Source organism: Serinus canaria, chromosome 2, assembly GCF_022539315.1.
Source record: "Serinus canaria isolate serCan28SL12 chromosome 2, serCan2020, whole genome shotgun sequence".
NCBI classification, from domain to species: domain Eukaryota; kingdom Metazoa; phylum Chordata; class Aves; order Passeriformes; family Fringillidae; genus Serinus; species Serinus canaria.
The window spans coordinates 70,402,729-70,691,086 of record NC_066315.1 but is presented as its reverse complement, the minus strand read 5'-3'; the positions used below and the strand labels follow the sequence as shown (position 1 = coordinate 70,691,086).

Below are 288,358 nucleotides of genomic sequence, written 5' to 3'. Positions count from 1 at the left end.
ACTTTGTCTGTGCTTAAAGCCAAGTACCTGCATAAGTCTTTACAAGATCAGGATCTAAGGCAGAAATATATTACCCTGGTAGCTCAAATACCTAATTTTGGATTCATAATACTAGTATTGTTTGATCCTGCTGTCACACTTGAGTTGTCCTCCCAGTTCACTGTAAGATCCTGAAGAAGCTTGACACAGCTTCCATGTCCTGCCTCTTGACACTAAGGAAAAGGACAGGTGTACCATATTCGAGCTAACCCTTGTTTTCTGCACGTTAAAGGGACAGCATTCTCATCTCTTTATCCCAAAGATAAAAAAAACAGGCAAGCTTGTGTTTACCAATGCAAACCCTAAACTGAAGTGTTACAGTTGTGCCCTTAATTCCAGAAAGTTTTTGTTTTCCATGCCTCTCTGATATGAGCAGCTGTTTATAATCACAACTGAACATCATCTGCTACTATGCTGCATCATTCCTGATGCAGGGGGTGCTAAGAAGGACTGACAGAGAAGTGTTGTAGACCTCTCAGTGAGTGTCAAGAAGTAGTAGCACTTTTGAGGAAAGCAGCAAAACCCAGCAGTCTAGGATTCTCCATGTTCCTGATAAGTGGTTCAAGTGGCTTTGCCTTTTGCTTTTTTTTTTCTTTTTCTCATAACTGATCATCTCTTTCGTACATGGTTATGCTTTCTGCTGAATGAGGTAGCACTCTGGAGCTGTTTAATGAGTAATGTATCCTGCCATTTCACTAAAATTATGAGTGGGAGATCTCGTAAAGGAGAAAAAGGGCAGGTGACAAGGACCCAGACTCTTGATTAAGGCTACCCTCTCATCTTCTCTCTGTCTTGAAGAAGAGATGGGACTTTTCTCAGAACAGGATGCATGTAACACTAACTCTATATCAGTTTCAAGGATGGAAACTACATTTCAGTAGCTGGTCTGGGTCTATGGTGAAAGATGCCCTAAGTTTGAAAGATCTTAGCATGTGCCTGATAAGTGGGGGACATTCTTTGCTCTAGTGGTTCATTTACCAAATCCCCTGGTATTTCCTTACAAATGAGGGACAGGTAGAGGCATTTTGATATCTGCAGCACATGGATACATTAAACTTGTTCCATGTAAAATCTCCTGCAGCTCCTAGCAAAGTTGTTCACACAGAAGGCTCCATGAGCTACTGAAATCTGACAGAGACAGCTAAAGCTGAAACTGATAATCTTGGTCTTTTGGGAAAATGAACTACATAAAAAGCTGGTCATCTGTTAAGTGAAATGAGGAAACTCTCTTTTTTATTTTTCTTTTAAATGATTTGAAAATTTGATTCAATCAAATTATAATTTATGTAAGCTAAATAAAATGGTGCCATAATATTTCTGGTGGTGTTGCCTCTCTTGATGTTACCAGAGCATTTATTTTCACCTCAGAATGTTGTGTTTATAAGGGCACTCATAGGGCATTTCCAATACTTTGATAGTAGCATCTTCATTTTTCCACTGACTGTGAGACTGCCTCCCAGGGATGTCCAATGCTTTGAAAATCCTCCAATTTAGGAGCAGCAAAAACAAACAGAAAAAAGGCATGAAGTCCGCATGCAGAGTGCTGTGTCTGAAGCAGAATGGATTTGATAGGTGGACTGTTTGCTGGATGAGGAATTGGTCAAGTGCTTGCATGCTGACAGTAGTGGTCCATGTTCAGATGGAGATCCTTGATGACTGATGCACCTCAGGGGTCTTGGACCAGTTTAATGTCTTCCCCAATGACACAGGGGATTGAGTGCACCCTCAGCGCACTTGCAGATGACACCAAGCTGAGTGGTGCAGTTGATATGCCTGAGGGATGGATTGCCATCCAGGGGGACCTGGACAAGCTCAAGGATTTTATCCATGTGAACCTCAAAAGGCTCAACTTGGCCAAGTGAAAGGTGCTGCACCTGGGCTGAGGCAAACCCCAGTATCAACACAGGCTGGAGGATGAACAGATCAAGAGCAGCCCTGCCAAAAAGGACTTAGGGGTGCTGGTGGATGAGAGGCTGGACATGCTCCAGCAACATGCACTCACAGCCCAGAAAGCCAAAAGTGTCCTGGGCTGTATCAAAGGCAGCCTCTCTTCGCTGGGGAGAGCCACCTGGAGTGCTGACTGCATCCAGCTCTGGGGTCTCCACCACAGGAAAGACATGGACCTGCAGGACTGGGCCACAAATTACCAGGGGAAGGAGCACCTCTCCTATTAAGGACAGACTCAGAGAGTTGGGGTTGTTTATCTTGGACAAGGCTCTGAGGAGACCTTATTGCTTTCATTCAGTAGTGAAAGGGGGCTTATAAGACATTTTGTGGGGCCTGTTGCAATAGGACAAGGGGTAATGCTTTTAAACCAAGTGGAGTAGATTCAGATTATATTCCTAGACAGAAGGAAGATTTTTTATGATGTAGTTGGTGAGGCACTGTGACGGGTTGCCCGGAGACGCTTTGAAAGTAACATTCAAGGTAGGGTTGGACAGGATTCTGAGCAATCTGATCTAGTTAAAGATGTCCCTGCTCATTGCAGGTGGTTGGACTTGAGGACCTTCAAAGGCCCCTTCCAATCCAAAACATTCTATGATTCTACAGTTTGGAGGTGGAAAGCCTTTCTGCAATGATGAACACAGCCGTAGGACTGAGGAGGGAGTGAGGGTAGCACACAGGTGGCTTTTGGGTAGCAAGGTTTTTTGGAAGCCGTGTCTTGGCATAGGGGATCCTAAGGACAAGTTTTAGTGGGCAGTTCAAGAACAGCTATGACTTCAATTAGTGATTTGACTCAACCAGACTCAGGAGTCAGCCATGCTGACTGCAGCATCCTGGCAGAAATATTCCAAAATCACTAGTGACATTAGCTGCTTCAAAACATGCACCCTGAGTGTCGTGAGTGGGCTAAACCTTCCAGAAGTCATGAGCATTCAGATTCTGAAGAGTGAGTATCAAATTTTAGAGTATCAATTTGCCTCTTCAGTTTGTGGGATGGGTGTTTTGCCCTTCTTTTTGTTTTGTTTTGTTTTTTTTTTTAATAGGAAAGGATAGCTTTTGAAACCGTAGCCTTTAATCTTAGGAATTTCTGAACCTACATTTCTGAACCTCTACATGAAGAGAGGAGATAAATTATTATGAACTCATCTGAAGATTTATAGTACTATAACTGCTCACCGGCTGACCTACAGCATTTGCCTTGAAATAAAAGGACTGGTGCAGAGCTTTGTCACAGAGCAGGTGTCACATTGCTGTCTGGAGTGAGCAAACTGTGTGTGCAGGGGAGATATTCTTTCTTGTGCATTAGTATAGCTGGATTTATGACTGCTGATGTCTTCGATCCTTTGTATGTCCATTTTGTGACACTTGAATTATTGCATGTGCTAGTAGTGCTGTACCTCAGAAGTTAATTTCAGAACTGGAAGTTCTTCTTTAGTGTGGCTTAAATCAGTATATAACAAATATATATATATATATATATTTCAGTATATAAAAAATTTATGACAGTTTCTAGTTACATGCTTTTTTCCTTAATTTCCATCCTGTCCTTTGCTTCCCTCGATCCAGCACCTTCCATGTGGTCACTCAGACCATGAAGTTTATTCAAGTACTGTATTTTAATGTTTCTCTCTTCTCTGGAGGAAAAAAAAATCAATGATGGGAAGAAGCATAGCAACAGGGAGTTAGCCTGGCTGTACTTCAAAGCAATGATGAACATAATAAGAATCTGTTACACTGTGTTTCAATGTAGGTTAAGAATATAACTGCAAAAATGAAAGATTTGTTTAATTATAGTGTGTCCTGCTAGATTCAATCTTAACCAGAGTGCTTAGGCAGGGTGAAAATACCTTGTGAAGGATGCACACTACAATATCCAGGTGCATAAGTCTGCATATTAACCATTTATATATTGTAGTGGTAACACATACTTGCAACTAGAATTTTAAATTGTTACAGTAAAACTAGCTCCTGTGACAAGAATTCCTAAAACCTTAAAGCCTGTAAAAGAGGGAGAGAAGTGTGTGTGCTAGAATAGCTGCTAGTGCTAATCATCTGGGATGTGTAAACCCACCTGTGGTCACTGTCTAGTGATGCAGATGGATATGGAACTGCTTAACTGCTGCACTTCCCTCTGCAAATTTCTACATAAGCCATCGAGCTGCTGCTGATAAAGCAGGCAGTAAGTTTGTGGAGGGCAGATCAGGTTCAGGCCCTTGGAATCCCACAAGGATGTCAAGCTGCTTGTTTTGCCTCAACACCTTTGCTGTAAATACCCAGCCACAGAGTGAGGAACTTTTCTGAGATCCTCAAGGTGCCTTCCATGGTAGGTTACTCCTTCTTGGAAGTCCAGTTCAAGGGAAATGTCTTCCTCATCTTCCTCCTTCCACAGTGAATCAATATTTGCTAGTGATGGAAGAATTGAGGTGCCATCAAGCATTTCTTTGGTGCTGAATCAAAAGAAGAAGCTTTAAAATAGATGCTTAAGGTAGAACCTAGCATGGTATGGCATAACTAGGATGGAAAAGACACAGATTTCAATGACCTGAATCTCCTGGCTTCATTTATCCAGAAACAGAGATTTTCATAATACATAAGGGTGTTGAAAGATGTAAATTAATGTTATTTTTGGGGTCTTGTACTTTCAAAAGCTGTAGAGAAGGGTACAAGAGCATTTCTATGCATATGTAGGACTTGCAAACAACCCATCCTATATCATTCTCACAGGTACAATGCAGCTCAAAGGATACAGCTCAGTGCTCTGCTTTCCATGACTCCAAACAGAGCTGCCAAATCTCTGGAAATCTTAAATTTTATAACTGCGAAGGAAATCACAGATGTGATGGCTGGTTCACGCAGTCAAAGTGAAGTTGCTGCCTTCAGAAATCCTGTGGCCTTTGAGATGGAAAGCTCCATGTAAATTCCGTGGAGGATATTTTGCTAGCCCTTCTGGAAAGGCGGCACGTTCATTTTCACTGAATCCTTGGTAGAGGAAGCTAAACCCTGAAGCTGTGACTTGGCATAACTCGTTCAGCTGACAGATAGGAATGCTGCACTGTCAACTTCATAGTTGTAAATGACACTTGAGTATTGAGGGAGGCAAAATTCATATTTCGCCTCGACAATTTTCTGCTGTTTCCTTGTGAATGGCACCAACGTGATCTTCCGAAGATGGAAAAAGTGTTAACACTTACCACAATGAATTGGGGCTTGTCTGCTTTCTGCGCACTTTGCATCACATCACTGCATTTCACTTTGGGTGGCAGGAATTTTTTTCTTTTCCAGAATAAAACCTACGTTGGGTTAATTCAAATTTTGGTGATTCTGGTTCTGGGGATTCTAGTCATATTTTATTCTTAAGAACAAAATGAAAAATAAAAAAATCAATCTTCACACAAAAGCACTTGTTTCTGGATGCTTTGCTTCACCCACTTCCTAGCTGTATGAAAGGAATTAATGAGGCACAGACCACAAGCTGATGTTTGTAGTTGTTCAAGGGCTTTTTTCTCTTGCTTAACTCGACTAAATAAGGACCGTTAAATCTCTTCTAATTTCTTTATTATCAAACTGCACTTAAAAGTATTTTCTTATGTATCTGCAACAAACCATAAAATGTAATATTTTAACCATAACTCTGGTCAAAATAGCCATGAAACTTGTCAGCTTTGTCCCAGGCACATGCAGTGCTGTAATACAGGATGTTTTCCTTCTAAAATACTTCTGGTTTCTATTTAATTTGCATGCATGAATTATTACACTGGTTTTGGTTATCAGTAAATTACCAAGTGGTTTATGCCAGTGATGGACATGGGAGCTGAGGCCCTCTGTATCCCCTGACCTAAAAGTCATTCTGTCAGAAATGCTTAACTGGTTTCCAGCTGCCTCATTTTTACATGTGAATGACCTTTAAAAAAGGTGCTGAAATGACAGAGCTGAAAAATACAACCCTATTAATCTTTTCTGGTGATTTTATCATAGGCAAGAGATAGCAAAGGTACAGCAGGCTTGCATAGCGCTGTGATTGCAGGATGTGCAAAAGTATCACTGGAGTAATGTGCAAAGGGCAAATATCATCAGGGCAGGAATAGGTTCATCTGTGGGTTTAGCCAAAACTGATGTTTTGAGTGAAGTCAAAAAGCATAAAGCTTTTCCCACACTAACAGTACACAGACCTAAGAGGGGGTTAAAGGGTTTGAGTACTGTTCCTAAGGTACCATTGTATCTGATCCTTAAACCTTTCCTCTTTTTGAGCTCCTGAAATGGGTTTGATTCACTGATTTAAAGGTAGAAAATCAGATCCACCCACAGATGTCACATCAGTTAGAGTTTCTGACAGGTGGAGTATTACATCTCCCTTTCAGGTCTTCCTGGCTGGATTCTGGCAACATGGCAGTGTGAAACATTGCAGTTCTATGGGGCCTATGCTAGCCCAAATCTCCAATTTGAAGTCTGTCTGTCAGACAGAAAATCCATGCTATTGGTATCATCAACCCAGGCTTTGAATAGCCAGTGGGACACTGAAAGTGCTAAAGGAAATTTTCCTTATTCATTAAGATCTTTGATCACTGAAAAACACAGGTGTCAGCAAAGAACTTCACAATGCTGGGCACATTTCTCTCTCATCCTGTCTCTTCTAAATTATTTAAATGTGTGTTACACTAAAGTGTACTAAAGTCAGGCTTTTCACACTTTTTTCCTACCAGTTGAGTCATCTTGCTAGACTTCAGTGGGCTGTAGGAAGCTGCCTGTTTTCTAACTGAGCAATGCAGGTTTGGATGGTCAGCCTTGACATGAAAATATTTGTATTTGATACTTGACATAGACCAACAATCCAAAATGGGTGGGGAAAATAAGAGATGGGATAAGACCTAAGGGAAAATGTTCCAACAGTGTAGGTTTACAAAGGATGTGTTGACAGAGCTGAGCATTTGAGAAGAGATGTTTTTCTTCCTTCAGTTCTTGCACCTATGACAACCAAGGAAATATCAAAGTCATTTAGCGATAATGATTTTAGTTTAAAACAGCTAGCTGAAGAAATTGTATGAGTTAGTAGTAACTGGAGGGCTGGGCAGGACTTTCGGCCTGACTTTCGCTCAGGTCCCTTTAGCCAGCACTGGCCTTACACAGGACCTGGGTGGCTTTGAAGAACTGCCTCTCCTAAGAGTCCCTTGCTGCTGGCACTTTATAAATAGATGTCTGTTTATTTCTACACAGATATTTCTTTAGATCAGTTTCTACACAACATTGAGAAGTTCATGTAATCTACTGTACCTACGTGCGACACACGCACATTCTAAATGGTAATTCTAACGCCATTGAAATGTTATTTATCTAGTGATTTTTGCACTCCTCAGAAGAAATTTTGATATGTGGAGTACATTATATCCGTTTCCAACTATTTTTCTCCTGAGTATTAGCATTGTTCAGTCCCACTGTTTCATAGGATTGTAGACCAGTTTTCATTCCTAAAAAGTCAATGCTTTCTAATTTCCTGTGTGACTGCATTGTAGTAAGATATGCAATGGAGAACTCTGATGTATGATGTGCGAAAACTTGGGCATTTGGTAATGTTAAAATTGCTCAAGGAGCTCTTGTGTTTAGTCTTGTGCTTCCTCCTTCTGTCTTCATTTTCTTGTTTACATATTTTATTTCACTTCTAGATGAAACAGCAGGATACAAAGTAACTTGAGGGAGAAGGAAAGGTATTACTTTGTTTTATGGTTCATTGTTCTGCAGGGGGGAACTTGAAAATACAAAGTGGTACACAATCCATGAACTGAAAACTGTGTTATAATTCTGTTGCTTTTTTTCATCTAGAAGGGGAAGCTGAAAAAAAAAACATTAAAGAGAAAGCCAAAGAGAGCTATGACAAACATATAATCTCTTAAGGACCCTCAGAAACAGATTTGGCATTTTCTGCTGAAGGAGATGATATGCTATTGAATAAGACTAATAAATTTGTCTTAAGGTTTTTTGAGTCTTTGCCTCTCTGACTGTATATGTGTAATGCTTAGCCTGCAAAAGTCATATCTACTAATGTCTTGACTGTTTCTTAAGGATGAAAGCAAGGCAACTCATGTAAGTCTAGGTCAAAAGATAATTTGATGCGTCATCTGTAGTAAGGTGCCCATCTCCTAAAAAAATAAAAAAATAGAAGATACTGATACTTAATGCTTGGAACAGATCCATGGCTATCATGCTTCCTGAATGCAATGCATTAAATGTAATCCAAGCTCTCCGTAACTTCTGGTTAAATATTTCTATCTTGTAGGTACTTTTACTGTAGTTCTGACAATTGTTCTTCATCCACTCCTTTGTCTTCTTTACATAACCACTGCAGCATTTCTAATATATGTTGAAATGTGCAAAAAAAAGTATTCTTCCATCTTTTACCTAATTAAAAAAGTATTTATTGCATAATTTAAAAAGTATTAAAAAAGTATTCTTCCATCTTTTACATAATTCTGAGCCAAAATCCCTAATTATAAAATTTCCATGGGGAAGTTAAATATCAGGTAAATTTCCCAGAGGAAAATATATTTGTCCTGAAAAAAATTCCTTTTTCACATAGTTCTTGAATGCATTAGTCAACTTGAAGATATACAAACTCAAACTAGTCCCAAAAAAAAACCAAAAATCCTAACAAACAGCAATTACAATAACCAGTTATTTCTAAATTTTCTTTCCCTGTGAAGTAAAAGGCCTGCTTTATTTGTTTGAGCCTTGGTTGCAGTGAGATTAAACAACAAATGTTGAATTGAGATGTAAACTATGCTGGAAGCAGTGTCTCTGTCCTGAGAAACTCTTTAAGGATTTTCAAAAATGTCTCCTTAAGCCTCTCACAGACAGAGGAGGAAAGTTGCTTGAATCTCCTCCTCCTTATCCTTGCCCCCAGCAACACTATTAGCAAGTTAATCAAAGCACTTACTTGGAGTGCAGGGAACAATAAGCCATTTAAAGAAGGGCATCTGGATTTTGCTGGGAAACCATCTCTGTTGTCAACCTCTTTCCAGCCCTTCTTTTTTTCGTATCTCTCCCCCAGATAGCTTTGTAATTCAAGATTAAAAACCTTGCTTGTTCTGTCTTATCAGAAATAATGAGGTCAGCTGGACTAGGGAAGTGATCCTCCCTGTGTCCTTGGCACTGGTGAGGCCACACCTCAAGCTGTGTCCTGTTCTGGACCCTCTTTATGAGAAGGACATTGAGGTGCTGGAGTGGATCCAGAGAAGGGCAGCTGGAGCTGGTGAAGGGTCTGGAACACAAGTCCTGTGAGGTTCAGCAGGGGGAGCTGGGGTTGCTTAGCCTGGAGAAAAAGAGGGTCAGGGAGACCTTATCACTCTCTCCAACCACCTGAAAGGAGGGTATAGCCAGGTGTTGGCTTCTCCCAGGCAACAAGTGACAGGACAAGAGGACCTATGTCTCAAGCTGCACCAGGGGAGGTTTAGGTTGGATGTTAGGGAGAATTTCTTCACCGAAAGAGTAATTGAGCCCTGGAATAGGGTGCCCAGGGGCTGGTGGCATCACCGTCTTTGCAGGTGTTTAAGGAAAGGCTGGATGTAGCACTCAGTGCCATGGTGTAGGTGACATGGTGGCCTTAGGGCATAGATGGACTCAATAATCTCAGAGGCCTTTCCCAACCTAATTTTTTCTGTGACTCTTATCAACAGAATCATAGAATACCTGGAGTGAGAAAGGACCCATAAAGGTCATCAAGTCCTTGTGAAAGGTCATCAAGTCCCTGCTCCTCACAAGACTACCTGAAATTAAACCATGTAATCGAGAGCATCATCCAGATACTCCTTGAATTCTGAGAGGCTGGGGGCCATGTCCACTTCCCTGGGGATCCTGTTCCAGTGACCAACCACCTTCTCTATGAAGAACCTCTTCCTCATGTCCTACCTGAACTTTTCCTGACACAGCTTCATTCAATTTCCTTGGGCCCCATCACAGGTCTCCAGAGAGAGGAGAGGAGCACCTCTCCCTTACCTGCCCCCCGTGAGGAAGTTGTAGGCTGAGATGAGGTCACCCCTCAACCTCCTCTTCTCCAAGCTGAACAAGGCAAGTAACCTCAGACACTCCTTGTAAGTCTTGCCCTTGAGAGCTCTCACCATCTTGCTCATCCCTCAGTATGTGGTGTCCTGATACTGCACCACCCAAAACTGCATCCAGGATCAAGGGGGCTGCACCAGCACAGGATAGAGCAGACCAGTGACATCCCTTGGCCAGCTGACAATGCCGGATGCACCCCAGCGTGTATTTGGCTCTTTTGGCTCCTCTTTGACCCTTGGATCTGCTGCTGACTCATGTTCCATTTGCCATGAACCAGAACACTCAGATCCCTTTCTGCAGGGCTGTTCTCCAGCCCCTTTCTCCTCAATTTGTATATATTACCAAGATTATCCCATCCCATGTAAGGAATCCACAACTTGCTGTACTTGTTTCTGTACAGCAGAGGACTGCTGAGCTTGCTAGTTTACCCACATCTCTCTATAAGGTCTCTCTACCCTCAAGGGAATCCACAGCTCCTCTTAGTTTAGTATCATCAGCAAAATACTTAATGTTCCTTCAATCCCTGTGTACAGATCATTTATACCAGAAATATTAAAGAGCACTGGTCCTAAATCTGATCCTTGGGAATCCCCACTGGTGATTGGCCACTAGCCTGGTGTAACTCCCTTTGTGCCCAGCCCATGAGCCAGTTGCTCACCCATGGCATGATGCATTTATCCAGCTGTGTGCTGCACATTTTGTCCAGAAGGATGCATTAAGAGTATCAAAAGCTTTGCTCGAATGAAAAAACACCCACATCTTCTAGTTTCCCTTGGCCAACCAGATGGATGACCTTGTCATAACAGGAAATTAGGTTACTTAAGAAGGATTTTCCCTTCATGTGTCCTTGCTGGCTGTGATCAGTGAGGCTTATTTCTTTTGTGTAAAAGAAACCCAGTGTTTCATAGAATAGGCTCTACTTGAGGGTTTTAGGCTTGAGGCACTGACTTGAGCTTTGCAGGATAGAGGCAAGGTCATGTAAAATGTACCTTCAGAACACTGAGAAAGGTCCCTATCTGGAAGTCTTTTTGCTTTCTTTTTCATCCCTGTTCAGATGATTAGGCACTTGAAAAACAACTTTGAAGAAATGTTTAATCATAATTTGCTGGTGGACTCAAGGAATTAATATCTGGCATGAATGGTTATTACTACTGGGGAATTTCTGAAGTCAGAAGCTGAGCAATTTTTTCTCAGTTGGGTAATGCAGGCACTGCTGCAGTAATCAAGAAACAAACTTTCCCATTATCAGAACACTTAGGGGATATTAATCGATTTCTTTATTATGTTCATTAGTCAATGGAAGTCTTAGCAAACTTATTTTTTCATTTTTGTTCAGACAAGTGTATATATACCTATCTTTTCCATCATCTATAAAATCTCTCCACACTAGAAATTAAACTCTTCCTGTAATGCTTTTCGTAACATGAGTTAACAAATCCCTCCTCTGTAGGCACACTCTAGAGTATCAGAACTTCAAATGAGATTATTTTGGCTCAAAATGCCCTGCAGCGTAATGTTCCATTATGACCAGACCAGAAAGTTATGGTTCACTTTAAGACCTTTGTTGCTGGCAGCAGTGAGTGAATTTGTTCAAAATTAGTCTTTCTTGCAGTATTTTCCTCCAAGCAGCTCAGCCCTTTGGACTGGTACATACACTGAAAGTATAACAATCACTATCACTTCTACAAAGTATCCCATTAATGCACATCAACAACTCTATTTATGTGGCCTGGATCTAGGGATTTACTCCACATGTGTGTGCACTGTAAATAAATATACTAAAATAAAAAGTTTTTTCTTTTCTTTTTTTTTTAGCAGTGCCTTGGTTAAAATAGGCAACAAATTGGAAACTTCCCAGGTAGCCATCAATCAGTGACCTACTAAAACTGATTTAAGGGTATAGAGGCTATGGGAGTGTCATTAACACATCGTGGTACAATGACATGAAGATGGCCTGCCTGCCTTCACAAGCATTTCTTGCAGGGGAGTCCTAGACAAATCATCTCTTATTTTTCATTAAGTCTGTGAGATCATGATAATGTATTGATCATAGAGTCATAGAATTGTAGAATGGTTTGGCTTGGAAGGGACCTTAAAGATTACACAGTTCCAACGTCCTTGCCATGGCCAGGGACACCTCCCACTAGACCCATCCAAGGTGACCTTGAACACTTTCAGGGATGGAGCCTCCACAGCTTCTCTGGGTAACCTGTTCTAGTGCCTCACCACCCTAACAGTTAAGAATTTTTTTCCTAATATCTAATGTAAACCTATTCTTCTTCAATTGGAAGCCATTCCCCCTTGTCCTATCACTTGATCCATAACTCGTGTTGGGCACTTTTTTTACCCTCCACACTTCACATTCACCTGTGGGGAAGGGGGAAAAATCTACACAGAAAATCCCCCAACAACAAAATAAAACAACTGAAATAATCTTTTTGTCAAGGTCACTTAATAAGGATCCTTAGGCTGTTACTTCAACAGTATTAGGATTACCTGTTCATTCTATAGTTCCTCAGTTGTAGGATCAGACTGAGACTTGCCTGAGCACCTGTAGCATGAACTTCAGGCCTCAGAAGTTTTCTGTTCCAAACCAGAAAATTTTACTTCTTTCTAATGACAAAACATACACCATTTTTCTCCTTCAAGCAGAGTATTGTTCTGCCCTTGCATTCTCCTCTGTTCTATTCCTGAAGAGTTGCTGTGATTTATACTTGAAGAGTACCTGGGTAAATGGAACATTTTAGGGGTGCAAAAATTTTTTAAGGAGGATACTGCTATTCATTTGCAAGTTGCAAAGAGAATATAATATCCATTAGATTTTCTAATATACAAGTTCAAAAAAATGGAGCATGTCCATTAAGTCTTTGATGTTAGTGCTACAAAGCTTGTTATTGTTATAACAAAATAAATGTAACTTAGTCATGCTTTTAATCCAGGCACTCTTCACCCTGTTGAGTGAGAGAGACTTCAGCAGAAAAAGACCTGATATGTTCAGTGTTCAGCTGGGTCATTTAATTAATGTTCTCAAAACTTTGTCAGTTCCAATTTGCTTGTGTCAAAAGCCCCATATAAAAATGACCTGGTGCAAAATTTTAGATGGATGAGATTAAAAAAAATAATCAATATGTAGCTTGCAATTTATTTTTTGCTATAAGAGTCATCTCAGAATGATCTCAAATAAAAGAGACAAGTTTCTATGCATTAATCCCTTTTACCCTATTCATATTAACCCAAATCACAAAATTTTCTGTCCTAAAGAGTCACCATTTTGAAATTAACTGGATTAGGAAGAGACTGTGAGCAGTCATATGCCACTCTTGACAGTGGATGCAGTGTAGATCTGTAGAAGTCAAAAACATACATTCCTCATCCCCAAATTCTACTTTTCCTCTCTCTTTGCACCTTTCTTCCACAAAACACAAGAACTCTTCCCACATTGTTTCTGTATTTTAAGAGAGGAGCCCATTTTACACAGATCCTCTCAAAGAAAATCAAAGCTGCAGAAAGTGACTTTCACAGGAAGATGGCCAAAAGATGCTCTCCTCATCTTTGACTACAGAGCTGGCACTCTGAGCTCATTCAAGGAGATACTGGGGGGCAATTTGTCTACCATCCTCAGACCCAGACCCACATGCACATTGATTCAGGACAAACATAATTAAAATCATCTCAATGGTACAGAGCAAGTTATATTAACAACCACCCTGTATATTTAACTTAGCCTGGAATTTTACAAAGTTGATTCTGCTGGTGAGGTTTCTGACTGTTCTAGGAGAGAGAAAATCCTCTTGGTGACCAATAAATCTGAAAGATTTTATGTGCAATTATGCATCTACCACTTCAAACCAAGCAATGTTCTTTTCAATTTCTTTTATGTGTTCCCATAAAGAGCAATGATGTTTATGTTTTTTAAAAAGGACAAATACTTGTTTGATATACTGTATTTTCTGGACTGTGTGGGAATGAGAGAAAATTGGTAAGCCTTGATTTTCAGATGAATGACACTGTTTTCCCTTTTATAGAATTACAACTTACAGAATCTTTTCTTTCCATAAGAGAAACTGAAAATAGGTCATCCAAATTCTCTATTACTACACTGTACGTGCCCTTCAGATATTGGAAAAACTGAGATGTGTCAGTTAAATACAGCAGACAAAATAATATGCACATCAATCAGTGACTGGAAAGAGTGTCCAAAATGTTATTTATTGCAAGTTTTCATCAAATATGCATTATTCTAATGATCGATACATTTCGAAGACAGACACTTTGGAGAAAAATTATATGGAAGTAGACTAAAAAAGATTGCAGTCGACTCGGTGGGGAAATGTGGCTTAATTTAAAAATCATATAATTGTTATGGAAAGAGCCATATAAATCAAACTTGTCAATGTTGACAAGGTTTTTATCAGAATTTCTAGTTCTCTATAGTCTCCAAAAAACCACCTAATGAGTATGTATAATAAAGTCAATTTCCAAGCTTTTGCACTAAGAATAATGATATAAGTTTTCCTTTCTCTTTTATATTAGGAAAGTTTTATCTGATTTATGTGGATGACTTTGGTATGAAAAGGGAAAAGTGCACAAATAGGAAAAAAAATCCACTCTGGCTATAAACTTACATACAGTACATTGTCCTAGGCACAGTTCAATGCATAAACTGAGTGGAAGAGTGTCTGATTTTTGGAGATTTTTTTAAATGTCTTTTTTTTTCTTGGTTCTGGCACGAATATGTAACAGCTATAATGGAAAATAGCCACAGGTATAAACCATCCCTTTCCATCCCTACCTCCCCACCTCACACAGATGCACACAAACATATGCACACAATACCCATTGATTCAATTTTTCTCCCCCATTTTGCAATAAATTCTGTGTGTTGTTTAGTAATTGTGCTTGTGGTTTGCTCTGACATTCCTTTTTTCATAGATGAAGCTGTACGTATACTGCTGTTCCTGTAAAATTGTCAAAAACTGATGAGGTTTTGGAATCAGGAGGCTGTATTTTAGTGTCTCTGCAGGCTAGTTAAGGGCAAATTTTGGAAGAATAGAGAATAGCATAAGGAAAATCCAAAGCCTAAAGACTGACTTAACTAAAGAGAAAGCAAGCCTGAAGACTCTATTGTTATTAGCAGCAGCAGCTTCTAGTAACAGGGTGCCTTAACTTTACAGAGTGACTTGACAGTGACATGTACTCCCTTCTTTTTTTCTTTTTTTTTTGAGTTAGAATTTGATTCCAGAGATTTAGAGACTCTGTTGTAGACAGTATTTTCCAATAACTCTCACAAAACAAAGTAGCACTAATGGGGAGAAGATGGAGAAGGAAGAAGATAAATTTGTGGGAAAAAGTGCTTGCATCTGACAGTGTGACAGGGTGACAACTAACACTTTTTGGAGTTTAACTTTTAAATAGAGGGCTTGTGTGCCAGTTCCCTAAAATTGAAAATGGATCCAGAGGAAATGACTTCCCAGAGAACAAGCCAGCCACTTTGGACAGACTGGACACAAGCCATCCACACAGCTGCCTGTGGCTCCAGCCAATTGCTGGTCTGCATACTGCTAGGGAGTCCTGTATCTTCCATAGAGCAAAGAGCATTTGGGCCTTTCCACAGCTGACTCAGACAGAGGAGGAGGAAAAAGTGGCAGCAAAATACTGGTGTTTGCTTTGCTTAATTATGGTGGTCATGAGAACTTCAAATGCCAAGAAAATGTGTATAAAAAACGGCAAGAGAGCTTTTTACAGGAAGGTCGGTGTTCCTCCTTACCCTTTAGCATGGGAACATATTTTGCACAAGGCTGTCTGATTTTATCCAAAGAACATTTCAGAATGGCTCCTGTTCCTGTCCTCTGAGTAAACTCTAAGCCACATAAGCTGCAGTAATCAGTGCAGGGCCAACAGGAAAAAGCAGTGTTCATTTTTCTTCGGCTCTTACCTTTCCTGAAGCTGTTCAGAACTGGGAAAACAATACCACAGTGAAATTTTATTGCTGGTCAAAAATAGTTTACTGGAGAGAAAAGGAAGAAAAGCTTTGCAGGCCTGGCATGGAGCCTACACTGTGCAGCTTTTTCTGGCACAGGGTATAAACAGAGCTCCTCACCATAGACCAGCCTAATACCAAGGCTCCTTTGGAAATACACAGCATCTCTACTGATCACTAAAACATAAGAAAGAGTGTTGTAATGCCAAACAACAGAGGTGACTTGCATAATGCTGTCTAAACAAAGGAAATAACTGAATTTTCAGCTCTTTAGAGATGCCTAGATCACATAGAAACTTGAACATTCAGGCCAATCCTCTTCATTTTAAATGATGAAATGAAGCCTCACCCTCTAGTTACAGACTATAGATATTTGGGATGTTTACTTGGCTAGTTAGTTGGTTTTGTCTTTTTGTTGTTGTTTTGGTGGGAGTTGCTTGTTTGTGTGTTTGTTTGTTTCTAAACCTGTTCCTAATCCTTCTTATTTTATAAATTACATTTGTATGGAAATACAAATACTGGAGGAATTTTTCCCTTTTTTTGTCAACAAACACCAAATTGTTCCTGTAAAGCCCAAATCTTAAATAAACAGGAAACCTACCCCATATCTCTAGACACAGCTGCACATAAGAGTTACTAAGTCAGTAGAGGTACAATTACTTTATGTTAGGTCCACAAATATAATTACAACATTGAAATCTTGTTAGGTGTGCTTTTATAATATAATACTTTTGCATTAGAATATGGAATGTACATATTTCTTTTGAAGGCTTCATTTCTCCTTACAAAGCAGAGAATCATAAAGTAGCTCTTCATATTAGTCTGGAGTTTAGAGATTATAAGAAAGGACTATATTCTTTTTATATGCATAACCTTTTCACCTTTAAAGTAGAATTGGGCTATGACCATGTAGAGGATTTTGCTTAATGTAAAGGAATTTTAACATATGTCATATTATCTGACTAATGAGTTAGACTTTGAGATCTAGAAATAAAGTTTGGTGTAAATTCTTGCTTTACACAATTTTCTCCTTCTTTCTCTGCACAGTAACCTCACACATCTGACCCAGCCCTTCTCTCTAGCTTTCTCAGTGTAGTTGCTTAAAAATAGAGAGCCACAGCAAAAACCAGAATTTTTTCCACCAGTGGGAATCTTCCTGCTGGCCCCATAAATATGGTATTAGCCATGTTTCTCCCTGGACATGGTGCACAGCAAAAGGCCGTGTGGGAAATGGCTTTGGGGTAGTTCAGACATGCACGTAGGGGACAGGAGCTTTGATGCTCCTGTGCCCCATGTTTACAGTCCAGCACATGGAGTTGCAGGAAGAGGATTGAGGGAGGAGTTTAAGGTAGAGCTGCAAGGTAGCAAAGTGCAGTGAAACCAAGGACTTGAATCTGACATCTACTAGAACTGTTAGAGTTGATGGGGAAGTCGGGCTGAAGTTTTGTCTTCAGTGACAGAAGAAGGAGAGGAAGAAATAGAGAGTACTTTCCCCAAGATAACAAGTTTGTGTTAGCTATCAGGACATAAAATCTTACGCAAACAAGATTTCCATAATTTCTTCCACAATTTCAAAGCAAAATTATACACCTTCTCACAGGTTCATCTTGCTTAGATTACAACACAAGAAAAAAAATTGCCATTATGTTTGTTTGTCTGGGGCTTTAACTGCCAGATATAGCTTATATACACCAACCCAATTTTTGATGGGATTTAGTCCTGTTGAAGGAAGATCACAGTTTCATTACCCCTGAAAAAAAAGTGCCATATCTATTTTTGGGTTTCTGGTGTAATAATATCAATTAAGTGGGCACCTTTTTCCTCCTGCCTTACTATGCTGTTTTCTGTTTATCTCTCTACTATTTCACCTACCTAGCTCATAGCAAAACCTTCCTGAATTTCTTTCAACTTAATGAGTAATGAAACATTTCTCGCTGGCCTATTTTTCAGTCCTCTCCTCCCTCCAAAACATCTGTGAACAGTGACCTGTCCAGCAAAAAGTGTCTGTCTTCTTTTAGGGGAACATTGTGTGAGATGATCTGTTGTCTAGTGTATTGGTAAAACAAATACAATATTCATATACAAGTACTACAGCCATAGACAGAAACGTCTGTAAAATTGTATATATACATCCTCAGTACAATGAAGGATGCTGGCTGTAGGACTTTTTCTTAAACTTAACGTATTCTCAGTTTTTACTTTCTCAAGCCATGGAATTTGCCCCACTTCTTCTGGGAAATAACTTCTGTCTTAATGGATCCTGCTCCTTTTCCTACTTAAATGTAGCCTTTTTTTTACTGCATCTCAATGCTATTAAATGATGGTCACTTCCCATCTTAATCATTTCCATTTGTTACATATTATTGCAATCCTTAAAATACAGAGGTTACGAAGTTCTGAGCTCAATCCACCATCTCAACTAACTTGAATTGTGCAGAAATTTCAAGCCTTATCTTCTAAATACCAGTGGATGGCTTTGGAAACAGAAGCTCTGATTTTTTGGAGAAACCGGCACAGGATGGGCTAGGTCTAGGAAGTCTAAAACCTTTGATAAAGTCATGCTGTAAGCTTCAGTGAAGTGTCCTAAATCCAAATCCACATTAGCAAATTTGGGTCAGAACTACTCTAAGCATAGTTTATTAATGTCAAGAAATAGATATTAAAATCCTCTGTATTATCTTGGCTGATTTCTACAAAGGCTTTGACTTCAAAATGCTATTATGGGAGTGTGTGCCAATTTTGTCCTTAATTAACCCATTAAAACTTGTCCTGCTGCCAGTGGATTATATAAATATAACCAGAGCACATTTACTCTGTAGACAAGAGGAAGACTTGCTACTCTTACTACATTCATGTTCTGGTTTGATATTCCCAGAGCCATTGTTCTCCTTTGGAAGATGATGAGCGTTTCCTAAGTTTATGACTTTGGGCTGGATTCTACAGTAGAGAAAACTGTCATAAAGTCTGCTGATTCCAGTTGAGATACAGACCTGTTTTATAGGCAGCCCTGATCTATAGCTATTGGCCTTTTTGACTGGGAAACTTGGTCTCAAGTGTATGAGTTGAAAAATAGTTTTAAGAAGACCTGAAATAAAACTCCATCTTTCCAATCTCTCACAGAGAGCACCATAATTCTAATTAAATGTCTCTGAAGAACTGAAAAACCAAAACTGTTTAAGGTTGCAAATGTCTTTTAATTGTGCTTTCTGTTCCTCTGGGAAAATTCCAGCTGAACAAGAGCCCTGTGAGAAAGCTCAAGCAACCGATCACTTTAATCACATTGGAACTAAATTAAGCATCTGAAGATCTCATTTTGTCACATTGCTCCCTCTACAAATGCTTGTGTTTAAGATGTCAAAGCTGTGCCTTGACTATAAAGGAAGAGAGGGTTCTGAGATAAACAAGAGTTTGGGGAAAGAAAAACAAAAGAGTCATTTATCTCCCAGATTGGGACAATTTGCCATGCTCCTGCTGCTACGAGAAATATTCTTCACACCAAGTCTTCTCAGGAGATTATCCACAGGGAGAGGATAGTGTTTTCCCACCATGCTAGAAAGTAAAAAAACATCCAACAAGTATCAAAACAACCCTCCCTGAGGCCTGTTGGGATGAATTTTTCGGGAATCCTATGATGGTGAGAATTAGGCTGGAGGGAAGGAGAAAGAGATTTAGAAGAGAAATTACTTTTTTATTAGAAAATCTCCTTTCTTGAAAGCATATATATGTCTGGGATGCAAGATGCCACTCTTGCTAATGCTTACCTTGTCACTAACAAATGAAGCCCGCTGCTTGCCACCAGGAATTTTCAAATATAAACACTATAGGCAAGCTGCTGAGCAGTGCTGTGTGAAGAGCCTGTTGCCAGGGCTGCTGCTGCTGGAACTCGTGCTTGGAGACCTCTTAAATGTGTGCCATGTCTTTCTGTGCTCCCCCATGCACCCATTCTTTTTTGTGATGACTAGCTAACTTCAGTTTTGCAAATTTACTTGTCATAGCTTTAAGATTTCATGTTGCCTTGGAAATGTTTCAGCAAGCAAAGTGTATCCAATAACTTAGGAGACATTTGACCTACCTCGCCAGTTTCCAACTTGGGCTGCTCTTGTAAAGAGGCCACTGGTAGGTTTATATTTGCTATTTAAGTACCCACAATTGTACTGAAATTTTTATGGCCATGCAAATGAATGAAGATTGAAATCCATTTCCTTGATTACCCCCTCTGTGAGCTCACGAGAGCTAAGATATCTTGCTTACTTGCCATAATCTTAAAGCTCATGAAAAAAAGCTCACAGTCTGCATAAATTAGATGTACTAAATAGAAAGGGCTAATAAGGCCTGAGGGCTTGCTGCTCAGCATGGAGTTCAGCCATGTGAGCTTTCCAACACTGAGCTTAAGACATAAGCACCATATCCTGTACTGCAGTGTGATTGAGTATCTCTCCTTTTCTTTCTCCTGAAGACTGTTTCCTGATGCAAATGTGCTCTGATAGCTGGGAACATTTAACCTTTATTTCATCAGTAAAAGACCCCAGAACTCTGACTTGCATGTATGAACCATTACTGGATGGCCATTGCTCTGCTGCCCACTTAGATTCCTTAAAGCAGGCCTTCACTTGCAGCTGCTGTCAGCCGACTTCATTCCAGCCTGAAGTTTACTTGAGTCCCATTCATTGAGGAGCTGACCCACCTGCTCTCTGCCAAAGGAGGCCATGGCTATGACTACAAGGCCTTGATGAGAAGAGAGAAGAGATGCAATTCTTTCTTACTTCCAAAATATTCTTACATGCTGTAAAAAAAAAGACATGGTTTTTATTCACAAAGGCTCTGCAGATCAGTTAGCACCTGTACAGTAAGGGGGGAAAAAAGTGATTTCTGCAGAATGCAGCCATAACTGTTGTTTCTGTGTGGTTAGAGAAAAAATTACTATTGCCAGGATGCATCAGTGATCTATCTTAAATGTGTTGATGAACATGAGGTTTCTTTGCTTTGTATTATACATTATACAAGAAATGGAAATGGGATTGGTCAAAAGGGACTGGATGCTGCTCCTTTCTCACCTTGAAATAGTTAGTTTTCCAAAGAGTTTTACAATTTGAGTGCTCCACTATGACAGCTTTTGCAGTACTGCACGTTTCCACCCTGCTCTATACTTGAGAGCTTATTCCATATATATTTGTAAACACATATAAATAAATATGTATATTATATATACATATAGAATAGCAACATGGCAATGCTGTGTTGATCCTGGGAATCTTGCCTGAGCCGTGAGTGAGCCAATGGGCATTGCAGTATGACTGTTAATATTCATGCAGGTGCTGGCTTGGTCTCAGGCAGCACAGAGAGGTGCCCACCATCTGCTTTCTGGAATGATGTTTGCTTATGGATGGACTCCCTGACTCCTGTCTGGGAGACTCAGCTGTTTCATGGTTTCAGATATGAAGTTGATGCTTACACTGTTCTTCTCTTTAAAGAAATTATCATTAACAATACTTAAGATTCATAGCACTCTATTGTAAATGTTGATAGCTCTAGAGGCAATTTTCACTTCCTATTAATGTCAGGCATAAACCTGATGAATTTATTAACTGGATTATGCAGTTTGTTGGTGATGACAAGAAAAATATTAAAGCTTCAGTTTACACCTTTTTTCATGGGTACAGAACAGGATGAGCTTTTGATTTGTTTATTTGAACTTCGAGTCACTGCATATATGTATATATGTTCATATATATAAAGTTTGTCTCTGTGTAAATTATGTGCTCTTAATGAGTATTATCAGCATTAATCTCTGTGCATTTTGATTGAATTTGACTGTTGAAATTTGACTTTGAAACAAAGCCTGCAAAGAAGGCCTTGTTTCAAGTTTTGGCAGTAGATTTCTGACACTTGTTAAACGAATCATGAGACGCTTCATATCCCAGTTTTAGTGCCTCAAGTTATGCAAAAGCACTAAAACCCAAATGCCACACTTAGGGCAGAAGGATCCCCAGCAATACAGGCTGGCTATGGAGCTGCTTTGTTCATGGGGAGTCCACTCCTGCAGAGTGCCCTGGCAGCTAGGGGCGAGCCGGCCAGCCCCAGCCAGCACACAGCCTGCACCTCCAGCAAAGAGCTCTTCCTCCTTTACAAAGCACTGGGCCCAGTTTGGGGCACCTAGATAGGCTTTTTTACCTTCAGAGTGAAAAACAGTGGAGAATTTAATTCTAATCTTCTGCTGCCAGAAGGGACATCACAGAGAATACTGAGCCATACTTCCCTCAGAGGGATACAGCAAAAGGGCAAGAAGCAGCACTTAAAATGAACAATATTTGAAGATCTAACTGGATGAAACAGAGAAGGGGGAGAGGGACATCCTGATAAAGCCAGTTAAGCATTGGATCAGTGTCCAGAAAATCATGGGATCTCCATCCTTGGAGATAACTCACCTCTCAAAGGCCATGGGAAACTTGATCTAGTTTTGAAATTAGCCCTACTTCTGGCAGAGGGCTGGACTAGATATTCCCAGGTGTCCCGTCCAACCTCAAATTTTCTCTTATTTTGAGAGTGCCCAATGCAAGCAAGCTTTTGGCATTTTAAGTCTCCCTTTTCTGGACAGTCAGAGAGTAACATGCATGGGTCTGGGATAAGATCCCTGGGTGATGTTAGGATTTAATCACTCACTAGCAGCAGTGGTGTTGTACCAGCAGCACTAAACTGGAAATCATAAGATCAATGTCAGCCTTAGATAGTCAAGTATTCACAAAAAAAGGGTCTTGCCTTTTAGCTACAGGTTTCCTACTTCTTCCAATGCTGTTTTCTCCAAGCCTGCCTTTGAACTTGCAATTTCTCACAGCAATTAACCAGACCTCTGAGTTGCCCTAGTTGTGGATGCCCAGTGTGGAGAGATAAGGGACAACAGCTTGAACTGAAATTACTAATGCTCTTAGCAGGGCAAGGAGAAAATGACCAGCAATTGAAAATAAAGGCTATCTTATGTGGCCTAATCAGAGGATTATATTAGGAGAACATGCACTTGGCATGAAAATAAAACAGCAGTATTTTGTCCCTGGAAAATTCCAATCCTTCCACCCAAAACAATGCATTTTTTCATGTGTGATTTCCAGTACCATAAACATCTGGTGAATTGAGGCTTGCTCAGTATATCAGTATGGAAAGTGCACAGACTATCAATGGTCTTTAAAAAAAAAAAAAGAAAATAAGCAATTTAAAAAATTATAGTGTCTCTTTTCATTTGAAGAACCTACAATTCACTCGAATTTGAGAGGAGGATGAGAGAAAAAATGGTCAGTAAGTTATTTCAAATCTATTTTGGAAAATTAAATATTTTAATGCTTTTTTACTGAAAAAAATCACAAAAAAATTCTGGCATTTATAGTCTTTCCACAAAATATTTTTAAAACATTTTAAAAAATAATTTTTCAATCACATACTATCTGAAAACTCTCTTACGAATACAAATCTTATGCCATTTAATAAAGCACTAGTACAGCAATTTATTGAAATAAAATGTTTATTTACCTATAGCATCTGACAACAGAATTCACTTGGGTAAAATTTCAGTATGATTTATCCCCTGAGCTTCACTAAATATTGCTGCAGCTGCATGTTTTAGGCCATTGAACAGCAAAGAAAAGAGAGACATTAATTGTATCTCTTACCATGGCCAAGACATACATTTACTAGATTACAGCAATCAAATAGCATGTATGTCCTTTTTTCCAAAAAAAAAATCCAAGTCTGTCTACCAAAAAACGCTTGTGTAGGGGATTGTGCACCATATATTTCCCTTCTAAAAGACCTTGTCATCCTTTATACCAGTTGTCATACTGTCAGCTCTAAGTTTGATTAATGTGGAGGAAAATTGAGGGGAAAGTAAGTAGAAGAAAGAAATTCTGTAGGCAGGTAATGGCTTTGGAGGAGGCAGGGGGTGTTGGCCACAGATACAGAGAGTGAGGATTTCAGAGAGAGAAGAATACTGAGTACACCTGCTTGTTTACATCTAAAATGTGGAGTTACTGCAGGACTGATCAGACCTGTCTTTTTCAGGAGCTAGCTGACTCAGACCAGTGGATTTGATATGGTTGTGTGTTTCACAATTTCTGTGGGCATTTAATTTGGTACAGCGATATCCCAAAATTTCTACCTCTTTGTCTCCGTCTGCTTCTAATTCTTCCCTTTAGTCATGTCTAGTTAAGCTGAAAGTGGCTGGAAGCTAGAGAAAGAGTTTAAATCACTTGGAACACTGACCACTGTTCAACATCTTTAAATACACAGGCAGTGTATATTCTAACAGCTTTCTGGTTTTGCCACAGTGCAGACATTTCATCATTTCCTAGGCCTTTTCCCTGATATTGTTTATGTGTCACTTACTATAGCAAAGCAGTCTGACTAATTATCTTCCATTCTTTTCCTTTCACTATAAAAGAAAATCATTAGAAAATGGGGAGAAAAAAAAGATAGTTGTTTTCTTCTTTCTGTCTGTGACCTGGTATTGTGTTTAAAGAAAACAGTTTCTGGATCCTTGTTCGGCCACTGGTGGTTAAACCTTTACCAGAGAAGGAATGGCTTGACTGATGGGACTTTGTAGATCTGCATCATACAGTGCAATCTTCTGGAGGGATGGAGTTAAGGAGATTAACACCTTTGGCAGCACACTTTCTGGAAATTATTATAGCAATGGGACTTTTCTGCATGTTATTGCAAGGTTATAAAATACAAAGCTTGCAAGCTTGATCCTGGTGTCATTTATGGCACTGCACCACTGCTAACAATTTGAGGAAACAAACCAGATGTGCTCTGGCATGACTAAGAAGAGAATCAGTTCTATCCATGAAGCTCTTGCCCTTGTGTACTTAAAACTTTCTCAGCTGTCTTCAGGAACTCTCCCTCTGTAATTCAATGAGACGCTCACCTGGGCTGGAAACTCTGAACAGAAAAGGTGGTTTTCAACTGTCCTAATTTTTTACAGTCTAATAGAAGACAAGTCATTGAGACTTTCTTTGTGATGAAGAGCTACAAACTAGATTGAAAGAGGGAATTGGATGCAACCAGGCCTGCTAAAGATAAGCCTGGGGATGGCACACCAATGTTTGAGGGATAGGCTGCAGGGAGATCATCCAGTCCCCCACATGGAGGTAGGGAATGGAGATCCATGCAGCAGAAAAGACAAAAGGGTTATTAGTGTGCTGGAAACCACAGAAATGTCTTAGAATCATCACAAAGGAATTAGGGCTTCTCTTGCTTAATAGGTGGTGGGATCAAAAAGATCCCAGCTGAAGAGAATCTACACCAATACACACAGCAGGGACAACAAGCAGGAAGAAGTGGAAGTCATGGTGCAGTAGTAAAATTATGGCATGGCTGCCTCGACAGAGACATGATGGGACAAATCACACAACTGGAGTGCTGCAATGGACATCTATAAACTCTTTAGAAGGAATCAGCAAGGAAGGAGAGTATAGAGAGTTTTGTTTGTCTGGAGCTAAATACTGGTGATAATAGGGATGAGTTTATGGGTGAGAACCACAGGGAAAGCCAGGAAAGCAGATAGCCAGGTGGGAGTTTGTTATGTACCCTCCAACCACAATGAAAAGGCAATGAAATGTCCTGTATGCAACTGGTAAAAGTTTCACAGTCATTAGCCCTTTTTCTCTACAAAGATTTCAACTTACCAAATGTCTGCTGAAAATACAATACGGTGGAGAGTCCAGGAGTTTCCTGGAATGTGTGGAAGATAACTTCCTTACACAGCAGGTGAATGCACCAAGTAAGGAAGGCAACCAACTGTTCACCACTGTAGTTGTGAACAGAGAAGGGCTGGAGGGTGATACAATGGCTGTGAGCCATCTTGGACACAGAGATCATGAAATAATAGAGTTTCCAGTTCTCAGGGAAATCAGAAGGGGAGTCTGCAGAACTGCCATCTTGGGCTTCCAGAAGGCAGACCAACTTATTTAGGATCCTGGTTGATGCAGTCCCTTGTGAGGCAGTGCTGAGGGGCAGAGGAATTCAGGAAGGCTGGGCATTCTTCAAGAAGCAAATCTTAAAGGAATAGGAGCAAGCCATCCCCATGTGCCCAAAGACAAGTTAGCATGGAAGAAGAAAAGGAAGGAGAAAAAAGAAAAATAAATTAAAAAAAAAAAAAAAAAAAAAAAAGAGAGAGCTGCAAGGGTGTTGTGAGGTTATGCAGTGAGAAAATTATAAGAGCCAAAGCTCAGATAGAACTTAATCTGGCTACAGTTATAAAAGACAATAAAAGGGTTTCTATAAATACATTATCAACATCATCATTCTATAAACACCTTATCAAGGGCTAAGGAAAATCTACTTCCTTCACTGGGTATTGGGGGAAACTTACTGACATAGGATGAGGAAAAGGCTGAGGTACTTAATGCCTTTTTTGACTCAGTCTTATGGGTAAGATAAATCATTCTCAGGGTACCTAGATCCCTGAGGTGGAAAACAGGGATAGGGAGCAGAATAAAGTCACCATAACCCAAAGGTAAGTGGTCAGTGACCTGCTAAGCCACACAGACACAGGCAAGTCTAAGGCCTCAATGGGATCTACTCAAGGGTTCTGATGGAGTTGATGGATGAGCTTGCCTAGCATTCACAATAATTTACTATCAGCCCTCATCAATCAAGGAGGTCCCAGCTGACTGGAAGTTAGCAAACATGACCCCCATCTACAAGAAGGGCCAGAAGAAGGTTCTGGGTCTTGTCAGTCTCTGTCCCAGGAAGATTGTGGAGCAGATCATCTTGACTGCCATCATATGGCATTTGCAGGACAACCTGGGAAACAGGCCCAGTCAGCAACACTACAGGTTTGGGGAAGACTCACTGGAAACCTTCTGAATGGAAAAGGACCTGGGGGTGTTGGTTGATAGCTGGATGAACATGAGCCTTCAGTTGGAGCAGAAATAGTGTGGCCAGCAGGACCAGTGCAATGACCATCCCTCTGTGCTCAGCACTGCTGAGGCCACACTTTGGATCCTGTGTCCAGCTCTGGGCACCTCACTACAAGAAGGACATTGAGGTGCTGGAGCGTGTCCAGAGAAGGGCAACAAAGGTGGAGAAGGGTCCAGAGCACAAGTTTTATGAGGAGCAGCTGGGGGAGCTGGAGTTGTTTAGCCTGGAGAAAAGGACACCACATCACTCCCTACACACGACCTGAAAAGGAGGTGGTTGTAGCAAGGTGGGGGTCAGCCTTTTCTCTCAGGTAACTAGCAATTGGAGGAAAGGAAATGTTCTCATGTTGTAGCAGGGGATGTTTAGGTTGAGTATTAGAAAAATTTCTTAATGGGAAGTGTTATTAAGCATTGGAACAGGCTGCTCAGGCAAGTAGTGGAGCCACTGTGCTTGGAGATATTTAAAAGACATGTACATGTGTCATTCAGGGACATGGTTCACTGATGGACTTGGCAGTGCTGGGTAAGTGTTTGCACTTCATGGTCTGAATGATTCTGTGAAAATCATGGAGTGGTTTCCATACAAGGAACTATTTAATAGCTTAGAATTCTTCAGCCTGAAAAATAGGACAGCTGGTTCAGGCTGAGACAGCCGATTAATGTGAGAGTAAACATCTATAAAATTGCAGACTGGATATGTATGGTTGATTACTCAATATCTTCCAACACACGACCTAGGGGGGATTAAATAAAAACACCAAGTTCAAAACAAACAGAAGAAGGTGGTTCTCAGCATGTCAGGTTAGCTGGGCTATTCTTTGCCACAGCAGTTGTGGTAGCTAAATGTTGGCCTGGGTTCAAAAACAGAAAAAGTTTATGGAAGGGAAAATTTTACATAAGTAAAAAGCTATACATATTTTCAGATAATCTGTAGCTGCAAGTTTTGAAGGCTGAAGGAGTATTTCAGAAAGTAACATGTAATTTCATTATTTTTGTACTCTGAGGGCTTTCTTTTGACTACAGTGGCAAATACAATGGGGCTGGGCAAGACATTGTTCTGATCTATGCCTGTGCTTATATTCTTGTCAGGAATGTGTATTTACTGCCAGTCAAATGGATGTGTTACAGAAGTTTTGTTATGAAGACACAGAATCAAAGCTATTTGATTCTGTGTCTTCATAACAAAACTTCCCTTTTTCTTATCAGGGAAAGTAGGTGGCATGTGAGCAAATAGACAATTGTTTTTTGCTCTCCAGTCCTACTCTAAGATTTTTAACCTATTTGCTTACTAAAAAAAAACAAATTGTCTTTATTTATCCTTTACATATACATGCCTATTATGTAGTAAAGAACAGAAACATACTTGCAAGAACTTGATAAGATCTGATGATAGGAAGTTGATATAAGTGAAATTCATATCATAAAAGAGCTATGGATTTTTTTTTTTGTGGAGGTAATAAACTATGACATTACTAATTTTTTTAACATAGGGAATCCTCTATTAAGTACATTTTTAAAATAAAGCCGGGCATTTTTTGAAAAGTTGCAGTGCTACTCAACTGGAAGTTAAATTTTTGATGTAGGGTTTTTTTATTGCAGTCTCCCTTGTGTGTATCAGCAGAATATCAACCATTTTTGACTTTAAAAATCAATGAAAAAACTACTAAGAGGCAAAATTAGTTTCAGTTCTCAGAAAGGAAATAGAGGCACAAGAAGATCAAGTAATGAATGTAAGTTTGTTTTGAGACAGACTCTACCTTTCTGACAATAACTTAGTGCTTTGTCTAGATTAGGTGTCCTCTTGTGAAGAGCTTTCTGGGTCTGTAAGAAGCTCTACAATAAAGGCTTGACTAAAAACCATATACTCAGGTTCTCAGAGAGTGCAAGGAAGCATGCTATTCTCCGTGCAGATGCAGAGATTTATACCGAGCAAAGAACTGTTTGCAAAATCTGTCAAGGACACTGTGGTAAAATGGCATCATTCTAAATTGTAATTGCTTTCTGTGTTAATTTGTTATAAGTAATCTACAACCAGGCTGAGACAGCATTATCTCTGATTTTGTGAGCTAATCTCCAATCTGTAAAACACGCTCTGTTTGGATTATCTACAGGGTGCACATTTCTCAGTGAATTTGTTTTCTTTGAGTAATGGGAACACATTCAATGAAATGTATTTGCAAACAGATACAGTTGCTGCTGGATGAATGGGTTCTCTCTTTGCACTTGAGGTGTTGTGTTGTTGGTATCGGCTGCTGGCCTGCGCAGGAATCTTTGGATTGCTTGCCAGAAATTTTCCTGTAATATTCTCAGGAAACTTACCTAACAGCTTTGTAGTCTGAGAAGTAGATACAAACCCCCTGCCTGCCCCCTCAGAGCTTAACTCGTTTGAGTTAGAGGAGGGGGGAGAAATACCACACAGTAGCATATTTCTTTTAATGCACCTGCAGACTCTAGCATCTATGTGACTGCCAGCAATAATTTGTCCCCAGCACGCTTTTTTCATTTCAAGTCTTTCCATGGTCCTAGTGTGGAAATGCAGCACAAAGCTGGATTATGACCCAACTGATTTTATTTCACAGCATTGGCTCCAGTATGGTTGGTTTTGTGTTTGTACTCCAGGCAAACTGGAAACTATGCATCTCTCAGAGTCTGGGGTTGAGCACAAATAATGACCAGATATTTTGCTGCCTGGAGGGAAAAGTAAAAAGCCACCTCATTATCTCATTGAATCACATAACTGTGATTCATCTACAACAACAAAATAAAAATCTGAAGTAAAACGTAAAGGAAGGAAAATTACAAAGGAAGGAAGGATATGTAAAGGAAGGATAGTTCATTACAATTGCAGAAGGCAGGGAAGTAATACAAAGAATCAGGTTCAAAAATATATTTGAAAAATGAAGGATTGTATACATTATGAGTAGAAAAGTGAATCTTTGAAAACATGACTTCCTGAAGATCCTGTATCTTGTTCTCTGAAGCTCTAGCTGTTTTGGTTTTTTTACCACCCTTATTGTTAATAGCTGCACTGATGGAGGGAAAGAATTGGGAAGTTCATTCCTATTTTAAGCTCTGCATTCCTAATGCAAAACAAAAAGCTCTGACTTCTATCAGAAGGCTCTTGTTCTTGACTAGGGCTCCATTTTTAATGGAGATAGGGCTGAGAAAAGTTTGTTTCAAAGTAAAGTCCTGATGGCAGTCTTATGGACAGGATTCCTCTTGCTTATCTGAAGCACCTTGAAAAAAGTGTCAAGTATAAGCTGGTTATCCAAGCTCCCTCTGTGGTTGCTTTAGAGAGAAATGATTCTCCAAAAGGCATTGCTTCCCACCTAAGATAACTGTCTCAGTTAGCAAGATGACTAATTTCCATTAAATGCCTATATCTGTCCTCTGGCAAAAACCAGAGGCCTGACAGCCAGATTAAACTAAATGTGTAGTCACTGGATGGCTACAGATAGGTGAGACAAATCCCATCATTAGCCAGAAGCATACAGCATAATTCAATTTACAACTTCCTGGATCTTTTTCTGTTGCGCAGACAGCAGAAAAAAGGCTCTTACAAAAGAGTAAAGACATCTGAAATAGACAGTCCCATCATTTTTGTTTCAGCATCTTTTGTACAAGAGAAAAATAAAGCTTTTTGACTCCATTTCTCAGCTAGGTCAGATGATAAGGTGGTGTAGACCAGGAAGAAGTCCTGGGTGGTGTTCATTTTGAGATGCACCAGGAAGAACTGTCAGGTGAGTCGGGTCCCACTGTGCTAGGGAACAAAAGTCTGAGGTGAAGAGGCCGGCTGCAGACACTATGGGAATCTCAGAAGACCCTTATCATAACAAGTTTCTCAGATTCCAAATAGAACAAATATTCTCTACCAGGAACTAACAGAGACAGAATACAGCCAAAGTTAAATCTTTTGTGTTTGTGTGTGTGTGTATATATCTATACACACACATATATATTTATATAAAAATAATTGTTCCTGTAGTTATCTGAAGATAAAGAACAAACATAAATCTCAATGCTGAAGAAAAATTATTTTAGCAAAAAGCATTTCCTTCTGTTTAGTTGGATAAAATGACTTTCCCATCTAGGCTGGGGTCAATTTTTCAATTTGTATAAATCAATGTACTTCTATGAAATGAAAGTAATTCTTGTGCCTTCCCCCTTCATTTTTCAAAATTCTTTAGTCTCATATCAGTACTAAAAAAGATAAAATGACATCTTGTGTCCTTGAGAGATTTAAGGCCTTGCATTTGGCTATATCTAAAGAAAAAAATTTATTCCAGGGGACCCAATTACACTATCTTTATCCCTGCAATACAATTAAAGCATGTCTCCATTTCTGCGGTGTGGAAGGGACCTAAATTCTCTCCTCAACCATGCTAAAGCCTCTTTATTCAAGGTTATAACACGGTTTGGGAATATGATTGAGGCTTTTGACACAGCAGAAATGATTGTCCTTTAACTGTATTCAGGTTGTCTTTGAAGCTGCCCAAGGAACAGAGCCTGACCTTCATGGGAGCACAGATACCCTTTGACATACTGTTTTGTAATGTCATGGTTTAATTGCAAGGGTCACTTTGGTCACCAAAAAATTTGAAGGTCAAGGGGGACCCAGTAATTTTGTGCTGCATTTGAGGTGACAAAGAGTACAACTCCTTCTACTGAGCCTATTATAAATTACTTGTAGTGTAATGTGAGGGACAACCATAAAGTTTGTAAACTTATATCTAGTTAACTAGAAGGAAAAATGTGCACAGTCTGAGCTCCTCTACTGTGGAAATGTATGTGGAATAGAGAGTCAGGAGAGAACTAAAGTCTTCTATGAAGGATAAGGCAGACCTGTGCAATCATGTTCATTCTACAGAGTTTGAGGGGGAAAAAAAAATACAGATTTTTTGATGTTAAAACTTTCCATGAAGCTATACCAGTTGGGGTTTCTCTAATTGTTCAATAGGGTGAAAAATACTTTCTAAGTATGGCAGAAAAGGAAGGAACATTTTGTTCTGACACTTTCTGAACAAACAGTACCATATTTATAAAGCTGTTTTTCATATTTTCCTACAGTTCAAACAGAAAACTTCCAAGTGTGTTTTAAATGGATTACCATACATACAAGACTGCATGTATTTTCTCAAAATGAAAACTTTAATTTCATCTCATTACTGTTGAACTCTTCTGTTTGCTTAAAAATGGATTTGAATTTTAAGATTCCCACTCACATGCTTAAGCAAATTATTTAAATGAAAGAAACACTATTTCAATAAAACAAAAGTGTATTTACCACAATTAATTACAGTAGGCAGTAGCTACAGCTCTCACTTAAAGTACTCCTGGCTATGTTGACTAATGTGTCAGAGTGCATGTTTAATGCTACAGGAAGCTCCACCAAGTTTCTGTTTCTGAAGAAGGTAGGCCCTACAGAAGAAGTTGATTTCCTGTAACACCAGTACCACAAAATATTGATTAGTTTACTCAAAACTGTGCTAGCAGATTTCCTATGACTTTCCTAGCACAAGCAGCTGAAGATTCTGGAGGTACTCTGTGGATCTTCTGGGTCTTTCCATCTTGGTGCTGGCTCATCTGTTCATGAACATTTGAATACCACAGGTACACACATAAAAAGTATCATTTAATTTATTAAAGAAGAAAAAAACTAATGCTCTTCAGCCCCTTCCATGCACAGCTTAAAGTCCTGATGCAACTTTATTCTTAAGCAAGGAATAAACAAAACTAAATGTACAATGCTAGATCACTAAGATCAACTTAATGATGTTTGACAACCTGCCAAAAGGCAAGGAAGAGGGACAGGACAACAGACTGTAAAAATGCACAATAGCTACTGCTGATCTGCCAAAAAATATGTTCAGCCCTTCTGGGAAAAGGTTTGGCTTAGCACAAAAGTGATGCTGTTGTGTTTTCCATGAGTTGTCTCCAGAGAGCTGGTGGGATTTGCATATGATGAAAAATAGCCTCAGTTTATCCTGCCAGAGAAGGAAAAAGGGATAGAAGGCTTGGCTGGAGTATTGAAAATTAATCAGGTCCCTGTAAAAATTAATCAGTCCTGCCTCTTCCTCTTGTCCCCTAACATGAGGAATAAAGTACATTTTTCAAAACTGCATTACTCAAAACACAGGGGGCCAAGCAGAGCTGAACAGCATTTAGCTGCATGTGTCAGTCACCAACTATCATGATCAGGAAAGCTTGTCACAATGGGGAAGAGTTTTAATAGAGCAACTTCATGAATTTACAGCAAATATTTATGCCAGTGCAAGCAGAATTGGTATGAACAGTAACCCAGAGTGCCAGGCTGAGCAAAGATCAGGGCCCAGGGAACAGAGAAGCCCTCTGCTCAGTCTCACCCGTGTGAAGTCAGTAGCCCCTGTCTGTGGTGGCCACACCAGCCCACTGCTCTGCCTCAGCTCTCCACGTGTGCTGCACTCACTGCCAGCTGCCAAGAAAACCCACAAGGCTGCCCTGCTGGTTGCAGAGATCTCTCGTTTCCCAGGCTAAATCATGAAGCAGATAAGAAGAGACCTGTGTAATGGCATGGCTTTACACCACGGCAGATGCATACACTCCTGCTCCCTGGAGGGAGCACGCTGGGAGGGGCTGGCTCCTGTCAGAGTCAGCACACCACGTTCCTACAAAACACATTTTGCAGTATCACCTTCCCTGGAGGACCATACAGAGACTCTTACATGCTAACTGCTAGATCTTTAAAACAAGCAAAAGCAAAACCATACACACACACACCCCAACAAACAAAATATTATGCTAGTTATTTATTTCTTCTCCAGGATGAGGTAGGAGTAGGGAGAGGGGGAAAGGAATATGGGTTTGTGGAGGGTTTTTTTTTCCTTTTTTGTAAGGCACTGGGAACAGCAAGGGATAGAACTATTTACAATGTGAAATAAATGTGCAGCTGTGTGCAGTAGTAACTGGTAATAGACAAGAGACTATAAAGGGTGATGGCCTGGGGAAGGTGATAGGGGAAGAGAGCCAGGCATACTGAGTGGGGAGAGAGGTTTTGGGAGCCCTGACAGAAGCAGTGGAATAAGGCAGAGGAATTGTAGTGGAAAGGAGAGAGATGGAAAGATAATGAGAATTTGGGAAGCAAGAAGGTAGTTAAACCTATTCAAGACAGCAAGAAGTAGAATGGAAACTGAGAAGAGGAAATGAGATTGAAAAGCTCTCACTGATGCATGTCAGAGAGAGCATGTAAGAAATTAAAAGGAGAAAAACTAGGAAAACAAGATAATTACAGGTATTTCTGATACAGCTTAATAGCAAGTATAAATTATTTTGCTTATATATGTGTGCATATGCATGCATGTAGGTTAAATAAAATAAAGCATTCCCTGTCTCTGAAATATTTCCCTCATGGTTGGAGTCTCCCTTTTAAGGCTATAGCATGTGACAAGGAAAACCATATGAAACAGACCCTTCATGCTGATTCCATGCCTTTATTTCTCCCTGCTATTCAACATTTTGGATGATAGTTTTGGCAGAATTGCACAATCATTTGAGATTCTGGATTTTTCAGGCGTGCCTGTGCAAATCGCTCCGTGCTACATAGGGATAACTGGTGCTGACAGCCTCCAGGTAGGGCTTCTTCCCTCTCCATATCCTCAGTATGTAAATTAGATCCCTGCTAGATGTCCACAGATGATGTGAAATTGAGATAGATTACTTGTTGACAAACACTTCCTGCTTTGAACTATCCCCTCTTTGCAGAACACAGGGAGTTTTGAGAAAAAAAAAAATCAAAATTCAGGTCACCTTTCATTTTGGTTCTACCAAGAAAAAAACCAAACAGACAAGAAAATCGTACTGACAAAACCAATCCTGGTTTGCTCAATCTGTATTTATTGGTTTCTGAAAATAGATGGAGCATTCAGACCTCTCCCATGCACTAGCAGCAGGCAAAGTTCATTCACATCAGATCTTTCACTTCTCTTCTCCCCTTTGGACAGTACAATGTAAAAGCCACATAAATAGAAATAAAGCTTTAAAAAGCCTGAAAATATCACAATATTTTAGCAACCTTCATATGCCTCTCAAATCTGAAAATGTTTTTCTAAGCAGTAAATGGATGTTTCTGAGTGCTACAACCAGTTTGCAAAAGAAAATAAACAACTGTTATGTCTTGGTACATATACTCAGAATATTCATAGAAGACGATATTTGGGGCTATGTGACCAACTCTGCTTTTCAGAGTTCAAACATGAAATGCACACAGTCATTACATCAGAAATCCAGTTAGGATACCCCTGCTCCAGCAACCTTTGCATCATTAGCTGCCTGCTGCATTGTGTGTTCAGACAATATCCCAACTTGGTTTCCTTCTCTTTGCTCTAGTGTTATTTAGGAGGTTTTTTTAACTATAAGTTCATAAATCTATATTTTATAAATTTTGTTTAGAACCTTTGGCCACATAGTTTATTCAAAGTAATCACATCGTAACAGAAGAAATCTGAACTGGTATGCCAAGTGCTTCTTACACAGTTGCACCCCAAAGCAAAACATTGCATAAGCATAAAATTATACTAAAGGAATCTTAGTGTTTCAAAGTTACCCACTCACAACTGAGGCAGGGAAATAAATTATGTTATCCACAGCTTTTTTCCTTTTGTGAATTAACTGCTATATGTAGTGACATCCTTTTGCATCATTACCATGACCAAGTTTTCATAGGACTCCTGCTCCGTTTGCACACGGGCTTTGTTGTGCCCAAGAAATGAGTTGAAAATCCATAGCAAAATTGCAGCATCCTTGCTTCTTTGTTGCGGGAAATCAGAGATATCAGAAGAATGAAATAGGGGGCAAAGAAAGACACGATAATCTTGTGGTTAAGGAGCTGAAGGGCACCTAGAAGGGCACCTAGAAATTCTAACATAGTCTCTAACTTGTATCTACAGTTCCAGCATGATATTTTGACCAGAAACATTTGTCTGTATTGTTATACCTCTCTTTTTTTTTTTTTTTTTTTTTTTAATAGTACTGTTTTAAATTTTGGTCCTGGAATCTTATCAGTAGAAGAGCTGCTACTTGACTAAGGAGAAGTCTGCACAGCACTGCAAGCTTCTTTCTTTGGTCTCATTGAAAGTCATTCTCCCACTTATGAAATACTAAACAGAACTCACAAAATTGTTGAGAATTATTATTTCTGAAACACTTAAAAAAAAATACAGCAGAGCTTACATAGAAAAAGTCCTAAAGAATTCATTGTTCATTGTATGAGTTGCTCATTCATGATTTTCAAAGTGCCAGCATCTGCAGAATCACTGCTCTCAATGAGAAAATATCCATTACTTCGACATTTTTCAATTGTTTCTCAGGGAAAATCTAGACAATATATCCCTTCAGCTTTAAACCAGATAATGTGGAATACTGTCTTAAAGGAATTGTAATTTGGGGCTGCATATGGTCCTATGCTAATATATTAAGCTGCTGCCAGGAGTGTTCCCAGAGACTAAAATGTTATTGTCTATGTGATAACATTGTAAAAATATTTCTTGGAGTGACTTTGGGCTCAGCTAATTAGCACTTTTCCTGAACAGCTGCATGGGCCAGGGACCATTCCTAGTAGGCAGACAGTGTGTGCCTATCCTATTTTAAAAGGTAAAAGACTTTTACAGCAAAGCTTGGATGCCACTGCCATGCATGTCTGTCAGTCTCAGCAGCAGACTGTGACCTTGGCCCAGTTATTTAGATGTATAAGCAGAGCCAAGAGAACCAGGGTCCCAGGCCACTGTATCTATCCAAACACATTGTTCATTCTTCTTTTTACATAAGCCCATTGTTGCATTGTGGGATCAAATGGAATATGGAGATATGGAGTATATTATGGAAAATACCACTTTTGCAGGGGGTGTGGAACATTAATCTAACTCTCATGATACAGGAAATTACTGCAGGGTAATCTCTTTTAATGTAGGTAATTTTTTCATGAGGGGAAAAAAGGGAGGCAAGACAAATTTGTATAAACAAGTCACACCCATTTCCAGTGTGATTTGGATTCCATAAAGACTTTCCACCTCACTTTTATTTCATTTTACAGTTTTGAGGTAAACATTTGCCTGAGAGTAGGTAAGGTGTGAGCAACTACCTGCCTACACACAACAAAAACAGTGATTTTCAAGGGCAGGGAGATGTTCTTCTACATGAAGCCCTTGGATGAATGAAAGTAAAATAAATTTTACCTAGTGAGGAAAATGCTGGCTTGAGAAAATGTAGCAAGAGAGTGAAACCACAGTTGAAATGGGAGATTTTCAGTATCATTTCTCTTCAGAGCAAAACAGCAAAGAAGCTTACCTACTGGTGCAAAGTAATGCCCTAGGGTAGCAAGGGAAGAACAAAGGCAGGGTTCCTAGCTCCCACACAAAGAAATGCTCATTACTCTCACCAGTTCTGACATCCATGACATGGAACAAAAAGCTTACATCTTCTTTCTTCTTAGCAAGTCCAAAGGACTTCCTTAAGGATCTTTTCCAACCCAGATGAATCCATGAGTCTATGAATTCATCTGACAGACAATGAGGAGAAAGCCACATGCGCTTCTTTAGAAGATCTGTTCAGTAACTGTAAGACATTTTCTTGGAAACTGTACCTTATCTTCACCACTTCTGTGTGCTCAATTATTCTCATCCCTTAATGAGAGATAAGTCATTCTCATCCTGCTGTATCTTCTTTCTTCTGACCGTACATTCCTTCTTTATTTGCCTTCCAAATGAAAACCTGCCCTTGAAACAGCCCTTCAAGTTAATTTCCATTGTTGGTGTCCACCACAACAGCCATCCTCTTCTCTCTGCTCCCCTAGAATTGTTCCCAGCATCGGTGCTGTCAAGATTGTCTTCCCTTCATGTCTTCACTTGAGCAGAATTTTGTCACAGTCGCTCTCCACTCCTCAGGCTCACAATCCCCTTCAACCAACCATACTTTTTGTCAGTCCTCACTGTTCTTTTTGCTATGCCTGTCCATAGAAGTTGTCCTTCCTCCTGTCTTCATCACTGACCATCAGAATCTCCACTATGCCTGCAGTTCCCCATATTTCCCTCCTCCATTGTCTAGTTCACATTTTCCAGCAGACCTCAACCTGAAAACAGATACAGCTCTGGAACCATCTCAGGAGGCTCACCTGCACATTCTGGTGCCTGATACCATGATGACAAGATGATGCTGGGCTGCAGGGGGGCACAAGCCTCTGCTACCAAAGCACTGTGGGGTCATTACAACAAAAAGGCCAAACAAAAATATGTAAGGGGCAGAAAATGCTCCTGGCTGGACTGTCAGGAGAAGCCTCTGTTCCTGGTTCTGTATTTCACCTGGCACAAGTGACTGATGGGACTTAACAAGTGAGGCCATTATTACATGCCCTTGTCTGTCCTTACCTTTCAGATGTTATAGACAGAAAGAAAACAGATTATAAGGTGTGACTCAGGCTTTGTTTACACTCTTCTGTCCAGACCAGACCTAGAAGTTTGCAAGAGCATTAAAGTCTTTCCTTCTTCCTTTTGCTTTTCCCACCCAGCTGAGAAACAGACTGTGTGGGAACTGAGACATTTGCAGGAGGCATTCATGAGTTATTTTTACTTTCAGTCATGTCTTGTATAGGAGACATACCACAGGCATATGTAGAACTGAGAACCTTTGCAAAAAGATTTCATTCTTGGGGAAAAGATACATCTTCCCTCCTGTGCAAACAGGCCTACTAATTTTTCAATTACTGTTTCTAAGCACATGAAATTTAGAATATTTTTTAAAGACATCTATTGCTTGAAATTCGAGTTTATCCTGCTGTTCCAACAACAAAGCCTGTAAAGGTCACACAGCTGTCTGAAGCCCATGCAGGTCTCTGTGACCTCAAGCTCACTTTTCTGGCTTGCTAGGTACCTCACCCACTGCAGTGCAGCATCACAGCCTGCGCCAGGCTACACACCCCAGTGTGCCCATTGTAACAGGTCAGTCCAGCTTCCCAGGATCCATCCCCCAGCTGAGTCCAGCATGTGTGGCCACACTGCAGGAGGGAGATCTCACCTGAGAAAGGGTGCTGCTGAGGGAGGCCCTATGCCCAAAGAATTCCCCACTGAAATCAGTCTCCAGATGCAGCTGCTGTCTTGCCAGGTGGCTGGACTTGCCAGGCATGTCCCTGGCACACAGGTACAAGTGGAGTATGAAGAACTTCAAAGGTTTGAAGTTAATTATCTCCAGACTGGAGACTACAAGGTGCTACTGTCTCAGAGCTGAACTACAAAATAGACTTCTCCATTAGCATCAAAGAAAGAACCTGCTAGCAGAATCCCACTGTGATCATCTGCTGCTATCAATCAAGTGGCGTTGGTTCATCTCACAATTGGTAGTTCTCCATCAGTAATTTACTATAGAACATTATTTTTAATTTACATTATCCCTTTTGTCCCCAGAGAAATAAAAGATACCTTTCCTGGAGTTCCTCAGTTGTTAGCCAACAATAAGGGTTTTCTTGCCTTTGCCAAGACCAGCCTGAGCTTTTGTCAAAGCACTGAGCCACAGCTGGAGCTTGCCTGGTCTACATGGTGCAAAGTCCTTGGGTTTTGGACAAAGGAAGCTCTGCCCATTATCAGAGCAGCTGATACAGTCTCTGGTATTTATTTATGATAAAGAAAAGAGCAGTCTTATGAACGTAAGGTAACAGCAACTTATCCTGTGAATATTAGAGCATTAATTGCTATGCTGCATTTTTCTAGTCTGCATCCTGGGGCATTCGTTAGTAAGGCTGTGGAAAGAAAAGGCACCTTCCTATTATCCCAACTGGTATGCTTAGACAGACTTTCAGGTATCAAAGCCTTTCCATAAAATGGAATACAGGAGAAGAAAAGCGATGTATTATAAAGGCCCCAACCACCAAGCAAATTGAGATCGCTTGGCCATACACTCAAATCAAAAAGTTCCACAATGAAGAAATTTTGGTTGTGTTCCCTTATATGATAGCTGTGAGCAAGGACTTTGAGATGGTCTTTCACTGCAGGATCACCTGCTGTTTTCCCTGTATAACCCTGCTCATCCAAATCAGACAAGGAAAATTCCCCCTTAGTTCAACTTATTTCTGGCATATTAAATCAGTTTCAGCGTTTCACTTTTCCACTTCCCATTATGTTAACGTACTTCTCTCGCACATTAGGGAGACTCCCCACCTTTTCTTTCATTGCATTGTCACTGCAGGTTTGAGGAACACCAAGGCCCCCACCACCTGAAAGGTCTTTAAAATGTAAGCTAAAGTTTAATTTACTGTTTCTGTCCAAGATCCTGGAAAATTGCACTTCAGCTGCAGTCACACCTCAGTGGGAATGCCAGCTTCAATTCATTTCAGAGAGGGCTTTGGAAACCTTTCCCAGCCCCAAAACTGCTTTGCCAGCTGTTTACTCCCTCCTGGAAAGCCACAACCATCTCTCACCTGTCTCATGTCTCTTGGACTCCTTCACTGCTCTTCAGAGGGGGACTGGGAATTTTGTTCTGGTCACTTGATCACTTATGCAGTTCTGTTACTGCTAATGAAGGGTTTGATTGTCAGCCTTCTCAGTTCTGTTTTTGCATAAGGGTTTGTGTGTTTGGGAGTATAGTCCCTGGAGTTATTTAAACATCTATTCTTCAGCCCCATGCTGTTTAATAGCTTGAAATATGCTGCTTTTGGGTGTTGTTTTCAATTGCTGCACTTTCTCATGCCAGTTCTCTGTAGCTGCAGCTCAGTTGTTCTGCCTCATCCCAACATTGCAACCTCAGTGAGAGAGTGTGGCCTGGGATCTCTCTCAGCAGAGAGAGACCTTGCAGAGGTCAGACACGAGGTACAGCTGAGCATCAACAAAAGACAGATTACCATTCTGAGTCCCTGTAAATACTCATTGTGATCATATATTATCACCCACTCTATCCTTCCAAGGACGTGAATGCATTTTCAAGCATTTATCAATTAAGCCTCAAAATATCTCATTGAGGTACTGCAAATTAGGTGATAAAGGGATCAATTTACCTAACACTGATATCCACCCACTTCAGAAATTAAATGGCACATCACAGCTATTCAACAATGCACATTTAAATCTCTGAATGATGGACTACAGCCACAAATGAGGAAATTAAGTCCTGCACTGCAGCACTGTCTGGTTCATTTAGCAACAGTCTCAGCCAGGAGTTTTTGAAAGTGAATTCTCTTGGATGAGAAAAAACCCCACTAAACAGGATTGTGAAATACATGTGAGAAATAGCCTTATCTCTGCCAGTCTTATCTCTGGTGGGTGACTAGATCCCAAATCTACCTATCAATTGGTTACCTAAAATCTCCTTTATGAAGATTGACTCCATCTGTCAATATTAAGACTGCAACTATGGAAAAAATTGTGCTACCTTAGACAGCATTGTTCCTCCTTTGATTACTTCCAGCAGTAAGATAAATTTCAACCAAAAAACAGAGGTACACACTAAAAACAGGGAGGTATATGCATATTGTGTATGGAGGTTTATGCACATACACATTCTGATATATATACTATAAACATGCATATGTATATATATATAACATAAAAATTATTTGGTATATATTTCCTCCACAGGGGAAGTATATTTATGTGCTGTACACCGAGTGAAGTACTCAAGTGTTTGAATTTGGCATTATTGATGAGATTTCTTGAGGTTGCCTGATATCAAGAGAAAATGTGGCAAGGAGGTGGCAAATAATTTTCTTTGTGGAGCAAGATGCAAAATCTTACTGGTTTTAAGCTTTAAAATGTCATTAGGAGCAGAAAGCACTCTTCAGAAAATATCAAAATATAAGAGTCTGGAAACCAGGCTATAATTGGATGGGGTTTTCTGTTGCAGTAACAAGGCATTCTAAGGTTCACGTTTCACATTGTTTCCGGAAAAAATAACACACCTTCTACAGAAGCTGTGAGCTTCAAGAAACCCCAGACATGGTCTTCTCAGAATTTTCAAGCTTTGTGCAGAAAGCAGAACGACTGTACATTTATGATGCTTTCTCCACAGGAGGGCCATCCTACATTTGTAAACCCAAGAAACCAAGGCTGCCTAAGTGAATGTTTAGATAAGTTGAAGAAAAATTCAGACCCCTTTCCCTCTGATTTCTGTCAGAAATCCTTTTCCTGGCTCATTGGTAGCTCATTACATGGCATTTCTGAGAGATATTTCCGTTTCAAAGAATTGACAACTTCTGGTGCAAGCGTGTTTCATTGGAAAATTTCCAACTGCTTTCCTAGTTTCTTCTTGTCAATTATGATAATGTGGAAATTTCTGCTTTTAGAACCCTGATTATCTTAGCACTAGAGTAAATCAGGAGTAAAATTACTGGAGTCTTTAAGTTGGCAGAAAATTGTTATTGGGAAACTGGGTGTCTACTCTCCCTTTAGACTCTGAATGTCTGTGAGGTATTGCTTCTATAATTTAGAAGTATTGGTAAATATGGTCTTTGAAAAAGAATAATGTAGAAATTAGATTACAAGTTTGGTGAGCTTGGAGTCTGATTGCAGCAATTTTTTCCTGATTCTCTGCTAATTTATCAGCAGGTTCTTGTTTATAAATGATGCAACTGCTGCCACGGATTTCTGGCATGGTCTTGGCCAGAGTGCTGCTTTATAAATGCATCTTGGTGACACTGAAGCTGCAAAAGACATTTTTATTGCACATGTGGCCAGCCACCTTCCTAAGCATCTTTCCAGCTTCACTGTATTTATCCTAATGCACTGAACACCAGGAAAAGAGCCTCTATTGTTTCTATTTCTCAGGAGGGAGAAGAAAAATATCCTCTTTCTTCACTGATCCATCACTTAGCTGCTGCTGCCTGCAATCAGTCTATTGACTGCTGAGCAGTGAAGAGCTCTTGCTTGGCACTGTCAAGGCTCCTTTGTTTTGTGTTAGTGAATGCTCGGTGAAGCAGAGGCTGGCTCCTCAGCCCAGCCCTTGCTCTGTGCACGTGGGGTGTGCAAAGCCCAGGTGTTTGGCTTCTGGCAGTAGAAAGTGGGGTGGCTCTCCCATGAGCTTTCAGATTCAGGTTCCTGGAGCAGAGAACTAGAGCACCATAACTCAGTGACTCGGGCATTCATCTTGGAGGCCAGATCAAACCTCCAGCCAGAATCAGAAAGAACAATGGCTCCTAGGTGTATTCCTTAGCCAACAAGCTACTGGCTGATTTTTGGGAAAACAAAAAATTATATCATAATTGTATGATATAAATAATTATACTATATAATTGACAGGAAGTTCTACATCCAGTCTCATAATTCAGTCCTCTCAACACTTTAAAAATCAATAATTTTTTAGAATTTTTTCTTTAAAATTTATCTTTTTTTTTAATTTTAGAAAGAAAAAAAACCCCAGCTTTTTTTAAATATATTTCTCAGGCTCTCTTTTATTTTCTTATGTGGTAGAAGATTTTAGATTTCTTTTGGCTATGGGATAAGTTTTTATGTTAAACACCTTGAATGGATAGGCCTAGAACCGTCTGGTCACTGTGCAGAATATCATGGTGGAAAAACAGAAGCAATAAATCCTCCCAGAGAACTTGAAACAAATTTATTTGAAAGCCCCTAGTATTCTCGCAGGACTGAGGTCCAATACAGTGAAATACAGAAGCACAGTAGAACAAATAGGTTCCTTTGGTCCCATGTGAAAAACCTACCCAGAATGTATATGTGAAATAAGGCTGCTAAAAATTTAGCCATCATTAGGTCTTTGCATTCCAATTTAAAATTTCTTATTGACTGATGCCAAATCCTGGAGATAAGATTTTGTCTTGCCTTTCATTTTTCACTGTGAATAGCAGATAATCTGATGCTTTACAGAAACCTGTCTGGGTCCCTAACCTTGGACAGCTTTTGTGCTCCACTGTCGATTCCTCTGAGCGCTATAGCTGCTATGCATGAATGCTGTAATTTTACAGCATGACCTGCAGAGAGGAACAGAGGCAACTGGAACCTATTAGACCATGAACTTCATTTTCTGAGGGCCTACCGCTCCTGTTGAAGTTGTGCATGTTGGCAATTTCTGAAAATGAGAGCCCCTCCCCCACCTTTTTATAAGACATTTTGACAAAAGCCTCTGTGGTTGGAGTATTGTTTCAGGAAGGCTGATAGTTAATAAACCCTGTCAACTCTGCCTCATTCTTTTAATCACTTTTTACAGTGTGTTTTGGTTTAGTTTTTAATCTCAACAGTTCTCTCCTCTCTCTCTCTCTGCATGTATTTTTAGCTTTATGACTGAAAGCCCTTGTTGGGAAATACATACGCATGCATCACTTGCAGAAAAGTGAAATGTGTTTCTGCCACTATTTTTTTAGTTCACAATATATATTCCTGTTTTTTTTCTTGGAAAGCTTTACTGTAAAACATTACCCTGTCAACATAAGTGGAAACCAAAGCTTATTTGTTATGGATACACAAATGTTTTCAAAAGCAGCTTCTTTCTTCTAATAAAGAATGAAGGCACCCAACTTTGTCTAACTGCTGAATCTAAGGATGCTGCCACTATGAGTCCTGACAAGCTGTAGGACTGCATCCTGTGTTTTAGAAAGTTCACTAGCAGAAATCAATACAGCTGCAATGATGTTACTTATCATTAGATGTACATCATGAGTCCATGTTCTCAATCCCTTTCTTTAAACCTGGGAAATCTTCCTTATATTAATCAAGTTAATGATGTAAGAAGGTAATATGTGTATATACATAATTTAGTTGAGATCAGCTTCAGCTGGATTATACCAATAAATGCCATAAATACAACACTTGTAAATAACAGGACTGCACTTACAGGCAGCAATGAGCATGCTTCAGTAATAGATTCTGTAAATCAAAAATGTTACAGAGAAATACATGTAAACTGATTTAATACAAAGCAGTAAAATCAATGAAAACTAGATGATTTCTTGATTGTGTAATGCTTTTATGAATGTGTCAGGTCATTGTGAGTGGTTGAGCTCCAGGACAGCTCAGTGGAATTGATTGTGGTGCCTATATAGAAAAGGTTTGTTTCTTTATCTGCAGCTGCAGCAGATTTTGTTTTACCCTTTGGTCAGCCTGTGGCAAGCCAGCCAAAGTAACAACCACTGCAAATGTGTGCAGTATTGGTGCTGCTTTTGGATGTCTATAATCAAACCCCTGATTTTAGACTGAATATCAAATGAGTTTATCAGTTTAATATACTTGCTGCAAATCTGTACCCTGCCAGGCCATTTGGTCCTGCCTGAGCAAGTTTAGTGAGTGCTCATAAACACCATGTTATGTGACAAGATGAGCTTTGCTTGCTGCCTTTATTCCAGAGCCACCTTGCAGTTGGAATAAAAAGGTCATGCTGAAGTGAAAGAGTCGGGCTAAATGTAACTGTAAATTACCCTTTCCCTGAACAACAGGCTTAAACCAAGAGGAAGTTTCCCTAGATGAGTGTTCTTCTGGTGCCACTGAAAATCAAGCTATTAATCTGTCTCTGAAAAAAACAGCTGTTGATCTTCTACTCAGCTGAACAACTAGTTCATACAGATGTTGAGATGTGAAAGACAAAACTCTGAGCTGCAAAGTCAGCACAAGTTGGGTGGAAAATTTAGGGAGAACCAAAGGCAATTGTGGAGAAATTGTGGAGTGGTTTGCTAGAGCATGAAGCAAAAAAAATGGTCTATCTTTTCATGTTCACTGTTGAATGTGCACACAGACATTAAAAGATCTGATGGCTGCAATCTGGCCTAACCTTTTATCTCTGAGGAGTGATCTAATGACTCACTCTGGGCTGTAGCAGTTATGAGTTATCACTTCTCTCACTCACAAAGATGAATGCAAACATCTCCACAGACTCAGCCATTGTGCATTCTGCAATTCTCTGTGTGTGAACAAATAAGCTATGCTGTTAAATTAATAACAAAATTTGGCTTCACTTAAGTTACAGCAGGGGATGTAGTTTTCTTTTTCTCTCTTTATTAGCAAATGAGAATTTGTAGCCACATGAATGTTAATCAAAAGCCACCAAGTGCCTGCTCACATCCTCCCTGTATGCTGATGCAAATGAGCTGATAGGAAACTGTACATCTTAGATTATAACTTTTTTCTGAGAAAAGTAAAAGCCTATATTTCATACAGGAAAGCAAAGCAAATCCCAATTGTTCTTCCACAGCAAATAGGCAGCAGAAGTTGTTCCTGTAAAAAATTAAATGGTTAAACCATAAAATACATTTTTACTACTGTACCAGTAAACACCACAAAAGTGGTCATGTTACCATTTAATGACTGATTTGATGTGTAACATTTGCACATTAGCACACTCAGAGTTTGCTTAGGATCATTAAATAACTGTGTTATTAAGTGTTGCTAACAACCACTCTTTCCTGCATTATTTGATAATATATACCTTCTGTGTATCTCATATGCAGCTAAGCATAAAGCCAAGACTGAGTGGAAAACAGATCACCAAATTCTATCCATTTTTCACACTTCACAGATTGAATTTCACTGGTGTAATAATTCTGTTGCATACTGTAATTAGGAAAGACAATCAGCCTTTCTATATTTAAAACAAATATCTGTTCCTACAGTTGAAATGAGATATTATATTCCAAACACATGGCTGGTGAAATAGTCCTTTCCCCCACACCAGCACATTTTCAGTCTTACCCTCACCCCAAAATACTTCACTAAAGAAGTAAAAATGAAGTGGTTTGGGTTTTAGCCAAAAGGTCTGTCCTCTCCAACACTTTTCTTCATCAGGCATGTTCTTGAGTAGAAATTAATTCACCTGCAAGCCTATCCCTCAGTCAAAGAGGCAAAATGAGGTAACACAATTAAGCACCTCTTTGTGGGGGTGGCAAGGGAGGCTGGCAATGGAGACCTTGGGGCAGTGAGAGGCTGGCTGAGGCTGTGGGAACATCTCTGGGAGCTCAGGTGACTGTCCTTACAGCTGGAGTCCAACCAGCTCCTCTCTTCAGCTTCATCCCCCAGCTGCTTCTGCATGGCAGGAAAAAGTCCCTCTTGCCATGAGGGAGGACTTTTCTGAGCTGTCATCGTTTAACTCCAGCCAATAACTGAGTATCACATGGCCCCTAGCTCACAAACCCCCAGCAGAATGGGGGGGAGATAATTGGAAGGGTAAAAATGAGAAAACCCATGGGTTGAGAAATAAAAAATTTAAGAATTTTAGTAATAATAATAATAATAATAATAATAATAATAATAATAATAATAATAATAACAATAACATAACAATAACAATAACAATAACAATAACAATAACAATAACAATAACAATAATAATAGTAATCATCATGGAAAACAACAAAGAGAGGCAATAAAACCCCAGAAGTACAAGTGACAAAAACGAGAACTATTGCTCACAACTGACCAATCAATGCTCAGTGAGTCCCTGAGGAGCAGTTCCCCCTGGCCAACTTTCCCTCTGGTTTTATATCTAAGCATGATAAGATACCCAATATCCCTTTAATCAGTTGGGGTCACCTTTTCTGGCTGTCCTGCTTTCCAACTTCTTGTGCACCTCCAGTCTCCTTGCTGGGCTGAGACACAGGAAAGGTCTTGACCCTGTAAGCACTGCTGAGCAGTAACTTAAACATCCTTTGTTGTCAATACCATGTTTAGCAAACATCCAAAACACAGCCCCATACCAGCCACTGTGAAGAAAATAAACCACCCCAAAACATAGTATACTGAGCACACCTGGGAAAGCAAAGGCAAAAAGGATGCTCCTTTTGAGGGATCTTGTTTTGTTTTATTTTATTTTATTTTATTTTATTTTATTTTATTTTATTTTATTTTATTTTATTTTATTTTATTTTATTTTATTTTATTTTATTTTATTTTATTTTATTTTATTTTATTTTATTTTATTTTTTATTTTACTTTATTTCTATTCTGTTTATGCCTTTTTGAGGAGGAGGCTCTGTTTTACAAACTACTTATACTGGATGAAGCCTGGATGGCTCATTTCTGCATTTTTTTCCCCAAGGCCACGTTACTGCACAGCTCTCCCACAGGGTTTAGTTGTGCCAGCTTGTTCCACTTTCAGAGAGATGACTGATTCTGCTGAAGGTACTGGTGCATAAAATTGGAGTGCCAGGAGGACCAGTAACATCTCTAGGATAAGAGTGGACTTTAAAAGCGTAATCAGAATGATTCTTTCCCTTTGCAGACAACTTCCTGCAATACCTCTACTCAACTTTTCACAGGGATCAGGCCATGAACCTTGAAACAGTCTAGTAACAAAGACTAGTAATAGGAGTTTTAGCTGCTTAAGCATGAATATTAAAACAGGTGTAAGAAATAAACTTAAATGTTCACAGAGTTTGAATATTTATAGTCTAAGGCTGCAAAACATAATCTTTTTTAAATGCATATGCTCTTAAGCTGCCCCCATTCAACCCAGTAGCAAAACTTTCTGTGATGTCAGTGGTATAAGATCAGGGCCTGTGTTTTAATGCAGGTGCAGCACCTAGCACATCTTTAGGATTGTTAGAAATGGTATGTAGAACCTGCAGCGTAACTTGTCAAGAAGAGAGCCTGTGCCATTTCCAGTGTGCTGTACTCCTGTACATCTTAAGCCAGCTCAAGGTTTTTCAGAGTTTTGATGCTATGATGTATAGGAAAACTGGGGAGGAAATTGGGATTAGGCTGCTGCTTCCATGAGAAGTGAGGATGAGACAATGGCAGTGGCATGGAGGGCTGGACCAGGAGTGACCTGGTGTTGCTCCCATCCTGGTGTGTGGAGAACACGTTTCTGTGAGGAGCTGCCTCGTACCCACCAAGACTCTTGGCAGTCACAGCAGGCCAAGCCTGTGTTCTAATGCAGAAATGACCATTTTCACCAAGGGTATTTTGCTGTTCTGGGCAATTGCCTGCTCTGCCCACTCCACAAGCTGACTCTGTACCTGCCTGGATTCTGCCAAGACTGCTTTCCTTCCCATAGTGTAAAGTATTTAAAGCTTTGGGGATTTGATTGTGATATTTCTTTCCAGAAGCTCTTTGATGCACAGCTGCAGTTACACTTCTCCATGTGTCAGACTTTCCAAACATGTAGGGAGAGGTTACACTATGAGCAACCCCATGGAAGAAATGCATCCCTTAATAAGAAACCCAGTAACAAAGTGGAGCCTATTTCCCCACGGTGTCAGAGCTCACGGTCAAGCTCCTCAGCATCTGACAAGGTGCCACTTGAAGAAGTCTCTTCAATGTAAGGAGCCTTTTCTTCCTATCAAGTGTTTCTGCCTTATTGAATTTTTGTGACGAACAAAAGGTGAAGTTGTCTTGCAACTTTCCCCTCTGTGGGGATGCTAATAGGATCATTCTTCTCCCAGCCACCTGTTTTCATGTAACTTGAGGGAGCTTAATATCTTTGACAGCAGTTTCAACTCGATTTGACAGCCCAGTGGTTTTAAAGTATGATGGAGGGGGACACAGAGCACACATTTAGGGAGTGCATAACCTCTGCTGCCATGGGGAACCAAGCAAAGCTGCGCTCTTACAGTAACAACATTAGTGTTCACCAGAACAAAAGTATAAAAGCTCATAAGGAGCAGAATGAAACAAACATGCAGAGCACCCTGCAACACCAATAAAACCTTTCGCTTCTTCTTACAGAACTGCTCTGCATTGGCACTGCACTTTTTTAATCCAGGGAAAATTTTAGGGCTCATGAAATAGTCGTAATTGGCATGTTTTCATTCCTTTTCCAGGGGAAAGTGAAGACTATGTTAACATCATGTTAACAAGTTTAAACTAGGATTTGAAACTCCCTAAACACCGAGGATCTTTTCAGCGGCCAAAAGTTGAAGGGGAGAGAATTTTTCCATTGGAAGAATTTTTAATTTTTTTTTTTTTAAAGCAAAATATTTGGAAGAAAATGAGAACACTTTCACAAATATATAAAATAACTCCTTCTCAATTCTAACTTCAATATTGATTTGAAGGACTGTGGAGGCTAAACCTGGGCAGGTTTTAAAATGGCCTCGAATGCAATGTAGGATTTTTTAGAATGTATCGGCCATGCTGGAATACAGAGTGCAGTAAGGTGCTGTTCAGAGACAGGGAGTTTGCAGCACTGTAATGTGGGGCATCCTGAGTGGGTGGCATGAAAGAGGCCAAGGCTGAGTTTCACGGTGTGCCTTTCCAGTTTGAAAACACCAAGCAGCTTTTGCATGCCTTGTTGTGTTATCAGCACTGGGTGCACAAGGCTCCAGCTCAACAGGGCTGCAGGTTTGGTAGTGTGCTGTGCTGTTGTACCATTGCTTCAATCATACAAATCACTGCTGACTGTGTGACTGGGCTGGAAGCTGCACAGTTAATGGATTAAATGCTTAGCTGTGCTCTCCTCTTTGACCAGATACTGTATTTTATCTTTAGTGCACTGTGCCGTGCTAGCAACAGCGTTTCTATTAAGTTAATTTGGCTGTGAGCGGCTTTTACTCATACTTGCACAATTTGGCCAATATCTCCATGAGCTGGTCTCTCATTAATCTTGTCAAATATATCCTAATATCCGTGCAAACCAAGTTCTTATAAACTACTGACATCTATTTGTCAGCAGATTTGAGTATTTTCTGTGCATATAGGCAAAATGTGGATCTCCTTGAGGTCATATTCACATTTCACAATATCAATGTAAAGATACACCTCTATAGACAAAAACTGCAATTGGATTCTTCTTATAAGAAAGAAAAAGTAGCTGAAATATATTATGAATTTCAGTGTTTAAACTGCAGATTAAAGTAAATTTCCCAGCATATGAATGAAATCATGTCTACTAATAACAAAAGTGCACTTCTTCAAAATGTAAGCTTCACTTCTGGTCTGCAAGGGCATAGCATAAAACAAAGGAGAGAAAGTAATTATGTGAATAGAGTCAAAGGTTCACTAAGACTGCAAAAACCTTTGTCTGAACACCACCAAGTCAATTAACCACAGCACTAAGTGCCCCATTCAGTTGAATAGTTCCCTCTTTTTATAAAAAAATATCATACACTGAGCTAGAACTCTGTAGAAGTTTCTGCTCAATTTGTGGTCAGCATAAGTTTTTTCTGGACATGCCCAGCATTGGTGAACATGGGTTCTCCGTCACAGAAAGAGCAGTTGTGGCTGCAGATCAGCAAGCCCATCCAGCTCATTTCACTCAAAGACAGATGACAACAGCACTAGGTTGGGTCAGCCACTGCCTAGTCTAGCTAAGTCTTGCAAAACTTCACTGGCAGAGATTCAACAGCCTTTACTGCTATCCTGTTCCTCTCCTCTAGTTTACAAGTGAAGACCTTTTTCTTGCATTATCCTAATTCAATCCTCCCATCCACAATCTGTTACTACCCCCTCCTGTTATACCATCTACTGACTGAAAGAAGTTTGGGTCAGGCATCTTTGCACCTTCTCCTCAAATACATGTAGGCTCCCATCATATTGCTCCTTTCCATCCTCTTCACCAGACTTTGCACCTGCTTATTCCACCTCTCCCTGCTGTGCATGTGTCCATGTCTTGTACTCACCAAGGCAGCTCTCTGCAAGACCATCTCCAGTTTCTCCCCTGTATGTTGGCACCACACTCAGTACAGTGGGGTCCCACATGCTTTCTTATATTTATTCGTATAAACTGGAAAGGTTTTACCTTCTATTGCTACTTCATATACACATTAAACAAATTGTAATTAATGTCACCAACAAGAATCCTACTGTGAAGGAAAAGAGTGGTAAGAGCATGAGGAATATAACAGATTTCAAATAGACTTAAATCTGTGTAAATGTTCAAGCATTCAGTAATGATGGAGACTGCTTCAGCGACTTGGGAGACAACTAACCTCAGTCTGTAAAGTACTGCCTAGGTTTGTTTCTGAGCACTGAAGAGCCAATGATTGGTACTCTTGAATGTTAGGATACCACCTCGTGTGCTTTTTCCCCCTTTCCAGACCCTCAAACAATTCCCAACCAAGGTTTGGGAATTGGAATTTACCAGAAGATATTCCTAACAGGTGATCTGTGGTCACTACACCCTAAGAGGTGGAGAAACTTTAGTAGCATAAATTTTTGACATCAAGTAGCCCAAGCAAATTCAGAGCCTAGGCACAATCCTAGGTGTGTTTAACTCACTAATGCAGCCATACATGCCTGCCCCGTACTCAAGTACTGTACTCATACAACCAAACTAATTGAGAAATAAATCATTTTTCTTTAATGACTGGAAAAAAATAAGACCCATGTTACTTGGAATAAAGCACTGATCAATAAAGTTATCCCAAGAAACTAAAACCCTGTTAAGATGCAGCACTTTCCAAAACAGTCTTTACTCCTACCGGCATAATAGTAAAAAAGGACTCCTGTGATTTAGAAATAGACAAGCGCGCTGCTCTTTGCAGAGTGTATTTTTATGTCAGCTCATCTCTTTCATCAGCCCTTCCTCCAAAAAAAAAAAAAATAAAAAAGACCAAAAAAAAAAAGAACTTGTGTGGAAAATTTTGAGCTATTTATGGTCTTTGAGCTCTGGACATCTCTCCATCATCCTCATTCCGTGCTTCCCTCCATCCTGCTTCCCCCTTCACCACACCTTGTCCGTAGCTCTGCTGCCAAGGGCAGATAGCCTCTGAACTTTCTCTTCTGTTTCCTTCTCTGTGCCAACCATGGCTCCCTCACTGTTACCACAATGGCATATTTTGAAAGGCTATGAAGGGAGTTGCTCCATCCTCCCGGAACTCTGATCATCCAAATTGGAAAGGGACCAACTGTGCATCAAGTGTCACTGCAACTATGCTGGGCTTGCACAACTCAGCCTCCTGCTGCTACAGTGACAGCAATGAGCTTTTTAGGTTCCATTATAGATTTCTGTGAGCATATACAGACAGCTCCCAAACTATTCCTCCTCACTGAATTTTCATCTATCTCTTCTTCTCCTCTCTTTTCACACTTTCTTTCTTTCAGAGCATTTTTACAAAAATACAGAATAATGTGGATGACATACTGACATTTTCTAAATGTTTATGACTCAGACAAAACTTCTGCAATCACTGCTTCTTGTCTTGACATAGTCGTAAGAAGCAGCTCAATTCCTGAAAGGTGAAGAGGTATGGTGGTGTTAGCATCCAAGAAAGAATCACAGAGGCAGGTGCACAGATGGAGGAAAACACCACCTTTAAAACAATCCAGTAACAGTAGTCCAAGAAAAAAAAAAAATCTACGGAATTTATTCTGTCTGTGGTGTGGCCTGAAAGGACTTCAGAACTTTCTTCTGCAGAGTGATTTCCTCATCACCTTACTGGTGAACAGAGCTCTGAACAGTTTTTGAAAATCAAAGAAATTGAATGGCAGTTACCTGATTTTGCCATATGCTTAAACCAAAGTAATACATTCCATGGAAGTTCAGGTAATCTCTGCGCTGAAATCTACAATTTCCACTACTCTATTTCATTTTCCTGCTGTAATGAGTCAGTGCAACCCCTGACTAAAATGTAGTGCAGGAGATGTAGTCAAGGCAGAGACCAACACATTCAAGAGAATGTGATTTAGAATTACAATTTGCACTAACCTGTCACAACTCAAAGGAGTGTCGTTAAGTTGTCACTCCATGCAAAAGCCTTGTTCCTTGACATATTTAAATGGATGAAAACTGCAGAGTTCCTCACATCCATTTTTGGCTTTTTTTTTTTGAAAAGCCAAAGCCTGCTTTGGCTATTCATTACAATTCAGGATGGAAATGGTACTCAAGCATTGGAATGACCTGAGGAAGGGCTCATATATGAACATCCCTAATGCTTGGGGTTATCCTACATGGATACATCCCTGCTGCTTGGGCAATGAGTAACCCCAAGCCCTTATAATCAAATCACTTAAGTGATTGTCAAAAAGTGGTAATTCAGTGGTTCCAGCTAAAAACTTTCTCTTATTTTATATTTGCTCTCAAGGCCTTAAGACAAGATTAATGATGAGTTCTTCAGTGAAGGCATGTGACATGATGCATGTGTTAGTACCATTCAGGACTGTTGTCACATTCTAACTTGCTCCAGCAAGTATTGTCAGAGCTGAGCAAATGTTAGTAGACAGGTCATCAAGCCAAGAATTTACTTCTAAAACTTTGGGGTTTTCTTCTTATTTCTGGTTTAACATTTTTGAAAAAGCAGTATTTGCTCTCCCATCATACAAAGTTCCTTTATATTTTCTTTTTTCTCAGTTTCAGGAAGCTTCTTACTGGATTTTGATGAGATCAAACTTTCTCCAGAGTTCTTAAATTGGTTGTCACAGTAGTATCTTATTTAGTAATATGCAAATGCAGAAATTCAGTTTTGTTCTCAGAGTGATTGTGTGTACACGTATAAAATTGTATTTTTTAAGCATCTCTATCATAATCTAGACACACCAGTCAGCATTGTTTATCTGAAAAACTGATTAAGTAGGCTCTCTAGTATTCTTTAATTATTAAAAGCTAAGTGGCAATCAATCAAAGATTCTTAGAGGAACTTACTTCATTTTAGTCCAAAGTAAACCAATCCCATTCAAGTAAAGAAATAAAATGTTTTCTATTGTGTTTCAAGCACATAGAAGTGGGGGTTTTTTTTGCTTGTTTGTTTGTTTGTTTGTTTTCAGTAGAGCCAAAAGAAAAAACATTGTTCTAAGTCACCAGCCCATAGCACAGGACCCAGAATATTGTTGAGGGTTTTCAATAGACCCTCAGAAATTTAATGGGTTTTCAATAGACCCTCAGACATTACTCTCTGGAGTTCACTAGATGAATTACTAAAATTGCATGACATTTTTGTGATTAAAAGGCCATTTATTTAGATAAAGTGTATTAGTTTCAAATAGTGCATTATTTATCAATACAGTACCCAAAAGGAAACAGGAGGGAAAAACACTAGTGATAACACCCCAGAGGATGCACTTATATATTCTGATCTAGCCAACACCAGCTTTGGCTTTTTGAGAATGCCATGATGTCTTTGTTTATGAAGTTTCTCTCTGATTGTAGTGGCTAGTTTGCATCTGGCCATTGATGGGGCTGATAGTGTCATAGCTGGTTGAAGTCATGGTGATGATTAACTGACATAAAGTTTGCAGAGTTTTATCCTCTAAAAATTAGCTTTGGAGGTTCCTGAGAAAGGTACCAGTGGGGAAGCTTTAAGTATATAAAAAAAATCAAAAATACAGTGTAAGTGGTGTTATGTAGGAGACATGACATAGAAAAAAAAAGCACTGTAAGAAATGCTTTCTTTAACATGCAGCATTTAACAATGTTGCATCCAGCATTGTTAGCAATTACAGGAACCAAAAGGCAGGAATTAATTAAGTATTGAGTTCTTCCAATTTCTCTTAAGAAAAAACATTGATTTTTGCTCTGTTTCTTACTGACAGGAACTTTATAGAGAAGACAACAAAGGGCTACTGCACGTGCCATGCCATCCTTCTACTCCTGCTCTCAAAAGTGGGTTTAGCCAAATAAATCTGGGATATGTTTGCTTGCATCCTTGCCAAGGCTTTGTTGATTGAACACCTTGGGGTGAGGTGGAGTAGGAACCTCATACTCTGTGTGTGGCAAGTAAAGAAGGGAAGAGGCAGATGTTGCAGAGCAGCTGAGCATCAGTGACAGAGCTTGCTGGAAGGGAAAATTAAGCACTGGTCTGGGAACAAGCTATAATTTTAAGAGCCTGTTCTACCGAGTCTAACTTGCTGCCTCTAGCAGAGATCTGTACACAGCAGGCACAACATGCGTTCTGTATTTTTCCTAGGATGGATGTGTGGTTTTGAAATTAGGATATTAAAATCTTGCACTGTGCCTGCAGTGAATAGGGCAATCATGCTTTTGCACTGAACTAGATATCCCACATAAAATCTCACAATGAACAATGGAAAAGAGTGGAGATTTAAGTTCATATTGCATCGCTGTTATCCACATCGCTGTTATACAGCGCTCTTATCCGCTGTAAGGAGAAAACTATTTAGTGCTGGTTATTGCTTACATCCCTGGTAACAAAAGGAGGCAAAAAGGTGTAGAATAATTAATTTATTGTGTCGTTCTTGAGATTAAATTAATTGTGAACTTTCTAATATTTTCAAAAGCAAAGTTGACTCTATCTTTCTAAAAACATGAAGAAATAAGGTTTGACTCTAGATCTGTTGTAAAGACTTTCTTTCCACCCTCAAAATCTGTCCTTTCGCTCTTATGCAGCAAAACTAGTTGCTTAATTTTTCATTTCTTTTTCTTGAGATCTAAATTCTCCCAAGGAAATTATCTTAGCATCATATAAATATGTACCTCAAGCTCCCCTCATCCTTCCTCACATAAAAGCCCCCAACACTTGTAGTATGTCCCAGCACAACTCATTTGAAGCATAATTCTCAAGTCCAGTTCATTGTCTAGATAATTAAGAGACTGAAAACAGAGTTTCTATGGATCTGAGAACACCAGGGACAGCTCAGTTCCCAATATTTTTCTCAACAAGTTTCGATATGTGGGCTTTAATGACTGAATCAATGTGTTACAGGACAGACATCAAGATGTTAAAATATTGCTGTATCAGACTTAATTTGCAATGCTTTTCCTTTCCTGTCAGCACAGTTTAGATGACATTGTGCAGTTATTTAGTCATGAACAAAATTTTTACAGGCCTTTTCCCATAAGTCTTTTCATGTAAGGAATAATGAAAGTTCACTCATAATATTTTACATATAAATACATCTAATTCATATTGTGTAGAAAGATGTGTAAAGAGCTCTGGTTCTGGGATTTCTTCTACTTTTACAAAGGAGAACATATCTATAATTAAGCTTATACCATAAAGGACTTTCTTATTGAATTTTCCTTTTGACATGATTGATTTCTGTATTGACTCTAGGAAACGGAAACCAGTAAGTAGAGTCTGACATAAAAGAAATATTTGGGCTCTGCAGTAATGCCATTTTCTACAGTAAGAGCTAAACTAGAATGCGAATTGCCACCAGCTTCTTCTGCATATGCAAATGCAGTTTTTTTCTTCAGGGTCATAATTGCATCCTCTTTGAGGAGGGTAAATAAACACAGCCACTGATTCATCTGGCACTGCAGTGGGGGAGGGTGGGAGGGAATTTGTACATAATTAAGATACCTGGCTCAGAATTTTGGCCTAGGAAACATTATTGTATAACTTGTAGGAGAACTAAAGCCTCCCTCTGCTCTTTCACATGGAATAAACATGAGAATAAGCTGCAGGTGAATGGCTTTCTGTGCCAACCTGAAATAAGCATTGGCTCTGCTCCTGTTGCTGTTATTCACTGCTCCAGATGACCAGTGATACTGATGTTGCTGTTCATCTGTGTTGAGCAGCAGTACTACTGTGTGTCAGATGTGCTATAGGTCATAAAATTGCAAAGTGATGGTGGTGATGTTCCAAGTGAATTTTTACTTACTGTATAATTTCATAAAACAATAAACACAAATCTCCTGCATTCATCCTGCAGCATAGTTAATTTGCAGAGCATCAGGTGAAAAATCACTGCAAGTTGCTCACCTAATAATAATAACGGTCAGCCAGAATTGCTAATAAATCAGGCTTAGGCACTCTGAGACAGTCTATCTAGATTATTTATTTTTTCATTACATGGCTTGATTTTGCAATTTATTATTCTTTTTATTATTTACATTCTACTGGTGCCCATGCTTTGCTCTGTTATGGCCCAAATTAGGCAGAAGATGCACATCCCTGCCCCAGGGATCCCACACCAGCTGTCACGACCCAGTCCAGGCTTTGTTCAGTGGTAAATCCTGCATAGGGATGGCAGCTCCAGCCATCTTCCCCCAGCTTGATCCTGCAAGCACAGGACACGGGGACCAGACACAGAGGTAGGAGTCTGGAGGAGTGGGTACAAAAGCTGTGCTGCACCTGGAGGCAATGAGGTGGCCCCTGGTGGGGCAGGAGCTTGGCTCCCAAAGACTCTTCTCTAAAAGGCATCTCGTGGCAGTGTGGCAGTGGCTGGGTTTGGGTAGGCATTTTTCAGCTGAGAAAATCACAGCAAGATGTGGAGCGAAACGCCAGTCATTTCTGTATCTCTGAATTCGTAATGCGCAGAATAAAACGTTAACATGTAACATTTCACTGTTGAAAAAGATGAAAAGAGGCTATTTTCAAATTCCCCAAATGACACGAGTTCTGCAATTAGAAGTAAAGGAACTTCAAAGTCTCCCAAAAATGCTACAATAAGTGTCGTAATGCCTCCAGGGGAGAAAAGCAATAAAGTTGTCATGAGACGCGGATCTTGCTTTGCCTTCCATTTTGTTTCTGGGCTGAGCAGCAGTCTGCACAGCAAGTATGTGCACGTACAGTCATGGCTCCTCTCAGTCTTGGTGTCACAGAGATCTTCCCTCTCTCTTCTTTTCTTATTAGAAATAAAATAGGCATTGCTGCTTTCACTAACAGCATGGGGTCTAGAAACCAAGCTGGGACAGACTGTGGAGGGAACAATCTATGAAATGTCTTTGGAGGCTCACTCCCCCAACCTTTATCTGACAGTACTCAAAATTGCTATTTTCCAAATGCACCTCTAAGCTCTTATTTTTCTATGCTTTTTGTGCAGATAGAGTAAATGGAAATAACTGAGTTGTGAGGAAAGGCTTTCGTCTGGGTGCACCAAGAGGCTTGTAATAAGAACATTAGCACTCTTATTAAAATGTCTTGTTTGTTCGTGCCCCAGGGTTTAGACAGGGGTATTGCATTTTCATTTTAAAAAAAAAAAAATCTAAATAAAAATCTAATAGCCAATTTCTGAGCACGGCTGTCTAGATGGGAATGTGCTAACCTTAATATGTTCTCATTAGCGAAATTTTATCCTGCTCTGGTCAACAAAAAAGACATTTTTCCATAGATAACAGTTCAAAGAAAGGACCAGTTCCAGAAGCCAAGATTGATGTTCCCTACTGCACTGCCAGAAGTTTCTGCTGATAAACCTGCCAATCCTGGGTGAACCACGGGAGCCAAGAGCTCCATATGAGCTGCCACGTCCCACCCACTTTTCTACTGGTGTTGGGGATGTGACCAGTAGTTCCCTAGCTGGTTGTTGTGGCCTTCACCAGACCCATCTGGAGCCTGCCCTGAACCCATTCTTGGGGAGAGGGAAGACTGAAGGACTCTCTCATGGTCTTCCTCTCATCTTCATGTCACACCATGACCAGTGAAGTCCTGCCTTAGGATGCCACCCATGTGCAGGCGTACCAGTGAGCAACATATTGCAGTGTTCTCGTTTGGAGCCTGCATCCCAGCTGCTTTCCCCAGCCTTTCTCTTTGTGGATAAATTGTGTGACTGGAATGTCTCCACAGCCACTGCGTGAGAAAAAACGAGCTGGAGCTCAGTGCCAGCCTGGCTCCTAGCTAAGCAGAGGGCCCTGCTGCTTATTAATGGGTTTCCACCAGGACTCTGCATGTCACACTCAGCTCCAGGGGACCATGGCACTGCGACCTGATGATACATTGCAGTTTTGCACCAGGCAGGAGGCAGTAATTGGGTGCACCCTCCCTGTGAGCAAGACAGCTGCAAAGATCCACACCTTGAAGTCATAGCAGCTTTCCCACAGTTAGAGGAGATTATGTAAACCCCGAGCCAAAGCCCCCAACATCTATTTCATTTTGAACAGAAGGCTGAAACACAAATGGTGAAATGTTTCAGATTCAGCAACCATAAATACAGGGATGGCATGAACAGTAAAATTAATAGCAGGATCTCATTAGAGTGCTCCTCCCCTGTAAAATAAACACAACAGAAAAAGCTCCTCATATATGCATACGCATTCCTAATTAAACTGCCTAGAATAGAAAGAAGAAAGGCACTCTGGATTGCCTCAGCCATTGAAAGACATTTTGGCACTCAAACCTTCTCATTCCAGCTGGGCAACTGTTGGAGACTTTGAGATCCTCTCCTTTGTGGAGGGAGTAAGGCAGATGGCATCAGTGCCTGAGGTGTGTGTGTCCCCATTGGGTCCCCCTTCTCCAACTCTTGTGTCTAGCTGTCCATGAAGAAACCTCTCTGCCTGCCTCTTCCATGTTGCTTAAGTATCTTCTCAAAGTTGAGCTTTCAAGTGGTTTTTATATAAACTGGAATCTGACAGTTTTATGTACAAGTAATTACACAATAGCTTTATGCTTTGCATGGCCTCTGATCACTTCAGTAATTAAAATAAACCAGTAGATATATTTACTGTAAATGTTGAAAATCGGCAAAGTAAAACTAAAGTCACAGTGAGCTTAATGTACTGCATAAATTTGGAAATATGCCCCTTCATATCAAAGTATAAATAAAAGCATTTATGCAAAGTGCAAAAACTATTGGAAATTCTGAGCAAGGATGTTAAGATATAGCTGAACAGCAGTTTAAATTATATTATTTACAAGATGTGTTTCCCCTAGCATCAAAAAAAAAATGTAAACCCTTCAAGAAAATCATAAATATTTTGGACTTGCATCTAATAAATCATGACAGAGCTGAAATACTGTAAGAGTTTCTCACAGTGCATGATTTAGTTTGTTGGGGAGAAACCAGTATTTGGCAATCTATTTATGCTAGGCAGCTGTGTTGAAAAGTCACTCAGAAAGCAAAGGTTATGTTACCTTTCATTTGCTCTGCTGTTTTAGTAGGAATTTGTTCCAAATATCCTCCCCTCTGTCGAATCTGTCTAGATTCAGAACTGGACTATAAAAACAAAAAGGAACAAGGAAAACTTTAGAGAAGTTCTGTGAACTGCAGGGTGAAGCGTTTCCCTGAGACAACCACAGATATCTGCAGAAAACCCTTTCAGAGGTTTATTAGGCTTTTGTACGATGACTGTGATGCCTCTGTGCATTTCTGTGTAACACTTCATTTGATATGTCTTAAGTGCCTCAGCTGCCATTATTTGGCAGGCTTCATTTACCTCAGTGGAGCTGAGCCAGTTCACATCACATGAGGATCTGGCACATGGTTCTCAGAGTTGTTTAAGATATGCAGAACCTTTTTCTGGGAGGTTAGTAGAAGCAGGAAACTTCTCTGAGGAGGGAATATCCTATATACATCTGTGGGCAAACCATCACATAAGTATTGAAGTAACTGGTGGCATAAAACACTAAATAAAAAAAAAATTAAAGAAAAAACAAACAAAATCAAAACAAAACAAATGCAAACAAACAAATCCAAACAAAATAGACACACAAGCCAAAAGATATATATGGGAACAGACAAACACCAGATTAAAAATAATTAAATATAAAATATATCAAAGTGGGCACACAGAAACATGGGCAAAACATCCATCTTCTGAACTGACAGAGAAGAATGAATTTATTCTATGATACTAGAAGTATGATGGGCATTGGGATATAAACAGAAAATGATCCAGGTATATGGAATTTTTGTCCTTCCCTCTCCCCGTTTCTGCTACCAGGGAGCTAACTTCTGTCATTTGAGACATGGAGTTTTAGAGTGGCTCTTTTTCTTTATTTCTATTGCAAAGTTGTGAAAGCTAGCAAGGCAAAAAAAAAAAAAAAAATTGCTGATGTTAATGATAAAAACTTATTTAAAAAACACCAAAAATGAAGCATATTAACATTTCAAACATTTTAAATGAAAAGAAAACAAAGCCACAAAGACCTCTGGGTAAATCCACAGCTGGTGTTAAGCAGTAGAGCGTCACTGAGGTGCACAACGTCTTCTTCTAGTTCAAAGAGAAATTAATTCAGTGAGGCTCTGTAGTTTTATGTCATGTAGGTCAGACAGGATGAGCACTGTGGTACCCTGTGGTTTTATATATAGACTGCAGGGAGCGGCCAAGCTCATCTCCTTTTTTTAAGTAGCATCATTTATTCCCACCGCTGAAACAGATTCCGGGGCTAGACAGACCATTGATCTGACCCAGTCAGATATTCCTTATGTTTCTGTAATCTTATCTATAAATCTTCACCAACCCATACAGGAAAATTTCAAGCCTATGCTTATGAAATATTTATCAAAATGTCTACCTAGGCTGTATCCTTCCTCCTGTATTCCACTTCTTCCTTTGCCTATATTTATTTGTTCTGCTCTTCAATTAAGTTGTAAGCTCCCCAAGGAAGGGTATATCTTCTGTGTGCTTTCACCAGCGCGACTAATACACTTTTGAGCAATAAAACAGAGTAATAAAGATATTGAATTCTCCAGGGCCACCTAGTTTACTTCCCATACTGCAGAATTCCCTAATTTTGAGCCAAGGGAACCAATAGGAAAAGGAGTTTGTGTCAGAAGAAGTAAATAGAGGCAGCATAACCATCACAGTTGTGCCAGGTGGTGGTTTGGCAGATTGTTGACTGTAGCTTCAACAAGTCAGGGCTTTAGAATGCACTTTCCTCTCTAGGAGACAGATTCAGAAGGTGCCTCTCTCTAGTTGATAAAAAACATGATCATCAACAGGTTTTGTCTATATTAAAGTCAATATGGCTTTGAAATGATCCAAGCCCACTTGGCAGACAGTCCATGTGCAATAGCCAGCTGGAGAAAACTCCAGCCTAGACCTCTGACAGAAAACACCCAAAACACTGCAAGCAGATGTCTATTGATGACAATACCAGCACTCATATGCCATCAATAGAGGCTTAAAGATGTGTAAAATAGAGAAGGAATGGAGCAGCTAATTAACAAGGCACAGTTATATTTAGTGACCTGTGTAAGCCCTAGATTTTCTGGACAGGAAAGAAAAATGAAAATCATTACAACATAGGAACAGTCTTATAGAGCCTTTTCTGCAAATATCTCAGAACTTGTCTTGCTTATGTAGGCAACACTCTGTCAGCACTGAGTTGCTGTTATGACTTGCAGTGCTGGAGCAAGGCTGTGAGGTGATGTTGCCCCTGAGACCGTCCCCAGCAGGGCACTGAGTAGTCTCAGAGCAACAACTCACAGAGGCAGCATCTCTCATGTGTGGGAGATACAAATGTGCCCAAGAACTGGGCTGTCAGTGAACAGGTAGAGACAGCACTGGCTGTTGGGTGACCTGTGGATGACATTTCACTGCTGCTCCTGTTGCAGCCTTGCTATCTCTGGGACATAGCACATCCATAAGCACCATCACTCCCTGCACATCTGTGCCATACAGGCAATACAACAGCCACAATTCACCAATCTTTTGCTCAGGCATGCCTTACAAACTCTAGCAATTTTCACACATTAGGGCACGGGTTTGGGACATCCCTTGTTCAGCACGTTGAGCTACAGAAGCTGAAGAGTTCCTACAGACAACTTCTACAGGGCTGGTGTCCTGCCTCCCATGACATGGGAACCTGGAAGAGCAGTAACAGAAGGCTTCACATCACAATCTAGCATAACAGCTCAGAGGACCAAGCTTTTGCTGAGTTTTGGGCTGAGAAAGCAGTGAGTGAAAGGGTGCAGCTGGCACACCAATAGACATCTGATGCAGCAGGAGGACAGGAGCCTCTAGTAAAAAGAGTCTGGGAAATAACCCTACACAGCACTCCAGCTCAGTTTGCAAAAGTTCATATGTCAGAATCCCAAACACTATTTGCTTTCTGGTAGTGCCTGATATTTGCTGAACCAAGTCATCTATTTGCAGTAGAGTTTTGGGAGCCACAATTTCCCCTAAGATTTTAAAAACTGATAATCTAGTATTAGATAGGATAGCATTAGATTAGGGAAATACAATCTCATGCTTCAGGGTGGGTGCCAATTTAAAGACAGAACAGGTAGGGAGGAAGCAAGCTGTTCTGTGAGCATGTTAAGACATAAGTATCTCAAGCCTTGTCCTAAAATACCTAGTACTGAATGTTGTCTTGAGACAGGAGGCTGGATGAGAGAGATTAATTCTGGTCTGATGGCTACTTTCCTCATTGTTTATGCACCAGCCTTATACTGGTAAGAGTAAATATTTTTTGTGGTTTCTTGACTTCTTATAGATTATGTAGAGTTACATAAACAATGGCACTATACTCTGATAAAAATGAAAAATAAAAAAATAATCAAGAAATCATTTTCAAGAAAGAACCCTGTAGTGATGTGCTGGCAATCTACTGGGTATCCGAGTATTTCCACAGCAAATACAACATTTGGCACTTAGAGATATTGCAGTGCTAATCTGTGTCCCCAGCTAACTAGAATATGCCCCAAAAGGTGCTGTACAAAATCATTTTTATCTTCATTCAACATGAATGCCAAAATAGCTTTGTGTGAAAGTAGTGTGAACAAAGATGAGCAAAGGGCTTCCAAATAGGTATGAATGAAGATCTTTTATGTCCAGTTTCCTAGTTAGTGGGAAGTGCTATATTATATTGCCATATAATACAGCACTGCATTTCTTCTGCAGTTACTGCTGTAATAATACCCATGAGCTGTGTATATCTACATATGTATATCATTCAGGCAACACTCCTTCAATGTAATGTGGGTTATGCCCCTTGGTGATACAACACATATGAAAGCTCCACAATTTAGAAACAGCTAAAAGGCTATTTAGCACATATTACCTGTCTTCATTTCTATGTTACACTTGTTTCGGGAAAAATTAAGGGAATCAATTTATTTTTCCCTGGAGTATCTTCTAAAATTATAGGACTTTTTCATTATCTGTACTTTCTCCCCAGTTCTTTCTGTTCAGCTATTGAGGTGAACAGATAAACAAAACTGAAAATGCATCTGGGCTATACTGGTTTTCTACAAACATGACAGTAGAGTAACTAGTGACATTATCCATTTACTGCAGAAATAGATTTCTTCAAAAGCATTTAAAAATTGACACCATGTTTTCACAGACACCTAAAAGCTGGAATAAATGCACAGCTTTACTGTTAGTTGGTTTAAGACTCAAGTAACTATGTTAACGAGACACTGGACCTAAATTTGATCAACATATGGATCTGTTACTTCCATACAGAAATAGCAAACAGGCTGTTAGTCTGCACCTCTCTAAATTTATTCTGTCTGAACATTGATGAATTTAATGGTCTAAGATTTGTGATGGTAGGAGTACCAATGTTAATTTTGCCCTGCAAGTACAGCAACTCAATGATTCAGAAATTAACTAATTAATTAATAAAGTTATGTTACAATTCCCAAGCAGCCCCTACACGAAATTACCCACTTGGAGCACCCATGCACCAAAATCCTATCTGGCCTTTGCCACATAAGGAGGTGGAGATTTCCACTGGTGTAGAAAAAAAGGCAAGTCTACAAAAAGTACTCCTGATTCATTTTTTTTTTCCCATATAAGGGGAAACAAGTCTGTCTAAAAGACACTAAGCCAAATTTTTGCTGAATTTCAAACTTTAATAAGCAGTCTTCCTTTAAATTAAAAACTGAACCAATGTAGCTATGTGAGTTCAGTATTTCAGTATAATATACTGAAACACTATCATCTGCAGGCTTCCTTGACACCAAAGGTCACGTTTATGAAAGATTTTACTCATACTTTCCTTCACCTCATCCACATTTTTCAATTCTGCTTTGTGAGACTTGGAGAAAATGTATTACAAGGAATGCCTAATATTTGGGTGAAGATTAGAGGATTTTTGATTCCAAATAAAAAGCACTAGCTAATAAAATATGTTCTCACATCCCTTAAGAACTGCCTTCCATTATTCATTTGGAAAAAAAAAGATAGTAAATGACTTCATGTCCTCGTGAAATAGGAGCCTGCTTTGGCCAGTGGCAGAATGGCTGTCTCCTGCCCATTGAACTCAGTGAAGCAGTTTTTCTGAGTTGAGGAAGTGTTTCCTCCGGTGCATTACTACAAGATATCAACAAGTGACAAAATCCATAACTAGAAAGTCCAATAAAATTTGTAAATTAAATTACTTAATTTTTTTAATTTGGTGAAATGTTTAGGATGGTTTTGACCTTTTTGAAGTGGTTTCTATGTTTGGCTGCCTTTTAACATAAATTATCTTCGAACTGAGAATATTTAGAACAAAACAGTAGAATGTATAATTAAGACAATATTGAAACAGATATAACATTAAATGGCCCATTCACTCATTCATTCAATTACTTGCTTTTGCTGTGAACAACTGAAAGTGAGTCAACAAACTTTTTCCTTGAAAAGGTCCTGAATTTAAAGACTCTAGATGAGATAACTAGTGTATAAATTAATTTGATGTTCCAATTCACATACTGATTGACCCATCCACAGTTGTTAAGGAACTCTGAAATGCAAAATTTAAGTTTCATGTACCTGGCTGAATGAAAACCCTAACCAAGGAGATCATGCCGTATTGAAAAAAAAACCACAGTACATAGATGTTTTCTAACTCCTCTGCCTTATGTCTCTCACTATGAATCTGTCATTGTAATCTAATGACAAAAAAAAAAGTTACAAAGTTGCAGATATTTACTTTATTCACTTTATTAAAACTTGTTAAAACTTATGTCATTACATTACTCATACTGTCATCTTTATCCTTTGTTCCCATAATCAAGTAAACCCTAAACTCGCTTCAAATATTATATTGTGCTTATCCAGACATCAGTCCCTTGGCCAGTGCCTCTCTTCACATGGCAGACATGCTTTAGAAATACTTTATACATCCTTTGAACAATCAAAGTCTCAGCCTATAAATAAGTAGTGGCTATGTATTGTAAGCAGTGTCCTAGGTTGTACAGCATTCAGCAAAGTGAAGTTGTTGTCTTTGAGAAGCTGAGACTTCAACATATCAATTCATAAAATACAAAGAACACTATGAAAGTAATCTCTAAGAGCACAAGGAAAATTCTAGTACTTTATAAAGTTAGAATTAATTTCTATGTTGAAGCTAACCATGTGAGTCTCATTAAAATATTCAAAATTGGGTTTGCCTAATTTCATCCTGGGTGTGTTTCTATCAAAGTCCGTAGTTCTTCCAATTGAAAATCCAGTAGTATTTGAGAAGAGTATATAATTTCTATATCTGTGACACTTTTAGCCATCTTCAGGATGTATGATCTTATTCTTGCAGTAATTCTTTTCCCATTTAACCACCCAACATTTCTTTCATTCCTTTTATTCCTTCCCCATTTTAAGTGCCAGGCTCACAAAAAGCCTTTTGGTAACTTATACTTTACATCTATTTATATTTAGCCTGTTGATTTCAGCTGAGGAATTGAGCCTTTATTGCCAAAAATACGGAAAATAATTAATTACATGCATCATCATTTTGTACAGTTGGGTCTGGCAACTGTTCAGAACAGAAAAGAATATTTTTGCTCTTCAGCATACTAGGGCATTTCTGAATACTTTGAAAGATGCCATGCCTTGTACTTGAAATGTATGCGTGTAATTAATAGTGTCAAAAACGAGGAAAGACGTATGGTTGATTTTTTTCTTCCTATAGAAATGAAAGGTTTAATTTCTGAAAGAAGATTCCAGACCAAAGGAATGTCCTCTGCTTGTTACCTTGATAGTCAGGAGACATGAATAGTATTATTGATGCACAAACACAAAAGACTGGAGGCTTATAACTCTGTTTCTGTTTGATTAAAGACCTGCAGGAGATTCTTGGTGGCGGTAGGCAGAGGGTGTTTCTGACAAAAGAGAGTAGAAATGAAAAGTGACCTTTCCTGTCGTAAGTGACACTGCAACAACTTTGGGGCTCAATTTCCCTGCAACTGCCTCTTTTGTCTTCCCACCCCACAATTCTGTACTTTTGGATGCTTTGTTTCTTATTACTGTGCCAAAGTCCAAAATTTTTAACCTGCCAAGAAAAACTTAACCTTTTCTTTCTACCAACAATCTTTCTGATAAAAAGGATGTACTTCTATTCCTGCCTTTCCTTTCCCTCAGATATCAGAGTGCTATGCCCTCCCTCTCCCTGCTCCCAGAGTGTTCATAAACTTCAAAATAACCTGGAAAAGACAAACTTGATAGCTGCATTTTTCTTGGGTGAATTTTCCCTTCACTCCTCAGCACAGCCAACAAAGTAGCCCTGATGGCATCAGGCAGAGCACAGGGTGTGAATCACTCAGAGGGTCCCTGAGCTGATAGCACAGCCTGTTATAGCCTGGGATAACCCAGGTTATAACCCTGTTATAACCACTTCAATCACAAAAAATCACCAGAAGTTGCCACCAGAAGACCAGAGGGAGAAAAACACCAAAGGAATTATTTGGCTGCAATTTACCACATACAGATATACCTGTATGCTTTCTGAGTGCAAGGAAAGTAGACTAGCACTTGACAAGTAGTAATTTTGTTAGACACAGATGCTGTAATAGAACATGAAATCAGAGTATTTATTTTCTTTGGCACTGTTTTCATTTATCCTTGCTCCTTTTGCTCTTCACAAATCGCTCAAAATGGTAATAGCAATGCTCATTGGTAAAGTATTCCAAGGATTAATGGTGCTGAGTATTGCCCTCATTTAATAAGTGGGCAGGCCAGGAAATGTCAGCTATGATACAGCGCAGTAATTGTGCCACAAACACCTTTAAACTGTCCTGGCTTTAGTCTGCATGTTGCTCCTAACCTCAGAAATATAGTGCAATGATTGGAGTCATCCAATCTCTACTTCATTTGATTTCATTGCTCAATATACATAACATAAACAACCATATCAAATCAGAAACCCTGCTACAACTGCCCTAATGGAGTAATTTAACCTTTCTCTTAGACAAATATTTCAAAATATCAGTAAAACTTACCCTGGTTACCATGCCCTTAACCATCTCCTTTTTTTTACCTCTTTTGATTTTCTTGCTGTGGTATTCTTGACATCCAAAACCTTCCACTTATGAACCCCGATGTGAAGTGCTCCATAGGTTATCTTGATAAAGCTTCTGGGTCACCATCTTGGTCATTTCACTTGTCCCCAGAAGCAAAAGCCTCATAAATCTCTGGTGGCACGGTCACCATCTTGCAGAATGTGATGGCCACAGGTTGAATCCCACTTAATTGCTTCTGGTCTTCACCACTGGTCATTGTGGAGGAATATAATGGACTTACTTTAAAAAATAAAGTAAGAATTCCCAAATTGAAACTTTTATATTCCACTGCTGCTGGACTGCAAAGGCAGCAACGTTCCCTGAGATGAATAACAAAAGACAGTGTAACAAATTAATACAAATGAAGTCATTGCTGAGCGACTCCATCTGCTTTGGAAATGAGGCTCGGACTTTCCAAAACGTGGCCGTGATCCAGATAATTAGGCTTAACTCCAAATGAAGCCACACAGGTAACTTACAGCTTCATTAACTCTCCTCGGGAAGGCAGGCATCCAAGAACTAACCTTAATAGAGCAGCATATGATCCATTGACAATCTGTTTGATATTAAAATATGAACTTTGGTTTTACTATGTTACATCAGTATTAGGCCAATAACATATGCAGAGCAAAATGTTAGGGATGGAACATGGTCTTGTATCCTGCATGATACACCAGCCACTACATCCAGAGAACCGGGGTCATCATTTTTTGTTTACAAGGTTTAATCAAAATACATTAATAATCTACAATATCTAAGCAAGGCACATAAGGTGTTTGCAAGTGTCTTTCCTCTGTAATCAACAGGAGGATTATTAGGTAATAACAAATGTTATTCATCTTCATAATGGCTAAATGACAGCCTGCTTAAAAATAACAAATGACTACTCTTCATCAACTATTACAGGGTGAATATGACCTTCACGTACTTTAAGCAAACAAGTCATCTTTTCAAAGACTTCCCTAGTTCTTTAATTGATAATGATGAGATGCTTTATCTGTGAAGAGAAAAAAAGAGCTCTAGTTATACCATTTATTTTAGTCTTGGAGGCATTTTATATAGCCTTCTGTCAGAAAAGATACTGAGATATAATACTGATTTTTTCATCAATAATAAATTAATGCATAATTAAAGTGGTTAGTGATGTGCATAATGAACTCTTGTGAGATGTTTTCCTTTAATGTCTATCAGTTTTCTGTCTGATTTTTTTTCTGTTGACATGATGCTGCTTTAATGTAACAGAACTGGAGAAAATTGCCCTGAAAGAAGCCTCTGGAAGTTCTCTCATAAACCTGTCTGTTCCATCCCTGGCAGAAGTCTCTCTTACTTGAAAACCTCCAGTGCTGACAATTCCTTCTCCAGGAAAACCAGTTCCAATCTTTGTTGCTAGACATACTTTCATAAAATCTAACCTGAATCTGCCTTCTTGTTATTTCAGCCCAAGTGGGCTGCAGAATAGAACCTGGAGTTTTCAATCTGAAGTTCTTCTATAGATCAAATCTTTCCTTCTAATAAAGTTTCTTTGAGCCTGAAAGTAATAAAGCATGTGCAACAGCTTGCATACATCAGAGGTCAGACTGATGAGGATGGACGCCTAAACAAGTGCCACAGTAACACAGTAAAAACTGTCATTCTTCCTAGCAGAATCTCTGTACCAAGACTTTTTTCATCATTTAGGTAGTTTTTCAATTTAGGTTGCTCTGATTCCTGCTAATAATGGTTTATGGGAGTTGGGGCCTTTTGCAGATACCCACAGCCATAAATGTATCTGTGTCTCCGTGTCTATGTATCTGTGTTAAAGTAATGCACAGTGGTTATCCCTTCTAGTGAGGTAAATTAGGATGCTCTTTTGTGAACATTATCTACAGACAAAGCAAAAAAACACAGTAACTGCCATGCTTGCTTCTGCAGTCTCTAAGATGCTGCCTTTGCCAAGTCACAGCCATATTTGATTCATTTCCCATACAATTTACACCCACAGGAGCTGAGATGAGGTGGAATTAGCAGCTTTCTACTACCTCTTGTTTCTCTCACAGCACTACGGGTGTTGCAAACAAAATTTCATTTGCCAGATAGGCTCAAAGCAGGAAAAAACATTGGTGGAGATCATTTTAGCAATCTCAGACAATTACTTGGACTTACGAGTGCTGTGCATTAGAAGGAACATTTTAGCCATGCTCCATAAAAAGCAATCCAATACTAAAAAAAGTGTATTACTGGTTTTGCTTAGTCTCATATTAATTATAGCAGAGCATAATGTTCTATGTCAAAACTCTGTTGTTCATTTTAAGGGAAAACAGTGATCCACATCATTCCAACTCGGTCTGGTATGCTCTAGTATCTGGTTGTTCCTGCAAATCAGTGTATAGTCATTCATCACTGACTTCTCCTTATTCAGGGACAAAATGCAGGAATTGATTTTTATTTTTTTACCATGCTTACTTAATTATCTCCATAAGTCATCTAATAACTGAATAAATACTGCCATAACCAAAAGTAAATGTTATCTTTTCTATTTTCCTGGGCTACAAGTATGTCAAAATGCATAATTGTGTCAGAGATGTGTGCACCCATGTGTGCACACATACACACCCAAAAATAGCATGTTTCTTATAAATACATACATTATAAATTTATTCTGATCATTTTCCCTTTTAAACAAAGGGATATGTGACAAAAATTAACTGAACACTGCTCATTAGATTTTATTAATAACTTTCTGATTATCTGATTCAAGTTAACTAGGCACAGCAGCAGCAGGCAGATGGCTTGATGTTCTCAGTCACAGTCAACACATGCTCTGCATCTAAAGCTACTATTTGCTCTATAAGAAACATACCAGTTGTACCTTTAGCCTTAAAGAGATTATTTATTGAAGTTATCAGGATGACATCTTAGAATGTCAGTCCTTTCCTGTTTGTGACAAATTTGAGGAAATCTGGAGACTATGGGAGAGGAAGTTGAAAGGGAACATCATCTGAGATTTTCTTTTCTGAGCTTTCTTCTTCGAACTCACTCCCCTTTTCAGGAGTATTTGCAATCAAACTACCTGTATTTTCTATATTTATTGCTTGTGCCATGATTTTGTGCCCATTAGTCTTCTACATGAAATTAGAGAATTATCAGTGTGGTTTTATTCTGAAAGCTCTGCCTTTCTTGTTATAATTGTGAATTTTAGAGTGGCAGGTAATATTGAACAGGAGCCTGTTTTCCTAATCTTTCTCCAAGACCAGTCATTTGTTAAATAAACTGCTAACAGTATAAAACTAATGTTATTCACCTCTCCACATATTATTTATTGGAAGCAAGATGACTACAGGACAAAGACTGCAAGAACATCAGCAACTACAGGGTCACAAGCTAAGGTCTAGCACATCAGACTTCATTTACTGGTTTGTGCTGAGGAGTCTAGTCTTGGAAGAGCTCTAACAAAGCCAGAGATTTGCATTCCTGGTGACCAGACAGGGTCTGGATAGACTGCAACACCATGGATGGCTAAAATGGGAGGAGTTCCTGTGTAAATGGACATAGGTGAGGTATCCTTGGGTCTCTTTCCAGCAAAGCACAGACAGGATGGGATGCTGCATGACCTTGTCATGGCTGCAGGCTAAACAGTGATGAAACTGATATGCCTGGGCCAGAAAGTGAAGGGGCGAGACAGTTTGGAGGAGTGAGGAATTGAGGAATCTTGGCTTCTCCCACCAGCTCCCCAGGAAGGAGATGGACAGCACTGGAGATGAGTGAGTGGCGGGCATTAATGCTGAAATACAGCAGGTGGAAGACAGGAACTGTGAACATCGTCCCTGTCCCTCTGTGACTCAGGTTTCCTCCAGTTTGTTTCTGTTTTGCACAACGCTGGTGACAATGACATCTGAGCTCTCAGCAGACAAATAGTTCTCCCCTATCATATTCCCCTCCAGTTTCCTGCCCTAACATTTTTTTCTGGTGTCCTGCAGCCAGCTAATGAGAGACCAGTTTTCTCTCCAGAAAGGGCTGCATTTTGGTAAAAGATGTAGTGTGTGTTGTAATTTGAAATCAGTGATGCACTAGGAAGTGGGGAAATGGCACTACATAAATCAGTCAGCTATCGATATTGTGCTTGTTGCTTAATGGCATAATTTTAAAAGCAAGCTGTCTGCAGACAATGCCTTTAATGTCTAGGAAATTGTTTAAAACAGAAGGTTGTAAGAGGGCTTGAGCTTTTCCAAGATCAGCTGAGTAGTCCTCAACAATTTTCGTAAGGTTTGTAGAGGCTGGCAGGAAAGTATTTGTTCCTTTATTTTAAGATTCATACCAAATTTTGTATTAAAGATCAGTGTCATTCCATATGTAAGGCAGAAGGGCTCAAGTGATTTCTGTGGCTAGATGGAAAATCATATTTGGGCCTATCAAGAAAGAAAACATGAATTCAAGTACAACCAAGTCACAAGAATTTGAGCAAAGTTTGATGAGTACCTCCTATTGAAAGCTGACACATAGCTATTATAAGGCATTCATAATTAATTGCAATTCTTAAAGAAATACTTAAACAAGCACAGTTGCTGAAAAGATTCCTACTCTCATTGAACCAAATCTTGATTATAGGTATTCTTGATTCAGTCCATTGGGAGCATTTCCAGCATGAGCTCTACAGAAACATGTCTGTGTATTGCCTACTTCCAGTCAAAAAAGATATAAAAGCCATGGATTTTGTCCCCAGATATATCTGGCATTTTAAAAAAGGAAGAATATACAAGTCCTTACCAGTACCAGTGATATGAACTGCAAGAGTCAGAATTTTGATGATCAGTGGCCTTTGTAGAGCTAAACAGACCAAAAGAACTGTATTGTATATCACCCATTTTAAGATCTATTGAAAAATATTTTTAAATGAGTGAAAAAGTATTACATTTCCAATGCTACATTTCTTTTTCACCATGTGAAGCAGATTTTTAAATGGTCCTCTATTATGCTGTTCCAGTAAGATGTGAGAGCAAATGTCTGATTTAAATGTCTGATTTCTCAACACAGTTCTTGTCTGCATAGTTCTTCTACAAATCAGATAGGTATCAGTTAACCTTATCTGTGCCTGCTGTTTAAGGGCATTTCAGAAAACAAGGCCTGCCTGCCACTTTTCTGTTTGTTTGCATGCCTCATAGTCTTCCTCATATCTTTCCCTAGATATGGGGCCAGTGCAAGGAGCTAAAATCTAATGATCTGTGATAAACCATAGAATCACAGAATGATTTGTGTTGGAAGGGACCTTAAAGATCATCTAGTCCAAATGCCCTTGCTTGGGGCAGGGACACCTTTCACTAGATTGGGTTGCTCACAGCTCCATCCAGCCTGGCTTTGAACAGTACCGAGTTAGCCTCAAAACGTAAGAAGAAGAGATTATTTTTATATTGGCCCATGCTGACTGGCAGCACAAAATGTACCACAGATCTTTCAAAAGCTTCCAGAGAGGTGGGTTTGGGGGTGTTATCTAAGGATTCTTTTTGACAGCAACAACAACAATAATAACAACAACAAAAGAAAAAGAGTAGTTTGTTCTGTCTATTCCCTGTGAATTGTCTGCAGAGGTGTTATTTCCATTGCAGAGAGTTTATGCTCCTAACTCTAGCTGTTTCCACCCAGCATGTTTGGTCTGGAAGCAATATTAATTAGGCAGACCAAGTGGACTAACCTGTTTACATCATTGCTAGTCTAAAAGTTCTATCCTCCATGGCAACAACATCACTCTCTTCTATTGTTTCTCTTGTTGTGTCACTGTTGGCCTCTGAAACCTTACTTACACTAAACTGCCTGGGGTTTATCCAAGCTAACACACTCCCATTCTCCCTCCCATGTTAGCCTGGGTAGTGAAGAGTTACCTCCAATACCTTCAGATGCCACAGAAAAACCACTGGATGCTGGTCATTTTTTTGGGCAAATCAAAGACTTTTTCCCAGGGCAAAGATGAAACACTCCATTGTAATGTCTGCATAAAACAACTTGACTTTTTATTCTAGAAAATAAGCCCCATGATATTGAAATAATAGCTGAAGGTTTTTAACTTCATTCCCACAACAGAACAGTAACTCTGTGTGATCTAGTAGTACACAATTTGCTTTGTGCTTCACTTCCAAGGAAACAGCATCATCAGCATCATTCTCCCTCCTTTCCTTTCCCCACAACTGCAAACAGTATTAGCAGATTCTGTGACCAGAACGTGGCAGTCCTTTGTGATCTTTCTCCATCTAGTCTGGGATCTCTGCCCAACCCTGGGACACTGTAGCACTAGAAATATCCTATCAGTTCTGGCCATAGTCAGCCTGTTCACCCACATACATGGAAGAGTATGGAAGAGCACTCAGAGCTTTCTCAGGACTTCTGACAAGAACTGGGAAAACAATGTACATCCCACATCTAGGTGTACATTCCTCTCCTTTCAAAATGCAGTTTGGACAAACAGCTTCATCTGATATCTTCCTTTAAAGCAATGTTGATGAACATAGAGCCACACCTGATTTAGAACTCCACTTGCTTAACCTGCCTGTAAGATGACATCCTTTTTTCTGGGGAGAGACACAGATGACCCTAATCAAGCTGCTCTAGTCGGATGCACAGCCAGTGGGAGCTGTCCTCAGCTCAAGTGAGATTCTCACAGTCAAATCTCAGGTTTTGCTGATGGCTGCAAAGGCCTTTCCAGGAATGAGCAGGCTCCTGGTAGGATGGGTCAGGTGTTCAGAGGATGCAAGGAGGGCGCCCATGACCATGCGAAATTCCGCGAGAGCCCAGAGACAGCAGGCAGGGCCAAATGTTTGTGTGTGTGAAGCAAATGCATTCCAGGCTTTGCTCATCCCTGCTAATTCAGGTCTGCACAGCGCTCCACAATGGGCCCCAGGGGCCATTAACATTGTTTGCTGCTGCCTCTTACACGTAAGGAGGAAACCTGTGGGCAATTCCCAATCTATTACACCATTATGTGACACAAGGTTTTACCTCCTGTCTAGTCAGTGGTTTTCCCACAGGAGATCAAGCAAAAATTTATGTCATTTGCATAAGGGAAAGTCATCCCAGTGAGTGCTGCATGTGATACTGGAACTGGTGCTGTGGTATTTCTCAACTGAAAAAAGGAAGAAAAAAAAAAAAGGGAAATTGGGCATTCACATTCAGTTTTTTTTAAAAATCATTTTTAAATCCAGCGTTAGGAAAGTCAGTAATGGGCTTGGAAAAAAAAGGGCAAAGCCAATTAAATTAAATTGCAGAAGATTTTTTTTTCTCAAAGTACTTGTTTAATATTAAATGAGTTATTAAAAATAACTATGGACAATAAATGGACAAAAAAAGATAGATCAGGTGGACTGAAAATTAAAAGTGAAACTTAAATATTAATGGAGTTTTTTCTCAGCTGGTCAGAAACTTTTTTCTACAACATTTCCTGTCAGAAAATGTTATTTCATCAGAACAAAACAATCTCTGTGGGAATATGTCAATTATGACAAACTAGGGGGGAGGGCCAGTGAATGACTCATTTAGTGGTATCAAAACATTTTATTTTTAAGTGTTTTTGAACATTTTCAGCATGGTGCTTCTTTTAATTATAATAATTTTTTAGTCTGGTTTAAAAGTGAAGATTGGAATAAAACACTCAAGCACTAGAAAACAGATCTTTCCAGACTTTCTAAAAGCATCTTTAAAGATTGCATTTTATTTCACATTCTTCATCTTCAAAATTACATTTTGGAAAATTATGTTGTAATTTAGGACAAAAATGTCTCAGGTTATAATTCTTAAAAAGGAAACTTTCAAAATTCACAGGGCTTTACTTAACCTCTGTTCATATCTTTTGCCTCATTATTTATTTTAGGTGGCTTCACACTTGTCTCAAGAGATGACATAAAGGAAACCATAGATGTTGTGTATTATTTTTCTTGATAAACTTCTTCATTTAAGATATTTCCTCCCTTTCTTTTTTCACTCATACCCCATTCCTGCTTCATTCTCACCCCATCTCCCCCTTGTAACATAAATCACAGTAAAAAAAAATTAGGTTGTTTAACCAGAACACAGAAAAAAATGGGAAGGGCTGTTGGGGTGTTTTTAAACTCTATTTCAAAAAACACTGGGGTTCAATGCAGATCATTTTGATAATTCCACCTGTAATGTAACCATAAGAGAAGTGTCAGAAGTCCCTGCAGGAGAGGCAGAGACCTGTGCTGGTGGGTAGGCTGGAGCAAAAGCAGTGAGGAAGGAGAAAGGAACCAGACAATTCTTCTGCCAACCTCAGTACTAGAGGAAACATGTTGTGGAATTCTGCAAAGGTTCAGATCCACCCACAAGGATGAGCCATGGAGAGACATTTTTGACCAGCTTGTTCAAAATTATTTAATCTCATTAGGTACACACTGGCAGCAGTGGGGTCATTCCATCTGCACGTGATGTAACAGTGAAGTTGCTTAAACTCTAAAGGCTCCTGCCTGTAATCTAAACTTCCAGTATTTCCAAGACAGCTGTATACACTGTTTCCACATGAAATATACCCTTACACTACACGTGACATCAGTATCATGGCCAAAAATAGGCACTTGGTGTCTTTCTACGGATGACTGAGTAGACACCTAAGTGGGTTGGGATTTGGTATGAGGACTCTCATTACAGAGGTCAAGGGTTCAATGTATTCAAAATCAATTCTAACTGAGAGTTATTACCTTTGGGTGGCCTATGCAAAATGAATGGTGGTTCTAGCCTAATTTCTAGTTGACAGATGTCTGTGCCATCAAAAAAATCACATCACTGCATTTGGCATTCTTCACATAAACCTCAACATAGAAGCCAAAGACAGACTGGGCACAGAGGTGGAATTAATCTCTTGTGAAAGGCCTCTAGTTGGTCCTTCCAAAACAGAAATAAAACAGATTATGGAGGCAGTTTGAGGAATACCAAAGTGTTAGTTCTTGTAGTTGGTTCCTCCCTGTGAATAGAGAGGGCAGAATTTTCATGGTTTTTATCCAGCATCTTTTTACAAGTACCAAATTGACTTTTGCAGGGGAAAAGATATAAGAGGCTTATTTGTGCTACCAAGTTAAAATTGTGTCAGCATCTCTCTTAAAAACCCCACCAAGCCATAAGAATTTAATCTGGGCTAAAAGCTGGCAGAACCGTTCTCAGCCCTCAAGTATATTTTAAACCCCGTTAACAAATATGTGTTAGGACATGTTAGGCCACTTATAAGCTAAAATACTCAAGGCTAAATAAAAATAATAGAAAAAGTCCTTTCATCTGAGCGTGGAATGCATAGAGGAAATCAAATGTCAAATATTATATGGCTTAAAAAACATTCTTGTGTCTGTGTATCAAATGAGGAAGCTTTGACAAGTCTTTCTGATTAAGTCTGAGGATACCTGAATGGTTCTTTGTGCTTGAACTGTTGGGAATATGTTATCAGCAGGTCCTGAAGACAGATCACAGAGAACTTTAAAAAATGTGAGTGATAACGTTTTGAAATAGCTGCAGAACTTTACTGCCATGAAGGAAAAATATGTAGATTTGGCTTACTCCCAATGGGAAGATGAGCTGCATAGTTTTGTGCAGCTTGAAGGCGTTAAATTTGCCTGGTGGGAAGACCAGTTAAAAGAGAATTACAGCAGTTTAAGCATGAAAAATAAGAGCAGGCTGCACATCAGCACTCTCAGTTCTCAAGCATATATTGTTAACCTTAATTCTTGTTTGCGTTTCTCAGCTGAAAAAAAGAAAACTGATGATTTTAAGAAAAAATTTAACATCTTATTTGTGCATTAAAAAAACACAGTGTTTCCCAACATTCATCTTTCAAGACATCATGAGCCTGAAAAGGAATAGATATTGTCCTCAAAAATCTTATCAGATAAAAGCTTTTAAATGGCATATAAAAGGCTGGATCTGAAATCCACTTTAGGCTACTTTAAGCCCTGGACTTTTGATGCCTCTCATTTGCTGTGGCCCTTTGCTGCTCTGCCTTGATGTCAGAAGAATGAGTCCAAGTGTGAACCAAGCTGAAACCCAGTATGCAGAGAGCTGGTGTCTTCTCTAAAATGATCCCAGCATAAGCAACTAGGAATGCAGGAACACAGAGCTTGATGTGGACAGCATCTCATCAGACATTTCAGTTTGCCAAAAGTGAATGGACATTGTGCACAAAACAGTTTTGAACCGTGTGACCCAGGAAAAAATACATCTCACCAAAACCATTAAACACGCTGCAAGCTCCTTAACCAGAAATGCTTCTGTTCTGTGTATGTTGAAAGAGGAAAAAAATCCTACACAAGATACTTCAGGGAGCCATGGCATTTTTATAGGAAGTATGCTAGATAAGCTAATATATTTTTTTCTATCTCTAAATAGCATGGAGCTAAACTGCAGATAAAAATAACAATCTGGGAGTATGGCGTGTTGATAGGAGTGTTAGTGCAGAAATACCAATATTCCACTCACAGTTTCCAGAGATCATACAGTCTTAAATAACAACTCATAGCCCAAAATCTGATTTACACAAGTGTCTGTAGTAGATCAAATAATCCCTAGATGAGCTGCCTAAGTAGTCAGTAAAAAGAAGGAGAGTACTTCATCCTGATTTAGCTCCTAGCTCGAGAGCTGCTTCAAGAGGCTGCTCCCACAGTGACTGCACAGTGAAGGGGACATGGTTGCTCTAGTGCCCAGTTGGTGACAGCCAGGGTCTGCCCAAGGGTCACTCAGCAATGAGTGACCTCTTTGCTCAACAGTGGCTCTTTGCTCTCTAAGCTAACACAGGGCTTACAGAGGAAAAACAGATCTTTTGGGGTCACTTTATTAAGCCTTATAGGTGATCTACATGCACAATGTACACATATATTTTGTATCTAGGGGGGAATATTTGTAAACCTCTACTCTGGGTGCGGCTGTATTGGTGCTAGCAGAGATGCACCTGCAGCCCCAGGACAGCAGTCAGTGAGACAGGAGGACATGCCTTGTGGGAAGTGGTAGCCATGGGGAGCCCACAGTGGGGCAGGTTTATCCTGAAGGACTGCAGCTACTGGGAATGCCCCAGGCTGGAGCCGGGAAACAGTGTGAGGAGGGAGTGGCAGAGAGGAGCTGTCAGGGGCTGACTGCAGGCCCCCATTCCATTGCACAGCTTAGGGGAGGGGGCAGAGAAGTCAGGAGGGAAGAGTAAAGTTCAGCCTGGAAAAATGAGAGGCTGATTTGGTGCTTTTTGGTTTTGTTTATCAACCCAACTTTATTTTAATTGGCAACAAATTAAATTTTCCGAGGTGGAATCTGTTTTGCCCATGACAGTAATTGGCAAGAGAACTCTGTGACCCATGAGCTTTTCCATCCCATTTTCTCTGTTGGAAAAAAGAGTGAGCAGCTGGGTGGGCATCTGGCAGCTGGCCAAGGTCAACCACAACCTCACAGCAGAAAATGAATTGCCAGAGCTCCAATGTGTACCTTGTTGACTGTGGTATTTAACCACAGAAGAGAAAGCTGCTTATTGTCTCAAATTACCTATGAGAATTTGATTATGGTACAACATTCAGTATTTATGAGCCAGAGAGGCATCAGCTGCAGAATATCAACCCTGAAAAGAGAGCTCTTCTGAAACGTGCCAAATAACGTGGGAGCAGGCAGGAAGGCTCTTGCCAGACACTGCCACAGAGACCCTGCTCTGAGGAGGCAGCTCCTTCAACCCAGAGTGAGAGGTGCAAAGTGAAGACTTGCTCTTGTCCCTGTGCAAGTGTCCCTAAGAAGCAGGCACAAAAAAAGCTGCTCCTTTAGCCCAACAGGCTGCAGAGTCCAGTGCCACATCCATTGGGACAGGAGAATGCTTCTTTGACAAGGTGGGAACTCTACCATAAAGAATGCATAATGTTTCTCACTTTATTTTTAGAAAATACAACAATTTACCAACATTTAGTGTCCTGGTGTTCCAGTGTCCTCATGTGCACACAGCTAGTGAGATGTATCTCTCCTCTTCAATTGCTCTTCTGTATTGTGAAGGCATGAGGAGGTTCCCTATGCCTGTTCCAGGGACAAAAGCAGAATTTCAGTGTAATTGAGTTTTAGACCTCTCTGCTACAGGGAATGTATAGCTCTTTGAATTTATCTCTACCCAAGGAAAACCTTTCTTTTTGCTTTAACTGCTCGGTCTGATATGTTGCATAGTCCAACTAAAGCATTTAATATGCTTGCTAATATAAGAGCTTTTGTGCACCTTGTGTTCACTGTGATTTAAAAGTTTTTATTGGGAAAGATCTGACTGCCGCTGAGAAACTGAAAAAGCACCCCTAATCCCCCCCCTCCCCAATCCCTAGGTAATTCTATTGCCCAATGAGGTTTGCTTTTTTTATGAAGTGTTGATTAAGCAAGGTGTTTAACTGTGTCAGTCAGTTTCCTGATAGAGTTGTTCAACTGAAGAGAAGTTCTACCAAAAAGCACAGAAAACCTTCTAAATGAGTACTGCTCCCAGCTCAGAATGGAGGCCCAGCTCAATTTCACTCCTCCAAGACACCTCTAGGAGGAACCCTATCTCATTACATTCCTTTTCTCCCCCTACAGCTAATGAAGAGGGGAGAATGAGTGAGATGCAATTCCAGAGAACAGCTCCCATCTTCCTCTCTCCTTCACCATTTGCTCCTTCACACTTCTTGTTATTGCTAAGTTCCTCCTGAAGGAGTTTTACCTAAGCAAGCTGAATCCAGTAAGTATGAGTCAGGAATGCTTAAACTCTTCCTGATATAATGAGCAACCTAAATAACAAAGGCTGGAGCCAATTACCCTGAAGCAGTTGGAGCACTAAGTGAGCTCTGACAATCCCGTGGTTCCAGAAGTAAAAGGCAATCAAAATATATTTGTTTGTTGTGCTGAGAGGAAGAAGCAAAAGATGGGAGTCCCAAAGTTGCCTGGAACTGTGGAAAACAAGGAGAAAGTGAGATGGCTTTTGACTGTTGTCTGCAAAGAGCACCCACAGGTGCATTAAGAAGGAGAGACAATCAGAAGGTAACCGGTTCTGACAGTGGCTAGTCCGTAGGCATAGCGTTTTGTTCTGCTTAAAAGAAGAATGCCAGAGATATTAGGAACAGATGCCAGAGACTCTGGGAAATTACAAATATGCAGAGTGACAGTTAAGGCAAAACAAGCCCCTCAGTGATGAGAGTTGGGGGCCCCAGGGCCACCGCTACTTTGTGGGAAGAGACTGTACCTACCCACGTCAGTAAACGTGGCTGTGAATTGCTGTGGTATCACCAGAGGTAGTGCTTATCTGCAGTTGCCTGAAATTGTCAACCCAGACAGTGGAGTCACCTTCTCAGAGGTTTGGAGAGGAGAGGCTGGGGCTGCCTCGGGTCAGCCAGCTCCCTCTCGAGGGGTCCTTTGCCAGGCAGGGAGCGCGACAGGCTGAGACAGGGAGGACTTCCAGGACACGCATGTCAGAGCTGTATCAGGTTTACTGCATCCCTGGGCAAGTGACATTGAGGTTGGAAGGGAGGTCTGTGAGCTTGAGCAGCAGTGCTGCATACTCTGTCTGAGCCCCTGGTGCTGGTGTTAGTCTTTGCTGCAAGTGTGTAGAGAAAGGTTTTAAAAGCTTTGCAGTCGAGCTTTTTAATGGCAAGCACTTTTGTTGTAAGGGAACAAAAGCTGGGCATGATGCTCAGCTCCCAAAACGCAGCTTCTGCAAAGTACTGAGAAACTCATGAAGTTATGCAGAGCTGTCTGGTTCTGGGCATAGACCTGGGAGTCAGCTCTCTCTGACTCCCAGGTCTATGCCCAGACTGACTCCAAATCTTAAGCCCTGAATATCTAATGAATATCTCGTCCTGCTAGCAGGTGGTGGGCCAAAGTGCCTCCCTTCACCTCTGCAGGGAGGTGGATTCTAGGTATTCTAGAGCACAGAGAAAGGACTCCAGGCAGCACTCAAATGCTGGGGCCCTGATGAGTGCAGGAATGGAGAAGCAAAAAGCTTCTTATAAACACACTCTTAAGGAAATTCTGGGCTGCTGCTTTGGGGCTGAAATGGAAAGAAAGTTGTACATCAGATTTTAGAGATACCGAACGTGAATCAGGAGCCCAAGTTACCTCCACTGAGAAGATTCAAAGTCATTTGCAAATGGCAAAGGCCAGGGAGCAGGACTTCAGTAAAGCAGGTGCTACATAACAAGTCTATCATTTTAGACACTGTCTCTCACCTGTTTTTATCAAACTTGCCCTTAAGTCACTGTCTGGTGCAAAAAAAGATGAGAAAGTTGTTGTGGGTTCTCAAAGGTTATGATGAGCAGTTTTGCCTTTTTGTTTGTTTGTTTCTGGCTTTTTGTTTGACATAACTTACTGGATGATTTTTACAAATAAGGTAGCAACTCTGAAGTTCAGTGATGAAAAGATGAAGACTGCCATGTTTGTGAATTAATAATGCAGAAGAGATGTAACAAAGGTTCAGACTGAGTGAAGCGGAGAGAATATTACATTTTCATTGAGTACAACATCAGCATGACATTGTCAGATTCAGACAGGGAGGAAATAATTGTAAGTTTTGCCATTTCAAAGAAGTGTTTGAGCCACCAGCAACATGGTGGTTTGTTAGAAATCTCTTCAGTATGTTCAGGTAACTGGAACATCATTCATACTTACATATATTATCAGTCAGATGTGCTGTTCTCAGCTCAGCTGACACACCCCTGAAGCAGCTCTAAAGACAGGCAAGGTCTGATCTGGGGTTAGCTCCAGCTGAGAGCAGTGTGTTGCACTAGGGTGTGTTTTTGCCTGTTGGTGGGAATGGCAGGAGCATCTGCAATGGGCATGTTATGTAGAGGTTAAGACAATCAGTTCTAGTTTGCCTTCTGCTTCGCAGAGACTTCAGACAGGTGAATAAGGTGCTGAATAAGGTCATTAGCACTGCTGGAGGGGAGTGTGGGTACATTTTTGTATTGCTTGGGCTAAACAAATCTGCATCCCCAGAAAGGACTGGGGTGCAGTTTGGTGAGGTTTCAAACCTACCATGATGTGCTTGACACAGTTTAGATGCTGCAGGAATTTATTGCTTGGCTTATGATCCCAAGGTCGTTGAAATCAATATTGAGAGACACACTGTCTCTGAAGCAAGACTTCATGTTGCCCTTCACACTCGCGCAACAACAGTGTCCCTCAGGATAACTGGATCTGAGAAAACACAGGAGAAGGTTCTTTGTAGAGATGTCAATACAAATTTGAATAAACAAATCCAAGCCAGAGGTAAACATTTGGAAAACAATGTATCATCTGATAAAAACAGGTGGGAAATCCTCTGCTGGACTCTAGATAGATGAATCCTAGAAAACCTATGGGCCATAGTGCACAGCTCACCCTACTGAGTGAAAATGGCCAAAGTGTAAGCACATGAGACAAAAAAAATATTGAAGCATAAACCAAAACTGACTGCAGTAAGAAATGTCAGAATAAATCTGACAATACTTTACTGATGTTGTAGATATTGGTAGCATGTAATCCTTTCAGTATCATCTCTGGTTCTGCTGATCTTCACCTCAGAAATGATCTGACCAAGTAGGTCTGTTCCAATGTTAATATAATAGTGACTTGTTTTATTACACCTTTTGAATTTAGAGTCTCACCTATCAGACACTTCAGAAGCTTTGGTTATCTTCTGCTGATGAGGTTTTATGCCAGTCAACAGCAAAGCTCTAACATTAGAAATAGATGTAAATGGGAATTTCTCCCTGATTTTTACAATGTCTGTTCCATGCACTGAGCTCTAAATCTCATCTTTACTAAGAATATTGTTTGAACGTCTGTTTGTGCTCCAGGGAATGACTAAGAGCATTTTTATTTCCTCCTCTTTCTGTACCACATTTTTTTAAAGTTTTATTTCCCCCTGCAGTCTGTCAACCAAATCCAAATGTTTCACAGGCTGGAATATTTCAAGCAGCTCTCACCTCTTCAGAAGTCCACATTAGTTTATCACATTTAGACAGAGAGTCACAGCCTGTCCTTAATTGCAGCCTACAAAGCTGACATGCTCAGTGTTAAGTCCCAGTTTTTGTCTTTCTCATGAAGCACCTTGGCCTTGACCAGATCTGCCCTCTCTGAAATAAGGTGTGAGGTGCAGATGTGCTCTGTCATGTTCTGCATGGGCTCCATCTCCCTGCCATCCACACTGTCTGACCACATCCGGATGCCAGAGCCAAGTGCGGACACAGCAGCCTGAAACCTACACCGGGAAATTCACATGGGACACTGTCACTTGTTTTCAGCATTAAAATTAATCAGCTACAATCCAGTAGTATGGATTCTCTGACTTTCAGTTTTCTTTTGATTCCTCACATTGAAAACCAATTTTACTAAAGTACTTCCACATAAGAGTTTCAGTTCAGGCAAGGAATGAGTTTTTCAAGCAAATTTCTCAGTTGTCACTCTTACTCTGCTATGTTTCATATTTCAAGTGAAAACATGCTAACTTCTGGATGACAATAAACCAAAATATACACTCTGGGTGCTCCAAACACTACCAAGCATTCAGTTTACAGGATTAGACTAGACCCAGTCCAAAGTAAATCCATTCCAAAATGTGCATACGTCACATCCTCTGTATCACCTGTTACTCCACACATCCCTTCCTATTGTGCAGCACTATTTGCTAATGTAGACCCAGCCTAAGAGAATATTAAAGCAAAGCTATTCCAGGTCACATTAAGCTTAGACAAGTGGCATGTACTTGGCAATTGAAAGGTGTAATAATTGTGTAGCATGATAAATGGTCTGGAGTGAGGTAAATTCTGGCATTTAATTTTCAGGTACTTTATTTCAAAACAACCTGGATGTGGACAGTATCAACATAATTGCAGTGATGTTTGTGAATACTAATGATTATAATATGAAAACCCGGCATCTTGAAACATAGTAAACATTCTGATTTGGATTCTCCTCTTTCCTATTTATGTATAATCTTTAAAGGAGTTGCCCCCCCAAAAAATTGACATGAACATTAACTTTCCAGAGAGCATTTTCATGCCCTCAGAAATGTGCAACAAGATATCCCTGTTTCATCTTGTGTGAGCCCATGATCTCCTTGAGAGCAGAGGTGCTCACTTGCAGGAGCACCAGGGGCTTCACTCCTCATAAAAATCACAGTGAAAATGGAGATGGGCACTGCTTTTTAAGTCACACATGTTCATCTTCAGGTAACTCGTTGACCCACAGGGCCTTCAAAATTTGAAGCTACATTTACACGTGTCTTACTTGCTCCTAGCCATGTGATCTTCAGGTTGCCAGATATAAATGTGATGTGGTGGCCAGCAATCTTTCTGATGCTGTGTTTGGTGGGTGGGTAAAAAAACATGTAGAGAGCCAGTTTCTCACTGTATTTACCCAGAACTTAAAATGAGCAGAAACATTAGGAATTGAGAATTTTTTTCTTAGTACTATGCAGAGATTGGAGAAGTCAGTGGAGAATGTGCCTTCTCGGTATCAATTCCCCCTGATGATATTGTGGCAGCCACCACAACTACCAAAAAAAAGCAAAACTGGATGTGGAACTGAGCTGAACTGAGAGCAAGAGAAAGACTTTTATTCTCAAATATCCATGGCAGGGTGGCTGTTTCCCATGGAAAGACTGAACAGCTGGGAGCACTGTTCAGTGTACAAGGACCAAGGACAACTCCTCAGTCAAGGATGACTTAATTTGTCCTTCTAGCGAGACCCACTGCACACTGCAGAGGATGAGAGAAGATCGTAGTGAATTCTTATGATGCTCCTCCTGCCTATTCATGTGAAAAAACTCCAGAAATCATCAGAGATGTGTTAATTGCAGGAGTCTCAAAGCAAAACTAGATAATATTTCCCAAGGGAGGAGCATACCACCAAACCATGAATAATGTTTACTGCATGGGAATTGTTATACAATAAATTACCCTTGTCTTTTGTATGTTCTCACCAGCACATGGAGGCAATGGATTACAGAGAAAATTACTCTGGAAGTAAGTTCCACTGATCTTTAAGAAAGGTATAATAATACCCATTTTTTCTGCCTTTTGCATGTTGCTTTCTCTTTACAGTTTCCTCCATCTTATAAGCCTATGTGCCATTTGTAAACAGGGAAATATACCCTCATAGGAGTGCTTGGGAAGAAGTATTGAATAGTGTTTGTATGATTCAAAAAGAGAAAAAGAAAACAAAAAAACAATACAACAACCCAAATAACAAATCAAATTAATTTGATAAACTATTCAAAACTACATTTTAGCTGTGCAAAAGGGAAATGGATATTTTGGAATGCCTGTTGAGGATCAAATCCTACAAATTGGCACCTACCTGCAATTTGACCTCTACAAAAGAATGCAAGAGAATGCCTATTCTTTTAAATGAAAGGGGCAGTAGCACTTCCTAGAAGCTCTAATTTGCAAAACTTTTTGCAAGTGCAGACGGGAAAAGGCTGACATACATACTGGGGTGATTTACTTTTGTTTGTCATGAGGAAAGGGAAGAAAGTATTCCAGTTCCAAAGGCAAATCAGCTTCTCATTAGAGCCTGTGTGTAACAGATCAGAAGAAGAAGAAATTTTGTGTTGCAGGTATGAAAAGAATTTGGAAGTTTCAGATTTTTTGTAGAAGGCAAGATCATAAATGGTACAAACCCCTTTGCCTAGCTGGCCACTTAGCAAGGCAGGAAGGAGATGCTGATCTCTTCCTCCCTGGTAACCAGAGTGGGACACATGGTAATGGTTCAAAGCTGTGCCAGGGGAGAGTCAAACTGGACCTTAGGAAGCATTTCTTTATCAAGAGGGCGGTCAAACACTGGAACAAGCTTCATGGACAGGTGGTAGATGCCCCAAGCTTGTCAGTGTTGAAGAGGAACTTTGACAATGCCCTTAACAACATGCTTTAGCTTGATCAGCCCTGAACTGGTGAGGCAGTTAGACTATTTGATCATTGTAGGTTCCTTTCAGCTGAAATGGTCTGTGCTAAGGGAAGGAAGGGAGGAAGGAAAGAAAGACAGAAAGAAAGAAAGAGAGAAAGCGAGAAAGAAAGAGAGAAAGCGAGAAAGAAGAAAGAAAGAAAGAAGAAAGAAAGAAAGAAAGAAAGAAAGAAAGAAGAAAGAAAGAAAGAAGAAAGAAAGAAAGAAAGAAAGAAAGAAAGAAAGAAAGAAAGATAAAGAAAGTAAGAAAGAAGAATCAAAATCTTACTTTCACTTTGTTGTATGAAGTGAATTGTATGAATTTCCTTCACTTTCATATGTCTTCACATTAATGTATAATATTTACCTGCCCAGCTGGATTTCATCTGCAGCTTTTAGTATTCTTAATAATTTTTATAATTGCAACAAAAAACCCCAGCTGCCAATGTCCTGGACCCCTGATGGCCATGAATTGGTATCTCAGTTCAAGGAAATGCTGGTGTTAAGGAAATCAATCTAAACCCATAGTTCCTGTAACTCCTGAGTTATCTGAGGTATGAAAGAACATGAGGAGTGAATAAACACCCCTATTCTTCCTGAGTGGTTCTTGTGAACTGAAAGGTGGTTTTGATGTCTGTACCAGATCTGTTTGCAACTGCAGGAGTGTAAGTGCATGAAGGACATTTTTATCTAGTACATTCAGTCTGGCACCTTTTGTCAAAACAGAGCTCAAAACATTTGTGTCAGCCAAAACAGGTGTTTGGCTGTTAATGGAGCTGAAGCGAAAGTTTGAACATTGTGTAGGATGAAAGATGAGCTTGAGGAATGTCTAGAGAATACATTTCAGTGTGTATATATTCCAAGCCTCTCAGTGTTGCCCGATTCAAGAAAAAATAGAGACAAAACCAAGCTTCTGGCAGCCTCCATCCACATGTCTTCTTCTCTGTTTTCCTCCAGTAGGGCTAAATGCAGGCAAATAGGGAAGGCCAATATGCTACAGAAAACAGGCACATCTATTACTAGCCAATGTGCTGTCATGTCTCAGTTGGAGTGCAGTTTGCTGAATTTCCTTTTTCACTTCCAAGGACTGCCTGTCCACAGCCTCCTTCCTCTCCCTTCCCATCAGAAGCACTTATCCTGCAGGCTGGCAAGCAAACATGGTGTCAGGAAACAAATACTAAAGTTCCCAGCAGGTGTCTAGAGCCCAGCTCTTTCTTCAGGAATCGCTTTATTTTATGTATATTTTGGATAACTGATCTGGCAAAAAACAAACTGTGTAATTTATTCTGATTTGACAAAATGCAAAGTACTTCTTGGAAGAATTTAAGATAAAATTAAAATCTGTGGTCTACTCAACACATAACAGTCCAAACACTCTGAATAAATGATAACATATCAGCTAGTGCAGCCTTTTGACAGTATGAAGTCCTTAATCTTCAGTCATTATGGTTCTGTGATTGCCCCTTCTCTGGCTGTTAATACCTCCTCCTGAGTCCTAGTGTCAGGAATTAGCTGCAGTAATTCTATTTCAATTACAGCCAATTGATGATAATCTGAATTTCTGATATGCTTCATATAAAATTATTGTCAGGCTGGTACATTAAGTCTGTGTTTGTGTACCTTTCCTTTAGGAAAAAAAAACCAGAAGATTTTTATTTGCAAATTCACAAATTATGCAAGTTCTTTCATGATCACCAAGGCAGATTAAAAGAGAAAACAGCATAATGTACACCACTAGTCTGTGAAGGATACTGCTGAATTTGTCAAAGAGGGATAAAACCTTGGGGTGCTATCTGAATCATCAGCTAAGCCTGGATGATCAGCTAGTGCTAGTGATTACAAAACGCCACCCACAACAGACACACTCTCCCCACACACACTGTGTATCTGCTTCAGATTTCAAGGAAATGCTGATCCTTTATCCCGAGTGTGTCTTTGTTTCCTGTGATCCAGATTAGGCACTTAACAGCTCCCAGCTGGGTTAACAAAATTCCCTGTACCTAAAACTATGCATCAGCTGCAGCCATAAAAGTCAACTTTCTGCTGCCTCCAGAGCCTGATTGCTGTCTAGAAATAGTCCAAAATCTCTTTGCCAAGGTGAATCTTTCTGTTATAGTGATGTGGATAGGATTGTATGACATCAACTGCAACCTTCATTATTATAGGTTAATTTGCAGGAGCTGTATGGAGACAGCCCAACTATCAAAACAGAAGTCCAGAACCTAAAGCCAAATAGTGATGATCTACAGGCTAGAGAATGGATACCTGGATATGAGAATAAAATTACCTTTCCCACATTTGGAGTTATCAGCATTTTATAGCACCCTATTCTATTTCCCTTTCTCCCGTTAAAATGTGTCTTGGGACGTGAGAGATCTCACATCCTATCCAGGAAAGGATGGGATGAAGGAAAACTGTTGTATCCCCATAGCCATGGCTTGGAAAGAACACTGACTTGGAAAACTGCTTTCAAGAGACTCCAGAACAACACTCCTAGCCATGGGACCAGGTTACAACCAGACTGCACAAAAAGATGCCAGCAGCTCGCTAGATAGTTCTGACCTGCAGTACACGTCCAAGGCCCAGCTGCAAGAGCCAGATGTGTGTCCTGCTCTCCATGGGAGCTGACATGTTTGTGACAGGGAAGGCAGGGACACCAGCATGCACAGTGCCTCAGCCAGCACTGGTCACAGTCCTGCATTGTTAGCAAAAGTCAAAGGGGAAAGCAGATTTGTACTAACATGCCAGAGTGTGGTATAGGACAACTGAGATATGGGCACATTTTTGCTGCCCTCTGACATCTTCTGTCTTAGACAGCTGCCTGCTCTATCTCTTAGGTAGCAACAGCTCTGACAAGAAGTGTAGGAAAAAAGGGTCTGGAAAAGAAACTGTAGCAGTTATGAACAATTCAGAACTATAAACCTGGTTGTTGGTTTGGGGTTTTTGTTTTTGTTATCCTGTGAAGGAGATGGGACCAGGATCCATATTTGTATCCTACTGCCTTGAAAGAATTTATAATTAGTACTTTTCCTTAGAAATACACATGACATTGAATAAAAGGAATTACATCTTATGCTGCAGTCTTTTGTTTTCATGTATATATATGTCTAATGTCTCTGCAGCCTGGTTGTCTTGCACACCATGACTGTTCCTGATAGCATATAACCTTGCCATTTTGGTAGTGCATCCAAGGCCACCCTACTTCCATACATGCAATATGCAGCCACTTCAGGTACATGTAGGAAGTCTAGGCAGCCTGGGCAATGGCAGAGCTGTTGTCCATGTGAAAATCAATTCTGCACTGCTGGAACAACACGGCTCCCACCATGCTTCTGGTTTTAGAGCTACACACACTGACGGGGACATATGAACATAAACGCTGTGACAGCAAAAATTAAGGGGCTGTGGGACCTGGGCTGTCTGAACAGATACAGGAGCACACAAGTTTCAAATGAAACAGAGTGACACGGTCCTGTAAAAAAAATACCATCAGGGAGAGAGAGAAATATATTAGGATGTTTGTAGGTCATTGTTAATTAAAAAAGCATCTGATTATCATTAACATAAATTGTCACTGAAGGAAATGGGGCCTGCATTGCAGGAGGCAAACTTGCTGAGTTAGCTTAAATTGCCTGGAGTACACGTACATGTGATGGTAGAAAAGTGAAGAAACTGAAAGCAAATTATAAATTTGCATGTAGGTAACTGATTCAGAAAAGTTACGCTGAAGTTGAAACCTCAGTGTTTAGTTTAATTGCAATAAAGCAGTACAGGTAGGGTTTGAGCTAAAGCTGTAGGAGCAGCAAATTTGCTATAGCTGAAAACAATATCCCTCTATTTTCAAAAGCTAACATGTGAAAGAGAGCAATGCAAAAAGTCAGAAACTCCTGATATTTAAAGGCGTAGCTCAAGCAAATAAAATCTTATCATCTACATTAAGTTGTATTTCTCTACTTGCCAGATGCTTCTGTGCCAAGCACGCTGATAGTTTGATTTATTAATTCTTTCCTACAGACTATTCCACCTAGTTAGAATTTGACTTGGTCATCTTCTTGCTCCAGAATTCATTCTGCTTTGCTCTTGAATTGCCAGTGGCCATGCCAAGAATAGCCCTGTGACTGACACAGCCTCTAAAGCACTTGGAAAATTGTATCTGAAACTCCACACTTTGGAGAGCTTTGGAAGTGAAATGTCTTTTGTTCTGCTTCCCTGTTGTGTGGAAGAAAGATACTTGGAAGATCATCTGAAAGAAGGAAAAATACTAAATCAAGCAAGAAAAGCTGAAAATGCTACTCAGATCTTTAATTTACTTTCTGTGATACCCATAGTATTTACAATGCTATACAACTGGAGGAGATATATCTTGGTACAAACCTTTTGAATAATTTTGAATTTGTTTTTACAATGTCAACAGGCAGCTGGAGTTTTGGGATTACTTTCCAAAGTTGCCTTATTAAGTAATATTATTGAGTAGTCTGCATTTTCTTACTGTATCTCCATTTTATCTATTGTGGTTGGTGCTAACTGATCAACTAGTAGACTACTGAGGTTTGCCTTAAGAGTAAAAAGCATTGGAGGTAGGACTGCAAAAAGTGTAGTTTAAAAGTACTTGTCTCAAGAAATGTAAGTCAGTGATTCTGCAAAGTTAGTTTATACTGTTGGGAAACAAAAACAGCTACCAAGATGAATATGCACAGATGTATGAGATAACCACTAAGGTAATATGTTATTTGTAATACCATTTGCAGATAGTAAACCTGAGGAAACCAACATCACTCTCTTGGTTTTGTTGGAGCTAAAAGGATTGACATGAAGCACATATTTGCCCTATCTACCATAAATGTATTTATCAGAGTATCATATCCCTCTTCTAAAGAAGTGTACTTGGAGATCAGTTCCTGTAGAAAGTGCTGTATCATTAAACATTAATTAAACCATTTACATTATGATAAATTAATAGCTGATAGAGTTTATTAGAGTGATATCTCTTCTACAGTTACTTTAAAAATAAATGCCTTATTTCATTTAAAAGTCATTGGGAATTTTTTTTATCTTTTATCTTTTAATTTGCTGTCCTGAAGGTCTTTGATTTTCAAGCAAGCACAAACCCTACCTTCAAATGTGCCTTGCCGTTTTGGACTGGGGACTGTTTCTGCATTTCTGAAACCATTTGAAAATGCCCAGACCCATCTTCTCTATAGTGTTGCTAAAAATGTCTGCTGAATTTGAAAGCACGTTGAGCTCTCTAGAAACTCTTTCATTTTTATGATTTTTCAGCTGGCCTCTGACTATGACAACCAGTTAGGTTCTCCCTGAAAATGTTCTCTTTGCTTCTCTTAGATTTTTCTCTAGCAGATACCTTTCCTCTGCAATAGGTGACTGGGATCGTCTCTTCAGCTCTTGGACCCAGAGACGCTATCAAGGGTGTGTCATTGTCAGTTTTTCATGGTTTGTTTACCTTAAAACCCTTAATTTGGGGTCCCTGGTAGTCAGGTAGCCAGATGTGTAAAGTGAAGTTGTTATCCCTAGCAAACAGAACAGAGCTAGAATTATGGCCTAAAGGCATAATGTTTTTGACAGGACATCTCCTGCTCTGGGCAGAGTCCTAAAAATGCACATTTATTGACCAACAGTTACTATTTTGAACCCTTTGGACCTTAAATGTATGCTTCTCATATTAAAAATATTGTTTCAAAGGAAAGAAAATTCTGAGTGGTTAATACTCCTTTGTCTGACCATTGTGACTTGTCTTTAAAGGAACTCACTCTTCCAACAGTTCTCTTTACTCATCTGGAAAACTCAGAGCCTTCTAACATATCCTAAAATTATAAAGCTAGTCCTTTTCTGGATTTAAAGGAGGGTGGTTTTTATTTTTCATTCCCTGATGTCTTGATCCCTGACTTAAAGAACAAACCTATTTTGTTTTTCACGCAGATATTCAATGATACTAAAATATGCATGTACAAAAAAAGGCTCAATTGTGCACAGGTTCTTTGGGGAAAACGTTTGTTGACATCAACAAGATTTTTTGCTTGAGTAAGGTCCTCAGGATTTGGTCTGATAGGTGTCTTCAGGTTTTCTGCCTGAATTGTGCTGTGATGACAGCCACAGTGACAGTAGTAGCAGACCAGACTTTGCTTTTTCAATGCCTGCAAACGCAGCTCACACACAGGTACACTGGAAAGCCCACTTCTTACCCTGGGCAGATGTATTTACATATGCAAAACAAAGTTTCAGTTGCCTTTAAGCATGTAAATTAGCCCCTCGTGTTTCTGCTTGTTAACATGTGCCTCAGAATTAGCTAACGTGCACTGAACGCAGATTTTTACCATATTCCAGAGCAAATAATGTCTTCAAAGGAAAATAAAGATGAGGCATTTTGTTGACTTTGCTCTTATTCTATCTATCCTAGGAAAACTGAGGACATATTTCATTTATGAAAAGCTACTTCAACCAGCTTAACAATCAAGTTAGGGTCACCTCAAAAGTAACATATTGCCTTTGTCATTTTTCATATACTTCTATATTTTATGTACTGCACTGATACAGAGCTTTTCTTGGAGAGTTTGCTTTTGAATCACTAAATAGTTGAACAGACTGTCACTAGAAAATGCTTTGGAACTTTTATGAGCATACTTTTATTGTAAATATTAATTTACAGTGGAGCTATTTCAGTACCAGAATGTAAAAAGCAGTGCCATGAAGATTCTTAGGTAAAATAATTTTTAGTTTGTGGGATTTATTTAGTAAAATGTTCAGTTGCAGATGGCAAATTTTAGTCTGAATTAATAAACATATAGGTCTGCTGGTTTGCAGTATTATTTTAGCCTGTTTGCCTTTTCTGTGTATCCATAAAATCTTTGAAAACTTTGAGCTTTATCAGAGTCTTTTAGAAGAAAACGTAATTATGGTACAAAATTCATTTTTCCTTGCTCTGTCTGTTGGGATCTCAGTGCATTTCCAGCTAATACACAAATCAGTATTTTCCTGCTTAACTTGTCCTCCTCCTTGAAGACAGGAATAGCATGCCACCAGAACATAAAAGTTACTGTGGTGAAATGTGTTGCCCCAGTACTGAATCACAGCTCAGGTCTGTGTTTGGGCTCTACATGTGCCAGCTAAGACTGTGCTCTGGCACGGTGTGTTTCAAACCATTGCCTAAATTTGGTTTTAGGGGGACAAACAGGTCTGTTCCTGGGGGCAGCCCAACCCTGCAGCTCTGCTGACTGCAACAGGACTTGAGAATTCTGCCTTTCCCTGTGCCCTGCCCATCCCCGAGGTGATGGGGATGGATGAGCCCGTCCACTGCCCTGCTCAGAGGGGTGAGCTCGAGCCCCCAGGCAACAACCCGTACCTTCCTCTTTCTTCACTGGAAACTTCCCCTTTTCATTAGGCTTGAGCTGGTAACTGAAATTTATTAGCCTAAACTGGGCTGGAACTGATGAGATTTACGGTGATATATAGAAGAAATGCCGAGCTGGAGAAAACTGATGAAAAATTGAAATGATAAAGTTGTACTGGGAGCTTGTTGAGGTAATTGAAAAGCCTTGTTATGTTGTATTGTGATGGGTTCAAATAAAATATAGGTGCAATTTGTCTAGATCATGCCTGCAGCACACTACAAAATAGATTCCTCTCCTCTAGAGTTAGGGATGTGTTCAATTTTTGCCTGTCAGTGTGCATTGTGAAGGGGTGAGATGAGACTAAAACTTCTCTTAATTGATGTAGTTGACAGGTCGGTATTTTTCCCACCACACTGCTCGCAGGAGGGCAGGGAGTGTTCTTCAAAACACCCAGAGGCATTTCTGCAAAGCCGTCCAGCACACCCATTTTTGTCCCCCGGCAATCTCCCATGCTCTGTTCCCTTCCCAGAGAAAACTGATTAGCTGGGGTGCATTTCTGAAGCCCAATGCAGTACCTTCTGCAGGCCCAAGGGTAGTCTGCTCTCTAGCAGACCACTTCTAGCACGGCCACCCATGTGGCTGAAAATTGCTTTCTACACCCTTCCTCAACACTTGTAGGCTCCAGTTTGATTATTTCAGGTGCTCAGGAGAAGATTTTGTTTAAATGTATTCCCAATACAGTAGTGAAAACAAGTCAGATGCTATTAATAATGCAGAGGAGCAACCAGGTTCTCAGACAGGTATTTTATAATTACATAAGCAACAGCATTGCAACAGTCATGGTGATCTAAGATTGCAAGCAGCTAAGTTTGCCCAGAGAAATAACATCTTTTATGTAGCTAGTTTGAGCACCTAGGGAAAAAAAACCAGACTCTTTTTTACTCTGTGAAGGGCTTGTGTTTCTGATCCATCTTTTCATTCTAATCAGTTGGTCTAATAAAAAATATTACCTGTGTCTACAAACCTTGCCTTGCAAATACATCTGACTTGAATCAATAAATAGATCTTCTTTGCACAACAGATAATCATATGATAATTCAGAGAGTTTGTCAGTAGTGACATATAAGCTGCACACAAGATCTTTTTAGATATAACCATATTAAATGTATTTTGAAAAATACTTTCTGTTTGAAAAAAAGAGTAATTTTATTCCTCTGAATGGAACCTGTAATGTGCTTGTGCAGTGGAATTCATCTTTCTCTGTCAATGTAGTATCTTTCTCTCTTTCTCCATAATGCCCTTCATTCTCTGCTTTGTGCTAAGGATATGTATTGACTTTGCAGAATTGCTGTAGCAAGCTGTAAATGATATATTCAAAGAAAAATCCCTGCTCAGTTCCCATAGAGAGAACATGAACAGTGCTGGGCAATCAGAGTTATGCTGCATTTTGTATTGTCACATTCAGTGCAAGCAGGAAAAGCAGCCCAAGCACAGACGTCACTGACTTAAGTTCTGACAATAGAAGCCTGTTCCTTTTTCTATTCATATAGAGACATCTGAAATGTTTTTTCCTCTTCACTTTATTTCTTTTCTATTAGTCCCTGTCTTCATGCATGGCAAGAAGACAATCCTTGACTACCTACAGTTCTCCAACTGCAGACAAGGGTATAGCTAGCAATTTGACAATTGCTTGTTTACCAACGAGCATCCCACCTGTGATTTATCCCTAGTACACACTTCATATCCTGTGGTACAGGTACCACAGCAAATAATACACTCCTTTTACCTAAGTGGTGCAGTTAGAGATATTCAGAATTGGTTTAGTAAATGCCTGGAAGATCAGAAAATCTGCTCATCAGCATTCCATTAGAAACGTTGTGGGAGAAAAATTGTTAAGAGTAGGTAGAGTTGTTATAATACAGTCATGTGTATTTTTCCTTTGTTTTCATTTGGAAATTCCACATGCTCTGATAAAAATAAGCAAAATGAAATGGGTGCAGTCAGGGAGAGGCCAGGCTGGGGCGAAGATGACATGGCAGTTCCTTGGCAGCTCCCTCTGAGGCTTTCAGCCATGCAAGTCCCCTGGTGCCCTCCATCTGAGGTGACATTTTGAGATGTGAATAGGACTCGATAAACATTCTTGCTGCTGTCTTGAAACCAAATCAGGTTTCAAACTAAATTAATAAAGTCCAGAACTGTAAAGTTGACTCCTACTCTTGGGATTCCCTGCCACTGCTGTGGAGTTTTAAAGACCTGTGTGAAGGAAAAGCTAATGCATCTCTCAGCAGGAGAAAAAGAGAGTATTTTCCTCAGTGACTCCAGACCACAAATTACTTTTCTGAAGACACTGATGGAGCAGATCTTGCTCATGGTCTTTTTAGCAGTCCATATTCTAATTTAATCTTTTCCTTGTGAACAGCCATTGAGAAAGAAGATGCTGAATCCTAGACACCTTCCAAGAAACAATAGACTAAAATAGGACTAAAATAATAAACTTATAAATAAGTTTAAGGAGAGGTGGCAGAGACAAAGACTTTCTTTTAAAGAGCAGGAGATAGACCAAAACAAGGCTGTATTTCCAGATGCCCACTAGATTTGAATATATGCTTGAAGAAGTTTTTCTTTAATTAATATAGAAGAAAAGGTGACTAAGAAGAAAGCTGTGTCAGATTTGCCTTCCCCACCCTACATAAGCAACAGAGGAGAGAAATCACTATATGAAGTGACTGAGTAAGGCAAAACAACAACAACAAAAAAGAAAAAAAAAAAAAGCAGAGCAAAGAGGGAGGGGATCCCTCTTTTATGAGGAAGGAAAACATTACAAAGTTTTTTTACAGTGGTAAGCTCAGATAACCCCTTGAGAAGGATTAGAATCAGGCCTTACTCCTAAGGAGAGGGGCAGCCTGAAGGACACATCACTGGTTCCTTGGAAGAAAAGGAGAGTGAAGGCCAAAAGAAAAACATGTGATGGAGGAAGTCATGTCTTGGATCCTGCTGGATGAGAGGTTCTGGGGTACATCTGTAAACATGTGGCAAAACAGGTACAGCCATATACACGTCTTTGTGTCCTGTACTGAAGTCTTATTAATTTCTCCACTGGATTTTGTGTGCATACATGCTTTATAAACAGACTGTTCAGCATTCAGGAGTTTCACCATTGTAGCACGTAACAGTCTGGGCTTTCTTGGCTGCGAGTACAGCTGATCTTCTTCCCTGTGGACATGACAACTTGAAAGCTATTCCTATTACTGGTTTAGTAACATTTTACAGAGATGGATGTGACTTTATGACCGCACATATTCCTTTCACCATTCTTGTTATAGATGCATTGTCTTGCTATGTCACTTCTTCAGCGATGTGCAATATTGTTTTATTGCTTTGGAAACTTACTGCTTTTGGGTCATGGATTCATTTTATTGTTTGGTTTATGGAATCTTTTCCAGTTAATATTCACTCTTTTTGCCTTCCCAAAGAGATTCTAGAGTGCCCTTAACAATTGTTTTATTTTAAAAAGCCGTGATTTATTCCACAATAAAAACCATTACAGTTTAGGTTGTGATCAACTACAAAAGCAAATCAATGGTGAAATAAACACCCGCTATTCTGAAAAGTCACAGAGGTGCTAGAAAAATTCCATCTTATCAATTTCTCTGACATCTCTTGGTGCAAATATACCATTCTAGTATTTGTAAAGAGTGTTTCTTGTTAGCCACCTTTAAAGTGACACCACACACAGTCCCCACCTGCAAAATCCAAACCCTCTTTTCTTGTCAGAAGAATAATGAACCAAGCTGGATAAAGTGAGGCAGGGGTATAAGAGAGAAACATAAAAGCTGTTGTATGACATGCAATAACATAAAAGTGGAAAATAGTTGTTTTCCTGCTTTCTCCTCTCTTGCTCCTTCACCTCTGTCATTTAGGTAACTTGTAACTCATGTCTTGTTTCAGTCCTGCATGACAGAAAGCTATATGAACACATAGGCAATATCCATATATAATGCTTCATCTTCAAAGTCTTCCTTGTAGGAGAACAGTGTAAATACCTTGCAGCATACAAAATTCTCTTGTTCAAACAGTGATAGCAAAATGCTTCTTTCATCTCTCAGAAAGCCTCTAAATTTTAAAACAACTCAGCATGCTGCATTTTCTAGTATTTTTTTTACTCTGTATGGTTTTAGAATAATGTATAGTATGGTAGCAGAGAGTATTGGAGATGAAAGACTCACTTCTTTCATGTAAGGACATTAATCACAACTGAGCTTAATAAACGCTCTAGATTCAACAACTGATTTTTATTATTCATGTAAGGTTTAATAGTTCAATTCCTTTTTTTTCATTTAAAATTGTAATTTTATTTCATGTTTTTGAGGAAGGAGGTGAGACACTTCTTCATCCACTTGTTCTGTATGTGCATTTCGCATATGAATGTTTGAAACCTTCTCTCATTTTTCCTGAAAAAGCCTGGTGGTTGAAAACATGCAATGCTGCCACAGGTGAGTTGATGAACACACTTTTTGGCACATTCTCTCAACTCCAATTTCAGAGGCACAGGAAAGCACTCTTCAGATTGCGTGATTCGGCTGCGTACTGGGAGGGGAGCATGAGACAGTGAAAATGTAAGTTCCTCCTATTTTACTGCGTAGCACAGGCCTCAGAAAAGTCACAGGCACATTACTGAATCATGTCCCTGTGAAAGAAGACAACACATGAGACAGAATTTAAAGAAGTGTGTAGCCACATCTGCTTTAGTAAACACAATGTTTGGATAACCCATTTGGCTGTGTAAACTGAGAAGTTCATTTATTAAATGCATGGATTTGTTCTAGTGCTTACTCTGCGTATCATAGAATTCTCTTGTGTTTTCTGTGTCACATAGAAGTGCTGCCTTATGTACTATATATTAATCCTAAATTATAAACTTAAACAATATACAGTACTGCATTTTATTGTTATGGTACTGTAGTGCATACAATAATCAAAGGACATCCATTAGAGTTGCCATTCTGTTGAAGCTGTCATATGTATTTTATTCTGACTTTTTCCCCCCTACTGCAGTCCAACTTCAGGGAAGATAAACAAACTCACAGACTACACTCAAACTGAAATTCAAACTTTTCAAGTGGCATCTATTTAGCCTTTAAGATTGCAATCAGACTTATCCCAAGTATACCATGTTGAAGCAGAGGAATGGGGATGTGTGCATATTCTACAAGAAGTAAGTGCATTGATTCAGTAACCAGGTAAATTCTAGCCAGAGGTCATTGCTCTTGCAGTCATACTCAAAGCAGTAATGGTGTTCTGATACTTTCCCAAATGTTATTACAAGTATTCTGTCCTAGTATCAGGGCAAAGTGGTACCAAGGGGTCCGTTTTGCCTTATTTTTGTCACAAGTGTGCCGAGTCTCTGTGGCTGACCAGTAATGCTGACAAAGGCCATTCCTGCCTCCTCCAAATGCTGCATTAAAAATCTTCAATCAGCCTGAGGATGAGCTCAAAGATGAACATTAAATAGAGGAAACTGGGAGAACATTGTAGGGCTTCCCAACATGCCCAAGTATTCATTTATCATAGCTGTAATTCATCATTTGTTTTGGGCACTTTGCCAGCATTCAAACTTCCAGCAACTTCTCTGCCAGAGATCTGACTGCCCTTTTTTTTTTCTGTAATGCTGAAATGACTATGTTACGATCAATATGAAAAATGCAGGGCCAGAAAACTAGCCAGTGAGACCTTAGTTCTGCAAACAATCATTAGTACAAATCTGAAGAGAAAAAAAGAAAACAAAAAAACCACCCGAAACAGATCTTGACTGTATAATCTGAATCCTCATCTCAAGATCTAATTGTTGAGGAACTGGCAGCGTCCCAGGTAATCGATAATGAGATTTAGAGTCTCCTACTGCCACTCACCGGCTTGGCCACAGACTGATGGGGCACAGCTCTGCTTAGTTGAGTTGCTTGAGATTTACCAATTTAACTGAGACAGGGAATGGGCTGTGTGCTGGCAGCAAAAAGGAGTTATTACTACAGGGAGCTATTAGAGAGGTAATAACCTCCTCAGACCCAAGTGGACAAGTTTCCCTCTCTTTTTCATAAATACACATCATCAAAGTTGGTGTAAGTTTGCTGCCTTCCCATTCTGTGCAGAAAGATGAAGGCTAGCACAGGAAAGGTGGATAAGAAATACCTGCCCTCCTGGTTGCTTCAGGTCAAGATAGAGACAAATTAGTAGGCAGAAAGGATGCCTTGTCCTGCCGTTGCCTTTGCAGTTGTTGTTCTGTGGATGGGGAGTATTTCAGCAAGCCTGGCAGTTTTTATGAACACTAAAATGATCTTTAAAAGGTGGATGTAAAACCCCTTTATTACTTGGTTGTTTTTCCAAAGTCTTACACAAACCCTCCAGGAAACTTCACTGTTTTCCCTCATAAAAGTACTTCTGACATTAGTCTCAGCGTGTTTATTAACTAAAATCGAGCCTTCCAAAGAAATTCAGCTTTCATCTCCGTACCCTTTTAGTTAAATAAAGGATCGCTTCGCCTCTCCGGTGTGAATTTTGGTCTACCTCAGCAGCCAATGTGCTGCGTTTTGGAATCCTCCCGAGATGTAACCAGCCCTGCGGAGTGGAGACCCGGGGTTGCTCTCCCATAGCCGGGGGACTGGGTAGAACCCGGGGGCCGCAGCCGGGGCGGGGGGTTCCCCGGGAAGGAGGGCGGGGGGCGGCGCAGGAGGGCGCAGCTCCCCGGCACCAATCGCCTCCCGCAGGTCCCCGCGGCAGCGCTAGACCCGCCGCGACACCCACGGGCAGCCGAGCCAGGGGCAGCGGCGGCACTTCCCGCGGGCAGCTCTGGGGAGCGGGGCGGCCGCGGGGCTCCTTCCTTCTCCTCCTCCTCTTCCTCCGCCCCCTCCTCCTCCGCCCGCGGCCCCGCGCAGCCCCCCCAGCCCCAGCGTCTCTCCGCAGCCGGGGACAGGAGCGAGCGCTGCTCCCTCCGCGGCACGGAACGGGGGCGCGGGATGTGAGGGACGCACCCGGCGGAGGAGGGAAGTCCCGTCGCCGGGAAGGCAGTCGGGAGCTCCTCCACACTGCAAGGTAACCCGGCCTCTCCTTTGCGGACTTTTTCTTCTGCTTTTTTCCTTTTCCCCCTCTTTCTCCCTCTCCTTTTTCTTTTCTCATTTTCTTTATTTTTGTTCCCTTTATTTCTTTCTTATTTTTCCCCTTTCCTTTATTTATTTTTTTTTCTTTCTCTCGTCTCCTTTACTTTTTCCTCTTTTTCTCCTTAGGATTTTAGTATTCTTTTCATGTCAGTTGTTCCTCCTGTTTTGGTTTTTTTTTTTTTTTCCCTTTTTTCCCTGACCCCCTGGCTTTCCAGCCGCAGTCAGAGGGCGAGGAGGAGGCGGTGGGGAACGAAGCGAGCCCACTCCGGGTCGCTCTGGAGTTTGGCTGGGACGAGCATTCCCCCGCTCCGCAGGTGCTTTGCCGCGGCGGCAGGAGCGGGCAGAGCCGGGCAGCGCAGGGCGGAGCGGGGCTCGGAGCGTCCCGGCGGCGCCGCTGCCCGTCGGGAGAGGGGAGCAGGGCGGAGAGACGGACAGTGGGCAGAAAGAGCCGCCCGGGGCATGGAGCGGCTCCCTCCAACTTTCCCGGGTCGGGGAGCCTCCTCCGAGATTTCGGCAGAACGAGAAAAAACTATGGGAGAAGGTGTGCGTGTGTGGATGTGTGAGGATGCTGTACAGCCGGAGCTGGAAATTATCCCCCCCCCGCCTCCCGCCCCCTCGCCGAGGCTCCCGAGGAAGAAGCGCCCCCCTGTCCGGGGGTGTCCGGCGGCTCCGGGGGCTCCGGGGCTCGGCGGGCGCCGCCGGAGCGGCGCGGAGGGGCTGCGGGGGGACACAAATGGTAAAAGATACGGAAGGAAGAGACCCAGTGGCTGGGACATAAATCAAGCAGAATATATGGGGAGTTGATGAGAATAGGTCTTTTCACCCTTAAAAAAAAAAATAGCCACTTTGGAAGAGAAAAAGGAGGCTGATTATTGGCATCCAGCTCTGAAACCCAGGCAGCTGATGCTGAAGGGAGCCAAAGGGAGCAGTTCTTCTTGGTTTAAAAACAGCAAGACAGTCTCTGCCAAAGATTGCTGTAAACACTGAATAAAGATTTCATTGTGGCTTGGTGTGACTGGAATAATTAGGCAGTTAATTGTTCATTCTGATCTTAAAGTGCAGTAATCAGAAGTGCACAGTAGGAAAAATACGGGGGAAAGGGAGGAAAAATAGCATTAGGAAAATGATAGGAAAATGCATCGCTTTTTCCTCTTCCACAGTTGTTTGTGGGTTTTTTTATGTGGGTTGCTTTTTTTCCTCTCTCTCTCTCTGTGTGTGTGTGTGTGTGTGTGTGTGAGAGAGAGAGAGAGAGAGAGAGAGAGAGACTGGGAGCACGTGGGTCCCGGTCTATTTAGATAGAGCACCTTTGTAAAGCTGGGGTGTAATTGTGCTTTTGCTGCCACTGTGTCAATATCATTTTGGGCTGGACAAAATCAAATTATGAGACTTAAAGAAATCCTATTTTATGGAAATGAAATATGAAGATGCCTGGAGAATGAACAATTTAACTAGATTGACTAATACCAATTAATGCATTTTACTTATGTGTGCACTTTATTGCCAACTCAGCAGGGATGAAAGCTAATGGTGCCAGCTTTTCTGCTGCTCTAAGACATTTCTCAAGCAGTCACACAAGGCTTTAATGGTAAACTGTTTCGAGTTTTTAACACTGTTATTGTGTCCCTGTTCAGCTCAAGCTCCTTGCAGCGGTGATTCTTTCATGGTAATCTAATGAAATGATCTCTTGTTACACTGTGTTAGCTATTCCCTGTGACACAGCAGGAAGATACAACCTGTGAGTGTTTGTACTGGAGGTGGTGATAAGTTGTTGAGCAAGATGCACTTATAAGCAGCAGAATATGACTTACTGATATTAACTGGAAGATGGCACCCTAGGCAAAAGGTGTTTTGCTTTCCTATTGAGCATGTTTTTCCATATATATATATATATATATATATATATATATATATATATACACATTTGTGCTAAAGAAGCATAATCGTGAATTAACCATCAGAAGGATGGAAGGATGTTGTGTTTAAAAAGAAAAAGAAAAACCAACTTTGAAAGCAGCCCATAGTCATTTAAGCAAGGTAGAGGGATTTCTAGAAGTCTAATTGTAAAGGAAACAGACTTATCATTTGTTTAACTTCCTTGACCTTACAGCATTTACACGAAAGACTTATTTGGCTTGGAGACATCTGTATAGCCTGCACAACCATCATAAGGAAATAAATAAACATTGGGCAAGTTTTAAAAGTAATTCAGTTAAACATAATTTTTGTCACTGCACATGCAAAAAAAAAAAAAACAAGAACTACCCAAGAGCCTTACAAGAAATAAGAACTAACAACAAAAAACAGAAGGAGAGAGCTTTAATTCAGCTCTGAAAAGTAAAGCAGCTTGTTTTATTTTGTTGGAACTGTGTTTGCTGGAGGTTTTGACCTGCACTTTCTGAGATTTTTGTGGAAAGACAAGAGGCAAAAGCATGAGGCATGTTGTCCATCTAAAAGTACAAAACTAATATAAAACACTGCAGTTTTCTCTCAGGTCGTAGAGTTTAGAAGAGCAAGGACAGAATGATGGCTCCAGAATGGCAAAAACATCTCTTAACAACTGGGTATGTAAGGGCCAATATTAAGATCCACTTCACAAGCATTTTATTAAGCTGTTGAGTGTGCTCTGTCCTACCACAGATTCTCAATACTCCTAGTGATACTCAATACTCAGTCTGTGAAGAGTGTTCCTTTTTTAACAGCAATCTATGTTGAAAGAATGTCTTCAAGACATTTACCTATTGCTACAGTCTAGAGAGGGATGCTGCCAACTTTATTTGCACCTATGTAGTCTGAGAAATCTAGGGATCTTCCACTTCCTTAAAAAATCCAAAAAGTATGGTGACAAGTGATCACATAAGAGACTCTGCTAGAGTTTCTGATTACAATGTTTGGCCAAAGAGTATTTCAGAAAATTTGCATGGTGTACCCCTTGCACAAATATCATATTAAAGTCAAGAATAATTTGAAGATTTCTAAAAAGATTTTGAGATGAGTCTGAAGTCCAAGTGGCTCCTCATTTCTATAATAAAAGCATTGAAAACACACTTTGGTCATCACAGTGAGTTTGGTAAGGGTCTTTGGTAAGGTTTGTAAGGTCTTTCTTGCATTGTTATAAAGTGTAGCAAAACATACAGAGGATTACACACTTTTATTCAAGGAAAATATTTTCCATCAAATTGTAGCTAGAATCCTGGATACTATCTTATACCTATCCTTAATACTAACTTATACTGTTTGAAATGCGTAGTACATCTTCATAATAAAATTGCATTGTCACAGACATAATTGTTATTCATAACAAGTGGTCTCACAACCAGATTCCATCCCTTTAAGTATTGAGTCTCAGTCAGGCCAATTATGACTAAATTACTGCATGTTCTCTCCTGTATCAACTAATTAAAGGGTAATTAATAAAATGATAATTTCATTCCATGGCAATGTCTACATCTGGTTGTCATAGCAAAGATTGTTTGACATATGGTTAAATGGTCAGATACTACAGTGTATGAATGCAGCATTTGCACAGAACACCTGGCAAGCCAGAGGAATTTAACCCTTAAGACATCAATTTCAAGAATGTGTGTCACTGTGTTATTACAGTGATTTGTTTATTCTCTCCACCTAGTCTTCTTAGGCCTTTAAGGAAATTTAGTGCTCCAAGTTAATTTGAGTAACTCTGTTGGGGCGGGGGAAGAGTGGGTAGACAACTTAGGATATTAGATTGGAAAAGAGAGATAAAATAGTACTGACTTTTCTGTGGGAAATAAAATGGGTGGTTCTCATATTAACTTCTTAGAGGAGACACTCCATTGGTTCTCATATTACTGGGAGCTTCCTCCTTTCAGAAAATCAGGCTGAAATTAGCATGGTGACAAAATTATCTTTTTTTTTTTCCTTAGATACAGTTGTATTCCAGGATTAAGACTGTGATTGTGGTCACAACAGCATGAAACAGTCTGCATTGCAGCCTTCCCTCACTGTACCTGTCATATATAGATAAAACAAAACTTACCTCCCCAAGGAGAGTAACCATAAAATTCACACATGCTAAAGAAATGAAACAATCTTTTATCAAGTTAGCAGATTATATGAATAAACATTTCTCCTGTAGCTAGCTGTTGTACAAAATAACATATGCACATACTCTGAAGTATCAGCGGTTGAAATTTTCAGGGCAGCCCATACATAGGATTTTATACATATCTTAAAGGAATCTATATTAGGCCTCATCATTGCCTTGAAAAATTTCAAACACTGCTTTTTCAAACTTTCCAACAGACTATCTGTCTGTTCTTTAAAACATAAACTCTAAGTAGTGCTATTTTAACATGGACTAAATGACAATTTCTTATCTATACTGGGTCAAGCTGAATCCCTCATAAAACTAAAAACAAGAAGCAACAGGCATAATGTTTTCCTTCTTTTTAGGAAGGAAAAAAAAAAAAAAAAAGAAAGCTTAAAAGGGGGAAAATAACTAGTGCTTTTTCCCAAATAGAGCAAAGTAAAAAGGATGTAGTAAACTGCAGGAAGACATGAAAGTCTGTCTTTTCCCATGCAAAGGATCCTCAGTGAACAGTTCCCCCAGTGAATAGTCGGGGTCGCTCATCACCTCGTATGGTCAGGTGCAGAGCGTGGCCAGTGGTGCTTATAAAGCGCTGTTTGTCCGTCTCTCTGAGAGCCCGAGTCCTGCTCCTTGAGAATTTCCAAGCGCACGGATCCCCCTCATTTTCATTCTGCTCGTGCAGCTCATTAACACCTGGAAAATCTTTTATAGCATTTAACTGCATCAGATGCACGGTCCAGCACATGTTTTCTTAATAGGGCTTTCACTGTGGTATTGTCAAAGAGCCCTTATGTCACAGCTGGGAACATGAATCTGTCATGTCAGTGCTGTACCTTGGGGTAGACAGTAATAGTGTATGAGTGTGCTTTATGGAGGAGCCGAACATCTCCATATACTCTGTTAGCGGGGAAGAATGTGAAGCTTGTTCTCCTAAATAAAGATTCAGGCTGGTGCTAGTAGAGTACTTTGTACCATTTAAACACTGCTGCCTCTAAGGCATTGCACTTAGGGTGGGGGAAGTTTGAGGCGAGCAAGGCACATCCTAGTATTTCAGTGGTGTAATGCTACTAGTTAACGATATGTCATCATTTACATTTCAGTGGGAAAAAAATAGCCAGAGGTTTCTAATTCAACAGAAACAACCAGAAGTTGATATGAAAGTACTTACCCTGGGAATATTTGTTTTTAAAACAAGTTTGATTTAAACATATTTGGCAATATAAGAAGAAGGGGAAGAGAAGTAAATGTTTTCTAATTCCGTATGGTTTTTGTGCCCATTAGATCACTGTAAAACCCAGCTTTAAATAGATTACTTTGTAGCTCTGTAATCAGAATGCCTTGGGTAATTAAAAAAAGGATAGAACTGTGAAAACTGACAGCAACGCATGTATAAGACCTACTTTTTTCAGAGGAATTTTTAACATAGTTACATACATTTCATCTGAAAGCTAAACACTTAAAATTCACCAGCTACAACACTAGCAAGCATGTCTTGATGGCATTCCAAAAGATAGAGCCCACATTTGAAAAGTGTTTGCAGACTTGAGAAACCGTAACTGTTGTGAAGGAGTTGATTCGGGTCCTCATTTACGGAATGAATGGATGAAAGGAGCATTTCACACAGTCACAGGCGGTTCCAATTTTTAAATACTTGTTTTGCTTTGAAAAGCAGAATTCGTATGCTAAGAAATAAATTCAAAGTACACTACTAAATGCATTCTGTATGTTAAATGTATTTAACTGTGGTGATTTTTGTAATGGCTCTTCAAAAACCTGGGCATTCAGGTGTTGATACCCCAAACCACAGCCAGCCCAAGCTTAAGCTGGAGCCAGTGAAACACAGAGGTATTTCGGTAATGAGGCTGCCTTCTGAATTTCCCTCTTGGTTTTCTCCTTTTTACCATCTTCTGTTTTTTTCTGTCAGCATTGGGATGCTCTTGTGCGCCCATGCCATTAATTCATGTTCTCACCAAAGAGGGAAGGAATAGTGCTGGCTAGGGCTGCCATGGGGCCCCTGAGGAAGACATGTGGATTTATTTCTCAGTAAGGCCTTTTTGTAAATGTTACTTTTTTCAGAAAGACTGATGCCCTTCCTGCTTCTGTGCAGATGCCCAATGGAACAAGCACTCGCTGAAAGGGGTAGGGTGTGCCCTATGAGCTATGCAGCACCTGACAGCATAGCCCAAGAGGTGCTAAGAGTTTTCAGAAAGAGAGCACACTAGGGCTGAGTTCTTTTATATGATTCCTTTCAGCAAATCAAAGGTAAAAGATGAAGCTGTGTAAATGGAGTGTGTTGACCCTGGCTGGACTGCAGTGCCCACCAAAGCCACTCTATCCCTTCCCTCAGTTGAACAGGGTGAGACAAAATACGAAGAGAATACAGGTCAAGTTGAGGACAGGGGATATCCCTCCCCAATTACTGTTACCAGCAAAACAGACTCAACTTGGGGAAATCAATTTAATTTATTACACAGTTCTTGTCCCCAGACTCTACTTCATTCCAAATTTCTCTGCCTCCCTCTGGAACAGGGCGACAGCGAATTGAGGCTGCAGTCAGTTTATCATACATTGTCATTGCTTCTCCTCCCTCATGGGATGGACTCCTAGCACTCTTCCCCTGCTCCAGCATGGAGTCCCTCCCACAGGACTCACTTCTCCACAAACTCCTCCAGTGTGGGGCCTTCCCATGGGCTGCAGTTCTTCATGAAGTGCTCCAGCGTGGGTGGCCTGCAGGATCGATCACAAATCCCAGCAGCATAGGTTACCTTCACCATGGGCTCTCTACACAGGTCCACAGGTCCTGCCAGGAGCCTGCTGCAGCATGGGCTTCCCATGGGGGTCACAGCCACCTTTGGGCATCACTTGCTTTGATTTCGGGTCCTCCAGGGGCTGCAGGGTCACAGCTGCCTCACCATGGTCTTCACCAGGGGCTGCAGGGGAATCTCTACTCCAGTGCCTGGAGTATCTCCTTCCCTTCCTTCTTCACAGACCTTTGTGTCTGCAGAGCTATTTCTCTCACTTGTTCTCACTCTCCTCTCTGACTGCTGTTGCACAAGGGTTTTTTCTTCCCTTCTTAAATAAGTTATCCCAGAGGTGGTGCCATTGTTGCTGATGGGCTCAGCCTTGGCCAGCAGTGGGTCCATCCTGGAGCCAGTGGACATTGGCTGTAATGGACATGGGGGAAGCTTCTGGCAGTTCTCACATGAACACCCGTGTAGCCCCCCCCAATCAGCAAAGCCTTGTCACTCAAATCCAATACAGTAATTAACCTTTGCACATGCCTAGGTATTGTGAGACACAGTCAGAGCCCTTGCAATATGTCACTTGGTTACTGCAAAGAAAGTTAAGGATTGATGGAAAGGCTTAACTATAAATTTTCTTCCCTGTATGAGTTTAATTTAGAATTGCAATCACTATGTAACATAAATTAAAATAGCAGTAGTAGATCCCTAGTTGGCAAATCTCTTAAGAATAATGCAGGTACTTCACTAGATTATGAAGTACCTTCTATGTGCTTAGCCCATTGCTGAAATTAGTCCATTTTTTTAAATTTTAAGATACTTTTGAAGAGGAGAGACAGGTTTTAAGAGGTGAAGTTATGGTGGCTCTCTGTCTGATCTAGAAGACTGACATCTGGAAAGGGGAGCTTTCTTAATGAAAAGAAGCATTTCCTTTCAAATAAAATTTGAAGTTTTGCCCCAAGCATCCTCCAATCCATGCATAATCTGGAGGACATTAACCATTAAAGTAAATATTATGTATTACTTGACCTGCAGGTGTAATATATTAAGGCTTCAGAGCACAAATGTGTTTTTAAGGAAGAGAATGGAGAAATAAAAAGGAAATCTGCAGGCCTCGTGAAGGACCCATGAAGGACAGGAAAATGCTTTCCCAGAAAGGGAAGTGTGGGAACACTGTGCATCAGTGGTTCCTGTGTGTTTTAATTGGACACTCAGTTTCTTTCAATGTCAAAGGAGAGCTGCATGCAGCAAACAGCTACCATACCTCCTGAGAGGAGCTGCTGCTCTGTCTCCTTCAGAAAGTGGTATGGAAATGGACAGTCTCCATGCATGAGGAGTGAGCACAAGCTGGTAAATTTATTCTAATAGCAAGGTTAAACACCATCTTTTCTGGGTACCCCATGAACACCCAGAGGAGATCCTGTCAAATCACTAGTGCACATCCTTGACAATGACAAGGGGAAGGGCTGCTAGGCCTGTTGGAAAGGCAGCAGTCAGCTATTGACATTATCAGACCAGCTCTGTGGCCCACAGCCCTGCACACCTCCTGTCTTGGAGACGCTCCTCAGGAGGAAGGGCCACGAGGAGCAGCTCTGGTAGAACAAGCTCCACATTAAACACTTGTAGCGGAGGAGGTGCACAGGCACAGTGCTGCAAGGAAGAGCTGAAAGCAGCCTTCAAGCAGATGACAAGAGAGGATCTGTCAAACCAGCCTTCAAGGAGACAGAGAGCATGCTGAGACAAAATGATGATAATAGCAACAAAACCTTGAGGAGACTGAACAGAGAAAGAAGCTGCAGGAGGGCAAGAAAACAGGATTTGTACAGTGAGGCAGACAGAAAGAAATGACAAATGTCTTCGCAGAATAACAGTCAAAAAAGGACAGATCTGATAGGTTGCAAGTATAGAATTTGGTTCTGGCTTAGAAAGAGACTAATACAAAAAGAAGACAAATAACTATTCCACAGGGTTGTAAATGAGCATGGCAGAAAGCAGAGGAGTTTGTGGTAGCAGGTAAAGATTGGAATGACAGCATCTGGATCCCACAAGAAGTCTCCAGGGTGAGTAAAGAATAATGGGGGAAGGGTTGTTAAAAAAAATCATATTCCTAGATTTGCATGTGGTTTCAGGTTGTAGCTCACCAATACACCAAGAGAAAGGCGTCTGTCAGCAGTGTTGTAGATATTAGGACTATATACAAAATGTAACCATTGTATAGAAATGTTGGTCTGAACCATGGCTAAATCTTTTTTTTTTTTTTTTTTTTGTGTAGTACAGACTTGGGAAAGGCAAATCCTCATGAGGGTGAGCTCAGTGGTGCCACTAAAGGCGCTGTGTTAAACACACTGTGGTTGAGGATGCACTCTCCCAGGTGGGCTCCTGCTATCTCATGCCCAGGGTACATCTCAGCATGAAGTGGAGGACAAAGGAACTGGCTGCTAGATTCAAATGTGTAGGAGCAGTAATGGAAACGAAGGAGAGAAAAAGAGCAGCTCAACACTGAGCTGCCAGTCTCTGCCTGTCTGTTTTCCTTGCCTGTTTGGCCCGTGTAGCTCTTCAAGTGCCCTCGTTTGCTGTCCTGCTGCTCTGTGCAAGAGAAGGGGCTCCCATTAAAGACTCATTTGTATTACTGCCTGCTAAATAGGCGACTGTTAGTGAGGCAATGAATCAGCCATGGCTAACAGCAGTGATACCCAGTATAGCTAATAACTTTTCCCTACTACTGTTTGCTATCTCCACCTCATTTATTTCTCACCCTTGAGAAAAGAGCTCTATTGCATTATCTCTGTAATCCCTACTGGGCTGTGCAGGTGTTTATGCAGAACAAACATACATACCTTTGTGGCAGGTAGGTGTTAATTTTTTACTACAAATTCTTAGCCTCAGAAAATCCATTCCCATTAAAATCTGTTGCCGCTTTAATCCTGTTGCCAATGAACCCTTTGGCTGTGAAGTCCTTGTTTTGTTGAAACATCAATAATTACAATATCAAAAATAAATTATAAGGTGTTACGGTTTCCTCCTCATTGTGTCAGTTTAGTAAAACATCAGTAAAATGCTCATAGACAACCATCTGACACTGGGTTTTATGCAGTTTGTTCTCTTTCTTTTCTGAGTGTCTAAGTGTTAATGCCTTTGCAGTGGGCAAAAAGTAGTTGTCCCAGGAGAGCGTGGCTAAGAGTTTTGAAACTGCTGTAGGATCTGGACACTTAAGTTCCCATTATTTTTAATGATCGCTGAGCATCCAAATTCCCCATGTAGTTACAGTTACCTACCAAATTGTCCTCATAGAGTTGGTGGACCAAAACTGTTTTTATTCTGAGATAAATTGTCTTCTTTTCTCTGGGAACTTACCAAGTTATTTATTAAAGAGGTAATTACCAAATGTCATAACAGATTTGACTTACTAGCTGTAAATAGCCAATCTATCAACAACTACATGCATTTAAAAGCATTTTTAAGTCTACTGGTTGGGGTTTTTTGCCTCTTTAGGAACTATCTAGAGGGGACTGAACCACTTAACTTCTGTTTTAAAATATCACCCTGTGCAGGATGATTGTTTTATTGGAAGACCACTTTGATTTGCAGGGCTCCAGGAGAGTTAGAAGAGTGTCTGGTTTCTGTGTTAAAGGTTTGTGCCTTCTCTGGCTAAAGAGATCTTTTCTGTTCTGTATCCTCATGGGCTATTCAGACACTGAAATCACTACCTTGATAAACTTCTTTTCATAATAATTTACTCACCAGGGTACCATTTCACAGCGTTGGCCTGTTACTGTGTCATTAACATGACACAGGGAAGCAAAAATATAAATTAGAAACTTATTTTCTACAGAGATTTTTCTTTTTTTATTTGCTTTATTGTCTAGATGGAGATGACTCAAAAAGCATCAAGCCATCTACATAACCCTACCTCTGATAGTAACTTTAAAAATCATACAGTCCTTTAATGGTCACCATCTCCTTAAGGATAACGTAATGCTGCATAAATGAAGGTTCAGCATTAGAAAATTTCTCATCAATGAGAAAAGGGTAGAAAGTGGGGTTTTTTTGGATGCTTAATACTAGATGAAAGTATTTAGAATGGAGACAATATCAGTGAACTGCAAAGGAGGATGCATTTGCAAATTCTGTCCATATTGACCAATAAACAATTTATGGAGAGAACACAAACAAACCCTTAGAATATTTTAAGATCATAGCTTCTGACAAGTATACTTTATTTATGACTTTGCAGTAGATTCTTCTCCAGTAATGTTTAGAGGAAATAAAAAGGGAAAGGGGGAAGACACAGCATTCACAATGTTTACAGTCTTTTATCCTCTTGTCCTCTGCCATGTGTGGGGTATTGTCAACATAAATTGGTCAGATAACCTCAATGTTCCTGTCTTACATAAAACCCTGGAACTAGAAAAAGTCACAGATGTGACAATAAATGTTTAAGGAACAGGACTGCAGAAAATGGTGCTCCTTTATCTGAAACTTGTGCAGTACTGGTGCCAGTAAATGAGTTCTGCCAGCATGGCCAAGTGAGTCTGGGTGAAAAAGGAGGCAGAGATGGGGTGGGGTAAGCATCCAGCCTTAGCACAGCTTCTGCCACAGTTGGACACTCTACTGCCAAACCAATGGTTCCCAATCTGATAGGATTATGTGCCTAGATAAGAGCAATATTTGAGTTTAGCTTTTTATTTAAAAATTTTTTAGCTTTTGTCCACAGGGTGGATCTGAGTGCTTGAAGAAATACATCAGGTTTAGGTTTCCAAGACTGAATCACCAGACAAAGGTAAAACTTCTATTATTAGTTATAATTTGTGGTTTAGAAGTGCCTTCAGGTGTTAGGTAATATGCAGATCCCCCTGCAGTACAAACACATAAGGCATAGTGCTAGCAGTCCAAATACCGGAGCTGGGAGATCACAGTTCTGTTTTGTCAAAGCTTAGATTTCAAAATCATCATGTTTTAGAGGGAAACCAAAGCCTTTAGGAAGTGCTCAGACAAAAGACCTGTCAGAGCAATCACACTAAGTAATGAAGAGGTCAAGATTGTGATTTGTGTCTCAAATTGCCAAGAACGAGCCCTGAGCTGAGAAATGTTTTCCTGGAAAAGGTTGAAGTTCATATGTTTCTGGTGGAAAAAAAAATTGCTTTTTTTGTTTGAAGAGAATATATCTCAAAACCAAAATGCTGTTGAACACAAGGCAGAGTGAAGGTAAAACAAGCCCAGAGAACAGTGTGGGCCATCAAGGAAAAAGGCAAGAGAAAAACCAAACACTGGAGTCAGCCCCTGGTTCCCAATCCAGTACCATGAATTTGCCATTCCAGTTCACCAGCTATTTTCTTCTTTTCAGCCTAGGCCAAAGTTTCTGAGAAATGGGCTGCAGTCCCTGAGATCAGGAGGGCAGCAGCCCTCTTTGCTTTGGACACTCACCAGTGGTTCCACATGCTCCCAGCACTGAGGGGTGCAGGTGTACACCCTGCTGTACCAGGAGTCCCTTTGGACATCACCACATCTTGGGACGAGGCCCCCACACCACCCCATAGCCAAGGAGGGCTCCCTTTCTGGGGAGACCCTCTGCTGTCTGAGCACCCCTTCCTAGGGCAGCGTTGCTTCCATTGCTGGACAGATGCTGTTGTGAAAAACATGGAGTAGAAATAATAAGGAGGCCCTTAACAGTATTGTCTGCTTTCAAAGATACCCTGGCAGTGTTGGTTAACTAGACAAGTGTGTCTCTAACAAACCCATCGAGCTTGATAAATGGTTCTCTATTAATATCCTAATTTTGCTGGATCTCATGAGCAGCTTTTGGAGTTCAGAGGCAGAAAAAGACTGCTTGAAAGATGGCTCTTACAAGAAGCTAATTGCATGCAGGGTTTTCAGAAATATTAGGTCAGTTTCTGTTCAAAAGTTGGGTGCCTGTTCTTCTTTAGTGGCAACAAAATTAATTCTTCTGGGCTTGGGGAGAAAAAGAAGTACTTTGATTTTTACCAGTTAATGTACTGCTGAGTCTTACTTCAAATAAGTTCAGAATTTTTAAGTTTTCCAACAGTCCACAAAGGAAGGGATATAATTTCAAGGATGAAGGATGGTGTAAAACAATTTCAGCAAAATTGATTGTGTTGGAAGCACTGTGTTTATATGACTTTTGTAAAATACTGCTTTTTTAATGTTAATATTTCAGCAGCAGAGAAGAAATACTGCAGTTGAGTTCTTCTCTGGACACATACATAAAAATACCATTTATACCAGTACAGAAATGAAAACCATGTGATTTACGTGGGGAAAGATCTTTCCCCATAGACTATGTTTTAGTTCTAATTACAACCCATCTATCTTAAAGACCCAGGATTTACTGCATAAGGACAGACTGATGTCTGGAACAATGACCCATGTCATTATTTCAAAGAAAGATGTAAAGAACTTTTACAACATGGCATGTCTCTGTTACTCTGCGCTTTAATACCATAAGGCAAGCTCACTGGTTTCAATGGGGTTATGTTGGTGCAATGAGAATACATTTCACTCAGAGAGGGTCTGAGTTCTCTTTGTAGTAAGCAGCTGTTTTTTGATTGTTTGATTGTCTCTGATTTTTTTTTTTTTAATGAATTTCTTGTTTCTGTTCTGTTGCAAAAATGACCCCATCAGCCTCTGGCTTGGTCATGCTATACATCATGGTAGACCTTGCGCAGATTCCCAATGAGGTCTCTGCCTTAATGAGAGTTTTATAGAAAAGTATTCCAGTGTGCTTCTTGATTTCCAGTTGTAAAATATTTTTTTAAATCAATATTGCCATGAAAAGATTTATAAAGAGAGTTGCTTATAAAACATACTTTTAAAACTTGAGGCTGCAAAGAAAGATTCATCTCAAATGCTTTTCAAAGTCCTTTCTTATTTACAAATCACACTGAGATTCTGTTGAATACTAGTCTTCTTACCTGATATTCTGCCTTGATAGTCACACTCAAAGGATTCAAAAAAGCAAATTGTAAAATAACGACCAGGTTTGATCACCGAAGTATCCAATTAAGTATCGTATCTGTTGTTCTGTTGTGTCGGTTTTTCATTAAATCTAAAAATGTTTATAGTGAAAATAGACCCTTTAGTAAAATGCTCCACAGGAAAATCTGTCTGACATTTACATTTTGTAGTTGGGGTGAGATGTTGCATTGGTGTGAAGCCTCTTGGAAACAGCCACACCATGAGATTCTCATGTCTGGTGGGGCTCTAATTCTGTCTGAGGAGAGGGGTCCATAGGCACACAGAGACAAGTGTGTCAAAAATATCAGGTCTCAGCTGTGGCCATCTGAAGTTGGAGGGAAAGAGAAGATCACCATACCCGTCTTGCTCCTTAACACTAAATATTTTATTTCTGAAACTTCGAGATGATCCGTATCATACCATAGATGTTAAAGTTTTTTGCCTTTTTAAACTGATTTTTAAGAACTCCATGGAAAGATAAATTGCATTATTTGGGCTTTTTAGCCTGACTTGGAAGAAATGCCAAATGCTATAACTTCTTGCAAGACGGAAATTCTGTTTTTCAATCTGATATAAAAATTGTATGGTCATAGTAAATATTCTATCTTAAATCTCTTGTGAAAGGAAAAATAATAGATACTGTTACATTTCTCTCAAACAGTCTTAGCTAATCTAGACTTCGTAGTTGCAGGGGGTTGCAGCCATCACTGTGTGTGTGAGTGTGTGTGTGTGTGTGTGTGCAAGACTAGAGGAATCCCAGTCATCTGAACCTGTGTTCCAAAGTGTCCTTCATGCAGAAAAATATCTTCATTATTAAATGCTTCCAATGTCAGCCTTCTATAATGCTGAACTCTAGGAAATGTGTCAATTAAAAACATAGTGAAAGGCAGAATGAGAATCCCAAAAAAGGATCTTCATGAATGCAAAAGGCTTGAGTATTTGGGAATCAGCCTTTCCCAGTGAGATGAGCCCTTCCAATGGGATGAGGAGCAGGAAATTCCAAACATTCCTTGGTTAAGGAAAGTGGAAATGACAGTCTCCAAATGCAGGGTGAGAGGTCCTGCCCTCTCATTTTTATCCCCCGAAGACTCATCCAACTAATGTGTTAGTGCTATTGTTTTTTGCTGATGATTTCAATTAGATCCTTACACTGCAGTTTTGCCACATATCTGTCTTCTTTCATAGCCTTCTTTTTCCCTGTCTTATTTGATAATGAACCTAAAGTGGGCTTGCATTTACATGTGCTTTTAGCCTGAGCTCATCCTCAGAATTGAAATGCAGAAGTGCTGTTTTGTGCAGCCTGTAGAAAGACAAAGACTTGAGGCTAGAAAGGTGGCATGTGCCTTTTTGTACTTCTTTCCTGATCTAACCTGAAGGTGTGCAGTAGCCTTTCAATGTTTCCTGAGCATCCTTGCATCTCTAACAGCACATTTGCCCTTTTGCATGTTTCAAAACACATTGAGAACCTCTCTTCTGTGCTTCCCTGTTTGGAGACAAACCCCTAAGCTGTAGCATGTTAATCAGAAAAGAAAAGGGGAAAAAAACCCCAATAAACCAATGATCAATGGAGTAGGTTTTGCTCTGTATTGTCCCAGCATGTAATATAACAAAGCAACAGCCTCCTTTGAAGTGTTGTAATAGGTAGGCAAGTGCTCAAAGCTGGACTTGAACTGCTTTTACACATGGAACAGATGCAATTTTCCAGTGTATTATCATTTCCAGCTCCCTGTGACAGTCTGTGAAGTTTGCACCTTTCTGTCGGCTCTAGCAGCCAGCAGGAAGCTGCGCCTTCTGGGAAACCAGGCTGAGACTTTGGCACTAACTTCCTCAGAAACTTATGGCCATTTAAAACCCCACCACCTTCTCCTTCACAAGAAAGGTGCTGCCCTTGTTTTCTTTCCCAACATACCCAGCATGTAGATTTAAAACAACAAAACCAAAGTCATGCCAAAACCAAGAAAACAAACAAAACAAAACACTACAATGCATACCCAGTTCTCCCTTGAGAGCAGGATGAGAGGGAGAAGCCTACATGACAGATGTTGGTTGTTTAATGCTCTACAGAAAGACAGTCAGATGCCACAGTACTGTTTGACCCCATGGGGAGCAGGGTAAAACAACTTTCATGCCCCCCTCCTCAGTAGCGTGAGAAACAGGGACAATGTGCAGGTGGAAGCAGTCAAGCTAAGAAAATGACCAGGAACAAGTACCAACACTAAGCAGACTTAGTGCTTCCACTAGGTCAAATCCTTGCTTTGGAGGATTTAAGTAGGACAGAGCCCCATGCTGGGTTTCTTTCTGGCCGTGGGTTCCACTCCTGTGTGCACATGCATCACCCAGTCTAGTCCAGGCAGTGAACACAGCAAAAGTTCAAAGCTTTTGGATTCCTCTTCATCGTTTTTTTTTTAAGGGACTGCGTCTGATCTTTGCTTTTCATCCCTGGATTTGTTTGGAAGCATTTCTCTTCCCATTTCTTCATGTGGCAGGTTGCATGCAGATTCGTTTTTCTGGTATTCAGTGACCGTCCGCATTGCTTTGTACTTAGTTTACATCTTCATGGCTGTAATGAAACGGAGACTTGAAGGAATAACTGGATAAGCAGGTCTCTCTCTCCAGCTGTCATGTCTAGTTGTGGCAGAAAACTGGTGTTTCATTGTAAAAGATGTTAATTTCAATCTGAGCTGTGGCTGTGTTGAGAGGAGCATAAAAGGAATTCTTGATTATCTATATCAGTACCGTTGTCCCCAGGGACAGGCTCTGAATCTTCAGATCACATATGGCAAGAGTGCTGTGATAAAATATGCATCAATAAAACTTTGCAATTTATGATAATAAAGGAGTGGAAAGTTTTATACACTGTGATAATTATTCCTGACTGGTACTTTTTCCTTCCATTCGTTCTTCTGAATGCCTTTGTGTTTAAGCCTTTTCTGTGTGTTGTAGCAATGACTGGATCATTGAAAATGCAGGTTCACCAACTGGGGGGCTCACCTTGTTTCTAGGTCTATTGACCTTCTGTAGCCATCAGTTCACTTCTAAAGCAGCAGGAATTTGCCATCTCTGGGAAGGTTCTGCAGTGCTGTGACTCCTCACTCTTCTTCCTCTTCTGTGCATGCACACACACTTCACACAGCATGGATTTCAGAGTAGCTTCCAAAAAGGATCAAATTATATTCATTTGATCTTTCTTTGCATATCTTATTACTATAATCGATGAGAGAAGCGTACATTTCCATGAAGGTAACATTTATCCCATACTGCATGTCACCTGCACTGTTTTAAACTTATTTCATCTAAATAGAATTCTTATTCTTTTGAAGCAAGAGAAATAATGATATGTTTGCACTCACAGGAAGTAAACAGTGGACTATTAAATAAAACCAATATATTATCTGTGACCCTATTTTTTTTCTTTCTCAGCTTATTGTATCTTTGGTGGCCATCCTATGAGAGAGCCTGTCTTCTGCTTGGGCACACTCCACTGCAATTAATCATACAGCTTGAAACGCATGGCCCGGCAGTACAAACCTCTTGCAGCTTGGGCTCTGCTGACTTCAAAGGGACTTCCACTTGCAGTGTTTACAGGCAGCTCCCCTTTTCTGAACACCCTCACTGACATGTTTGCACAGCGTCTCGCACTGTGGGATCCCAGGCTTTACTGGGACATCTAAGCCCTGCTGCAACACAAATAGTCGTTAGTCCCATCTGTCTCCTGTTCCCCTTTTGTTGGTTTTTTTTTTTCTTTTCTCTGTCTTTTGCTCTGGATGGCCTGCAGGAAATAAATCAGCCACTCTTAACCTTTTCCAGGCTTATTTCTTCACAATTATAGATAAGCTGGATCTAGTTGGGAGAAACAGCTTTGCCATCAAGGTATCTCAAGAATATTTCCTTTACTCCTGCTCACTCCACTAAATTGTGAGCTCCTGTGCAGTGGTAGCAAAGTGCATATCTTGACACATGTGCTTGCTTCCTATCAGCTTCAATAGTACTTGGTCACCTGCCTGAGGTTCAGTATGTGCTCAGAGGTTTTGCATGTCTGGGTACCAAGGCCCTACCTCACAAAATCCGTAACTATTCAGTCTTGCGTGTTCTGCCTTTCCCCCAGATTTCTGCAGGTGCTTGAACATCATCAAAGGCAGTAAGATTTAGATCATTTGTGTAAGGGCTGAAGTGGACTTTGACATCTGTAAAAGTTCTGCTGAATCTGGACCTGCCTGATTAAAAGAACCCAAACATTTAGCAAAAATTATAGGAAGGCTATTTGCAAGTACATTTCTTTTTTTGTACAGCAGCAGTTAAAAAGACGAAACGTAAAACTATTAGTTCTACATTAAAGAATGATGGGAAATTTAGGTTACAAAAATAATAATTTCGAATTCTACAGATGTAAGGAGAACTGGATGATAAGGCCAGCAGTGAAAACAAAAGGGATAATGTGAGGTGTTTCTGTCTCTGCACTTGTGTGAATTAATAGGAAATTAAAGACTGCTAGAAAGTTGATTGAATTTTGTTTCTTAACTTCTTCATTTTTCATTAAGGTGATCCTAAAAGCAGGTGGCTTTCAATTAGTTTTGTTCAATGCTGGCTAAAGTTGTAATGATCCTTGGGAGAGTGAAAGAAAAGAGATTTATTGCAGTAGGGATAAGCTAGGCCAGGCAAAGAGACAGAGTACATAACCACTAATTAACTCATGTAGTCATTAAAAAAAAAAAAAAAAAGAAAAGGAGAAAGAAAAAACAATGTGCAACCTGAAAGAGGATTGTAAAGCATTTCTGCACTGCAGATCAGACCCTTGAGCTTTCATTACACTGTGCATATCATATTAGATGGTATATATGAGCCAATTGCATATAAATCACATTCTCCCAATGTTGCAAGTCCTTGTCACAGAGCATATTTAATTTAACATTGTAATATTTATTTTCTAAAGTTCTAAGTAGGCCAAAACATAGCCAGTAAATTGAGTGCTCTGCCACAGCACAGTGCCTGACCTACACTCCAGTAGAAAATTAACCCTAATTCATCTTCATAGTGACCCTATGGCAAACAGCTATTCCAAATGCTCCATTCCTGCCCTTCACTGACTTTGCAAAGTGGAGCTGAAACGGTTTTGACTAATTCAGTTTGGACTTTTAATTACATCTATTCCATTCATTTGTTTCCACTTAAAACCATCGTGTTGTGGTTGGGTGGCTTGTAAGCAAGCTTTGCTTGGTCTTAGTATCCTTTAGGGACAGGCTTAAGCCAGAAGGCGTGGACGTCTGTTGAAACCATGTCAAATGGGAGCTGCTATCTCAGATTTGAACTACAAGGCTTTGTTTTCTGACACAAAGGGTCAAAGTCTGCCTAGTTATTTCCATGTGTCCCTTCCCCCTCTCACTCCCATCAGGATTATTTTAAATTCACATTATGGATGAGCGTTTGTGTGCATATGCACAATTCACTGGAAAACAGAGGCTCTTTATTGTTCAAAGCTTCTCTAGAAGTGACTTGTTTCAGGCATTCCTCTCACAACCATTCGCACATCTCTAAAACCAGAGAGATTTCAGTCAATCTGCTAACAAAGTCTGTTTTCAGACGCCATGTGGAGAAACCTGAAATGCTTCAAGCATTTTTATCATCTGTTTTTTTCCTCATTGTTGATAAGAATTAGGAGAAATTGATTAAGAACATTTGTGCTTATTCTGCTATTATTTCAGGGATTAATACTGTGTTTTGTAGTACATCACACATTAATACTGTGTTTTGTAGTGCATTACAATCAATCTGTTTCTTCTGCTCCTCCCACAATTAACAGAGATTGTATCTGATTTCTGTTATGTTTTCTGCATGTGTAGAGCAGGGCATATTTGGACTGCAGCACGGGTGCAAACTGAGAAGGTTGCAGAGAAACACCAAGATAAGAAAATCTGAGTCTTCTCACTGACCTCTTGCCAGTCACAAACAAAAATGTTTCACGACAAAATCTATCAAATTTTATGTATCTTGTGCATGTAAATTATTCCTAAGTTAGAGTGTCGAAGGAAAAGATGGAACTTATTTAAATTTTTTATTTTTAAACCCTGGATTTATCAAAGTCAGGTGACTTCTGGTTTTGACATTACAGGCACACAAGTAAAGCTTTGCTGTCATTTCTTAGCTCTAGTACAACTCCGCTTATGAAGAAAAATTGGACCATATGTGAGCATATGGAAAAAACAGAAGGTTCGTATTTGAGGGAAAGTACCTCCTACAGGTGGCATTGTCATTAACCTCGTGGGTCCAGAGTACACACGTCACTCTCGCTCAAGTGCGCGCAGGTGCCATGTCCCTGCATGGGACAGGAGCACGGTTCCCATGCCAGCACCACCAGGAGCCACCTGGCCCTCAGGCCACTCTTTCCCAGCCTGGGTGTGCTGACAGCCCTGCTGCCCCACGCCCCGCAGGCACCCAGTGTCCCCTCGGAGCTGGGGCCGTGCTGCCGGGAAGCGCTGTGCTCTCCCGCAGACCTGGGGAAGCAGCGGTTGGGACGCTGCTTTCTCTCAACCCATGATTTCCCACCCACCGCGTCCTGGCACGATCCCAGTGCCCAGGGTCTTGCCAGCTACTAAAGGAGGGGGGAGCTGTGTCACAGCCTGGTTGGCCTTGCTCCTCTTAGTTGCCCTGGCTGTTATCAAAGGGCTGGTAGGATGTGGCATAGAAGCCATTTGGCAGCCTCCTTCCCATGTTTTGGGCAGAGCTGGGCGTGTCTCTGCGTAAGACACAAGCTCGTGGCCACGTCTCTTCCAGCCCCGTCAGCAGGTGAGACCATGCTGACTGTGCCCTGGGCATCTTAGCATGGGGACAGCAAATAAAAATGATGAGTAGCTGTATACACAGGGGGTCATGTGCCTGGGACATTGGCATGGATCTTAGGGAATGGGTGGAGCAAATGTGTTTGGAGCTGTGAGCTCAAGAGAGAAAATAGGAAAAGGTGGGGTGGGGTCAAGCTTGGGCAAAGGGTTGCATCCTTTTTTTTCCTCCCAGCATGACTGCCAAATAAATTTCATCAAGAATTGCTGGAGAGGACACAAATTGAAGCGGATTGAGAACTGGCTGAACAGCAGATCCCAGAGGGTTGTAATCACTCTCTAGTTGGAGGCCTGTCACTGGTGGTGTCCCTCAAGTCCAATACTGGGCCCAGTATTGTTTATCTATTCATCAATGACTTGGATGAAGGGGCAGGCGCCTGCTCAGCGAGTTCACTGCTGGCACAAAGCTGGGAGCAGTGGCCGATACCCCAGAGGGCTCTGCAGCCCCTCAGAGGGACCTCAGCAGGCTGGAGAGATGTAAATGGGCAGAGAGCAACTTTCTGAAATGCAGCGAGGGCAAATGCAGGGTCTTGCACCTAGGGAGGAATAACCCCATGGACCAGCTCAAACTGGGGTCTGACCTGCTGGGAAGCAGAGAGGAACTTGGGGTTCCTGGCGGACAACAAGCTCTCCATGAGCAGCAGTGTGTCCTTGTGGCCAAGAAGGCCAAAGGTATCCTGGGGTACATTAGGAAGAGAGAGTGTTGTTGGCAGCAGGTGGAGGGAGGTGATCCAGCCCCTCTGCTCAGCCCTGGTGAGCCCACATCTGGAGAGCTGTGTCCAGTTCTGGGCTCCTCAGTATATGAGAGACAGGGAGCTCCTGGAGCAGGTCCAGTGGAGGGTGGCAAAGGTGACTGAGAGATGGGAGCATCTGTCTCATGAGGAAAGGCTGAGGAAAAGAGAAGAGAGGACTGGAAAGGGACCTCTTCAATGTCTATAAGTATCTGAAGGGAGGGTGTCAAGAGGATGGAGACAGGCTCTTGGTTTTTCCAAACAATAGGACAAGAGTCAATGGGCAGAAACTGGAGCTCAGGAAGTTCTACCTGAATAAGGAGAAAAGCTTCTTTACTGTGCAGGTGACTGCACACTGAACAGATTGCTCAGGGAGGTTGTGGAGTCTCTCTCACTGGAGATTTTCCAGAGTCACTTGGATGCAATCCTGTGCCACATGCTCTGGGATGACCTTACTTAATCAGGGAGGTTGGACCAGATGACCCATTGTGCATCCCTTCCAGCCTGACCCATTCTGTAATTGTGTAAATCTGTGAAGTACATCTTAAATAACAAGAACCATCACAGTCAAAATGTCCTCACCTTTGAAAGGATTTGAAGCTTTTGCATAGCTTTAATAAATGCAATTTGCAGAAACAGTGCAGTGTTTTAAAATAAATTATGCTCGCAGAGTCACATGCTGTGATTTATCTTTAAGCATCCTCATGCAGTGTGTTTTATTAAATTTCAACCTGGGCTCTCAACTGTTCAGTTAATGTAGATAATTAATTTGATTATCATTCAGTCAGGCTGTTTTGTGACTGAAACAGCCCCATATTGTTGCTACAAATATTTCAGTTAGCTTGTATGAAGAACTCATAATTTTTCCCTTTTTTTTGCTTCCTTATTTGTTTTATTCTAGTTTTGTTCTCACTATCTTTCTTTCTGGCAGTAAGTTGTTCTAAAGCACGTAGTGTTGGATTACTAATGCCTCCCCCTAATGCTTTAATAGGTTTCTTTGAGCACACAGTTAGTATTCATTCTTAGCTATGTATGCATCTTCTAGTCACATTAGGTGACCCTTTTTTCTTTTCTTTTTCTTCATGCAGAAGATAGAGGAGGAGAACTGTGGGTGCCCTGTGCATTGCACTGCAGTTCTTAATGAATATATGTGCATTACTTACTAATTGTAAAAAGCTGTCTGGCTACAGTGTAGAGGATGAAAAGTGTTATGCATTAGTAGACTACATTCCACTACACTTCTTGGCTACAAAATTTTATCCTAAGTACATTACTTTAAAATTAGAGCAGAATGTAAGTACCTAAATACAGTTGATGTGTTCACCCTATTTACTTCTTGTGACAAAACAAGTGGAGTTTGTTTTTACTAGCATCCATTAGATGTACTCTGCTGTAAAAATCCCACAGAGTTCCAGAGTTGGAGGTGGCTTTAAGTGTTGTCACCTCATCAGGCAGGGCAGGCAGCCTGCCCACCACACATCACAGAGGAGACCCTGTCCAGCCTTGCATGGGGAGGTGCTCACTGCACCTCTGACCAGCAAAGGGAGCTGAGTGAGAAGAGGTGAGAGTGAGGACCCTTGTTGGTCCAGATGGTGAAGTTGGGCGAGATTTTGGACCCATAACTTTTCTTAGATGTGTCAGCCTGTCCAGTGAAGGGTATTGATTCTGCTCACAGGACTTGTTGTATGACATTAGCACTGCTCTCTGTTACCATGCACTGCACTCTTCTGACGAGTTCCTGCAACAACACTGAAATCCCTCTCTGGGGAGCTTGTTCACCACATATGTCATGGTGAGGAAGGCAGAGCAGAAAAACTATAAAGAGATAAGGCTTTTTAAAGTGATGGGGTCCTTTTTCCCTTTCAAGAGCCACTGCAGGCTTTGAATCAAGGGTGTTCAAATCTTTTTTTTTTTTTTTATCCAGGATAGAAATTCCGCCTTGAACTTCTAATAATAGCTTAGCATGGATTGTTGATTTCACTTATGAAAAAGGCCTCTGAAATTGTGTTCAGTCTTGCCTCAAGCCTTCAGGAGTATTTCTTCCCAGTTTATGGAGTGCACTGCAGTGGATGCTAGTAAAACCAATTATTTCATGAAAGTGACTGGTAGACTGCAAGGAAAAGAAAGCCCTTTCTCATCTGCCTAAATGAAATAGTTACATTCCCTGACTCGCCCAGTTCAGAGCAGTGGGCAGTGTTTGCTACAGAAGGGTATCAGTGACAGCCTGCAGCAAATGTGTTCCTTCTTCCTTCGCCTTTCCCCTGCTCTGGAATGGGCATGTCTTGGAAAGGTTATGGGAAAAGGCTGTGATTGTGGAAGTGCAGAGATGTCCCTGACAGCAGACCTCAGTCATTATAATGCCAGGTTCAAGAATGAAATATTTGCTTATAAAGGTACAATTGAAAATTATCAAATGTATCTTAAGCATCAGGACCGAATCCTGAATTTCAGTGAGATTAATGTCAAGTTTGGCACTGAATTCCTTTGAAATATTAGGCTCACCAATGCACATAGCAAAGGGTAGACAATATCAGTAGACCTTGGAGAAAAAAAGAGCTAAGCTACATCTTACACTGCTATTATTTATTATTAAAGCCATTTCTAAAAGAGTGTTGGGTACTGGGTACAGAAATGTGTAGAAAGACTCAACCCATGCAGCAGAGAGCTTCAAACTCTAAAGCACCAGGTCTTGGTCTCTGTGGAAAGCTTTTTCAAAAATTATAAGCCACTTTTTTTTTTTTCCCTTATATTTGACACGGCCAAAAAATAGTCACAGATCTTCTTGTCAGGTTTTGTATGTCACAGGAAAGATGTGGTGCATTCTTTTTCCCAAAAGCTCCATATCCCACATAGAGAGTAGATAAAATGTACTATTTTTTTCCTCCCTTTTTTTACACTGTTTAGTAAATTTTTTTAATGCCATTCAAGTATTGTGCATTATATTATTTTGCTTTTAAAAAAGATATCAGAACTGTGCTTAATAGGTACTCTTGATCAATTTAAAATAGCACTGCTTTAGAATTGCTGCAGACACAATCTTAGTCTTGTATCTTCATTTAGATTTCCATTCCATTGCTATATTACCATTGTTATTAAATTCAGATAGCATTCAGTGTGTGTGTGCTGGAGGAACAAACAAAAAAAGCAAAGCTGATGTTCCTGGCACTTGTGAGCCTGTGAAGAAGCTGTGTTCAGACAAGGTCTGCTGGGAAGAGAAGAGTTAAGGCAGCAGTAGGTCATGGTAATGGTATTGTAATATCGGTAATGTAGGTCTTGATAACATAATGGTTTTGCTCTTAAAGGTAGTTACCTGAGAATAAACAGATTACAGTTATTTGCACATTAATTCAGCCTTATTAAATACCAAAGAGCAACTGGAAGTGAGCCTTCAGGAGTTTTCTGACTGCAAACTAGAGCATATCTTTGAGAGGCATTTCTTGTGACGGCTGTGAAGACAGCTTTTGGGCAACCAAAGGCTGTGTACCTGGCCAGGAGATAAATAGGAGCAATGCTGATGCACAAAAAGGAGGTTACATAAGGAGGCAGAACAGATTTGGATGTTTGGAGGAAAAGATGACCCTCGAACCCGACATACCTCATGTAGGTACTTTTGCCTAGTGAAGTATGTTGTTAACAGTGACCAAAATGCTGGATTTTGAGGGTGAACCAAACCTCTTATATTACAGGGAGATTTTCAAGAGAAGTAGAAGATGTGGCTACTTGGTTAAAATCAGCATTTATACAATCTGCTTGTTACTGCAGAATTAATGGGCATGCACACATCTTGCTAAAGTTACTTTGATGTATATTGAAAGGTGCATGTTTTATTAATCTAATTCTGCTAAGACTACTTTAAACAAAGTTGTAAAGGAAATGCTAAAATATTTTTTGCTGAGATTATAATAAATTTGCCTAAGTAACATTAGTAAAGCAGTAGATAATGGTGACAAATGACTATGGAATATTTTAGGCAGCAGAAATCAGGCTTACAAGAATTGAAGTCACTAGGGACCACAAAGGTAAAATCAATTTCCTGACTCTTAAATACTGAGTTCTATCCCATAGTGAGATGTGAAAGCTCACTGGGGATTTGTTTCATATAACCTTCAAATGAGAAGTCAGAAGAGATAGTCAGTATCATAAAATTTAACAAGTTTTTCCAGGAGCAGCACAATTTTAAAAGCCTAGAGTCAGAGGGATTTGTTTCCTATACCCATAGATGCCCATGCCTCCCCTGGAGTAGCCTTATTGCCTCTGTTGTGGCTCCCATTATCTCAGCCACCCCAAAAACATCTCAGTTTTCTGTCCCCATGTCCCATCAATGTCCACACAAAACTAAAGACTCTCTCAAGGCCATAGGGATTGGTTCAAGGACAAGGTCCAAGCCACCCATGTGATAGTTGGCCAGCCAAATCCCCAGACTGCCCAGCAGAGTCCAAGGCCAGAACCACAATTAAGAGAGAAGAACTTGCTGCAATTTTCTCTCCATGGGATATTCATTTGGCTCTTTCTTCTCTTTGTTGCAGTTTGTATAATATGTGTAGAGCCCTGATGATTCTGTTGCTGTCAGCTCTGAATTAGGCCAGCTGAAACTGGCTGAAAGAACTGAGATTGGAGTAGGCCAACAGATTTGATACTAATTATGACAGGACAGACAGGCAGAAAGAGCCCTGTCTTAAGGAGTGGGCTGTGACTGTGTGAGCACCCAGGGACCCAGCCTTGAAAGACTCTGGAGACCCATCAGTCTGTGCTAGGATTGTGCTTGATAATAGAGATGATCCTGTATTATGCAGTCCTGTATAGACAGTCCAATCCCAGATCTCAGATGGGGAAACCTTTTGAGGGAAAGGGTATTTTCTGTATTTTTGTGGCAACAACATCATCAGCACCCCAGGCTGCTGCATGGCCAGAAACCAGCTGCTGTTTGCTTGCAGATAAGTTGGCTGTGGGCTGTAAAGCTGATGTACTGGACTGCATCTGCAGGGAGGTTGTACCTCCCGTGGACAGCATGCCTGCCCAGGCCCTGCTTCACAGGCAAGGGAGAGTCATTCCCTTCTATGGTATGTATTTATCCAGGATCTGCAAAGCCCTCAGTCCCCACTGTCCTTCGACATTCACATGGTGGCTCTGCCACAGACAGAGGGATGGCAAAATTATGTCATTTCTTTATGAGCATGTGCTTTAAATGGTGCAGTCACTGGGTGGGATCATATTCTCAGATGAAGGAGGGAGCAGAGAGACGTCGGCAAAGCAGGAAAAACCCAGCCTAAGCTGCAAATGAACATTCCTCTTTATTTGTTGCAAAATTGAGTGAATTTGGAACCAGCCAATTTAAAAATTAATGTGATGCAACTCTTCCACACGCAGTAAAAACTGAGACATAAGCCTGACCCTGTTTTTCAGTAGCACCCCGTCCTCTGGCACTGCTTCTATTCAGTTAAGGACATGCTTAAGAAAAGATGCACGTTTCTGCCTTGGTGAATTTAATGGTGCTGAAGTCCATCCCACTGCAGGACAGCAGTTAAGTACCTGCTTAACTTTCAGAAAGTCACTATGTACCAACTGCAATCCACTTCTGAAGCAGATAATCATCTCAAGTACCAAGATATCTCCCTAGAAATGAACATGCCTTGAACTGTTCAATTCATTGCAATTATTGAGGAAATAGAATTCTTATGTAGTTAATAAGCTAATACACTATTATTTAAAAATGTATGAATGGCTATTGAATAGCAATATAACTAGTGCTTACCTGCAATTAAAATCTGTGTTGATTAGGTGCTGCTGGAGAAACTTCTGTAATGAAATATATGCATTGCCAAAACTTGAACAATCCTGTAGTCTGTTATCCCTCTTCCAAAAACCAGAAAAACAAAGCAAAACCCCTCCAATAGGCTCATTCAGTTATGAAATACTGTGGAGGAGGTGCAGGAGGAAGAGCAAAAGAAATTCTTTCTAACCCTTGTAGTTATTTGGCCTGAAGATGAAACCCCAAGTCCCTGACTCGGATTTAATGCGTGTTTAAATAGTAATTGCTTTTATGTCCTAGGAACTATGCAACCCACATAATGCCCATCATCCCAAACCAACAGAACATTTTTTCAGACTTCCCACCTTAGCCTGTCCCTTTTAGTGACTGTTGCTTTCTTTCTTTTTGGGAACCTGCCTTGCCCTTCAAATGAACAGCCAAATTCCCTCTTACCATAAAATATAGGGCAAAGTAATTAACTTCTGGAGTCAATGACTGAATGGGCCCTTGCTTCAGTGGGGTGAGGCTCACAATGAGCTGGTGAACTAAGCTTTTTCATTTATGTGCTGAAGTCAAAGAACAGGGTGTTCAGCTGACCTAATTACCTGTCCAAATAGGGCAGACCAAGTAGATAATAAACACCATGGGTCAGGTCTGGATCTGTGTTATGCTGCTGAAAACTTCAGGACAATCAGTGATGCTACTTCATATTTAAAATTGACTCTGTGTCCACTTAGTGCATCAGTCCTACTCTCACAATCTGTAATGAGCAACCTGCAATTAACTCACTGTGTTTGTACCATTCTGATTCATCATAACATTTCATGTTATTATTAATGCAAACGGTTGCCATGAAATATTTCTTCATTAGTTCTGACTGATTGATTTTTCAGTTTTTTCTCTTTCCCACCCGGAAAAATAATTAGCCAGGAATAATACAATTAAGAATGTTTAAAATCAATTCCATTAACTTGCTTTGTCTAATCAGTCATGAGTCCCTCAGTCTCCTTTTAGTTTTATCAGAGGAGCTGCTTCTGCCCCGGTGCCTCTTCAAGGACTGTGACATGAGCTGACTGTCCTCCCCTGGCAGTGCCATGTAAGGCCTTGACCCTTAATTGGGATGAGCGAGTGAGCTGGACAGTGCTTGCTTCTGGATTGCAGCCAACACTATTAGACAACCCCAAACTGAGCTACATCCTCCCCTTGTAATGCTTCCATCTGGCACCATCCGGCAATGCCGCTTTGCAAAATGCCGTGGCGTTACAAACCCAGCGCACGATGGGCAGGAGCAGCCAGTTGGAAAGACAAAGGCTTGTCCCTCTTCACCTTCCTTATGTATGGACTGCCAGGGCACAGAGATTGATTTTAATAGAGGTGGGGGCAGTGCTGTTACTGCATTGGGCACAAAGCCCTGATAGGGCTTTTCTAGAACAGTATTGTAAATTCAAATTAGGAAGGTAGTATGAACTCATTGTATTGCAGCATCTGTTTGCAGAGTGCAGGCTCCAGGTAACTTTAACTTGATCAGTTTTGATTTAATTGCTTTCCTTCCTTCTCCCCTTCTCCTTTTGCCTTTTCCCTTTCCCACCCCTGTTCTCCCTTTCTCTCATATTTTCTCTTTATTCCCCTATTAGTCAAACCAGGAGTTCAATACATCTACATGGGTAACTAAATTATTAGAGACTGAGAGAAAACAGAGCCTTTTATTTAATGGCCATGGGCTCAAGTGCAGACCACACAGAAGTCAGAAAATTGCCATAGCCTTTGTGTGTTGTATTTTGCCATTAGTTTTTTCATTAGTGAACATTTAACTGGTGAAATCTATTGGGCAAAAATAGCTTCTCAGTCGCTGTGGGGATGAAGGGTGCTGTCAGGACCACTTAGATCAGCACAAGCATCTTCTGTAGAGTCATGGAAAACTTCAGTCTCCAGGACAAAATCCACTTGCCATCTTCTCAGTGATGCTGGCCAAGTCTGGCTTCTGATCAGTCCAGAAGAAAAAGGTCTAAAGAAAGGCATGACTCATTCCCTGTGATTTGGGAGTGTGATGTGCCAGAGGACAAAAGCAGGAATGAGATTTATTGGGTGCCATGTCATGCCACCATGTAGGAAGATTTGCTCTGGAGAGCATTCAATAATTTTCACACTAATTCTAGGGTGGCAGGCATAGAGTAGGAAGTATTGTCTTCATATGTAGGAAAAGTCATTTTATCGCTGCTTTTCTGGGCTCCTAGGTTTTAAAATTGGTTATTATTTGAATACCAACAAAACCAGCATGATTTCCAGGAACTGAAGCTCTGTTACAGAATTGCAGAAGCACAAAATAAGTAACATTGGAAGTGAATGCCTGAGGTCATCTAGCCCAACCTCCTTCCTCAGGCAGGGTCTCCTCAAGCAGCCTCCTGTCTCTTGCTTCTAAAATTTCTAAGTAGGGGACAATCCTAGTTAATACCTGGAAAAAAACACTGGAATGGTTGTGTTTTGAACCTGTGCTGTGCCTTGAAAGCTTAGGGGCAAGGATTTTTCTCAAAAAACTGAGCTAAAGCAAGGTTGCTTCACATTTATGTTACTATTGGTTTATTTCCTTGTTCTTTAGTTCCTTCACCTTCTTGTTATTTAAGACAGACCTCTCTTGCTAGGAAAATGGGGGGCTAAAAAGTCAGCCATGGCTTCCCAAACATGTCCTCAAATCAACATAGCAGCTTGATAGAAGGCTTTCAAGGAGGGGGATGTAAGAATTAATTCTGTGGCTAAAATGAAATGAGTTCAGGCTTTACTTCTGAAAAAAAGAAAGTCCAAAAGTGTAATATTTTTCCATTACAGTGGCAGACAGGACATTTTTAATGACAATGACATATTAGGATGAGAAACTTATAACTGGAGGCATGATGCAGCCAAGCTAAAAATGTAGTTACTTAAGAAATTGCCAGCGGAGACAAAACTGGAAGTAAGCAGCAACATTTTCATCCAAGGCAAATTAGCTCTTATGGTTCCTCAACATGAGAATACCTGCTCTGCCTCAATGCTGTTGTGGTCTGGGGCAGAGGCAAAGACAGATGCAATAGAGGCAAATCCTTGATTATGGATGATATGAGAGATGACCAAAACATCTGGGTGTGGTGAAACAACCAGCAATAATTAGGCTTTCCTCTCATAACACTTTGGCTTTCCTTTCAAACCACCTCTAGTTTTTAGCTCCAGAGAGAGTTCTTAACACCAAAGTATTCTGCTGTGCCTTATGGAAAACTTTATTGAAGACCAGCTAAGCTAAGCAAAGATCAGCCTGCTGCTATGGTCACTTGGCTCTCTTTAATTATATCCAGTGCTTTACTATTTCCTGCCTTAATTTTTGTTGTCAGTTGCTTTAAGCTTATTCATTTCTAGCTCAAGGCTTGATCTTTTCCATCTTCTCTTAGGTTCTTGCTTTTTCTTTTTGCTTCTCTTTGCTTCAGGCCTGACTAGTTTGATCGTTTAACAAATTCTTTAGCACTTCCTCCTGAAGGCAGGTTTTCCATGCAGGTTGGGGATGGTGATTTCACAGTGTTCTCCATTATCTGCTTCCTATCCCCAAGTCCTCCATCACTGCTGCTCCCCGTTCTACATGCCTGCAGGCTGTACTCAGCGTCCTGCTATTTTTTTCTGCCTTTCTGTGGCAGTTGGTCCTGGCTTCCCCAGTGGAAGGGCTCATAAGCAGCCCTCCTGCCACCTGCCACACTGGAGGACTTGGCTTTCCTCTAGGAAGCCCTGGTTCTGCACAAAGCTCCCTGAAAGCAGCCTCTCGACCCCAGCCTTGCTCATTTGTTATCAAAGGCAGCACATCCATGTTTGGGGCAGGGAAGAGGGAGAGGGATTATGAGACCAATTAAGCCTAATGCCTATGAAAAAATAACTTCTGCTCCTTTAATTTATTAGTCTAAATTGGTTTTTTTCATAACAGTGTTAATGGTTTCATTTTTTTCTCACCACTCCTGCAGAGACAGTCCCCTCACCTATTTTTTCTCTGTGGGATCTGTTCCTCCTTGCTGTCACAGCTTTTTCATTTTGGCTTTCAGCCCAGTTTCTCCACAAAAGGCACCTGTAAAAGATTTTTTTAAATTACTTTGACTTTCTTTAACCTGCTTGTTTAGTTTTTTCCTCTGTTCCCTCTCTGATTTAGAACTTTTCTTTATGCAACCACTCTCTTAACAAGTTTTCACTCTTTGGTTATCTTTTCTTGTTTGTAGCAGGCAAAAAACAGCTGCAGCTTAGATTGAGATGCAGGTCCTCTCCTTCCAGGCACGTGTTTTATTTAGTTTGAGGACCACCTTAGCCATGCTACATACAGAAGATAGAGAAACAGAGCAGCTTTGCTGACAGTGAAGGTTCAGTTAATAACCTGAAAATGACACAGAAATAAAAGCTAGATTTCAGAGCAAGACTCTCTACTTCTCTGCACTTCTGCGTAGCACATGATATCAGAAATAAAACCAGTTTTGAGTGCTTTCTCTTTACTAACTTTGTAGTAACTTTGTAGTAAGTTATATGGCTGCCCAAAGCTGAAGGCATTGGAAAGTCAGGCAAGACCCCTTTTAGCATCGCTCTGAGAAGGAGGTGTACGTGCTTACAGCTCTTCTTCTCCTAAACCTCTGCACTTTCATAGATTTCCCTCTTGAACCTCCAGGAATCTCTGCTGGGCCCATCTTTTCCAATCCCTCTGAAGGTACTTCCGCTGCCCTATACATAGGGCATGTTTATAGAGAGGTATTTTCAACATCCTTCCCTATATTGTCCTGTCAAGTGGTCATAGATGGTTCTATGATACAGTGAGCATCTGAAGGGAAAATTGACTGTTCTTATTGCAAAAAGAATTAGCCCCTTTATTGTCTTTCTTATTTAGGGGAAAAGGCTGCCTACTCCGGCTTTTTTTTTTTTTTTTTTTTTTTTTTTTTTTTTTTTTGTCTCCATTTTTCTTTTTTTCCCTTTTTAGGAGTGCTCTTTATTATGAGAGTGACTTGTATCAGCAATGTAATTCCTCCAGCAAACTCACTCTGCTAATTTCAAGAGTCTGTTGGTGCCGTTTTATTCTTGTCATGTCGGATGCAGTAATCCAGTTTGCATTCACGATTAGATTAGGAAAGACATGAAGTACCTGCATTTGCAAAATTAGTGTGGATATTTACCAGTTGGCAGCTTGTTCTCTTACTTCCTCCCCACCTCACTGCTGGAAGCCTTTAATCCACTACTCAGATGTATAAGTTAATGCCTTGCTGTGAATCAAGAAAATGTCTTTCTGCATTGTTAATTTCTGTGACATGATCTCGCCTCATGTTGTCCTCACAGGCACATGCCATGGCATAACCTGATGAGATGTAACCTGTACTCTAACAGGCAGCAAGTCAGTACGCTGACAATGCCTCCCAGCAGCTCGTCTTAAGAGAGCTTTGTTAGAGGGAAATTAAAAAGCAAAAAAAGACAGGTTGTCTCACCTAGCTCCTATGGAGAGGTACACAAAACCAACACTATATGGTGAGATAGGGCTCATTAAGAGCCCTTTGCTCTCTGTGGAAAATAATTATCAGGGACTACTTTTATTTTTTTCCCCACTTCTGCATGTTCCCAGGACCTGCTGGCAGTGACCACAGGGAGTGCAAAGCAACTTCTCAGCCTACAGCAGCCCAGAGCCTATTTCTAGCCCAGTCCTAATGGGATGATGGAGACAATGATTTGGAGGCTCAAAGGGCCCATCAAGTCAGCACTCAGGCTCCACCTGGAGTTAAACTTCTCTTTTTCCCTTTTCACATAAGCACAACTGCCTGAACCTTGCTGCCTGTGTGTCATCCCTCCACTGAAACCTTAAAGACAAAAGTTCATCTGAGTGCACAAGTTGGATTTTTTTTACTATTAAAATGTTGATAGCTTTCAATTTTCCAGGGCTTTGGTAGGAACATTCGCAATAGAAATGAGTGTGCCTAGCCATTGAACTTCCCTGTATAATGGGAGCTAATTCCTGGAGTTTAACAGATTGTTCTTGGTTCCCTCCCCACATGATCTCTTGCTACTCCAGTCCCTACTCCAGTCCCAGCTCAAATTCAGATCTCCTTCAGCATGCTTCTCCCTGGAGAGACAAGAGTCCCAAAACAAGAGCAAGGACTGGCATGCTGCACATCCAGAGCTCAGGCTGCATCACACCCAAACTTCAGTTTTGTTTGCAGTGGGCAAAGGATGAATAGATGGGTCATGCATCATTAGCCAAGGGCTGCTGAGATGTTTGTTCTTCAGTAGCAGCCAGGAACATGTATTTCTAAGGCAGTGAGTCCCTTGTGAGAAGACACTGATGGTAACTCTTTTATGTTTAATCTGCTGGGATGCTAGTCAGAGCCCCTTGGCGAATTATTGTGATGTCATCTCAGAATTACAAACCTGTGTGCTATTCTGCCAAGTAAATGTGTTTCCAAATATGCTGAAAGCTGCCAACTAGCTATTTGTGCAGCTTAGTAAGTGCTAGGTAATTTTCTTCTTAGAAAAGTGGAAAGAGAGTAGGGGAAAACAATAATGAAAAATAATTTACAATTCCCCCAAAATTACCTAGAATCATCCCTTAGGAAGAGCATCAGTGGAGGCATCAGGGGATGCTCCTCCTGCCTGCAAAGCTGTTCACATACCATCCCTTCCCCATGATGTTTCCACCCTCTGCCCCAACCTTTGCAGCCTCTCTCTTTGCTCACTCTTTCCCTCTGTCCCTCAGTCATGTCTCTCCCTGCAGGCAGGCTGCACTTTCCAAGGCACAGGCTGCTCCTCTCTGACTGCCAGGAGCTGCCTCTCTAACATCTTGCCCCTGCTGCCACCCCAAAGCAGCCAGCCAGAGATGCTCTTCCAGCCTGCTAGTGGCTGGATGGGCACAGGAGTGGGCAGGCAGACTGCCAGATCATCTCAGGGGAGCATCAGGAAAGAGCAGCCTTTCCTGGGGGCAGGTCTTTCCCAGCTGAGGATTCATCCAGCCAGATCGAGGCGGTTGGCCAGCATTTCCCAAGGTGAAAGCTGCAGTGCCTTGAGCAGCCAGGAAGTCAGACACTAAAATGTCAGCATCTGTGCCTCCTCCCTGGTGCATGGAGGACAGAAAGGACATTTTCCTCCCCGTGGTGTCCTTGACAGGGGACGAGAACCAGGTGGGAGATGGTGTAAGGCACGGACACGACGGCTGCAGTGCTCAGGCCTTTGCAAGTCACCTCTGTCTCAAACTGGCTTAGCCCAAATTTGGGAGGAGCAGGGTGCTGGTGGGGTGAGCCTGGGCACCCAGGGCTCTCTTTGGTCAAAGGGAGCAAAGCAGCCAGGCTGCAGCTGCCTTCAGCATGGGCAGTGCACCTGTTCTTTCCCCAAACACATCCCACCAACAAGGCACACCGTTTGCCTCTGGGCTTTCAAAAGTGCTCTGTGTCCCCCCACGAGGTCACCCTCATGTGAACTACCACCACTATTGCCAGATCATCTTGGAATGTAAAGATTTGGAAGACAAAGGAATCCAGCCAAAGCTGTGGCTTAGCAGAGAGGGTGAGTGAGTAAGTTTAGGCAAAGCCAAAAATAAAAGCCCTTCTCAATTTTCACACAACTGTGTTGACATATGAAAGCTAAGCGACAGTTTATTTAAAGCGACTCTGTTACCTATTAAATTGCAAAAGACCAAGTCCTTTGGTATTCATGAAGAAGAATTCATTAATTCCATAACAGTTAACTTTAAAAATGCAGCAATATGCCTGAATGCTGATTACTGAGCCATGTAAAAAAGGACAAAATTAAAAAAAAAAAAAAATCAAAACCAGAGCAGTATTTATTCATTTCAGGTTGATTGTATTACTTCAGCAGATGCAGTGCTAACCACTGTGACCCTAAACTGGTCTCACAAATGGCATTTCTCTAGGTCCAAAGCCCCCATCTCTCAGTGCAGCTTGCCCACAGCGCTGCAAAAGAGCACACTTGGCTGTCAAGAAAGGCTTGTAGGAGCTAAGGATAGGGAAAAAAAATAGAGGTAGGAGTGGGAGCACCAAGCACAAAGTTAAAGTATGCGTTTGTAATGTAACAGTGGTGGTGTGCTGGATTATTCACGCTTCTGCTCCACAACTTGAAATTGAGGGTGGTAAAAACAAGATGTTCAGAACCCATCTAGATGATTTCTCACGGGGTGCTGTATAAATGTGATAACCATCACCAGTGAGAATAAAGCAAACAGCAGGAAAAAAAGTAAGCAGCCTGGTCTTTGGTGAATTCACTCTGAGTCTTACATGTCAGGAACCATTGTACTTATCATCTGAAATCCCACTCCCAGCCTTATCCTGGCTCTCCATCAGCCCTCGGTCTGCAGTGAGCAAACTTCTTCTGAAGGATTGTCGGTTTGTAGCCAGCGCAGGCAACGCGTCTCTGTCAGGAACAGTAATGCATGTCGACAAGTGCACATTAATTTTAGATTATTCATCCTGACAAGGCTGTTGATTTGGAGGTTCGCTGCAACTGTTGGTTTAAACAGGCACAGAAGGAAGCTGGAGGCATGAACAAAACCCAAAAGGAGACTTCTGGGAGGGGAGCTAATATCCTGATGAAAAGTCTTCCTAAATTTGTCTAGAGCTCAGCTTTGAGCTTGGAAAGCTAAAGTGAAATAGAGATGTATTTCAAGGCCTAGCAGCACAGGAGAGGTAACCATGGCAATTTAACCTATTCAGTCTGAGATAGGAAGAAGCAGGATCAAGTTCCTTCGCTCCTTTTATGCAGAAAATGCTTCACATGCAATAAAGGATGAAGGAAAGGTTGTCAGAGGATGAATGAAGGAAATTAAAGAAAATTCATGCAGAAGGAGGAGGTCTTGTGCTCCAGAGCTGCTGGGGAGTTGTCTAACAGAGCCAGTCCTCACAGCTAGGGCTGACAGAAATGCTGCATTAGATTTTACCCCCAGTAAAGTTAATGACAACCCCCCACACTTGAAGTAATAAAGGATATTGCTTTACATCACCAAGATGAGCTCTGCTTGGGATTTTTCTCACAGAGGCATATGGAGAGATACAGCTCACCAGTGGGTTCCCTGGAGGAGTTTTGTTTAGTGTGTGCAAAGCATCTGCTCTCTGTGGTGCAAAACAGGTGTAGTTGTCTCGCTGCCCTCCAGACTCCCTGTGCTCCTGCGCACCCGGAGCCATGCAGCCCTTCCATGAGTTGCTCTTGTGTCAAGTGATGCAAATGCATTCATAAGACTTGGTAGAGCAACTTCAAGGATCATCCATTTGCATGGATCACAGGTGATTTAAACAAAAGAAGACTATTAAGCAGTTGATAAAATTATTGGGGTGCTGCTCCCACTCTTTAATATTAGTAAATGTCTCTGTGACCCTAAAGCAAACAAAAATGAGTAAATTCCAGTCAGCCTATTCAAGGGACCTGTAACATGTCTCAGAGTGAAACTGTGCCATTCTTATGACCAAAAGGAGAACCTGTAGAAGTGAAGATGAAGAGAAGTGAAAAATACTGTATATTCAGGTTCTAGTATTTGTTATTTAAAATATTCAGGCAAATATCTAAAATACAGATAGGAGTGATGGGATGGGTGTGCCCTGCTCTTACAGTGGGAGTTCCACAGTTAAAGGTAGGAGGCTGATTCTATACCTCCTACTGTCAAACATCATTGTTTTCTTCTCCCTGAAGACTACATTTTTGATGTGCATTGCACAAACACAGGGAGCACTGCTTTAGCATTATCTTTGGATAATCACAAAATCACATCACAGCTTAATGGTCCTCAAATTCACATTGTCAAACAATAGTTCTTGTCATGCATAAACTTTTCTATTATTAAAATAAATTTCTGGTAAAAAAATGACTTCTTTGAGATTTCCACAGGGAGAATGCAAAGAACTCAAACTGCTATCCTGTTTGAAACTTCAGTAGCAAGCAGACTCCCTTCCAGAGGTCCCTCTCCTCAAGGAATGATTTAGCCCATAGACTGTTAATATTTACAGTAATAATGATTTTGGTGAATATGGACCTGAGCATTCCAGATACGCAAGTCCTCAGACCCTTGGTTCACTCCTCCTTACAAAAATGCTGCCTTCTTGTACCTAGGGCAAGGAGAGATGTTGTGGTGGCTTTGCCTCTGAGGTTGGTAGAAGTCAGCACTGTGAAGTCTCACAGAAATGACAAGCAGGTCTCAAGAGACCTGGGGAGCACCAAAACTTGCCACTTCAAGAGTTTTTGTTACCTCATGGTTACAGGACGTTTTCCAGAGACTCTGTTGCTGCCCATTGAGCATATTCCTTATCCAGATCATCTACCTAAGCTCTGCTCTTCTCTGCAGCAGGAATAGCACTGGGCAATGATGTGGAGAAAGGGGCAGTTTCAGAGGTGAAATGGTTAAGCACTAATCATCTCCCTCTGTCTGTGGAATTAACATTGGTGGCAGAATGTAAAGAGCAGCACGGAGAGCAAGGTGGGTGCAGCTTCCCAAAGGGAGGATGAGCAGCCCAAGTGAGTAATTGACTAAATAGCATGAAATCTGGCAATATTCAGTCATCTGAATTCAGGTGAAAAATGTGAGCTGAGCTACTGAACCTCCTGCTGCTTCTAGTAGCAGCACTAAGCTGCAAGCCATGAGACACATTCCCTCTTGCCAGTCTTACCAGCCTCCTGCAGCTGGATGGGGCCAACACAGGGGGCCCTGACTTAGCCTGACTTCCTAACTAAGGAAGTTGTCTATGGTAGCATTTAAGTTTTTAGGGGTTTTTTGTTTGGTTTGGTTTTTGTTTGGTTTGTTGTTTTGGTTTTTTTTTGCCTGAGCACATTTGCCCTACTGCCTTTATTTTCCTTTTTACCTGCAAAACTTCCTACCCTAGTGTTGCTTCCCTCTTCACCTCCTCCCCATATGCCCCAGAGTGCATCCTGCACACACAGGTATAGCCAAAGGAGGACCAAGACCATGCCATTTAGTTTATTCTTAATTGGAAAGCAGGGTGCAAGGCACAGGCCATTTTTCCTCAGGCTGCAGCGAGCAGCAGAGAGGTTGATGTGGTGTATTTGATTACATGGAGAAAGCCAACATTTTGGTCCCCATCAATTACAGTTAACCCATCAAAAGATCATGGCTTGTGAGTACTCTTGCTGACTAGAAGGGTGAGGTTTGTGGGCCCTTCCTTCACTCCTCGGGAAGCTAAAAGTTGAAAAAACAAAGTAGAGCTGCAAATGTAAGATGATTTTGTAGGGTGGCCCTTGAAATCAGGTAAACACTGAGTAAAATCTGAGTAAGAAAATCCTCACCCATCACCACTCAGTGCTCTCAAATGCCTTACTCATTCTTTTACATACCGATGCTTAGTGGATTTTTCTTTTCCTTTAACCGTAGCTGTTTCACGAAGATTAAATAACAAACTGCAGGATTTTCTAATATTTGAGCGTGTTGTAATTTTAGTGGTCATCCTTAATCTTTTTTCCCTAGCACAGCTTTTTCTCTCATCAGCTTAGTATTTAAACTGGATTCATTTTTAATGCGTTAATATGCAAACACATTTATGTCAAAATTGATTCAATATTTAAACTTGTTAAGTTTCAAATACATTTTATGCTTCAGCTGTTTCAACTTGTAGATTATTTCAAACGTGGAATTGATTCCAAAATTAAGCAGGTTTAAATGTTCAGTCAATTTATTTTAAACTATGTGTGTGTTTTAGAGACCTATATTGAGAAATGCTATTTTTTTTTTAATAGTGCTTTCAGAGTTTGCAGCGTGTCAGCAGTTTAAAAGTAAGTCTCTGCACATACAACTGCCCTCTAAAGTTTAACCAAGTCTACTGCATGACTTAGAAAATGGTAAATGATTAGCCTGCTCTGAGTATAGTATGCGGAACCAGCCAACCTCAGAAAGATTTTTTTTTCTGTCTTCAAAAATGATTGGTGAAAATTAGGGTGAAAATCTATCTGCCTGTCAGTATATTTAAATATGTAAAATAATTCTTTTTGAAAATATGCCATTTCCAGACGTAACTGTGACATGACTGTATGTGTAGAACTGCTTGGCTGGACAGTGCAGTGTGTTAGCTAAAATGGAAAGAGGTCTGCAACTGATGCCCACAAAGAGGATCCCAGCAATCTCAGTCAATTCTCTCCTCCCACATTCTATGGACCCTGAGAAAGGATACTGGATATTTCAGGCAGCAGAATCTTTGCTCTGCATCCCAGCACTGTTGCTCCATTGTGTGAAACAGACAAATATTATTTTAAGGGGAAATTGAAAGCAGCTTCCCTTATTCTCAGGTGAATATCCTTACTGCAGAGCTATAAAGTCCTTCTCCTTTCTCTTTTCTTCTCATGGACACTTAATTATTTATGCAAAGTGGCATAAAATAAGCATGAGAGATTAAAAGCAATGCATAACCAAATTTCTTATGACCCTCTAGCTTTGGGTGTCCAATCTGAGATACTTCTTCTTTCCCTGTTTCAAAGCAGAGATTTGAAGCCTGTTTTCCTACTTCTTCAAGTACATGTAGAATGCTCCAAAGTTTACTTTTGAGGCTTTAATTTTTATTGATTACTTTTTTTTTCCTTCCAAAAACTTCACAAAGCACTGAAATCTCTTTTCAGTGAAAGTGAAAAGAATGGGAGGAGGAAGAGTGAAATGGGGATGTTTTGATTAATTTTTATCCATTTCAGTGGTGAGGAGCCAAAAAACAAATGTGGCTTGAAATACTTCTCTTTTGTTTGGTTTTGGCTGTTTGATTGTCTTTCTCTCTGGAAGACTTAATGTTTTATAGCTGCTTTTTTATATCATAGTAGAACAAAATCTCCAGTTTTTCAGCTGGCATGACCTTCTTTGTAATCTTAGAGAAAAAGTACAGAATGGTTGCAAACACCTTTGCAACTGGATGCAGAGGTGATGTGTTTTTATGGTAGGTGACAAAAGCCTTTGGTTTTGCTGTCTGGATAGAGCCAGAAGTGCTCTGCTTTTGTTAATATTGATCTGGCATTTTTAATGAGTATTAAAAGAAGAAAGGTTAAGTTACTGTCAGACAACTGCTTGCAATGTTGTTGATGCTTTGTAGTAGAACCTCTCCTTGCAGCAGTTATTTCCTGTCCTTCAGAGTGCTAATTTTGCACTGTTAATGTTGTTAATACATTGTAATCCAAAGAAGAAAAAAGAAAACCTCAGGTAAATTTCTTCTCAGGTTGCTTATAATGTGTGAAAATCGGAATTAGTTAGTTTGGGCTATTTTCAAGATTCCTATAATTTAAAAATTTTTTTCTTCTTCAGAATGAAATGTTGCATAACAGTAGTTAATGATGTAGATGAGCTCTTGGTGTTATTATCTTCGAATTAAAATTATTAAGTTGGAAACATCTGAGTGTTGGCGAGAGCACACGTATTAGCTGCTTTGATTTCAGAACCATTAAATGCAGACAGAAGTATGATCCCTTCACATTAAAAACTGATAGGCCATATGTACCTGCCAGAATTATCTATAAAAAACAAGTGGGTTAAACACCTGCATAACCTCAGGTTTACAATATCTGGCACATTTTATTTGAAGTTGCACTTTAACAAAAGCATAAGTAACAAAAGATGATTGCCTGGGCTTATTGAGAGTTTAGGGAGTTTCAGAAGACACTACACACGGACACAGACCCACACACTCCTACAGAATAAGTTACTGTGTCACATTTGCATATTTATTTCTCTCAGTTCACAAATTATGGTCAGTTTAGATACTGCTGACTGGTTTTTTGTCCTATGAGGGACAGCAGTTGTATGCCAATGAAAATACTCAGGTGCTCAGCGGAAGCAGAATCAGGTCTGAGAGTGAGAAATGCAGCCAGTCAGCATCTCAGCAAATGATAAAAGCAGCCTGAGGTTGCATCTATGCTAGTTAATTAAACATGCCCAGGACTGCTGTCTGGCACAGAGACCAGTAGGCATGAAACATTCCATGAGTCTGGGGACCATTCTGACAGTCTTGAAAGACAGATTGCCACCATCCACTGCCCAGGCACCATTATTTAATTTACTAAAGGTTAAGATAGCCTAACAGTTCAATTCCAGAGCTGACATTCTCAGGGCATACTCAAAACTCCAATGGTAGCAGAGGCTGCATGTTTTCAGAGCCAATGCAAAGGCTCTTGGATTAGTAGCTGCTGCTCCCATGCAGCTCCCTTCCCAGTGGATGCAGCAGTGCAGCCCCTGTATACATCTATGCTGTGTTCAGAGTTCCTGCACTGCACCATCATGCACCCAGCTTGGTGCGTCATCACACAGGAGACGCAGATCATCCAGGGTGCAGGCATGGCTTTATTTTTGACTTTCAGTTCCCTGGGTTGGGGGCTGATGGGGTATCAGCTTTACAGCATCAAAGGCAGACCTCCTGTGAGAGGCCAGAAAAGCAAGAAGAATGTAATCCAGGAATGAGTCAGTAGGCTGGACTTCTAAAGACAGGCCCTCCATCCCTCTGGAAGAACAGGCAGCCACTGGAAGCTCTGCCTGGGACCTGTAGGGAGGAGTAGCCTTCGTGCCATGTCCAAAGGAAGGACAGTGATACTCAATCTACCAGTGGGAAAACATAATTAAGTGCAGTCCTAGGGGAGATGGGGAAAATTAACTGGGTGTGAGCACAGGGAGGAATTTGGCTTGGAATTAACTTCTGTGCTTCCTGGGACACAGAGTGGCGTGAAGGGAAAAACAACTGAGTTCTGTGTTGGTTTTAATGGGCTTAGGGGTGTTAGCACAACCTTGTCACTTCAGAACATTATAAAGTTAAATACATTTATGGTTTTGACAGAGAAATCTCAATCTCTTTAATACCACGGTAAACAACTAGCCTAAAAATCTATCATCCTTTATTAAAGATTCAGAATAAGAAAAGAAGAAGATTAATGCCTCTGACATATAAACAGGGAAGTAACTTCTTTTTAGCCATATGCCATATTTCCTTAGACTTTAGCTGTAGAGAGACCATTTGGCAACCATTTGACTGATATTAGAAATTATAGTAATTGCTCTTGTTAAAGAAAAGATAAAATGTCATCTGGGCTGGGTTGCAGCTGGCTTGTCACATCTTGGTTCCCTGAAGGACAAAATGCGCACCAAATAAGGAGCAAAGAGCATCAAAGACAGAAAAATTTGGCTTTGGACTCTGAGACTGGCTCTTGCATCAGTGCTCCATCAGTGCTATAGAATAGCAGGCACCACATCTAGTCTTCTCAGCTCATTCAGTCTTTGTACTGGTGTTGGGCTGACTTGCTGGTAGCTCCCTTTTGATGATATGCTCAATGTAGCAACAAAAGCTGCCACCTTAGTCAAGCAGATCAGATTCACACAAAAAAGACACAGACACATCAAAAAGCACACAAATGTATATAAGAACATCCAAATCACCAACAAAGAAAAAAGATATAATGGGAAAAGAGCAAACAGCATAGAAAGGGAACAAACAGGGGTAGAGAAGGACAAGAAAGAGGTAGAAAGCATAGAAAGAAAGGAGAGAACTAGGAATTCATCCATTGCACAATAGATCCTGGACATAAGTAGATCTGAGGCAAAAAAATGCTCATGTCCTCTAGAACCCCCTGATGCTTGCGTGGTTCAATCTCATAATTTTCCAGGACCAGGGAAAGTAAAGTCCCACAGTGTTGGGATGCAATTTGTGATCAGAGGAGGTGTCCCCAAAACACACACTATTATCTGCATACCTGTATTATACTCACTACAATTTCTTCCAATCAGCTTTCCAAATAGAGCTCTCCCAAAGGAAATGGTAGTGGAGTAGCATGTCCACTCTATTTTTTTAGCTTATTTCTCAGCACACTGGTTCTATACTCTTCATTTCTCAAGGTCTTATGTTCTTATGCCTGCTGCTCAGACTTCAGCACAGACTTGCTGGGCTAACCAGTCGACACCTTGTGTTCTCCATGACTTTTGCGAACTCTTACAGCAAATTTTGTGCAACAGACTGAACTGGAATCATGTTACCTTAGGGAGGGGGAAAAAAAGTAGTTTCTTGCTCTATTACTGTGAAAAACACCATAAAGTAAAGAAAAACAGCCCTACCACATCTAAATATTCAGAAGTTTCAGTCCAGCATGCTTACAGTCATAACAGGTCTATAGAGGCTTGGAAGAAGCAGCCAGTGATTCAGGAATCTGTTCTAAACTGTAGTTTGATGCATGAATGATCAAATAAGTAAAATTAATACTTATATACTCAAAGGCTGGGAGCTCTGAGTCCATCTGCTCTCTTTATGAGTTATCTGCATTAATGTAATATCCAAAAGTCTGATCAGCCGCAACACTAGGTCTGTATTTCTCAAAACTACCGTGACCCAGAAGATCTCAAAGAATTAGATTGAGATGGGAAAGCTGGCTGTCCTAACTTGTAATATATATTTATGAAATGCACAATGCATTAGGTGACACAGACTGCTATTTCATTAACTACACATTTTGAAGAGACATTTTTCTTTGTCTTTTAAATAGATCTTGTAAGAATAGAAAATATCATTACATCAAAGAAAATATTCATATAACCCAAAAGATCTGACATAAGCCCTAAAATGCCAGGCAACCCATAGATAATGTTAGAATTCTTTGCCTGCCTCTAACCGTAATGCAAATCAGTAAAAAGTTCGAACAAAATGTCATCTTTTATGCTATAATTCTGTGACAGGAAGACCTGAAGGCAGATAAAATGAGTATGCCCAGCTGATCACTTTTCACAACGGCAGTGTTGTCATTTTTTAAACGCTCTGGTTTGCTACCTGATAAGGCAGGGTTCGATACCCTGCAGAGACATGACTGCTCTAAGGAAGCTTGAGATTCCCTTTCTTCCTGAAGATGCCCTTACAACGTTCTGCCTGGGGGAACCTTCCTCACCTCCTTGATGTTATCAAACCCCCCTGTCACTATTACTTCTGCTGATGGGGTCAGTTTTGTACTTCTTACATTGCCAGTCAGCTCCTCTAGCAAGGGTGTGGGGCTGGCATTGAGTGTAGGGTGCAGTCATGTCTTCTCAGCCTCTCTCTGCCTATTAGGAGTCAAGACCGTACTCCTGCTATCAATTTGCTTTGGAGCAGAAGGGCAGCATTGAAGCAAAAGTGCAGATTATCATCATGCACCACATAGTGGTTGAAAAATCCACACAGTTCTTAAAAGATAGAGGACAAGGACAAGAAATACAAGGGTCCCATTCATACATAGTAGACAAGCAGAACAGAGCACACAGTAATTTGCATGTTGTTCTGTATTTCCTTATATTTAATTAGATTAACTTTCAATTTTGCTGGCAAAAATAAAAATCAGCTGATTATTTAATTAAATCCAGTTTTTTTTCTCTGCTTTTATAATGGAAGAATACATGCCACCTGTAACAGAAATCCTGATAGACTAAATATAGGTTATCAGAACTTTTTCTAACCATCAGATTTTATGGCTTGAGACTTAAGTAATGAAGAAGGATCGATACAGACAAAGAAATCAATATGTTTTGCACGCACTGTTTCCCAAGTTCAGAACAAACTTGGAGAACTGTCTGTAATTCCTGCATTGTAGCTATATATTTTGAAATCTGTGGAAAATCAACCATGCAAAGAATGTTCTGAAAACAAATATGAACATAAAATCCTCCTTCCCTGCCCCCAAAAACCCAAAAATACCCATGCATTTTCTTCCCTTGCTTCAGTTAGAAAAAAAAATTTGCATATGCTGCTCAGCAGAGATGATTCAGGGACCAGTGATGAAAATTACTACAGACACAAAAAGACTTCCATATGAAAAGATAGTGAAAATCTTGAACCTCCTTAGCCCGGAGATTAAATAAATAACATGGAGCATGATAGAGTAATGAATAATGTAGAAGAGGCAGCTTGGGAACTCCTAATTACCTTTTCTTTATAACTCATAACTAACTGCTAAGATGGGATATATTTTTACCCAAAAGCACAGTTAAATATGGAATTCACTGCCACTAGTTACCACTGAGACAAATCATCTAGTAAAAAATGATAAAAGGGTAGAAAAGTATATGTACATTGAGATGTCTATTGTTAACCTGGGTCAGCTTAAAAAGGCAATGTGTTATAAAGCCATAATCTTCCAAAAGGAAGCTAAATACTAACATATTTTTGACATCTAGGTTGTTCACTGTTATGTTACATAGTTTTTGCACATCCTTTGAAACTTTTCATTGCCAACCATCAGCACAGGTGAGAGCCAGGGACAGGTGTCAGTGCCCTGCTCTGGTCTAGCAGCATTCGTACAGCTCTAAAATGGAAATAAAGCAGGGCTGCGGGGTCAAGAGGCCACTCCTGCCTGAGCAAAGGATCAATTATACCTCCAGTCTGGCCTGGATTTAAACACTGTTGGGAATGGTGGTGCAAGAGGCTCCGCATGCAGCCTTCTGCAGTGCCTGATAAGCCGTGTCCTTGCAAGGTCACACATGGTCCAATCCTCCCGTGCAGGCAGGGAGGGCTCCTGAGTCGGGCACCCACTGTGGGCACGGACAGCGAGCTTTGCCTCCCTGCTTCACACCATACCTCTCTGTGTTTGATGGCTGTTGCGGTGTTGCCTCCTTAGTGCTTTCTTCTTCCAGCTAATTAACTGCAGACTTTCCTCTGGAGCCACATTTCCCAGACCTCTGATCTCACTCGGTGCTTGCCTCTGCCCTCCCTCCAGCTGAGCCACACGCACACTGGTTGAGGCACAGTGCCCAAATCTGAATGCAGCCCCCCAGGAAGCCTCTTTAGTGCCAATGCAGTGAAAAGGGCTGTTTCAGATGTCTTGCTTTTTTCCTGTTCATACATTCCACTAAGGTGTTTCCTTTTCTTGGATCTGCAGGACATTTTTAAATTTTGTTTGGTGTGTGTGATCCATTACAACCTCTGAGGTTTTTTCTTTAGAACTGCAAGTTGCAAATTATTTCTCCCAAGATGTGCACAGCTGATTAACCCAAGTATAGTGTGTACCTTACTTTTCCTCTCTCAAATTATATTCAATGTAAAATAAGAAATGGGATACCCATTTTGAATGACTGAATTTTGTAATATACCACATGATCAGGATAATATAAAGAGGATAATGGGAAAGAGCTCTTGTTATTCATTTGTTAAGAGTAATTTAGCTTTCATTATTTCTTACAATAGCAAATCATCTAGTTGTAACATCCTGTGCTGAAGTCTGAATTCTCTGTGACTGAAAACTTCATGACAACATTTAGCAGTATTGAAAAATTTGGTTGTGTGTGGATTTGCAAAACAGAAACCCTTTTGCAATTTTCACAGAATTCGGCAATAGACTTGTGGAAACGTGTGATCTGACTAGTTAACTTCCCTCAGGACCTGATGGCTATTGATCTTCTAGGAAAGATAAAATACAGAAATGTATCAAATCATTAAGTGAGTGTTTTGACCCAGATAGGAGCCAAGGTTTTGTCACTGATATTGCAGTGATACATATACAACAACAAATGGAAATTCTCAGATATGTTAATGTCATTTAGAGGCTGACATTAAAAAACAAGTATTCAAAACAGATGAAGGAACTCTTGAGGTAATAATTTTGTAATTAATATCTTGAACTTAAATTTTCAGAAGTTAGACCATTAATTTATTTTTTATAAATTCTGGATTTGATTCTTATTCCTAATTTTGTAGAGAGAACTTTTCAAGTATCTGTAAAGAAAAGATGCTAAATTGCATCTTTTCTTCCCAAATGACAAAATGGTGTAAGCCTTGAGAAGTATGAGACTTCAGTAAATACATGGGCAAAATTTCTATAGCCATGGCTGTCTTCCCATTAAACTGCCTATATAAATGACTCTGGTTTTCCTTTTTACCTGGAAGCTTTTATACTGACATGCTGGCAGGGCAGGGGTTCCTACAGCCTTTTGTAGGCTGTGAGGGTTACAGCTCTCCAACACCAATGAATCACAGAATCAATTCAATTGGAAAACACCTCTGAGATCATCAAGTCTGACTACTAACCCAGCACTGCCAAGTCCACCTCTAAACCACGTCTAAACCAAGTGGCACATCTGTACATTTTTTAAATACCTCAAGATATAGTCCCCCCACCACATTCCTGGGTAGCCTGCTCCAATGTTTGACAACACTTTCTATGAAGATATTTTTCCTAAAATCCAATCCAAACCTCCCCTGGTACAGCTTGAGGCTGCATTTATCTTGTCCTGTCACTTGAAACCTCCAAGAGGGTGACCCCTAGCTGGCTACACCCTCGTTTCAGGCAGCTGTTGAGCTGTTGTGATATGGTCTCCCCTGAGCCTTCTTTTCTCCAGGCTAAACAATCCCAGATCCCTCAGTTGCTCCTCATGGAACCCCAGTGTACAGGTGTAAAATCACTGCCCTGATCCTGTTGGCCCCACTATTTTTGATACAAGCCAGGAAGCCATTGGCCTTCTTGGCCCCCTGGGCAGATGCTGGCTCACGTTCAGGCAGCTGTTGACAAGTTGAAGAGACAAGCCAAAGATAAGCCACACGTGCAATGACAGTACTAATTAGCCCAGCTAGCCTGGTAATTAGCTCCCAGAATCCCTTCAAAAGTCTCAGATGCACGTCTTTACCTCCACACCTTTGCTTTTTCATGAGAACTGATCATTTTCTGGCTCCAGCCCGAAAGAAATTTCAGGAGCTCCTACTTCCCACCTCCTGCCTCCCACCATGGGTATGGGTGAATCAGCTGGAGCTGGAGCTACATCCTAGCCAAGAAAAGACAGTAAGCAAACCCCTCTTGGTTTGGATTAGTTTATTCTTCCCAGGGGAAAACTGTAGAGACAAAGAGGAGCACTTTCTGAGCCATTGACTCATTCATCTGCTATTCCATCCTTACATGCAGCATCCTCAGTATGTGCACATGGCTACTTTCTGTTTAGTTTATAAACCTGGGGAAAATTTTTATTTGGTCTCAAAATTTGAGCCCATACTTGGTAGGGTATGTTACTGCTTCCAATTCATAGCTAGGGACTCTGCTCAGCAATGGAGGTGAAGGGATGTGACTAGAAAAAAATATTTTTTTTTGCTTTATTCCCAGCTTCTGCTAATCTAGTGGCATTGATCTGTTGCTATTAATAAAAGCAATTGTTTACCTCCCTCATCTGCAGACTCCTAACATCCTTGCAAACACAACAACACTGTTTGCTTTATTTTCTATGAAAGCATTTTCCCTCTCCATACTCCCACTCCCATACAGACAAAGGCTGTTAACATACTGCAGCTATCTCATCACAATCAGGACCTTGAATTTGATTTTACTTAATGGATCTTTAAGCACAGGAAAGTGTTATTATTTATTCAAAATTAGTCAAACCTGTTGTTTTGAATGTAAAAGTTCTTTCTAATTCTTCAATTCTTTCTTCATTTATTTAAGGTTTCAGAGGAGAAAAACAAAACAAAAGTAACCTTCACTTTCCGTTGTATTTAAAGCAATTTAAACAGTTCACAAAACAGAAATCTCTGCAAAACCAGTCCTGGTACATTATTTAATCAGACATTGGGCCTCCATTTAAAATCTTTATTTGAAGGGCTAGAGGGACCTTCAGAAGTCAGAGACCTTCAGTCTCCTGGCTGTTTAAGAGTCAGATTCCCCTCTAGGTGGAAAAAGATTGGCATGTGCCAGCACTGAAATATCAACTCCTGGTACACAGCACAGAGGTCTGTGGTCTCCAGCTCTCTGGTCCCCAGTTACCCAAGCTGTTGACAAGCTTTAGCTGTCACAGCCTCCTTAGAAGTGGATGATGCCCTTACTCCAATTTTCTGCTTTCACAGAAGGAAAGTAGCAAATACTAGCCATGAGCAATGTGAAGACAATGAATGCATGGCAATGGAAGGGAGTGGACACCAATTGCTCACAAAGCACTCTCCTTTTCTATTCCCAAAAGCTATCATGGAAAGAACTGGGCAGCATATTTTAGTTTGCAGTTCCCTTAAAATCCTTCCTGGCCTTGTGTATAAGAAAAGGGCTCATGAACTTGGAGGGAAGATCCTGAATTATCATTCCAATAGGCTAATAGTCCTCTGTCAGGGATTCCTTGTCTCTAGGAGAAAAGCATCTAATAAGGCATTCAACAGCCTAAAGACAGGGGAGGAGGGGGATTTCGATCCATTTGTATGTAACTTTACTGGGAAAAATTACCACATAAAAAGAGCATCTTCTTGCTCAGGGGGTCTAACAAAATTCTGAGTTTCTCCTGTGGCTTTTCCCTTTATTTTGTCCTGCAGACTCGATGCAGATAGGCAGACAGGAGGAACTGAGGTTTCTGTTCTGTCATAAGCATCACCCTCAGAAGTGTTTACAGAGAGCTAATTAGTCGCAACCTGATTAATTGCAGCGAGGCCAACAGAACTGTACGAGGTCCAGCAGCAGCAGTGCAGTTGTGCCAATTAGCCATTCATGCTTGGTAGCTGTGTAAAAGACTTTGCCAGTCCAGGTGTACATATGGTTTGCAGGGTCTGCAGTCAGACCCTAAATATCCCCTTTAGTCTCAAGCTGAATGTATGTTATGCAGAAAATCACACATGAAATAATAATCACAGACATGCACGATGTGATTTTTGCTGTAGCAGAACTTCCTAGGAGAACACTGCATTTTAATACTCCCAGCCATGCTGTGGGACATAGAGGTCTTGCAGGTCTTCACGTGTAGATGTCTTTTTAATTTTTTTTTTCAGAATTTAATCATGGGATTGTATCTACTGCAACATACATTGGTTTAATGTTTAATTCATTAGGTCCCCAAGGAAATCTGCAGGTTCTACAGAAGCTATGAAAATCTGTCTGCTCTGTGCAGACACCCCATTGTCAGGGCCACCTCTAGACGTCTCCACAGCAAAGATCTTCTGATTAGAGGAAAAAATATTAGACCTCAGCTGTGATGTTGAGCTGTTTAAAGCTCCTCACTTCAGCAGTTCAGAGTTATATTAAAATATGCAATCCCTGGTAATTGAGACCAGAGCTCAGGGCAGATCTGTAAAGCAAAGGCAACTGGAAAATGGCAGTAATCACTGAGTCCCCTGCTGCCCTGGAACAGGAATGTCCAGTGGTGGCACAGGCACTGCAGAATGCACAAAAGGGAGGGAAAGGAGAGCTTTTCTGGCAAAAGTAAACTACTGGTTTTTAATCAGAAAGACCTGCCACTTCCAGCCAAATCTGAGGAGCAGCAGTCGCACTTGGCATCCCTGTCCTTGCTGAGGGATGTGGGCCAGAATATTCCCTGGCACCTGCCCATTGTAGCAGCCCAGTCCAGGATGGATGTGGCTGTGCCTCCACCTTCACCCTCCTCTGGGCATTCAGCTGGGTCCTGGAGGAGTCACAGGGCAGTCCAAGCACCCAGAAGCATCTGCAGCACTGAATTTGTGCCCCTGGGTTGTGAGAGAAACAGCCCCTATGATGCTGGGGGAAAAGGGAGGCTGAAGCACTCTGTAAGACCTCAGAATAAAATGAATGAGTGCTTCCCATTGCCATTTTGCTTAAAAAAACCACCTACAATGCCTTCAGTCTTGTGACAGTCATTCCTTCCTCAGCTGTCTCCTCTGAGTTCTTTTCTCACCCACTTCTGTTCCTCTTTCTGCTTCTTTTACATGATATTTTTGGTAGAGAGGCCATGAAAAGGAAAGGCAAAAAATACAGTGTTGTTCAACCATTGACAAAAGCTGGAGTCACTTCACAGAGTGATCTAGGATTTACTCTCTAATCCCAAACATGTGGAAACTGAAACAGGTCATTGTAGGGCTCAGATCACAAGATGCACTGCCAGAGGATGTTTGGGGTTTCTGTCGTGTCAGACAAAAGAAGCCTTTAATATGTTATTGCTAAAAAAGGAAGAAAGGAAAAAGAAGAAAAAGAAAAAGAAAGAAAAAAAAAAAAGAAAAAGAAAAAGAAAAGAAAAGAAAAAGAAAAGAAAAGAAAAGAAAAAGAAAAAGAAAAAGAAAAAGAAAAAGAAAAAGAAAAAGAAAAAGAAAAAGAAAAAGAAAAAGAAAAAAAGAAAAAGAAAAAGAAAGAAAAAGAAAGGAAGAAAAAGAATGTCATGTCTTAATAATCTAGTGTGCTGGTAAGCAAATAATAATCTAATGTGCTGGTATGCAAATTCATTTCACTGCTCTGGACCAACTGATGACATTCTTAAGCTTTTTTAAACAGGTGTTGCTGCTGTAAATTTTATGCCTCAGTTTACTTGCTAAAGAATACAATTAAGCCAACAAAAATCTGGTTGTGACTCACACATAATGAAATGAGAACAGTATCATCATCATTAAGCAGCAAATAAAGCTATTGATTCTTTGCATTATGCTGTCAGGTTTAATTCAATTTCATTTTTTTCTCCTTTCCGCCCTTAATTATACAGTTCATGCTGATTCCTCTTTTAAGCCAACAGAATGGAGTGATGCCTTACCTTACCTTAGCAGCAAAAGCACAAGCCTGCTGAGCCCCAGTGTATCTTTGTTGGACTTAATTAAAGACAAACTTTCACAGCTTCTGATAGAGGCGTGTGTTTCAGTCCTGAGACAGTCTGGGGGCTCCAAGCACAATGTTGGTGCTGCTGGGCTGTGTCTGGCTCTTTCTGTCCATTGCCAGCTGGGTGCACCATCACTGCCTCCCATTTAGCTAGTAAAGGTAAACCAAGCTGCTAACAAATGCCCCAAGAAGAGGGGGACAGAAAAATGCTGCAGCAGTCAAAATGTGAAAATATAAATCAGCACTGCTATGTGATCTCATCAAAGGGCAACTGTGGAGCAGGGTGTGAAGGAAAAAAGGTGGGTGAGGGAGAGGGGGCATCTCCTCTGGGTCCTTTCTGTCAATAGCAGCTACAGAGAGCATTGAAAGCAGGTTCATGGACACTGGGAGCCCTTCATTGTAGGATGTGCTGTGCCAGAGCTGTACCATCAGCGTGGGTTGGGCTGCTGGATGCTTACAATGGCAGGAACATATTGTACCACTTCTGGAGAGCAATCTGAATAGTGGGAAGAGAGGGGGAGGTTTTTGTTGATTTTTTTTAAACAAAAACCATACAGATCAGCTGAATAGCATATTTGCTGGATATTGTTCAAGCAACATTTTTTCCCTGCTTGGGGCCAGTTTGCAATACATGTATTCATGCTGATTCCTTATTCTGTGAGTTATTCATAAGTGCTTTCTTAATATGCATCAATGGCAAATTTGGCCCTGGTTGAGTAGCTGTGTTAGAAGCAGTCTAGACTGATCCTTTTTTCCCACTTCTGACTTTCTGATGAATATGGACATATGAATATGTGACTTATAGACAGGTTCTGCTCTCTTGCCTCAGACCTTCCAAAGGGGTCTCCCTCAGCTCTTGCAGCAACACAAACTTCCATGGGACCACTCAGTGACTTCACTCCTGCTCACTGCAAGGCAGGGGGTCAGAGCCCACAGCAGACAGAAAATACTGAATATTTTAGAGGGGTCATGTCTTCTGAATGTTTCTCTTCTGCTGAGGTTCACGGGGATTTCCAACACAATTAAAGGAGTATGTATGTCCCCTTCACAGGAACTGGTGAATCATTTTCTTCTGCTCCTCCAGATGAGCATATCATAAAAGGAGGAGATTAGAATAAACCCTCTGGCATGAATTCAAGCAAAACATACCTGCCAGCACCTTAATTAAAGACAGAAGGTATCAGATCAAGTGAATTTGTGAAAATATTCACTGGGGGTGAAAAAAATGTCAAGAAAGGACCTAAGGATGCTTGTTTTCTTATGAGGTCTCAGGCTCTGTGCTTCTCATGTTCTGTACAGCAGCTGCTTAGATCTTGGAATAAAAACCTGCCTTCCCTCCTTCTACCCCACTTCTTTGTTTCTCACAAGAATTAGTCCATTTAAATATAAGGAAAGTTGATGTTGAAGTACTGTTGTCACTCAGAGTGGTTTTTTAACAGAATATTTAAACTCTTGGGAAAACTCTGGTTGCCTGATTATTCCTTAGGTTTGTATTTTTCATGCCCTACACCCCTTTACATCAGGATTCTCAAAACAGTGGAACTGTCTCCACCTGCAATAGATCTTAGAGAACTGACTGATGGTTTGCAGCCATGAACAAGCCTCAGAGAAAAATAAAGTTGATTGAGACTTGCTAAGTGTTTGAGGATGCCACCTCGGAATCTCACAAAACTAAGTTTCAGCATCAGCTTCATAATGATGTTGAGGGTACTTTTTCCTGAGAAGATGAATATTTGTTATCAGTTGTCATCACCTTTGTTTTAAACTTTACCAACAAGCTAAAAGAACATGGGACAAAGTGCTTCAAAAGTCCATTTCATATCCTGTACAGGTCTGTGTGGGTATTGTGGAGACTCTTTCTCCTTGCTAAACATTTTTTTAATTCTGTCTACCTTGTGGAAAATGCAAAACAGAAAAGGAGTAGTGATTTGGGATCTGTCTTTTGAGTGAAGGAGGTTTAGATCTATGTAGGCTTAGCTTTCCTGCAGGCTAATAATAATGCAGAAGTGTTTGATGAAATTAATACAAGTGAGTCCAACACCTCAGTGATTTCTTGCAGAAGAGCAGAGATAAAATTAAGCTTCTATTCCTCTCCTATATGGCCAGGATATTTCTTAATCTGCAGATATTTCCTTGAACATCTGTTAGAAAAAAGAAAACAGCTGTAACAACAAAAACAAACAAAAAATACCCTCTGATGTTTTAAACTGCTTTATAACTTTAAGGTCTCTTCTCTTGCTTGTTGCACAGTCTCCTTCTCTCCAATTTTCATCTCCTCCTTCCTCCCGCATTTTTTCTGTTGCAGTATGCTCTATACTGAATTAAGTAAAAGCAATTATTTGCAAACTTACAGATGCAGGTTTTAAAGCCAGCAACACCAAATGATAATTTCCCTAAGCAGTTTTGTTTGTAGCTTTGTTTACTGCTCTTTGCAGCTGTTATCAATGCTCTTTCCCCATTATCTGCATGGTAGCAGTTGTAATGGAGAAGGTACTGTGAGAGAAGAGTGCCCCAAATTCCCTGCTTATGGTGAGGAGCTCTCAGCCATCATAGCTGCAGAGAGTGCTCGGCTGCTTCTGAGGCAGAGCCTCCAAGCAATAGCACTGAAAGCAGCAAATTGTTTTGGGTTTTTTTTTCCTCCCCAACTGATTCTCCAAGTCTGTGAATCGTTAATATGGTTTAGAATGGAAATGAAAATGCCACAAAAGAGCATCTCATTGCAGGATGTCTGTAAAGAGATATAAAAGGATCTTTTCAGAGGTAATTATTCAAACTACTTCATATAACTGTCACCATTAAAAGGTCACTAACTTTTACCACACAGAGATTGCTAAAGATGCAGTGCTGGCACCATCTTCTAAAACTTGGGAAAGTACTCTAGTGTCACTCATGGTCTTCTGTGATACTGCCTGGTTTTATCTTCCCTTGACTCAATTCAGCTTAGCTTTATTATGTTAGTAGAGAGGATCAAGGTGACCGCTCTTACTGGCAGTGTACAACCTTATAACAAATAGCACCTCTTTCCTTGAGGAACTTCCACTCACAAAATGATAGACAGACCATATCTCAGGCATGTCATCTTTTTACTGGTAATAATTGCAATTACAACCTACAATGTTCTTGCTGTATTTCATTTCAGATTTTAATTGCATACTATCATTCTCATTCCAAATTAAGATCCCAGTGCATATTTTAAACTGTCTGTAAATACACATTAAGAAGATGACATCCATTAGACAACCATGCAAGCAGTGTATATGTGGCATATTAAAGAAGCAGATATACTTGAAGAGCTTGCTCTCAACCCAAATGCATGCTTATACAAAATTTTCTGTGAAAAAATAAGTCCTTTGGGTGTATCACAGATAATCCTCTTCCCTATACACTATAACATCTTTTCCGTCAAACAGGGTGGAAATTGGCTAAATGGATTCCAGTTTTCTTAGATGAGGACTGACAGGCAGAAAGAAACTACTGTACACCCATTTCTTTGGGAAATCCAGCTAAAAATCCTTTATTCTCTAGGTAGACAATAGAAGTGGCATTACTCCCAGCAATGTGATATGCAGCTGAATTTTGAGGCTTCAAATCACAGCAGGCTGTACAGATGCTGTGTATCAGAGGCAGCTCCTCTGCTGCCTGAGTGATTCCTGGGCATCCCTGAACCGTTTAAACATCTGCAGAGCCTAGGGAGGCTGCTTATGAGCAAAATGAGTGCTAGCAAACTTTCCATGCCAGCCTTACAGAAATAGGTCACTGCCCCCTTTCTGTTACAAGTCAAGTGATACTCGAAAAAGGCAAAGGAAAGGAACGTTTGTGTCTGCACTGAAAAGCCAAAAAAGTTTTGGGTGTTCAGAGAAAGGTGCAAAAAAGCTGCATAAACCCCTCATCTTGCTCAGACTGAGAATTCAAGGGAGATGAAAGGGTCTGCCTTAGTGAGATGGTAGAGAGAGCAGAAGAGGGCCTAGAAGTGGAGGATGAGCAGAGCTTCCTTCTCTCCTCGGCCAAAGAGAAATTTTCCATATGGCTAAACTTCAGAGCAGTAACTTTGTGCTTGCACAGACCAGAGTAGGTTGTACCTAATATTTACAAGACAGCCTGAGAAACCTGAAATTCTTTTACCTTTGCTTGTCCTTGACCTCTCCAAAAGCCAACAGTAAAGAAAAGAAAAAAAATTACAACTTCACTTATTATGAGAAACCTGAAGGAAAGTGCTTGTTTCAGCTGAAAATTACCCCTGAAAATGCATGTTATATTATGGGGAAATTGTATTTTCCAATCACATAAACTGGAGAGTAAAGTGCTATAAGGTGCTAGGTTTTTCACAACAAAGTTGTCTGCCACTGTACCATCCCTAGCATTTCACATGAAACATGGTCAGTGAATGTCTCTCTGGATGCTTCATGTCAGTGGGAGCTGCCAGTTCTGAGGGCCCTTAAATGAGTGCACAATTATTGATCCAAACACAGCATTTACAAACAGCTTTTTGAATGTTATTATTACTAATGCTTGTTCATTTCAGTAGCAGTGGACATAGGGATTTTTTTGGTACTGTAGCCTGTGTTAGATAATGTAGAAATTAGTGCAGGGCTCATTGTTAGTGGTTATTTCTTACTAGGAATGTTTGTTGAGTGAGCCTTTCTTCTGCACAGCAATAGGTGGCTGATTGGTGCTGATTTAATGATTTATAGCATCTTATTTCCTGATGAGACTGCAGCTCACAAGAAGTGCCAGGGATGTGCCTTTTGAGCAGCTGACATGGGCTGCATATTTCATGTACTGCTGGAGAGTGCAGGCAGGCTGAGTAGTATCAGATCACATAAGATGTATGTGTCCATGATTTTCCTGTGTAACAAAAATCCTGTCATCTGCCGACATAAGAGACACGAGATAACAGTTCCGTGACCCTGCATAGTTCTTCAGTCTGGACAGACAAGACAAATCTAAATAATTGAGTATGGGCTCCTCAGACTTTCTTCATGTTAGTGCAGTGCCACAGCCAAAAAGCATAGAATGGTTTTGAGCTGCCTGCACTCTCCTCCCACTTGCAGCAATCTTTTGTGTTTTCCAGTCACCATTAGTGGAAAGGCCAGCAAGGTCCTGGGTTCATGCAAGGCACCATAGGTAAGACTTCCCCACTGGCCAGCAGCAGCTTCCTGCTCTGCCTTTTCTACCACAAATTTGGGAAGTTGCTGAATTCTCTTGGCTAGAAAGATGGTAGGGTAACTAAAAAGTATATCCATGTATATGTAGGTACACAGGCTTTCACCTGTACTGGCATTTCTGTCTAGCCACAGGACAATATCCAACATCCTTTCTCACCTCACTGCTCACTGCCTGTGGTCCATTATTTCACTGAGACCCTGGACTCTGTCAGGCTTGAGAGGAAAGGAAAATTCCAGCATTAATGCCACCGTACTGAGTGGAAAGTTTCTAGCTGCCTCCTATTGGAAATAGAGAGCTGGCAGTCATTAAGTCTATTGTGATTACCACTGCAGAAGATTCCTTTTTAGAACTTAGTCCTGTTTTATTTTAATTGCATCTGTTGGTAGGACTTAGAAAAAGCAACAAAACAACAGAACATTCACCAACACGTTCACAACAACCTACTACCAGTGCTCTTTATTGCTATCCCTATGTAAAATGACTTCAGTTTGTATTGACTTTACCTGAGATTCATAACATAATTTCCAACTTGCTATTTGATTTTTGGGTGCTTTTTTTGCTTTAAAGCTTTACTTGTTAATGTATTTTTCTATAATTACACCACAATCACTCCTAAGTGCACAGTTTACATTGAACAGAGCCATTAAGGGTTGCTGCTGGTAGTTGATTGTTACACACAGTTGTGCAGACAACTTTGTATTTAGACCCAAACCAGCTTTACAGGGCAAAGATATATTTAGCTGCAGGAATTTCCAGCCATTATTTTTGTTGATGTCCGTAGTTAATCAGCCTGGACAGCCTATAGGGTAATTGTGAGGCTGGTGTTAAGCAGTCCTGTGCTCAGCAGAGATCTCAGTGTCTTTGCTGTGCATATGGTGATGAGCTTGAGTGGCTCTGAATTGTGTTCTGTCTGATGTAAAGGCTTCATGGCACACTATAAGCTATCAACAACGCACATTTCTGAGCTCTTTGTTGTTTCCTTCTCTAAACTTTTCCCTAGGTGATGAAGTGATTCTCTATTCACAAAACCTGATTTTGATCCTACCTCTTTGGTGAAATTCATTTGAGTTCTGTGCCAAATTTTTTTAAGGATCTACAGCTCTTTAACATATTTATGGCTCAGGGGGGTACACTATAATTTGAGGAAAACATTAGTATGTGTAATTCTACCAGTGATGAATAATTAACGTACAATTATAAAATCTTTCAAGATTTTAAGTGGGCGAGAATCATTTCATTTTTCCCCAGACCACATTTGAAATAAAGCAGAGCAGCAGTGAAAGAGGATGCACACCCTCAAATAGTCCAGGGTAGGCATTGAAGATGACTGCCACACACAGATGAAACAACAAAGGGAATTTACTTAGACAGAAGGTATTAGCAGAAATCCAGCATCCATTGATGGGGCTTTGCACAGTGCCTTGCACATGTCATTAAACTGATTTGGAATTTGGAAAGGAGACAGAAGACTTCATTACTGCCCTTTTTGAATGGACTACTGCATCTTTTAATAGCCTCACATAAGCAAGAACTCATTTTAATGTCCTGTTCAGAAGGAAGAACACCATCTGCAGAATTAGTAAGAAGTATCTGTGGCAAGTGGAATCTCCCATTCACTACTTTTTCCAGCCCTTCCACAGCTTTTAAAAACTTGGGGAATCATAATGCAGAGTGACACAAGTGCTCCAAAGCTACTGCAGGTTGAAACATGGAAGGGGTCTGTTTCTGTTGGGGCACTGGGGGTTTGCTGAACCAGGAAAAAAATTGATAGGAGTGTATGAAGAAAAAGCTTGAGCAGCTGCCATGGCCTTCGGAGTGCTCCGGCTCTGAGCACAAGGCCGGCAGCACAAAGATCAGCCTGGTATCATTTCTGTCCCAGTACATCAAACAGCGGAACAGGCAGTCCTCAATACACAGGTCAGGGGATTAGCTTGTCCTGTCAAGGGAAGGCCAAGCCTCTTTGGCCTGATATTCACCAGTAATTACCAGCCCAAACTGCTGATAAACTAAGTAGTTGCATGGAGCTGCTGGCTGAGACATGCATCTCAGTCATGAGAGCATGAGAGCTCTGACCCCTCAGGACCACCCACTATTGCACTAAAGGCTGCTGCTTGCCATACAGTCAGGATCCCCTGCTTTAATCCAAATGGAAGCTCCTTTACTTGAGCCATTGTTTCCAATTGTTGGAGGGAAAGACTATAAGAAATTATCTGAGCCATCAGTAACAAGGGGAAGTGGAAAAGGGGTGAGTCAGGCACCAGTTCCTCTCCCACTTGACTCCTCTGGCATGGTTGGAGGTGCTGCCTTTTTGCAGGGGCACTCTGCCTCTTGTTCCAGGACTACTAGAATGGAGGAAACCCCCCATCCAGGGAGCCCTCAGGTAGGACTGTCTACCTCCAAGGATAGGGGCAGCAAGGCAGCATGAGCTCACCCACACAAAACTGCATGTGGCCAGTCTTCACTCACTGTGGCTGCAGCAAAGCTTTTTATGACTTTTATGCTTTTTAAGCTTTTTATGTCTTGTTTTTCCCGTGTTTTCACTTCCTTTACTAGATTTTTGCTTTTTGTGTGTCATGCTAAAATGAACTCTTCTGTAAAAAAGACAAAGGCAAGACCCTAGTACTTTATTCTGTTAAGCAAACATTTGTCCCAAGTTTTATAGAAAATATTCTGCACCTCAACATAGGCATGACTTTACCTCTGGTACAGTGTGCAGTTTTGGGCTCCAAAATATAAGAATATTAAAGTATTAGCATGTGTTCAAAGGAGGGCAACTAAGATGGTGAAAGGAGTAAAGGGCATGAGCTAGGAGGAATGGCTGAGGATACTGGGTTTGTTCTGCTTAGGGAATTGGAGACAGGGGTGTGACCTTGTCTACACCTTTTTCCTGACAGGGAAGTGGAGAGGGAGGTGGTGATCTCTTCTTTCTGGTGTCCTGTGATAGGACATGGGGTGACCTTACTAAGAGATGTTCCATCCAGTTCCAGTAACCTGAAGTTACCTCCTCTGATCTTTGTTAATTACTCTGTCACAGCTTCATGCTTGATTTTCTGACATAGGTCAGGAGCATGAGAGCTTGAGAAAAAAAGAGCTGAAAAGAACTAAGAACTGCTGGAGTTTTTTTCTCTCTTAATTTCTCACTGACTTTGTGGCTGGAGGAGTCTGACCAAGACAGAGTAGTAGTTGAGAAGATAGTTTACAGTGAATGATGGCTTTTTAGAGCTTGACTGACAACAGTTTGTTGAAAGGTGTTTGACATATTCTCATTTGATAGCTGTAATCATGTTGGTCAAGAGAAGATCCAAATACTTCTCATTGGCATTCAGCAGCCCCAAGAATTAAGGGTCCCTTTCAAATCTGATCGTTCAGATTTCTATCTGTCAGACAGTGTCAAAGAATTCATTCCTTTGTGTGGTTTCCAGTCTGGCTTTGCCTGGAGAAAGCACTTTGAGCTCATTTTATTTCATCTGCAAAGGAAGATGACAGCTCTTTGCTATAGAAAATTTGTGTCTGATAACTATACTATCTTTTAATACAGTCTTTTCAGCCCAAGACTTCCAAATACCCACTGCAGAGACAAGGCAGAACTCTCCCCATTGATCTATCACAGGTTAAGGCTGTACTTTGTGATGCTTTCATGTAGATTAAGACACCACAAGATGTAAGTGGTGGGGGACAAAGGCAGGGAAGGAGCTGTGTTTGTGTGGGGGAATATCCAGAATTTATTGTACACTTCATTTTTATTTTGCAAAACATGCCTACATATCTGCAGTCCATACTGTGTTTCTAGGCTGCCCAGTCCACTCCAGTATAGAAACATAGAATGGTTATGTTGGAAAAGACCTCTGAGGTCAAGTCCAACCATTAACCTACATGCCAAGTCCACTGCAAAACCATGTCCCTGAGTGCCACATCTAAATGTATTATCAGAAATAGTCCTTCACTTGTGACAATGGTAACTAGATAGTCTGCTCTTACCTCCCAACCCATTTCCTGTTTGCCAGATCAGGGGCATCCACTGAGTCCATGTAGCACAACATCACCTCACTCCTCCGAGCAGTGTCCTGCCCCTGCTATCTACAGCATGACTTCACATAAGCTGTATCCAATCTATTTCTATGCCACATTGTCACCAGCTAAAATTGGTCTTGTTCCTCCATTTTCTAGCTGAAAAGCGAGAGGAACAGATAAGCCCCAGTTTAATTTGTTCTGGCAATTATTGGAAATCTCCCACAGAGAGAGGAGCCCTTGCCTGTCGGTGCGGAATGACATACAGCCTCACGGGCCCAGACAAAAGGAGACCCTGCTTTTCTGCAAGTCTATTCAGGCATGTATAGACATATTGGCTGAGGTACCAGCCCATCCGCATCTTAATGGGGAAAAGAGAGAGACAAGGACCTAAAAAAAAAGAAAAAGGAATAAAAACTGTGAAGCGAGGACTGACACCGTGGCATTGAAGGCTTGAAACAAACTGTGCACTGGTGAAGAGAGTGGGGAAAAAACTCTTGGCTGGCTAGTCCAGCAGATAACTACATTGCTGCGGTCTGTGTTTCAGAAGTACCAGAATAATTCTGTTATTACAGATAAAGGTTATGCTAAGATTGATTTAGAAATGTGAATTGAAGGTAAGTGTGTTTTGGAGCTGGGGTAGAAGCTAAGCTTTTTTTCTTTTCTCTTTCTCTGCCTCTCTTCCTCTCCTGCAATTTCTGAAAATCAGGATTCAACATTAATTCAACCCAAATGAAAGTGTTATGATAAAACACCTCTGAGAAGCATTTTAAAATATAATTTCCTGCAAAATGAGTGTGTAAGTTTATTAAAAAAAAAAAACCAAAGTGCTAGTCAAAAGGTGAAAGAAATATATTCCATGATTATAGGGGAAGAAAGAGGTTATTTAAGAAATAGCTGAAATGGCAGTTCTTTTTAAATTGTCATGTGAATGCTTTTAAAATGTAATGACAAAGGCAGCTATTCTTTAAGGCTTTTTCCTTATACTCTGCTCCTGAGCCAAGGGGAAAAGTGTTTGTGGAGAAAATCACTTTAAATTCCAGGTAGATTTTTTTTTCCCTATGCCTCTGGATTAATTTTCTAAATTTTTCCCTTTAACAATGCTCAAAAATAATAATAATTCTTATGGCCACCTAATTTATCTACACTGAAAACAGCTGACAGGAAGAAATGCCAAAGTTTGGTCATTGGCATCCCAAAAATGATTTCTTATTGCATTAATAACATATTACAGAAGAAGATCTGTAATGTAAACTTAGAAAACAGCAGACCCCCTTCTTGTTTTTAAAGGAGCTGTCGAGACCTATCCAAAGCTCACAGCCCTGATTGAAAATGCTTTTGCTAGCTTTGCTGAACTTAGAGCTGATGCATTGTTTTTAGGGATTATAACCTTTGCTGTTGTTGTCTGCGACAAAAAATTAATAATGTACGAAGGTGGCGAACATCAGCTTTCTTTTTGTTAATGGTAATTTCTGTGCAGGACGATTAGAAAATTTTTATGACTGACCAATGCTCTAGTTAGATAAGTTGAAAAAACAAAGTTTAAAAGCAAGAGCTGTGCCACCAGATACTTAGAAAGTGCATGTGTAATTGCTGGGAAATTAGTTCTTACTGCAATTAGCGGCCATTGTGTTTGAGCATTAATAGCCTGGGGAAAGCATAATAAAGTTGCTCCTAAGTGTTGGTAACAACACATTTCTCAGGGATTATTACTTAATTAACAATAATTTGAAAGGGTAGTTCTTCTAAGATGAAGCATTCATTTATATGGTGTATCTAAAGAATACCAGATCAAAACATGTCACCTGCTAGGATTTCTCTTGGTCCTTTGGTTTCACTTGTGAGTGCCTGCTTGCCTACATAAAATACTGCATTTGCATCTGAGCTACTTCTTCTGTGGGTCTATGTAATAGGAATTTGTCCCCCCTTGAAAGTTTGCGCATTATTTTCTCATCATACGGTGTCTTCTGGGTCCAAGCAGATTCTGGTTTTAATTAGAAATGCTAACATGGCCAGGGAAGCACCTCTCACACCCACTCTTTCCATGCCCTCTACACCAGAACAGGGCAACTGTTTCCCCAACACATGCATTATTCATTCCCAACCACCTCAACATGAAACATTTGCTATTGTTCCCACTGTCCACCCATGTAGCTTATGTTCTCCCGGCATGGTTTCCAGCGAATGGTGCCTGGATTACTGGTCCCATTCACACACACTGGTGCATCAGTTGAGAAAGAGGCTAGATCATCAGACAAAGAGTGTCTGATTGGTTTGTGATGATGTCTTGTCTTTTTCCTGAAAGTTGCTGCATGCTGTAGTACAAACCAGACTTGTTCTTTGGAATGGGTTGTGTTGAAAAGAGGGCAGAGCTGCTGAGGCAACCTGTTGCACACATTGCCCAGAAGAGCATAAGAAAAATACAGTGTGTAAACTGAGCTACAGCAGCAAATGAAAGAACAGAGAAATGCAAACATAGTGAAAGGTACGTTGTAATATTACTATTTATTTTTCTCAGTGGCAGAAAGTACAATTTCTCTGTTGCTCCCTATTGTATGCAGTGGATTGCTCAAAACAAGGAAAGATTTTAAAAGCATTGTATTTTTGTGTTGGTAAGAAACAATTCATATGCTATGTTCTCTAATATGTGGACAAGCTGTCTGAGACAGTGCTTCAGAATTATTTGGTGGCTGTCTGTTGCATTCACTGGTATCCATATAAGAAGCTCAGAATAATTCCATTATTTGCTCCTTACAGTCTGTTCAAGGAAACTGGAAGTTTAGGCCTAGGCATTACTGGAAAGTGACAGTGACGTGGACGAATTATTCTTAAACTGGTTGCAAAACTCTTCTAATTGAAAAGATGTTTTGTAAAATAGGCATTAGGCACATACATTTCTATTTGTGCTTTCGGAAAATTCCTGTTCAAAGAGCTAATCTGCATGTCTTGACTGTCTAGATGGAAGCTTATATTTAGAAGTAGATTAGACTGGCACTTATGCAGAGCCCAGACTCCTGTAGTGGATCAAGACTGATTACAGTGGCACAGAATTTCATTTTTATTTCAGTAGAATTTTAAAATTTCCTAGTTCACACAACATCAAAGGCATCCTTCTAAATAAAAATCCATGCAGTTCTCTATCTGAGGGCATATCTTATTATGTACAATATAATCAGATTGATGTAGTATTGCATCAGAAACAACACAAGCTGTTTTGAAATGAGCCTTGTGGGAACACAAAATATGGGATATATAACAATGTGTGTGTTTCTTTGAAGAGAAAGAAGAGTTACAGTGAATGAAGCTCGTGCTAATTAATAATGTTGGACAGAGCCTGTGTTTTTTTTCTTGAAATACTGAATGAATATTAAACCAGAAATCAAAAGTTTTATTGTCCTTGACATATTTTTTTCCAAGTGACATTGTTCACATTTTTCTAGTTTATTCAGTTTTTCTTCATAGTAAAATGGCCAGGAACTACTGCTACAGAGTCCACTCTCTGAAGTTGATGTTGTGTGGGGATTATCATTAAAGAATAAATTCCTGCATTTTTAATATAAAAAAGCTGCAAAAACAGGCTGCCTGTGAAAATCCTCTGCAAGCCAAGCAGTGTGGTTCCCATGCATAGGGAAATCCTCACTTTCCTGCTCCTGCTTCTGACCCTGCATGAGAGGCAGTGATTATCTCGCTGCTCCCCTGGAGCCATCCCCCCCAGCTCCCCAGCCAGCTACACTCCTCACACAGTGGAGTGGCACTCTATCAGGGGGTCTCTGAGACCAGAACAAGAAGAGATTCTGCAGTCCATGGGGCAGAGACTTTCCTCTGCCTGATTTTTGCTGTACAAAGTCTGCAGAGCTTCCGTCCAGGACAGGCACTAGGGGATCTTTCATCTCCATTTCAGAACGGCTGGAGAGGGTGCAAGCCAGGCACCCTCAGCCATTGGTAGGTGCTTCTCAAGGCTGGCATCCCAGCTGTGGTCTCTGCCAGCTGGAGCAGGTGGGAAGTGCAGGCAGGCAGAGTGGGTGCAGCGGACAAACCACAGCTCAAGTAATTTGCTGGTGGTGCTTGAGACTGCCTGTGTGCAGAACTGGGACATCCCAGTCCTCCACGTGCCTGTGTCACTCCAGCAGACTGCCATGCTTCTGCCTATATCAGTTTTGTAAGGTACCACTTCTCTATTTAAATCCTCTAAAAATGCTGCTGTTTGCTGAGGCTTCCCAAGTCAATCACATTCACTGGTTTATTACTCTACCTTCAATATTTAACTAGAAATTATCAGCAACTAACTTAATCAAATCTGATCATTTCTTCAGTGCATCACAAACCATGGATTTAAAGGTGTCTCATAACCCCCTGCCTTAGAGCTGGGACGTGAGCTGCATGCATCTTTGGTTTGCCCTTCCTGGTATTATCAAGTGATGCATTTTCATAAGCAGACCTCATCTCCTAGGTAAAATGGACACTGTGCTTTCCATATGCATCATATTATATTGAATTATGTTATATCACTTTACAGTATTTTATATAACATTATATTATACTATTTAATTTTACTTGAGTGAAATATTTGGAAACCCAGTCCCCTTATATTATGCAATTGGAGATCATTCTGGCACTAAAAAGTAGAAAATTTCATTTAGGCTGCATTTTGCTTATTGTCATGTGATTGGCAAAAAAAATATTTCTTGAAGGAAAGATATTCTAGGGGCTGGAGAAGAGGTGATAGATTTTTGACAGGTAATACTATGAATTTATATTGCACATCCATTCCCAGGAATGTCACAGTAGTATAAATAGTATCTGAATAAAATTTTATTTTCTTGAGACATATTTTGTGCCTGCCGTTATTCATTGTAGATAATGAAACAATTGATAGGCTAATGATACAATATAGGCATTTAACTCTGCCATTTCAATGCCAAACCTACAGGTGTACCTAAAACACCTATAGGTAGGTGTTGTAATTCTTTTATGTCTTTTAAATGCATCTGCAGAACTGTAGGTCATATCTTCATGGCTCTGCTCACTTGAATATTCTTACTAGAGTACCCTGGGAGGTGCAGATGAGCCAAGCAAGTAAGATTTCACCTGAGGAAAGTCTGTAGAAATCTAGAGACTTGGACAGAAGTTTTTTTGGGGAAAAAAAAATTGGTTGGGGAGGGGAATTTGGTTCTTATGCGTATTGAAACCATTCACATTGAAACATGGCAAGTCCAAGATCAAATGCAGTAATGTAAAGAGCATCACTGTTAGACATAGGCCAAAAGTGAGACAATCAATGCCAGATTTAGGTGGATTTATATAAACAAAAAAGTGAGTTTAAAAGAGATGAAAAAGAACACTTGTACTCTTACAGAAAGTGTCAATCAATTTTTAAAAGGCAGAGATACCTAGGGTCTCTTTTCTATGTTAACTGCCTAATGCAAAGAAGCATTTCTTGCTGTTCCCCGTGATGCTGTACAGCAAGCTAGGATGGAGCCACTGGCATTCAAACTTTGTTTATTGAAAATACCTTGTACTTAATAGGAGGGGTCAGTTAATTATTTTTGCTTGGATATATAGATGTGAACCTATACTCAGAGGTAGGAATCAATGAGAAAAAATGAGTAGATAGTCCTTATCTTCTCATATAGGGATTTAAAAGGCAATGGGGAATAATGGTCTTTTACAAAGCTGCAGGGAGTTTGGCCTAGTTAGCACTTTTGTATGCTAACTTAGACTTTAATAAAGTATCAATTAGCACATGCAGAATCAGAGGCCCCTTCTGAATCAATAGAACATCTTTTGATGGTCATTTTATGAAGTAAGGAAGCTCTTCGGTGTGGTTAGGGAGATTACAGAGTAGCTTGCAACACAAAAGTCCTTATACTGGGATCGAGGGTACAACCTCCTGCTTAACAGGACAGTCTCTTTTAAAAGAAACACCATTTAAGCATACAAAGCTCTGGATTTGATTTACCTGTCATGAAATTACTGCTGTTACAGAAGTGGGGACCCTCCAGAGCAAACAAAGTACAGCTGGAGTAAATGCTTTATTCCGCTTTAGCCCCACAGTGTGGCAATCCTGAACAAACACCTTCTGATCATCCCTTCCCTGGAAAGACCCATTTCTTGTGATGATCAATAAAAGCATGAGGGCTTTTTTCTTCATCTTTTTTTTCCTAATTATCATGAGAAACACTATCATTCCAGGATTCAGTTGGTATGTTCACACAAGCCTAACAATATTATCCATGCCTGATAAGGTTTCTCTCTACCACACAGTACAACCAGCTGGTTTATTTGAGTACTCATGCAGTAAACACAACTGGAACATGTAGATTCAGCCTAACAGAGGAGGAGACAAAGAGGTGGAAAGATCCAAAGAATTTATAGAGTAGACTAGACATAATGAGTCTTCAGACCTTTTATTTTACATTATAAGATGTGATTTTTATTTGCATTTCAGGGTTGTAGAAATGTAGGACTTTTCTAAATTCCTTCTGTCTTTTGTTTCTGATGCCAAATCAAAGATCACCTGAACAACTTCTGAGATTACTCTCAAGACTTTTCTTAAAAGATAAACAAAAAAAATGAGATTTCACAGTTTCTATCAGTCACCTGTTCCAATTCCCACCCATCTTATTCTTAGAGGTTTAGTGTGCTTGTAACCTAAATTCCTCTTGCTTCAAAGTAGGCTTACTTCACCTTCACCTGTCCTGGAAACTAAGATGCAGATCAGCACTCTTTGTGTTATACCTGTTAGTATGCATTATACTTTTTTAAAATCTGGCTTTATGCCCTCATCCAAATCTTGTTTTTCCAGACTCAGAAAATACAAATTTTAACCTTTTCACCAGTCCTGTTTTTCCAGACCTCTGCTAAAGTTCCTTGCTGTTTTCCTGGCAGCAGTTTGGGAGTTTGTCCATGTCTCATTTTCAGCTGTGAGGTGCTGCCTTTTTTATGTTGAGGTTGCCAGTAAAAATGTTCCACAGACACGAGACAAGCAGCTTGCCCAGCATCCTGTGGACACAGCACAGAGTGGCATTTTCCTCCTTTGGAATGACCCATGCAATAGTGTTGGCTCCTATTCATTTTCTGGTCATCTCCTTTCCTACAATTCTGACTCATGGGCTGTTACTCACCTCTCTATGCCTGGGAATTTGATTCTGCTCTTCGAAGGCTTTTGGTTTTCACTTCTCCTCATTGAATTTTCTGGTATTGATTTCCAAACATTTCTCCAGTTTACCAAGATAATTTTGAATTCTACCCCCATATTCCCAAGTGCTTACAAAATCTCCCAGCCTGATGTCCTTCTCACCTTTTGGAACTGTTAGCATAACCATTCATTTGCATGAAGCAGAACCCTGCAGGACCACTCAATGCTGACTCCCAGTTTAACACTGAGCTGCTGACAGTGGTTCTTCAGGTTGTTTTCCAGTCTGTCACTGTCATTTCACCTGGGTCTTATTGTCCTATGCTGCCTTTGACAATGAGTTGTGGAGTTGTGTGAGACATTTCACAAAGGTCAAGTTGTAGTGCATTTCTCTCATTGCACATAGGCTAGGCCAGTTATCTTAACCAAAGAGGAAAACCAGGCTGGTTTTGTTATCAACTTGTTCTTCACAAATACATGTTTGCTATTCCCTAGGACTTTATTATCCACTAGATGCTGAAACTGTGGTTGTTGGTTCCAGTAGTTTTCCATGTACTAAAGTTATAATGGAGATTCTGTAATTCACTAATTCACTGGTTCCTCTTCCCCACTGCTCCCTTCTCCTTAAATATAGGTATAATAGTTTTTCTCTGCCATTCCTCTAGGAACTCACTTATCTTCTGTAATCACATGAAGGTATTCACTAATTTTGTCTATTGCTTTAGCTGGTTTCTGAAGTACCTGAGGGAAAATTCAGTGTGGACTGATTAATTTTGCAAGAGATTTCAAAAATGTAGGTTATATGACTTGAGAGAAGACAGAATATAATATATAATATCCCATCAATTTTCACTGGGCACTGTACCTGGCTTTTGGCTATTATGAAGTTGATGAAATAAAAATGGATCAATCTATGTCTTCATGCTTCCCCCAAATTTAAAAGAGAAGCTGAAAAGCTTCAGAAAAAGGCTAGGGAAAAAAAGGGAGAAAGTGAAGTTAGTATTTATACTGCTACAATTTTTAAAGAGAAAAAAATGATTCTTCAGTCAGAAGGAAGAAATCAAAACTCACGCTTCAGTGCATAAACTGATTACAAGGGTCAGCAAGGAATTGTTCTCACCATTTCCATCATCTCACAACAGTACAGTCTTATTTTTTATGGTTAACTAAAGATTATGTATCAAGCAGGATCACATTATTGACCTCAGCATTGAATACTAGTGCTTATTCCCATTGTTCTTTATTTTCCACTTCTTCTTCTCGTCTCTGAAACTTCAAATACAAAATACCTAATTAATCAGACTTCTCCAACAAGGAGGAAGAAACAAATTACATCAAGTCTGGAGTTTTCAGCTTTAACTTGAAGCAAAATTTCCCTGTGTAACCATCTTTCAGGCAAATTATTTAAGTATGCAAGCATGTTTTTCACATCTCACACATTTTCCCAGCAATCTGTAGTTCAATATCTAAGAAAAATACCACTTTTCCTTTTTTTACATGTTCTCTCATTAGGATTTCACTTGTGTCAGACTAGAAGACCACTCCATTTCCACTTGGGATGTACCATTTTTCCAGCTTCCTGGTGTAATCCTCTTTGCTGCTCTTAGTCACAGCTATTCTGATGTCAAGTTTCTTTTGTCAGAATTTCTTTCATTTCTGAACTACCTCTTTCAAAGCATGTGAAGAGGGAGTTTAACTATTTGGAAGTACCAGCTACTGGCAATTTCCAAAGGCAATAATCTCAGCACTAGAGCAGAGATCTAGTTTGACAAGCCCATCCTGGTCCCTCAAAAGGCTGCGGTGCAGAACTTGCTGATAAAAAGGCACATCCGTAAGTAAGAAGGAATACATCTAGAATGTATGTAAGAAGACTCTTGTTGCTGAAGTACACCTACACATCTGAGAAAGGATCTTCAAATTATTTGAGGGGTCACATGAAGTGGCTACCAACAGTGGGAGAAATGGGCCTTGATGTCCCTGCAGTTGCTGCTTGTAGGGTCTCCCCATGTTCATGTGCTGCATTCAGGATAATTAGTTCTTTGTTCACCCCAATGTCTCCCTGCCTAAAGAGGAGATGTGCCTAAATATTGAAGAGGCACTAAATGACCTTTTAGTGACCATCAGTAACAGTGAATGAAATCCATACCTTACTTTCAGATCCATACTCAAAAGGTTGCATTGATGTGCTCTACTGATTGCTGAAAATGCTTTAAAGCAGCAGGGAGGCCCCTAGAATTTATATGCAAATAAAATTTTTCTCAAAGACTTTTAACAAACAAGTGAAGAGGAACAGAACTACAAAGCCTGGTTTATTATGGTAATGTCTTTTCCTTGTATCTCTTCCTTCATATGAATTAATTTCAGCTCCTTACAGCTGCCTTGTCATAACAGCTAACATACCTCAGTTACTATGGCAGAGCTGCATGCAAGATGATCCCTTAGTCAAGAGATTATATAACAGCCCATACTTTCCTCAGTGAAACCATCAACCTGGTCCTCACTTCTCAAATAAACCTGCTAATCCCCAGGGAGCAGATGGAAATACTGGGCAAACAGTTGGACTCAATGATCTTAGAGGTCTTTTCCAACATTAATGATCCTATGATTTTATGAAATACAGCAATCCTTGGGAACTCTCCTTTCACAATGCTAAGAGAATACCCGTGCAATTATATTACTGCATAAGCTCATTTCTTTGGGAAATCAGACTCAAAACAGCTGAGGAAGATTCTCCCCTCTGAAGGACAGCAACCAGATGGCTCACAGCAGATAATGGAAGGATGGGAATTTTGGCCAAGAATACCTCAGCTCTTACAAAAGCTGCTATTACATCACCATTACAAATTGAATACTAAAACAGATGGAGCACAGGGTTTTGGATTCTTCTGTGAACAATTCACCTGTAGCAAACTGACAAGCAAAGAGTTTGCCAGCAAGACAAAAGATCGTTTATATTCTAGTAAATGCTTGTTCTGCTTAGCCATTAGGGAATCCAGACAGAGGAACTGCTTCATCTAGGATACTCATCTTATGAAATGGGAGGCACTGGGAAAGATGGAAACATGTCCCAAAAGTGGATTATGAAGAAGATGGAAAATAGATAATGCATACTTCTTTGTGAGGGGTAGGTGTTGTGAGAGAATGTCACATTTATAGAGGACAATTAGATGACACATTACATACACTCTTGTGGAAAATGCAACAGTTGAGTTTGAAGACCAAAACCTAGAGGCTGGCATGCAAAGCATGTGAAGTTGTTTTTCAGGCTTTATGAACCTTTTGCTTGCTGTCTTAGAACTAGGACAAATGAGGTCAGCACATATTTATTGCTTCTTACTTTATTCTTTCAGCTTGAAAGTGTCCTGTGAAGGCTAAGCACTCATATTCTGTATTTCTAGAAACACTTTGAAGATAGGTGATAAAAACAAGGTAGACTCTAGTATTTCAGACAGAGAAGGAGGCTGTAAGACTTCTGGGTTTTTTGCTGGTTTGGTTTCATATACTGTAGCTTGGAGATGACTTGAAAATGTTCACCCTGTTGTTTAGTAGTGTATGTCCTCATGCTCAGACAAGGCAATCAATGAGGGGAGGTGCAGCTGCCAATGTTGTGCTGCTGAGGAATGTCAGAGTCAAGAAATGGGAATTAGAGGAAGGACTTTCACCTTTAGAGCACCTACAGCTATTTTCTAAGTTAATTTAAAGCATATCCTTTCCCTATGAAAAGACACCATTAAAAAAACCCGAAAAACAACAACAAAAACCACAAAGAGACAAACCAAAAACAACAACAGAAAATCCATCCCACTATCCACTAAATGCCAGTGGGTGCACACAGTAATTATGGGAGATGGCAAAATATTAATTTCTGGTTAGAAAAAGAAAATTCCTGTTCAGTTCTTTGTCTTCAACAGCTGCTTTTGGAAATGAGTTGAGGTCCATTTCTAATATGACAAAATGCTGTATGAAATGCCAAATTAACAAGGAACACAGTCACAATGAAACTAGGAAGTTGTCTTCACCAACAACCTCACATAGACCCTTGCCAATTATTGGTTTTTATCTTTATGTGTGGGAAGAAAATTACCTCTACGTGGTGCAGGCAGACAGCTGCTTCTCATATCTGTCACCAGATAAGAGATAACACCTTTTCTGTCTTTGGCATTTGGGGTTATCAGAGAGCCTTATCACTAACCATCCAGTAGCTGTGGGATAAGAAAGAGATCATTTTTCACTGCTACGTAGAAATATGTCGTATTGTGGGGACTAGCAGACATAAAATGCAAAGTTTTGAAGCTAAAGAACATGATCTGCTGCTGTAGCCACCATGCAGCACAGGCAGGGACACTTCAGGCTCAAAACACATTACAGGTGTGCAACAGGAACAGATTTTATCCCATAGCAGGGGAATGGCAGATGCCTGAATTGCTCAAGGGCCTGGAGACATGTCTTGGAAAAGGCTCCTGGTACAGCTGCAAAAAAAGGTCACACTTTGAGGAGAGGAAGGGCTTTATGGTTTGTTTTGTTTTGTTTTTAAATCACCATATGTGCTACTTTATATGAACATCAATTCACAATTTAGAGTTATTTGTACAGGCTTTTTGACAGCATGGAAAAAGTAGTCAGGATATGAGGATTAAAAGGAGTTTTTGCTTAATAATGAAAGCATAATTAGTATGATTTTCATAGGTTTTGTGTATCTTTGCACATCCTTGCTGAAAGAGGGGTTGTTTTATCTGAAATTTATTTGAATTTTGCAGTGTATTTGCAATGCTACACTTAGTTCCTGTTGAAGTTGACTTCAGCAGAGTTAGTTAGACATGCATGGAGCTTTAGGAACCATCCTGTACTTCTGTACTGCTCTTTACAGTAGTATTTACAGTGCCTCACACTGAGTAAAAGCTGGGGATCAGATCTTCCCCTGATGCAAGTTATCAGCATAATTCTATTTGGAAATGTTTACTTTGTGATTGTGTGTGTCTTTTATTCTTTTTGATCTTTTTATGCATCTATAACCATAGGGCTGGGATTTATACGATGGGACTCCCTCTGTCATTCTGTGGGATTTTTCACTCTGCAGACACTCCAAAGCCTTGAAGGACTTCAGATCTTGAACAAAATGAGTTCACTGATGTGTCCCAGGAGAGACTGTTGACTAGTCTGTGGATATAATTTTATGACAATGGATTGTATTTGGAGTTAATGTTTGTGCACCATATGGTACATTGTCAAGTTCCATTGTATTTATGAAAGTCTTCATAAAGTGAAGTAAAAATAAAAATACATGTTTAGGCCAGTCTGTTTTCAAGAAAAGTAACTAGTGCCTCTAGATTTTTCCTTTTAACTTAAACGTGCCCAGAAAGTATAACAACAGGTAATAGTAACAGTAGGACTGTCCTGGCCAGAGATAAAACATAGGAAGTCCTGGAAGTAGTACAGAAATATTTAGGACTAGAATTATGCAGCCTGTTTAGAGATAACTAAATTAGGTACTGCATGCATTAGGATTTCTAAAATCGTAGAGTTACAGGATCACAGGATGGGTTAGGCCAGAAGGGACCACAGTGGTCATCTGGTCCAATCTCCCTGCTGGAGCAGGGTCATCCCAGAGCACATGGCACAAAATTGCAACCAGACAGCTCTTGCATATCTCCTGTGAGGGAGACTCCACAACTTCTCTGGGAAATCTGTTCCAGTGCTTAGTCATCTCCACAGTAAAGAAGTTCCTCCTCGTGTTCAGGTGGAACTTCCTGTGCATCAGTTTCTGCCCATTGCCTCCTGTCCTGTTGCACGGCACTGCTGAGCAGAACCTGGATTCATTCTCTTGACACTCTCCCTTCAGATACCTATAGACATTGATGAGGTCCCCTCTCAGTCCTTCTTGAGACTGAGCAGGCCCAGCTCCCTCAGCCTCTCCTCGTAGGAGCGATGCTCCAGTCCCTTGATCATCTTGATTGCCCTCTGCTGGACCTGCTCCAGGAGCTCCATGTCTCCCTTGTGCTCAGAAGCCCAGAACTGGAAACAGCTCTCCAAGATATAACCTCACTAGGGCTGAAAAGGAGATAAATTGGGCATTAATTTCTAAAGAAATTTTAGTTTCTGGATCAGCAGAGCCTCTGTCCCTGGTGGGTGATGTTAACACCCGTTGGGTGGTGTGTCTGGTGCAGAATACAGCCTACAGCTGCTTACTGACTGGTGCTCCTGTGGGCTTTATTGCAAAGGTGCCTTATGCCAAAGCAGCAAGCAAATGAGGGTACAGGAGCCCTAAGAGCTAATCTGTGAAAACATAAAAGAATAATCCATTTCATGGTGGGTTAAAAAATGCACAGTACTCCCACCTCCACCTTGGTTTAAAGTATCACAATTGAGAAATTCAGGAAAAAAAGCAAATAGCTCATTTGGAGAATTCTTTTTAGTAAAATTTAATTTCTACTTCTTACTGTGGTCATTACCAGTCTCTTTATTTCTTTTTCAAAATACTGGGAGGAAAATCTTTAAATATGTCATTAAAAACAGAAATCACTTTCCTTAGCATATTCCTAGTGCAGTGTTTGTGCTGCTAAGAAACATGACATATTTGAAACGTTTACTTAAGAAGTATCACATGAATTTGTGTACTCATGTACAGAGAAAATGGAAGGGGGAGTTTAATACTGGTTTCCTCTCTCCCCCACTTTCTCAGTGTAATACTCCAAAAGAATTGCCTCCACTCAAGTCATGTGCCTGCACGGGTTCCACTAAGTTCTGTAGCATTCTACAAGAGTGCTGAGTCAACACAGCAAAATCCATTGCAAGGACCAGGCATAAAAGATGTAAGCATGTAATTCATTTTATGAATGCAAATGAATCCCACTGACTTTCTGGGAAACCACTTGCTCATTGTGATGAATACAGTAAGCATGTCAGTACAGCTTTTCGAGTTTGAGCTTTTTGACTATAAAATCCTTGGCATTTATGTAAATGTGTATTGAGCACAATACATTTCAATCCCAGTGGAACTCTCTAGGTGCCCAGATGGTCATCCAAACTATTAATGTTTTTATCCTTTTGTTGGAAGTGTTGTTCTCTTCAGAATTAACAAGATAAATGGGTCACTTGCAAGAAATGCCAGAAGTTGGTTCTGGCAGTTATTTCATTTTGTTTTTCATCTATGCCCAGAATTAGCTATTTAATTAAGAATAACTTAATTACAGAACAAATATGTGCTGGGGCGGGGTGGGGGGGGATGTCTGTGGAATTGAAGCATGAAGAGCATGAAGAGTAGTTCACACTTGGAATATGCCTACTTTAATTTGCAATATGGGCTAAAAGAGAAATTAATATTTTCATTGGGAACACTTTTTTTGTAGAATAATTAGGTAGTTCCTTTGTACCATGTATGGACCACAAGCAGCACAAAGTTCAATCAGATCTTCATGGATCTTTATGAAGCCAAAAGTTGTATTGGTAACTGCTGACTGACAAAAAAAGGATTTTCAGCAATGCTTGCAAGGCACGAACAGAGAAAGTAACCTAAACAACCGACCTGATAATCAAATATTCATCACAAAAGCTGGGGCAAGAAAGGCATTCACTTTGGGTCAGGGATATAAACTGCACAGATACACCTACGTTTTACCATGGAATAGACAACTGTGGGAAACAAAATGAAACATTTAAGTTATTCTTGAAAAATAAAGCACCCTCTGCAGAAATCTCACAGATTTTGGTCATGTAAGTTTCCAAGGCTCAATAATTTTTGTGTCTCAGCAAGGAAAACAAGATTTCTATCTCTTTACTGCCTTCAAATTCTTTGCACATCCCCATGCTGAGTCATGGAATGTGTTTAATCTGTAATATATTTCATATGGCAAGAAGAGGCTCATCAATTCCATCTTTGCAGATTTCCTTAAGAATGCATTTTGAAGGGCTCCAAGAAACAATTTGCATTAAGGGAACATTAAAAGTTCAGTTCTGCCTCACACAGCAATGCCAAGTAACCCTTCCTGTATGATGGCACCCCCTGATTCCCTGCAAGGAACAGAATCTGCCTCCAAGCCTGAGCCATCCATCTGTGGCAAAAACCACCACTGTGGACCACCCAAGTCTAGAGATCTCACCACGCTAACACACCCCAGCAGCTGGCTCTTATCCTAACCAAGTGTTGTGTCTACAGCTGAAGTGACCCTGTCCTCCTCCATCACACTCATCTGCATGAGTCCCCTGAGAGGCTCAGTTACCCCTGGCCTTAGCTGTAGCTCAGCCACCACTTGTGCCACCACACAGTCCAAACCCTAAATGTGTGTGAGTGCTTTTTATGCTGCTGAGAAATGCCTTCCTTGGCCGGCAGGCCTTGCTGATGCAGAAGCCAAGAGCACACACCTGGGGCTGGTGACACTGTGGGAAAAGAGACCCAGACAGATCAGCAGCACCTCAGCCCAGGAGTAGCAGAGGCCTTTTTCATCCCTTTAACACCAGCTGAGGACCTGAGACAGAAAGAAAGGTCATTCTCCTTCCGTCTCAGAGAGGAACCACTGTGGACTAAACATCGTTATTAATTGTATCAATTTGCCCTTAGGCGAGGAGCAAAATGCAGTGAGTTTGAGCCTGCTTGCTCATAGTTTTGGAAAGGCATGAGAAACCAGAAACTCTACTATTAACAAAGAAAAAAAAAAAAAAAAAACTCTGTTCCACTTCAATACTACTGCTTTCTTCCATTTCTACAAAAATATATGATCATGTCGCCATGGGCTGGCAGTAAATGGGGAAATTACTGGTACTCAAGGAAGGAACATCCTTTTACAAGACTTTACATTACTTAATGGCAAGTTTCCTGACAGTTGCCATACCCCACAATAAGACTGCATCGGGAATAAGAAATGTTCTTAGGGATATTGCTGCCAGGACCACTGAGTTGTACACTGTTTTCAAAAAAGGTTCCTCATGGAACTGCACATTCAGATGGTAAAAGCTGTTCTCACAAAGAGCCTGAAGCATTTATATCACTCCTCTTGACCTTTTTTTCACTGCTTTTACTTACCTTGCTTCTTCCTGATTTAATGCACATGTGGATGAAAAGCATCCTGATGATCAGATTTCTTTTGCAATTGTCTCCTTACAGGTGTACTGGTAACTCTGCAAGTTCATTTAACAATGTCTTGACACCTTGCCTAAGAACTGTTGATCCTTGATAGCTGAACTTAATTGCAGGAGACACCTGGCGCCATTAGTTTTGAATTTGTGGTTTGAGAATTCACCTACAAACACAATTCTGATTGCCACAGGAATTGGTCCATCGTGTTGTATCACCTCTTTGCCACATTAACAAAAATGCAGCTGCTCTGTGCAGTAGGGGAGTTTCTTAAAGCAAAAACTCCAGGAAGGACCTTTGCTGCTGGTTCATAGCCTGCCCTCAGTTACTCTTCTCGTTGCAGCGTGTATTCCCTCAAATTATATTGGGAGGTGGTGGGAAGCTCTTCCCCACATTTACTCACCAGCAAAACATGGATTGTAAATAATGTTCCCCTGACTTTGCTGAGAATAACTTGTTGTTTAGAACATGCCAAGAACATGGTGGGCATTCTTATGAGTGGAGGGCTTCAGCCTTCTTTCCCCTAGTGTAGAGGTGTGGTTGAAGTTTGGAGCAAAGGCATCACAGGACAAAGAGAGGCAAGCCCTGCACACATAGTTCTTGGACATAGTTCTCCTGTGGCTGTGAGCATCCAGCAGGGACTGTGAGCCACATCCCTGCCTCTCACAAACAGCTGACAACTTCTTCATGGAGTGACAGACACAGAGAGATTGCTGTGGTCCTTCTGGGCTTGTACTGCTTAGGGTAAATCCCCATTCTTTAGTTTTGCAGACAATAAACCCTAGCATATTATGTAGCCAGTGTCTAAACAACCAGCAGTTCTGGACATTGCTCTGCTTAGAAGGATTTTACCATGTTCTGTCCTTATAGTTTTGACTTTTTTTGTCGTATCTATTCAGGTGTAGGTTGTAAAATTTTCAAGGTAAAGAACCCATTAGTGTGCTACTCTTCACAGCTGGATAGGCTAGCAGCACTGTGTGGTCATACTTCTGGGCTTTATACTTGGAAACATTATTTTGTGTAGAAATTAGTCTTAGGTGGTCATTTTGTCTCTGCTGCCCCTGTGGACATCACTTACAGACTTACACTGCTCTTTTCAGATTTCAGCCAACTTTTGGATTATTTTTTGAATTTCTGTTTCAGTAGATTTCTAAGTGTACCCAGTTCTATGGATGTAACAGCCTTTATGCTGGGGAATTCACAACCACACTCTTCTTCTCTGTTAAAAACATAGCACTGTCTCAGTCTTTACTTTAAAGTCATGCAACTGCCTAAGATACTTCTTTATTATTTTAAAATCTTTCAAGGATTCCAGCTGGAATTCCATTTGGCAGACATCTCCTGCTACATTTATTTCCACAGGATAACACAATTAACTAACCCTAAACACCTAAGTGTAGAAACAGCAGTAAAAGGAAGTGTGAACTACTGGCTTACGACTCAGAGCTCCACGTGCCTTTCCTAATTAGTCTGTCATGAAAAAATGTTTATATTTTGTTTGAAAAAAGAAACATCCTGTTAGTCATGAATATTTTTTAAAGGAGCAGTAAAAATACTGGACCAACAGAGGATGTATGGAGTGTTTTGACAGAGTAACTTGTGTGCAGCACTAGATCAAGGTCAGCAAAATGGTTTGCTAAAGGTTTGCTACAATCCATAGCCTGGAGTGAGGTCACCAACTAAACTGACTTTATGACAAGACCTAGACTTGATGAGAAAGCATCCTCTGACAGAGGTCATTATTCCTTTGCCTAAACAGGTCTTTAAGGACTGTGAAAGAAAAAAAAACGTGTTAGCATGACTTGCTTGGACATAGAGTGTGTGGCCATCAGCACTCTGAAACATTTTGTGGGTTATAAAATGATTAACTGACCATTCAAATTCTAGAAATGCTGCATTTGTAGCAGCAATCAGTTCCTCAGAGAGGAGGCAACAGAGTGTGAAGCCTGAATTCAAGCAACAGAGAGGCTGAGAGAATAATTAAAGCCAGAAATAACTTGGAGCTTCCAGAAATTATACTCAAGGTTTGCAATATAGCAATAATATCTGTACTTATGTAGACATGTGTGCATGGACGTGTGTGTAATGACAATGACACAGTTTCCAAACAGAAAGATGGTTGCCAAATATTGTTCTTCAGCTATCATTATTTTCCAGAGTGAACTGTATTTAAATATTCTCTAAGGACTTCTGGTCATAAATATTTCTAAAAAGTATGCACCTAACTCATGCCAATCAATATCATAAAGCAACCCTACAGCTAAATTAGCAAAGTCAAGAACTCATTGACTAAACCCTGATATGACTTGTACCTAAGGCTCCAAGTCTTCAGCTTATATAGTAATAGTATTTCTGTTTTCAAAAGTTGTGCATCCTGATCTTACATTTTTATATAGAGGATTAAATACTTTATAGTGTATTCGTCTATTGAGAAAACTCACTTGCCTGGAGGTAAAAGGCATCCTCTTATGAATTTCCTTTAACTTTACAGGATACTGCATTTCTGAGAACCAGGATCTCTCCTGGACATTTGCAAGGACTACACAGAGGACCTACTTCATTCTCAAGGGACCCAAGTCACTGTGTTTGGACTTTTAAGTCAGTCCTAGTATACGGATGTGGACTTCAGGTAGAATGAGCAATGCAAAGAACTTGTTTGGACTTGGTGTCTCCTTGTATTTTTGGGGGCTGATGGACCTTACTACAACTGTGCTGTCAGGAAGTGCCAGGCCCCTCACTGAAGGGCAAGAAGACAACCTGTCAGACAAGCTGCACCAGCGTATGAAGAGGAGCTGGGTGTGGAACCAGTTTTTTGTTCTGGAGGAATACACAGGAACCGACCCTCTTTACGTTGGGAAGGTAAGATCCACAGTGGGAGGATGTCTGTAAGAGTGTGTCCATCTGAGTATCTGCAGACTGTGGTGAAACACGGGATGTTTCCTCAAGTGCCTTTGCCTTCTTTCCTCCGCATTAATTTCACTTCTGCTCCCAAGAGCTTTTGCCCCATGTCACCTTTGTTTGGGAAGAATTTCTGTTTCAAGGGGCTGTCAATATATTTGCCTATTTCAAAGAGATCTGCTGCATCAATCATCATCTGCAATTTGAGGCAGTGTTAGAAAATCTGCAGCAATTTTTCGAGGGACTCCTACAATGTCAAGGCAAAACAAGGTTATATTGACATATAAGGATTAGGAAAGAAAGGAAGAGTTTGTGATCATGCTTTTGTCCATGATCAAGTCAGCTAGAAGCTGCAGTTCAAAATCAAATTAAATAGCCAGTTTCCCTTGAAAACTGACATTTTAGATTTTGTTTTCTGTAAATCTCTAAGGGTCAGAGTATCGTCTTGCTTACCGCATCTTGACTGCAGGTTAATTTTGTGGACTACAGAGAAGTTGCTCCAGATCTAGAAGGGTAGATGGACACTTCATTAAATCCAACTATGAAGACTCCTATTTTTAGATCCCTTATGCCCCAAGAATCTACCCATCAGTAAAAATATGTGTAAAATATATTCCTGAGCTCATCCTATACATATACTTGGTAATATTTTGCATTTACTTTTCTGTGTCTCCTTGAGGAAGAAGCTGATGGAAATCAGACCAGTGATGTCTGCTATCACAATCTGTCTCACTATAACCATCCTCCTTTTTTGTTTTTAAAGACTCTGAATCACTGACCCTGCATTGACCCTGTTATTCAAAATGTTATGGTCAGTGTCAAGTTTGCTTCTATTCTACACCTAGATGGCAAATCTGGACAAAAATGCAGAGAGAGTTAATGTGCTTAAGTGTTTGAACAATGCAATCAAGATTTACATGCCTAGAATATCAGGTACAGCTATGACAAGTGGAGACTACACATAGGTATATATGAAAAATAACTTAGAAAGGATGTCAGAAAATAATTCCTTCACATTTCATTGCTTATTTTTTTATGAGACATAGGCTTAGTTTTTCCTTCCAAGCTATCCTGCAGAAAAAAAAATAAAAATTACACATCCAGAGGCCCAGTTTGGACTCATATTTATCATTCTACAGCCCCATAGAGCTAAACTGTGCTCTCAGTCACACCAGTATAAATCAAAATGGATCTGCAGGCTTCAGAAGACCTCCTCCTGATTTATCTCTGCATGACTGACAGTAAGATGGGCTCTCTTTCCTCCCACAGCAGTGGCATTACTAGTGATTGCCTCCGGATGAGACCTCATTAGTCTTCATTCATCTGTGCACCTAGCTTTTCAGGTCTTGAGATCTCTATTGATTAAAGAAATTAATATTTGTTTTCAGGCAATTCCCAGCTTCGGAACAAGTGCCAGACTTATTATTCCACATTCTCAGTTACATCTGAAATTATTTCAGGCTTCCACTTGCGAGCCAGATCTTAGGTAAAACACGTATGGAGAGAAACCAGCTCATCTTTTAGACCTGGTGTTGTCATTAGGAGCACACACATTTGGCACAGTCAGCAGCACTCCTGAGCTTGCCACTGCTCGAGAAGGACACCAGGACACCAAGACAGCTCCTCATGGCCTGTGCCCGCCACTCTGAAGCCCAAGCTGCCGTCAGGGAGCTTCTCCAAGGCTGCCTGGGCACTGGCTGTGCTCTCCCCGGGGTGCACAAGGGCTAATTAGCACCCACGGTGAACTGGGCCAATTAGTCCCACGCACTGCTGCGCTGACACGGCTGGATCCCTCGGAAAGCCTCCAGCTCGGCAGTGCTCCGTGTCGTCCCGGCACCAGGGAACTCTGCTGCCAAGAGGGGCCTCGGGGGCTCACACGTTCCATGGTGTCCCAGCCCAGATGGGGTGGGGAGCAGCCAGCCCAGCGGTGGGATGGGGGCTCTGGGGCTCTGTGAGGCAGAGCCTTCCCCTGGCCTCGCCCAGCCAGAGGCACAGGCGCTCCGAAGAGGCAGCAGCCTCCCACAGTTCATCACCCGCCTGCCTTTGCGCTGCCTGAGTCTTAGGGATCCTTAGGAAAGGGGTCAGCAGGGAATAGACTGTGGGGTGAATTAATTGTTCTGGCAGGCCAGAAATTTTTTAGCCCGAGTCACCCCAGGCTGACTCAAAAATAGCTCTGTAAAGGCTTGCACAGGGTGGGGCGGAGGTGCAACGGGGCTTTCAGTCTGCTGCTGGCTGCTCACACCAGCCCTCCAAAACAGCCCTGGGTCCCACTCCAGGCCAGGCAGGGCCTCTTCTAACTGATACCACCCACAGCATCCTGAAACATCCTCGTAGCCAGGCCTTGCTCTTATGCATCTGCTCTCTCCAAGCCCCCATCAGAAGGAGAAAGAATGCACAGCACAGAGCCAGTAGCACAGCTGGTTCTGTCTGGTTCTGTATGACTGGAGCAACCAAAAAAGCACCTTGATTTGAACCACAGGCCCAGGCTTGCCTAATATGATTTCCAAAGCTGCTATGATTCTGTGAACTTCCCTAGAAAACTGTTAAGGCAAGGTGCAAAATATGCTCCAGAGAGAGAAATGAAAGAAACTTCCTGATGCGAAGTCAGTACAATTTTTGCTTTTCTCCAGTGCTCATGATAGTGATTTAAAGTACTTCAGCTTCAGAGGGTTCCTGGTCCTGTCACAGATAAATACAAGGCTTCAGTTTTCCTAGAGGTGGCCATTATTGGCTAATAGGATGAACCAGGGAAACCAAAGCCCCTTCATTTGCTACAGCAGGTATTTTCCACATTCAATGAGCAGCCTACCCTGTGTCAGTAATTGAACTGGGAACACACTTCACCATTTTGCCATGTTGGAGACTCCCTAACCCTGTTTCAAAGAAGCATTTGAATCACAGCAGCTGAATAAATGAATAAAATGCAACCTCTCCACAGACTATCAATGTACATCAACCACACTCACTCATGCATCCTTACAAAAATGCCCTGCAGGTGCTGCCTCCCTCGAAGCAGAGAAGGGAGAAGCACATCAAGGATGGAGTCACAGACTCACAGACTGGTTAGCAGAGCTGTGTGGCTTCTCTCCCGTGCTGCTCACTGCAGTGCTACTCTCTTCCACGTGCCCTTTGCCAGGAAATGTGTCATTCCAATGCAGATGTAACAGCCTTATTTTTTTGTGCTGTTCTCATCAAAAGGAGCAATGCGGGTTGACATAGTTAAAAATTTCTCAGGAGTTATCAGCTTTATTCCTCCAATAACCCATTCCTCAATATTGAGGAAAAAGTAAAAATTAATTCCTCCTACTCTGTATCAAACACATGGCAGCACAATTTCTTGCACCACCCATAAAACAGAGCCAACTTAAAACTAGATCACTTTCCAACACAGTGACTTTTACACTCCAAACTACAGCATCCTGATATTAGGTTTGGTGTGAACTTCAGTCCCTTCAGACACCAAATTCTTTCAGATTTATTGCAGTCTGGCAGTGTTATTTCTTTTTGTCTTTTACACTCTTTTTTGCTTTGTCTTGAAAGAGCAAGTTATACAAGAAGCTGCAAAAGTGCTGCTAGCATTTGTTACTGCCTAGCCTTGGTTGAGACCCAATGTTTCTAACAAATCACAGTTAGACAGAGATCCTCTTGTACTCCCAAATTCTTAACAGCATGCCATTTTCATTCTTTGTTTGCTCCCCTCACAACTGCATTTATTCCAAATAGGGCTTTGGACAGAAGGTGTAATTTAACCCATAAGTTTGATTCATGTTTGAGTCATTATTTGCTTCTAAGTATTCTGAAAATTCCTGAGCACTTATTGCTATTTCAAAAAATGCTTATTTTTTTTTCTTTCTCTTTTCATTCTTATTTTTCTCCTTCTTCTTCATTTTTTTCCTGTTCCTCTTCCCTTTTTCTTTTCCTGTTTTCTTTTTTCCTTGTTTTTAATTTCTTTTTAATTTTTCTCTTTCTTTTCTGTTTCATTTTTGCCTTTTGACTTTGAATTTGACTTTGCCTTCCTCTTTCTCTTTTTTTTTTTCTTTTCCTTATTTAATGAGGACTTGTTGGTGTTCCAAAACACATTTTCTTCCATCAGGCCCAGCTCTAATTCCCCAATCAGGTCTAACATCTGTATCTGTCTCAGCAGCTGCATTCTTTCACTGGAGCACTAATGCACTAAAACAAATACCCAAGATGTAGCTTAGTGGTTCTGAATCAATTTGAAAAGCTATAATAGTGTCCTCCTTCTGGAAGTATCCTGTTTACTAGCTCCTACAGTGATAATCTCTGAGTTATGGGTGTTTAGGGTAAGTAATGACAACCACTGTCTTTTTTTAAACTAATCACAAGATGGTGTTTCCTGAAGATATACCAGTTTGCAGCCCTGCTGCCTGCATGTGAATTAATACACATGGCAGCCATCTAAATTTAACTGTTTACCACTGCCAAATTTTTCTGGGCTTGTTCTTCCACCATTCAGTTAATGCATCACCTGAGAGCTGTCAGCTTTTCTCCAAACTACTGATGTTTCTCAGATGCAGTAGCCACTGCAGGGATGGAGGCAGAGGAGGAGGAGGTGAAATACCAGTGGCCCGACACAGCCATTGTCACAACCTGCACCTTCCGCTCCTGCAGCCACATTGCAGTGCTGCTGCCCTTAACATTCGCTGTCCCTGCAGCCGCTCGGAGTCCGTGGGCCACCTCCACACAGACCTGGCTGCAGGCTGGGATATACCATGGAAAACCAGGGGATCCCACCTCAGCTGAAAGCACTGAAAATCAGGAGTGGGTCCAAGTTTTGCATAGGTTGCATGACCTAGCTGAGAGGAAAATAGGGGAGACACCATTCAGAGAATGAGTGTCTCCCGACCAGACCATTCACTGGGGGAAAAGGTCTTTCCACTCCCCAGTCAACAGGATTGTGTGCCCTAAAACACCTGAGGAACTGCTTCAATTGCACTAGAAATGCTCAGGTCAGATAAGTCATTTTGGCCACTTTCCTGTTAAACTTTCTCCTATGTAATAAGTTATTGTATATGTTCTTTATGTTTTTAAACAGCTCAGAGATGAGATTTCTTCTTTCTTTCTTGAGTGAATAGTCTTTAAGCAAATGTAGAAAGTTTGACTTTTGCTTTCCAACACAAATTATTAATTTATGTTTGGATTCTTTCTTCAAATATTGTGTTCATATATTCAGTTTATTATTTTAAGATTTTTCTCTCCAGTACAAATACTTACCTATGTTTGGCCCCATCCTCCAAGATTACTCCCATCTGTCCTTTAAGCTCATCAAAGCATTAAACACGCACCTAATTCTGACCATATTTCTGAGATTATTTGCCCATATATGCATTTTAAAATGTGCTTAATTGAATCCAGCCCTCTTTCACTGCTTTTTAAAAATTATTATTTATCCTTTATTCATCGCCCACAATGATAATAACACTGGAAAAGAGTATTCACATCTGAACCATTTTAATTTTTGCACCTCAAGTCTATTGCCTTCCTGTCTTTTGGCGCTGAATGATTACTGCCACTGGGCATTGATCTTTATGCTCTGTTCCTCAAAGGCATGGAAGTATGAGCATACCATCATGGATTTTCATAGTGTGAGTGAAATTAACCAATTTGATTGCTTTTGATAGTCATTCCAGTATTTCATGGGAACCAGGTGTTTAACAGAATGTAGTCCCCAGAATGATTTGTTTCCTTGTTTTAGATTATAATTAGTACTGCGTTTACTCTTGCTCTTTTCTGTTGCATTCACAGTTATCTGTGGCTGCTCAGAACTAATTAGCAGTCATGCAATAAATCCGTTTGCTAATTTCCTAGAAAATCTGGGATGGTTCTCATTTCTATAGCCTGCCATGGGCATAAGCAACTGTTTTTTGCTGCTTAGCTTACTTACTGTTTGACAATATTCCTTCCTGAAGATGTAAGGATCCAGACTAATTTTATTAGTAAAATTTAATGGAAAAAGATTAAAATCTTTCTGAATCATAACACTTACTGGGTAGCTCTCCCATTCTGCTTTCCCCTTAATCCCAAACACATTTGCCTTATTTGCCCCAACATTATGCTACCCCTGTAGTATTTGACTCCTCTTAAGTCATGTGAGGAATCACAGTCTGCAGCTTTGCTGACCTCACTTTATCCCAAATCTTCTCAGTGGCCATTGTAACAAGGCAAAAGATAATTATTGTGTTGAGTGAGATTCCAAAAAGGCACAGAGCCTGTTCCTGTTTGGGTGCCTCTGCCTTTTCTTTTGGCATAACTGTGGGTGCAGAAGCAGGAAGACAGGAGAGGGTTTTTAATTGCAACTACGCAATACAGACTTTACTATTTGCCTCTTTCAGCAAAGGGAGTTCATTAGAACCAGCTCGTGAGTGCCAACAGTGAGACCAGAATGCTGGGGATGGTCACGTGCCCAGTGTCTCTCAGCAGCTGCTTACCCAGCTCATGGCCTAAGTGAATCCTCTTCCTCTCCACAGCTCCACTCCGACATGGACAGGGGAGATGGCTCCATCAAATACATCCTCTCAGGAGAGGGAGCTGGCATTGTGTTCACAATTGATGACACCACAGGGGACATCCATGCCATTCAGCGGCTGGACCGGGAAGAAAGGTCACAGTACACCCTCAGAGCACAGGCTCTGGACAGGAGAACGGGCCGGCCCATGGAACCAGAGTCAGAGTTCATCATCAAAATCCAAGACATCAATGACAATGAACCCAAGTTCCTGGATGGACCTTACGTAGCATCTGTTCCAGAAATGTCACCTGTGGGTAAGACAGATTTTGTGGAGTCTCTTTCCCTTATGAGCAAATTGGAGATGGTCGCCAAAACACAAATTCCCTGACTCCTTGATCTCAGCTTCTGCCCCTTGGGCAGGAGCTGCAGAACAGAGGAGCTTATCCTGGGGTGCCTGCTTGCTGTAGAAAAGAGACAACAGGCACCAGCAGAGAAAAGAGACAGCAGCACCAGCTCCTCTGAAAGAAAATGTGCCAAGGGAAGCCTGAGAGGTGAAAAAGGTGTGATTCAAACATGCCATGTTTAGACAATTTGTATAACATAGTGCCCCTTCTCCTCTGTCATCAGATGGTAGAAATAATAAAGTCCATTAGACAGCCATTACCATCCCAAAAATAACACAGTCTTATAGCAACCTAATCAAGTCCATACTGAGAGCTCAGCTACTGTCCAGGAGCCCTTGAAAACATGGAGACATGAAAGCAATCATTAGCTCCTTCTAATTTGTGTGAGCCTGCACTAAACAAAGTTCAGTGAATCCTGAGATTCTGTTACTATTTGCCCTCCACTTTTACAGAATGGGATCATGTTGAAGACACTCCTGTTATTGCAGTGCAGAATACAAACAGCAGCCTTCCTATTTTCCTATCCTGACACAAGTCAGGAGAAATCATTTCCATATAAGAATTCAAATAATCACATAAAATATTGTTTTTCTGGACTTCTTTTTCTTTTTGTGTTGTCTTTGTTTGCTTATTGCTTTTTGGCTCTGTGACATCGCTGCAGAGATAATAATACCATATAAATTTCATGTCCTGAAGTTACAGATATGCTTCAACTTCTCATTCTTCAATATTATGTTGACATAAAGCTAGAGAGAGGCATCAAATACAGAAGTTCCAGTCAGTAATAATATTTTTTAATGGTAATGGCTAGCTTGAATTCAGATTTATCTTCAAGTGCTTATCTAGTAACATCAGATTTGTTTGTAACACAAAACATTATGTAGAAGGCTAGACACATTCAGAAAGGCATTGTCTGACAGTTTAAGGAGTCAAAAGCCACACGTATTTCAGTTGTGCCTCACCTTCTCCTTGTTCTTGATAAATTACATCACCTGCAAGCCATTACCAGCTTCACAGGAAGCAGACCTTGAAAACCAATTGAAAAAAAGAAATATATATGCCTCTGTGTGGGTTGCAAAGGCACTTCAGCAGTGTATAATCTTTAGGGCATACAATGTAAACTGCAGTCCCTCAGAGAGATTATCTCAGAGATACATCCCTTCATGCTCTCTGTTTGTGTACAATTTCCATCCCTCAGTCAACTTACAGCATCTATGGGCCTGCTACAACAGTTCATGATTTATGTCAGCAGAGCTATGGAACTTCTTTGAGCTGCCTCCTAAAAATATTTAAAATCAAGACAAGGGTAAAAGAAGCAAGCAGCATATAATTACCATCCCTCTGTCAACCATAACAAAGTACTGTTAGTTCAGCAATTCTGTAACTGTGGTCCATAGAGTACTTTCTCTTTTATAGCTTCTTACAGAAGCATAATGAATTAATGCCTCTTAATTATTTTAGTGCTAATGAGCTACAAGTATGAACAATAAGTACGAGCACTACGAGCATCAAGTGAAAAAGTTCGGTGTGGGAAAGCTCTTGTTAGGCATTTCAATTTACTTTGAACTGTGTACTTTTCCTGCCAGCTCTTTATCCCACAAAGTCTTTCCTTGATGGTTTTTTGTCAGGCACCTCTGTTATCCAGGTGACAGCAACAGATGCTGATGACCCAACCTATGGGAACAGCGCGAGAGTCGTATACAGTATTCTCCAAGGACAACCATATTTCTCTGTGGACTCTCGGACAGGTATGTTATTTCATCAGGGAATGAGTCAGTGTGGAAACCAAAAGAAAAAGTTGCAAGCAGAAAAAAAGGGCAGTGCATCATAGCAGTGGTCAGAGAAATGTGGTTTTGTGGCTTGGAGCCAAGGCAGAGCAGCACTGTGTGAGGGGTAAAGTAATGCTGTGGCAGTGAGCTCCAGAAGAAGAATGGGCTTTTTCCAGTGATATATTCCTCTGAATGACCATATTCTGCAACTCAGGATCTGTATAGGTTTGGTGCTGTAAATACTCTTGTTGGCTTCTATCATTGAAAAATGTCTTAAACAGATCTAGTTGATAACAAGGCTTAAGGGAAAAAAAAAAAAAATCTATGAACCAGCCAGGACTGGAAAGTGCAAGCTAATGGATGCAGTTATCTGGAGTAGTTTTGCCTAAGGGTATTCTTGTTAATAACCTTACATTTATCTATAGGACACCCTCTCTGTTTCGCTTGCTTTTTCTCTCTCTTTTCTCTATACATCCAAGGTTTATATTCAAAAGTGGAATCTGACAGATTTTGACAGTTTCTAAAGGGCATCTGTAGCACTAAGGTCAAAAACTCATGAGACGATAGTCACTGCCGAGCCCTGGGGGGACAACATAGAAAAAACACTGAATAAACTTTTTCCAGAGTTAGCAGTTTACAGGGTACATGCTCTAGCCAAAGACAAACTTATATGTGGCATGCTATTTTCTCAGTTTTGTTTATATTTGCAATATACATAAGCTACTAATGCTCCTTTGTAATCAGGTGTCAACAACAAACAAATAAAGGTGTAATCATAGATTTGCTGACTACCAAATTATTTCTAAGAAAGCAAAGGATCAATATTCAGGGTCAGATCCAGAACAGATTTAACCACTAGAATGCAGCTTATACAGAAGATAGGCCCTTAAGTCCAAAAGCATGTACTTTATCAGTATTTAACCCAGAAAGGTCTTTTTCTCCTCTGAGTAACTTCCCAGTCACTTAGACCTGCATCTCTAAAGGCTGAGGCTCAGAAATGCCTCAGCCTTTAGCTGCCTCAGTCAGCAACTGGACTCCCATTTAGGGTAAGCACTGTTGTGAGCCAGAAGCCATTTCCCTATGACAAAGACAGGACTGTAATCAGCTTCCCCTGTGCAAATTCACCTGTGGGATTTGGTAGGTCACAAAGTGCAATTGCATCTTTGGCATTCATCTAAAATAGAGCTATAGCATAAGTGGCATAAGCAACAGCTCCTTTGATTGATAGATAGTGATTAAAACACCCAGTAGTGGACAACTCATTTCAGTACAGCCCTCCTCTAGCAGCATTTGGAGTCCTTACCATTTACCGCCCAACACAGCCTCTTGGTTCCAGAGGTGTGCTCCTATTCCTATTCTGTCACTGTCCTCACAGGTGCTGAACAAGTGTCTATGTGAAAGCACAACTTCAAAGGAAAGCTGAGAGCCTCCTCCTCCCTTTTTCCAGAATACTTTTACAGCCTGACCACAATCATATTCCCCTAGAAGATAAAAGAACTCTCCCACTTCCTAAGAAACCATGTGGCTGTTACAGAAAATAAAGGACCGTCACCTCTGCTTTTTACTGTTTTCTTAACAGCACAAACCTCACTCACTTTAGTGAAAGAAATAGTTCCAGTACATTTCTTTGGAAGACCTGAGGATGCCATAGCCTTTCCTCTAGCCCTAAGGATGGGTTTTGTGTTCACTGCCGTCCTTAGCATTTCTTTGCTGACTGTGTGCAGCAGCATCAGATGCTCCCTGCTCTGCATTGCTGCACCTCTGGGTACCTGATCTGGTCCTGAGTCCTGGTGTCCTCTAGGGATTGTAGGCCCCAAAGATAGGCATGGCAGAGCCTGGAGTTTAGGCACTGATATCTTTTTTAAGGTCAAGCCAAGAGTGGAAATTCCCTACAAAGTGTTCATATATGGAGAAAATACTTCCCAAAATGCTAAGTATTTTCATATCTTATTTATATATCCATGGGAGCTGAGGAATTACAGCACTTCACAGGAGGCACTCAGCTTTGCAGGATGGGACCTGAAGGGCTCCACACAGGAAGATCAAAGCAGCGCACTGCGAGCTCTTCCGTACCGGTCACTATTTCTTCCCTTCACACACAGCGATAATTGCCAACGCAATATCTTTTTACTGCTTTTTTATTAAACCCATACATTGTCTTTCTGCTAAAAATAAAGACTAAATGCAGATCAGTCAAGTTAATAGTGTCCTGATGTGCGAGTGCTGCGTGTTGAACCGTGCGACTGGGATGGTGCCTGGGGCTAACACGCCTGCCCCCACCCTAAGGACATCCCAAATGTCGCTAGCAAGGGATTAATGATCCCATGGCTGTGCATCCCCGGGCTGCACTGCCGGCTGCTCGAGGGAACACCCTGGAGGTGCTGGAGGCGTGAGGCTGGGTGGGGCTGGGGGGGCTGCAGGACGGACAGCCGGGGCACACGGAGCTGTCCCGGGAACAGCGGCAGCTCCCGGCAGCCCCGCGGCGCTGCCCGGGCCGGCGCTCGCTGCCTCCATAAGAGAAGTGATGCTGCCACCTGATGTCCTCTCGCAGTAGTGTTACCCCGAAGGGAAGGGACGCCCGGCGGGCTGGGGGAGCAGCGTGGCCCCTCCGGAGCAGGCGCAGCGGCGCCTCCCCGCATTCTGCACTCGCAGCCCCAGCCTGGGTCCCGAAGCAAAGCCCCCGCGCTCATGCCAGGTGGTCTCTAGGACTGCGTGCTCTGGAAAACTTGTCTTGATGGATCTTTTAGCAAAGCACATCACTTCCAGCGATGTGCAGAGATTGTTATCCTCAACAGGGCCTTTAATTCGACGTAGCTCACTGTTCCCAAAAAGCTTTTCCGTGGAAGGCAACTTTTTAATTTTGAACGTGCAGCCTGTCCCAGAGCTGATGCATTTTAACTGGCTTCTTTAAAATTCACACCTTCTGTTAACCTAGATTCCACTTGGGTGAGTTTTACTCTGCCAGGAAAGGTGGGACTCAGTGCAGAGCCTGGTCTCCATTCTTGACACAGGGAATAGGATGCAGGAGCAAGAGCCCTCTACCCTCTTTGTGTATTCTCTAACAGCCATTTTCTTTTGTTCCCCAAATGCCTTTCCACCCTCAATCTCAGGCTTAATTAGAACAGCTCTAATGAACATGGACCGAGAAGCAAAAGAATATTACGAAGTGATTATCCAGGCCAAGGATATGGGTGGACAGCTGGGAGGATTAGCTGGAACAACCACAGTCAACATCACTCTCTCTGATGTCAATGACAATCCACCCAGATTTCCACAGAGTGAGTACCCGTGGTGCCACAACAGGCAAAAAAGGGTGGCTGAGGGTTATTTATGTCTGCTGTTTGCTCTCAAGACAGCCATTTTCAAACTCAGGATAGTGACAACTAGAGATGGGCAGAATTTCAGATTCAATATGAAACTCTCCTTAAAAAAAAAAGTCAAAAGGAATTATTTGACCCCTTGCCTTTCAGAAAAAGTTTCTGACCTCCAAAATTATCAAAAACACCACTTTTTTAAAGGATGAGAAATTAATTTACAGAAAAAGGCAGGAAGGAGAACTTTTGTGTTTAGACTGCTCATGGCCATTGCCTTTGGCTACTAACTGCTGCTCTGATTGTCTTTTCATCCTGTCTCCAGAGGATGTCTCTCAAATCAGGGACATGTGGTGGTGCTGGAAGTTGAAAGATAATTCATTCAACACTCCAGCCAGGCCACAGCAGGGGAGCATCTGGGAGCTGTGCTGCCAGTGTGGAGTGGGTTGTCACACAGGCTGTTTTCCAGGAAAGGTTCATCTAAACCTTGGCAATATACAGTTAAACCCTAAGATTTGTAACAGCCATGCTTAATGGATGCAAAAATAGGCAGCTCCACTCTTACCAGTAACACAACTTTGTATTTACAAAAGTGAACTTCAAAACAAGATTTACAATATTTTGCTCTTTGTTAATAAGATTTTATCACATTTATTTACATAATTCTATATTGCCATTAAAAATTCAAAAGAGGCTTTTCAGTTTTGATTGGACTAAATCTTCCAAGGGATGTAATTTGGGATTTTTAAAGAAAACTGATCCTTTAGTGGTGTAAATCAATCTCAGGCCATTTTGTTTTTGACGTTTTTCTCATTTAGCTGAGTAATGCAAACTCCCGCAGTTCTTTTTGATGGTATTCTTCCTCTCCATCTGTTACTGCACGTTGCACTGGTAAATCAAAGCATTCCACTAGGATCAGCAAGAAGTCTTAACTTCCACTTTTCCTCTTCTGTTAGAGCAACTTCTTGAGCACGCCATTGCCAGCTGTGTTTTGAAAGTGGCATGATTGTAACTGATATCAAACTCTTGATTAGGAAAAATTACAATCCATCAAACCCCATCCTTGGTGTTATTCTGCCTTGTAAAGCTTAATAGTTGGTGCAGTCAACAGAGGGGGTGCAGCAAGGAAGGTTTGAAAGTAAAGCATGATGCCAGAGAAGTGCTTTAGGTACAACATTTATATTTTCAAAATACACTTTTAAAAGAGCAGGTTGTTCTTTCCCCACTCTTACTGCTAAGCAAATTAGCAATGCAACAAATGCGCACAAGACAGCATTTGTAGGGAGAGGCAATACATTTTAATAGAATAACTGGTAAATTCTTTCTTCAGGGCTGAAAAGAAGTTTGTAGGGGCTTGAGAAAGGATTTGTGGTGCTCAAAACTTGTTTATTCCTGCTGTACAAACTGATGAAATAAAAAGATGCCTGTCCTATTAAATCTGTTCCATATCCTGTTTTATATCATGGCTGCAACAGCACTGGTGCTAATTGCCCTATTTTTCCAGTTGAAGTTCCTATCTTCAGATGTATTGCTGTTTTTAAAAAACCCATTCAACAAACCTGTTGCTATACCAAACATCTAAATAAAACTTCCCCAGGAAATATAGCTGGGCTGTGGCTTTTTAAAGGAAATCACATGGCTGTCACAGCTTTGGCACAGGTGCTAAAGACTCTCTGCAGGCCATGCAGTGTTGTGGCCTCCCTGATTCACTGCACTCCTTTGCAGTTTTTTTGGTTCCTCTTCACAGCCTGTTTTTCCCCTCTCTCCCTGTGTGCTGCTTGTGCCAGAGCATTATCAGATGAGTGTGCTGGAGTCTGCTCCCATCAGCTCCACCGTGGGCCGTGTGGTGGCTAAAGACCTGGACGAAGGCATTAATGCAGAGATGAAATACAGCCTTGTGGATGGAGATGGACTGGATGTCTTTGATATTAACACTGATCCTAATTACCAAGTTGGCATCATCACTGTAAGAAAGGTAAAACAGTTTCCTTTTTATAGTGATTTATATGGCTAACTATCCTGGTTACATTTTATGTGTGGAATATTCCCTTACGCCTGCAGTAACTTGGTTCCCATTATGTGGCAGTAGCCCCTTTCTGGCTGTAAAACACAATTTCTTTAACATTTATTGCTAAAATATGAATGCAGACTGCATTCCTAGGAACAACTTTTATAAAGTAGGAACAGCATTAGCATAAACATGTCTTTTCCTACCAAAGGAATGCTCTGATTCCTTATTTATCTATTTAAATATTCTCTGTAGCTTAATTATCCTACAATGCAAGAAATTAGATCAATATTTGCATTTGAACTGTACATATTTTTCACTGTGGTGTTCCACAAACAATAATAAAGCATGCCTTGGAATTATTTATAAACCAATAAAACCCAGGCAGTGTTTATTTTTTTTTTAATTGCTGCTTGAAGATCCATAAATGCTAATTAGTCTAGAGGAAGCTGTCTCTAAAATGGCAGCTGTGAAACTGCTGGTACTCTGTACCACAGGCTATGCAGGAAGGCATTGAGTATTTTGTTCAGGCTCCCTGCTATGGGATATTTATTCTACAATCTTACATAAATGTTAGAAGTTCAACTCTGTTTCTAGGTGATGAAATTGTAATCATATTTCTGCCTAAGCATATCTAGTGTACTAATAAGGAAGTATAGTTTCCATTTAAATGGCCTGGGATTAAATTGTGCACTAAAATGGAACAATGCAGTGGAGAGCTTTGACCTTGCAAGCCTCTATGCCCTAGAGCAAAGCATTTAAGCATGTATTTATGGTCACCGTTCCCTGGCTCTTTTTTGGTGCATATTAGTCCCTAAAGTTAAGCATATCTTCTGGAATGAAATAGATGTTGAATGCAAACTCTAATGTAATTTTTCACTCATTTATCAATGAAACAAAATAGTTTCTTTGGAGTAAATGTGTCAATAAGCCTGACTTTTGTTATTATGAATACAGTTTTGCTACATGTTCATGTATGTCCAGAGGAGTTATAAAATGTATGGTATCAATCATACCAGATATGTACTGGGATCAGGTACATATTGCTCAATCCACCTACTGTACACAACTTTTTTAATATTTTATGTATGTCTCCAGCTTTATGTAATGCTGTGATTATCAATAGCCAAACACTGGGAAAGTTGTCCTTTGAATCCCCTCAAGAAACAAAAAAACCCCAAAAAAAAAAAAAAAAAAAAAAAAAAAATCAACTGGTGTCAATACAAAAGGATATCAAAATTGGAGGAGAGGGGAGAGAGAATTTCTAAACCAAGAATGGATTTTTTTTTTTTAAAGTGAGCAAAACTTTCCCTTTAATTTTTCTTGACAGAATTCTCAAGCAAAATAATCAGCACTTCTAACACATGCACCAGCAAGCCAGAACTTACAGTTACTGACAAGCCTGTTGCTTGTGGTGTTGTGCCTACTAATCCCACAAAATGTTGAGTACCTCCTGAAGATTTACCTCCTGGAAGTACCTTCCAGGCTGCCTGCCTGGGAGACTGATGCTCACCCTACCTTCCTCTTCTCCCTGCCTTCCCTTCTGCACTGCCCATGGAAGGCAGGGTGCTGGGTTACCCAGCCAGCACAGCACACAGGAGAGCTCTGTCCTGTCCTGCCTTCCTCCCCTGACATTGCCTGATCAATCACTTTGTCACAGTGGGTCTTGCTGAATTCCCCCCTGCATGGTGCCACCTCTCAGTGCCTGTGTCTGCACTGGCAGAGGAGGACAAGGACAAGGACAAGGAGAGCTTTCCATGAGCTGCCTCTCCTCTTGGCTGTGTTTTGCAGCATGCTAAATTCACAGGAGAAGGTAACTTGCCTGCCCTCCCCATGGGACCAGCATTGGGAAGAGGTTTGAATGCACCCATGGGAGAAAAATTATGAGGGGGACAGTGGTGCTGAGGCATTGGCACAGGAGAGAAATAGGAGGGAAAGTCATCTTTGGCAATAAAGGCAAACAGGAGCATCAAAAATGCAGTGGTCTTGCACACTTGCCTCATTTTTCTCATTTTTCTAACTTGATCTAGGTGATTCTGTGTTTTAATAATGTAATTGGGTTTTACAGCTGTTAAGTCTGTCATTTAACTGCTTTTTTTATAACTTAGCTTTTTAGTGTACACGTGGTGTTCCTCATGCAGTTTTCTTCATGTGGGAAACAATTCAATACAATGGCCTCTTTCTTAGTTTATGTTTAGGCACCTTTACATTGCACATTCCCTGCCAGATGGACAATAAGTGCAGCTTGGTCCTGTGAATCTCTTACTGCTATTTTTGCAGTGCATAAATATGCAACTGGTAGACAATGATGACTCTGCAGCCAGGTATATTACTTTTGTAGACCTCACCAAACCCTAGCTGACAAGTGCTATGCCTGCAGTAGTCTCTGATGTACCAGCTGGGACTAAAGGCAGCTGGAGCAAGTTTCAGCTCACCTGTTTGTAGCTGCTGCCACAGACTGCACAGTTTGTACTTCCTCACTCACTGGGCAGCATCTCCAGCAATACTGGACCATCGTGTCCCCGGCACAGAAACCTCTTCCCATTCCAGTCTTCATTCCTCACTCTCATGTACTAAATGCTGAGTGACTTTCAGTGTTATAATTTCAAGAATGCCAGCCTTTAGTCAGGCATTCCTATGCAGGACATCAGTACTGGTAATTTACTGGGAAAGCATGAGATTTGGTATGTCACTGCAACATTTCCACTTCTGAAGAAGGAAGCTGTTGGGGCAGCAGACAAGTACTAAAGACTTGGTTGAATCCAGGAGGTGTTTTGAGGCCCGTGCCTGAGCATGGAAATCTGCTGATGCTGCTTAAACTAATACACACCTCATGGCTGCAGAACTGGCCAGCTGCCCCATTGAGCAGGGCTAGAAAAAAGTGGGTTATGACAGGCAAAGGAGAACTTTACTGCCACAGTAATGATCTTTGTACCTTTGAATTGCAATTGCTTTGGCATGCTCCTTCTCTTTTATTGTCCTGGCCATCTCCATGTGTTGGTCTGGTGATTGGTCTTCAAACAGAAAGAGCTGAATAGAAGAAGCAAAGGGGTTGGATGGGAACAGCACACATCTTACTGCAGTCTAAATTAACTGCTGCTGTGTGTGGTAATTCCACACATGAGGCTCAAATCCTTATGTCCAAATCAAGCCACTCTTTTTGAAAACTACTCATATAGCAAAGAGGGGTATGCCCCACTGGTGACCCTGAGATTAGCCATTTCTTTCCTGCTACAAGATTTGTCTTGCTCAGAATGTGTGCAAGCTAAGGGAATTCACTGTGCTGGTTTTCAGCATCAGACCTGCCCAGATTATCCAAGTAAAGGGTTGTGACCATTTAACCACACTACAATTGCTTGCAACTTCTGGCTGCAACTTGACAAGTGTGACTGTATCCTCTGTGAGCTGTACTTCATCTGGTGGCGTTTTTTCTATTTTAGACTGACCCTTCCATACTGTTATTCTGGTTTGTCAAATCCTTACTGTTATCTCTTACCAAGACTGGTAAGTAGCACATTAAATATGGAATTTTTCATTCAGATCTAAGAAGGTTTTGGAGACACCTTATTTTCTTCAGGGATTTGTGAAAAGAAGACGGAAGGGAGATGAAAAATTTATTTTTTGAGAGGTTCAGTGTCAGCATTAGTTACTTCTATATCCATGTATACCAAATAAGTAGTTTTATCTAGATAGGGAGTCAAATTCAGATAACTACTAACAGAGTAAGCTGGTCCCCTTTATCCATTGTCTCAGGAAGGAAAGAAAAGGGAAGAGGGAAAAGGGAAAAGGAGATCATTCTCACTCCTTGCTTCAAATAATACTTGAGTATTTAATATTTCACATTTCATATGAAGTGAAAGAGTTCCCAGAGGAAGATATCAGGGATACTTTATAATTAAACTGCTTTGAAATTAAACTGTTCTCTAGGCAGGGAGCAGATGAAAATCCTAGCCCTCATTACACCTGGATGGTGAACCCATGTTTAGGATACTTACTGAAAGGAGGAGGTGAAAAAACCTCACTTCTAGGAAAGATGGATTATGGATAAAAACTGGAACAAGTGCTTGCAAGAGAGGCTGACCATGTTCCCTGCTCCCACTGGAGCCCTTCATCAGCTTGGCAGACAAGACTTGGTCTTGGAGACAAGACTCTGACATCCTCAGGGAGAAAAAGAGGATGCTAACTGGGACCTTTACCTCCTGTGTGAGCATCCTTGTTCCTGCCACTGGGCCCATTTTTGAGGAGCCAACTGTCTTACCTTTTTTTCAGGTACTCCCATTAGTGTCTGCTTCTTCATGTATTTTCCTCAAAGTGGCATGAAACAGGTCGTGTGAATCACGATGCAGTGGCAGGGTGGCTGTTTATGTTTTCATTTTAGCAAGAAGAATGAAAGAATTTGTATTTTGAAGTGATCTGCAAGTATTTCTCCTGGCCTTTTCAGCTCAACTATCAATTAAAGAAAGAAAATATATATAGTGCCATTTCTAATACTGCTGTCATTCAAAGCTTTTTCTGCATCTACAAATATTTATCTTTATTGCATTTGAAATTAAAAGTAATAATGATATGGCTCAGTATGCCTGATGGTAGATTTAATATTTTCTCCTCAGCCTTTAAGTTTTGAGAGCAAGAAAAGCTACACCTTGAAGGTAGAGGGTGCCAACCCTCACCTGGAAATGCGGTTCCTGAACCTGGGTCCCTTCCGTGACACCACCACTGTCCACATCAGTGTGGAGGACGTGGATGAGCCTCCTGTGTTTGAGCCCAGCATCTACTTCCTGGAAGTGCCCGAGGATGTGGAGATTGGAACCACCATACAGATCATTTCTGCCAAGGACCCAGACGTGACCAACAACTCCATCAGGTCTGTCCTCTCTTTGTGTGTTGCCCCAGGAGCACTCCTTAATACATCTGGTTGGTGGGGCACTGGTGAGTGAGAGGGACACTCTCTTTCCAGCCAGTAGTGGTCATCAGCTGGGTTTGGCAAACCAGACCTTACACACTATCAAAGTTCTGTCAAAGCAATGCAGAAGCTCCCCCTGTTCTCTGGTGTGGAAGACATCAGCATCAAGCCTTGCAATGAGCTGGTCAGGCATGTCTCTTAAAAACAAGTCCCAGAATCTTGCCTATGCTGGCACGAAACCTGACAGTATCATTGAGAACCCACTGCCATCCTGATGGCAAGGGGATCAACTTGCTTGTCCTTTTTCCCCCTTCTCTTTCAAAGCTTGCCCTCGTCAACAAGCTCAAACACGCCGCTACTTTTGGAGTAGAGCATGCTAATAAATATCCAAGAACTGGTAAATATCTAGTGACTGGTCAAAGATGCAGAGTTAGATATTCCCATCAGGAGGTAAGAAAGGTAAAGGTGCATTTACAACCATGGGAGCTTCATAGGTGCAACTCGGCAAGGAGCAAAGGAGCAGGTTTGTGGGATCATAGCACTCTTTTCCATAGTGGCTGCCAGCCACTGCCAGCCCCATTTATCAGAGGAGGGTGTTCTTCTCCAAGGCCAGCCCACACAGAAATTTTCACTACCTGCACTAACAACTGGTGCAGGCACTTTGATTATCCCAGCAGGTTGGCTGCTCCTCTCATCTGGGAGTTTTGGGTGTTGAGCTGCTGTTTGACTACTCATGCATTGGTCCAGCTTCTGAGATGCCTGTGTTCAGGGACAGTCCTGGGAAATACAGGAGGGAGTTGAAACATTGAGTACTAGGATTGAGTACATTGAGTACTTTTTTTTTAGTAAAATCTAAATGAACAATTCTGTGGGCTTCAGCTAGAAGATCTGAGCAGACACAAAGCCTGCTCTTCCTAATGGTATGGCACTCTGTGTTGCTGGTCTAATTATTTTTTTCATCTCTGCTACTTTAATATACCTATCTTTTCTGCCTACATTATAAGGTTATCATACTTCTCATGACATTGCCTCAAATTCCTCAGTAAAACTATTATACTGTCTGCATCACAATTTCATTACCCTAAACTTTTTTCCATTTGCATCCTATTTTACTGATTGAATACTGTCTGGCATCATCCAAACCCTGCAATGCAAACAGCTCTCTGCTAATCTGCTTGAAATAGTATAAGAATAATTCTGAGGCCTATCAGAGGGTAGAATTGATCATTGTTATTTTTAATGAGTTTTTTCTTAGTTTTTTTTCAGAGCTTTGCAGTGACTGCCCTTGATGAAGAGCACTCTATAAACCACAGAATCCATCAACAAAAATACATTAAAAAAAAAAAAAGCTGTAAAAATGCACACTCTTTTGTAACTCTGTTCTTTGACAACTTCCTTCCTCTTTTCTCCCCACCTTTCTCCTTTTCCACTGCCCTTTCTTCCCTCATTCCTTCCCTTCTTTTCCCCCATGCTGAGGTAAAGGAACAGATTTAAAAAGAAAGAATAAATACCATTTGTAATGCTATCTAAAATGCAGATAGTAAGAATTAATTCTTGCCTCTTCTGTGGTCTCCTCCATTCATTCCAACTCCATGCAGTATTAGTCTGGCAATGTTTTAAGCTGAATTCACTTTGCACAGGGCAAGGCAAGCTAAGAAAGACAATATCCCCAAATACTTACTGTGTTGCACGAGCTGAAATCCATCTGAAATTTAAACTGTGGTCTGGCTCAAATCCTCACTTTCCCAGCACCCAGTACTTGGCTCCCACACTGTGAAATTCTGATGGCTGGAAATATGCCATGTTTGTTGTTAAATGATTCAGGAAGATTATCTAAATAGTACAGTGGAAACAAATGTGCAGGAGCAGGTAGACTTAACAAGAGAACTTAGCTGGAGAATCTAGAAAAGGATCCACCTGTGCCTCTTGACACTGGTGCTTAATTCTGAACCCCTGATCACAAGGCTATAGTCAATTTCAGATACCCATTGACCTCGAAATGTCAGAGAGAAATTATTTTTATAGCCCTCATACAAGAATAATTATTATACCAAAATATAGGAACACTCATACTTATTGTCTAAATAAATCAAAAGCCTGAGGGATCTTTTTATTGATGAAGAGTTAGGAAGGACTGGGAAGGAAAGGGATACAAACCTGCCATCCCTTCCTCTTTGATTGTTCTGAAAAAGAGCGTAAAAGAATTTCCCAACAACATATCTCAATAGTGTTTTACATCCTGGTTTAATAAGTCCCTATATAAAGAAAAGGCTGTCATGCTTGTTCCAGTGAATGCATTCATGCTGAAAGGAGAAAATTCAGAACAATGAGCCCTGTTCAGTGTCTGTTGTGACTAATGCTTTCAATTCCCATCCACTCTGATGAAAGTACCGACAATAAGGATAGAAAGTCTGGTCTCTGCTCTAGGCTGTGACATTTACCTAGGCCTGTGTGGCTTTGGCCAGAGTATCCCTTTCCATGCTAACAGTCAGCTGGGAAGGCAGCTGGCACAAAGTGCCTTTAAGAGCAAGGCGATGCCTGTGAAGGATACTGAGTATTTTACCCACCCTGAGAAATCATCCCTCTGCCTGAGTACTGCAGTGACCTCTGTCCATCAGCTGACTCCCTGCCCAGGATTTCTGGCCTGCAGGCAGCACCACAATCCCCCACTCACAGGTGCAGGAAGCTGGTTCCCAGCACTGGACTGACATGACATTGGTCAGGAAGGTTCAGTAACTACAATGAATCAGCCTCACAGAGGGAGCTGTTTTTCTGACTGAGTGCTGTGAGAAAGGCAAGCATCATCCCCCTTGTGCTGACACAGCCCCATCAGCAGCATGCTTCAGGATGCAGGTGGAGTTTATTCCCCTTAAGAAGGAGAGAACACAGAAGAACAAGGAAGGGAATGGTTCCTCCTCATCAACCTAGGTGCTCAGAGAATGAGCTGATCTGAAGCCATTTTCATCCTGTCTGAATTTGCCTGGAAACAGGGCATAATTAGTTCTCTCAGAAAAAGAAATTACACTCCTCACTGGCAGATTTTCTCTGTAAAGCAGATGTTCCTGTACTGATCTGTGCCTTACTTTGAGGCTTATTCCTCTCAATCTTCCTGTCTTCCAGCTCCATTCAAGTACTAACTGTTAAATGCCATTAGCCACATGAACTTTTTCCAGCATCTCACTCTGGACCTATGCAAGTCAGAGAAGCACATAACTAGAATGGATGAAGAATGTGGAAGAATGTGGATCTGCTTTGTATGACATTGTCCCCATTGCTGGGATACTTTGGTGGCTGTAACACACAGTTTTCACAAGGGTTGCATAATGTTTTTCATATGTACTCTTGCAGATACTCAATTGACAGGAGCAGTGATCCAGGACGGTTCTTTTATGTCGACATAACATCAGGAGCACTGATGACTGCAAGACCTCTTGACCGGGAGGACATTTCTTGGCACAACATCACTGTGTTGGCCATGGAGCTGAGTAAGGAGAATGCAGACTGTACATAGATTAAAAAGATACAGTAGACAAAGCAGGCTGAGAGACCTGAATTCAAAGTTCACATATTGTTATGCACTGAGTGGGAAGGCGCATTAAGTGAATTGCTCCTCTGACATCAACCAGCAAATACTGCATTTTATTTATTTTTTTATGCTCATTTTCACAGGGTGGTGGGAGGCATAGAGGATGGCAATTAAATGCAGAGTCCTTCTTTTCCAATTCATTAGCATTCTAGAGATTTTTTTAAAATTTCTCCTGATGTGTTTCTTGCAGAGCCCTCTCACTTCAGAAAGCCAAGGCAGCTCAAGGAAATACTGCAAAGGCTGCACGGCTGCTAAAGCTCCCAGTCCTTCCTGGGAGAATTGAGTGGTGCAAGGATGGGTAGGCAGCAGTGATCCCACACTACTAGGTCACTAGTTGAAATCTGCTCTGGTTCAGCAGCAAAGAAATGACATTGCCATCTGCTTGCTACATAAATAATTTGGGCTAGAGTGCTTTGGGATCTTCGAGTATGCTGAACTCATTATGCTTTCGGGGTTTACAGTGAGCTAAAACTCAGCTCAGGGTTCATCCGTGCTGGGTATTTTTCAAGGCTTTGAGAAGAAGGAGATGCTCATTTCATTGTGTCAGTATGAAAAATTTAGCTGAGTTTGAAATGCTCACAGATGTGAGCTTCATAAAGGAGCTTCAGATATAAAAGCAAATAAAAGGTTCACCTAGTCTTCACCCGAAATTCCTTCGGTTCACATAGCTTTTGCTCAGGATCTCAGTTCATCTGTGAGGGGCAGCAGCTTTTCTGCAGCTTGGTGCCAATAGCTGAGTCATTCCTTGTGTCTCAGAAAGCTTCCTGCACATCTAGGCTGAGCCAGAGATATGGAGCACTTTGAGAGGAACAAAGTTTCAACAAGCTCACCCAAATTGCAGTCAGCCAGCTTGAAAGCAGGGGAAATATTTCACAAGAGTTGGAGTGACTCTGCCACCTATTTGCAGGGTGTTCCAGCACATGATGCCTTTCTGTGCCCTTTTAAGTAGTGAAAGTGGTGGAGACAATGGGATTTCACCCCCATCTATTTTGACCCTACTTTTATTTTCAGCCACCAATGGCCATTGCAATACCATGAGTCTGTAAAAGCTGCCCCAGTAGCAGCACTTGAGGGTGGGAGCAATAGGAAGGCATGTCTTCCTTTGGCTCCCTTTCCATCAATCCTCTGCCAGTTTTGCTCTGTACATGTAAAGCACAATATTTTAAATTAGTGAATAGTTTCAAAAATTTCATAGCTCTGCAGTCCTGAATAAGGCCCCTAGTCCTAAAGGTTAGATCAATTATTTCTAAGAGTGTGACTTCACCTGCCACAACAAGAGGTGTGTTAGCAAGATGTATGTATGCATATGTGGGAAGCTGAAGGATTACATTACAAATTAGGGAGAAACAACAGAGTTTGAGTATTATCTCAATGGCACAGTGCAACACATGTTGTGGACTACAGTATGCTGAACATTTAAGAAAATTCCAGAGTTTATGTAAACTCTATTGTTTATATGAATATATCATTTCTTGCCATAAAGGGAGATATATTTAGAGATAAATGTACAAAATGCTACAGCTGAAAAGAAGATGAGAATACTAATATTAAAGAATTTTCTTGATTTTTGCACCTCTTCTGACCCTTTAATATTTTTTTTTCTGATTACAGTTTCATTTTGTCATTAAATAAGGGAGGGAAAGATGATTTGGGGCAGACAAGATCAGTAAGAAAAACAAATTATTCTGTAGCCACTTAGTTTGGAATTTGTGAAGATATGTGAAAAGTTGTACAGATTTACTGACAAAGAAAGCTAATGCACCAGAGGGACAGAAACATCACAAATGATGTCATGCAGAATGTAAAATTTTCATTGCAATTTTAAGCTTCACTGAAAGCTTTTCTGTTCAATTTCATGTGTTATTACATTTTAAACCCCTCTGTACAAAGTATCAAAGACTTGACACTATTCTTCAGTTCGAGGAACATAAATTTTGAGCAAAATCATCTCTGAACTGGAGATAGAAACTGTCATTTTTAACAAGTTTTAAATAACAAGTCTATCCTTAAAACAGGACCTTCCTAATTCATGCTACCAGCAGGGAGGCTCAACAAACAATATTGCCCAGTTGAAGGGCATTTAAAAAAAAAAAAAAGGGGGCATTATCTAAAACTTTTGCTGTAGAAATAGTTCATTGGACTGAACCAGGTTGTACTCTTCTTTAGAATTGTTTGGTTTGTAAATATGTGATTAAATGGGAAGCCAGGCTAGACGGAGAGCAGCATTTGCAGCTTCACTCTGAGTCACACAGTACCCAAGTCACCACAGTTCCCAATGGGAAAATGTGATTTAACACAAGCTAGTAGTGGAAAACCTGACTTACCTCTTGAGCTGATTGAGGAGCAGCCTCTTCCCCTTCCCACATATTGCCTTTCCTTACATTAAACCTTCTTCTTCCAGATAACCCCTCACAGGTGGGCAGCGTCTCTGTGACAGTGAAAGTCCTGGATGTGAACGATAACGCGCCGGAGTTTGCGAGATTTTATGAAGCTTTTGTTTGTGAAAATGCCAAAGCAGGCCAGGTGAGAAATGCTTGAACCCCCAGGGGTTGGGAAGGGTATGCTGTCCTACATGGAGGCAGCATGCCAGGACAGGTGAGTGTTGGAAAGAGGGCTCAGCTACTCACACATTTCATCTGAAATCTTATCAGCAGCCGACTGTGCTTCATTCCAAAGGCAAGCATATCCCACTGGAAGGAGCATCACGTATAGACCTCTTTTGTTTCTCCCACATTTCTTTTATTCTCCCAAAGTAGATTCTAGGCTCACTGCACAATACATTTCACAGCTGAAATAAAGCCTTCCCTTAGGCATGTGCCAGCAGGCAAACAGCCAGTGTGTCCTGTAGCAGCATCAAAGAGAGGAGAAGTGTTATGAGAAGTGCCACAGAACCAGCTCAGGCCACGTGTGACAGACAAGGCTTACTACTAAATGTTTTAAGAGCCTTAAGCACACCTGGACTTACAGGAGCTGGACATAACTTACTACATCAGGTTCAAAGGGGTGCCAAGCAGAATATGTTCTGCTGTGAACTGGAGATGACAGAGAGTCAAAAGCAACACAAGACTTCCCCTTGCACACACTCTAAAGGAGCAGCTTCAAGCAAGCAGTGAAGACTCTGCTCCTCTCCCTTCCAAAACCCCATCAAAGCCCTTGTACGAGGTCACCAGTGCCAGAGACAGATGTGAGCTCTCCCACACTGGACCTGCTGCAAGCTCTGCTGCTGATTGTTTGTGAGGAGCCTCTTCTTGGTCCACCACCAGGGTCCACAGTGGGGACTGGTGCCTCCTCATGCAAAGCTGACTAGAATAAATAGCATTTAAACACACAGACATGCCTCTCATGATCTGTGAAGGAACAATTATGCAAGTAGTATCACTGGGTGTTTGCTGAAGCTTCTCCCAGCTGTGTGAAACAGAATGAAATAGCTGCTCACTGCTGGGGTAACTGTCCGTACAACTATCATATATAGGATATTTTCATCTCACCAGTTTACAGAGCTTCTTAGTAATATAGGCAATAGAAGTCATTGCCTAGACCTTTTTTCCTGGTTTTGAAGGGTAAGTGTCCTAGATAATAAGCTGTTGAAGTTCAATATTATTATGAATGCTAATGTGGTCTTCTTCCTTCGGCAGAGAACACTAAATTCTATTGCCATATTTTAAAAAGTTCTGAAATTAGTTTTAAGGTGGTGAAAGAGCCTTTATGGGTCTGACATTTGCCTTTGAATCCCAAAATAACTTTCAAGTTAAAAAAATCCAGGTGAAGATTTATTCCTTGTCCAAAAAGATGCCAGAATGTTTATGCAGACAGTGCTCATTGTGCTTCAAGCTGTTAGACCTACTTTACAAAGCCTCTATAAGTGAAGTAACAAATCTCTTTCTGGATTTAGCATTGTCTTAGTCTCTTTAGTTTGGTGTTATTTATTGCATATGCATTCTGCATGGCTGGCTTTTCTCTCATTTCCACTGACATCTTGGGAAGAATTTTATTGATTTAAAACTAAAAGAGTGGCAAAATAATCAACCCGAAGTCCTTTTCCACCTGCATAATGAAGCTGAAAGTAAGTATGAGCTTTCTTACAAGCTCTCTAATGCACAATGAATCTTCTGAAAACCTGGGCCCCCAATAGACAAAAAGAAATGTGCAGCAGAAGATAGGGATGCATGACAGGAAAGCATCTGTAATTTGAGGTAAATTGAATATCTCTTCCTTTGTTTAAAAGTGATGTGCATGACCACAGCAAAACAGATGACCCCAAGATTTTGAGTCTCTTCTTGAGAGAAGATTGTACCTCTGGAAGGCAATTTTATTTAAATGCTCCAGTTGCTGATATTTATAGCTATAAAATACATGTTATCAGTTTGATGGTAGTTCATATTATAAATATTTTGCTTCTCACCCATTTCTACTTTTCTCTTGTGTTTTGTAGCTGATCCAGACAGTGAGTGCCATCGACAGGGATGACCCACAGGAGGGTCAGCACTTCTACTACAGCCTGGCTCCAGAGGCAGCCAACAACCCCAACTTTACTCTAAGGGACAATCAAGGTAATCAGAGTGGACACAGACAGTTAGCTACTCTAATTTCTAATGCCTGAGTTGGACTTGAGAAGCTGTGCCTTACAGTGGGTGATAAGACTGCCATTTCAAATAATACCAAGTGACACCTGCTCCTTAAAGGCAATAATAAAATGACATATCACTTAATACACTTGAAGGTTATATGATATTTTCTTCTCTATAAATATTCTCTAGCAATAGGCCCCTTTTTCTTTTTTGAGAAAATGTGCCAGTGTTTTGTGCAAATTCAGGTCTTTTGGTCAGGCTGCAGGCATCTCGGATTATCGGAGTGGAAATTGCATTTGCTCAGAAAGAGATGCTTAAAGGTAGGATAGTAACTGGAACTAGAAGACAAATCTGAAGGGAATTACATTGCTCTTTTTTTTCTTTTTTTTTTTTGTACTCTTCATGTTTTCTCCCAGGCACAAAAAAAGGAAGGTTTTTGTACTGTTCCAGTCTTTTCCTCCAAGCACTTTTTTCTTTCTCCTTGCACATGCTCGTTTCCCTAGAGAAAGAAGGAAGTAGGGAGGACTTGCAGAGCCTTGGGGAGGTAACTTGGAGTACAGCTAAAGGTCTGTGTAAGATGACCTAAGTAGAAACTGAAACACCAGTGGGAAGACTCATGGCAAATCACTGGCATTTGAGCATTCTAACCAGTGGAGTTTGATAATTTGGGAAAGCTTTGGTGGTTTTGGAGCCTGCAGGAAAGTCCTGCCATAGCAGGCCTTTGCATGACTGCTGTTGATAGATCATCTGCATGGACAGAAAAGGTCTAAAATCAGGTCCACCCCAGCCCTCATTAGGAAAGAGGGATGACCTTGAGTGACCTGGTGTAGAGCTTGGAAAGTCAGTATTGAGGGGCTGGGTTTCAGTATGAGTTTAGTGTGTAAAGTACCACAAATCAGCAAGCCATTCCAGAATAAATGGGGAGAAAAATTGGCCACCTGCAGCATCTATGGCCAGGCTCCCAGCCCAGCCTTGCTCCCACACATGCCTGCTTATCACACTTACTTCCATAAGGCGCTGTCTGGGCCTCTCCAGGCATATGAAAGAACAACAGAAAGGCTTATAAAGAATCCCATGCATTCACTTACCAAACATGTCTTAAAACATGGTACTTGCAGTGTCTGGAGCTCTCCTCCACAGCATGCTAATGCTCTTTCATCCCAAAATCATTTTTCTCTATAGTGTCCTTGAAAGCTCCCCACACAATTTCTTGCATTTTTATCCCCTTCTTTCTCTCCTTGTCTTTTTTATTTGTGAGTATATATTGCCAAAATAAATGAACAAATATAACACAACTATTGCTAAAGCATTTGGCAAAGAAAGCTCATTTCATCCTCAAGGCATTGTTCTAAAAAAAGAAACTCGCAAAACTCCCCGCATCAGATGCACTTTTTCTGTCTCAGGCCATGCTTGCAATAATTTATAGTGACAGCAGTGACTGAATGGCTGTGCCTCCCACTCTCTATAAAATACCAGTTTTCCATATAAATATATATATATATCTTACAAGAAGCTTTGGGTTCTATTAGTTACTAATTTGAAATAAAAATGTTAAGTATCAAACCACTGACTATTTGAATGATCCACATAGTAAACCATAGTATAAGAGGAATATTAAGCTATTAGAGAGCATCCAAAAGGATGGTGAAGGGTTTTAGGGGAAGCTGTATAGGGTGCAGCTGGGGTCACCTGGTCTGTTCATCCTGCCGGAGACTGAGGGGAAACCTCATTGCAATCTATCATTTCCTTGTGAGGAGAAGCAGAGGGTACTGATCTCTTCTCTCTGGTGACCAGTGACAGGAGAAAACAGCATGAAACTAAGTCAGGGAAGATTTAGGTTAAGAACGAGGAAGAGGTTTTTCACCCAAAGGCTGTACCAGCACTGGAAAGGCTCCCCAGGGAAGGGGTCACAGCACCAAACCTGTCTCAGTTCAAGAAGCACTCAGGCACACAGTGTGACTCTTGGCGCATCCTGAGCAGAGCCAGGAGTTGGACTCATCCTGAAGGGTCCCCTACAACACAGCATATTCTATGACTCTATGATTAAGGGTTTATTTACTGCCTCAGCAATTTGGAGAGCAGCAGTCATCTCAGTAAAAGTAATTTATGCTTATATTTTCATCTAGGGGCCACTAAGAGCTATATAAATCATGCAACGTTGGCACAGAGGGGGTAGCTATACTGTTTGTCACAGGGTGGCTAGACAAGAAACAGAACACACTTTGCTAGTCACAGCCTGTGCCCATAAACACGAGACAGGAATGCTTCCCAGGCTGAGGGAAGGCACTGTTAAGATTAGCAATTGTGCTGATTACTTGGTTGTCCAATATAGCAGTAAGAGAAACTGCAAGACATGGAGCCTTCTTGGCAACAATTAAAACCTTGATTTATACTGAGCAACAGATAGATCACAGTTTGCATTCTGATGAGCTGTTTTACATTTTTTTTTGGCCCTTGTAATTTTGGTCTCTGAGAACTTCTTCAGTCTATTCATTCTTTGCATATCTTCAGCAGACAGAGAAATCCTATTGTTCTCCTTCATAGATGGGGATCTGGGGCAAGGAGAAATTAAGCTACTTACACGCTGGGTTCTCTTTGAGTTCAGTAAAATCAGTGAGAAATAGACATGTTAAGTAGCTGCAGCAATCTGGGCACAAAGGCTTCTCAAGGCCTTACAGGATAAATGTGATGAAGCAGGGAATTGAGCTGGAGTCTCCCATCTCTTCGGTGTCAGCTGTAGGGCACTGGCAAGCCATCCTACTTCCACCTTCTTCCAGGTGAGACTATGCTGGGAAGGTGTGTGACCCTTTCCCCAACCCAGTCATGTCTAGATTGCCTGCTTCCTTGTGTTCTTTCTCCCACTCCCAGTGGAATATTTATTTATATTATTCCTAGCTCTTCATAATTACTACAATCAGGCTTTAACAGAATTATCAGGCTAATCATCCCCAGTTCTTCTACAGGTGTGTGCAGAAAGAAACCAAGCCTTTCCTGTGAGAAGAGCAGTGGTTAGGTTGGGACCTGCACAGTGGTCCCCTGACCTCTCCAGAGAGGTACATCATTCCCAGGGAGGCAGCAAACTGCAGGAAGATGGTGCTCCATGGCTTGTTCTCACAACCACATGAATACACCAGCCTGCATGCCTGTGGGAAGTTCAGTTTTCACACAAATGTGGAACCAGCCATGCTGCAATCTTCAGCATCTCTGCTCAGTGCTGGAGCTAAGTGCTGCCATCCAGCCCTCTATGAGCCAAAAGTGCCATGCTGGATGCTGAGAGGAAAAATATTGTGCATTCTTATCAGGCCTGCTTTTTCTTTTTTAATATAATGGGACTTTCATATCCTCACAAGCCCTCTTCTCTCAATGGCTGGGGCTTAGCAGATATCAAATTTGGAATAAAATTGTGTATTCCAGTTTCTGCCATGCTGCATCACATTCCAGCGTGTCCTTCGCACTCTGCTAGCACATCAAATCACATTGGCTTTTGATGAGTCACACAACAAGCTTTGGCACCAATGTACTTCTGTTGCAGAGTAACAGGTAGAACAATTCTTTAGGGATGATTTGGATGCCTGCCTAGTACAAAGCAAAATGAAGCAAAAGGCCCAGAATGTAATCCTGGGAGTTACAAAGAGAATTTAATAACCAAGAACATTTAAGACCTGGATGATATGGTCAGGGCATCACAGCAGAAGGTATATATACATATACATCTTTCTATATTAGATGATAGAAGCTTGGTTTTGGCCTGAAAAAAGAATGGTTAAAAACCCTTGAGATCTCTCACTAGCTGATTTTGCACAGCTTCTGTCAGGTTCACTGACTGTGACTTCTTTTGCAGGCAAAGTATGATCAGCTCAGAATAATTAATCTTTTTTTTCCCTCACAAAGAGCAATTTTACATGAAATGAAGGTTTGCTGTCACCTGAATAGAAGTTGTGACTTCTAGTGTAAGTCAGTTTAAAGAAAGGGAATCTTTCACCCAGGAAAGATTAATACAACCAAATTACTCCAGTTAGGGTGACTCAAGTATTTTCATTGACGCAGCATTAACTCAGGCACTTTGCCACTTTCTGCCTTTGGGCTGCTTTTCCTCATGCCAAAACTGGCCCAGTGATGAAAAGTTGTGTTATTAATAGCTGTGGAGCACATATAGAGGGCACATAAACAGCCCAGGGGAGAGAAAGCACTTGTATGTGCCCCAGGAGAAAGAAGGAAAAGGTTTGAGCAGGCAAGGGCTCCTGTCCACAGCACTCCCTTTGCCCAGGAGCCATGGAGGCACGGGGTTCTACTGGTGCTACTCTCTGATGAGTTTTGGGACACATTCCTGAATCATGGAGTCATTTAGGTTGGAAAAGGCTTCCAAAATCATTGAGCCCAACTGTTAATCTAATGCTGCTGAGTCCCCCACTAAACCATGGCCCTAAGTGCCCCATCTATGCATATTTTGAATGTCTTCAGAGAAGGTGACTTAAACACTTCCCTGGACAGCCTTTTCCAATGCCTGACCATCCATTCAGTGAAGAAATTTTTCCTAATATACAAGCCTCTCCTGGCACAACTTGAGGCCATTTCCTCTTGTCCTGCTGTTTGTTCCTAGGAAGAGACCTGCCTGTGTCTGTCCATACCCACTGCACACACTCAGAGCTGCATTGAAAGGTGAAATCAGTAAACACTGACAATCAGTTTTAAGCAACTTTGAGATTTCATCTGGCACCTGGTGGTTTTTCCTCAAAGCTCCAGCTCTTGGGACCACATGATTTAACAAGACACTACAATTTCACTGTATATTTGCATGCAGACATGCAGCACACCTCAGAATTTTATGGTTTTAGAGTGAAAGTTTGAAATGTCATTGACGTCCACGGAAAAAGACGCTGAGATTCTTTTTAAAAACTTGTCACAAATTTAAATTGATCTCACAAACTGTGGAACCTGACATCTTAACACTTAGGTGTGCCTCTACTCTCTGATGCCATAAGATTAGAGGCACAGAGTTTGTAACCTGAAGCCATAGTTTAAGTCTAGAAGAGAAGTCTGGTTAGTCTAGCTTGAGTTTGCCTATATTCCATAGTTGGCTGTACATGAAGCTGCTGATTTCCCTTCAAAAAGCTATCAAATCATTTTTGGTGTCCAGACTACAGTAGATCCTATTGCTGAATTTATCTTCATGTAACCTGAGTATCTACACTGAAAAAAAATCACCCAAGATTTAAATCTTAGCAGTGAATGGACAGAGGACTAATAAGGAAATTGAACAATTCTCTGTTAATATTTTAGGTTTTTTCAGAGTCTACTTGTGATCAGAAGGTTTGCTGCCTTTTCCAGGCAGCAGTCCCATTGTGCCAATCCACCTGGGACAGCATCCTGCAATTTCAAGCATAGCAAAAGTACATTGGTAACAACCTGGAGATGCAGATGACCAGACTGTGTGACCTCTTTTGAACCAAGGGAAGAGGAAATAAAACTAATTTGTAAAAGAAACTGCATGAAGATCATTTGCCAAAAAAATGCCACAGCATCAGTGCACAGAATCAGAGGTTGTAGGTCTGCCAAAGAGAAAAAGTACCTGTGTTCCCCAGTAATCTTTCCTGGCCCTAGCTTTGCAGACATGTTTGTAAGAAAGGACAATTTTCATGCAAATTCCTTTAGTCTCTTTGGTGAGCCAGATCATATTGGAGACATTCAGTCCTGCACTTTCCAAAACTCTCAGAGGCTACAAGGCTCAAAGTCAGCACTGACAAAATCAACACTCATCTCCAAAGAGTTCTGCTTTGGCACCCCGAGATGAGAATAGAGAACAAGTTACTGAATCCATTTTTCACTTTTTTAAATTAGGAATTTTGGTGCACATTCTGAGGAATTTGAGGGAGGAGATAGACAGGAATTCAAATGCCACTGGTAAATGTTGACATTTTTAAAAGCATGTTGAATATGAAGGAAAAAGCCCCAAAGGCAGGAATTTCCCTTGAAATGGCCAACAGCAACTGGCTGTTAGTTCACTCTTTTACTATTTTTGTCAGCAGCATCATTTTGATTCCTTTTGATTTAAGTTCTTATAATACCAGGCAGTCACACTAAATGAAGCAGAATGGTCAAATCAAAGCAGAATAATTCTGACGACGACACAAAGCTTTTTTCTCTGGCAGAAGTACTAAAGAAATTGCATGTACTTCACAGAAAAAAAATGTTTCGTTGCAATTTTCAACTTGCTGCTGCTTTAGGATAGCAAGCTGGGTTTTTTCCTTTGTCCCCTTGTTGCCTCAAGCAGATGATCATGCCATGTATCAAAAACCACAGAGTACCATAACATGTCCACAAAGGTTATATGCCAGCATCTCCAAAATGGTGGCAGCGTCTGAGACCTAGAAAAGCTGCTGAGCATAAGCAAACAGGAACAAGTTGCCTTCAACTGCTCATTTCTGTCTTGCACTTTGAAAACTCTCTTAGCTAAATCTAAACATTATGAGTTTGCTCTGGGCATCCTATATCAGAAGGGGTAAAGGCAACTGCTAAGGTGTGTATGCCTCTCAGGTTTGGATCTGTGGCCCGAGAAGATACTGGAAGAGGGGAAGGAGAGGCAAAATTATTAGGGATTAACTGATTAAAAAAAAAATAAGAAGAAGAAGAGAGAAGAAAAAATGGATGTGGGTCTAAGGCTGATTTTTTTAACATTCTTTCTCTGCTGAATGTATTTGCTCTGCATATAAGCTGTCCTCTCTGTTTATTTCCTGCCCCTAGACAACACAGCGTGGATTTTGACACGGCGCTCTGGCTTCAGACAGAACGAGCAGAACACCTTTTACCTGCCCATCCTGATCAGCGACAACGGGCGGCCGGTGCTGAGCAGCACGGGCACGCTGACGGTGCACGTGTGCAGCTGCGACGAGGAGGGCATGGTGATGTCCTGCAACGCCGAGGCCTACGTCCTCCCTGTCAGCCTCAGCCGAGGGGCACTCATTGCCATCCTCGCCTGCATCTTCGTCCTGCTGGGTAAAGCCTGCACTTCTTCCTGGGAGGGACGGACTTTTGGGTTCTGGCCACGATGCTGATCCACCAAAGGTGTAGGACCCAAACACACCCACACACACGCTGTGTGTACGTGTATTTGTAGATGCATGGATGTCTAAAGGGCGAAATCAAGGACCCATGGTGTAGTCAGCTGCGTATGGATTCAGGAGCTGGACTGTAGGAATGGGGGAAAACTATGGCCTGGAAATATTTCTGCCAGATGCCCAAAGTGCTATGGTGTCTGATCTGGCCGTGCTTTCCTGCAAGGGTATTGAGAAGTATTGAGAGCTGTGGCTTGGGGCAGGTTGGTTTCTCAGCCTATCCACAGGAAACAGTAGTGCAGCCCAGTTCCATTTCTTGTCTTTTGGAGAGAGATATCCCCACCTCCATCCTTTTTCCTTGAGACTCTACATTTAAATGGTGCCTGTGCTGCAGTAAAGGGGCTGAGGGTCTTGCATGACTTCTGTCTCCACAGTTAAATTTCATGCTTTCCTTGCCCAGACATCCTATGTCCTCTGTTAGCTGTTGGTATCAAAAGAACTTCAGTTCCCTTGTTCACTCTCTCAAATCATGCAATACTAGTTCAAAACACACATTCTCTGAAATTTCAGGGGACCCAGTTTGAGGAACAGTGTAGGAAGATACAGGAAAAACTCTTTAAAAGTGCCTCAGTTCTGGCTCTTCAAAGGAGCCTAGGTACATCAGCTCAAAATTTCAGTATCCAAAATTTTTGCTGAGTTCTAACTCTGGAAATAGATACCAAGTGATGGCACAATTTCAATAGAAAAGGGCCCTGGTGCCTGTATGACCACTTCTGCCCATGCTAATAAGCACAGCGAGGGCGAGGAGCACCAGCACTGCAGCACTGCAGGAGGCTTGCAGATAAACAAAAAATTCCTTACAGCAGACGAAGGGGCTAGCTCTGCATTTTGCTGTGAAGGCAGACATATCACTGTGGTGCCTTAGGACCATCCATCTCTGTCACAAGCAGTGGCCAGCCCGAGAGGCATCCCCAAAGCAGGCTGCAGAGCAGCCACAGAGCAGAAAACAAAATATCTCTATGGCACTGTGCGGCTGCAGATAAACTGTTACTGACCTCTGAGCTGGCTAGCTCTAAAGTGGCAAGCACCACTAGATATCCCCGTCCAAAGTTCTGGATATTCTTAACCAGGAGTTAAGAATTCAGGGGGAAAGATTAGCAGGTCCTCAAGATACTAGTTTGACAGATTAGCTACCTGCTCATCTGTCCTTCAAGGGCACAGTTTAGGAGGTCCTCAAGCTACTAGTTTTGACTGGGGAGTGAGAGAGAAAAATTTCTACACCCCTCAGCTTGCTAACACCGCTGCTCTTTAAATCCAAGGGGCTAGCTGGGCTCACCCAGGGAAAAGTAGGGCAGAGGAAAGTCTGATCTGTGTCCTTGCTGACAGCCCCGTGTCTTGCTTGGCTCCCGCAGTGCTGGTGCTCCTCATCCTGTCCATGCGGCGCCAGCGGAAGCAGCCGTACATCATCGACGAGGAGGAGAACATCCACGAGAACATCGTCAGGTACGATGACGAGGGCGGCGGGGAGGAGGACACGGAGGCCTTCGACATCGCCGCCATGTGGAACCCGCGGGAGGCCCAGCTGGTGGTGAAGAACCGGCAGGACATGCTCCCTGAAATAGAGAGCCTCTCCCGGTACGTGCCTCAGGCGTGCGTCATGGACAACAACGTCCACAACTATGTGCTCGCCAAGCTGTACGAAGCTGACATGGACCTGTGGGCGCCTCCCTTTGACTCCCTGCAGACCTACATGTTTGAAGGGAACGGCTCGGTGGCGGAGTCGCTCAGCTCCTTACAGTCCGTGACGACAGACTCAGACCAGAGCTACGACTACCTGACGGACTGGGGACCGCGCTTCAAGAAGCTGGCTGAGATGTACGGGGCCACGGACAGCAGCGGGGCTCTGTGGTAACAGGGGAGGAATGGCAGAGGGCTTTCCACGTGAAACGGTGTCCAGTTCGGTCCATTCTCATCAGATGCTTCCATGGACATGGGTGAGGCCTCATAAAAAAATAGCAATACAGTGCTTGGATGAGAATGGGAAGAAGGGTGTGAATGAAAGTCTCTCTGGATCAGCTTTACTCAGTTAAATTAAGTCACATTTTTGAAACTATGAGAAACAGAAGGAAGGAAGTTTTTTTCCTGGTTCTTACAGCAAAATTGGAGAGCTCCATGGCATTGCTCTCTCTCTCTCTCTCTCTCTCTCTTTTCCTTTCTCACCCCTTTGTACACGGCAGCTTACTGAGCTCTATACATCAGGGTTCGAAGATCTATAAACTCCAACTGTAATCTCCAACTCACTGAGAAATTGTCACCACAGAAGAGTTGCTTCCCACTGGTCATTTCTTTCCCCATTAAAACAGAAAAGAATTGCTTGCTAACAAGAGAAAAAACCCACAAAGCAGAAAATTGAAACTGGAAACTCAGAGGGCTCCTTGTAGACTAAACTCCTCCCTCTGTTGCTAACAGAGCTCTTTTTTAATCCTTTAGAAGCAAGGCTGAGGTTGGAGGTTTTTTTCCCACATGACTGAGAGGGCTGGGGAAGAGGCTTTGAATTTCTGCTCTAGTTTAGTGGCTGATCTGTGAGTCACTGGCGTTAACACTAATCCATCTCCTATCAAGTTTGTGTAAATTTATTCTTGACTCTTTAAAACCATGACTCTGCTAAACTGCTCAGAACAAAACCAGAAAATCTGCCTCTTTTGCACTGTAGATGTCTCTTCCATGTGCCAAATGTGAAGATTAGATTCTACCAATGAAAGCCAAATAAATTTTAAAATAAGAAAAAGCTATATTTGGTAACTACATGGGTTAGATGGGCTTTCCTAATCTGTGTGAGGTCAATCCAAGGGATGTTTACATACTGTAGATAACCTACTTGAACAAATGCAGTATTATAGACAAATAAATGGATGTAAGAAAATTACATGTATAAGTTTTGTATATTTGTTAATTTTGGTAATAAATATGATGTACTGCATACAGTACAGTACCTTAGCACCTCTTTTAATAAAAGTTAAACAGAAGGGAAAGTCTGATGGCAATTTATTGACTACTTTGCACACAGCAGTTAGTGCTTATCTGCAGTCTGACATGCTTTGAGCATCAAGAAAAAATGGTTCATCAGCATTGTGTCAAAGAGACAAGGCTTCAGTTTGCAGAATCGAGCAGATTGTCTCCTTCTTTTATCATTGTTCACTTGGACATTGCCCTTAGCAGCGAATCTGCCCAAGTACAGCCCACCAGACTAGTTACTTTTCTAATCAAATCATGATGAAGTCAAAAGAAAGTCTTGCCTGATGTTTTTGAAACATTAAGGGTGGGGCATTGATAGGCTTGAAAACCAGTTACACAGCCCTGATTAGAGTCTCATGCCTTCAGAGCCACGACAGACTAAGATAAAATACCTATTTACTCTTACTCTGCAGTCAGTTTTGCGCTCGGGTCGTCTCTTGTTTGCGTGTGTAAATGAGAAGAGCTAGGGAAATTACACTAACACGAGTTTCATGGAAAGTGGAGAAAGGCCTCTGAAAGCAGAACAGTCAGCAATGGAATTTGCAGGTTTATTTCTAGTTAAGGACTCTCTACCCCAAACAGATGGGCACACAGAACCAACCTGTTACCACACTTTTACTATGGGCATGCCCTACTCAGTTCCTGTTGCAGACGTGCACAAAACATCGCAGTCTCTCCTTTGCTAATCTTTGGTTGTACCAATTTAAGGCAGGAGCCTTGTTTTCATACAATGTCGTGCATCCTTAGAGAGCCATACACCCACCAAGGAGAAAAGGTTTTAGTGACTTCTTGCTTGTTAATCTGATCTGATGAAAATCTGGGCCTTGACAAACATAGTATGCCAAGGGTTCTGCTTATCACTGAACATGCTTTACACCATTGCAGAAAGAGCACTGATAATTGTTTGATAGTGATTCTTTTACTCATACCGTAGCACTCACCCTCACGTGTCATATTGATTTTAAACATTAAACTAGAACTGCAGCCATCATGATCAAGGAAGTAGTCTAAAGGACACAAAGCTGTTGTTGAAAGTCTGAGAGCTTCCTCGCTCCTGCCACCACAGATACCACAGAACGCAGACAGGAGGACATCTATTCCACCACTTCCCTGTCTGATCCAAACATAAGTTTTACATATTTTAAGCAGATGTGTCTTTCTTCTTAAAGCCCCAGCTGTTAAAGCTCTGTAACCTTTCTAGGAGTCTTTCTAGGTATCAGTACGCTCATTACTGAAAGCCTTCCAGGGGAAATACAAGGAATGTGCCCCTTGCAGCCATACTTTGTGCCTACTTGCAATGCACAAAGACGACCTTGTCCCTCCACAGAGCTATGATTTGGTATTTTCAGACCATTACATTCTCTCCCAGTAGTCACAGTCTACAGGAACAAAAAAAATCCTCTAGATTGTTCTTCATATCTTGATTCCAGGAGGGTTTAAATCTCCTATTGTGGGCAGAGTGGGAAGATGGGTCATAAAAGTACAGTCCAGCATCACACTGCCTTCAACCTCCTGCATTTACTGAGAGTTATCCCAGGACAAGCTGCCCCATGCTCTGTTTTGACTCCATAGAAGTCTCCAGACGTGGTCTCTGCAAGACAGCCTGTGCAGCAGCCAGGAGCAGCTTCCCAGGGTGTGTATCCCCCATTCTGGAAAGACCAGCAGCCCTTTTGCCCAGGGCTTGCACTCATGCCTCAGGGGAATTCATAACCCACCTTCCTAAGCTGCATGTCAGCATTAGGCTCTCTGATTGTCCTCAGGTTTGCCTCAACTTGTGATCACAGTCAATAGCTGCACAGCTTGATGTTGTGACACTTAGCAGCTGGTGTTTAGTAGGCACTTGGCAGCCTGGCACCTTTTTTTTCTGTTTTATGGAACAGGTGACAGTGTTTCTGCAGTCTGTGAAATCTCTATGCCAACAACCAACACTTGCATCTATCACGCTGCCACAAACAAAACAGAAGAATCCTCTTGTTTTGCTGATGAGATATGAAAAGGATCCACTTTCAGACACATCAGGGCTCAGCAGGCCCAGAGTAGAAGAGGAGGCTCCAAGCCCAAAGGCAATGCTTGGTGCCACAGTCTGTCAGTGAAACAAGCACAGTAGTCATACAGGTCCTCAGCCTCCTGCTCAAGGGCAGCTCTGGCTGTGTGCATGAACATTTGCAGCACTACATAAAACCTGCTGATGGTTTACAGCCAGGGAGTTCAGCCTGCCATGGTGGAGGGACTGGGCTTTGCCACGCCACCAGACACCTCCAAGGGACAGTCCCAGTTCTGCGTGGCAGCCACTCTATCCACTGCCCTGGTGTAAGGGCAGAAATGTCAGAGGGCCAGGACAAGGTCTATGTGCCCTCACCAGGGTCCTCAGTCCCCTTGTGCTCCAAGGCTGGTCTGAGTGCACAGAGCTTTTCCCACTATTCATTTTGGTTTGTTTCTCTGATGACATTTTTTCCACGGCTGCCAGTTCTCAGGGAAAAAAAAAAAAAGGACTTACTATCCAACAACAATCCCCTAGCATCAGCTGGGGCTGCAAATCAGTGGTTCAGAGGAAAGAATAACAGAGCATGCAAGTCATTTTACTAATTTCAGCTACTTAAAAATTGAGCATATGGGTTAAGCAATCCATCTCAACTCTCTCTCTCTAACAAACAGAGTCAGACAAAGAGTGATTCATTTCCCCATCCTGGCCATCTGTACGATGCTATGGCCCCCTGGAGCTGTATGCCTCTCAGTTAATGGCCAGACCTCTCGAGATTCATCCCTGCTGCTCAGTCTGGCCCTAGGCATGACATTCCCAAGCCCTCTGCTCTAAATTTGGTTACACAAGTGACCACGGGCAAACACTACAGTCTGATGTTTTTCTTTCCTTTTCCTACCACCCATCTCTGCCTTGTCTAGGTAGGTTGCATGACTCGCCACTCTTATTCTGCACTGGTCATCACACCAAGGCTCTGAGCAGCAGTGTTCTTTAAACCATCTGTCAAGGACTCCAGATCTCTTCAGAGCAAAATACAGAACTCAGGAATGCATGAAAAGAGTTAACATCATTTTTCCTAGTGTAAATTTTCTTGCAATGCTGCCTTTCATTTGCTGCTGCATTGCCCATTTATCCAGCATTATTAGGCCCCACTTGATTTTGTCATTTCTCCTCCAGCTTTTATTGCTCTTAATCACTTTATGCTACCATCACATTTGTTGCCTAAAATTCCCTTCTAGACCATACATTAAAACCAGTAGTGACACAAATCCTTAGAGGACTCAGAAGTTATCTATTGGTCACCTTGAAATGTAATTTATTTGCCCATTCCAGTATTTTCCTTGATGCAACTTTCACATAGCACAAGCTAGAACCTGCTCTCCATCAAACTGGAAGAATGGATATGTCCCAGAAGCCTGTTCTGCATATGCACCACATTTTACTTGTCCTGGCCATGAGTAAGAGAAAGGAAGCATACAAAAGATGCACAAGTGATACCTTACAGATTCCAGAAAAGTTCTGACCTGGACAAATTCAAAGTTGAGGAGATTCAGTTATTTTTGGATTTGTGCTGCCAGGGTCTTACTAATAAGATCACCTTGGTTTATGCCAGCTTAGCTATCAGTTAGATCAAACACAGGAGAGAAGGTGGGCTCAATAACAAGGGAGGATGAAACATGAGGAAATCTTTACTGTTGCTCTCCCTTGTCCTGTGTGTCAGGGTGTGAGACAGCCCATTTCATCCAGCTCAAGGAATAGCCTTTAATGTATTTTCTCCACATGAAGCTGGTGTAAACAGGCAGTGGGTCTGCCCAAAACATCCTACTTTGTGCCTGCTGAGATGTGCAGCATCCAGAAGAGAAGCTGTGTTTCACTCAGTTGTTGTGCCCCTGCCTCTCTCACTGCAGTGCATTTGGCATCAGAGAGCTCCAAGATAGCCACTGCTGCAAAACAGCTGTATCACCTAAGGGATTCATTCTCCTGCATAAAGGTCAGTGATTTGCCTCTCATTTGGACTGTAATGCAGTAATAATCTGTATCAGGGTATCCTGTTGAAACACACAGGAAAATCAGCAGACAGCAGTGAAATTGAGGTGGAGTCAGAGCTGTGATCCTAGGAAAGCAGTAGGAACTGGGGAGTCTCACTGTCAAACCAAGACTTTAAGGACAGATTTTCTGTTTTGCTTTCTTATCCCAGCCCTCTGAAGACCTTGCCCACACTGGCACGCAGGTGTTTTGCTGTTGACCTCAGAGGTGGCACATCAGGCCACCTGCATCACTGACTGAGCAGAAGCAGCAGTGCAATGTTGATACTGTATTTCCCAAGAGACATTGGAGTAATATGGTAGAAGAGGTAGAAGTAAGTGACTTCACAATGACATTAAAAAAATCATGTGATTTTTTTAAGACCTGATGCAGGAGACAGTACACAGTCTGAATATCATTTTCAGACCTTATTTGTTATTAAGCTCACCATTAGGGAATAGACCTCTTGGGAAATACAAATTTTCAAACCTACATCTTAGTATCTATAGGCTGGTTCCATGATGACTAACCCTATAATTTTTTCCCCAAAGGTGCACAAGCTACAGCATTTAAATCTAGAGGCAGAAGTTCTTGCCATGCCACATAAAACAAATAACAATAATAATGACAACATCTATCATAATGGGGGTCAAAATTTGCTTCTGCTTTGTGGCAAGGGTGAAGGCTAGCAGACTCATAATGTGATTTAGGAAGCTGAATCCCTAGTTAAAGGATTAGGAGTTCCAGATGTTCTAGGGAAGTGTTATAAGCTAGGCTAGATGGAGCTCTGAGGAACCAGTCAAAGGTGTCCCTGCCCATGGGAGAGGTACTGGAACTAGATGATTTATAAGTTCCCTTCCAGCCCAGACTATTCTGTGATTCTGTGATGCTCCTATGATTCTTTCTGCCAAACACACATGGGTAAATCAGAGCGCAACATGATCCTCCTCAGCATCACAGTACCCTGATGAGTGCCAAACAGAAGATGTGGTCTTTTCTACCATATGTAGAAAAAGAAAAATAATGGAAAACTTTTCTTTCAAGCAGTGGTGCTAACACATGATGGGTTATTTGGCATTATTTCTTTTATTTTTTGCATAGATTATTCTTGGGGCTTGTCAAGGGAGACAACCAGTCCAACAAAGTCATTTCTTTATGAAGTTCAACCAAATATTCTGTAAGATCATAGGTATCACAGATAGTAAAAGTAGAAAAAAATGAGGTACAAGCAATCAAATGTCCTCTTAATGGAAACATAAACAGAGCCCCAGCCTGCATATGACTTTTTCTAACCTCAGAGCAGCCTTCTGGTTACAAAAACTCTTGTTTACTTTCAGCTTAGAGACACAGTCCCAGAAAGAAAGCTAATTAGTTGAGGTACATACTTTCAACATCTTCAATCTTGTGCCTATGGACCATGATCTTGCATTCAAGATGTGCACTAGAAGGAAAGAAAAAAATGCATATTGTGCCTATACACTATGCTCTTGTCCTGAGATTGCAAAGTGTTTTGGAAATTCTGCTACAGAAATGTCTGGTGGTTTTTACAGACAAATAAATGGAAACACAGCATTGTAGAAATGGTAACCTGTCCCAACAGCAATTCTAAACAGAATTCCTCTTGCAACTTAGTAAATCATGCCTACGGCATAGGTGGCAGGTGGGCAATAGAATTTTGAGCTATAGCTCAGGTGCAAAATTATTTTTTACCCATAAGATAAACATATCTGTGAGTTATATGATAAATATAGTCCCTCAACATAAAATTATCTCTGCTACTAATCCAAGGAAATTCACTTCATGATTTCTGTATATTTGAACCTATCATTTACTATTCAGCCAACTGTCCAACCACTAAAGAAATCCAAAGTCAATGTTGCATTCACAGCTCAAAACAGATGAGTAGGATAAAAATGTCTGAAAGCTCTAATTAAATCTTATCATCCAGAGTTAATTGTAAAGTGTTTTCCTAGACTGTTAGAGCACTGAACAAGCACAACATAAATTATGTGTAATTTTGAGTAATTACAGATGATGTTAGCATTTTTGAAACATCACTCACAGTAAGAGTTCCAAACTGACCGATTTATAAGATACTGTGCCTCCTTCATCTTCTCTGACAAATTTCATCCACCTCACGGTTCTGCTTAATAAATGAACAGCACATTCAAAGACGTGGTAAACTGCGGGCTTTGCTTAGAACAAGACCAAATTAAACAAGCATTTTCTGTCAGCAGCTTCTGATAAGGAATAGTCTCAGTGCCTCGCCAGCCCTGACTTCATTTGCAGGTTGGTGCGACAAAAACCAGTGTAAAGACAACAGCTCCATCCCCTGGGAGGAATTAGTCTACAAACCACTGCAGCAGCCACCTCAAAAACATGTTTGGTGAATGAGAAAGGAAGACTGAAAACCTTCCCTGTGATCCCAGTATCATGGTTTCATATCTGGGCTGACAGAAAGCAAGGCATCTGCCAACAACACTTTGGTGAACCGCCATAACCCTGTGTAAGCCCTGTGTAAGCCTGTGAGCTGGACTTTCCCAGCTCATCTCCAACAACCAGCACCAAGGGACTACAGGACCTGAGGTGTGGCTTTGACTCTGATGTTGATGCTACATGCAGGTCAGGCAAATTTTTGTGGCCTTTCTGTGCTGTGGCTTTCCCCCCAGCATACCACAGGGGTAACTGTCTCTGCACCCACTCCAAAGTCACATAACAACATGAATAATTTTGTTATTTATCTAAGCAGACTTCTAAGCATTTTAGAGCCCCAGGCACATGCTAGATAGGATATAAAGCTGCATATTTCTTTTCAAAAAGCACATACCCTTCCAGCCCTGGGAAAACAGGAAAAGAAGGATGACTCACAAGCAGCAGATGTTGGTAGCATCTCTTAATGCATTACTGGAAAGCACTCAGAGGTTGTAGGGATGCAGGATCCCTTAAAGCCTACCTAGGATAGATTTGAACAAAATGCTGTGGCAAGCCAGATCCTAGATCATTCCCTTTGTCTCACTTTATCAGCCGTAGCCACAATATTTTACTTGTCAGACCTTCTCTCCAAAGCAGAAAAACCATCAAAGCACACAATAAATATGAATAACTAAAGCAGCACAGCATTCTTGATGTGTACAGTGGCTCTGTTATCAGTAGCCCTGGGAGAGTATTACTCCCTTATTGTAATACTATTGCTAAAGAAAATCAACTGAGAGTCTTGGTGCAGCCCAGCAGGATTTGAGACCAATAACACAGCAGGTCCCATTTTTCCAGAAAAAAATGCAGAGCAGATGTAAAAATTACCAGATGTAAAATTCATTAAATGTCCAAACTCTTTCTATACAATAGAGAGAGGGGACAAATCCTCAGCAAAACATGCACATTACCTTAGACACTCTTCTCAGGACAGGAGGATTTCACCCCTAAAGGAGTGTTGCTCTAACCCCAGGCTATCATCTGCTGGCCACACAGGAAGTGTCCCCTTGGACCAGAGGTGCCCAAGGGACTCCTGAGGCTTCAAACAGAAAGAGTAGGTTTAGATTAAATATTCAGAAGAAATTCTTTACTGTGAGGGTGCTGAGGCACTGGAACAGGTTGCCCAGAGAAGCTGTGGATGCCCCATTGCTGAAAGTGCTCCAGACCAGGATTTGAGCAACCTGGTCTAGTGGAGGGTGTCCCTGTCCACACCAAGGGGGCTGGAACTAGGTGATCTTAATAGTACCTTCCAATCCAACCATTCTATGATTTTATGATCCTAACATTTATGATCCTGCACAACTCCAAAAGAGATGAAGTCTCATTATGTGCAAGTGCAAGAGACCCCGATGAAGAATAACATCTCAGAAGAACTCAATTTACTGGCTTGGGTACCTGTAGTGCTGCACTCGCTGCTTCAGAAGTTTCACAAGTGTACAGCCCAGCAGGCACATCCACTGCTGGTGGACACACCTGGTGTCAGCACCAACCACTACCCCCCTGCCTCACTGCTCAATCTGACATGTGCAAAAGCAAGCTGACCAACCCCTCTTTTAATTGAAAGATTTGTACTGAGGACCAGATGCAAGAACATGGCACTGGTTTCATATCTAGTGTGATAAAAACTTTCTTTAGACCTGTAGCAAATTGTTTGTCCCATTAGTATCAGATCCCTGCCCACAACACAGAGATAATGGTCTCCTCCACCTTAGCTACTCTGCCTGTAAGGCCAGGGGAGCACCTCTCATTTTGTGCCTGGATAATGGGTACTGCAATGTATCAGAATTACAACAAGAAAAATTATGCTATTTAGCTACTTTTGCTGTTGCATCCTCCCTGCCAGCCTCTGTCTGCAACTCATTGTCCTGTCTCTGCAAGTAAATACTGTGATAGCAGCTAAAAGCAAAACACAGCTGTAGTGAAACATCCAATCAGCTTGCAGCCATTAAACAGAATGCCTGCTCTTTCCTTTTGTTTAAAATATCATTACTGGGAACAAGTCCTCTCTATCACTGCCTTTGTGCTTCAGTGCACACGTTAGGTTTTCAAACCTGACCTAGTTTTGGCTGAAAAGTTTCACTGAGAGAGCCTACAGACAGCATCTCCAGGCACACTATTTTCTCCCTCTAATCAATACATGATAAAGGCTGGAGCGTCTCCTTTCGCTGAAAATGTGGCAAGGGATGAGGAGCCACACTGTGGTCAGGCTCTAATGCAACTTCTTGCAAGCCAGCTGTACCACTGCACATGCCAGCCTCCTGCTTCCCCTCAGACCTTTCGACTTCCCTGATTCTCCATGGAGCTGACAAAGTCCAGTCCAACCCTGCAACAGCTCCAATGGCACCGCTCTGAAAACAGGAGAAGCTTTGCCTTCCCTGAAGCAGGTTATTGGGGTTGGCACACTGCAGCAGTGTTTGAGGAGGCTAGCAACATTTTTAAGGTGTTTCAATGAGCTGAAGTCTTTTTTGAGTTTATAGCTGAAGTCTTTTTTGGTCAGAACACAATGACAGAACAACAATACGGGGCAAATACTGATCCTACTTCATAGTCTTTTAGCTGAACAGGAAAAGGGGCATACAGTGAAGGACTGTGTTAGAAATGCCTGAGCAAAGATCTGAGGATGAATAAAAAACAAAGGCTTCAGCAGGAATTTCTGATACAGGTGAGGAGGTTATTATATAATCATGTAAAGCCAGAGGCTAAGAGAAAAAGTATTTCCTCTCCCTATATATGGGCTTGCTAATTTGAACATTTCCATAAACCCTTCTCTGGTAAGTCTTCAATAACAAAGCTAAAATTTTTACAACAACAATAATTTTTTTAATTATATTTTTTGCATCATTTTGCATATACTTCATATAGATGCATATACATTATCATTTTGCATATACTTCATACAGATGAAGTATAAATCACACTGCAATTAAGAGACTTGAAGGACAGGTAATCCTCTTGTACCCCCACGTTTTCTTTTTTGCAGGGGCAACAGTTATGTCAGCTACAAGCATTCAAAAAGAAAAAAAAAAAAAATAACCCAAAAGGCAGCTATCTCCAAATTATTGAACTTTCTTCACTCCATCATAGTAAGTTTTTCTACTAAAAAGTAATTTAATTTTGTTTTTAACTATCTGCTACTAACACTACCAACTTTGGAGGTCATGTCCCAGAGCTTCCAGTCATGATAAAATCTCTCTAAATAATTGAAAAGCTGAACTGCTTTCTTAGGTGGGTGGTTTTTTTTTAATGAAAACACATGTATTGCAAGAATTTTGTGATGAAACCCCCAAAGCAAGGAACACTAACCAGGACTCCTGGAGTCAGGTTTTTAATTTGAAAGAAGGGACTGATTTTCTTCTAATATCACACTTTGGGGTGCTGATGCATTCTGTGAGGAGACAGGTGCCAGGGAGGCCAGGCTGAGCCAGCATCACTTCCCGACAGCAGCATGACATCACACCCACTGCACTAAGAGGACATGGAGAGAAACTGGCACAGTTTGTTGGACCAATGTTCCAATGTCCAGCCTCCATGTCAACGTGTCCTGAGGTGTAACAGAGGATGTCTCATAATGAGACACATTTCATTTGGCATCTACAGACTTCATTGTCTGGTACCAGCTGCCTCTTGGCAACTCACAGCTGTGCTAGAGATATTTATGGGACTCACTCCATTCTAATATTACCTATTGTGTCCCTGCATTCCTGCCTGTGTCTCAAGTCTGCAAAGCCTTTCTGCAAAATGTGTTAACATCATCCCCATCTCAATGTACCATTTGTTTCTTGGCTTGTTTCATTTCATGAACTTACAGGCTGACTTCTAAAACCAGTCATCAAACATTGAAGCAAAATAAGAGAAAAGAGGAAAAAAAAAGGAGAGAGAAAACCTGAGGGAGGAAACAGATTTCAATTTCTGATTTCCAAAAAGCTAATATAAAAAGTATAGGAGTAGGAAGGAAGCATTTGAAAATTTAATTTAAAAAAATGCCCTGGGAGTCTCTTCCCAGCGCAGCACTGGGGCTGAATTCACCTACATTTGTAGTTGAATCAAGTGAACAAAAAAAGAAAAAAAGGAAACTGTAGCCTTACAAATATCCAGAATTATGCCTTAAACTCATCCATGCAGCTCCCTGGCTAAGTAAAAGTGTTGGCAAGTCCTCCACAGGGTCTCTCCCAAAGCAGGGAAATGATGGCGTGTGACAGAGCTGGTACAGCCCTTGCTCTTCAGAGAGAGAGTTTTACTGGGAGTAAGAGGGTTTGGAAACAGGCTTCACTCCCAGGTTTCCACTGTCCCTAGAATCATTCCTCAGTGTCACAAACAAGCATAAGCAAGCACAATGAGAAACACCCTCAGGGACCAGCAGGTTAAATCAGGCTACCCATGACCTAATCAAATTAAAACAGGGCTGGCCAAGAACTTACATTATGCTTAGTAAGCCCCCACCAGATTCCACTGGAAAGGACCACCTGCCATTTGGCTGGCACATTTTGGTTCTCATGGTGGTGCAACTGCCCAAAACAAGTACTTCCCACTGACAGAGCAAATGGCTGTGCTCCCCTTGGCTCCAACAGTTATACAGGATAGTGCCACTGTAGTGCCACATATAAAGATGTCCTTTGTAGGACATCTTTAAAGACAGTGTGTAACCTTCACAAAGACAAGGATCAGAGCTTGGAGGGGAAAATAAGCAGCCACTATGAAACACAGTTTATCCTTTCTATCTAATTGTATAGTATGGTAGATGTGCTCACATGAGGTGCTGTCATATGTGTAGTTTAAAAACACAGGGTACGAAGAGCCTCACTCTAAAGAATAGGTTCATATAGGAATTATAAGGTTTCTTAAAGGACTTGTAGCTGTTATAACCATCTTACAGATGAGTAATACATTTTATAAGTCCACCAACAGAAGATTTAATAGATAGGCAATCAATGAGCATGTATGATAACTAATTAACCATATACTAAAACGCCCCTTAGTGCCCTATTAACCCCTAATGTTCTGGTCATGAACACACCCTTAGCACAAGCCCCAGTACAAGAAACAAAAGCCATCTGACCTACCCAGTCCCTCAAAGCCATAAATCTCCAGCTCTTAACCTGCAGCTCAAGGATGAAGGAGAGTGACTAACTTGGCAGCCTGCCCTGGAAGGTAACAGGCTCCTGATTCTTCTGGAGCAGTGAGAATGCAGCATCTCCCATCTCATTACCTGGGTTTCTGCTAACAGTTGTTTCTGACAGGGTTCTCTGTCATGTGCACTTTGGCACATCAATATTCCCCCTTTGCTGGGCTGCTGGGACAGTTTGTGAAGAACTGCTGCCCATGGGATGGACTCATGCTGGAGAAGTCCATGGAGGACTGTCTCCTGTGGGAGGGTCCCTATGCTGGAGCAGGGGCAGGAGTCCTCCTCCTGAGGAGGAAGGAGCGACAGAGACAATATGTGAAGGACTGACTGCAAGCCTCATTCCCTGTCTCCCTGCACAGCTGGGGGAAGAGGAGATAGAGAAAATAGGGAGTGAAATTGAGCTGGAAGAAGGAGGCAGTGTGGGGAAGATGTTTTAAGATTTGGGTTTACTTCTCATTATGCTACTCCAATTTGACTGGCAACAAATTAACCTACCATTCCTAAATCGAGTCTATTTGCACTTGACTGAAATTAGTAATGATCTCTCTCAGTCCTTATCTTGACCCAGGAGCCTCTCATGACATTTCCTCTGCCTTGGCAAGTTGAGGAAGGGAAGGATAGAGAGGCTTCCGTGGGCACCTGGTGCCCAGCCAGGGTCAATCCACTGCATCTGTCCAGTAAAGAGGTTGGTGCCTCTGTAAGGAAAGAAAATGTACTCAAACCTCAGGCCTGTTAAAATCCACATGAAATGTCTACAAAAAGTGTAGACTACACTACACTAAGTGTAACCTCAGCTGGTTAAGGTTGTACTGAGCTCTCCTGATGAAGGATTGTGAAGAAACATGTTTCCTGATTGGTTTTTCAGACTCAGAAAATATTTGCAGATATTTAAAAACACAAGCAATTTTAAACACACATACATGCCTGTAAAATCAAAAAGAAATATTTTATAATCTTTCCCTTACTTAAGCTGTCAGAGGCCCCATGATGTTACTGAGTACCCCTGTCCCACAGAAAAAGTTCACATACCAATTAGCTGAAACTTTGCTGCACTAAAATTTCATTTTTCTCAAAAAATTAACCCCTGCTTCATAACAGTGCTAGAGCAGAGCACCACGGTACCAAACTGTACTTTTCCCAGGAGGAGAAATGGACTCCCTATGTATTCTACATGACACTGTGGGGTATAAACATCTCTGTGCTTGTATATTCAAGCAGCAACAGGAAAGTGGCTGCTCTCCACTGAAGACTCAAATTCCTCCAGGGTCTCATCATTGAATGGATCTGTAACCCAGTGAAAAAAGCACTTTGACCCCACCCAGCTTCTGTGATGATCTGTACACCCAGTCATGGCTGCAGACTGGTGCAGTGACAGTATTGTTTTTCACTGTGCTAATTCTGCAGTTCAGCTTCCCTATTCCCCTGCGTATTCCTGCCAGTTCCATTACTCGGGCTCACATCACAGGGGCTGTGTGCAGTTCTTTGAAAACTAAGGGAGAGTAAAACAGTGCCACAAAGAAGTGAACTGAAGGCACCCAGAATTAAGAGCAGCTGGATTTTCTTCATGAAGAAAGTCTTATTTTCCTAGCCAGCTTCCTATAGGGAAGGCAAGCAGTCGTATATTCCTCAGACACAGACTACCCTGATGAGTGAGCAAGATGACAAACTTGGAAGATAAATCTGCAGTGTGAGAAGGAGCAAGCCACAGCCAAGGGCATGTTTCCTCTCAGCCTGAAGGTGGAGGACAAGCTGGAACCACCTTTTCAATGGAAAAGGAGGTGAACAGTTTTTTGGCATATCTCTGCTCCTGTGTACAACAATTCCCTCTCCACAATTCCTTTAAAAATCCCTGAGCCAACACCCCATTCAGAGATATTTCACCCAGCTAACAAATAGCACACATGCATTGTCTCTCAAATTAATTAGTTTCCAGGGAAGGATGTATAACCCAAAAAGCTGGCTCCTCAGCTGGCTCCACCTGCTTAGCAGTTTTACTTCAAGGGAAGCAGCACCTCTTTCCACACTGTCAAGCAGAATAAAATTAGAGACAGCCTTTCCAATCCCATGCAGTGATCCATTCAGTTACTGAGCTTGCAGTTCAGTACTTTTTGGGGCAAGTAGTTAAAAATAATGGGAATTAGTGTATCTACAACATGCTAGAGAAAGAAACATGGCTGAACCTAGAAGTTAAAACAGTTTTCCCTAGTGAAAGAGAGAAGAGCTAATAAGTAAAACTTTGACACGTTGGGACATTCTTGATTAGAGTGGACAGGGATGATCTTGAATGTCAGACTCTTTTTAATTCTGTTTTCACAACCAAAACTAAACTAGCCATGCAGCAAATCCTCCAAACCAAAGACTTCTGATTTTGCAGAACCAGATACTGTGCCCTGTTCTAACAAGCTCTTCTAATTTTTCTGTGAGAAGAGTGTCTCACATAAATTCCCTGTTGCTTTTTCAGGCATTGTATACATCCCTTCTAATCCTTCATTCTTTTAGTGAGCTTCTATGTAGAGCAGGTTCTTTAGTACTAAACCAGGCATTTAATATTGTTACTGCCATACCTTTAATTATTCCTTTTATAATTTTATACGCTTAAGCACTAATTGAGTCGTGATCTCCTTGCAAATGTGACTTAACCTGCTGTTCTCCTGATTGCTTAGGCACCACAAATAAAAAAAATAATGGCACTGGTAATTAACTGAGGCCTGACAATATAACTTGCCTCTCAGCCCGTGACGGGGAAAAGTTCAATTGGAAAGTAAGGCATATAAATGCATATTAACTGAACCAGAACTAAGCACCCACCAGACATGCAGGAAAAGCATGAGTACCAAAGAACCAAACTTCATATTTCAGTCTGAAGAAACTGGACAACACAGGCAAGTTTTACTTTTCCAAAGACCAGGAGAATTATTAGCATCAGATAGGCAGACAGACAACACATGATCATACAGTTCCACTGGGTTTCCCAAGTAGCATCAGCCTACAGAGAACTGCTTTCTCCTTAGGAGAACATATTTGAAAAATGATAATCTAGTAATCATACAACACCTTAGCATTGCCTGGCAGGAAAATAACCAGGAGAGAGACATACAAGGTACAGAGCTGCAGTTCAGTCTGCAGCAAGCCTCACTGAAAAAGCTGCTGCTCTCTCTAGATCTGCTCTCGGTGGTGTGGGGGTTTTGCAGTCAGACAGAAGCACCAGGCTGCACAGAGGCTGCCCCTTGTGAGACAGGAAAAGCATGCTCACAGAGAAAAGTACTTCTAATGGGGGAACACACCCAAGTGAGGATACAAGAGGCAAGATAAACTCCTCCACCTTTCCTACTGAAGAAAACAAACCCCTGGGTAGCGCAGCTGATGAACATTATAACTCACCAGGAACTGGAGAACAGGCATGGTATAAACTTGGGATTTTGTGTACTCAGTCTTGATTTTCTTTGCAACTATCTCGCTCCTTTACCCTTACACTATTCATATCCAGTTAGAAAGCCTTCATGCAGCCAGTTTAGTACCTCTGAATCTCCATCTGTCATACTCATAACTGTGGAGTCCAGGGGGTGAAAAGCCTACCTCATATTTTGAAATTTAATTTTTTTTCCATTCCTGTGAATAGCACACTTCTATTAAAATTCATAGTAATTTTTCCCACTAATTTATTTTATAAATTAATTACTTCCAATTTATTAAAGCATTTACCAGTGGCGTATTCAGGTCATCCCAAATGAGTGTCCATAAAACCTTTAAACTGCAGTGTCTTGTATTCTGTACATTTTGCTTGTGACCCTCTCACAATTTATAATTGAGATTCACAAATTAGGATAGAAGAAAAGGGACAATTTTCATGGCTTATGTTCAGAGGATGGTGAAAAATTAAGGTGATCCAGATGACAAAAAAAGCTTTTGTATAGAGGCAATGTTATGCCTACAAACTAAGAGAGCTCTGCTTCAGTTAGTAACAGAGAATAATAAGTAGGGAAAAAAGAAACAAAAGCTTGGATGTTAGACTGTCTTCTCTTTTTCTCTCACGGAAAAAGAGAGATCAGTAGATACATCAGTATTCCAGAAGGCAATTATGTCCTGCAGGTAGCGGAATAAATAATAAGTATATTGAAAAGGATCTAAGTCTACTCACACTGCAGCACCTGAAGTGAAACTGCTGGAAGTTTGCCAGGATGTTTTGGAAGACCTAGGATATCACAAAACATACATCACATATAAATATTATTCAGCCAGTGTGAGGCATGCCTACCAAATTCTGTGAGAAAACAGCAGAAGCAATAGTGTAAGCAAAATAAAGAAGGCACTGAGTCCATAAGTGCCAAAAGGCAACATTGAAAAGTCAGGTTTTTGTTCAACCTCAGCATCTAAAAGCCTTAAAGAGTCACCATTCCCCAAAGCTTAATTGTAAAAGAAAAACTGCAAAAGGTATCTCAGTGATTGATATCTACATTTGCAGAGGAGCATTCTTGGGAAGCATGGTGTTCCAGCCTCAGCAGTTCCAGCTGGCAGCTTTCACTGGGATGTGCAGTGTTCTGCGAGCTCTGATCCAGCCGAGGCAGCCCATTTCCCCCCAGCAGGTCCATCATATCCCAGTAAAGCTGGGCCACTGGCTACCCAAGCATGGGGACTGGTTAGCCAGCAGTCTCTGACTGCCTTCCTGCCCTGGCAATGTGACTGGTTCGGACATCAGTTTGACGAGTTATTGGTGTAAGCAATCAGTGCAGAAGCTCTTTGTTCTCCCCAAATAGTCAATAACCCATGCCAAGCCTCAACAATCAACCTCACACTAAGCACAACAAAGTAAAATGCATGGGGCCATATTTCCTTCAGGCTCACACTGATTTATCACCCCACCACTGCAGTTTAACACAGTGCAGGGACTTTTCAAGAACCCAGGGTTGGTCTCAGATATCATTTTTGATGCTGTGTGAGTTAGTTAAGACAAATAAAACAGTGGGAAAACATTGTTCTCCTGCTCCAGAATGTTTGCTCTGTGGTATCAGAGCATTTGCTATTACTATGCACATCCTGCTTTACACATATTGAAAAGATTCCCAAGGGGCTGCTCACAATTCACAGGGCTGAATTCATTCTTTAACTGCATGATTTAAAGCTGCAGACACTTGCTGGCAGCTCTCAGAGCTCATTATACATTGCTTCCTCAGCAAAAAATAGTTCTGTATGTAAACCTGCAAATTTTGGATCAACAAATTCCAGGCACGTAGTTATGATCAGATTAACTCATCTAGCTGGAAGTAGCAGTCCTTAAAACACCCAAACATATAATTCTTTTGTTATAAGGAAAGCTAAACTGCATTAAAATCTCAGGGGATTTCCAAATTATTTACAAACCTGGGAGTGTATATGCTCCAAGGAGACATTTGCTCTGTACTGGTAAATCCCATTAACATTTGGTTGTTCTGCATTGAAGAATTAAAAGCAACTTAAGTATTTTAAAAACAGCAATATATTATAAAGCCAGTGTAAAGGAAGTTTTGTAACTCCAAAGTTTCCAAGGTCAGCTGGGAAGATCAAATCCAGTGTCTTCATTGGTCCCTAGTGTAGCTGAAAAAACAAAGGAAATGCAATCTCTGACTCTGCTTTTGATCTAGAGGAACTCAGGGACCTCAAAATACTAAGGACACTGCTTATTGCAGTGCCAGAAGGCACTCACATGCTGGAATGATGTAGGGTCTTGTACAGAATAGAAAAAGAGCACTTTGTGGACATACAAACAAGGCAAAACCCCCACCTCAATCTAATTATTTGAAAATTTGGATTCTCCAAACACCAGTGCATTGCCCTTTGCTGCACACACAACTGCTTTAAAAAGCAATTATTATTCACAGAGAGAAACCTAAGTATCCTGGGAAGAAAATAATCAGAACAGTTGTGAAGAACTGAATTTATTATCTTGATTAGAAGAAAAAAAGAGAGAAAAATAAGAAGAGATAATGAGATCATATAAATATGACACAAGTAAGTTTCAGTATTCAAATTCAAGTCCAAGAATTATTAATTATTTATGGTAATGTTAAACACTATCTTAAGTAGTCACTCATTAGCACACAATTAATGCAGCTCTTCTTTGTCTGGACAAGAAAATACTACTGTAATCTGGAACTCTCACTTTTAGGATCTTTTTGAAAGCGAATTTAGCAAAACATATGTTATTATCCTTTTACTCAGCCAAAGATTCTAAAGTGTGGTTCAAGCAGAAATTAAAAACACCTGCCCCTAATGTGGCAGTAAGATTTATTCACTTTTCAAATTTTAGAAGTTCTTGTTTCTACCTCTGCCCCACACTGGGACCGACACAACTGTGCAACAACCTGTGGTAAAGGCTGCTTTTACATCAGTGCTGCAGAACAAAGAAATGTTAGTAGGAATTACTAATACAGAACAAAAAGCTGGATCAGTCCCCATAGTTCCACCCAAGCCCTTTCTGGAATTGTCATTCACAGGGCTTTGGCTACCTGAACATAAGTGTGAAGTGCCATTTCAGATGCCCTAAAGTGTGTAAGACATCCTCATGGGCCCATGGCACAACCTTCTGGAAGAGCAGCCGGAGCACAGGAGATGGAGGGCACGTGAAATAGCCTACCTCTATTTTGAAAACTGGGTCTCATTACTCATCTTTTAAACCTCCTTGCAAATGCAACTTATTCAGAGCACATTCTCTTGGTGCTTGTATGTGTGACACATCATGCACTCTCTCACTGCATCCCTTTCACTCTAAAATTTATATCTGCCCGGATTTTGTCCTACAGCAATTTCTATTCCAGATGAAACAGTCCTGTGAACAGATCTTTAGACTCTGCTATGAAAGAATTAAAAACTTCATTCCCTGATTTTCCAGGAAGAATAATTTAGAAGACTCATTCTCACAGGTTCAAAGCTTTGATGCCACATGACACTGCCAATAACCTATATGGTTTTCCCTTTTAAGTCATCAGCTTGAATTCCACTCAGTTTGAGAGGACAGCATGGCTCTGTCCTGAATTAATTTCCCACAGTCCTATATGCTAGAACAGATTGGAAAAAATAGAATCCAGAACAAGTTTTTCCTTAAGGAAACTGACACTACCACTTCTGACACTGGGAGGATCTGGCATAGAAGAGGAAAGTGTGAGCCTGTGATTCTTCATGCCACCTGACTTTAGCAGGATCAAGAAAGGCCTTCTCATGTAAAAAGTCATCCCAAGTGCGTGCTGTGGAAGCTGCATGAGGTCACTGTGTCTGCACATGCCTGACTCACAGGCATGATGACACTAAAACCCCTCTCACCCTTCATCACTAAACTGCATTTGGTGGAAGAGCAATACAGTGACTCAGTTACGGGGTGTGTTCTCTAGTTCACATTATCCTCCGTGTATTCCACCATTTCCAGCACACAGATACTCTCAATAATTAAAAAGAAATAACCCTGGAATGCTTAGCTGAGCTAAACTCTTTGCAAGTTGCCCATCAGCTCTGTTTACTTTCATTTAGCGTCAGCATTAGACCAGAAATACTTTTGCTCCAAAGAGACAGGACACACTTAAAGAAGGAAAGGGAAAGCAGCACATGGGCTTCTTTGTCCTAATTTTGCCTTGGGGCAAGGCACAGCTCCCACTAAGAGCTCTGTCCTGCCTACACTCAAGGGAAATAGCAAAGCTGAAACCACAAGATCAGCACTTCTTAGCATAATTTGGATCGTCATTTCTGGATTTATTTCCAAGGGGAATGGTGATGAAGCATTAAACAACACACTCAGACAGAGAGCATGGATAGCACAGTAACCTGAGAAGTCCATATTTAGGTCCAGTAGAAGTGAGATCATTGCACGTACGGATGTGCTCCGTTCTGTGTCCCATCAGCTCACCTGCCCACGGGGAAGAGGATGGCCAAAGGAAAAAGAGGGGACCAATACTGTAAAGTAATTCTTTACTAATCAGAGAGCAGATGATATCTGGGTGTGCACAGCACAAAGGGGCAACACTTGCAAATGAAAGAAGAGTGAGAAGGGGTCTGTGATTTTTTTTTGGTGGGGAAGGTAACTTTAATTGCTCTTGCAAAGCTATTTTGTGACACAGGTCCTAGGAACCTCAATGTACAGAACTACCCATCTGTTTTGCTTTGTCTCCTGTTCTAGACTCTTTTCCATCCCACACATCCTGTTCCAGCAGCCTTTCCATTAGGTTGTGTCATTGTTATTATTACTATTGTTGTTAAATTGTTATCATTTCAGAAAGTGCATTCTTTTCTTGAGAAATAATCTGTCTTGATAGGTAAAAAATAGGTAAAAAATATAGTTATTCACTTTTTCAGAGAAAAACTGAGAACTTCTGCTGAACATTTTGAGAAATTTTGAAATATTATTTAAATTCTTCATAAGAAAAACCATCAGTTTCCAGCTGGTTCCTCCTAAGTTTCCATCTACACTACATTTTCCTCATTGGTAGGAATCAGTTTTTAAACACAAGTTTACTTTGTTTGATTGATTCTTACAGTATGTGCAAATAACACTGCTCTAAATATCCATTTTTTCTAATAAAAATCAAGGGACATATTCACACAAGAGAATCCCCTGCACAGTAGTTATTAATCAAAGGCAAGCATTATGGTTGCTTTTATTGACTCCAAAAGCTGTTGGTAGGTGCTGTCTTCCTGATAACCAGGAAAAGCACTGAAAAATAAGAGGGAAAGAATGAATTTCGGGAATTCATTTATAAAGTTGAAATTAAGAAAGTATATCAAGAGATCATAAAAATCTTCTTCAATTCCCAAAACTATGACTTCTTCGAAATTCTAACTTAAACTCCACCATCCTGTGAAAATTTGTATTTGCCTATTGCAACTTCTTTCTTTCCTCATGCAGAGTGTACAATCAGGATTCTCTCTTGCTTCTTGCATTACTGCCTGTATCTCTGCTGTGTGTGCTGAGCTCTGGATCTTGGGCTCATGTCACAGCATGGAAGTGACCTTGACAGGGACAGGAGGGTCCAAATTTTCAACTCCAATGTAGCTCATATGGGGGCTAAGATACTGCCAGCTGCTGCAATTTCAAATCTTCAGGAGCAAAATAATCGTGCAGCTGTGCATTTTGAATGCCGACAATTGCTTGCGCTCTGGTGATTAATTAAGAAGTGCTCAGAGGAAAAAAGACTCACTTAAGAATTTTAAAGGAGAAAAAAAAATCACACTCCCTCCTGCAGCTTGTCTCCTAACAGCACAGTCTTGTCTTAGGATGCTTTCTCTAAAGAAGAGAGGACATGTCTGTTCAACTGTGATTCACAGGAGGCTTTTCACAGCTGACACAGGGAGCTGCAAAGTGCGGTCTGTTTCACTTCCTTACCTCCTCAGACAATATCTGGTGGTGAACAGGCACACGAGGATATGAAATACAGACAGAGTTATATCTTCCTGCAGAAAAGGGAACACAAAAGGGAAAAAAGTACCCAAAGAGATGAGTGTTCTCTAATGAGGAGCATTTGCAGCAGTCAGTGGGAACTTACCCAGTTACTTACTGCCCATTTTAGCTTGTATTGGTTGAACAAAGTTAATTCCTTCCTATTATCCAAGAGGCATTTAACTCTCCAAATGAGACTGGAAAGTTATTTCAGATGGGTAAGAATAGAGAGGCACTCTGTGAAGCCAACAGACATTTAATGTGGCTTACTGTATCCCCACAGCAGGATGAGATATCCCCACAGTACTATGAGGACGTTTAGGCTCCAGTTCACAAACCAGCAGTGTGATGCAGAGATGCTGAGAAGCCATTTATCAGGGGCTGTGCATCAAACCAATGCCTAAGCCCAGAAGTACAGAAGGGTGCAAACTCACATCCATTTTCTCACTCTGCTGGAAAGGATTAGAGAACCATAGGATTGTTTGAGTTGGAAGCAACCTAGTTCCAACCCCCCTGCCATCAGCAGGGACACCTTCCACTAGACCAGGTTGATCAAAGCCTTACCAAACCTGGCCTTAAACCCTTCCAGTAATGGGACATTGACAGTTTCTCTGGGCAGCCTGTCATGCTGTCTCACCACCCTTACAGTGAAGAATTTCTTCTCAGTATCTAATCTAAGCCTACTCTATTTCAGTGTGAAGCCACTCCTGCTCGTCCTATCACTGCATGGCCTTATAAGATGTCCCTCTCTGGCTTTTTTGTGGGTCATCTTTACGTACTGGAAGGTTCTACAAGATCTCCACAGAGCCTTCTCTTCTCCAGACTGAACAAGCCCAACTCTCAGCCTGTCTTCATAGAAGTGCTCCAACCCTCTGACCACCTTCACAGCCCTCCTCTGGACTCACTCCAGCAGGCTGATGTACTTCCTATACCGGGGGCTCTACAGCTGAGCCCAGTACTGCAGGGCACAATGACCCTCCTGCCTCTGCCAGCCAAGACTCTTTTGAAGCAGCCAGGACACAGTTGGCTTTCTGGCTTCAAGTGCATGTTGCCAGGTCATGTCAAGCTCCTTGTCACCAACAGCCCTAGTCCTTCTCCTCAGGGCTGCTCTTAATCCATTCTCCCCCCAGCTTGTATTTGTGCCCTGACCCACACGTGGGGTATTGCCCAACTCACTGTGCAGGATCTGCACCCCCAATCACAGCTCACCTCAGTGGAAATGGTGATGCCACAGCAAGCATCAAGGTCGATTCCATAAATGATTGTTAAAGATCTATCCAGCCATACACACAGTCAGAGAAGTAAAAGAAATGCTGGAAGACACCTTCTCCTGCTCTGAAAGTGAGGAAAATGTTGTTCTTTAACTGCCTACACTAAGACAGCACGGGTCTATTCATCAGCCGCAGGGAGCCAAGTCTGTATTTAGGAAATGGTATCTATAATGCAGTGCTATACTCAATGTCAGTTCCCAGAGGACACTCTGTGCTGTCTCTGTTGCTCTAGTGGAAGTGAACAGCTGCTTTCTAGATTTCCCAAAGCCTTGGTGCAAAATTAATCCTTCTCCCTCCACTTAATTTTAAAGACCAATGATGCCTGGGCAGGGAATATATGCCGGAGAGGAGCAAAAGCAAGGAATGAATTGGTTTATATCATTTAACATTTGTATTATCTGTAAAATTATCATTTAAACTAGAAAACTGACAAAACTGAAAGCACCATCACAGATGCAAGAAAGTAATAGCCATAAGGCACAAACACCACTTCTCTCTTCCCCTCCCCGAGCTATATTCAACCTTCCCTATTCCACACAGTCTTTACCACAGTGAGGGGAAAGAAAAATGAATCTGCAAAATCAAGCATATTTCATCCAAGAGAAAGAAAGAAATTGAGACAAAAAATACATAGGTTCACTTCAGTTCCTGTAAGCTAGCCTTCGCCGGACTAAGGTCAACACTGACTTGTTTCCATTTCAATCCTTATTTTTAGCAGGTCTATGCAGCACTGCTGACTTAATACACTGCAAACTGAAATCCAGTTTACAAAGCAGGACAGCCAATTGTTTAAAGTGATGAGGTCACAAAACTAGCCTCAAGGTTATGTTACATTGTTTTCATTTCTGGTCATGTGGGACTTAAAAATCTGATCTTTTAAAAGCTGAGGCAAGTCTTTATATTCTTCCATCAAGAAATCTGGAGGGGGCAGCTCCTTCATCTTTTTGTCCCCTTATTATTTACCCTACGTGTTTTTAAGCTTTCTCAGAGTCCTCTTTTTGAGCCCACACCCATAGCAGATTGAGATGTCGGTATCCAAGCTAAGACACACTGGGGAATACAGCAAGAACAATCTTGTTTTCACGTGCTCTTATTTCTGGCACATGATTTCCAATGTATATTAGCATTTACAGCACTCATCGACCTTCTGAATTGTCAGTGAGTTCTTCAGCTGAGGCAGGAGTACAGTTATTGTGCTGCCTTTCACATTCAGGCAGTGTCACTAATGAATACAGCTTGTCTGATTGACAGAAATCTGTCTGTAGTCTGAGCTTCACCTAGAATGCCTCCTTTAGTACTCCATCTCCAAATGCAATTACAGCTTAACTGAGCAATGTCTCATCTCTCATTTCCTGACTATAAAGGAGAGAAATTAAATAAATAGTAATGTTTACATTTATACACCCACTTTTGCACTCTCAGACGTGCGTCTGCATTTACGCACTCAAAGAACTCACATGCACAAATTGTGCATTTTATGTGTTCACATATAACATCAATTTAATGTTCTCTCTTCTTTAATCAATTATCCATGATAATCCATTGTATTCCCCTAGGTACATAGTCATCAAAGCCACTTTAAACCTCTTCTTCAAGATCAAATGGCTCTTTAATCCATTTATTTACAGTTTACAGAGTTAGAGAAAATTAGTCAGGATCATAAGTTAGCTACTGCAGCAAGCCTCTTCTGAAGCCTGCCATCATTACAAACACTAATTCTCAGAGACCCAACAGGACAAGGGAAGAAAGGAATAAATCTCCTGACGTCTGTTCCTCCCATCAGCAGCTGTCAATGACCGACTCTCTCTGATCGTTGCTTGATCAAACTGTGCTTCATCAAATCCATTTAAATGAATTAGCACTACTAAGGTAACAGGAGAGCTAATTAGTCTTAAACTTTGTACTTAAGTTCTTTGCATAGGGTCTTCTGGTGTCTAGCAGGCTGGGCTGGATGTTTCCTTCTGAAGTTCACTGGGCACAATAATCCGTATGTGAGGAAATACGTGGAGCACACAAGAGACCACATTTCTCTGAACTCTTCTTAAGTTTCTCTTTAGTGTTCCATGTCTTCATCCAAACACTCCCTCCCTTGTACACAGTTCTGTACACTAGGCAGCCTACCAATGAATGTTTAATGGCCAGCTTTCTGGTAATTATCTATACTGAACCATTATAATCATGCATTAACTGGATGAGACCTCACAAATTTAGAGTGTGACAGTAATCATTACACATTAGCATTTGAGCTGTGCATATTCACACCAGTTATTCTCTACAAGAGTACAGAAATTCTGCCAGCAAAAGTGAGCTCCTGAATTAATTCCTTATTAATTCTTCCAACCCCTATAATATTATTAATAATTACATTCACCTACACATGAAAAACAGCAACCCCTGAAATGCTGTCTCTGAGTTAGGGATGGTAGGATCAGAACACAGCTGTAAAGACAAGGAAGTGAACAAAAATGCCATTGAAAACTGGTTCTGTTGGAGGTGTTGGAGTAAACTCAACATTGTTTCATGAAATAAAATTGAGTGGGTTAGAAGGAGAAGAGACTTCCCATTCTGACTTACCCCGCAAATTTCCAAGACTTCACTTTTACTTCTCCTCCAAAGATATTACAATCATGAACTACATTTTCCACATGTACATAGAGCAATAAAATAGATACATTAAAGCTTTGCTAATATTGTAATCAGTTCTCAGGAAGAGATAATACATAAAGCTTCTCTTCATCAGAAAATATTTATATATTATGTCATCCCAGTCAGAAAATGTTCAGACCATTCCTTTTTTTTGTGCAGAGCCTCCATGCAGCTTCACAAACGACCTCTTTATTTGCAATTACTTCTGTGGATAAGTGATAATCTCACCATATTAGAAGGTTGCCATAGGGTAAAAGTCCCTTCCTGCCATATAATATCTATTTACTTTATTTTGATTACAGAAAATAATCAAGGAGGTAGATCCTCTCTGAAACACAATGTGTAGATAATAGCACTATTGCTGAAAAAGTGCAAGCTGGATGCTCCTGAGAAAGCAGCATTTCTGTTCTAATTTCCAGACAGGCTACATGCTAAAACATACTTTTGTTGGTGTTTGCTTTTTTTGGTTTGTTTTGCTGGAGTTTTGTTTGTTTGCTTGTTTGTTGGGGTTTTTTTTATGCACTTTGGTAAATAACTTGCGTCCTGACAGACTGAAATCCTGTGTATTAAAAATTGTATTGATATATAAATGCTATTTAAGCAACTAGACTGCTTGGTATTCATTCAGTAGAATTATTGAACAAAGGCACTTGGGCCAAATCAATAGGAGGATGTCAAAAGGAGAAAATTAAAGAAGATCCTCCTAATTTAATGTGACAATTTCTTCTGGTTCTCTGCCAAGAAAAGATCAAACCAACTTGCATTCTTGTTCAATCACATATCAGTAAGCATCTATTAGTATAGTAAGTCTGGGCATCTTATGCTTCTCTCACATATTTCAATCTGCTCTTAGAGAGGTGTTACCATGGCATGTGACATTTGCATCAGAGAGGCTAATTTTGCTTTTTCTCACATTGACATAAATCTTCAGTAACAAAGTTAACACCCAAAAAAAATCTGCACAGGGGAAAAGAAAGCTGAGTCTAGTCAATATAAATACAATACTATATCCTTTTTCTTTTTCCTGATTACAGCCCTACTTTATAATCACCTTAATCATGCACCAAAATGGTACAGTTACCAGGGAAGGCAATCAGATAAGGACACAACAGAGCCCTTGAGAGGGATTCAGATCACTTTCACAGTTTCACTGATTGTGTTCAGCATGGAGAGAAAACCCTGTAATTCCTGTTTGGTCTAAGCATGGCAGCAACTTGCTCCTAGAGTTCCTTCCTCCGTTTTCTCTATGTCCAAGCTTCATTCCTAAATTGCCCAGTCCAAAGGTGTTTACACATCAAGGTTTTGGTAGCCGTGGGGCTACAGGGGCACCTTCTGTGAGAAGGTGTTGAAGCTACCCCCATGTCCAATAGAGCAAATGTCCAATAGAGCAAATGTCCACTGATTCCAAAACACACCCAAAGCCAAGCCCATCAGTGATGGGCCTCTGGGATAACAGATTTAAGAAGGGAGGAATGCCATTGTGCCCAAGCAATTGCAGCTGGAGAAGAGAGGAGTGAGAAAGTGTGTGAGAAACAGCCCTGCAGAGGTCAGTGAGGAAGGAGAGGGAGGAGGCTCTGGAGCAGAGATTCCCCTGCAGCCCAAGAAGGTCCATGATGGAGCAGAGGTCCACCAGCAGCCCTGGATGACCCCACAGCAGAGCCAAGGAGGCTCTGTGGCTGCATGGGGAGCCCACACCAGAGCAGGCTTCTGGCAGGACCTGTGGAGACAGCAGCCCACAGTGGAGTGGCGGGAGAATATGAGGATCCCCGCCTTAGGAGAAAGGAGCAGCAGAGACAATGTGTCATGGGCTGACTGCAGCCCCCATTGTCTGTTTCTCCCGATGCAGTGGGGAAGAAAACGGTGAGTGAAATTAATCCTAGGAAGAAGTGAGGGATGGCAGGGAGGTGTTTTAAGATTTTGTGTTACTTCTCATTATGTTACTCTAATTTGATTGGAAATAAATTAAATTTATTTTTTTCCCATGTCGAATCTGTTTTTCCTGTGACATTAATTGGTGAGTGATATCTTCCTGCCCTTATCTCAACCCATTTTATTTTCTCTCCCCTGTCCAGCTGAGGAGGTGAGTGACAGAGCAGCTTTGGGGGCAAGTCCACCACAAAAGCCAAAGGTCCCTAGCAGAACTGACAAACATTTGGATCAGAAATCTAGACAAGTCCCAAAACTCTTTCCAAACATACAATAAATAGAAACAGGATGGAAATCTCATTAATTGGAGTATATGAGTAACTTCAAAAAGTTTGGCACATTTCTTGAAAAAAGGTACAAGGTAAAATATGAAATTCACATCAGGCTTACTTACCTCCTATCCTTCATATCCTAAAGCACCTCCATACAGGGTCTCATAAAGCCTTCTCTAAGGCTGTATGAGTATTTTTCTGCAGAGCACCAAACAATTTTGCTGTGTGTAGGTCATTATTCCTCTTGCCTAAGGAGAGAGCTGTTTTTGCATTTCCTGGACAGATGCAGGAAGAAAAACAGTGCAGCACTTTCCAAGCACTGAAGTAAACACCAAAATAGGGAGATGTACTTCTCCAGGCTCCTCGATGCAACGCATTGCTGCACAGAATAAAAAAAGTCATTGGAGCACATAATACATCTCTCTCTTCCAAGACACCTATGAGAAAACCCAAAACAAATTACACTATACATTTCCCAGACACCAAAAGATGGCAGTGTTTCAGAGCATTACATGTATCTGTGCGTGGCTTGGCTAGTCTTACATGTTGTGCTCATAAATGGTAAAGAATCAGCTGAATTGTGATTCTGCAGTCCAATGACAGGGAAATAAAATTGTTCTCTGCCATTTCATTACAAGGCAAGGCACAAAAACAAAGCAACCAACTGCAAAAGCTACAGTGGTATTCTGAATATTCTTCAAGATTAGCAAGCCAAAGCCACATCCAATATGTGCTTGTAGGATAGAAATGTGTGTATGTCAGTAAAAGATAAGTTTCATATTAAAGGTTATATTCCTAAAAGTTTTCTTCAACAAGATCTGGGAAAGGAGCACTGGTGAGCTAAATTTGCCTTCAGAAAAGCTGTAAGAGCTCATCCTGTTGCAGGGTAAGCAAACACAAGGAGAGAAAATCACACATAAGCCCGTGAAAGTGCTGTAATTTTCTTTCAAAGGTGCAAATTACCTGAGAACCTCAAAGCTGCACCTTGCTGACCTGTATCAGCATCACTGTAACATGGAGATATCATTATAAAAGTGCACCAGAATCCTCCATCCCTTAATAAGGAAAACTCTTGTTTCCACCTTCAGCATCTCGAGTCCTACCACATTCGAAGAGAAGTCTGTATCCCTCAAATGACTGAAGAGACTTGCAAGTTCATTAAGCCTATTATAATTCTGCTGTCACACAGGTAGCTTGCAAAGTTGAGGGAACTTAGACTGTGTTTCAGTATGCTGTTCTACCTCAGGCTCTCACAGGTGTTCCAGCACATAAGACAGGTCTTTGTGCAGGCCTGCACAAAGGGGCTACAGAAGTCTTGTAGAAGCATTCCTCATCTTCCTCTGCAATTGCCTAATTCTATTCCTAGTCCCAGAAAGCAGAGCATCTGCTTGCTTTCATTTCACAGCTTCTCTTTTCCACGTCAGTTTTCAGGAATTCATCATTCAGCTTTTCTTTGCTCTCCACTGCTTCTCTACAGAGAATATACACTGAGACATCTTCCATTCCTGACACATGGCCAAGCCCAGCAGTTCTTCTTGGTTATTCCACTGAAGCCTTGTACTAGCCAATTAGTTTTCAGTTCTTTCTCCTGCACTTTCTGGGGATACAAAGCTCTCACTATTCCATTTAATCATCTAATTTCTGCAGCTTTTATCTTGTCTTCATGGTGTTGCTTCAGTCCAGTGATACCAGCTCATGCAAGGGCAGTACACATCACTTCTCTCAAAGGGGCTAACTGCTGTGGCTCCTGAAATGTCTGCAGTGTCCCACATCCTACAAGGTTTCCACAAGCCATATTTTCTTGCATGTAACCTTCCCAATTTTTTTTTCTTTCTTTTGATTTTACAGAATTAGTCTGTTCTGGGGATGAACTGGGATTTGGTGGTGGAATGAGCATTTATCTCTAAGACTCAGGGTCATCTGCTAGCATAGGAAAACTAAACAGTAAGTAGGCAGGAAACTGGAGGAGGAGCAGAAAGAATTCATAGGTAAAGAAAACTGAAAACCTACCTGAAGAATAGTATCCATTCTCTATCTCTGCTGCTGGATTTCCTTCTGATGTTTATTGGCTTTAATCTTCAGGTCTCAGCCTGCATTCTGTAAAGTCTTTTTAAATCCTAACTCTTTAAAAGCTAGGAGGTTATTTCAGCACAAGCACCCTAGAAAAGTCCAAGGTGAAAGGATGTCATCCATGTTTATGGAAGAATATATGAAGGAGTGGAAAAATACTTTGAAAGAGATTTGGTGCATGAGCACCAAGTGTCCTGTGTACTGGGTGAGACAGAAGGCCTGTGGAAAAAACATGACCCAATAGCAAACAAAAGGCATATTGCATAGAGAGGAAGCAAATTAAGGCTTCTGATGAGCATGAATTCCAACATTTCTTTGTTTCTGGGTACTTGGCTTTGCCTCTTTAATACTATCTTTTTAAAATCATTTCATGCCATGCAGCTACCCTCTCATTAGTCAGACATTATGAATGCTTTTATTCCAGAGATGTTCTTGTGCTCACAGAAAATGAGTTGATAAAATGAGTCTCCAGTGACCTCAATGCAGAACATAAGGTGTTAGCAAAATAAAAATAGGTAACAAAGAAACAATTCATTTGTTTTATTTTTCCTTTCCTACTGCAAGGAAGCCACAGTCAGAGCTCTTTGAGAGTAAAGAAAACTGGACCAAACAACAAAAATATTGAACAGGCTTAGCAGTACTTAAAAGTCTGTCAGAACAAAGTTACAAAAAAATATTGTCACCTGTTTCAAAGTGGTTTTATATTCCTGGGGTGGCTGTGCTGTGCTCTGCTCATCAGTTCTGCAACAGTACAATCCAGTTGCCTTGTTCTTACAAAAAAATAACTGAGGTCTGAATGTATCCACTCCCTGCCTTGATGGAACATAGCAAATCACCTTGGAGAGCCCAGGAACAGTAGCTAAATATACACAGCTGCCCCTTCACAGCTGCCTAGGAGGTAAAATCTCTGTGAAAAGATGAGAGAAACTGGAAGGGCTCCCTTCAAACTATCCACAAATGCCATCCAGAGAAGGATGGAAGAAGCTATTGCTGGTTTATCCAGCTCATCTTTGCTGGATGTCATTATCCTAGAAGAAACATTTTCATTTCATTAATCACCTTGAAGGAGCATTGGGAAGGGGAAAAGCTTTAATAGCTTGATATCACTGAATGATTAAAATGAAAATGAAATTACTAGTAACAGCACAGGCACTGGGTAGACAGGTCATGCCAGCAGACCCAGTCTCTTTTTTATAGCTGTCCACCTTGAACCACTTCCTTAGAAAAATAATTTGGGCCAGTGATGCTCCACTGATTTCTCTAGAGCTCAGCCAGCTTCCTCCCACAGAGGCATGAATGCCAGAAAGCTGTTATTCATCTTCTCATACAACTAGAGAGTCAGTATCAATTCTGGCCCAGAATTCCAAAGATGAATGCAAAAATACTTGTTAGAAAAATTGTTTCCTGAATATAAAATACAATAGGTCCATCTATTGTTTCTCATCCTGTATTCCATTTAGCATTTTTCAGCATCAGCAAGTTTTTCAGTAATCCAGTTTGTCACTAGTCCTTATGCTACTGTCACTGTGCTGTCCTTTTCTCAACACCACATACCTGTAATACATGTTTTTGATGTACTGTCCGTGCAAGAAAAATACGGCAGTTCAAAGAAAGCATAAATCTCAGAAAATCAAAGATGAGACATTGCATCTCTATCAAGAATTTGGATTTAAGATTAAATGCTCACATCCCAATTCTTCTTTTACTCCTGGATAGTATTTTAAAAAGCATAATACTACATAAGAACATCCAAATAGAAAGACAGAAAAATCTATTTTTATGGGACGAACAGCACTTAGTGATTGCACTTTCATTCCTTCCTGGGGACCAATATCTAACTTTGCTACAATAAATTCTCCCATCTTACATTTCCCTCTATCAGAGTTTACACGACATTCCTCATATCTGCCATGCCACAATACCTGCAGTCATATTCAACAATATTTACTGCAAACAGTGTTTTATACAGTGCATACAATACCTCACAGAATATTGGAATATAGAATAAAACAATGCTGAATTACTTAGCTTTTTTTTCCTTCAACATCTCCCACATAAAGTGTATGGAAACAGGCCACAATGGAAGTGAAGTTGGTCATAGTTTCCTTCACATTTTCCCAGCAGGAAAAATTTATTTTTCTGTTTCCCCTGCCCCATCCCTCAGTGGTCTATTATACTTGTACTTTTACAGCAGCACATGCAACACCATCTCCTGCATTCTCTCTTGTTATCAGGTCCCAGCATGCCAACACCGTGCTGAGAATATTTACCTTTCTGAAAACCCCTGAATTAGCTAGGTTAGCTTCTGAGCAGGCCCCCTCAATGGATGGTGGGCATTCGTGGGTTCTCTTCTTGCTTACTCATCCTTGTGCTACCAGTCCTTCCCATTTTGGAGCACTGAACCTACACCATGAATATCCAGTTATGGAGGGAATCCTGAGAATAAGCAATGCAAATCCATGTCCAGATGCAGGGAAAGCACTCATCTGTGCACTGCAGAGGGTCATTCAGGTCTTCAGTCAGGTCCTGTCTCCAGGCATTTTAAGAGTTTGTTCATTCCATCCAAAAATTCTCTCAGCTTTTGCTTCCTCTCAAAAGAGAAGTGTGGAGTTTTTACCCATAGGCACCCTCATTTCTCATTCCAAAACACCACCAGTATTTTTCAGGGCTATACACATGATGAGCCAAATATTACAGAGCATTTCTTTTCTCTCCTAACAAAAGCTATTAAAACATTATCTCATTCTTCCCTTCATCACTATCTTTTTCCTTGTTTCTAATCGTCCACATCCAGACAACCTCTTTAATGCTCTTTTCCATCACCTTCAAACCTTGACACAACAGTGGTGGTTTAACAGTGCAATTTTGGTCAGTTTGTTGGGAATGCTTGTTTATTTCACACAATTGTCCTCTACTAAGAATAGGCTGGTTTTACAGTCAAAAACATAACTGTGACACGTCTGGGCTAAGACACCACAGAGAGACATTTTCTAAGTGACCCAGTGAGAGCACCAGAGTCAGAAGACACCACCAAGCCATTGTGACTACCAGGCTGTGGAAAAGGAGGAAGATGACATTTCTCAGTTGAGTACATAACATCTGATTGAGCTATAGCATCTGTCTAGGAAAAACACCTGTAACTGATCGCAGAATATACATCAGATTTTTTATTACTTTAATGCATTGGATGCAGTACATAAATAATAACCAGGATGTTTTCTTTCAGGATTTGCTTCAAAACTAGCAATTTATAACAGTGATAAGTGCACAACTTGCTAATATTCCATGGGTGTGTATGTTTTTCCACTCTTATTCAAGTAAAAAGAGTAATTTTCTCATTTTCACCTTGAGTATCACTGAGACTCTCAGTTTAAAAACAAGAATAAACCCCATCCAAAAAGCTGAATAGGGTCCTCTTGGGGTTGCCTATTTGAAACAGTATTATCCTAACAGACAGACAGCTGTTTTAACAAAATCCTTGACTTTTAGAGACTTTTTGCAATAATCCCACAGTGATTCTAGGCATAAAAATATCCACAAAATGCTAAGACAGAGGAAAGGTATCACTAACTGTTAAGTAAACATGAAAGAAAGCAAGATCTCCAGCAAAGAACTGAAGGACATTGACTTAATCCATTGAGTGTCAGAAGGAATTGTTTCAGAAGGATGAAGAGAGTGCTGCATCCAGATAGGTATTGATTTCCCTGGACCTGCAGTTCGCTTGCACTGCTTAAAGTCACGCATCTGTGCTTGGGCAGCTCCTTTGCAAATCCTGCGTTCTTTACTTCAACTGCCACGAATCTCCCAAAGGGGTTAAACTGTAAGCCAGGATGTATGTGCTTTAGGAGGCACCAGCACTGCCTTTGAGATGCAGGAAAGGGACGAGAAGAAAAGATGTGTCCCTGAAAGAGCATTTGAGGATCTCCACATCAAGAAGAGAGAAGTGAATTCAGCTCGAAGAAGAGGGCTCTACTACAGAATTTTAACATTAGGTCCAAACAACACAATCTGGCCACCATCCACTAGGGAGGCTCAGCCAAATCATGACAAAATTCACAGGCAGCAGATCACAGAAAATCCTCTCTTTGATGGTAGATGATGAAAGCACAGGCATAAATTTCCAGCTGAATTATGCCTGAAGTAGAAAATACAGACAAGAGATAAGGCAATGGATCCTGAGATTAGGAATCAAAGGGCTTGCAGTTCTCATGGCTTTAGCACTGTGTCACCTTAAGAATACTTTCAAGTCACACTATATTAATTTGACTCAATTTCCCCTAAATATTAGATACGAAGTATAAAAGTAAATCATCAAGCTATATAAATTTTTTCCTGTTCTTAAGAGAAGCAGCAATAAAGTATAACAATAAATACAGTAGTTGTTCATACCACAAATTTGTAACCAATTTGCAATGTTTTATAGTAATTTGCAGCCCTACACTAAAGAACTCCCAAGCATGCACACCTTTGGAGTCACAGACATTCCCACTCTGCAGACAAAATCACATATAGAGTGCATGTATTTGTGGTCTGAGTACCCTCAGGCAATCTCTTCTCACAAATGCATCTGTCAGCTATTCAGAAATAAATATTAAATAGTCACTGTTATAAGACATGGTAAGTTTTTCAGGACCAATAAGTGGTACAATAAAGTACAGTGCCATGTCCTCCTGCCAGAACAATCTATGCCTTGCACAGCTGAAGGACTGGGGAAAGAAAAAAACCTCACCACTACAGTGAACAAACAATTCCACTCAGGCTCCCATGCTGTAATAAAAGCAATTGATGAGATGCCTTGATCCATAAAGAATAGAGTCATTAGGAAGAAAAGGAGGTGACATTGCCTCTGTATTTAATGTATTTTATACTAATCCCAGGCAAATCATGCAGTCCTTTTGGCTGTTTTTCCTGAAGAATAATGAAAAATAGGTGTGAAAAAGCTGTTTAAAAATGTAAGAGCTTTACAGGGACAAAGGCAATGAGTGCAATGCCTTTCACAACAAACACAGAAGTAACTGGAATAGTGAGGAAGAGGCATCCTAAGCAGAAAAAATCAGAATTCCATTAAAAGAGAAGAGAAAGGTAAAATACTGACAAGCAGTTCAAAGCAAATTTCAACAAGAGATTAGGTATAAGATTTTTCGTCAGTTTTCTTGTTTATAGTGATGGTAAATAAGCATTTTATTTCTCTTGCAAGGTTGGGACTGCATGCCTATTAGAACAATGCAAGATAGTTTTCTGCAAAGAATACCAAAAGGAGCAGCTGAGGACACGACAATTCTTCCACAGAGGAGAGGTGGGTATATCATGACTTTCTACAAAGTGGCCTTATAGAGACTCCCAGGGGATATGTGGAAGGCAGGAACACACAGCAGGAGGGAATTCCAGGTGTGGCTGTGGCCTTTTACACACGTCCCCTTGATGATTTTTCCTCAACAGTTTTACAGCCCTTCTGAAGTCACCCAGCAAAGATGCCTCCCAGGAATGTCTCTGTTTACAGGCTAGCAACTGGACTTCCACCACACAGAAGACCGGCAGAGATGGTTTGGAAACTGTTCATTGTGTTCATCTTCTACCAGCTGGTCTTTGGGACTAAAAACACCAGGTGAAACTGGGTGAGCCAACCCCTTCTGGCCTTTTCCTCTGAGTGTCTTTTGGGACCCTGCCCTCCTTTTCTTACTTTGCTTAAAGAATTTCAAAATACAGTAATTTTAAATACTTGCTATTTTTTGAACAAAGCATGGGGAAGAGAGTAGGAAGTACAGTGAGACAGGGGAGGCCTTTAAACATTGGTCACACAAGGAAAGAAATCAGGCTGCAGTGTTCTCCATGCCTGTGATCTGAGGATCCAGAAAGCCCTTCTCCAGACCCCAAAGGTTTATCACTAGATGTTTGGAGGCTGTCTCTCAACTTCAAATCACAACTCACTCCCAGCACTCACTCACTTGCTTTGCCATGTTGTATCAACCATTCATTGTCCAGCTTTGAGGAAGACTGGAGGAGAAAGATCAAGACAGAAAGAGTAGAAATGAAAGAATTGTGTTCAATGACACATTCTTGCCTCCACCCACAGCAAGTTTATCAAGTCCTGCCTTCAACAACACAAACAAACACAATCCCAGAGATTTAACAGTTCTAAGGCTCACTGACAATGAATTGCCATTTACTTGAAGATAAAACTTACCTAATTTAATCTCTGGATCTTTTTACACTTTGATTAGTGAAACTGTAATGCTCTCCTACCTTTAGATTAGATGTTTCCTATCAATAAATACCTATGCCCAGTGACAAGATCCCTCCACAATTTCATTTTGTTTAATAGAGAAGCTACCTCTGCTATCAGTTACTCCAACACTTTACTGCAAAAATAATTGGGTTTTAACACACCAGCTCAAACAAGGAATGCAACAAAAAACTGTTCCAGAGCTAGTCAAAACAGATATTTTCCAGACAATCACAATCATGTACACATTTTGTTCAATCTAAGACAACTTCTTGGTGCAATTATTTGTGCTATTTAACCATTTTAGTATTTTTCTGTGTTGCTTGTTTGTTTTTCAGATGGTGTCTAAAGATACACTGCTCTCAAACAAAAGAGATTCAAAGGCTTGTATGGAAATACTGAACCAATTCATTTCAGTACTTCCAAAATGCTAAAATGTTTTTATTTCGTTTAACATTTTTTTATTTCTGCTTGCTTTTCATTTTTTTTAAACACTACAGGGAATTTGCCAACTATCATGAAGTTCCTTCCTTCCTTAAATGTCATTTTTCTGAAAATGCTTGGGTGGCCAGTGTCCCCACTCCCTTTGTAGACAACAGAGAATTTAACACATCCACAGTGTCTGACTGGAGAATCATAAATAATCCTGGCACCACCTACTAAGAAAGTATGACCACAAAATATCAACTAGCTGCCTTATAAAGACAGTATTGCCACCCTGGCACCGAATATGGGAAAAAAATACGTCATCATCTAATCAAAGGCTGGATCTCAAAGCTCATGCACAAAGGGATTGAGTTAAGCCTGCACAGGCAAATACCTTAATTCTTAAATTAATTCTGTGATTTAAGAACTCAACCAGCACTTCCTGAAAACTTTGACTTTGCAATTTAAATAGCATTAATTAATTTAGGAGTTGTGTGCAGCTAATGATGACTGATGTGACAGATCCATAATTATCTACCTATCATGGTGATAAAGACAGATCCTTAGATAGCCAAGTTTTTCACATAGTTTCCACTGAATAACAAATAAAGAAGACTTGTGCCTGTTTTAAGGTTCAAAGCTCTTGGAGATAAAAACATGTTGGATAAGAGTCTGAATGCTCCTGTAATGTAAACAACAGCAGATACCTCCTCACCATATTGCTCAACACCAAATGAAGTACAGGCTTCACCTGTAAATGGTATCTTACACTGCTCATGAATTCTTATCCTGAACACAGTAATTGCCCCTTAAAGACATAACAAATTTTCACTGCTGTACCACCCCATTCAGGATGCAGTGATTCCTGATTCCTTTTCATCATCCACCAGAATGTTGTTAACACTAGTGGAACAATAATTTTGTGTGAACACTTATTTTTCAGTGTTCTCATTTTTTTCTGCATTTCCTTCTTCTCTTTTTTATTTACTGCTTTTTTTTTTTTTTTTTTCCCAAAATCCCTCTTTAGAAGGATCTCAGTGTTGCTCTTGTGCTGACTTCGTCATTACATTTCCCAGTAAATTTTTGAAACTGGCAGCAGTTCTATCTGATAACAATAGCAGGATAGAAAGGTAAGTAAAAAATAATGGCCTGCCAGTCATGGCTGTCCAAGAAAGATCATGGGTCCCAACCAGAATCTTAAGTAGTAATGGGAAATTTTTCTTAATAGACTTCTTCTTGGGCTGCAAAGTAAAGCCAGTGTGGCTAGAGGGATTTTCATAAAGAAGATTATCTTCCAGCTCTTCATGTTAACACCCTCAGATAGTAGAAAACAGGAGGAAGGAGATGGCAGTAATCTCTGGAACATCCTAAGAGGTATGTTAACATGTACTAAAGACATGTATAACGTGTAACCTGGTACATTTCAAACATTAGAAGTCTGGAATTACCATAAAAAGCCATAGCAACAACAGGCAATTAATTCACACTTATTCAGATTACCATAGAAACTGGACCAACATATCAGAAATTATCTAAAATGCCTCACTTCACACATTCAAGCAGTCTATAATTTCCACAGTAATTGAGTGCTTGTAATAACCACAGAAGTATTATAAAATCTCTGTGAAATACCATGAAATCTTGACAAAATGAAGGCCAAACAGAATTTTTTAAATCTGCACCACTTTTACTGGCATTATACCATGGAGTAGCCAGAAAACTTTTTATCTTCCAACACAAAATTAATTTCTTCCAAGAAAAATTAATGGTATTCTGTCAGATAAAAAGGAAAATACACTTATGTCACAACAAATCACAACAAAAATCTGCCAGACAGAGCAGAGCTACTGTACAGAGCTCAGTCTCTCTGAATTGTTGCCTTGTTCATTTTTTTCATTAAGTCTTCCTTAGCTCAGAGTTGTACAGCCCTTTTGTTAATGAAACTTGTGGTAGGTATTTTCTAGACTGCCTGCTGTTAAGGAAAGCTTTAAAAGAAAAATTATATATATATATATATATATATATATATATATATATATATATATACACACACTTCCAATCCTGAAAGACATTTTCTTTCAAAACCTTTCTTCATTTTCTTTCATTTTTCTTATTGTTCTTGCAGGTGCCACAGCAACAGAGAACTATGTGAAAACTCTGTGTGCTCAGGAGTACTGTCCTTGACTCCTTGTGTATGTTCATAGCTTTTACAAATCCCTAAGTAACAAAAACTCTATTTGAAATATTGTTAACTCTAATATAAGAAGTGGGTACCTGGTAGTCTTCCAGTATGACTAATCCTATGTAAAGCCTACTTGGGTACTATTTACATGGGATTTTCAGTAGTTTTAAAAAGTATTGTTAGCAAAACCACTGAAGCATAATTCAAGTAATCAACACTAATTATAAGTGAGGGGAGAATTACTGATTCAGTGGAGTTTTGAACCCATCAGACAGGCAGGACTGGTGCAGAAGTGAATGCTAATTATTGACTCAAAGAGCTGTAACAAGGAAGAGCAGTCCAGAAGAGAAATGTCCTTCTCCCTTTTGGCTCCACAGGAAGACTAAAATTTATCTCTGAACATTTCTTGTCACCAGCACCATCAGCCCACGAGTCCATCACTTATTCTGCATTACACATGATATACTTCAAAGCACATGGAAGGCAATGGGAACATTCCCATTAACTCCAATTGCCCTTGAATCATTTCTTCAGAGCAGTTTCACACCAGTTGAGCTTCATAGCTTTTGACAGAGTTACTCCTAATTTACACTGGCACTACAGTTTTCTGTCAGTGAATGTGGAAAGTCTTGTACCTGTCTTTCCACACAACAAATAATGAAATGACAAACATTTGTTGTCTGTAGGAAAATCAGAAAGGCAATCACTGTGTGCTGAATATTATCAAAAGATATTGTGGAAGACTCTTCTCTCTTAAAAATGTAAAGAGCTTGAAAGGAAAAGATCAGAGTATACCAAGGTCTTGCTGGACAGAGAGACAATTAGTGAAAGTGACTGAAATACTGAGAAGTTGGAGCCCTGGTTTGGATAAATACCCACTTTCAACCTTTTGCAGACTTCCTCAGAATGCCCAAGCATTACCAGTCAGAAAGTAAAACTTACAAAATAATGTAAGTTTCTTACATTGTGAGAAAACATATATGTATGGAATGTTTTCCATTACCAGTGGCATAGTAATGTTTAAGTAATCAGTTAGCCCACTTTTCCTGTCTGCTTTCAGTTACCCTTCTTGGAGTATTTAAATTTAGGAAGCTCACATAACTAAAGAATGCAAGATGTCTATTTCAAACTCTATTGAACCCCAACAAAGATGTTCTTATTTGTTTTGCAGTCCTGGTAGACAGTCACACCAAAACAACCACAGTGTCTATCCAATTAAACACTGGGTATCCTCATTTATAAATGAGGTACTCAATGACTAGATATGAGTCACTGAGCTTAGTTCTCTCATTATTACATACATTAAGTGTTACAAGGATGTTGTAAATCACTTGTCATTGATTCTTGAAAAGCACTAATTCTTGGCTGAAATTGCTAGAGTGATATAGCACTGCACCTTTCATTGAATGAGGTTTGGGGTTTCCTTTTTTAATATCCCAAATTATATTTTTCAGAAAACTTAATACTGAGAGGGAGGTACAAATTTCTCCAGGCTGCAAATGCACGATGTAAAATATTTAAAGTGAAATCTGGGCTTGGTGACAGTTATAACATTAATCTAGCTCTGCTTCTCAGCCTTTGCAACAATTTGAGCACATCACAACCCATAAGACAAACTGCTCCCAAAATTGACACGCACTTTGATAGGCAAGTTGAAATTCAAGGCCTTATAAGAACCAGCTTCAGTAGCTTCTGTGGCTTCAGTGGTGCAACTCACTGCAATTTCTGCTGGCTCTCAGATCCATGTGTGCATCCCAGGGAAATGAGGCCCCTCATGGCCAAGCACAGGTGCTTACAGCCCACATGCAGCCCACATGAAACAGGCACAGACACTGTCACCACCCAGGCTTCCTCCTGACAGGGCAGCTGAGATTCACAGCCCCTTCTGACAGCCTATTCCTTTTTATGAAAATTACTTTGCCAGAAAAAAGGAGGGGTTGGAGACTGTGTGGTTGTAAGGCAGATGCAGAGCAGATGCTCAGTGCGGGGACGTTATCAAAGTCTAGTGAGAGGTCAAACAAGGAGCTGTTCCCAAAACTTAAAATTCAGAGACACAGCTCAGTCTGGTGTAAACACATTGTGATTTTATGCACAAGTCTTTCCACTGAAGCTGTGATGCCAGACTGTTAATGGTTTCAGTTTGGTGTGCTGATGTCCTTGAGCACCGAGGCAGACCTACCCACATGCTGTGCATCCCATGTACAAGCTGAACTCGTGTGGTGCTGACTCAGTGCCAGGCCACAGGAAAACCATCATTTCCACGAAAAGGCCTAATGTCATCTCCAGAAGAGGGCAGTGCTGGCTTAAACAAGCTGGGCACAGACCCTCTTAAAAGTCTTGGTTTACAGAGGGCAGTACACTTCTTAAAGCAAAAACCCCCTGTCAGAGTCTTGCAAAGATGTGTAAAAACCACCTCAGCACAGAGAAACAGCCAGTAGAGCAGTCCTAAGGGAGAAACCGAGTTTTGAAACCTTTATTAACAGCATTCCTATTTTGTACTGGGATTTGGGCAGAAGATGGGTCCCTTTCTCACAAATTTCTGTCTTTAGAAAGCCCTAGACAGGTCAGATGAATTGCTATTTCTAGGAGATGGAAAGTGATTGATAGTGGGGTTTATCTCTCATTTGATCCTGTAGAGCTCAATCTGCCTGGTTTGGTTTTTTTTTCAGTGGCAGAAGGAAGGGCTTCATGCTCAGAGTGACCTAAATGTTACTATCCCAGAGGCACAGAGAAACTGGGAAGGAAGCCTAAGTTCAGATCCTCCTCTTACCTGGGTAACTGGGAAATAAAACCAGGAAGGAAACTTCACTCCTAAAGAACTGGAATTACTTAGAGAACTGAAGGCCTGGGACGAAAAACTATAGAGGATTGTTCACTTTCAAGCAAAGAAAGAAAAATCCATTGTGGGAATTGTACAGAAGTAACCCCCATGCAAGGATCAACAGCAGTCAAGGTCAGCATGCTGCTCTTAGACTGTCCTGATAACCACCTGTCCTCCTTAAGCAAAAGCAATGGGATGGTGAGGAGCTGTGTGTGCTTTGGGAAGAGGCAGACAGAGGCAGGAGGTGTTTGAGTCCAGGCTGAGAGGATGGGTTCTCACCTTGGATGGCCCAAGCAGTTGTTGGCCTCCTTGGCTCTGAGTGATTCCCAATTACACATCATCCTGTGGGTAAAGCAAGCTCAGAAAACACCTTTGGAGGACAGAATTATTCAAGCCCCAGCCAGAGACAAAACTCATGGGGAATGGAACGAAAAATAGGAGGCCATTGCCAAGGATTTAAACAGAGCTTCATTATGTATCAGCAAGAAATGGGTGCCAGCAAAGTGGAGGGCAATCAGAAGATAGCTTTGTCTCTGACAAGCTCCATTCCTGACAGGCTCTGACTCTGATCATTTGACATTTTAAAGAGCTTTTAGTTATTTCAGGTACAGGGGGTTATGAAATGTAATTATAGGAGCTGGAAGAGGCCAGCACACCAGATAAAGGCTTGGCAGAGGTGCTTTAAAGAAAAAGTCAGGAAAACCAAAAGCTTTGTGCACATTTTAATGCAAAGAACAGAAGCACATCTGAGCCATGTCCCTCAGATCTGAGCACAGGGAAACAAATTTCTGGGGTAGTTGGGAAAACACAAGAACTCCAACCAGAGTAAAGATGACCTTAGGAAATGCAAACAATGGCTTCACACTGTGAAATAACAAGATACTGCCCAAAATAAAACTGGAAAACAAGGGCCACACAAAGGTCAATGTCAGGGCACCTGGGGGGGCTGTGGCTCTCTGGGGTCAGGGTCTGTCCCACAGTCCCAGCCAGGAGCAAGCAGCTGAGAGGAAACCAGGACAGCCCCGTAAGCTTTCCAGGGAGGGGCCAAGGCTGGGCTGGGACATGTGCCTGCAGGTGAGGGATCAGGATCAAGCCCTGCCATGGGAACCAGAGTCAGAAAAAGCAAGGCTTTATAGCCCACTCAGGAAAAACATGCAAAATCCAAGAAAACAAGAAGCCCTACAACACAAGAAGCTTCTACCCTTAGAGGCAACAAAATGCACAACCTCAGACAAGGACCAGAACTTGGCAGAGGCAGGGTTGGGAGGGAAATTATTGCAAGAGATCATAAACAAACCAGTGTAAGTAGTGCTGTGTCTGGCATGGACAAGAAGGAAACTACTGCTACCCAGAAGTGCTCTGCACAAAACCCTGCTGAGTAACAGGAGGCTAACAGCCCTGGCTTGGTATTACTACACTTCAAATTTTCATCTTAGACAATTAGGCAGGACTAGGAGAAAGGGAGCCCCCACCCAGTGTCACTGCTCATTACTTACCTCTGTGTTTTCAAGCTGAAAGTCAGTGCTCCCAGATAGACTCTGGCTTAGTACTCCTCTCCTGCTCATCTAAAGAGAAGCAAAACTTATAAACAGTTTGTAGGCTACCACTAAATGACTGAGCTCCAAGCCAACAGACAAAACCTGGATTTCTTTACCCACAGCTGCACTGCTGGCTGACTCCTAGGAGGTTTTGAGCTTTGCTCCTTATAAATACAAACCACTAGGTGTCTAAAAAGCATTTGTGTGTCTGAGATCATTGCCTTCAAAAAGCTTTACGAGATCCAGAATTTCAGTACAAACCCCCAAAAGAGGTTCTAGATATTCCCCCCCACCTTCAAGTTAATAGTGTAAGAAGCAGTCCTGTGACTAGATATTCAAGGAAAGGGAGAGAAAAGAAGAGGGATCACTAGAGGGAGAGAGTAAAAAGACTATCTTTAGTCTATCAATGAGATCATAGTAGCACTGCCCCATCCCACACTCCCCTGGCAATGTTTTTATAATTGCTTTTAAAAAAAATGGTTTTTATAATTACATTTGCCTTTAAAAATCTTTTTCCTCCTTCATTGTTGTGGAAAAAAAAATCCATATAGGCAACAAAGGAATCATTTGACAGTACCTCAGGGAAAAGTGAAATTATTCCATGTAAAAGTGCTTTGAAATACACAAAAGGAATGTAATAAAAGAATTGCAATCTCTTGGATCACCAGTAACATTAATAGGCACAGTCATGCAGACTGAAGTGTGATTTTTTTCTTTAATTCGGCACCATGCATCAGGCTGAGAGCCTAAATTATCTCCTTAATCCACACACAAAACAGTTTTCTTTTTCTCTTTACCTTATCACATTTCTTCTTTACTTAAAGGCTAGGATTTCCCGTTGTTCTTTACAGAGAAAAATACTGAGCCAACAACTGAAATCCCTGCACATGCCACACAGCTGGTGTCTCATTTCTCTGGTTTAATTCAGTCAATTCAGGACAGTTTCTTTAAAAAAAAAAAAATCTGATCTGGGATTCTTTAATGAGAATATTATGGTAGTGGCATCATACTGTGAGGGTGAACTTCACCTGTATGATTCTGAGGGCAGGACACTGCTACAGCCAAAAGCAAGCTTTTCTAAATTAGTTCTCGAAAAGCATTGCCTGTGCCTCATCTAGACATCTGATTTTCAAGAACTGGTGAGAGGCAGATAAATGGAATTACAAATGAACCAGTATTAACCCATTGCTTCTATGACTAACACCATAAGAACAGAACCAGTGATAATGCAGTAGTGACAAGCAAGCAGCTTTGTCATTTCTAATTGGAGGTTGACTGATGGAAAAGTGATATTGCTGGCTAATTCACAAGGGCACGATTAGTGCAGGACTTTCAGAAACTTATCGTGTGACAGACCCTGACAGGAAAAAGCAGTGTGTGGAAAGGGGTATATCAAATACAGCAGGGAAACTCAACACAGCATTAGCCAGGATCACTCTCTTTGATTTCATTTTAGCAACAGTTGGACATAAACATCCCAGTCAGAGCACAGAGCTTTGTGTAGCAATCAGTCAGCTATTAGGTGTTACTCTGTGATGATGTGACTCACTTATGTAACGACAATTAAGTTGCTGTGCTAAATGACTGCTGCTGATTAAATGCCTCAGTGCAGGTGCTATTCAGATTTACATCCATCATGTGGAGCATGTCTTAATGCTGATGGTATTTACAAATTAGCAGCTGCAGGGAATGGAAAGGCAGCAGAACCTCTGTGGTCAATACCAGAGATGCTTTGCTCACAGAGGACACACTCTGATCAGATGATCCCTTTAAAGAACCTCCTTTCACTGTGGGGGGAGAAATCCCAATACCAAGACTAAAGAGGGTCAAGCAATCTCTGGTCACCTCTTTCATCTTTTATTGCACCAGTTCCATCAGCACCCAGCACGACAAGGAACATAGCAACTGAAGGAGTATGGAAAAGAGGCACACCAGGGAACCTCAGAGCTGCAGAAAAAGGTGTCCACAAAACTTTGCTATGGGCTTGCCTTCTCCTCACTGAATTCAACTTCCCACAGCCCCTTAAGGAATGCAGCTGACATGTGGTTAGTGTTGAAAAGTGTCAGCATGGCTGGTGTGTTAGACACAGTCAGTACTTCTGCCTGCTAGACAGGAATCAGATCTTTATACTGGGGGACCCCTAGAGACAGGACACAGAGAACACAGAAGGCTTTGATTTAAGCCTCCTCTATAATTGGGTAGTGGAATCTGTCACTGCTCTTGCTGTATTTAAAATTAGGCTCTCTCAATGACTTAAAAAACTAAGACGAATACAGGCTCTCCTGCAAGAAGTTCCTATGGCTGGCAGCAGGGAAATTTTGCAAGGAGGTCACTCTCTCAGCTTCTGCACTTTACAGTCTTTTCCTGGTGGTCTGGCACTGGCTGCTGCCTGAACTGGAGACAATGACCCACAGGGCCTTTTCTCTAGATCCTCCTGACACTCCAGCAAAGCAGAGGATGTCTGCCCCACCCTCTCAGCAGCACTGCCTGAGGAGCCACGCTCCTTCTGAGAAGAGACACTTTGCATTTCACCCAGCTTGCAATAAGCTTCATGTAGCTGGGATAGGAACTGTGACAGCACTACATACCCTGCCTGACAGACTGGGTCTTTTTAATACATTTCCTTTCATCCTGGCTCTACTGGCAGTACAGTATGCCAATAGGAGAAAAGCAGGTTAAAGGGCAGTGTAGATGGCACAAAAGAAAACCTGTCAAAAGTCAAGCTTTCTCTTAAAGTCAGATGCTCCATAAACATGTCAATAGTACAGCAACTCACCCCACAGCACCAGCTGAGGATCACCAGAACAAACAGGCAGAGAATCACCCTCACACCTCTGCAATAAGTTTCTTCCACCACTGGCTCGTGGTTGGTAAAAAACATGAACTGTCAAGATGTCAGAAGAAAATACTTGCTGTGATAGCAAAGATGAGAGAGGATCTTAAATTCTACACAGAATTGCCAGCAACATGCTGAGGTAACAGTTATGCTCAATACATCAGCATCAAACATCATAGCTTGCCCAAGGGTGAAAACTGCTGGAGCAGAAAACACATCACAGGGTTTCTTGAGGATATCTGTAATGCCACAGTCGGTATTCCTGGGCTGACAAGAACAATATAGGTTGGTAGACTACCCCATTCTTGTCAATGAGAAAAGAGCCTAAGAACAGCATGAGCTACACAGATAAATGTATATCCCCAGCCAAGAGGCAACTCTAAGAAAACTCCTTGGACAGCTGGCTCAACAATCTGAAAACAACTGACCTTCAAAGAAAACATTCCAGTTATCATTTAGTATCTTTGCCTCCATCCCGAGCAGGAGTCATCTGTATTTTCTCAAGTAACTGTATTCATTCTATGTTTATAGTCATATTCCTCTTGTTAATTCTGTCTCCCAGCTCATTTTAAATGATTTCTAGTGGGTGAGAAGAGCAAATGTAAACAGGTAAGCATTTTCAGAGTCTAAATAGCTGCTTCACTTGCAATTCTCAGCGAGAGCTTATGCAGAATAAAAGGTCTGCATCAGTCAACCCTAATATCTAACCTTAATCTTGATATATTATTGAGTTTATTCTTGTCTATTGCTGTGACAGAAATTGCTCATCTATGAGGAAGAAAATGAGCAGAGCCCTGTGGTATCATTTACATGGTGTCAAAAAGATGCTTTCCACACAAATAATAATAATAAAAAAAAAAAGAGAAAGAAAGAAAGAAAATAATAAGTCCCAGCCTTTGAGATTTTTATGTAACCTTAAGGATTCACTTCCAGTGGTCCCAATGCCACATGACAACAGCATCATGTGTACAGACTGGTGGTATGTGCATGTAGAGAGTTATTTTAGGGGTCTATATCATACAGGACTATTTTCAAACTACCAGTCCCACAAGGACATTTTCAGATATCAGCCAACAAATTGCACCTGATAACACACATAAATATTGGAAGGTCTTTATAAACAGTATCTTTGTGCTTGACACATTTACAAAATCTTGAATAGCTTTCAGTTAAATTTTTTTTCAGTTGAAAGAAAAATTAAGGTATTTTTGTTGGCCTGTTGTATTACCTGTTTTCATAGTTAGCCATCAGTCCCAATAATGACACTGGGGTTATGTTTTCTAGACATGTTCGTTGACTTCAGCATGAAGAGATAGAATAATTTTCTGAATTTACAAGGATTAACCTGTGGAACTTGAGCAGTCTCAGAGTGCCAATGACTTTATGAGATCAGGAGCAGGACATGAGGCTGGGCAATTCTAAGGGAAGTTAAGCACAAGCTAACAAACCAGTGATATACAAAACGGCCATCCAGAAGGAACCTACCAAAAATCTCAGACAAAGTGGAAGCACTATGTTACAAGAGGACACCAAGATTGCCATGTTCCACCTGGGAGAGAAGAAAGGGGCAGAAAGGTTGCCAGAGCTGGTTTTTATGAACACATGAAACACTGTGAGCATGAGATAAGGAAAAGAACCTTTCAAGCCAAAGAACCAGAGGATAAAGACAAGTAATGAATACACTTAGCCTGCAAATTATGCCTGGCAAAGCAATTTTATTCATGAACAGCCTTCTAATGAAGGACAGAAGAAAGAGAGCAGGAATTTCTAACTACTTTTTAATGGAGATTGATAAATCCGTGGAAGAGCCTGTATGGATCTGTTTGCACCACAAAAGTAGGGCTTGATGATCTGGGACAGGAGGGAGTTTCTTGCACAGTTTAAACCACAGGGACTGGGATGGGATTTGGGCACTGTGTTACACACAGAGCTGTCAACCAAAAAAATGTGTGACATGGCAACAAAGGCTTGTGATCCGCTACATGCTTGGCTGTGAACTCCAGCTCTGCTCTGCCTTCTGCTTGGACCCTGTTTAGAAGAGCTAGTGGATGGCCAGAAAGTAAAAAACTGCTGCTGGGAAGGTCAAGCTCCAGAAGCAGGCTCGTGGCACTGGGCTGACCCTTATGCCAAGGGATTTTCTACTGTGATTTCTATTCCTTGTCCTACATCTTGCTGACAGGCTCTATGGTTTTCTGCTAAATCACTCCTTGTCATGCCATTGTGAACGAATTCAGGAACTCAGGAGTACTTCCCAGAAACTGAAACTCAGCACTTTCTCTCTTCAATTAAAACTTACCAGAGAGAGCAGAGGGCTGTGCAGACAAGTGCCAACAATACATCCACACCTACAGTAAAGATGTGGAACACCACGGGCCCACACTCTGCAACTCAAACAGCTGTGAACAGCACGCTAAGAAAAGTTGCTGTCCTCTTCTCATAGAAAGATAAAAGACCAAATTTGTGCTGCTGCTTTTTAAAGCAGCTTGCCACAGAGTTTAACTGGAGGCCAAAGAGGTTCCATAAGAGATGGAGAAGTGTGTCTCCATTTATAAATGTTCAATGTATCAAGATTGTTTTACCCAGCGCAAAGCAACGCTAAACTGCTGAGTTTACTGGGGTGAGGCCAACCTCTTCTCCTCAACCAAGGCTGAACAGATGCAAAAGTCACTTCTAGCTTTCACACTTAGAGAGTGATCTGTTACACTTCCACAATCACTATTGCTGTTCAAAGGTGAGGCCTGAGGGTTATACCTGTTGTGACTCTTACCTGCTGCATGTTGCATCTCAAACCCAGAACAACAGCTGTCTATATATCTGACTTCACAAAATTCTCCATAGAAGTTGTTGCCACTTTCTCTACCTCTTTGGGATGTAGATCACACATTAACAGAGATTAGCATCTCATTACCTGTCTGATATTGTCCCTACAGGCATCCCAGTCAGATATTGATGTGGCACCCTTGTCTTTGTAGGAGCAGAGTACTGGAGATGTCATGTGTGACTTTCACAAAGCAGGCTTGCCTCACAACACTTGACAAGAGATTTTTACACTGAGCCACTGGATCATGACCTGCAGTGCTATTTCACACTTATTCACCACTGCACACCTGCTCAGGTTTCCTCCAAAACAATCTGCTCTGGCCCATTAGTCAGTTACAAAGCTCTACCCACTGCAGTGATGGTCAGCTCCAGACACAGACGGGGAATTTTACCCAAGATGTTAGTGGGCAGCCCTGCTGAGAATGGGTGAACATCAATGTAGGCTCCCAGTCAGCACCCTCAGCCATTAAAATGGATGGGAAAGAGGAGGCTGTAACAAAATTTTAGAGTGAAAAAAATCAGGCTCTTTGGTGTAGTGTAGTATCTGCTCCACCAAAATAGAGACCAGATCCAGAGCAGTGCAGAGGGCAGCTACAACTCAACTACTTTGCTAGGGGATGGTTGCCCCAGCACTTCTGAGGTAACACAAAGGGACACAGGACCCTTGGGGTTTGTGGAAGCTGGAGGAAACACACACAGGTGGCAAGACAGGGCCCAATTCAGTAGAAGATTCATCATTCTCCAAAGAGAGGGGGTCAAATGGTAGTTAGGGTGAGGTACTGAAGAAAATTCAGGAATCAGTATTTGTTGGATCAAGAAAACGAGTAACAAATGAAACAGAAGTCTACTTACCCTTCCTCTCTACACAAAGCTGTGAAGCAATGATGAAGGGCTCGTGTCTGAAGGAGAAAGGACAATAAGTAGACAACAGCACCCTCCGCTGGGGCAGGATGCTTAGCACATCTGCAGCTCTAAGTACGGGTTTCCAGCTTTTGAACTGGGAGAGAAGCAAGGAAGACACTCTCCACCTCTTTTGACCAGTTACATGTTCTTTGGGCTTGGCCTTCAAAGGCACCACTCTCACTTACTAAGGAGACTGGGATGTGGGTGTGCACTTCCCACAAAGGATGGCAACTGGGGCAGACTGCCTCCATCTCTTCTCCAGTTCTTATACTTCAGGGGAAAAGGTTTAGTCAAGCTGCTCCTCTTTTAACATTACAACAGACAGTTTAAAACAGAAGCAATTTCTGCTCAGCAAATATCACTTCAGTTGTTGCTGGGTGTCTTCCTATTGGATAGTCACAACAAGAAGGAATGAATGCTTTTCTTCCCTTTTCTTAGCTTGCTTACAAAATTATACACCCCACTGCAGTTGTAGTTCCCTCTGTGGGACTGGGGATGTCAGAAAGGAACAGATGCCCAACAGAAAGTCTTCAAAGGCCTGCTTGGTAAAAAACAGGCACTTGTCTAGATTTAAAGAGTGTGAACAGCCCTTTTAACAGGTTAAACACACAGATATATAGAAAGAGAGTCATGAAGAAAAGTGTCATATCCCTAAAGTACTCTGACAAAGCCTTGAGAGGAGTTACTTGGCTGCAGGCAAGATGCCAGTGAAAGTGGTCTCCTGACATGAAACAAATTCAGATGAGTCAGGAAAGCTGTAAGGTCACACGAAAACCACAGTGAAAGCATCCAGAGCTGGCTCTGGTGGAGGCAGAACTCGGTGAAAGCCCTGCAGGAAACACAGTGTGTTGCTGACTGTGTTACTGTGAGAACAGAGAGCAAGTCATGGCTTTGAATATCCCTCCAAGCAAACCCAAAGCATTCTCAACCCACCAACTGATCACAAGAATGGAAATCTTGTTTTTTTTAATGATGTGCCTTAGACACCTCTGAATTTCCCTGATGGGAGAGAGATCCTCCTTTCAAAACAAATTACAGCACATTTCACTTGTATGAAAACAACAGTGTCAGCAAGACTCTGGCTGTGTTTTTAGACTTCCCATATTCAGCGTATGAAACCATGTAAGAAAACAATAATAGCTGTATTTTCTAAAATACTTTTAGGCAGACCATTGTTTTGGGGACAGTTAGAAGAACATCATGATTCAGTACTGGTAGTGTCATGGCACATAAATAAAATTCTCACCGAGAGCATAACAATCTCTTTGTTTTGATGTGCACAGCTGAGCAAGAAGTCATCACCAAAATAAACTTGATTCAAACACACCAGAAATGTTTTTGTTTCTTTTCTTTTTGCTCTTTGCACTGAATTCTATGGCATGCAATCTGCATAGACTAGAGATTATTTTAACTATAACTATTCATTTTCAAAATATCTGTTGACTTATCTTTTAGCCTTTTTTAACCCTGCCTAAATATTTTTCATTGCTAATTATTTTGTTTACAGCCATGTGATAAAAAACACGAGAAGTGGATGAGCACAACTCTAACTCGTTATGGGAAAGAATGTGAGATTTAATTTGCATGTTTGACTATAAGCTCTGCTTGGAAAGACAAAGCATGTATGAAATTTCTTATCATAGAGGCCTAGGTATTTTTAAGGTGTAAAGTCAAGCATATGTAATTAACAGGGAGCAACAGAGCATTTGAGCAGAAACCCCCTGGTGAGTCAATGGGACTCCAGAGGCTTGCAAAGCCTCACCTTCCATTCCTTCTCCCAAGAGCTGCATAATCATTACTGAAGTAATGATAATTTACATGGACACACCTTAATTTTGTTTATATTTTAAAGCCTCCTCACATGGGAGGGAAGATATTCCCTGTCAGGCAATGCTTCCTCATGATCCTTTTTTAAGTCCCATTAAGGAAAAATTTCAAATCACCACTTTGGCTGTAAACTCCCTCCCACTGCTTACTCCCCTCTGCTACTTTTGCAGGCTAGCAGCGATACAAAGTCTTCAGAAATTTTCTACACAGACTTTAACTATCCTGGTTTCCTTAGAGGTTTGAGCTTCTCCCTCTCACACACTGTGGTACGATCTCAGGATAAGCAGTGGTGGTATTGATAGAGTCATGACTTGGTATTGATAGAGTCATGACGAAACTGCTCAGGGGAGGGCATGGTCACCACAGTGGAAAAGGATATTGAGAGTATTCAGGTGGTATTCCAAGTCTGGTTTTGTCTTCATCACCAAAGATAGACATGAAAAGCTGGTATCTGCTATTCTCAGTAAAATGCTAGGGAAGACGAAGCTCCTGTAGTTTTTTCACTTCTAGGCAAACTTTTAGAACTTTACCCCACAGGTAAGGCACAAAATGCTGAGGTCATTTTCCTATCGCAGAAGAAGAGTTACAGAGGTCTTCTTTCAACCAGGGTTTTACAGCTTAGGTATCCTGTGTTGGGAATCCACTGGGAAAAATCCCACTTTTTTGGCTACAAAACTAAGACAAAAGTTTGGCCCCCAGTATCCAGACAGTCTACTTGCATTGTGACCTCAAGCAAAACAGAGTAACAAACAGAGCAGAGGCAATAATTTGTGGTCAATCACACTGAACAAATGTCATCATGTCACCAGGTTAAATAAAGGTCTAATTTAATATGGTCTGACCCTTGCCCACACACAAGCCCACTCGTGGTTTGGCATTGTGCTTTTGGGCACAAACAGCACACGTTCTGCTGCCAGCTCTGAGGCACATTTGTGCACCTATGTGGATCCCCACAGCAGTGGCCAATGGCTCATCCACATCATAAATACTGCTGAGCTCCCTTTACCCCCCTCTGCACAAAGTAAACTCATCCTAATCACAGTTGGCTCTGGAGGCATTTTAAATTCCTTTTCTAGACAGCAGAAAGTTCCTTCTTTTTACTTTTAAACAGAAGTTAAATTCTTATGCAACCAGACTCCAAGACCAAACTTGAAAGAACAATGCTGCTGACCTAAAGGCATAATATGAACCACTGGAGACAGCAAATCCATCACCACCGAATCAAGGCTTAGCTAACTTCGGATTATCTTCCCACAAGTGATTTCTTTATTGTTCTCATGAAAGTGACTTCTAAATTAATGAGAAATACCCTGGGTGTTTATCCTATTGAGCTCTTTTCTCTTGCTGCCTGAAAAAAAAATTAATCATTGTTTAATTAATTATTTAGTCAGGTCCCTTTTGCAAAGAAATATCTTCACGCAAGCAGCTCTCACCACCAGACTTAAACAAAATCAGCAGTCCTATCTCATTTGATTTAATAGGAGATTACAGGCTAAATACCACTTTAATATTACATACTAAACAAACACAAAAAGAATAGTTCACCCAGAGGAAAAGAGCAAGTTGGGAAGATCTGGTGTTATTTGCCTTCTGCTGTCATCAAGGAGGACACTTGAGACTTGGAAGGGCAGGCCTGTCAGCACCACAGAACATAGCTCTTGTTAAAAGGAATACTATTTTTATATTTAAAAATAGTGTTATACTATTATAAAATATAACACAGATGTCTTAGCAGAATTCTAAACAGATGTATGAGGTATGATAACACACAATCCACACATAAATAGAAATGGCCAAAGGCAAAACAACACAATTGGGCCCCAGAGTGAGGCTCCTCTCTTTAATTTTGATTCTTTTTGTAGATAAATATTGACTAATGTAACGCAAGAGCATTGCAACCATATCCCCAGTACAGGAGAGTGACTGAGACTGATATAACAACTTTTCTCGTTGTTAGATTTCTTGGCTCAGGTGCACCTTGAGAAAAGTCCTTCCCAAGTGTACTTAGCAGCTGTTCTGAAGCCACCAAATTGATGAGTAACAGCAGTGCCAAGTCTTGACTACGAACAAAGAGGATATGACAAGAGATTTCTGTTATTGCAGTGGTACTTAGGTGACAAGCCTTGTGGAACAAGTACATCTGAGGGACATTTGGGACAGGCAAAGCAATTCAACCAAGCAGTGAACTTGGATGACAATAATTCATGTTAAAACCTGTCAGCATCCAAAGGTATGATAGTGTCTGAGAAGTGAAGCTATCAGCCTCACTCTTGTGCTCCTCCTGTTTAAAAGCCTGAGCTCTGCTTCACTTCTGAAAGGCAGCTGAGCAGCCCCTGCAAGGACAGAGCCCACAGTGCACACAAACCACCTCCTCCCTCATTGCAATTTGCAGTGCTTTTGTTATTGCTTCCTCTCCCTAATCTCACAGAGAAGGGCAAGCTCCTCCTCCTCCCCATGGCTGCCCTAACACTTGCCCTAGACTAAGCAAGAGTCTCTGCAGCAGAGATTACCCAGCACATGGGGCAGAGTAAAAACTGCCCTGTCCCAGGCAAACACCTCTCTTAAGATCTATCTTTTGGGGGCTGTTGGGTGGTTTTCTGACTCTGCACATATCTTCTCTTTGCTCATCTGTGACCCCAGATTCCTCCTGTATGAAGCAATCAGCTCTGCAGTAGGGAAGTTTTCTGACCAGGCTCCACCTCAGCATGAATTTGTCAGAAGTTTATCATTCTCCTACAAAATGTCACAGGATTTTCCACATTACTCCTCTCTGGCTGGAGAAAGGTATGCAACACCAATCCTTATTTACTCTTCCTACCGATGATGTGCCCAGGATACCTCCAGATCTGAGGATGAAAACCTGGATTTTGAGAATCTTTCCCCACTTCAGCAGCCTGCTTATGCCATCCCAAGGCTGTGCCTCCATGATGCCCTCAGTCAGAAAGCCCTGAAGGTTTCTTTGAGCTCAAGGCTCAAAGGCAGCCAGGGCTGCCCTTTCCATCAAGGTCAGAGGAAGCACTGACCATGCTGGACAGTGAACACCTGTGGTGGGTGGACAAAGCTGAAACTTCTGACATCCCTACAAAAAAAGCCAGGTAATACAGTTCAAAGGAAGCCAGGAGGTCCAGAGACAAAGCCGTGTTGAACCAGACACATTGCCTCTGACTGTCCTGTTCCCAGATTTAGGTAGCACACCATTATTACTCCCATTTTTTCCACACAGAAATCCATTTTCGCAACATCTCAAAGGAAAAAAAAAATATCCCTCCCAGTCAACTTCAGGAAATCAAGATATGCTTTGCTCCACATCTCTTTAGGCTCTCTTCCCCACCTCTGCCCCTCATTTACTCACCATGAGCATCAGTTGCTTGGTGCAACTCATGGAGGAAACCCCAGCAGCAGCATCTCTCACCTGAAGGAGGTCTGAAGAGCAGGGTGAGGGGAGGGAAGAGGAATCAGGTTACCAGAAAAACTCTCCTTTGTTCTCCAAACTGTAGTATGGAAAAAGAAATCAATATTGAGTTTCAGTTGAAAATAAAAAGGTTTTATTTGAAACACTCTCTCTGTCTTTGACTGGGAAAGGCATATTTTCTACAACTAATAAGTTCTGTATCTTTATATATGCTTTTAAGGGAATATGTAACTAATAAGGTTTTAAAGTAAACTTTGTAAAAGACATTTTAATATCAGCTAGCTTTTGTAATTTCAAAGCTAGCTGTTGACTTGAGCATGTATCCAAGGTTATTTCTGTTCCTCAACATAACAGTGCTGGGTTAGTGCATTAAGATAAAATGTACTGGTTGGTTATTGAAAGGGTATTTTTCCCTAGAAATGTGTATTTCTTTTGTCTTTATAGAGCTATATTAAGAGAGAGAAAAAAAATGGGCAAACATGTATGCACTTCAGGTTTATCTGCAGCCCAATTACTAATTTTATTTTTATGCATTAATTTTATTTGTTGTTTCAAATGTTATTTGCTATTTAATAAATATATAAAAATGTAGAATCCATGTGCTAACTTGATTATACATAACATCTTTCCCATCCTGGAAAAAAAAAATCTGGAGTACCCAGGAGAGAGGGAAGGAAAGGAAGGACAGGGAGAAGGTGATGGCAGTTGCTTTTCTGGGAAAATGGAGTTGCAAAAACACCTTAGGAGGTTGGACAGAAGAGGAGGAACAATGGAGAAATGGGACTGCATGGAAGGTCATGCTGCTGTTGATACTTTTAGAGGCTCAAAGAAGTGAAGGAAAAAGGAAAGAGTAAACACAACTGCTTCCCAATGATACCACCATGGAGTGTCCCCTTGCTCAAAAAGGATGGCAGCAGCAATCCCAGCACTTCTTGGGGCTATCCAGTGCTGGGCAGCTGTGGATTGCCCAAGAGCCAGCCTTGAGCTCAGCAGGACAGAACAGGCAGAGCATTCTTCCTGGGCCATCCTGCCCCACACAGCCACCAGCACCACAAAATGTTCTCTAACCTCATCTCCCCAGAGCTACAGGAGAGACTCAGCCCCCAGGGCTCCTCCCTGTAACTCCCCAGCAGCAGGGCTAAGGAGCCCCAGAGGGCTGGTTGTCTGAATCGCTCTGAGTTTTGGCCCCAGGTGCCCTAAGAGTGATAGCATCAAGACAGGACTGACTGTAACCAGTCTGGGGCTTCCCCGTCCAAAATGAGAGTCCAGGGAGGGGCCACTGAGGTGTTGAGGGGACTGGAGTACCTCCCCTGCAAGGAAAGTCAGAGAAATGGGGCTGTTCAGCCTGGAGAAAAGCAGGCTTAGGAAGAGTCTCATGAGATGTATGAGGGGAGGGTGCTCAGAGGATGGAGCCAGGCTCTTCTCAGTGGTAACCTGTGACAGATCAGACTCAATGGGTACAAACTGAAATGCAGGAAGTTCTCTCAGAAGACCAGGAAACACTTTTTCACTCTGAGGGTGACCAAGCACTAAGACAAGTTATCCAGAGAGGTTGCAGCGTCCTTGGAGATATTCAAAACATCTCCAAGATATTTTGAAAAGATATTGCGTAGGGGGCCATGTCTCAGCTGGGGCATATTTGACCTTACTCCAGCATCACTTCACCTTCATGTCCAAGAGAGAACTGGGCACAGAGGAGCTTCCCTGTGCCTGCATTTCTCCTGGAAGCAAGCCTAGAGGAATTGCAGTGTGCATGTTCAAACTTCAGCCCGGGCCAGTAGACGAGAAGGTAAAATTCACTGACAAGCGTCGTCATGGCTGGTGATCCCCCTTCCCTTATGTTTTCTGGATGCTGCACCTGCACTGACAAACCTAGCTGCTTCATGTCAGCCACACTTAAGCCACCTGACAAACTAGCTCCTTCTCCTGAGGGACAGGCCCCCACGGCTGGCACACCCAATCTTCTAGTCAATATTTCATCATTGCTTTTAAAATATGCCTTCCAGTTCATAATAATAAATGGAACAGGCTTCCAAAAGAGAAGTTGCTGCAGAAAAGAATTGCTCATATATTATTGCATACAAGTATTTGAGCTCCTCTAAGGCAGAAATAATACTACAGGCACTTCAGAAAAATCTTTGAATACATTTGTACTTTCATATACTATAAGTCTTGGTTAAAAAGTGAAGTGTTTTTTCCAGAAAATTTACCTGGGAGATTAAGACCTGGGGAAAAAAATGAGCCATTTATCCTTTAGTATGTGGGGTTCATTTAATTTTCAAACCACACCAAATTGAATTATACATACTTTTATTTTTTTAATATTAACACAGTCTCAAATGTAATAGAAACATTAAATGGAGTATGGCATTGTAAAAGGAAGACTTTTTCAGTGTGAAAAAGGAAAAAACCACAGGAAGGACGGTAGTACCCACCCCATGAAAGGTTAAAGGCTTGTCACTTGAGGAATTGTTATTGTTTATACACACATGTATTCCTTTGGCAAGGGCGGTACACCTAAACGGAGTTCTTGCTTCCTCTCTCTGTGCTCAAGGTCTAAAAATACAAATAGAATTAGAGATAAATGTCCTTTTTATGCTTGTTTTTTCATCCCTGGCAAGTCTATAAAGTGATCTCTAGATAAAGTTTCAGGGCTAAAATAAATTCACACACTTTGCAGCAAGTCTAGATGAGCTGCAGAAGAAGTTACACTGAAAAGCCATCGAATTACAGAAAATAAATGCTTCCTGTCTAGACCCCATACCAACAGCCTGCATCCCATCTTTTTCCTTTAAAGGGGAAATCTCAGAGTTCAGCTGTTAAGTATTCTTAGGCTGGAGTGGGCTTGGAAGGCAGCTTTAGATCACACATCACTATTTCTAGAGGATGCCTTGAGCGGAGGGAGAGGGGGGTCACACCCCTTGCCTGCAAAGGATGGGTCACCCTGGCTCTTTGTACTTTGCTCCTTGCACTTACACAGGACTCTGCACACAGATGGGAATAAACTGGTACTTTTTAACACAGGGATGACACCTGCTGCAGTCTCACAGGGCACCAACCAGCAGGCCTGACACCAACGCTTCATTACCGCCATCAGAATTGCAGAGAGTGACAGCCAGAAAATTGTGAAGTATTTCAGCAGGATTGGGGCAGAGCTCTGATTAATATTTAAGCATCTGTGTTTGCAGAAGCAACATTCTCATTTGCTTTAAAAACACTTCTCATTACAGTGTGGTCCAGCATTCATTAGGCAAAATATAGCCATGTGGCTTTTGTGAATAATCCCATCCTTCGTTTTCTTGTTTGAGACAATTTTCGCAACCGTATGGCTGTATCTCAGTAATTCACACTGTAATTGAGCTGGAACTGCTGTATTAAGACAATCTTCCATCATCAATGCCTACCTGCAGAACCAATTTACTTCAGAGCCTACCTCACAAATGGAATACTGTGGAAATTGACAATTTTCTGATTGCAGCTATTGGCTGCAGGTACTGGAATGGCAGGACACTGCGCTGCGTCTGTGAGTTTCTTCTGTTTCTCGCTCTTACTGCCATAAAACACCTCAACCATGAAGAAAAAAAATTGCTCTCATAACCTTGAATTAGATCTCTGTCTGCAACAACAACAACAACAACAAAAATCTGAGGTGAAGGTATGGAAAGATACTGAAGTAAAGTTATTTTCCTAGTTTAGGTGGGAGTTCCTGGAATTCAAATAAACCAAACTTCTCTCAAAACAGTAAATGATCTGAACCCAAATGAGGAAAATACTAGACCTGAAGTAAAGGTCAGGAAAAAAATACATGAGATGAGGCTGGAGCACACCTTAAAAGGAGCAGGGCTCTTTCCCAATGGAACCTGTGCCGTAAATCTCTTACACTGTCAACTGCTTGAAGCCTTGGGAGCCTTTGCTGGTGAGCCACAGGAATTACAGGAAGTGACCTTAAAGAAGAATCACAATGACAAATTTTCACCATCAGTGCCAAGATGGTTGCACTTCTATCACTGTCCTAAACACAAAAAGCAACGAAACTTAGTCTTCAATTTGGTATTGAGATTAGCTATGTTATGGATAAAATCCTGGAAATTAAAATGCAGTGAAATCTAATGGACATACCAGTGCCAAGCCAGGTCAGTGTCAGGTGAGAACTGTGCACATCTAAGAACAAAATTTTATGTGTGTTCCAAATTGCATCTTTATTTTGTCATTGGAAAAGGATTCAGGGTTCAGTGACCAAAGTAAACTGGAATGGGGTTAACACATGGAACTCCAACAGCTTCTGATGAGCAGGACTTTCAACTATTGCCATTTCTGATGTGGGCCTGCAAGGACTGTACATAATTACCAAGAATGAATGGTATCACATATGCATGTTCTGAAGAACGACTGTGCAGATGACATGTGGGAACAGACGTGGTGTAAAACCTCACATCTTGTTGTGCATCACAAGGAGGGTGTTCATTCACATCAGCTGAATTTCGGATTGACAGTGTTCAGAGTTACTTTTCAGAAGGTTTTGAAATATGAGCCTTCTTAATAAAAGGGTGGATTTACTTATGATAGTTTATATCTGCTTTACTTTCCTGCTACTAGTAAATCTGTCAAATGAGTGTTCAAGGTACTCTCTAAATTCACCTCTCCAGGAACCTAACGATGATTTCACGTCTCTTAAAGCACCGTGCATTACTACTAAAGTGGTAGATGAAGCTATAAACAAAATTCAAATGATTTTGAAAATACCATTATTTACCTTAAAGCTGTCACTGTAGCAGAGGAGAGATGGTTTCTACTCAACCACACATAGCACCATGCAAAGTTTTTATAATAAAAGAGTTAAAAGGCTACCAGCGAGCATAAACCAGAATACTGTGGATCAGTTCTTAACAGAAATAGAAAGCAGAGTGAGTTTTGTGCTTGGAAATATTCCATGAATGAGTCCAACATAGTAATTTCATTTGATAAAGGAGATGTCACTCTGTAATTCATAAGGCACTTCAGTTCTGAGCATTAAAAACTGAGCCAGTTTAAAAGATTGCATATATTAAGTCCTGGTCCCGTAGTCAGGCAAAATAAAATATTTTGCCTATGTCAAAGAAATCTTTGTCGTAAGGCTTCAAGATTGTATTGTAAGAGAGAAATATTGCCCTCTCTTCAGGCAGTAAAAGCCTGGTATTCAGTGAGCCAGTATGCTTCTGAAGTATGAACATGACAGGATTTCTGAGCAAGGAGTAAGCAAAGCCATTTTGGAGACACATCTGCACACTGACAGGAGTCTGAGAAGGGGAGCCTGAGCAGGGGAGCCTGAGCAGGGGAGCCTTCCCAGTCTCAGTGCACTTTAAAGAAACCCTCCCTTTAACTGCAAGACCCTGCTTTGCCTAAGTGCCCCTCTCAAACCTTGTTTTGAAAGGTAATTCATAAGGAGTGTTCACACACCACTAACAGCATGGGGTTGCTGCTTTCATCAACCCTTGAAATGTAATCACTCAAAACTACAAAATAGCTTCTGCTGAGGAGAATGGATTTGCCTGAGGGGAGGTGATTTGCACACCAGGGCCACCTGTCAACACCCCAAAGCAGCATGAGCTTAATCCCTTCAGAAGCAGCTGTGATGTGCCCTCTTGGAAAACCACTGAGTGGCCAAAGGATATATCCACCAAATCTAGACAGAGCATGTGAGCACAGGTGCTTCTGCCTGTGCTCACATGCTCCACAGCAAAGTTAGGAGGCAGTCACTCAGAGCAAGCCAAAGGTACTGATCTACCTGACCCCTTTCCAATCACATAAGGTTGCACAAAAAGAGTTTACAGGCTATGACTGGATGTGTATCATTAGGAAACTGTCTTTAAGGAACCTACAAAATATTAGTCACAAGTTCTAGCTCCCTAGAAAAAGCTGGGTCTTCCTTACCCCAGGGAGGTGTCACATCACAGAAAATGCTTCTTGCTCCACTGCCAGCGCCACCTGACTGAGCTGGTACAAAGCCAGTGCAGGCTGCTGCTGAACTGAGAGGTACCTTCTTCATGTTCAATTCAGAAAACAATTCAGTGAGAGGGATCATTCCATTGAAAAATAAATTTCTGATGTATGTTCAATTCAGAAAACAATTCAGTGAGAGGGATCATTCCACAGAAAAATAAATTTCTGATGACCCCAGAGATAGATATGTATCCAAACCTTGCTTTAAACTCTGTGTTGAAGGAAGCTGAGCAGCAAATAATCAAAATACAAATCCACATTAAGCCAACAGGGAGGTAAAAGGCAGTGTGCTTACCCAGGACTTTCTGGTCTGACTTCCATGCAGTATCCCAGCCTCTCTAGGCAAGAGCATAGAATTTCCAAGTCTGGGAGTGGAGGACAAAATAAATCACTTGCCGGGAAAAAAAAAATGAGTTGCTTAGGTATTGTGGCATACAGGGAGGTTAGCTGCAGTAATATCAGTATTTCTGATGTCTGTGCATTTTAAACCACACCGGTTGAAAAATAAATTAATTGCACAATCATTTATTGCACAGTCATTTATTGCACAGCCAAACTGTCCTGCAAAGCTGAGGAGGCACTGCCAAGCTCTTCTTATTGAAAGATGATCTGAAATACAGAGGGTAGTTTACTTCTGTAATTGACTGAGGAATAACTGTAACACAACAAACATTCCTATGATTAATGGTATTTCAGATAATAGAATATATTGAAAACAGAATATATGGAGAAAATATGAGAAACTGTGTGTGATTTGTTCCTGTGTTTCTTCATTCAAATGTTAGAGGCAGTTTTAGACAGTTAAGATGACAATGAGGAATGAGACTGCAGAATACCAGCCTCAAGTATGTCGCAGTCTTAGCGGAGAAGGCAAAATCTGGGCATGAAGAAAAAAGCTCCAGTCTTAGTAAAAATACAGCTACTCTCTTTCCACCACCAGTTTTGAAAACTCTAAAGGATTTTCCCCCTCTGCTCCCTAGAGTGGCCTACTCCAGGTAATTGTGTTCAGATTGAAATTAAGTTCTAGTAGGGAAAACCCTACAAGCTATAAAAAGCTTCTGACAGCATTGTATTATTTTTAAAACTTTTCCTCCATCACTTAGCTATGAAGTGTCAAGACTACTGTGCTCTGGTTTGCTCCACAACTTTTCAGTAAATCACTCCATTCCACAATAGGTACTTGGCAGGATAAAAACTGACTCAATCTCATACACAAACCCTTTATTTTTAGTGATTTTCTAAAGCCATTGATTGCAGTGTTTTCTTTATCACTGAAACGGAATGTGTTTCTATCCCCAAAAGGTTTAAGTGAAAGGGATAATAAATAAGAATAATTCTCCTGATTTTATATAAAAGTCATGACTTAAAAGGATTACAACACGATTTGTTGTTTAGTAGGTATTACAGACCAGATTTAAACTGTGTTATAATCAATGGAAATTTTTCCTTGGGGCTTAAATTGGCTCCATATCAAAACACAAACACACACACAGATTCTCTCCTCCCCAACACCTCAGAAATCTCTCAGGTTAAATGCATAAGCTCTATTACACCAGTTGCTGTAACCTCCCAGCTTAAAGGAGGGCGATGGAAGTGGCACAGTTCAAGCAGTGCCATAAATTTACAGATGCCAACTCTCTGGGAAAAGGGCACACAGAAATTGATAAAACACATCTATCCCACATACACAAACTGTTTTGAAAGAGCTGCTATCAGGCTGTAAAGCCAAGCAGACAAAATAGCCCAGGAGTGAGCTGGGAATGCTTGCACATCATCACAGTGGGCTTCATCAGCTCACTGCTCTGCACTCACCCACACAGCTTGGAGGTCTCTGCCCACTCCTCCCAGCTCAAGGCTTCTCCTCAGGCAGCTCCTGTCTGCCTGCACCTCCTGATGTGCAGGAGTATTGCAAGAGCAGCACTGCACAGCCAGAGCTACCTGCCTTCTTTACACAGGCTCCACTTCACCTGATTTGGCAGCTCCTTCACTCTGGTTCCCGACCAGCACAAGGTTCAGCCCAGGAAATAGAAAAGCAGTGATATGGAGTGGCCTGGCCCCTCAGAGCAGCTATACCTCATTCTGACTTCATTCCTCACATCTTATGTTTGCATCCTCTTCCCACTTAACCTCCTGCTGACAAAATACCTGTTTGTTCTATATTCCTCTGGACAACAATTTTCCTAGAGCATCCTGATGAGAAAACCCTGGCATGCTAATTCCTCCACATCTTCCTCTGTGAGGACTAAGTTAATGGATTTCCCTTTGGGGTAGAACACCTGATAAATGGCCAAGCCTGAGACCAGGACAGCTTTGTCCCTATAACTATCTTCCTGAGTACCAGGCAAAGAACAGCCCTATCCTAGACCCCTATAGGAGGAAAGCTTCACAACTCTATTCAAACTTCCAGAATCAAAGAACTTTCTGTTCCCCTTGCACTTTTAGCCACTGTTTGCATCTTTTCACCTCATATCTAGAATTCCAAATGCTTTTTCCCAGTCTTTACTGTATCATTCCTCATAAACAAGTAAATAATAGAAATGGGGAAATATAGGGATCTGAAAAGAGATTTCCCCCCGCCCCAAGAAAAACTGTAATATTAAAACAAGTTTGTATTGTACAGAATGTGGCCGGTCACTTCATTCCAGAAATTATCACATTATATTCATTAGCCACAGGACAATGGTGCCTCAAGGTTAGTGCCCAAGGTCTGGAAGTTTAGATTTTAGGTGACAGCAATTGCATGAGCCATGAGAAAGACCACACTCAGTTAAGCACTGTTTAACATGCTGCCTACATCTGCATGGCAACAATGAGGGCATTATGTCCAAATCCTGTGATAACATCCACATCAGAAACTGAAATCCTACATTTAAATGATAAGACAGTGATGAAAGCCATAGACTGCATGACAAAGCAGCACCTGCAATCTCAGTCCTAAGCTCTGAGCTGATGGGAGACTGACCTGAATGCTAAAGGAAAAAGGAGAGTATCTATCACTTTTATATCCCATATTCATGACACAGAGGAAAGTTACCACATCAGAACAAATAAAACAGAATGATCCTGGTCTCTGAATAGTTTGTGATTGAAAGGAGTGGGCATAATGGATCCACAGCGCTGTAGGCCACAAAAAGCAGTAATTAATTGACCCAGTAGGCCTCTCTGTATTTTTAAAATGACTAATGCTCATCTAGTCTTGTACTGGAACCAGTCTCTTGTACTTGAAGTACGCATTCCAAAAAGGTGATATGAACGTCAGAAGGATAGGGAAGAAATTTTGTTGTGCTGTTACCAGAGTTCCTAGTTCAAAATCTGTGCTTTATTTGCTGTCTCCACTGGTGTAATTTTAGCTGCCAGCTATAAGATCATGTCACATGCTTGTCTAGACCTCATTACTCTCTCTCCCTGACAGAACTTCTCCACTGTAAAACTGTCACCTCTTGATTCTCAGTGCTGATAAAATAAACTGAGATACGTCGGTCTTGTTTCAACACCAGATCCCCAAGCTCTCAAAAAACATTTACTCTCACTTCATTTATGTTTCAAAAAATCCTTTTGAAACAGCAGACCCTGGAAGACTCTGTAACAATGTCACTGTGGCCACACATGGGTCACATACTATTAACTAATAGCTTACTTATAGTTGAGTTAATAATATTAACACATAAGTCACAAGCTATTAACTAATCAGTAAATCAGCCGTAAGTATTACCTATGTTTCACCTATATTTCACCCTTCTTGAAGTACAAGAAAGTCCTGTTTCCTGTATATTATCCATCTCTATCCTTCTTCACCTCCTTTGAGAGATTCTAATTTCTGAATTCCACTGGTTCCTTTAGACCATTACTCTACTCCACCAAAGCCTGTTTATACCTTTAATGATAACTTATTAAAACCAAAAGAGTCCCAACTTCCAGCAGTGTTAAGACACTACAAGTTTGACTCTTATTTCACCTATGTTTATGTTCATTTGCCACTTCCACTTCTATCTTTCACTTCTTTCTATAACAGAAAAAAAACTTTGTTCTTCATCAGCCAACTGTATTATTCCAGAATTTCATTCATATCAGTGAAAAATAAGAGGTGCCAGGAAAGATCACAACCTACTCTGATCATTTTTAAGAATGGTTTTCTTCTAGATCTCAAATTTCAACTCATTTTCCTTAATATTAGTCTGAAAAAGTACCTCTTTTATGTCACAAGCTGAGATGTTCTGCATGACAACAGTAATCACTGTGTGTAATAAAGCACTTAATAATCTCTATTAGGATGCCTACTGAGACTCATTATGTCTCAAAGTCTTAGCCCTCAGAGTAGTATTTAGCAGCTCTGTGAATCTTGATGTTGACATCAGCAGTAGTCACTGGTCATGGGTACAGAACACAACTGAAATAAAGAGGAAGCTGAGCAAACATGGCAAAACAGACAGCTTACTGGGGCAATATTTTCACATTAATCTGTGGATGACAAAAATAAGAGTGATCTTTGGTTCTTCCCTTTTAGTGACATGTATCAGAATTAGTCACATAACTGGATTTGGAATGTTGGTCTGAATGACCAACAGAGAATTTAGAAGATACTATGACATTCCTAAGTTGAGTTCTCCTATTGAGGAGTGAATGTTCCTGTTAATTTTAATGATCTTCTAAATGCACTGAGTCTGAAACGCCTCAAATCCAAAAAATTAAAGTTGGAGAATTCTCATGGTTTACATTTCAAATATCCAGTCCCTCCCCCTCTTTTCAAACTGAACGTCACTTCCATTGTGTTGGCTGAGGATTTGGTTTGGGGGTTTTGTTTGGTTTGTTGGTTTGGTTTTTCTTGTTGGGTTTTTTTTGTTTTGGTTTTTTATTTTGTGAAAGACATCTGCAGCAAAAGAGCCTTCTCAAAAATTTCCCTTGGGAACCTAAAAACTGAAACTGGCACACTCCATGCAACAGAGGGAAGCAAAGATGTAAGATCAATGAGTAGAGAAACTTTGGAGAAGCAGCTGATCCCACTCAAGCCCAAAAAGCTCCTTGCCGCTTTCTCCTGACTTTGCTAATCAGGACAAAGCAATTCAGATGTAAGAGCTCATTTATAATGTCATCCTTCAGGTCAGTCTCAGACAAACAGTGCAAAGCAAAAGCACTTTGGTGTTCAATGAATCATGTTGTGGGTTTTGAATATGGAATGTGAATGAGCTTGCTGCTGTGGGAGAGCAATGGGCAGGAGCCCAAAGTGTCAACAAATGGAGAAGGAGGTGTGAAAAATGAGCTTGTTTGTGAGCCTGGTGAATGGAGAATGGTCAGTCAGAAGGATGAGAGTGAACAAAAGTGAGAGATCACTTGGCTAAAAAGTGGCAGGTTTTTCTACAAAATGCCAAGGTGAGAATCTGAAGAGCAATCTACTGTCTCTTCTCCCCAACAATCACAAACTAGGTGGGCTTTAAATCATTAAGTTTCAAAAAATTGCATCGAAAGCAGATATTACTAAGGGAAGGTGCAACTACCACCACTTTGAGCTATCCAGGGTGAAACTCTCCAATGGGCAGATATCTCAAAGGCTTGGAGTCTCAGCAGTTTCTGAAAACAGGATCCATTTAACACGTCCCAGTTGGAGCACCAAAACAATGAGGCTTTGTTGTTGCTGACAGACAGAAACAATCAGTCAGGGATAAAGGAATAAATGTGAACAAAGCAAACCCCTTGTTTCTGCAAAGATACTTATTTTTTAGGTGCAGAATTCAACATAGCTGCATACAACCACAGGTTTCAGCATGAGCAAATGTGCACAAACAGGTCTGATCCTGAAAGAATTTCCCCTTAACTTCACTAAGAGCAGAAATGGATGCTAAAGGCTAATTCTCTGCCCTGAATTCTTCCAATTCTCTGAGCAGCTGCAATAATTTGACCTGTGAAGTACAGAGGTGAGAAATGATATCATCATTCAGCCCCAAGGATTTTGTGAACTCATCTGACTCAAAAAGAACCAAAAAAATAAATATTTTCCAAGCTCTGACCATACAGCTGATCTTCATAATGCTGTCAATGCAGAAGACTTGAGAGACAGCAGTTGAAAGGTCATAAAATCAATACGCAGAAAGTCATCTCACAGAAAAGCCAACCTGTCCTTTATTTCAGAACAGGGGAGAAAGGTACACATCCTTGATGATTTCTAGGTGGCAGCTTCTCTGTTGCTCTGAAAGGCCAAAGGGGCATCTTTGATTTTATCCATCCAGCTTACCTTTGCAATCAGTTCCATCTGCAGACATCATTATAAGAGCAGTTCTTTAACCCAGAGGTAAACACTATTTCTCCCGGCCAATTTACAAGCAAGGAATTAGAGAGGTGCTATCTGGTCCTTGAGCTTTCTGGATGGACCATAAGCAGGACTCCTCTGTGCAGGCTACAAAAGGAGCAGAGCTTGGGTGCCTATGGCTGAAAAAAGCAGTGCAGCTCCAGCTGGCAGGGTGAAACCACACAGGGTGCAAACACAGCCCAAGCAAACCCTGTAGCACGGTGGTGCTTAGGAGAAGCCCAGTATTCATTCACTTCCACCCCACAGCTGGGGATGCTTTCAGGACCCCACCCAAACCCTTCCAAGGATAAAGTACAGTTGCATAGCACATCTCCAGCTGACAATCTGTTGTGGGAAGTGTCACTGGATGGATGTCAATCATTTAGTTGACAGGTGGTTTTCCATCTGGACAAGGACTGCTCTGAATGGAGGTCAAAGCTGCTTGGGTAGGATGCCACAGCCCAATCAGGATGGGGCATGCTGTTCACAATAAATTCTCATCTGAACAAAGACACCAGCCCACATATCAGGCATCTCTTATCTTTCATGATACAGTTGCTGTAACTCCAGAAACTAGCCCAGTATATAATGAGAGAAGTGTTGGCTAACAAGCTCTCAAGTTTTACAACACGCTCCCAACCCTTACAGCAAACCCCAGTACAGAGAACAGGGTAAGAATATGATAACTGCACTTTGCCAAGACAAAGCAAGGGAGGAGAGAAATAAAGACAGAAAAGGGAGAAAGAGAAGGAGAAAGATCACCAGTCCTTATATCCCACATTAGTCCTGCCACCATGGATAGTCCAAATCTGGAGTCAAAAGAGAGAGAGAAAGAGAGAAAGGGGCTGATCCCCTTCCTCTTCTTGTTTATCTGGTGCACATCTCTTATGTAAAGTAGGTTTTTCACAGTGTTCACATTACATTATTTGTGCATGCACAGACAGCCTTTTAGAGCCCTCCAGGAAGTGAGCAGGGCTCAGGGGGAGTCAGTGCAGGCACAACAAGCACAAGCTTCAAGGTAGAAAAAGCAGCTGGCTGAGAAGAGTGCTGCTCCATCTCAACAGGACCCTCCCTTCCACTTACAGCTTTCCTCTTACAACAGTCAGAATGCTCAAGAATAAAACATGCTTATCTGCTTATGCCCAGTCCTCCACACAAGATTACCCTGGAAATTATGTATTTTCTTCCTGCATGAGGTGGCAACCATAAGCACAGAAAAATGGACTGTCACAGTGCAGGTGAAGGGGAAAAAATTGAAGACCCACAGAAAGGATAGAGAAAGATATGATACACAACTTGCTATGGTGTAAGAAATCCCAGCCATTCAGTTTAGGTTGCAAGCATTTGTGTACAAAATGCATTTACTGCAGTGCCTTCTTCCCAGCAACTTCCCTGTCTCCAAACTCTACAGTCTAATTTCTTTACCTGTTAAGACCCCAGTATAAAGTCTCCCACAGAACATTTTGCATATTTTTAGGTCCCAGATACAAGTAATATAACTAACCTGGGCATATCCATTATTCCTCTGCAGTGTTTCCAGAGTTTTGAGGGGTTTTGGGCTATAAGTGTGAAAAGCTCTAGTAGCACTTGTACTTTGGAGAAGCTTGAGAAAAAAAAAAAATCCAAGTGCTGTAGCTAAAGGTTCCATTAATCATTAGAACAACAGAAATGTGCAAGAGTCTCACTTGCATTCAGCTGGCAGTGGAAACTACCCTGGTTGCTCTGTGTCGTGGTTAAAAATGATACTCCCCAATTCAGTGCTCTCACTGAGACCCTCCAAACTACATGCCCTTCACTCACTTGTTCCTCCTCCCTCTTCCCTTTCCCCTATGGCAGGATGGAGAGGAGAATTGGAGCCACAGAAGGTGAAGATTGTGGGTTGAGAAAAGAACAATTTACTGGAAACAGAAATGACATGAAAACGAACAATAACAGCAATAATATTAATAACAAAGTTGTGCAAGAAACAAAGGATTTGCACAAGAGTTCTCACCCCTGACAATACCCAATCACTCCCTCCACCATGCTTCACCAACCCACAAGGGACCCCTTTCTCCATCCTTGGAAAACCACCTGAAGTGGTACAAAACAACCTCCAGGTGCCAGCCAAAGCCCCTCCTGGCCACTGCAAAATTTAATCCTGTCCTCCCAAACCAGGACACTCTGCTAAATGCATAATGAGATCAGAAGTATCAAGTTGTGCTTGCTTCCCTCAAATATTTAGTCAAAGGAATAGAAGCAAGACAATCATCTTAGTGCAGTAACAACAAACGCATTTTTTGTTTAAAAAAATTTAACAGGAAATAGAAAGACTATCCATATGATCAATCAATAGAGATTCATATGGATCACATGAATGGATCTACTGATCCACAATTCACCACACTTTTGCCTTTGAGATACCTCTGAATAATTTCCTGCTGAGCAAAAAAAAGGATGGTTGAAAGTACAGTGGGCTACTCACTCACAGACAATATCTGGCCTACAGTAATGTTCATCCAGCTTGGTTATGAAGCATTCCTCCAGATTCTCACATGCCATACATTATATCAGCAAATTCTGTAGAGCAATTTGCACAGGACAGTCACATGAAATAGTTTCCAACATGAAAGCAACCAGGGGATGCTCTTTTAACTTTGGAGTACAGCCATCTAGTAATTTGGAGTCGCCTCCTATGAGAAGGTACATCCATCCACAAGTGGGCATGCATGAAAGGGCAAAAGAGCAGAGACAGAACACTCCTTGCAAAACTGAAAAGCCCCATGTTGAGGTGAGATGCATTGAAGAGTGAACCCTCCAACCTTATATGGCCTCTGAGCAACTGGGTCTAGTGAGGGGTGTCCCTGCCCGTAGCAGGTGGTTGGAAGGAGATGATCTTAAAGGTCCCTCCCACCCAAACCATTCCGTGACTCCATGATTATTCCCTCATTATTTTAGACTAAAAGATTTTGCAAGCATTTCCCTATGAGTCTTTTACATCACAAAAACTATTCTGCACTGCTGAGGCTTTTCAAGCAATGCCATGTGAGATTTTTCAATATATGTACCATTAAACACACATGTATATATAAACATGCACATATATAAATGTCTACTTATACACATGGACATTTATAAAATATTCAGAAATAGT

The 288,358-nt window shown here is 41.0% G+C and overlaps 1 protein-coding gene across 2 annotated transcripts; it reads left to right on the top strand.

Annotated features, from left to right (window-relative positions):
* The first annotated feature begins 101,660 nt into the window (after window positions 1-101,660).
* CDH20 (cadherin 20) lies at window positions 101,661-218,802 on the top strand. Of its 2 annotated transcripts, none has more exons than XM_050971417.1 (12): window positions 101,661-101,839; window positions 181,305-181,672; window positions 188,200-188,494; window positions 190,213-190,332; window positions 193,464-193,631; window positions 195,452-195,639; window positions 200,283-200,536; window positions 203,924-204,060; window positions 206,563-206,684; window positions 208,594-208,711; window positions 215,471-215,722; window positions 217,194-218,802. In XM_050971417.1, the coding sequence occupies exons 2-12, from the start codon at window positions 181,430-181,432 to the stop codon at window positions 217,691-217,693; spliced, it is 2,397 nt and encodes a 798-aa protein (XP_050827374.1). In that variant the 5' UTR covers window positions 101,661-101,839; window positions 181,305-181,429; the 3' UTR covers window positions 217,694-218,802. The 2 variants fall into 2 exon arrangements, with proteins under 2 accessions (XP_050827374.1, XP_050827375.1); XM_050971418.1 differs by lacking the exon at window positions 101,661-101,839 and adding an exon at window positions 164,938-165,096.
* Window positions 218,803-288,358: the final 69,556 nt, after the last annotated feature.

Bases quoted from the DNA above. Each gene is read 5' to 3' on its own strand.
- CDH20 (XM_050971417.1), top strand. From the start codon at position 181,430: ATGTGGACTTCAGGTAGAATGAGCAATGCAAAGAACTTGTTTGGACTT. The intron at 190,333-193,463 runs GTATGTTATTTC...CCTCAATCTCAG, and splicing joins CTCTGTGGACTCTCGGACAG to GCTTAATTAGAACAGCTCTA. The intron at 208,712-215,470 runs GTAATCAGAGTG...TCCTGCCCCTAG, and splicing joins TACTCTAAGGGACAATCAAG to ACAACACAGCGTGGATTTTG.